This window comes from Sapajus apella, unplaced genomic scaffold (assembly GCF_009761245.1).
Source record: "Sapajus apella isolate SASKATOON/1434 unplaced genomic scaffold, GSC_monkey_1.0 scaffold6, whole genome shotgun sequence".
Taxonomy (NCBI): Eukaryota; Metazoa; Chordata; class Mammalia; order Primates; family Cebidae; genus Sapajus; species Sapajus apella.
In genome coordinates this window covers 36,199,168-36,487,525 of record NW_022436946.1, presented here as the reverse complement: position 1 = coordinate 36,487,525, position 288,358 = coordinate 36,199,168, and the positions used below count along the sequence as shown (strand labels likewise).

Sequence of the window (288,358 nt, the reverse complement as noted above, 5' to 3'; positions counted from 1 at the left end):
CATGAAAACACTTGTAATTTTGCCATCTCCTAAGTATTTTTACTCTCAAAACAAAGCACATGTGCAAGAAATTTCTTGTTAAATGTGTGACTAACTCTTAAGTATTTTTAGCCTTGATGTTTTTCCTAGAATTCAAAACATGGTTTCCAATTTTCTAATGATTGATATGATCCATTAATAAATAAACTAAGAAATTCCCTCATTTTTCTTTTGGCTTCCTTTTAGTGTTAATTATACATCATTATTTTTTTTTTCATCCAGGATTAAAACTTTGGTCATGGTCTTTTGAGTCTCAGAGCATTTGTTCAGACTGTGATGTCTCCACCGAATGTCCTTCTATTTTAATGTACCTATCAAAATTCCACCATCCTTCAAGTCTGAATCCCTTCTGTTACATGTGACCCCTTTCTTCTTGGAATCTCCAGCATAATTTCTTATCCCTTTCTTATAGCAGCATAGATCAGAAGTTATGAGAATGAACTCCAAAGGGGCAACACCACTTGGGTTTATACTCCGGCTCTACCACCTACTAACCCATGTGACACTGAGCAAGTCAATTTATCTCTGAGTCTAATTTCTCATACATAAAAAGGGAAACCTATAATATCTATTTCATGGGAAAGTTTGGATAGCTGAATTAATGAAGGTAATTCTTGTAAAGTATTTAGTACATACTAAATGTTCCATAAAAGGTTTTATTATTCTTATTAGATTAACATTGTCATCACCACCCTTGAAAATGTAATATGGCTTATAACAAGCCATTCAAAGATCCTACCCCACCTAAGAATCTTTCCTCTTTTTTTCAGCAATCAATTTTATGACAGAATTGCATGTGATGTTGGGTTACTGGATATGACTGATCGACCATAACAGAGTAAGTAACCCTAATGGTAGATGTGAAAGTCAAATTACCTTTAGGTATTCCCTGAATAATGTCAGTTACCAGGAACAGTAATACAAAATAAATTTTTTTGCAGACTTGGCTATCTAATTCCTTTGTCATCCTTGTATTACCTAGCACAGTCTTTGGTATGTAGTTGGTCTCAACATATTGAGAATGTTGTATACTCAATACAATATTAGTAAGAATAGCAAAGTATGTCAGAAGAAGAACATAGTGTCATTCCAAAAGCCATAACATGGAATACATTTGGGACACTGACCTATGTCTATATTACTTTTCTACTTGTCCCTGGTCTCTGAATACAAGAAACCATTAAACTTCCCTAATTATTCACATTCATTTTTATTTTTCTGCTCCTTCATTTGAATAGTATATACTGAGCATAGACTATGTATCAGCAGTTGTTTCCTTAGGATCTTAAAAATATAGATGAAGTCATTGAAGTCTTGTCACCCAAAGTATCTGCAGCATGAGTAACACCTGGGAGTTTGTTAAAAATGCAGACTTTCAGGCCCTAACCAAAGTCCTAAGCCAGGTCTCTCAAATCGGAGCCTATGATTTTACAAGATCACCAGGTGTTTCATGTATACATTCAAGGAAGCACTGGATTGCACATAAGAATCACTTGCATTTATAAAGATACAGACATCCACATTCAAGGTGAAGAGCCAAGTATGTTAAGATCTTAGCCAATTAAACAATTGTCTGATAATTCAAGAAGTTTTAAAAAACATATTGATGAACTTTTGTAGAAGAATCTTTTAACTTTACTACACAATAAATTTTAATAATTTGAAAACCATAATTCCATATCACAACCTGTTGTGATAAAGAAACAAAGGTACTTAGAGATTATATGTAGTTGTTTTCTTCGGGCCCACTGTTGATATATTCTGGGGAGGTTATTTCAACAAATGCTGTTTTGTTCTAAAATAAATTTCCATAAATTTTAATGGTGATAAATGCCAGATGAAAGAAAAAAAGATATTTTTGCCAGAACCAAAGATATTAAATCTCCCTCCATCTCAAATGATTAAATCAGTGTTTTGCTTCCATTAGGAGACAGTCATTTCTGTCACCTAGAAGAATGTAGCCAGAAGCAGAAAGGGTTGTTTTTGTTTTTGAGACAGGGTCTTGCTCCATTATCGAGGCTGGAGTGCAGTGGCACTAACTCGACTCACTACAACTACAACCTCTGCCTTCCAGGCTCAAGTGATTTTCCCACCTCGGCCTCCCAAGTAGCTGGGACCACAGGTGCCTGCTCTCTTACCCAGCTGATCTTTGTATTTTTTTTTTTTTTTTTTTTTTTTGGTAGAGATGGGGTTTTACCATGTTGCCCAAGCTGGTCTTGAACTCCTGGGCTCAGGTGATCTGCCTGCCTCAGCCTCTCAAAATGCTGGGATTACAGGTGTGAGCTACCACACCTGACCCAGTAGAGAGTTTCATACAAAGGGGCAGCCAAGAGCCCCAGCTCACTAGATGGGCCATGCTGGGACCAAAAGCAGGTCACCTGGAATCTACAGGTTCAAAATGAAAGCCAAGGAGTTAAGAGGGAAGTTGAACATGGCTAGGCCTGCGTTCAGTAAGAAACCAAGAAGCGCCCACCTAAAAAAAAAAAAACCTCAAGGTAGAAACAAACTTTATTCAGGGTGCCCAAAGACGGGAACAGAGGAGGCTGAAGCAGTACCAAGTGTCAAAGACACCAGAGGCAATTTGACCTTCATGTGCTAACCAAAAACTCTATCCGAAGAAGAAATCTGGGACATCGCATGTGGTACTATGGTACCAGCAATTGCTTCTGATATAGCTAAGAAATTGCTGCGGCACAAATGACAAATGTATTGTAATGTGTTCTAATCAAGCCTTGTCCTGATTGTTGTAATCAGTACAGTTGAAGGAAAAAGTTCTCTCCTATGCCCCGTCAAGGTTTAATGATACTCCATGACCTGCACTGGAACAAGCTTTCCAAGGTACTTCGGTGCCCAGAGATGACCATATTTTTGTGTATTTAAAATTTATGATAGGAAAGTTTCCTCCGTATGTTTCTTATGTGGCATTTCCTGGATTAAAAGTCATGAAATAAAATCACCAATAAATTAGGGAAAACATAAAACACCACTGGGCACTGTGAAATGGCCTGGGTCCAAGAACAGCATGCTAAAAAGCAAGCACTTTGCACTCCTTAAACCCTCCTAGCTTTTCAACACTTTTTTTTCTGTACTTCTTTAAGGTGAGGTCTTAGATATACATCATGGCAAGGACTTTCTGTCCCCTTGGGTCACTTGATTTCTTTATTTACATACTGATTTAAGAGCTGGCTGAAATAGGCTGACTACATGACAGGTAGACCGCCTTTTCAACAAACTTAGCAGAACCAACACTGCTACATTAAACCCACATTCACATCGAAGCCTGTTGCCCATGTGAACAGATGAGGTGTAAACGGCTTATAAAAATCTTTTTACAGACTTTATTTTCATGAAAGAACAAGTGTGGAATTGTGTATCGGCATTCTGTGTTAAGAAGATAAACATTGCTATTCCTAAATTTACACCTTCAGCTGAAACAGTTTAGCCAGTCTATTCATTGTGCCCCAGACATGCTTTTCTCTACCTCTTTTCCTTTTTTTATGACTTTCTCTCCATATCCAAATTGCAACTATTTGTCAAGGTCACATGCAAGTCCCTCTTCCTCAGGGAAGCCTTCCGAGACCGCTCCCTCAATTGAAATCAATCTCTTTCTCTTTCCACATAGAAACTCTCATATACCTCCTAAAAACATAAAGAGAAGCTTACCCATTATATTTACATCCATCATACTTTGTGTGGTAAATGGGATTTATAACCAGTCCCACCTAGCCCTGATAAAATGCCTGCTCTATGAGAGAAGTTACATAGCTCTACCCCTCAGAATTTAATAGAGAATATGCCCGTTCCCTCTTCCTTTACCCCATCCTGCCACCACTCATGGTCATGCTTACACTAAATAGGTATTTAATTAATATTAGAAAAATAATAAGTCAACAATGGAATTGTAAATAATGTATAAGTATACTGTATCAAAAGAAAAATTCCAAGTAAAGACTTATGAATAAATGTGGTTAGTAGAAGTGCATGTTCAGAAGCAACCTTTCATTATGAGATTATCTCTATACTAGCACTCTTGGTTCTCTCCCTGAACAATCTACAGTACAAGACATGCTCAACACCAGTGCAAAGGAGGATCATAGAGACTGGGGGTGGGGTTGGAGGTGGTTAAACATGCCTTGGGGTCCCAGACTACAGACTTATTATATTAGAATCTCCAGGGGTATAGGGGGAAATTGGGAGGATAGGTGTGAGTATTTTTATCATGGACTTAAATTATATCACCAAGATCCATACATAGGTTCTGTTTCCTCTTGGATGATTGCAAATAGGTCCTGGCTCTCTCTTTGTGGTTGTGGCTGCATCAAACCTCTCATCCTTATACAACTAATCCTAGCACAAAGAATCTACTTTCAACATTCAGAGCAACATGTCTGAGATTCACTCTGATTGGCTTTGATTTGGTTACCAAATCCTTTCTCCTAAAACCAGTCTTTAGACCCGTAATAAACCTAAGCCAATTATAAAAATTAATGAGGGCATTAATTTCACTCCAACCCATTCAGCTGGGAAATTCAGAACCATGTTAGGAAAGGAGGAGAAATGAATGGATGCTGGGGAGATAATTAGGAGATAGCCACTTGACATGATTGTTATTTTCCTACCAGAAAGGAGGGCAGTGAGGTCTGTCAATCATACTTTAAGTGGTGACTTCAGGGTCCTTATTTATAAAATGATGATATAAAAACTGGCCTCAACATCTTTACAGTCATAATTAGACAGACTAGTCTATTGACTTTGAAAAAAATGCAAAACTATCTACATGCATTATCACATTTGCTTCTCACTATCTATTAGAAAATGAAAAATGTATTTGCCTCTTTTAGTAATGAAGAAACTGAGGTCTAAAAAGGTTCAATGCTTGCCTAAGTTTACACCTGTGTCTGAGCCAGGATTAGAATCCCAGTCTTGGAACTCCTACTCCAGCGATCATCCCACCTTCTTTTTTGACTGTTCACATTAGAAAAAAAAAAAAAGAAACCTTTCAACTATATGATGGTATTTTTATATGAAGCTGGCTTCTATAATGGCCAAGGCAAAGTAGAATTTTATCTAGAGTCTACTCTCCCAAGAGCCTTGTGTAGCTTAAATTAATCATTTTGCTTATATCTGAGGTGAATAGCCAGTTTAGAAAGTAAACTGTACAATATGGTAACTGGCCTGAATCCACACTCTAGGTTTTAGTCTCCATGTCTCTGTTGACATGTTAAAGCTATGCCAGAGAATCACATGGCACCTTTTAGATGTCATCCAGAACCAGAGCATCATGATTCACAGCTGGCCAAGGGAAAGCTAGTAGAGGCAGCAAGCTAATCATTCAGTGAAATTTGGCTTCTCTTTCCCACCTGACCCTTTTGTCTTATCTCTGACCCAGCAGGACTGTCTGGACTTTGTGTTCCTGTAGTGTTGGCAATGATTTCTGCTGCCCTCTGAGGAAAGCTGTTACTGACCCTGCTCCTTATTCTTTCTTCTCTCCCTGATGCCACGCACTTTTACCTCTCCTCCAAGGCCTTGGAAACAACCTAACTCTTGGGCTCACATTCCTATTACCAACCTGGCATGGCTGCCCCCTAGATTTGGTATCTGACTAGCCTTCTTGTGCCAGCTGGAAAAAAGCTATTATTGACTGAGTTTTAATTTGAAAAATGCAAATATGCCTCATGTTAGTTTGTTTGAGACAATAGGCAACCTTTGAAGAACGCTTGAGACAAAGAACAAAATCTAATTTGCATGCAGAGGCACTTGCAAATATCTAGAAATACCTTTCTTGATGCTGTCTTCATACCTTGTAAGCCTCTAGTGGCAATACTTGCTCAGAAACAATAATGCATATACTCAAAGGCCCCACACTGTAGAAGCTCCTATGCTCATTCCAGCAGAGCTTTGTTATTTCATCTATGATCCAGGTATTAATGAAGCAGCTGGATGGGAGTTGTGCTTCTCATACAGTAATAATAAGAAAACACTAAAAAAATAAGAATAAAAAACATTCACAGCCGCTACATTTGCAGAGGGCTCAAACGGGCAGTCACTCCCCTGCCATGGCTTGTACCCTCCTCAGAAGCATCTTGATGCTACACTGCCAGCGCTGTCAGAGGACACTGGAGGCCCTACTGCATGGGTTTTAGTTGTTTCCTTCGACCAAGTCCTATGTGTTTCCCAGTGTGAGATTGGAGTTACTCTCTTTTCAGTGTCCAGTCAACTAGTGGACAGCAAAGTTATAGTCAGTGAGTCAGAGTTAGAGTCAAAGTTAGAATGAGACAAAAAGGAAGAGACAGAAGAAGAAAAGAGAGAAGAGGGGTCAAGAGAAGGGCTGTAGAGAATTAATTGATTTCTTGTGTTTTACAAAATAGTCTGTCTTACGTCTACTTCAAACCACAATCTAAAAGATGGCAGCTCATCCAACTAAAATCACAAAATGACTGTGAGGAGGAGGAAATTTGCAGGACGATGAAGAAATTGTTCTTTCCATGTTGTGCTGTCTATTACCATTTGTTCCACTATAGAATCTATTAAAAGAAATTTGCCATCTGAAGGATTTAACTATATTTTTGAAGGTCAGGTGTTTTACTGCCAGAATAGATCAATTCTAAATTTTACGAAATCTGATGACTGTCATTAACAGTTTTATTACTTCTTTGACAGATGCTAAAAGCAAGTCAAGGGTAAGAGGTACTGCTCTGTGGGGATTGATTTTCATTCCTTTATGAGACAACTAGATTGGTTCTAGGATTGAATAAGGAAGACTGTCTAGGTCCCCTGTGGCATCAAATGCCTGGTACCCAGAGAGCAGAGTAGCCCTTTCCTGGAAAATAAACCTGGGAAGTGAGGTACGCCAACGAATAGGCTCTGATCCCTTCTTTTCACATTAGCTAGTTCTCGAATCTTGTTCCTTTTAAAAATTATATGGGAGCTCATTAAAAAACATATATTCCAGGATACCTCCCAGGAGTGAGCCTGATTGAATAAGCCTTGGAAGATCTTAGCAAATTTATTTTAACAAGCTCACAGATAATACTGACACACACTGAAGTTAGAGCCACTGCTAGGGCTTCTCCTAATTTCCTCAAGCAGGTATGCCATACCATGTCCCTTCATCAAACTGGTTTTCCCTGTAAATTGTTGTTTACTTGAAATAATCACGAGAAACTGTTTGAAGATGAACAAGTTTTCAATTAAAGCTGTTTGTGAGATACGAACTCTGTTCCAGGTAAACTCAGCCTATAATCATTGCAGCAGCTGATAACTGCCAGAACACAAAGGCGGACAAAGTGCTAAATGGAACTCTGAAACCCCAACACAAATACTGAATTACATTGGCCACATCCCTCAAGCCCTTAATCCAAAACAGAAATGTCATTTATTGAGGCTGTTTTTACATTTTCCCATTGACCATAGAAATATCAGGTAAGCCTGTTGCAACATTTGCCCTAGCAGGGGAGATCTATTTCCTTCATTTTTGTCAGTCTGAGGGTATTTAAAAGTGACCAAAATTGTTGCTACTGAATAGCTTTAGAGGAGTGGCAACTTTTAAACTGCTATTGTCAAAGTTTCCTACAAAGAAATCTATTTTAATTGGTTTTTACGGTAAGATTATACTTTTTCATCTTTACCCTAACCTGTGAGTTTGTAAGTATCTTTCTGGGGTGAAGTACATGTTTTTTATAATCGGGGGAGTGAATTTTTGTTTCTATAGCTTTGTATTTTAAGTATTAAACTGCCCTGCATTGGCTGATATAAAGTGTTAGTTTCAATTTAACCAATAGTTAGCCCTGAGCTGATAAAATAAATTTGTCTGGATTCTTTGGTATATAAACTATGATGAAGTTTCTAGAATACCTCCAATGTAACAGAATGATTCATAGGTGGCATATGACCTTTTGAGTGGGAGGAAGTTTCTAGGGAATTAAAAATGTATTTTATCAACTGCTTTTAAATATATTATGAGCTACTTTAGCATTGCTAGGTTAACTTGATAAAACTAAACTTACTTCAGAGTTTGCCCCTGAGTAGAATATGGATTTATCAGCTCTGGTCAAACCAAATCATCACATAATAATCTCTGCCAAAATGTATGCCCTTATTTGTAATCAAATGGCTTAACAACTGATAAGTATCTTCCAGGTGACATGTATGTTGCTTATTTTTCTGGACAACAGTAACATGTCTGTTCACATTGTATTATTTACTATGGCTCCTTAATGGTCACTGTAAGACAGTTAAAATCAAAAATTTATTGGTAATGCCTGAAGTGGTAAAGATTATTTTATTTGATGCTGCGTTCCTCTCCAATTTCTTCAAACCTTTTTCTTTCTATGACAAAGTAATGGGAATTGGCCCTCTTTCTTTGAAGACCAATATAACTGTCTTATTTTCCTTAGTTATATTTTCCTCAGTTATATTTTCCCCACTCCCTCCTGGAAGCCTTAGTCTGTGGATGCCTCCTGTTACTCCTGGTATTGCCTTGGTGTCACTACCATTGTCCTTTATATTCCAGGATCATAAATAACTGTCTCTTGTTTTATTTTTTAAAAAAGGAAACTTGCTGTTACTTCCCAAATTATTTTTCCTGGAATAAACACTAATGTTCTGTGATGCTTTTCACATCAAATTCAGTGGTGATTATTTGAAGACAAGAGTTATTTATTGCTGCATATCAAATTATTCTAAAACAGAGCAGTTTAAAACAACAAGGTACGCTTATTACCTCATACAGCTTCTGTGGAGTAGCAATCTGAGAGCAGCTTATCTGAGTGTTCTGGCTCAGAGTCTCACGATGTCACAGTCAAGATGTCAACTGAGGCTGCATCATATAATGGCTTGATAGTAACTGGAGGACTCACTTTCTGTATGGTTCACTCTTGTGGCTGACAGGTTAGTACTGGTTATGGACAGGAGGCCTCAGTGCCTTACTACATGGACTTCCCTGTATAGCTTCTTGAGCATTCTCATCATGCAGTGACTGTCTTCACTTAGAGCAAGTGTCACAAGACAGAGTAAGGTAGAAGCCACATGTCTTTTACAACCTAGCTTGGAAGTCACATGTCATGTATCTTTATTTCTGCAATATCTTATTTGTTATACAAGTCAGCTCTTCTTAATATGAAAGAGTAGTAAGCAAAGGTGTGAATACCAAGAAGTGAGGTTCACTGGATTCACTGAACCAGTTAAATTCAGTGGTCATCTTAGAAGCTAGTTACTACAAGGCTTCCTAACTCAATTTATTTTTTTCTTCCTTTAAGAACCTGATATAACTTTCTAGTTTTGAGGATTAGAAAATGTTTGAATGGCACAAAATTATATTTTCAAACAATTAACGAGTATCTTTGGAAGAAACACATTTTATGAGATGAAAGCTTTTCTTCAGTAGGTTGACTTTCATGCTCACCCAGGTCACAAAGCAGGAGGCTAGATACCCACTTGCTGATGCTACATATAACTTATTGCTCATTCCCTGAATCTGCTGCACTGTTTCTCTTAGAAAGAAAAGTATTGGGATTTGGGTAAGATGGCTAACTAGAGGCAGCCAGGTGAAACAGCTGCCACAGAGGGACCAGGATGACCAGCACACTCCTAATAGATCTTCGGAGGAAAGGCACTGAGAGTGGACAGAGGGAAGACACAGAAGCTGGGAGGAAGGAGAAAGAAGCAGGGAACCCTGCACATTGTTACCATGGACTGGGACTCATTCCTGGCCCCCAGGGATTCCAGGGGAATGGTTAAGTTTAACTGGAAAGGAGCAACCCACTCTCACATGGGCTTCTGGAATTCCATCAGAAGGAGATCCCTTGACCACCATGGACATTTGAGTTGTCAGGGAGAACTGCTTAGGAAAGTGGTAGGGGCAGCATAACAACCAAAGCACAGCCCATAGGGTTTCGAGTAGGAGGGTCTGTAGCAAAGCATGGCCAGGGATGCCCATCTCTCCAGGCTTGACTTCCTCCCATAGGAGACTTTAGTCCTAGAGAAACTCAGACCTGAACCCTGGAGGGCAGTCTGGTCCATCTGAAAGGACTGATCTAACCTGAGCACACCTTGGTCTTCCAGCTTCTCCAGAGGCCCCAGCCTGGCCATTCCTGCTTGCAGTGCAGCCTCGGATGCTTTGATGACCCACACCAAAGCCCCTGCACTTGTGGACCATGCCTGACCAGAAGAAAGTTCTGGGAGGGCAGCCCCCATGACCACATACCATCTGGCCTGCTGTCTCCCCAAACTGCTGCTTTTCCTGGGCCCACAGCCAACCCTGACATTGATTTTCCAGTGCATATGTGCATAGGAGATCTTGCCTTCCCTGCTCTGCTAGTGTGTGTACATGTGCACTCTGCCCTGCCTCTGCTGTCCAGGGGAGTGCACTCTGCCTCCTCTTCCTTGTGATACCACTATTGTAGTCAGAGCCTTGGGAGGTACAGAGCCCATCAGCATTGCCCTTGCCAGTGACCCACCCCTATGTCAACACTGCTGCTGGAGCGAAACTAGATAGAGAGAATAGCAGACCCTCCTTGGGCAGCCACAGGGGCACACACAGACCTGAGCCTGCCAACATCTTTCTCCCATGCTAATACCACCACCAGCATGACTGTGTGCATAGTTGCCAACGGACTCCTGCCCCAAGCTGTGCTACCCTTACTGCTACTGTGAATGCCTGTGTGGAGGCAGGCACCCTGACACCTGCTAGCACCCTGCTGCAGCCAGTGAGGATGCACCCCACCATGCTGCTGCTGCTGTTGGCACAGGCAAACAAGGACAAGTCCTACTGCCACTGCCCTAGGAAACATTTTGGCTGGCACCACCTATCAGAGTGTAGTAATCAGTGGTCAAGGGGCACCTCAGCCCCACCAGCACCAGTGAGTTCTTAACCTAGAGGAGCCAGAGAACAGTCGATCCTGATGCAAGTCCCCCAGAGTTACAGCATGCAGTCTAGAAGTTGGGAGCTGAGCCTTGGCTCCCTAAAATCTTCCAGAAACAAAACCAGTTGACTGAACCCATCTTATACCACACACACACACACACACACACACACACACACACACACACTCAGCAACATCAAAGATTGAGGAACACCAGCCCACCACAATGAGAAAGAACAAGTGCAAGAACTGACAACTCAAAAAGTCAGAGTGCCTTTTTCCCTCCAAATGACCACATTACCACTTCAGCAGGATTTCTGAACCAGGTTGATATGGCTGAAATGTCAGAAATAGAATTCGGAATATGGATGGGAACAAAGATCTTTGAGATGAAGGAGTACATTGAAATCCAATCCAAGGAAGGTAAGAATCAACATAAAAGGATACAAGAGGTGCCAGACAAAATAGCCAGAACAGAAAAGAATATGATCAACTTGATAGAGGTGAAAAACACTCCATAAGAATTTCATAATGCAATCACAAGTATTAATAGCAAAATAGACCAAGTTAAGGAGAGAATCTCAGACTTTAAAGACTGGCTTTCTGAAATAAGACAGTTAGACAAGAGTAGAGAAAAAATAATGAAAAGGAATAAACAAGACCTCTGAGAAATATGGAATTATGTAAAGAGACCAAACCTGTGACTCATTGGTGTCCCTGAAAGAAATGCAGAGAATGGAAGCAACTTGGAAACCATATTTCAGTATATCATCCATGAGAACTACCCCAACCTAGCTAGAGAGGCCAACATTCAAATTCAGGAAACACAGAGAACTCCAGTAAGATACTTCATAAGATTATCCCCAAGACACATAATCATCAGATTCTCCTAGATCAAAATGAAAGAAAAAAATGTTAAAGACAGCTAGAAAGGTCAGGTCACCCACAAAGGGAAACCCATCAGACCAACAGTGGACTTCTCAGCAGAAACCCTACAAGCCAAAAGAGATTGGAGTCCAGTATTCTTTAAAAAAAAAAAAAAAAAGAAAGAAAGAAAGAAAAAAATTCCAACCAGAAGTTTTATATCTGGCCAAACTAGCCTTTATAAACAAAAGAGAAAGATCATTTTTCAGACAAACAGCTGCAGCAGGAATTTGTTACCACCAGACCTACCTTACAAGAGCTCCTTCAGGAAGCATTAAATACGTAAAGGAAGATAATTACCAGTCACTACAAAGACACAATGAAGTACATAGACCAGACACTATAAAGCAATAACCAAAACCTCTCAAAATAACCAGCTAACATCATGATGACAGAATCAAATCCACACATATAAATACTAATCTTGAATGTAACTGGACTAAAAGGCAAAGTGTGGCAAGCTGAATAATAAACCAAAAACCAATGGTATGCTCTCTTTGAAAGACCCATCTCACATGTAGTAACTCTCATAGGCTTAAAATAAAGGGAAGAATGAAAATCTATCACGAAAATTTTAAAAAAAAGTCAGGTGTTGAAATATAAATTTCAGAAAAACAGATTTCAAACCAGCAAACGTCAAAAAAAGACAAAGAAGGACATTACATAATGGTGAAGGGTTCAATTCAACAAGAAGACATATCTATCCTAAGTATATATGCACCCAACACTTAGAGACTTCCAAAGAGACATAGACTCCACACAATATTAGTGAGAGACTTCAACACTGCACTGACCATGTGAGACAGATCATCGAGGAAGAAAATTAACAAAGATATCTAGGACCCATACTCCACAATGGACCAAATGGATTTAACAGACATTTGCAGAACTCTCCACCCAAAAACAACAGGACATACATTCTTCTCATGCTACATGGCACATACTCTAAATTCACCACACAGTCAGACATAAAACAGTTTTCAGCAAATGCAAAAGAACTGAAATCAGAACAATCACTCTCTCAAACCACAGTGCAATAAAATTATAAATAAAGACTAATGAAATTGTTCAAAACCAAACAAGCACATGGAAATTGAATAACCTGCTCCTGAATGACTTTTGAGTAAATATTAAAATTAAGGGAGAAAATAAAGAAGTTCTTTGAAACTAATGTGACCAAAGATATAGCATATCATAATCTCTGTGACACAGCTAAGGCAGTGTTAAGAGGAAAATTTATAGCACTAAATGCTGACATAAAAAAGTTAGAAAGATCTCAATTTAGCAACCTAACCTCACAACTAAAATAAATAGAGAAGCAAAAGCAAACCAACCCCAAAGCTAGCAAAAGACAAGAAATAAGCAAAATCATAGCAGAAATAAACTATATTGAGACATGGAAAAGGAATCAAAAGATCAATGAATCCAGGAGTTTGCTTTTTGGGAAAATTAGTAATCTATACCACTAACTAATAAAGAAGAAAAGAGAGAAAATCCAAATTAACACAGTGAGAAATGACCAAGGAGAAATTACCACTGATCCCACAGAAATACAAATAACCATCAAAGAATATTATGAAAACAAACTAGAAAATCTAGAAGAAATTGATAAATTCTTGGGTACATACACTCTTCCCAGGACTGAAGCTGGAAGAAACTGAATGCCTGAACAGACTAATAACAAGCTCCAAAATTGAATCCGTAATAAATAGCCAGCAACCAAAAGAAGCCCAAGACTCTATGAAGCCACATCCTATTCTACCAGATATGCAAAGAAGAGTTGGTACCACTCCTACTGAAATTATTTCAAAAAATTGAGGAAGAGAGACACCTCCATAACTGATTATAAGAGGCCAGAATCATTCTGACACCAAAACCTTGCAGATACAACAACGAAAAAAGAAAACTTCAGGCCAATATCCTTGATGAACACTGATGCAGAAATCCTCAACAAAATATTTATAAACTGAACCCAGCAGCATATCAAAAAGCTAATCCACTATGATCAAGGAGGCTTTATCCCTGGGATGCAAGGTCAGTTCAACCTACACAAATCAATAAATGTGATTCATCACATAAACAGAATTAGGACACAAACCCTATTATCTCAATAGATTCAGAAAAGTCTTCCAATAAAATTTAACACTCCATCATGTTAAAAACTCTCAATAAATACTAGACATTGAAGGAACATACCTCAAAATAATAAGAGCAGTATATGACAAACCTACAGCAATCATCATACTGAATGGACAAAAGCTGGAAGCATTTCCCTTGAAAACTATCAGAAGACAAGGATACCATCTCTCACCACTGCTATCTAACATAATATTGGAAGTCCTGGATAGAATAATCAGGAAAGAGAAAGAAATAAAAGGCATCAAAATAGGAAGAGAGAAGCCAAACTATTCCTGTTTATAAATGTGATTCTATATCTAGAAAACCACATAGTCACAACCCAAAAGCTCCTTAAGATAATAAACAACTTCAGAGAAGTCTCAGGATACAAAATCAGTGTACAAAAATCACTATCATTTCTAGATACCAATGACCATCAAACTGAGAACCATATCAGGAATGCAATCTCCTTCACAACTGCCACAAAAAAAAAAAACAAAATACCAGGGAGTTGAAAGATTTCTCCATTGAGAACTACAAAACAATGCATAAAGAAATCAGAGATGACACAAACAAATGGAAAAACGTTCCATGTTCATGGATAGAAAGAATCAATGTTATTAAAATGGCCAACTGCCCCAAGCAATTTATAGATTCAATGATATTTCCATCGAACTATCAATGACAGTCTTCATGAGACTAGAAAAAACCTATTTTAAAAATTCATATGAAACCAAAAAAGAGCCCAAATAACCAAGGCAAACCTAAGCAACAAGAACAAAGCTGGAAGCATCAAGCTACCTGACTTCAAACTATACTACAGGGCTACAGTGACCAAAACAGCATGGTACTGGTACAAAAACAAACACATAGACCAATGGAACAGATTAGAGAACCCTAAATAAGGCCACACTCCTACAACTATCTGATATTTGACAAAGTTGACAAAAACAAGCAACGAGGAAATGCTTTCTTATTCAATAAATGGTGCTAGGATAACTGGCTTGCCATATGCAAAAGATTAAAACTGTACTGGCTCATTATACCATATATAAAAATCAACTCAAGATGGACTTAAGGCTTAAATGTAAAACCTAAAGCTATAAAAACCCTGGAAGATAACCTTGACAATACCATTCTGGACATAAAAATGGGCAAAGATTTCTTAACAAAGATGCCAAAAACAATTACAACAGAAGCAAAAGTTGACAAATGAGATCTAATTAAACCAAAGAGCTTCTACACAGCACAAGAAACTACCAACAGAGTAAACAGACAATCTACAGAATGGGAGAAAATGTTTGCAAACTATACATATGACAAAGATCTTATATCCAGCATCCATAAGGAATTTAAACAAATTTACAAAAGAGAAAAACCAAAAACCCCATTAAAAAGTGGGCAAAAGATAAGAAGACACGCTTTTCGAAAGAAGACATACATGCAGCCAACAAACATATGAAAGAAAGCTCAACATCAGTGATCATTAGAGAAATGCAAATTGAAACCATAATGAGATACTATCATGTCTCACATCAATCACAATGGCTATTACTAAAATGTAAAAAAATAGCACATGTTGGCAAGATTATGCAGAAAAAGGAATGTGCATACACTGTTGGTAGGAGTGTAAATTAATTCAACTATTGTGGAACATAGTATGACAATTCCTCAAAGACCTAAAAACAAAACTATCGTTTGACTCAGCAATTCCATTACTGGGTATAAACCCAAAGGAATATAAATTTTTTAATCATAAAGATGCATGCACATGTATGTTCATTGCAGCACTATTCACGATAGCAAAGACGTGGAATCAACCTAAGTGCCCAACAATGGTAGACTGGATAAAGAAAATGTGGTACATATACACCATGAAATACTATGCAGACACACACAAAAATTAGCAAGATCATGTATTTTGCAGGAACATGGATAAAGCTGGAGACCATTATCCTCAGCAAACTAATGCAGACCAGGAAACCAAATAACACATGTTCTTATTTATAAGTGTGAGCTAAATGATGAGAACACATGGACACATAATGGGAAACAACAGACACTGGGGCCTGCTAGAGGTTGGAGGGTGGAGGAAGGCAAGGATCAGAAAAATATAACTTTTGGGTACTAGGTTTAATACCTGGGTGACAAAAATGATCTGTACAACAAACCCCCATGACACAAGTTTACCTATAAAACAAACTTGCACATGTACCCCTGAACTTAATTGGTTTTTTAAGATAGAAAGAAAGGCATTGAGTCCTATTAAAATCACAAGCTTGCTGGGCACAGAGGCTTACGCCTGAAATCCCAACACTTTGAGAGACTATGGCGGGAGGATTTCTTAAACCAAAAAGATTGACATTGCAGTGAGCCATGGCTGTGTCACTGCACTCCAGCCTGGACGGCACAGCAAGACTCTGTTTCAAAAAAACAAACAAACAGCAATAACAGAAAAAAAACAGAAGTCCTAGCAATCTACCCTACTTTCCATGAATATTCAGATCTGAACCCCTCTGTTACTCTCTTGCCATTGAAAAAGATAAAGTTGTGTATACTATCACTAAAATTCCTTAACTCCTGAAATATCATAGTAACTTAAATGTGTGTCAATCAAATAGGCAAATAAGCATTACAGTGAAATTCTATGAGTATTCAGGTAATATGTGGTTTGGGTATTGGACCATGGCTCATTTTGTGTCCCTATTGACAAGCAAAGTGAAAAAAGATTAAGGGCAGTCAAAGGATATCAATGGTGAAATACTAAAAGAAATTCCCTTTTAATTTGGGTGTAGGCCACGAATATCTGCTATTGTCACTTACATTCAAATTGTACTGGTGAAACTAACCAGTTCAATAAGGCAAGACAAAGAAAGAAAAGACATAGGATTGGAAAGCAAAGAAAGAAAATTTTCATTATTTGCATGAAACAATATTACACAGCTAGAAAACCAGAGAATTTATAGACTGTTAGTGTTAATGAGCTGGATGCAAGGCTATATAAAAAATAATTAAGCAGGGTGGCCGAGAGGGGTGGATCACGAGGTCAAGAGATCGAGACCATCCTGGTCGACATGGTGAAACCCCGTCTCTACTAAAAATACAAAAAATCAGCTGGGCATGGTGGCGTGTGCCTGTAATCCCAGCCAATCAGGAGGCTGAGGCAGGAGAATTGCCTGAACCCAGGAGGCGGAGGTTGCGGTGAGCCAAGATCGTGCCATTGCACTCCAGCCTGGGTAACAAGGGTGAAACTCCGTCTCAAAAAATAATAATAATAATAATAACAATTAAGCATACCTCTATATATTAGAAACAAAAAAATAGAATACACAATTTAAAAGTAACACAATTTATAATTATAGTCACCAACAATCTATAAATGGAATGAAATCCCAATAAAATAGTGGCATTTATATTTGTGTAAATGGACAAATGCAAAGGGCCAAGAATAGCCACCAAGTCATCTTGAAGAAAAAAAACAAAGCTGGAAGATTTACACTCCCAGACAAAGAGTCTGTTATAAAGCTGTAGTAATTGAAGCAGAGTAGTATTAGCACAAGAATAAACAACTGATCTTGGAAAAGAAAAAAGAGCCACCTTATTTTTGATAAGGGCAGCTTTACAGTACAGTGGGAAAAGAATGGCTCTTTTAATAAATGGGAAATAAATCTGGACCCCTACCTTACACCTTATATAAAAATCAATTTGGGGATATTGTAGATATAAATGCAAAAAGCGAAGCTTTTAGATGATCTTGGAGGAAAGATTTCTTTAATATAATACACTAAGCAGTACCCATACATAAAACAATAAAAATTTGGACTATACTAAAATATCAAACTTCTGTATTTCAAAAGACATCATTAAGGGAATTAAAAAGCAACTCCAAAAATTTCTAAAGATAATTGCAAGAGGCATGTCTAGCAACAATAAAAAGAAACACTCTTACTCACAATATGTTTAATTTTAAGAACCACCACAAATCAATAAGAAATTAAAGCCCAACAGAAATAAAAGACAAAATATTTCACATAAAAAAGAGTATCAAATGTCCATTAACCATATTGGCCATCAAGGAAACTAAAGTTCAAATCAAAATGTGATACCACTACACACACCGTAGTGGCTAAAATAAAAAATTTAGAAAACACCAAGTTTTGGCAAGTATTTGGAGTAACCAGAGTCCCATATGTGCTAGTGGGAATATAAAACAGAAAAAACTAATTTGGAAAATTCTTCGGTGACCCGTACTAAAACTGAACGTGTGTATACCAATGACTCTCAATACCATTTCCAGGGATATGTCCAAATGAGAGACCTGCGTGGGTTTACCAACAGACATGTACTGAATTTAATGACAGCAATATTCATAAAAGCCACAAACTGAAAATTACTCATATACCCAACAACAGTATAAAAAATAAATAACGGTACATTCACATGATGAAACACTGCACATAAATGAGAATAAACATGTAACTACCCTCACCAATATAACTCAAAGTGTGCCAGAATGGACTTACACTCACTAGCAAGAACTGTTAGCATCTCTTCCTAACCTGCATTCAATGATGTCAAGTTGGCACCTTGAAATCAACCATGGTGGGTACATTTGTGCCACAGAAACCAGCAAATGCTACAAAGTAGGCCTTTTCTCCCCCCAGAGAGCTGGTTCACCCGTGTGCCACTAGTGCATTTCACAATCATAATGTGAGTGAAAGGGGCTATTCACCAACAAAGAGCATACTATGAAATTCTATTTTTATGAAGTATTGATAGAAATCAATGTTAGAAATCAGGATAGTGGGTATCCTTAGGGATAGTAGCACCTGGAAGGTAGCACAAAAGGTATTCTAGAGTGTTAGCAATGATCGAGTTTTTATTGTAACCTGGCATCTAGTTAAATAGGTATTTAAAATTCAGTGATTTTATTTATGATATGTACACTCTTATGTGTGTATTTTATACTTCAATAAAAAATATGGCATTGTTCAATTTCTGCTGACTTCAAAACTATTGACAGTCAACAAACTTTTTCTCTAAGTGATCAAATAGTGAATATTTTAGGTTTTGTGAGAGATGCAGTTACAGTCGCAACTACTCAACGCTGCTGTTGAAACAAAAGCATCCACAACCAATGTGTACACTAACAACTGTTACTGTGTTCCAATAAAACTTTATTTAGATTTTACTTGCAGGACTTAGTTAGCCAATCCTTGTGCTAGTTGATATCTAATTATATTTGGCATATCCAGTTAGAAAAGGTCCTCACAATGATCTAATTCAACTGCTTTAATTTATAGAAAAACGCAACAGATCCTCAGAGAGCACAAGTGAGCTTCCTAGGTCATAGCTACCTGGGTACAGACTTCTGACTTCTCAGACAGTAGCTTCTGCAGATTTCCAGACCTCTCATTTGCACTTTTCTAATAGTCTATATTTTATACATCAAGGTGATCAATAGACATTTTATATTTGTAAGAAAAATGTTAAAGTGGTTCTAATTTTTTTCCAGTTTGTCTGGCACCAGGTAAAATATGAATCACAAAATTGTATAAGCTAAATGTGAGTATGCCAATGTTATGAAAGAACAGGTGTTTTTTACAAGAACAAGGAAAAGAAACATTATTCCCAGAGATACTATTTTCATAGCCACCCACTATCCAAAAGTTATCCATGTCCAAAATTATGAGGAGAAAATTGAAGTCCTTTCCTTTAATACTTCTTGGCTGACACCAAAAAGAAATGGTGAGAACTATTGGATTCCAGCTGTCCTAACTGACCAGAACGTTGTAACTATTAAAGGGTCCCCACAGGTAGGTAGAGCAAATAGTCATTGCAGTAGATTTCAGGAAGATAGGAAAAAGAGAAGGCATGGAAGATTACAGACCTTGTGGTCACACTATCATTGGGGTTTTCTTGAGTAGACTTCCAGAAGAAGTTAAGATGCAATGAGCAGCACAAGATGAAAGCCCAGTAGTTTAGTGACACTTAAAAAAATGATCCAGGCAAAGACTAATGCAAAGCTCTACTTTGAATGCATAAAAGATTTTTACAGGTATATGGAGAGGAATGTCTCCATTCAGAAGCCTAATGCACAGCAGAAGAGTGCAAATGTGGAGAGACAAAGGTAGATGAAATTAAAAACAATTTCAGAAAGAGTAAAAGCAGGCACTGTTATTAAGTTATGTGGCTTAATACACTGGGAACTAGACTTCAGGAGGTGCAAAGCCATCCAGAGGACTAGAACCATCATGTTTAAACAAACTACCGTAGTAGAAGATGCTTCGTTTGATCATTCATTGCATTGAGCACTACAACATACTAGGCATGTAAAAAAAATAGTATGATCTGCATGGAAAGGAACTACATTAAAAAATGAGAACTTGGTTCAGGGATTCTAGTCACAAACGATAGAAAAATATACCTTTTCCTTGTTAAAAGTGGAGAACAAATAAGAATTTTATCTGTATGTCCCACATTTTTGCTGTTATTTAAGTGCCCAAGCTCAATGTGCAGAGGAAGCATCACAGATTTACTTCATCAAAATACCAAGGGCAAAGGAAATGTTTATTTATTTTGTCTATTACTGCTCTGATTTTCCTTAGGCATTCTCACTGTCCAGGAGGCAGGGTATAAGAAAGCAAACGTCCAACCTAGTTTATAACTAGTGTGATAAAGAGTTCCTTGAGGTCGTGATCAGTTTGGGAGACCACTGCTCAGTCCCTTAGTTCTATACTCTTCTCTTTAAGATGGAGACATGGGTATGTGAGGAAGGAGCTGGTGTCACCTTGTGGATAGAGGGAAGAGTCAGCTGATTCATGCAGCATCACCCAGGTTTTGGATGGCTCTGGCTGCAGTGTTTGGTCTGCATCACTCAGTGTGCATTCTGTACCTCTGTGGATAATGTCTACCTCCTTTCATCTGGGATCTACTCATTCTCAGTTCAATGGCCTCACTTTGTGGACTCAGCCTCTCCTTCCTGCTGAGTCTCTGCTGTATGTGCCAGTTGGCCTGGTTACTCTTACTCCAACTTCTGAAACAGAGGGTCACCTTGCTCTTGTTTCAGCAGAGCCCATGGTGGGTTTGCTGGCTTTCAACATAGTGCCCTGTTGGACACACTGACCTCACAGAAGGTAATTCATGAGAAAAAACCTGCTGCTCTTTATTCAAGGTTGAATTTTCTTTCTTCCTCCAGCTTGGGCCTATAGCAACAGGCTGGACTCCTGAGGAGAGTGATATGGTTTAACTATGTCCCCATACAAATATCATCTTGAATTGTAGCTCCCACAATTCCTACCTGTGTGTGAGGGACCCAGGGGGAGATAACTGAATCATGGAGGCAGTTTACCCCATACTGGTCTCATGGTAGTGAATAAGTCTCACAAGATCTGATGTTTTTATAAGGGGAAACCCCTTTCACTTGATTCTTTTTCACTCTTGTCTGTCACCATGTAAGACGTACCTTTCACCTTTGGCCACAATTATGAGGCCTCCTCATTCTCATGGAACTGTGAGTCCATTTAACCTTTTTTTCTTTATAAATTACCCAGTCTCAGGTTTGTCTTTATCAAAAGCATGAAAGCAGACTAATACAGAGAGAAATCTGTGTGTGATTGGTTGCCTCCTTTATTCCCTCTCTTAGGCTTCTTCTCGTCTTCCTTCCATCCACTGGGCTGGAGAAGAAAGGCGGAGAAGAAAAGGAAGGGCAGATGCATTTTATTTGGCTGGCACTGATGTCATCTGGCACTGGTTTTCTCTAGATGCAGCAGATGTTTCAGCTTCTTGTGGGCACTCCTGTCTTCCTAACTCTTCAGCCCTCTGAGTGCAGCCCTTCCACTCAGGTAGGGCCCTTGCTGGCTGCCTCCTTGGCTTCCTATCCATCAGCCCATCTTTAGTTCTTCTGGCCACAGATGTTTTGCTCCATGGAAGAAGCCCTCCTGAGCTTTATCCCTTTTTAAATAGCCCCTGGCCAATGTTTCCACTGCTAAGTCCACATCTGGTTTTAGAGAATCAGAGCCCTTGATCATCTCTCAGTGGAAGTACAGTTGGCTCCCCAGAGCAGCCCTCTCTACTTACTGGCGTCTTCAGGCAGCGGCTTAGCATTTTTCAAGCTTGAAACAGAAGTCTACTGTGTCCCCCTTACTCTCTGGAAATCTTAAGCTGAATTTAGCCACTTTATGGTTGACATTATCATTTTGATTTTGAAACTATTCAAAACCAAACTGGCTCAAACAGCCTCAATGTTTCCTTCCCTTGGAGCATCCCACTGGATACTCAGCTGAGGGAAGCCTCCTCCCTGGATATGACAACTGGGAGACAGTTTCCCCAGCTGGGGTAAGTTTGTTGGTTCTTTGATACTCCTGTTGTAGCCCTAATCCTGTTTGTATAATTACCTATTTGTGTGTCTGTCTACCCTACTAAACTCTCAGTACCCTGAGGACACAGACTTCATCAGCAGATGAAGTGATTCTCCAACATTTCCACAAAATAACATATGCATCTTCAATGGAGGTGATATCACCTCCAAGGGGGTTAGAGAAACGTTGACAATACAAGAGCTTATAACCCTCCAAAGGGTCCAAATCCATATACAGATACACAATATATCTTTGACCCTAAAATTTCATGGGAAAGGAGTACAATCAGGAAGATAATGTTGATAATGAGAAGAGATTGACAAACACTGATCTATCACATGGACAACAATAAATATGCATGTTTAAGTGCATAAATGAATGAATGACCCTAGCCCTGATCACTGTAATTTTTCCTTTTGGTGCTTCCTGGTGGTGTTTCATGGGTCCAATGTTTCATTCACTAGAGCCATCTCCTACTCTTGTACACACCCACTAGTTTACTTATTATTGCAAAAGTATCAAGCCAGGATGAAACGGCCTTTTGATTTATTAGTCTAGGTGGGGTCCATGACATCTCTTTTGTGAATCTATCCTATTCAGTGTCTTTGTTTTCAAGAGTTTAAAGGCATATAACTACACTGGCTTATAGTTATAATGTAGTTTACTATAACCTGTATCACCCTCTGAAACGTTTCAGCAGTAGGATTGATAATTCAGATATGGATGTGATTTTTTTTTCTTTTTCTTTTTCAGTATTGCCAAATTAAATAATTCTTTACAAAAGGGAAAGTGTTTGAGCAATGTCTATGTACTGAATATATGTTATATACTCCTAGGTACTTCCATGTTTGAGCAATGTCTATGTATGTGAATATATGTTACATACTCCTAAGTACTTATAAACATTTATCTATATAATCTCTAAGTAAATTTTGACCTAACATTACCAATAGAAATATACAATCATTAAAAATAAACAGCAGTCACAAAGTAGCACATTGATAATGTTATAATTCTTATAAATAATATTTAGAAAATAAAATTATTAATAATTTAATAATATTATTATATATAGATAAGTAGATAGATTATCTATTAGAAGACAAATTGAAACAAAGTTTAATATCAGCCAAGAAATTATTGAACACATTTTATACCAGAAAAAAATGAAAGAATAGTAATGATACCTAAACTATGAATGACTTTATTCAGTTTGAGATACCACAGCTATTGAATAAAAATATTAGCCCAGTTTTCTAAGTTAACAAATTAAGATTCTGAAAAAATTTAGTGATTTTCCTAAGGTCACACTATGAGGGAGTAACAAAAAAGTAGATTGAAATTTAGGGCCCTATGCTTTTCTGCCTCAGAAGCAAATTTTCTAATCTTTTATGTAAATTAGTCCAAAACTAAAATTTAAGAAAAATGCAGTTAGTATAACAATTTGAAGCAATTACATTAAAATTTATAATTGAGATTGACCTTGATTCATTCACATATGTCCACTCCATTCAGGTAGCTGCATTCATTGTCTGAAGAAAGGAATGATGCAGCAGAATATATAAACCAATTCTTGACTTAAAAATTTTTAAATAATTTAGGGAATAAAAAAGGTTTTAATGAATGAAGAATATGAGCAATTCTATTTCTGGGTATATATCCAAAATAAAATAAATTGTTTACCAAAAGGGCATATGCATTATTGTATGTTCATTGCAGCAATAGTCACAATAGCAGACATGGAATCAACCCAGACACCAATCAATGGTGGACTGGATAAAGAAAACATGTTACATATATGGCATGGAATATTATGCAACCATAAGCAAAACTGAAATCATGTTCTTTGCATGAAAATGGATGGAGCTAGAGGCCGTTATCCTAAGCAAATTAACACAGAAACAGAAAATCGAATACTACATTTTCTCATTTATAAGCGGGTGCTAAACATTGGGTATTCGTGGGCATAAAAATGGCAACAACAGACCTCTAAACTACTAGAGAGGGTAGGCAGGGAGGGGGGCATGAGCTTGAAAAACTATCAGGTACTATGCTCACTGTCCTGGTGACAGGATCATTTATACCAAAAACCTCAGTATCACACAATATATCCATGTAACAAACCTGTACATGTACCTCCTGAATAAAAAATAAAAGTTGAAATTATGAAAAAATAAAACCATATGTAACAAACAAAATAAAGACTGAAAAATGTGATTAGAAATTTTTTTTAAACCTTTCCCTGCCCCAGATTACATAGATTCTAGAGTCATACTATCCAATATGGTAGCCTTTAGCCACTAGTGGTTATTTAAATTTTAATTAATTAAAGTTAATAAAGCTCACAATTCAGTTCTTCACTAGTGACATTTCAAGTGCTCAAAAGCCACCTGTGGCTATTGGCTACCATATTGGATTACACAAATAGAGAACATTTTCATCATCACAATCCTACTGGACAACACCTCTCTAGCAACTGAAATGAAGTTGAGGAAGAGGGAAGAGGATTAGAAATTAAATGATAGAGTGAGGCATTAGTTTGTGTCCCTGAGAAAATGTTGAGTCCTCTCACCCACCCATCAGCATAAGAGTAGACATTTGAACTCAGAGTGGAGGGTCCCATATTTGACACATGTAGTCTCTAGGGAAACAGCAAAATTCCAGAATTCTTCATGCCCCAGCATAGCACAGAAGCAGGATTAGTGATGGAAAGGCTGTCTTGGCAGATGACCTTGGGATGATCTCATGGAATTCCCAGGTATACTTGCATGGCCCAGGAGACAGTCAAAAATTATTTCTTCTAGGCTCAAAAGGAAAATGGGTATATAGGCATACAACATTTTATTGCATTTATTTTTATTGTTCTTAGAGATATTACATTTTTCACAAATTGAAGGTTTGTAGCATCTTTGCCTCCAGCAAGTCTATCAGTGCTCTTTTTCTAATAACGTGCTTTCTTTGCATCTCTGTGTCATACTTTGATAATTCCTGCCATATTTCAAACCTTTTTATTATTATTTTATCTGTTATGGTGATCCATGATCAGTAATCTTTTATGTTATTATGTAATTGTTTGAGGGTTCCACAAACCAAGTCCATTTAAGACAATAAACCTAATTTTAAAATGTGTGTGTTCTGCCTGCTGCACCAATTGATTGTTCTCCTTTCTCTGCCCTTCCCTTCAGGTTGTCCTATTTCCTGAGACACAAGAATGTTGATATTAGACCAGTTAATAACCCTACAATTCTCTCTAAACATTCAAATGAAAGGAATCATTACACATCTCTCACTTCAAATCAAAAGTTTGAAATAAGTGATTAGTCTTAGTGAGGAAAGTATGTCAAAAGAAGAAATAGGTTGAAAGCTAGGCTTCTTGCTCCAAATTGTTAGCCAAGTTGTAAACACAAAGAAAAAATTTTTGAAGAAAATTAATATTTCTCCACTGAGCACACAAATGATAAGGGTGCAGCAAAACAAAGCTTATCATTAAAGGAGACCACCAAAGGAAAGAGTCCATTTCCGTGGGAAATTTACTTTGCACTAATACAGGTAAAATCTCTGTCTTCGGGACCTATGAGTTACACTTATTCTACTGCTTTTCAGTATCTTATATGGGGAAAATAAATTGAAAATTCACCACTCTGTGAGTGCTCTGCAATTAGCATCTTTTTGCATGTGTTTCCCATAAATGCTCTAGCAAAGCAGAGATCCTGCTGGCTGCTCCAAGAGTAGAGATTCACATTAGGTGTTTTTTGAAACTTGCTGAATATTGGCTCTAGATGCCTTTCCAAAGGAATTTGTGTTGTTTCAGGAAGGGTTTTGCGTGTGTGTGTGTGTGTGTGTGTGTGTGTGTGTGTGTGTGTGTTTATAAAATGCTGTAAACTATTCCCACGCATGCCAGACCTTCAACTCTAGGGAAATGTGATCTGGAAGATTGAGGAGGCACATTACTTCCTCAACTTTACTTTTTGTTCCAGATGGAACTACTTAAATGAAGTCATAGCCTTGTGTGCATGGAGCAGAGACCAAGAAAAAGAAATACAAAAAATATGTACATCATGATACACATATATATGTGTATTTGTGTACGAATATACATACATACATGCACATCTGCATTTCTCCCCAAGTAAGTACTGAACTAGTCTCCTTAATACTTAAAATTTGTTTCTTATATAATTATTATGATTTTCAAAGTACTCACACACACAGATATCAACGTCTTCCTAGCTACTCTATAAAGTACTTAAGGACATATTATTATACCCATTTTGTAAATACAATATGACAAAAAAAATTTTGCCTAGGATCACAATTGATTGCCTAGGATCACAATTGCCTGGTGACAGAGTTAGAATTAAAATCCAAAATTATAGTTTCTTATTTTACTGCTCTGAGTTCTGTACTTCAGAAGAATGTGCTGCTCAAAGAGGCAACTGTAGTTCTTTAATCTGATCACATGTTGGTTGCCAAAGGATAGCGTATAAAACAAGAAGATTTCTTCATAGATCACTTCCACCAATCCTTTGGAAGTAAAGATACTATCAATGTCCAGGCCAGTTTGGTGAACTGAACTATCTGGGAATTCAATTTTCAAACACAGGTTTGGAAAGGAGGTTGTTAACAAAGTAACCAAATCAATTCTCCAGGCTTTCTTTTGACATGAAGGCAAACCAGAAAACTGAATCTCTTATTGTATCATGAGAAATATGGAATGTGTGAAAATAAATGGTAGAATCATAAGCCAAATAAGCCTCCTTTATAAATAAATTGCTCAGCTTCAGATATTCCTTAAATCTTACTATCTTCTTTCAGGTCATAGTCTGTGAGACATGGGTCCCATGACCAAGTGGATACCCCAAATCCTTTATGAGTAATAACACTGGTTTCACTTTAAATCTGAATCACAGAAAATCATCCCCGAAGGGTAAAAATCAGCAACATATTATTGATTTAGACTTAGCCATAATTATCTTTCTTTTACAATCTTTAAGGAAATCTATTTATAGGATGTCACTGAAATAGTAAATATTCCTCTGTTTAATTCTTAAGTGATAAAACTGTTGGTTGCTTCTTTTATCAATTATCAATGTAGTGAGTTATTTCCACTACACTCTTTGGAAGGAAAAATAATAATGCAAATAGCTATAAAGTTTGAGTGCTCCAAGCATGGCAACTTCATCTGATTCAAGCTATTGGCAGAAGAGAGACAAATACCAAGTTTGGCCTGTGATGTGGACAAATGAACTTTAAAAAATACATGTGAATTTATTCCTCCCAGTGTGTAATTTCTCTTTACCCTTATCACAGGTATTCAGCATGTTTTATTTTGCTTTTTCCTTCCACTTTCTCTCTAAAGTCTGCCCTTTACCCTCAATCCATAATGAAAAGACTGGTTCATCCCAGGCTATCTTTTGCCTGAATTATCTAAACCTTCTCATTGAACTCTCTTTTTTTCCTCTTCCTTTTCTTCTTCTTCTTCTTATTCCATCTAATAAATCAAAATTGCTGCCACAAAATAATTTCAAAAACTATTTTAACCATCATCTTTCATGAGGAATAGAAGCATTTTGAAAGAAGAGCTATAGAAAAATTAATAAATACTTTAATTGAAAGAAGTAAATGTATTAACCTACTTTGCATTGCTGTAAAGGGACACCTGAGGCTGAGTAATTTATTTTAGAAAGAGGTTTATTTGACTTATGATTCTGCAGGTTGTACCAACATCTGCTTCTAGTGAGGGCCTCAATCACAGTGAAAGGTGAGGGGGAAACATGCATGTCACATGGCAAAAAGAGAAGAGATGCACCAGACTCTTTTTAACAACCAAATCTCCAGAAATAATAGAACAAGAACTTGCTCATTACCATGGGGTGGAGAAGGCACAACGCTGTTCATGAGAGATCTGTCCCCATGCCCTAAATACCTCCAACACTGAGGATACATTTCAACATGAGATTTGGAGGAACCAAATAGCCAAACTATACCAGTGCAATTAAATACGCTTTGTATATGAGGAATCTTCTCTGCCACTTCTCAGAGTTTTTGCAGTCTGAATATTTTCCAGTAAAGAATTACGCATCAGCTGAGTACGTGCATACAAACTAGCAGGTTTACAGTTTTAGTGAAAGAGAGAAGCTGAATATTCTACCCAACGTTGGTGAATGTCTACTTAAGACTATGAAGTCCTTGGCATTATGATCTTTACCACTTTCTATTACAGCTAGTGCTCAACTTACGACCACAGTCGGGACCGCAGACCGGTCGTAACACGATTTTGTCGTAAGTTAAGTAGGCTATACGCACAGTTGAAATGGTGCACACGGAGATGGTAGTGCTGCCGGAAGCTGGTCCGCACTGTCGTACACCCAGCTGGGCAACGTTTGCACTGCCAGACGTGGAGCAGTCATGGCTAGCAATTGTGGTCGTAAAGTCGAATGGTTGTAAGTTGCACAGGTGGTAAGTCGATCAACACCTGTATTTATAATGTCCTAAATTTTGCTAAAGTACCTGTGAGAGAAGATAAAGGACATTCAGAGTGAGGAGAGCTTATGGTTTGCAGATTAGTTACTTGGAAGTCTTTTTCTACTCCTGAAACTGTTGAGTGATATACACATAAAGTGGCTCAAGAATTTTACTTATTTGTGAAAAATATATTTTATTAAAATTGTTTTAAAGTGACAAAGTAACATGTAAACCATGTTACATCCAGTATAAAGAGCTGACCTCTAGTACTGTTGAGTATTTTAACATCACAAAACATTACGGGTTAAAAAACATCTTAAAAGTATTGTAGTTGGTTGAATAATGCCCACTCAAAGACAACCAGTCCTCATCTCTGCAATTTGTAAACATTACCTTATTTTGAAAAATGGTATTTGCAAATGTAATTAAATTAAGAATGTTGAGATGAGACTAGTCTGGATTAACCAAGTAAGTCCAAAATGTCATCACAAATGCCATGGCTTCACAAGGAAAAAGTCAACGTAAAGACAGAAATAGAAATTGGAGTGATGTAGCCACAAACCACAGAACACCAAGGATTCCTAGCAGCCTCTAAAAATTAGGAGAGAGGCATGGAATGGATTCTTCCCTATAATGTCCAGAAAAAAAAAAAAAAAAACTCTACTAACATCTTAATTTTGAACTTCTAACCTCCAGAACCATGGAAGAAGAAATTGGTGTTGTTTTAGTTCAACAAGTGTGTGGTAATTTGTTATGGCAGCCCTTGAAAACCAATAGAGATTTATAGCATGTGATGTGAATTATTAAGACAGTCATACTTCTTATAAATTAATATATGAACTCTTGCTACTAGAATACTATATCTATAGCATTTACTACCCAATATTACAAAAGAAATAAACAAAGATGGGAAAATTAAATGCTGAGATCAGGAAATTAGATAATTCCAGAATATAAAATACGAAGATATGGGAAGAAAAAAACAACTGTAAAAATGAATTAAGATATTTTAAACATGGTTTTTAATGAAAGTAGAAATTAGTTGTTATGCTATTTTCTGCAGTCTTTCCTGAGTCTGCCTTTTGAATCTGTTTACCTCATCCATCATCAGAGAAGGTTTAATTTAGTTTTCCTTTTTACAGATTAATAATATGTTTTTATTTAAAGTCAAATTGCTGTAGGCTCTAGATTGGAAAAAATAAATTATATTTGAACTTCATTAAAGAATGGAACTTTTAGAAGTTATTTCTTGTTCTTATTTAGAAAAAAAAAGAGCAGAGAGAAAGTGAGAGAAAGGAAAGGAAGGAAGGAAAGACGGAAAAGAGGGAGGGAGGGAGGAAGGTATGTAGGGAAGGAGGGAGGGAAAAAGAAAGAATAACCATAGTGTGTTAATATTCAAGCTTCAAGAAAATACTTTTCTAATCAGACATCTTCTGTGGGCTAGCCTGAGACAAACTGTGGAATTAGATCAAATTTTTCAGTGGTGTTTCTTTTTGCTTTTGTTTCTACCTCACCTACTGAAGTAAAATAATGTGTTTTTAAAAACTTATTTGGACCAAAACGTTGAAGAATTAATGTGTTAAGTATGCTTAGTAGAGATTTCTGGTTTAGCTCAATATCCATTCTCCTGTCAATAACAAAATTTCTAGTTTTTAACTGCAGTCAAAGTAAAAGCATGTTTTCCAGTATCCTTTATAGTTAGGTGTGGCTACATGAGGAAGAGGAAAGTGTTCTTAAACGGGGAAAAATATATTCCCTTATTTCGTTGCTATTATGAACAAGGATGTTGTAATTGAATTCTGAGTTGCCATTTTAGACCCGAAATTGAAGCTGTATACGGCAGAATAAAAAATGGAAGGAGCTTTGGTTCCTGATCCCATGAGGTACCATAATATTCAAGCCATCTGGCTCAAAATAAGTGCTCATTAGGTATTTTCTGTTTCTATTAATTTCGTAACAGCGTTATTTCTTGTTGATTACAATATACTAGATACATTACACATATCTTACTTAGTCCTCACAATAATTCAGTAAGTTAGGTATTATTAACTTCACTATGTATAAAGAAACAAAAATCCTGAAAGATATGTTTCCCAAAGTCACAGAGCTTGTAATTGACATATGGGGCTATCCTACCAATATGTCTGATTCTCCACTGATTCTTTTGTCCACTACATTATTCTGTCTTATCATAACATTATTTGTTTTATGTTTCCAATTATCCCACAGTTCTTCTAAGGTTTTGTTGCTTTTTTAAAAGGGTAGCAAGTATTCTGAGTATAAAAGGAATGTACTCATTTTTTACTCCGCAGACAAGATATTGATTTTTAAAAACAAGATAAAAATAATAGGTGGAACAAAAAGAAATCTATAGGGAAAGGAATATTTTGAATGAGATTTCTGGTATTTCCTGCTACTAACTATGCAGGAAATATCTTTTTCATTCTTTTCCCCAACCTTTACACTCATGATTTTACCACTTCTATTTCAGACTGAAGATAATTGTTAGGGGCTTCAGGAGGAAAGCAAACGTATGGATTTAAAATGAAAAAAAAAAAAATGAAAGCTTCCACATTGCATTTAGAAATGCAACAACCATCAATATGAGAAGAAGATTTGAAGAAATTTTTCAACTGCCCAATAGTTTATCTCTTTTCACTTCTAGTATATCAAACAATTTGACTACCTTTCTCAGAAATATTTTAATATTTTTAATAAAGATAATTTATTTACAGGCATTTTAAACATTCTGAATGAAAATAAAACTGTGACATTAGAAAATGGAGCATGATCTTCCGAACTAATCGGGGGTAGAAATATGTTAAAATTACAATGTAGTTATTTTATTCCAATGCAATTTTTCTTTTGCAAATTATGGGCTGCATGTAGAGTATTTAGTAGCTGGCTGAACAAAGAGGCTTGACCAATGTCAACATTAGAATTATGTCACAATCTATTCAATAATTTGGGCACAGGAACACATCAAATTTGTGAGTGATTTCAAAAAGGATAGCTACTATGTGATATGTTGTATTAACTAGCTACCCCCTAAAACAACAGGCATGTATTAGCTCATAGCTTTATAGGTCAATGTTTTAGGTTGGGTTTGTCTGGGCAGTTCTACTGACCTGGCCTGGGCTTAATATATCTTGACTGAGGCTCCCTTCCGTGTCTGCAGTGAACTGTGGGTTGGTTTGAGCTGACTGCCTGTGGGATGTGCCCCATGATGTTTTCTCCTCCAGCAGGCTAGCATGGGCTTGTTTATCCTGCACTTTCATGCTTGAAGAGCGGCTGAAAAGTAGAAAAACCAGTGCTGCAATCACTTCCCCAGTCTCTGCTATGTTAAATCTACTCTTGTTGCATTTGCTAAAATGAGTCACATGGCCAAGCCCGGAGTCAGTATGAGAGGGACTAGTAAACTTTAGGGATAGAGTATAAAATAATTGGAAACAAGCATTATGACAATTTAACACAGATGATTATAAAAGTTTCTTTAAACGGCAAGAGCGATGGACCAAAAGTACAAGGAGAAATTTCATAGGGATAAATACAGAATGTAGCACTGGCATTCAGAACATCCTTTAGTAGGTATAGGATCAAGGAGACCTGATTTAACTTCAGTCCCCTGAGAAAGCCTAAGGAACTTAGGTTGGTAACAAGCTCAATATAAATCGGCAATGTGAACTGACTTCCCAAAGAGAGAGAACTAATGTAATTTTTGGTGGCCTTATTGAAAGTAGAAAAGTCAAACCGATGAACCAATAGTCCTGGGATTTTTCAGGGGTCATAACAAAACTGTTCTGGGTACAGTAAATGACAAGGGAAAATGGAACATAAAGGGTGTCCAGAGGAGTGTATTCTTAGCAATAAGAAACTGGAAATATATTGCATACAAATCCTTTGACGGACATGAGGATGTCACTCTGCAAAAGAGAGGATTTAAGATTTGAAGATACTATGATAATAGCGCACTTCAAATACTTGAAAAGCATTGTAAAGAAATACATCAGATGTACTCCCTATGGCTTTGGAAAGAAAAGGGAACAACTAGGTAGAAACTACAAGGAGGCAAATTTAGGGATAATGGTAGGTGGAAAAAAACTCACAATTATTAGAAATATCCATAAATGGAGTGGTTATTGCCATGCAGTGAGCTTTCTTTCAAGGCCCTGTGCAACAGTGGCTCTCAAACCTGGCTGCAACTCAGAATCATCTACAGAGCTTTGAAAAATACACCATGGCACACCTCTGGATGTACTTCGTAAAGTACAAACCTTCATGATTGTACTTTAAGCTTCCTTATAGAAGATGTTGATATATGACCAGGTTTTGGAACCGTTGTTCCAATAGGTCAGCAAACTATGGCTTGCCACTGGTTTTGTATAGCCCCAGAGATAAGAATGGCTTTTACCTTAATACTTAGTGACACCTAAACATCATATGAAAGTCAAACGTTGGTGTCCATAAAGTCTTTTCAGAACACAGCTACACTTATTCTTTATGTGTTACCTACAGCACGCTACAACAGTGGAGCTGAACGATTGTCACCGAGACCATATGGCCCACAACCCTAAAATATGTATAATCTGGCCCCTTACAGGATAAAATTTGCCAACTCCTGCTCTAAGATTTTGCTGTCAAAAGTGTCTCCAGTCCTACCCAGCATCCACTGAATGAGAAACTACATATTAAATGAACTCCAGGTGATCAGTGTACGCACATTAGAATCTGAGAAGCGCTACTCTTGGTGTTGATCAATTCTAATTTCTATAATCTTTATAAATTTAAACTTCATGTTGTATTATTTGCATCAATCATTTTAGAATTAAAATGTGACTAAAGCAGGCTGATATTGGAGAAGTTCAATGGAAATAATTGGATGTTGCCAGTCTGGTACTCTCCTTTAAATGCCATATTCAAAGCACTTTTAAATGGCCCTAAAAATCCACTGGTGAAACAGAATTGTCCAGTCATTTCAGTCACATGGAGAATTAGTTTTGCGAAAATTGGAGCAGCCTTCTCAGCAGCCATACCTCAGTTTTTGATAATATTCTTCAATAAATGGAACCAGAACTTTTTGGAGAAATGGCTACTTCTAGGACTGGAACAGGCAATAAACAAAATGAAATTAGAACAAAAACAAACAATGGGGGCATGGATATGCCAAAGGGACATGGGGGGCAACTGAAAGAGCTCTGGATGCCCAAAGCTGGAACAATTTAAGCAACAAAATAAATAATGTAGGACTCAATTTTGACCCAAAGTATAAAATAAATAATCAGAAATTCATACCAAAGCAAATCAATGACTAAACAAATAAATAAATGGGAGAGAAGAGACAAATCTCCTGTGCAGAAGAATTCCAAATAAAATGTAGGTACTCTGTCCTCAAGGAGGTGGAGCAGAACTCCCTGTCCCTTACATGTGGACTGCACATAGTCACTTCCTCAGAAAAGAGTACAGTGTGGAAAGGAGTATTTATTCCAGCAATTACAGCATGGACTAACTTTACAGTAGAGCAATCTGACAAACATTGCCTGAGCCAGGTGACCAAGGGTAAAGTCAATCATGGCAAGTCATGTGGATAACATGTACCCTGGATATGATGTGGTGAAAATAGCACTTTATATCGTTAGTCTTCTTCCCCCAGACCCATAACTCCTGTCCAAGAAAAAAAAAAAAAAAAGAAAAAAAAGAAAAGAAAAATCAGAAAAATCCCAACTGAGAGAGAGTCTACAAAATACCCAATCAATATTCCTCAGAACTTTCAAGGCCCAGAAAAGCTGTCATAGTCCAGGGCAACAGGCCCCAAACTTTTTGGCACCAGGGACTAGTTTCCCTGTTTTGTGGAGGCAATTTTTCCACTGTTGCTGGGGGTTGGTTTGGGAGTGAAACTGCTTCACCTCAGATCATCAGGCATTAGTTAGAGTCTCTTAAACAGCATGCAACCCAGATCTCTCACGTGTGTAGTTCACAATGGAGTTTGCCCTCCTATGAAAATCTAATGCTGCTGATATGACAGGAGGCAGAGCTCAGAAGGTAATGCTTGCTCGCCCAAGGCTCACCTCCTGCTGTGCACCCTGTTCCTAACAGGCCACGGATTACTACCAGTCTGCAGCCTGGGGGTTGGGGACACCTGGTCTAGAGGAGCTAAAAAGACAAGACAACTAAATGCAACGTAGTATTCTGCATAGGATCCTGGAACAAAAAAAGAGTGTTAGATGAAAATAAGGGAATCTGAATAAAGTATAGATTTTAGTTAACAGTAAGTTTCACTAATTGTAACAAATGTACCATACTAATAGAAGATGCTAATAATAAAAGAAACTGAGTATAAGGTATATGGGAAATCTGTACTCTCCATAATTTTTCTGTGAATCCAAATTAGTCTAAAATTTCTTTAAATTTAATGGTTGGGGCTATTTTGAGATTTTCCCTTTAATTTATATATTCACTTTCATTTCCTTAAGTTTACTTAACATAATTTGTCTAGAATTCCTTTTGAATTAGGCTGAATATGTATCATAAATTACAAGTTAAATACTTAAGTCATGCCCACAGTCACATCCTGGTACACTGTTGATTTAGTTCTTCTGGTCACAAATACTTTTGATTGAATGACTGAAGATTTAGTATGCATTGCTTTACCAACATGGCTGTTCTAACCAAAGAGTGCATTCTTGCTGGGTTTCTGTTTCAGAAGCAAGAATGGAGACCCATGTGGTAAGTTGAAGTCATGAAGTGATTCTGACACATGGAGACGCAGAATTTTGACCTTCCTGCTTTTTGGAAATGTGAGTGACTGCTGAGAGCTGCAGGGGAGACTCAGCAGGACTAAGGAATGTTAATGAAGCCTGCCTTTTATAATCAGTTGTTGTTGTATAAAGAAACCACAGTTATTAATGGTGAAATATTGTAGAGAATTTTTTGTAATGTAAGCAGTTCTTGCTCTTACAAATATCCCTCTTAATATTCTCGGAAACAGCCACTAGTGCTAAAGGAGGCATTATGAGAAAACAAACAAACAAACCACATTTAAAGTACATTGTTAGAGCATCTTTGGTCTTGTGAGAAAACTAAGTTGCTGAGAAATGCAGGCAGAGGGGTTGCCCTTGTGGCACATTCTCCACCTCTCAACCTACAATGGCCTTAGTAGATGATGTCATCTCCCTGGGCAAACAGATCATATGCATACCACCAAAATTTTTAAGTCAGTCTGTCGCATTCTTAAAATTCCACCAATTTATCTCATTATGAAATGTAAATATATTTGGCATCTTTGTGAATCTCTTTCGTTACTCACATGAATTAATTCCACAGAGGATTTCTTCCCGGTTAATACCTAATTGAGGACTGAGAGCAGTTCTTTGGCATGTGCAGAAAACATCTGGAAAACCATATAGCAAAACTATTAACAGTGCAGTTCCAAATAAATCTATTAATCACTTTGTCAATTTCTTTTATAAAAAAAGGTCTGCTGGAGTTTTGATTGCAATTTTATTAATTCTATAGATGAGTTTAGGGAAAATTAACATCTTAATAGTGAGTCCTAAACTTATGAACATGTTATATCTTTTTATTTATTTAGGTTTTCATTAATTTCTCTAAGTAATGTTTTGTAGTTTTCAGTGTACAGGTTTATCACTCAATTTATTAAACTTACTACTGAATATCTGGTGTCTTTGATGCTATTATTAATGAAATATTTTAAAATTTATTTTTCAATGGTTCAATGCTAATATTTATAAGTTCAATTTATTTTTATGTTTGGTTTATTGACCTTGTATTCTAAGACTTTTTTAAATTCCCCTACTAATTCCAGTAGGGTGTTGTTTTTTTTGTTGTTGATGTTTTTTTGTAGGTTTCTTAGGGTTTTCTTTATAAGTGACCATGTTACCTGTTAATAGAGAAAATGTTACTCTTTTCTTTCCAATCTGTATGTCTTTTATTTTACTTATCTTATTGTTCTGGCTAGGAATGCAAGCAACATGTTATATGGAAGTGGTAGAGCCCAACATCATTTTACTTGGTCCCAGTTTATGGGGAGAAAGCATTCATGCTTTAATCATTATGTATGTTAGCTGAGATTGTTTAAGCACCCTTTATCAGAGTAAGAAAATTACCTTTTTTTTTTTGAGTCGGAGTCTTGCTCTGTCACCCAGGCTGGAGTGCAATGATGTGATCGTGGCTCACTAAAACCTCCGCCTCTTCGGCTCAAGCAATTCTCCTGCCTCAGCCTCCCAAGTAGTTGGGATTGCAGAAACCCACCACCATACCCAGCTCATTTTTGTATTTTTAGTAGACACAAGGTTTCATCTTGTTGGCCAGGCTGGTCTTGAACTTCTGACCTCATGAAACGCCTGCTTTGGCCTCCCAAAGTAGTGGGATTACAGGCATGAGCCACCGTGTCTGGCTAAAAATTAAATTTTATTCCTAACTTGTTCATAAATTTTTATCATGAATGCATATTGAATGTTGTCAGATGTTCTTTTCTGTATCTATAATCATGATTCTCCCCTTTACATTGTTAATAGATTAATTACTGAGTGATTTTGAAATGTTAAATCAACCAAATAATCTAGGGATTAACCAGTCTTTGTCATAATTTATTGTTTTTAAATGTTGCTGGATTTAATTTGTTACCATCAAAGACTTTTCCTCTGGATTTCTGAGGAATATTAATTTGTTGCTTTCTTTCTTATAATGTGCAGGTCTGATCTTGGTATAAGAGAAATGCTAGCCTCAGATAAAGAGTTAGGAAGTATTATCCTTCTATTAAAAAAATATAGAATTTCAGTTTTTTTTCCCTTTTATGTTAGATAAAATTAGGCAGTAAGATTATCTGTTCCTCTGATATTCTTTGGGAAAGTTTTTATAAAAAATGAAAATATTTAGTTGCTAAGCACTATTCAGATTTTCTATTTTTTAATACCTTTTGTAATTTTGTGTCTTTAAAGGCATTTGTTAATTTCATGTAGGCTGTCAAACTTATTAGCATGAAGTTATTCATAGTATTTTTCATTCTTTAAATATATGTAAAATTAATATGTATGACCCATCTTTCACATCTAATCTTGGTATTTTACATATCCCTTGTCTCTAGTTCTCTGAGTTGAGCTAGATATTTATCAACATTACAGATCTTTCCGACATTTATGTGGCCAAGAAACATGAAAAAAGCTCAACATCACTGATCATTAGAGATATGCAAAATCAAAATCAAAATATCATCTCATGCCAGTCAGAATGGTAATTACTAAAAGATCAAGAAACAATAGATGCTGGCAAGGCTATGGAGAAATAGGAGCACTTTTACACTGTTGGTGGGAATGTAAATTGGTTCAGTCATTGTGGAAGATAGTAGCGATTCCTCAATGATCTAGAACGAGAAATACTATTTGACCCAGCAATCCCATTACTGGATATATACCCAAAGGAATATAAATCATTCTGCTATAAAGACACATGCACACATATGTTTAGTGCAGCATTATTTACAATAGCAAAGTCATGGAACCAACCCAAATGCCCATCAATGATAGATTGCATAAAGAAAATACGGTACATATACACCATGGGATACTACACAGCCATAAAAAGGAACAAGATCATGTCCTTTGCAGAAACATGGATGAAGCTGGAAGCCATCATTCTCAGCAAACTAACACAGAAACAGAAAACCTAACACTACATGTTCTCACTCATAAGTGCGAGCTGAACAATGAGAACACGTGGACACAGGGAGGAGAACAACACACATCAGGGCTTGTTGGAGGTTGGGAGGTGAGGGGAGGGAACTTGGGTCAATAGGTGCAGCAAACCACCATGGCACATATATACCTATGTAACAAACCTGCATGTTCTGCACATGTATCACAGAACTTAAAGTAAAAACAACAGCAGCAAATATTATTGATCTTTCAAAGTAAATAGATGTTGGTTGTATTTATATTGTTCATTTTTTTACTTTCTATTTTACTAACTTCTGCTCTTATTTTTTATTTATGTTTTTTAAATTTAATTTGGATTTAATTTGTTCTTCTTCTAGTTTCTTGAATTAGAAACTTAGGTCACTGTTTTTTGGATCCATCTTCTTTTCCAACATGAGCATGACAAGTGTCTAAATCTATAAACCTCAAGGACTGCTTTAGCTTTCCCCCACATATGTTGATGTCTTATGTTTTCACTCTTATTACTTTTAAAATCTTTTAAATTTTCCATGTTATTTTCTTTTTCACCTCTGGGTTATTTAGAAGAGGGTTTCTTAACTTCTGTTGATTTATAAAGACGGCATAAATTTTATCTTTCCAATCTGTATGCCTGTTGGATATTTCCAGTTTACTTCCACTGTGATTAGAGAACATGCTCTCTGTTTTTAGACAGCTTGAGTCTGTTAAGACTTGTTTTATGTTTTAAGACATCAGCTACTTTGGTAAATTTTCCCTGAGCACTAGAAAAGAATGTGTACTCTACTGTTTGGCATTCTAGGAAGGTCAATTAGGTCAAGTTGGTTGGTAGTATTTGTCCAAATATTCTTATTGATTTTCAGTGTTGTATTTTATCATTTTTTGAGAGAAAAATGTGAAAATTTTTAGTTTTTTATTAAATAATAAAATAATTTAATATATTATTAAATAACAATGGTACATTTATTCATCCTTTTAATTTTGTCAGTTTTGCCACATGAATTTTGATGATCTGTAATTAGGTGAATACATATTTAGCGTAGCTATGATTTTGGCAGATTAACTTTTATCACTAACGATTTTTCTCATTGTTGGACATATTCCTTGTTTTGAAGTCTCCTTTGTCTGATATTAATATCATCATTCCTCATCTTTTAATCAGTGTTTGCATTGTGCACCTTTTCCCATTCTTTTATTTTGAATTTATCTATGGCTTCATATTTAAAGTAGATTTCTTATAGACTGCATATGAGTGGATTGTATTTTATATTCAGTTTGATAAATGATGCCTTTTAATTTGAGTAGTTAAACCATTTACATTTGATATAATCGTTAATATGTTTGGATAACTCCACCATCTTGCCAGATGTTTGCTATTTGCTTTACCTCTTGCTCTTCTTTTCTCTTTCCTAACTTCTTTTGACCAAGCATTTTTTGTGTTGCATTTTATCTCCAGTAACGGCTTATTAGAATAATTTTTAAATTTATTGGTTGATTTGTAATTGGGGTAGGGTTTATAATACGCATCTTCAACTTTCACAGCCTGCCTTCATATTATATTTTGGTACTGCACATATAAGAATCCTACATGCTTTCCTATTTCTTTCTAGTGTTGTCATGTTATTCTTCTAACTGTACTTTAAAACTTCAAGCCCCTTGTTACTATTTGCTTTAAACACTCAATTATCTCTTAAAATATTTTTCAATAAAGAAAATATTCTATAATATTTCATATGTTAACCATTTTTGGCAACTCTTCACTCTTCGTTCTTCTGTGTAAATCCAAGTTTTCATTTGATCTCATTTCTTCCATCTGAATAATTTATTTTCTTGTAGTACAGGTCTCCTAGTGACAAATTGTTATATTTTTTTTTTGCTTAAATATGTCTTTTTGTCACTTTGAAAGATAGTTTGGCTGGCTATAGATTTCTAGGCTAATTTTTTTTGAAGATTGTTCCACTGTCTTCTGGCTCACGGTGCTTCTTCTCAGACGTCACACTATTTTATTCAAGGTTTCTTACGAAGTCAATATCTTTCACCCCTGTCCTATGCCTTTTGTCTCTGCCTGCTTTTGAAGCTTTCTCTTTATTGCTGGGTTTCAGGAATTTGATTATTATATACTTTGGTCTGTTTCTTTGTGTTTATCCTGCTTGGGCTTCATTGAGCTGCTTTGATCTGTTGTTTATAATTTTCATTGAATTTGAACTTTTTTGGTATTTCTTCAAATATATTTTTGCTCTCTCCTTCTGGAAAGAGTGTAAAAATACAGCTTTTAAACAGTTTAATGTTGTCTCATTGATCACTGAAGCTATTTTATTGGATTTTTAAAAATCTCTATGCTTTAATTGAATATTTTTATTCCTATAACTTAAATTCACCAATAATATTTTTTTCTGTAGTATCTAATGTGCAATGTATTTCTTCCATTAATTTTTATTTTCTGATGTTCTATTTTCAGCCTTACAGGAACCATTTATTTCTACTTTTCATTTCCTATTTTTCCTCACTATTTTGAGTTTTCTCTAAATCATTGAGCTTTTTTCCAATAATAATTTTAAAGTTCTTATTTAGTAACTTTATCACACCTAACATTTGTAGTTTCTGTTTCTATTGACTAAGTTTTCTTTTTGGTTATGAGTTACCTTTTTGCTTCTTTTATGTGTCTAGTAATTATTCACTATAATTATTAATTGAATATTTATCTTTGTGAATTACATTGCTGAGTATCTAGATTCAATTATATTCCCTTAAAGAATGTTGAATTTTTCTTGGGCTGGTGTTAATACACTTTAACATCAAAGTGATCCTTTTGAGGTTTGTTTCAAAGCATTGTTAGGGAGTGTCCAGAATAGTCTTTACATGAGGGCTAGTTTAGCACTATTCCTAAGACTAGACTTTTTGGGTCTTTACTTAGTATATGCTGTTGGTGAGTTTTCTTAACTCTAGCTGGTAAGAATTTAAACATATTCTAGCTCTGTAAGAACCCTGAGAAATGTTCCATTTACAGCTCCCAGGTACTTCTTTGCTTTACTTCATAGAGCTCTAATGTTTACGCTTTAGCAAAATATTCAAAGGTGTCTTTAGGAAGATAACTGTATTAGTCTATTCTCACACTGCTATAACAAACTATCTGAGACTGAGTAATTCATAAAGAAAAGAGGTTTAATTGACTCACAGTTCTTCAGGCTGTATAGGAAGCATGCTTAAGGAGGCCTCAGGAAACTTATAATCATCACAGAAGGCTGAATGGGAAGCAAGCACGAATTCATATGGTAACAGGAGAGAGAGAGAGAGAGAGAGAGAGCAAAGGGGAAAGTGCTACACACATTTAAACAACTAGAACTTGTGAGAACTCACTCTCACGAGAACAGCAAGGGGGAAATCTGCCCCCATGATCCAATCATCTCCCACAAGATCCTCACCAATTCCCAACTGTAATTGGGAATTACAGTTCCACATGAGATTTAGGTGGGAACACAGAGTCAAACCATATCTGTTACTGTAGCTTTTTTTTCTGTGTAGTCTTTTTCATTCCAGTGCTCTTTCTTTTAAATACCAGCTGTATCAGCCTCCCTTTCCTATGATCTCTATCTCTTCAACTCAGAGACTACTGTGTTAAATTTGAGTTCCCCCAACTTAACCACAATATGCACAACATGAAAAGTGCCTCCACATAGAAAGCCAAGACCATCACAGAGCTGACTTCATTACTTTTTCTTCTCTCTTGATTATGGTAGTCCTGGTAGCCTATTGTCTGAAAACAGTAGTTTCAGTTTTGCCCTGTTTTCCAATTGCTTGCAGTTGTGAGGCAACTTTTACACTGTTATCTTGGCATGCCACAAGTAGAATTCCCCATTCATTGAAGTTTTTAAAATGTTGAATCCTGTTAATTGATAAATAAAATATAGTACATTAATATAATAAAATGCTATTCAGCAATGTAAAGAACAAAGCACTGACACTTGTTACAATATACATGAACCTTAAAAACGTTAAGCTAAGTGTAAGAAACCAAAAATATACGAACATAAATTGTATGACACCATTTATATAAAATGTCCAGAAAAGAAAAATAGAGATAGACAAAAACTAGATTAGTATTTGCTTAGGGCTGAGGGTGTGAATGAAGGATATCTATAAATATGCAGGAGGTGTCTTCTTTAGGATGATGAAAATGTTCTAAAATTGTGATGATGATTGTACAACTCTGTAAATGTTCTAAAATTCATTGAATTGCACACTTGAGATGGATGAATTTTACAGAATATAAATTAAGTCTCAATTAGGTATTTTTTTTAAAAAAGTTACATCCTGTAGTTAATCATGCTTTAGAAAATTAAGAAAGAACTTGTGCCTACATTTGAGGTAAAGCATTAGGGGATGGACAGATAACTACCTGAAAAAGCCTCTTGGAAGACAACAAAATATGACTTCAAAGCTTTGCAGTAGAAGTAGTATGGACATTTCAGCTGGCGGGATGAGAATAGCACCAGTATTGATTTGTAGAACATGTTGACATTGTTGGGGATTTTTGAAGGTGGAGAACATGGTTTGGTGGTGTTGGCGCATAAAATTAAATTCTTACTGCTGATGACTAGAGTAGGCAGGGATTGGACTTTATGAAGCTATAAAAATTTTTTCAATATGACAAAGAAGCAAGAGCTAGCTATAGCAAAAGCTATAGCTGTTAGCTGTAAGATACAGTTGCTCTGTTTAAGAAAAGACACTTAGAAACCACTATTTAGCTAATTTTAGAGACCTTCTGAAGAATCTGATTTTATTATATGAATACCAAAGCACTACTGAAATGAATCTTTTCTTTATATACATTTCTGTTATTGCTTCTAACTCTTGTTTCATATGACATGAAGGAATTACTAAACTACTCTGCATTCACAGTCATCTTGTGTTTTTTTAAAAGGAAATTGAATAATTCTATTTTTCACCACTCCAAAACTGCACTATTGGTGGTACTACAGTGTATCAGGAAATTCAGTACCATCAAAACTCACACCCACATCTTGCAATGGTACTTAAAAATTGCATGCATTTTACTTAAAGGGAGTATTATCTTGAACAGTTCTTTGGATAAGAGGAATAAATGTGCTTCTTAAAAAAACACAAACTGAGTCTATATGGACAAAAAAGTTAAACAGTTGGAATGGGTTTTATATATTCAACCATATTAATGTTTTAGAATTCAATTAAAACTGAGCTTGAAATAAGGATAATTTTTTTCGTGGTTTATAACCAAAATACACAGGAATTGAAAACAACTCATTCTGTGAATAGACTAATGATGTTAGATCATCTTTTAAGGAAAAATATGTGGCTTAATAAGTCAAGAATGTGTTTTGTTCTCTATTTCAGTTTTTCACCCAGTGTAACATATTGCCTCGCCTGCTGTTGTTTGCAACCTTTTTACAGTTGGCGTAAGAACATAACATTAAATGTATTCTGATTATTATGGACACCCCACTGTGCAGCTCCCATTACAATGGTGTCTGTTAAGCAGTGTTTTCATTTCCTAAGTTACCATGCTTTTGTAATGTGTGTTATTAAGTGCTACCTCTTTCCAATACTTTGAGGCTCTATAATTACCCAAGAAGGCAACTGTATGGTATTTGTAAATTTGCACAGAAGCGTGAACAGGAACACAGGCTGCTAGATGGCAATAACAGAATTTGTGCCTGGGGATTCTGCTGAAAATTGTAATTTCAGTTTAACATTTTTGATTTCCAGGGAATCATTTGAATATAGGCCTCTGGGCAACCACAGCCACATTCATCAGAAATAGGATTGCAACACTGACAAATGCAACATGGAGAAATACAACAAAATATTCTCAGAGCATTCTTTCCTAGAATGTTGCTCTTCATGGAGCATTTTGCTACTTAATTAACTCAGGGAACATTTATTTTTTGTTTTGATTTTTTGATTTAGTGACTTATTTTTATAACTAAAGGCAATTCCCCCTCCCTGCCTCCCACCCAGTTAAGTGTGAATAAAAAGTAAACGGGGCAGGCATTCTTGTTCTTCTTTGTTTATAAGCTACTTCCTACTTGATATGGTTTGGCTCTGTGTCCCCACCCAAATCTTACCTTGAATTGTAATAATCCCCACATGTCAAGGGTAGGAACAGGTAGGGATAATTGGATCATGGAAGAAGTTTTCTCCATATTGCTCTCATGATAGTGAGTGAGTTCTCATGATACCTGATGGTTTTATGAGAGATTTCTTCTTCACTTGGCTCTCTCATTCTCTCTCCTGCCACCCTGTAAAGAGGTGCCTTCTGCCATGATTGTAAGTTTCCTGAGGCCTCCCCAGCCATGTAGAACTGAGTCAATTAAACTTCTCTTTATAAATTACTCAGTCTCATATATATCTTTATTAGGAGTGTGAGAACAGACTAATACACCAGTCAAGTATATCTTTCTTGATATTCCAGCTTATTTTGCTTACACACCATAAAACAGTTATTCTTACTCAAATTCATTTTTGTTGAATGAAGTAAAAAATTCAAAGTTCTAAAGGCAGAAACAAGATATCTAAGGATAACAGCTAGCCAAGGAGGAAAGATATTTGAGTCATGGTGAACCAAAAATAGCATATGGAGTGTAGTATATGAAGGTCAGCACACAGGGTTCCAGATCACAGTAGCCAAACTCAGCTTCTGCAAAACTTCCTGCCAGACAAGCCAAATTTGCCCTGTGCTCTTTTAAGTACACATGCATACCATCATCATAGAAATGAAGTAGCTGAAAGTTTACAAAATTACTTGAGAAACTACAGTTAAGATCAAGAAACCTTTTGAGTACTGCAAGGCCACATTTATTTGAGTGCTATGTCGTGAAACATAAAAAAGGTAAGAGTGATCAGTATGGAATGAGACAATTTTTTGAAAGTTAGATGACATATAAACAAATTGAAAAAAAAAATTCAGGAACTGGAGAAAGGGAGAATTCGCAAGGCTATTCCAGGAAGAAGAAAATAAAAGCACAAAATAATAATATTGTTGAATCATATGATACATGTTTGCTGGTCTATTGGTTAGATGTAAACAACAATAAAAATGCATTTTATATAGCACCTTATGATTCACAAGATACTTATCTCATATTGAGTCATCTAACAACTTTGTGATATGAGGCCAGGACGTGTCTTTAATTTTCAGAAAAAAAAATAAAGCTCATGCTAATTAAAAAGCTTAGTGGCAAGTATACAGCAAAGAAATACTAGAACTTCAGCTTTCTAAATCCTAATCGAATGCCTTTTACTATTCAACATATTAATGTAATTTTTTTCAAAAGATGAGAGTATCTGAAATGACATTTTAGATGTCTTTTAGAAGAGAAGTATCTCAGTAGTGGTTGCAGACCTTGCAAGTATTTCCAGCATCCTCCACTTCCATGCTGAAACTTTACAGCTAAGGGGAGACTAGAGAGGTGAGGAGAGTGTCCAAGAGTGGGGGATGCTCAAGAAGGACCAGTGGTATTCCTTGTCTTCGGAGCTTCAGGCTAAAATCTGGCCAGTTTACCTTAAATTTTCTAACTCTCACATGTAAAGAATAATGACCTTTTCATCTAACAAAGAAAGGCCTCCTTAAAGGGATCTTCATTCCAGTTGTATATATTCTATTGATACCTTTACTAAAGAATACTTTTTTAAAATATATATATATATATATATATGTTTCTTATATTCAAACCCAAGCAATTAAGAGTAGAATGCATCTTTTGTTTTCACTCTTTGCCCACACATCAAGTTGATAATCATATTGTTATCAGTGATATGCATCAGCTCATAAGTAACCCTTCGATATGTGAACATGGGGAATTTTTAAATACTGGGCTCTTCAATATGAATTTGTGTTACAGTCTTGTTATCATCTCATGCCTTCCAAGATTTCAACGGATCTGATGGCTGTAATTGCAGAGAATAAATGAGTAATCTTTAGTCTATTTTAGAAATAGAAGGCCAGATGATTCCTTTTCCATAAAGGACTAAGGTTTCATCCAATGCCAACTCTGGTAAGGCCTTAGTCATTTCTGTGGGTGAAATCTGATCTGATGCAAGCAACGTTATTTTCATTTCTGAAAATTATCTATGTCCAGTTCATCAATCACCCAGTAGGTCCACACTACAATAAAAAGATTCGAAATGGAAGAATTGCTTCTTTCCTTCAGTTCCTCTCTTAATTTTGTCTTAAAGTGCATCTTGAATCTGAATGAGCTCCAGACAAACCTTACATACAACAGACAGGAGAATTCAAACCAATGCATTTATTATGCTCAGGAATCACAGCTGACTCCCAGCGCTGCCAAATCCAGCAGGGTTTACACAAACTGCTTGTGGTTTTCATAAGCATTGATTGCAGCCAAAATGCTGTTTTGTGAGCTGAATTTTTATCCTATTGCCAAGTGACCAATAACTTTGCATCAATATAAGGGTTTATTAAGCTTATTTTATGACTTTTGCTTACAAGTTTATTTAGTTCTGGCAAAAAAAAATGTAACATAAACATGAAAATTTCCTTCCAAGTTACCATCAATGAAGATAATGTTTTGTTTTGTTTCATTTTGTTTTGTTTTAATGAATCTGAGCAGTTGAACTACAATCACATACCAAAAAACAAATAATTCAAATCTATCTCCCTGGAAATTTGCGAATATGAAAGATATCTTATATATAAAAGAAAATTTTTTTCCTGAATCTTTATCTGTAAAGCCACTAAAGCAATTACTAACAGCAGGAGCCTGTAAAAAAGTAAAATAATGAGTTTTCCATATACCATATTGTAGAATAGATAAAAATAGAGTCCGAGGCCCAGTGGAATTTAAGATCACAAAGTTCTGCATGTAAATGGGTGGAAACAATGCAGAACTTAAGCAAAAGAATGGAATTTAACTCTAATTGAGGATGTTCCCTAAGGAGCTTGTTACTCCAAAATCTATCTAAAGGGTTTCTAAAAACCGTTTGATTGTCAGTCATCTGGCTGGGATTCTACAGCAACAACTTTTCCCTGAAATTCATTCTGATATCTATTCATTTTTTTTTAATTGGAAAGGGAAGATAAGAGAAAAAATAGAATTAGTGGTTTGAATGAGGCTCTCTCCTTTGAGATTTGAATCTGTTTCGAGGAGAAATTGTATCCCTGTGATTGGCTTCCTTCTTATTGTAGATCTCTGCTAAAAGAGTGAGAAGAGGTAAGGAAGAGAATGGGAAGCAGAATCTCCTTTTTTGGGTTCTGGTCCTAGAAGAAAGAGCTTCCCATGGGAAGGGTGGCTACAGACATTCATGCTGTCAGGCTTTGTGAAATATTGGAGGCCCATAAAGCAAAGATTTCAGTATGCAATTACCAAAGATTGACTCGGAAAACAGAAGTAAAATCATTATGCTGACAAAAACTGAAACCACAGACTTGTACAAATTGCTGAGTACTTGACAAGGCAGCCACTATGTAGTATCACAAAGGCAAAGGCAAGCTAAATAAGCATTTCTATTAGTCATCAATCAATAATTTTGTATCTCATGGAGATCTACTCAATACTGATGGGATTTTTATTTCTATTTTTTGCTAATATAACACCAACGTTGTTGCTCTGGAATTCTTAGAATTTTTGTTCCCATGTGGAAACTATCAGCACTCAAGGCTATTGTGCCAGACCCAACCGCTTTTAAAATCCCAAATAGTACACTGTAAAACACTATAAGTCTTCATATCTTCCAAATGTATTAATCATCATTCTGGAGAGTACTGGTATTCTATAATACATTATTTAATCAGATATAAAGATTCTTTTTTATAGGGTCATTTTATTAAAACTAATCATAGACTCTAAACTCCAGAAAATTTTATTAGTAAACCTAAATGATGTTAATATGGTATTTAGTAATACTTCTTAATGAAGTAGATTTAACACCTTAGGCTTATCTACTGAATGAAAATATGTAACAAAATTATTGTCATAATTTTGTCTCAATGAACACAGATGCATTTATAACTTTAAAATGTTGAACAAAGAAGAACAAAAAATGTTGAAATTTTAATATATCTTAACAAACACCGAGTTCTGGGTAAGGTGATTACTTACTTGATCATGATCTAGAAAAATAATTCTAATTCACTTATTCATTTGTTAAATATATGTTGCATACCAAGGTATCCCAAATGCTGTGCTAGCACCTAAGAATAAAAGATGAACAAAAATTAAGTCACAACATTCTGCTTCTGAAGACAGCCATGTAAGCAAAGAATCATGATAAGACTGAACTAGGAAGAAATTGAATCCCTGAATAGACCAACAGCAAGCCCTGAAATTGAGACAGTGATAAATAACCTGTCAACCAAAAAAAGCCCAAGACCAGACAGATTCACAGCTGAATTCCACCAGATGTACAAAGAAGAACTGGTACCATTTCTACTGCAATTGTTCCAAAAAAAATTCAGGAAGAGGGGCTCCTCTCTAATTTATTCTATGAAGCTGGCATAATCCTGATACTGAAATCTAACAGACATAAGAAAGAAAAAGAAAACTTTAGGCCAATATCCTTGATGAACATTGATACAAAAATCCTTAACAGAATACTGGCAAACCAACTCCAGCAGCACATCAAAAAGTTTATCCCCCATAATCAAGTAGGTGTTATCTCAGAGATGCAAGGTTGGTTCAACATATGCAAAGCAATAAATGTGATTCATCACATAAACAGAACTAAAGACAAAACCACATGATTATTTCAATAGACGCAGAAAAGGCTTTAGATAAAATTCAACATCCATTCATGTTAAAAAGTCTCAGTAAGGAATTGAGGCACTGAAGGGATATACCTCAAAATAATAAGAGCCATTTATGCAAACCCACAACCAATATCATACTGTACGGGCAAAAGCTGGAAGCATTCCCCCTTGAAAACCCGCACGAGAAAAGCGTACCCTCTCTCACCATTCCTATCCAACATAGTATTGGAAGTCCTTGTCAGGGCAATCAGGCAAGAGAAAGAAATGAATGGTATTCAAATAGGAAGACAGAAAGTCAAATGATAGGACATTATCTTACATCTAAAAAACCCCCATAGTCTCAGGTCAAAAGCTTCTTGAGCTAATAAACAACTTCAGCGAAGTCTCAGAATACAAAAATCAAGGTGTAAAAATCACTGGCATTCCTATACACTAACAACTGTCAAGCTGAGAGGCAAATCAAGAACAAACTCCCTTTCACAATAGCCACTTAAAGAATAAAATCCCTTGGAATACAGCTAACCAGGGAGGTAAAATAACTCTACAAGGTGACCTACAAACCACTGTTCAAAGAAATCAGAGATGACACAAACAAATGAAAAAACATTCCATGCTCATGGTTAGGAAGAACCAATATCATTAAAATGGCCATACTGCCCAAAGTTATTTCTATCAAACTACCAGTGGTACTCTTCACAGAACTAGCAAAAAAAAAAAAAAAAAAAAAAAACTATTCTAAAATTCATATGAAACCCAACAAGAATCCAAATAGCCAAGGCAAACCTAAGCAAAAAGAACAAAGCTGGAGACATCATACTACCCAACTTCAAACTATACAACAGGAATACACTAACCAAAACAGCATGGTACTGGTACAGAAACAGACACATAGATCAATGGAACAGAACAGAGAACCCAGAAATGAGACCAAATACCCACAGCTATCTGATCTACAACAAAGCTGATAAAAACAAGCAATGGAAAAAGGACATCTTATTCAATAAATGGTGCTGGCATAACTGGCTAGCCATACACAGAAGATTGAAACTGGACATTTCCTTACACCATATACAAAAACCGACTCAAGATAGATTAAAGACTTAAATGTAAAACCCAAAACTACAAAAACCCTGGAAGACAACCTAGGAAATACCATTCAGGACATAAGCACAAGCAAAGATTTCATGACAAAGATGCCAAAAGCAATTGCAACAAAATCAAAAATGGACAAATGGGCCGGGCGCGGTGGCTCACGCCTGTAATCCCAGCACTTTGGGAGGCCGAGGCGGGTGGATCACGAGGTCAAGAGATCAAGACCATCCTGGTCAACATGGTGAAACCCCGTCTCTACTAAAACTACAAAAAATTAGCTGGGCATGGTGGCGCATGCCTGTAATCCCAGCTACTCAGGAGGCTGAGGCAGGAGAATTGCCTGAACCCAGGAGGCGGAGGTTGCAGTGAGCCGAGATCATGCCATTGCACTCCAGTCTGGGTAACAAGAGCGAAACTCCGTCTCAAAAAAAAAAAAAAAAAAGGACAAATGGGATCTAAGCTAAAGAACTACTGCACAGCAAAAGAAGCTATCAATAGAGTAAACAGACAACCTACAGAATAGTAGAAAATTTTCACAAACTGTGCATCTAACAAAGGTCTAATGTCCAGCATCTATAAGGAGTCAAAAAAAGTCAAAAAAATAAAAGATGCTAGTGAGACTGTGAGAAAAAGAAATGCTTATACGCTATTGGTGGAAGTGTAAATTAGTTCAACCGTTGAGGAAGACAGTGTGGCAATTTTTCAAAGACCTGAAGACAGAAATACTATTCGACCCAGCAATTCCATTACTAAGTATATACCCAAAGGAATAGAAATCGTTCTATTATAATGACACATGCATACAGTACTATTCACAATAGCAAAGACATGGAATCAACATAAATGCCCATCAACAATGGACTGGGTAAAGAAAATGTGGTACATATACACCATGGACTACTACATGACTATAAAAAGAATATCATATCCTTTGTAGGGACATGGAGCTGGAGGCTATCATCCTTAGCAAACTAATGTAGGAACAGAAAACCAAATACCACATGTTCTCACATTTAAGCCAGAGCTAACTGATGAGAACACATGGACACATAGAGGGAAACAACACACTAGGGCCTAATGGATGGTGGAGGGTGGGAGGAGGAGAAGAATCAGGAAAAATAACTATTGAGTACTAGGTTTAATTCCTGGGTGATGCAATATTCTGTACAACATACCCCCTTTATACAAGTTTACCTATGTAACAAACCTACACATGTGCCCCTGAATGAAAGTTATTTTTAAAAAAAGAATCATGACATAACCTAATAAACACCATAATCCTTTTACACAGCAAACTCATCAAGTTGATTCCTGCCTTGCATTGTACCTGGGCTAATCCTTCCGCCTGTAAGCTTCTCCCAGCTTTTACCCTATTATTCAATTCCCCACAACATAAAGTCTCTGCTCACATTTCCCCTTCACAGAGGAGTGCTTTATTTCCTTCGTAGCACTTGCCACTATCTAGGGCTCCATCTTTTATTATTTATTTCCTGTCTTCTCCCATTTAGACATGCACCCAATGGGGGCAGAAACTTTGTCTTGTTCATTTTTCATACTCCGAGCACTGAGAAGACTGCTTGGCACACTTTAAGGATTTAACAAAGAGTTGAATGAATCAATAAATGTAGAAACTATAATAATGGCAAAAAAAAAAAAACTATCATTTTTGTCTCAAACCATTATCACTGAACCAGTCAGGATAGCAAGGCAGCCCTAGGAATGAAGGAAATAATAGGAAAATAAAAACACTGAGGGTATGCTGAGTAGATCATTTAGGAAGGGGGAAAGGCCCCTTTCCAAGATACTTGTTTCCTTTCTTAGTTAATTAATCCCAGGGTCCCCCATGGTCCCTCCCCAAGGAACCTAAGGGCTCAGGTTTTGCTGTCTATTTTTCTACCAGTAACTACTTCATTGGATTCTCTTGTGATGTGGAGAGTTCTTTGTCTGGCTCCCCAGCTTCTCAAATAAGTGTGTTTCTTATTTATTTTGACTACATTACAAAGAGATTAATTCAATGTATCACCAATATTCCCTTTTTTTTAAATACAGGACTTTGTGAATGACTACATTTATATCTTTACAGATGAGTCTTCTCCACCCCTCATCTTTACCCCAAAAAGCCAAGTCGCATTCATAGGAGAAGAATGTTTCTTAGTTTGATGATTATGATTAAGCAGAGGGCATGCTGCACATGGGTAGGAGCCTGCCTCCCCAAGTCATACTGCTGGGACATGACCTTCGGTAAGTTACGTTTTCTCACTGTGTCTCAATTTTATCAGGGGCAAAGTTAAAGCAACAATGCTACCCAGTTTTTAGTGACGATTAGATATGAAAATTCATGAACAACACTGAGCAGAGAGGTTAGACTCTAGAGTGGTAGATTCATTGTCACTCTTACACGTCAGTACTATCAACCTTCTTTCTCTTCATTCTAATGTAAAATTCTAAAAACTCTATATTTTTATCCATTTGTATTCTGCACTTTGAAAGGCAGCACAGCAAGAGCTGCAGCACTCATGATCTTTCCAGCACTCATGAGCTCTGCTCTCTAACCCAATAGGGTATGGGGGCAGGGGCTCAATAGACTGTACAATAATGATAAGTTATATTTCTCCCATTATCCTTACTTTATTTCCTGAAAAAAATTAGATATGTCCTAATATAATTCAGACTGATAGAATTTTATGAAGTAAATCGTCCTGTGTGAATATTTTTTTTGGTGGGGGAAACAGTCTTGAACTATCACCCAGGCCGGAATGCAGTGGTGTGATCTTGGCTCACTGCAACCTTCACGTCTTGGGTCCAAGCGATTCTCCTGTCTCAGCTTCCCCTGTAGCTAGGACTACAGGCACATACCACCACATCTGGCTAATATTTTGTATTTTTAGTAGAGATGGGGTTTCACCGTGTTGGCCAGGTTTGTCTTGAACTCCTGACCTCAGGTGATCCACCAGCCTCAGCCTTCCAAAGTGTTGGGATTACAGGCGTGAGCCACCACGTCTGACCCAGTGTGAACATTCTTATTTTCCAATAGGCACTTTTAACAAACTGAAATTGTTTGGCATGCAAATAGCAAAGTTGACTAACAAGAGCTAATGTTACATATTGTCATTAAGAACGGCCTGAGATTTAGAATCCGGCAAACATGAATGCAAAGCTCCACGACCTGTATGACTTTGGTCATCTTATTCAACTTCTCTGTGTTTACTCATCTGTAAAACTGAGTTAACAATAGCAACTACCTTATAAAGCTATTGTGAGCAGCAAATTACAAAACACATGTAAAGTGGTTAACAAGGTGCCTGGCACATGGTCAGTGTCCAAAATGTCTTGGTTCTTATCATTGTTATTATCAGGTAGCATTCTATATTCTCCCCAGTTGTAATGTGACAAAACCTGGACTTAGAAAATTTAACTAGCTGTTCCTGGCACCACATAATCAATCATAACCTTAGTCATAGAAAAGTTTAAATTGAATTCATGTGCACACACATACACACACACACTCACACAATTACAGCTTAAGAAATGGAATTTAGATATTCTAGATGCTAGTACATATAATTTTATAATCCATCATTCTTCATCAATGTCAAATTGGTTGAAATTATAGCATGCCATTTCTTAGTATGGGGAACAGTGCCATTCCTCCTTGGCAGACTAGCCTGAGTTTATTTGAACTGTACCTTGTATGACTGGCAAGGATGTGTTCTCTCTGACTTCTGCTTTCAAGACAAGGTCTAATTTCTTTTCCATGGTTGATGGGTGCTATATATCTCTGCTTTCCTAGTATCCCCCAAATCATACTTCACCGTCCCCTTCTCGGGTATTAGTAGACATGGAGTGAACTCTTTTCCTGTACTTCAAACTAAAAAATCATTCCCCAAGCCTCCATTGCAGAATGGGAGTTTTCCTCTATGTGTGCATCTGCCAATTAGGCTTTGAGCCAATTGTAATTCACTGGGGGTTTCAGTCTAGAGGGTTCTAAGTGGATTATAAATTTAATCCTAGGACAATTATCACCATATAATATATCTTTAATTTCTGTGATTTGGCAACACCAATGAAAATGTGTCATTTATTAGCCCTTTCACTTTCAGCAGGCCAGGACTAGCTCCATAATACTTGTGTGGTTGGTGAAATTTGTTTAAAAGTCTCCCTATTTACCTACATTCTAGCATGTATTTCTTTAGTCAATAACAAGACCTTCCTCCAGATCCTAAATATTTCCTTCATCTGCAACATTGAGACTCAGAGAATATATGCCTGAATCAACCTATCACCAATTTCTTTCAGAATGGTCCTCAAATTTTAATATGCTTTCTACAGATCACAATGTTTTACATGTTTTAAACTTTATATAAATAGGTTTTCATTGTACCTATTTTCTTCGAGCTTGCTTTGTCTGTTAGCACTGGATTTTTAAGATTTAAACATACTGATTCTTGTAGATGTGGTGTAGCCTCTGTATAAATATACATAACTTATTTATGTACCATGTAGCAAAGGAATAACTCAGCAAGTCTGAGTTACCATTCCAAAGAAAGGTTTGGACCATAACTAGCTCCTGGGAGGCAACCTCATAGTCCCTGTAGTTTCTTCTCTAATAAGAGAGCTCTTGTTTCCCTGGGGGCCTTCGGTGATGCCAAGTTTTCTAATAACGGTGAAGGACTTGGGCCATGGAATATCGGCTTAGATACTAAGGCTCAGGTAAGCTTCCTTAGGTGATATAAGTTGGGCATCTTTTATCTGAAATGCTTGGGACCCGAAGTGTTTCAAATTTCACGTTTTTTTCCAGATTTTAGAATATTTGCATTATATTTACTGAATGAGCACCCCTAAGCCAAGATCCAAAATGCAAAATGTCTCAATGAGCATTTCCTTTAAGTGCCATGTTATAGCTAAAAATACTTTGGATTTTGGAACATTTTAAATTTCTGATTTTCAGATGTGGTTACTCAAATATCTCCTTCATCTGCAGCATTGAGATGTGCTGTACTTCATGTGTATTTTCATGCATACTTACCTGTACTTCATGTGTGTTTTCACGTGTTACTGCTAAGAGAAATAAACAAATTTCACTGAGAGAAGCCAAATGAAAGTTTATACTTAGTGAAGCTAGGATTTTCTTTATACATAAGTATATCATCAGCAGATAATGACAACTTTATTTTGCCTTTCCTTTTCTTCTTCAAATTGACTTAAATATGACTCTGGGACCCCATCCTGAGGGACTGGTGGGAAATGCTACCCCAGTCATTATAGGTCGTTTCTCACTCATACGCATATACCCAAGGTTATATCCATGCCCAGGGTCTTACACATCACCAGTGAGCCAGGAGGGGTCACATGGATCAACTGTTACAGATGCATGTAGTTATTACTAATACAAGAGTTTTCATTTTTCAAACCACAGAACTTCAGCTCTGATGGCTTTGCTGCTTTTGAGCCATACTGGAGGCATAAAAATCTTTGCCAATCCTGGGAGCCCCAGGCCCAGTCTCCATATGCCCCACATGCAGCCATCTCCTCTGAGATTTGGCTCCCTCTCCAGTTGCTGTCCCAATTCCACATGAACAAATAGAATGGGAGTTCTCATCAATCCCTCCACTCCCTATTAGTCATTTATAAACAATCAATGTGTCTATCTACCTAAGTATAACTAGATACACAAATTAAAATGATAATATACTACCCCCCCTCCATGTGTTACAATCCCCTTTATACAGGTTGTTTTTCTGCCAAGTTTCTATGTAAATGCCAAGGGCTGGATATTTATCTCTTGGCACCCAATTTTCCTGCCACTGCTTTTCCCCATAAGCACACATACCCTAGTGATCCACTTATTTGGCTCTAGCCTCATCCACATCTAACCTTAAAACTCTTCTAACACAAATAATTTAGCACTAGCTTCTCTGATCTGCATTCTAACTCCCATTACCTCATTTAGTCGGCAAATAAACTTCTTTAAGAATTGTGGTTAATAAATAATTTTCCCCTTCAAAATTTTTTCTTCAGCCAGGAGATCATTTACCATATAGTCAGCAGATGTCAACTTGGAAGGACATAGAGAATTTTACAGGGTGCTGGCCCATTTGTGTGAGTCAAGGAAGAATCACAGAAAGGAAATCTCAAGCCAAATGTAGACATTTTGTCAGGATGAGGAAACTAAGGGGGAGGGGCATTTCTAGCTGAAGGATTCATCTGTGCAAAGAGATAGAGTTTTGAGAGAATATAGTCCACATTTTTTAAATGTAAAAGAGTGAAGTTTACTTTTCAGCAGAATCAAAGAGGAAGGGATAGGAACTTTGGTTACAGAATTCAGGTCAGACAACTAAAAGTTTTAAAACTCATGTTAATGGCCCACATACACCAAGAAATACTACACAGCCATAAAAAAGAATGAGATTGTGTCCTTTACAGCAATGTAAATGGAGCTGGAGGCCATAATCCTAAACGGACTAACACAGGAACAGATAACCAAATACCCCATGTTCTCACTTATGAGTGGGAGCTAAACATTGATACACATGGACTCAAAGAAGGGAGTAACAGACACTGAGGCCTACTTGAGGGTGAAGAGTGGGAAGAAGGAAAGGATAAAAAAATTACCTGTCCAGTACTGTGTTTATTACATGGGTGATGAAGTGATGTGTACATCAAGCCCCCATGACATGGAATTTACCTATATAAAAAACATGCACATGTACCCCTGAACCTAAAATAAGAATTTTTTAAAACTAGTTCATAAAAAATAAATAAATTTATATGAAATAATTAATATCTTCTTATAGATGATGAAAGTCATTGAAAATATTTGAGTAGGGAAGAGAGGGAAAGATACAATATTTGGCTCCTTAACTGACAATATGATGTTAATGATTAATATCAGCTTAATACATCATCTTTTCTGTAATTTTTGCATTTTAAAATAATATGTTATGTAACTAAGGAATTGCAAAGTTAAAACAACAAAGAGATTCCATGACATATTTAATAGAATGGCTAAAATCTTAAAAACTGACAAAGTCGAACTCTGGCAAAAGTGTGAAACAAAGGAAGACTCACTAATCGTTAGTGTGAGTGCAAAACAATAGGGTCACTTTGGAAGACAGGAAGTTTCTTACAGGTTAACATATTATGCAATTCAGCAATAATTCAGACTTTCCCACGAGATAAAAAACATATATACACAAAAACCTCCATGTGGGTAGTTATAGCATCCTTATTCATAATTGTGAAAAACTGCAAGTAACAAAGAAGACCTTCAATAAGTGAACCGACAAACAAACTGCAGTACATACATACATCCAAAAAAGTGAAAGAAGTCTGTTTGAAACACATATACATGATAGAATTCCAATTCTATGGTACTCTGGAAAAAGCAAAACTACAGGGTCAGTAAAAAATACCAATGGTTGTCAGGAGGATAAACCAAAGGGGATTTGTAGAGCAGCAAAACAATTCTATATAATGCTGTAATCACAGATACATCAAAGTATGCATTTATCAAAACCCACAGAATAGTACAACACAAAGAGCGAATCCTAGTGTAAACTATAAACTTTGGTTAGTGATAATTGGTTAATAATATACTGGTTCATTAATTATAACAAGTACAATGAAAGAAGTTAATAGTAGGGAAAATTGTATATGGGAGAGTAGAGATGGAAAAGAGGTATATGAGAACCCTTCTGTCCTATCTGTTCAATTTATCTGCAAATTTAAAACTGTTCTAAAAAATAAGGTGGCCAGGCATGGTGGCTCATGCCTGTAATCCCAATATTTTGGGATGCCAAGGTGGGCAGATCATGAGGTCCGGAGTTCCAAACCAGCCTGGTTAACATGGCAAAACACTGTCTCTACTAAAAATACAAAAATTAGCCAAGTAATGTGGCAGGCGCCTGTAATCGAAGCTACTCAGGAGGCTGAGGCAGGAGAATCACTTGAACCTGGGAGGTGGAAGTTGCAGTGAGCCAATATTGTGCCATTGTACTCCAGCCTGGGCATATTTTTAAAAACATATATAATAGTAATAGTATGCTAAGAGAAGTAATTAGCTGCATCCAAATCAGTGAACATTTCCTGCCAGTTGTCTATATGCACATTGCATTATTTTACATACACCACACACACATACAGTTTTTAACTGTGACCTCATGAAGATAAATGCTTCATGAGGTCAAACATCTCTGCCATTGGGAGTTCTGTTATTGATGTATTCCTAGCTCCTACTAAGTTAGGCCCTTTATAACTAATTAGTAATATAATTCCTAAGTTAATGAATAAATTAATACAAATATGCAATAGAGAAGGTGACTTCGATAGTGATTAGAAAGAATCCCCAGTGAGTCTAGAAATGACTTTGCAGTAAAGCAACAGTTTTAGTATTAATTTTAAAAAGGAGAGGAAAAAAAAAAACCCAAACTGGAAGACCCCCATTGGTAAGCTGGCTACCTGTAATCTGTAGAAATGGTTGGCATGACTGGGCCTTTTGGAAAAGATCCATAGAGGACATTATTTAGTTAGCCAAGTGAGGGCCAGAACAAAAACCAATTTGGCCTTCGTTTGTTACCATAGATCACTCAAATTTCAAATGAATTACTGTGTCCATGCTCAAGATGGGCAAATCTCTTAAATATAAACTTTCTATTGAGAAATTCCTGTGGTAAGAGTTTCTGTTCCATATTTTGTACATGGAAGAGTTCCAAAAAGGGGGTGGTGTGATGCTGGGGGTAGTTAAACTAGGAATATTTCAGGGAATTTGTATGACCGCACTGACATTGGTTTGCCTAAATATGAACACAGTTCCTGTCTTAAGATGCTCAGAACTCAGAGGGATTGAATTATAAGCAAAGGAACATTACTATAAGAATATTTTTTAAATGAGAATTTTTAAATAAACAAAGCAAAGAAACCATAAAGGAAAAACAATGACCAGTCAGCCGTATAAAATTTTAAATGTTTTTTTGACTAAAGATGACATAAAAATGTTAAGACATGGTCACAAAAATATTTTCCATTTTAAATATTGAAGTAAGAGTCACTAGTGAAATGACAACCAAACCATGTGAAGAGAGCAAATACATAATTTACAAAAAGAGATTAAAGAATCAAACATTTACCAAAAATGTATTACCCCAGTAGTAACGCAATGCTAATGGGATCAACATTTTCATTTATTAGATGGAAAATGATTTGAAGTGTTGATATTATACAACTATTAAGTGTTTTTGAGAACATAGATAAATAGTTTCTCATGGATATTCTTTATAAATAGTAAATTGTTTCAACTTTTTGAGGTCAATTAGGCATTTTTATCAATAAGAATGATGGTAAGTATTTATTATGCATAATACATTGCATATAAGTATGCCATAAATATTTTATGTTTATTAACATTTAATTTTTACAATGACTCTGTGAGGTAGATATTGTTATTTTTCTTCCCCACTTTACAGACGTGAAAACTGAGTCATGGAGAGGTCCAATAGCTTACCTAGTTAAAAAAGAAAAATTACACAACTAGGAAGCAGAGACAGTGAAATTTAAACCAATATAGTTTAGCACCAAAGTTTGTGACCTTAACTTTTCTGTAATACAACACCATAGTGTTTCATATATTGTTTTTAAATATGCCCAAGATTTTATTTTTATTTGAGGATGGTGAGGCTAGCAGATCAAGAGAAGGCGCTATCGAAAAGACAATTTGTTGCTCACAGTTCCCAAGAAGAGTAACATGTCAAACCACACAGGGCCACCTAGGCAGCACCCAGGTCAGGCAGGTGTCAGAAGAAGCAAGAGGAAAGCATGAGCCACAGACTTTGTTATGGTCTTCACAGGAAGGAATGGGCAAGTCAAGGGAAGCAAGCTGAGCGGGCTTAGGACTAGGTAGCTTGAATAATTTCAGTGGGCTCTGAGAAATAGGGGTTGTCTCTAGTTGCCTGGTACCTAGCCCTGGGATAATTTGGGCAGAGGAATATTGCCTCCTGGAGTGTAAGAGCCAGTTAGAATAGGTGGTTAAGAGTATGGACTTGGTATTGGTTGGTTTGCACATCAAAAGCACATTTTTAGGCAAAAAAAAAAAAAAAGAAAAAGAAAAAAGAAAGAAAAGGCATACTTTTGATATACAAACCAACCAATGGTTGCTTTTTTGCTATGTCTAGGAATAAGCTCACCTTGGGAAGGGCAAACTGTGGATCAGCAGCACTCCAGATGCCAGAGCATCAGTAATACAGAAAATAAGAAATATGCTAATGCATATATGATTTTTTTGACTGACAAACTTACTATCTGGGGATTTATACTATAGAAATACAGGTGTAAGCAGAGATGTGTAACACAGATGCTCAATGCAACACTTTGCAACTACTAAAAACAGGAAACAATATATGTATTTATCAATAGCAAGTGGTTGGATTGATTTTGCCCTAAACAGAATGGGTTGTGCTGCTCTTAACAAGAGGAGAGAATAATTATATGCATTGACATGGTAGGCTATTTGTGACAGTTATATTTACATGAGAAAGATGGAGAAAGGTGAAAATACTTTCTGCTTCATACACTACTGTTTTGTTTGAGTTTTTGTGAAGAGCCGATTCTACTTTTGATACTTTTGATAAGGATTATTTTCTGTTTCATATCCTAACAACAGAAGAATACATTAGTTAATTTAAGTGATAAAGGATTAACTGCAAAAAAAAGATCAACTGTTATAAATCCATATGAACAGGTATGTTCATAACGGCACTGTTTACAATAGCAAAGACCTGGAACCAACCCAAATGCCCATCGACGATAGACTGGACAAGGAAAACGTGGCATATATACACCATGAAATACTATACAGCCATAAAAAACGATGAGTTTGTGTCCTTTGTAGGGACATGGATGAATCTGGAAACCATGATTCACAGCAAACTGACACAAGAACAGAAAATCAAAACACCCAGAGTCGGGTGTTGAACAATGAGAACACATGGACACAGGGAGGGGAGCATCACATACTGGGGTCTGTTGAGGGGGTGCCAAGGGCAGGACACTTGAGGAGTGGGGAGGTCAGGGAGGGATAACATGGGGAGAAATGCCAGATATAGGTGACGGGGGGATGGAGGCAGCAAACCACATTGCCATATGTGTACCTATGCAACAATCCTACATAATCTGCACATGTACCCCAGAATCTAAAGTACAATTTAAAAAAAGAAAAGAAAAGATCAACTGTGGTATCACTTTTGAATAAAATACAATGATTCTGGTGTTTGTGGAGGCTAAGTTAGGTTCTAGTAAATCACTGTTAGAGGTACAGATGTTTCTGAAGAATTCTAACTACTGGCCAAAACATGACAATGGTTCTATAATGTTAGTGGGCATTGGAATCATGCGAAGAGCTTATTAAAACAAGATTGAGATTCCTGCTCATCACCTCGAGAATTCATTATGCAGAGGGTCTGTGGCAGGCCCCAAAATGTGCATTTCTAACAAGTTGCAGGTGGTGCAGATGCTGCCGGTCTGGGGAGCACACTTTGAGAATCACTACCCAAGAGAATGAGCTATTGAAGAGGACACTAATTTACAGAAGACTTTTTTTTTTTTCTTTTAAGAACGTGTCTTGCTCTATTGTCAAGGCTGGAGTGCAATGGCACAATCTCGGCTCATTGCAACCTCTGCCTCCCAGGCTCAAGCAATTCTCCTGCTTCAACCTTTTGAGTAGCTGGGATTACAGGCGTGCGCCAACATGCAGGACTAATTTTTGTTTTTTTAGTACAGATGGGGTTTCACCCAATTGGTCAGGCTGGTCTCGAACTCCTGACCTTGTGATCTGCCTGGCTCAGCCTCACAAAGTGTTAGGATTACTTATGGGCATGAGCCACTGCCAGCCCCAGACAAGACTTTAACAGCTTTGAGTAGAGGCTGGCTCAACTGACCTTGACAAAGGAGCAACTAACCATACCTGTGAGACTGGGTGAACAAAGCCTGCCAGCAGAGGGCAGTGTAAGAAGTAATTGGCATCCCAAGTGTGGACAGAGCTATTGTTCTAATTACACCTGACTTAATTGCATGACAAGAATCCAAAATGACTGACTATTCTTTAACATAGTTGTTCTGAGTGATCAACTACAAGGTAAATATTTTGGGGTCAATCCTCAGACCTGGAATACTTACATGGCCAAGTCATATATTGGTTATTGAGTATCCCAAAGGAGGCAGTGAAAAACCGTACAGCTGTCAGGGATATTATTTGGCAAAAACATGTTTCAACTTCTCTATGTAAGTCTCTTCAATTTCCATTCATATACTCCCTTGTCGAATTTGATGAAGGGCAATACTAAATTTTTTTTCCCATTTATTTATTTTATTGCATTTTAGGTTTTGGGGTACATGTGAAGAACATGCAAAATTGTTGCATAGGAACACACATGGCAGTGTGATTTGCTGCCTTCCTCCCCATCACCTACACCTGGCATTTCTCCCCTTGCTATCTCTCCCCAGCTTCCCACCCCCCACCCTCCCTCCCCTATTTCCCCCCAACTGACCCCAGTGTGTAGTGCTCCCCTCCCTGTGTCCATGTGTTCTCATTGTTCAACACCCGCCTATGAGTGAGAACATGCGGTGTTTGATTTTCTGCTCTTCTGTCAGTTTGCTGAGAATGATGGTTTCCAGGTTCATCCATGTCCCTACAAAGGACCCTAACTCATCGTTTTTGATGACTGCATAATATTCCGTGGTGTATATGTGCCACATTTTCCCTATCCAGTCTATCATCGATGGGCATTTGGGTTGGTTCCAGGTCTTTGCTATTGTAAACAGTGCTGCAATGAACATTCGTGTGCACGTGTCCTTATAGTAGAACGATTTGTAATCCTTTGGGTATATACCTAGTAATGGGATTGCTGGGTCAAATGGAATTTCTATTTCTATGTCCTTGAGGAATCGCCACACTGTCTTCCACGATGGTTGAACTAATTTACACTCCCACCAACAGCGTAAAAGTGTTCCTATTTCTCCACATCCTCTCCAGCATCTGTTGTCTCCAGATTTTTTAATGATAGCCATTCTAACTGGCGTGAGATGGTATCTCAATGTAGTTTTGATTTGCATTTCTCTGGTGACCAGTGATGATGAACATTTTTTCATATGTTTGTTGGCCTCACATATGTCTTCTTTTGTAAAGTGTCTGTTCATATCCTTTGCCCACTTTTGAATGGGCTTGTTAGTTTTTTCTTGTAAATCTGTTTTAGTTCTTGGTAAATTTTGGATATCAGCCCTTTGTCAGATGGGTAAACTGCAAAAATTTTTTCCCAATCTGTTGGTTGCCGATTCACTCTAATGATTGTTTCTTTTGCTGTGCAGAAGCTGTGGAGTTTGATTAGGTCCCATTTGTCTATTCTGGCTTTTGTTGTCAATGATTTTGGTGTTTTGGTCATGAAGTCCTTGCCTACACCTACGTACTGAATGGTTTTGCCTAGATTTTCTTCTAGGGTTTTTATGGTGTTAGGTCTTATGTTTAAGTCTTTAATCCATCTGGAGTTAATTTTCGTGTAAGGTGTCAGGAAGGGGTCCAGTTTCTGCTTTCTGCACATGGCTAGCCAGCTTTCCCAACACCATTTATTGAACAGGGAATCCTTTCCCCATTGCTTGTTTTCGTCTGGTTTGTCAAAGATCAGATGGTTGTAGATATGTTGTGTTGCCTCCGAGACCTCTGTTCTGTTCCATTGGTCTATATCTCTGTTTTGGTACCAGTACCATGCTGTTTTGATTACTGTAGCCTTGTAGTATAGTTTGAAGTCTGGTAGTGTGATGCCCCCCGCTTTGTTCTTTTTGCTTAGAATTGACTTGGCTATGCGGGCGGCAATACTAAATTTTACCTCCTTTGCTAGGATATTGACATGAGAGTGACGTGGAATATATCGCTTTGTCATGAAAAAAAAGTAGGAAATCCTGAAACTTTGTTCTAAACTTTAGCCAAACTGACTCATGAAGTTTGATTTTAGTTACCATTTCGTGTCTAAAATTCAGGACCAAATGGTGAAAGAAAATACCAGATAGTAGTTATGTTACATTTGTTTTATTATCTCAAATTAGGTTTCTGCCACAAAATATGTTTAGAGCTAGTATCAAAAATAGGGTCATGATATTGATCTGAATTACAGAATGGCAAGGAACTGAGCATTTGGTTTGATTTTGTCACTTAAAGGTAGCTTTCGTCATGTCAGTTGATGGCAAGGGCATCAAAAGGAGCAATAGGGACAAAGGGAATACTGTTAATATATTGTTTTATAAATAAAGTCCAAAAATTGAACCATAGTAATTCAAGGTGAAATACTGGCATTTTACATAGAATCGAATATTATCACCAATGTGAAATGCATACAAGGTAGAAAAACACATTTCCTATTGTTTTCAAACGCTAATATTTATATTCTACTGTTTTGTGTTAAATGAGAAAGTTGTTCAGCAAAAATTTGAGAAATTAATAACTTTTTAGGTAACTACATCACTTCTTTCTGAAGAATGACATGCCATATTATTATTATTATTGCAATAATCTAATTGCAATGACTACTTCTTACATCACAGATTTTCAGACTCATTGTGGGATAGCTGGTAAAGGATGTCAATATTTGGTTAAATAGGGAAAAGGAATACAGACCAATGAATATGAAGAATGGGTAAATGGCATTTATAGATGAACAATATGATTCCCCTCTATTAATACCAAGGACTGAATCACAACTGACGTCCTTGCTCTTCATAGACTGGCAAAGACCTTTGGCAGCAGAAGACTGAGTCATTTTTATCTGCTGTGTTGCCATGGGATTCTGCTGCCCTGGAGATCCTTCTGCTGGCACCTGCAGAACCAGCAATGTGCATCCCTGGAACTGGGAACTGTCTCAGGGAAGAAGCAGAGTCGACCCACCTGTGAACTTTTCAAAATCAGAAAGTGTCATTTCTGCAGTGATTGAGTTCTCTCTTTTCCATAAGTGAGCTATCTAGCTTGATCATTTTTGCTTTTAACCTCATGTCATCAAGAGCTATGTGTGTGTATGTCTGTGTGTGTGTGTTTAAGTATAACTGACTTCTGATGTATCAATATGACAAATGAATTAGTATATTGACTCACTTCTTCTCTGAGCATAGAATATCAAGATGCATATCATTAAGTTCTGCTATTCTATCTTGCTCAGAAAAACCTGAAAAAATAAAAAACTTAAAATATTCAACATAAACACCAATTAATACTGAAAGCATATATCATACTTTAAATGTCTGAAATATACATATTTTACATATTAGGGTAAGACTGAGTATATCTAATCAGGCAAAACTTCCATGAGATAGCATTCATCCATTTGTATTTTATGATTACCCAGAGCCCTAGCTGAAATTTAGGTTTTACTTTAGATAAAGAACATTTTTCTTAGAACAATATCGTAAGACAGAAGAGGGCTGTTTGAACTTATTAAAAATATATAACTTTTCAAATATGCTAGAACAACTTAGAAGAATTGATTTACATTTAAATAATTTATATATTTATATGACTATTATCTGTCTGATACAATTTTACCAGTTGTTCTCTAAGAAGACTATTCTATAATAATTCATTAACATAATTTGAAAAATTCTCAGCACTTAAAAGTCATTCAACATTTCTTTAGAATTCATATTTTACACAAATTTATGAACAGAGTAGAGTAATAGAACTCAGAGCTCAATAGTTTGTTTCTTTACAATTTTATGAGAAACGGATAATTTTATGTAAATTTAAAATTTTTGATTCAATTCATATTTATGGAATGTTTACTGTGTGCCAAACGGCATTAGTTGCTGTGAGAAAGACTGAAAGATGTCTATACAATGTACAATCTTTACTTCTTCCTGAGCAGAACTCTGTTTTCTATTGGGTGTGGGAATGGCAGTGCACCCAACTGAGAAACTGCATTTTTTAGCTTCCTTTTCAGATAAAGAGGCCACATGACAAAGATCTGGCCAGTAAGTTGCAGCAGAAGGCGTAGGGTGAGCTAATTTGGCTGGATGTCAGCCCTCCCATGTTTCTTCAGCTTGCTGCTTGGAACAAAAAATTGAGGGCTGGAGCTCCACAATAAAAGTCAGCATTTAAAAGAAAGTGAGAGAGAGAGAATGAGGGAGAGAGGGAGAAAAGGAGAAGGGAAGAGGAGGGGGAGGAAGAGAGGATAAAGAGATAAAAAGAGAGAGAGAGATTTACTATAAACAATTGGTCTCATGAGGTTATGAGGGTTGACAAGTCCCAAGATGAGCAATCAACAAGCTGGGGACCCAGGATAGCCAACTGTTGGACTTCACTTTCACTCTGAAGTCCAACGGCCTCAAGTCCCAGGAAGAACTGATGTTTCGGTTTAAGTAGAGAGAAGACTGATGTCCCTGCTTGAAGGCAACTCTTGAATGGCATTTCTCATTTAGCCTTTTGGTTCTATTCAGACCTTCAACTGATTGTAAAAGGCCTAGAAACTTTAGGGAGGACAGTTTGCTTTACTCAGCCTACCGATTTAAATGTTAATCTCATCACGGCACACCCAGATACCCTCACGGCACACCCAGAATAATACTTGACAAAATACCTAGGCCCTCCATGGCCTAGTCAAGTGGACACATAAAACTAACCATTACAGTGATAACTGACCATACCACAGCAGCCCTGAACCATGTGCTTCTACATTTCCTCTATGTGAAAGAGGAATAAATAAATCTCTATCCTTTTTAACACACTGTTGTACAGGTCTCTTACAGCCAAATGCAATTTCTAACTGATATAGTGACTACAGCCACATAGGAATGTCTGAATTTCCCACAAATATTTTAGAATTTCAAACATCATTTCACATAAGAAATGCTCAGCAAATACATTCTAATGTTGATATCTAAGATCAGGACAAAATCTTTACTAAACTAATTTACGTGACTATAATCCATAAATGCAACCATACGTTATAAATATCTTTTCTTACTGAAAAACATCCCAGTTTTCTTTCTTTTTTGTTACTTTTCATTCACCTCATCTGGATAATTCACATTCACCTTTCAGAATTATGTGTCAATCCTTCCAGGGAGTCTTCCAAAGGTGAGGTATTTCTCCCAAATTCTCCGTTAGCATGCTGCACTTGCTATCTTCTGTTATTTTGAGTACTTAGTCTTCTGGTGAGTTCTCAGTGAATTAAATTTTTGTTTTATTGAGGCCTCTTTTCTTATAAATATTTGGGACCTTGTGTGAGGAGAGCAAAGTTAATTTTACTTCTGAGTTTATTGCACATTATCTCACTTTGTTCTCACAAAACTATCCAACACCTAGTACCAATTTGTTTACTTACTTGTTTAAACCCTTTATCTCTAATACACTCCAATTTCTCTCTGCGATCTCACAGGCAACCTGCATAATGTCTCAGATGCACCCTCATATTCACACATGTCCTTGTAAATTGTTTTCTGTTTCATGTGCGTGTATTTAAAATTTTTATTAAAAGTTGCTATGTTTATTCTGTTTTAATTTGTCAATTAAGCATATTCTGTGTTTTGATTTGTTTATTCAATATTATATTTTTAAGATCTGTTCATGGTACCATGTATATATTTAATCAATTTTTTCTAACTAGAGCATAATGTTCTCTTTAATACAGCTTCCACAATTTGACTATTTATCCTCACAAGGACATTTTACTGATTGCTTCCAAATTCTTATCACCACAATAACTAAATAACAAGCATTCATTTACAAGTCCCTTTAGAACTTGTGAGAATTTGTATGTGAGAGTGTGTGTGTGTGTGTGTGTGTGTACAATGGATATATGTACATATATATAATATATGTCTTATGTATACAAATATTATATGTATATATGTATGTGTGTATGAGTGTGTATAAATATAACTCCCTCCTAAAAGCTGCATTGCTGGGCCACAGGAAACCCACATGTTTAATTTGACTAAGTAGTCCAAAAATGCTCTCCAAAATAGCTGAGCCTCTCTCCCCTCCTACCAGAAGTATATGAGAATATGGATATGCCAATGTCCTTTCCAACACTTGGCATTAATTACCTTCCAAATTTTTAGCTGTCTAACCATGTAAAATGGCATTTTGTTTTTCATTTTGAATTTCTCTGGTTACTCATGTATGTAAGATTCATTTTACAGACTTCTCAGCCTTTGGGGGTTCTTCTTTTCTATATCACAGTGCATACTTATTTTAGGATTACTGCCTTTTTGTTAATGCTGATGATTCTCAGGGGTTTCTTGAGTATTTTATATATGAAGAAATTTCCAGAGTTAGACTTAGACATCTGAAATATATTCTCCCATTTTTCCACATGTCCATTACCTAGTCCCTTAAATCCCTTACCGAACAGAAAATTTATTTTGATGTAAAACAGTCAATAGTTTACCTTATAGTTTGTACTTTTTGAAGTTTTTTTACAAAGTTATTCCCCACCTCATCTCTTAGTCAAAAAGATATTCGTTTATATTTTCTTTTACTAACTCTCAGGTTTGTCTTTCATATTTTGGTATTTAATTCATGTGGACCCTACCATTGTTTGTGGCAATAGGTAGGAATTCAGTGTTATTTTTTCTCCATATACTTAATCAATTTTCCCAAGGTCATTTTCTAACCAATTAGTTTTTCTTTATTATTTATGGTGCCCTATTTATTACATGTATGTACATATTTTATGTACATACTTTATGTACGTACATGTAATAAATGAGCTTTTCATTATATCTTATTGTGTGTTTGTGTGTTTTAACTGTTATTTTTCATCATGTCAATCTCTATATCCTGAGAGTCTGATAGAATGCCTAGAACTATTGTGTAGAATAAATGACAATGACCTATTTATACTAAAGCATTTTTAACCGGTGTCCACTGAACATTGTCAGATCAAATATGTGGGAAGATCTCTCTTCCCACTTTAAACATAGCCTGATGCTCATGGTCTCTGAACACTCACAGCTGAAATTCCACTTGCTCCTGCATTTTTGTGTCCACCAGCCAAACTGTATTCTTATAAGCATTAGGTATCTTAGTTCCCAAAGTGTTTATGCCTACTGTACTTATTGTAACTCTACAATTTAAATAGTACATAAACAAATGAAATGGGAGTGCAAAGAGGGAGTCGTTTCAATAAAAAAGATTTTTGAAGTATTGAAAAAACAAGAATTGTTAAATAATTATTGCAAAAGAAGTGTGGTGTAGGCAACTTTGAATGGTTGGAAAGGATGCAAATTATAAAGATACAGAAGAAATATCCACTCAGATGGCTTTACATTCTTGTTAACTTGAGAGTGGCGAAAACCGGAAAACACAGATGATGTCTTATGGATATGTTCCATGTAAGCCAGGTAAATTAGAATTACAAACAACGTATCTGCATCCTAAAAAAATGGCTCCTAATCAAAAGATTGGCACAAGAACATATATATATACACACACACACATTGAAATAACATGTATGTATCATTATTATAATTATGATTTTTATAATTTCTTGTTTTAATCAACTTTGTCAACTTACTAATTAATTTTGAGATTGGATAAGTGACCTATAAAACAATCATGTAAACGGAGTCACAGGTTCTAAATAAGCACACATTCAAACTTTGGGAACAGATTTAGAAAACTATTCTCCAATAATTTATTTAACTCATTTAACTTTTTTTCCTTTGATTATTAAAATTAGAGGTACTAGGGTAAAGATTATATTATCATGAGAACTGAGCACATACATACATCTTTTCTACTACTTAATTTATTTTTATTTTCTTTTTTGAGACAGGATTTTAAGTCTCCCAAATATCCTTTTTGTAAACTACCTCCAAGGAAAACCTAGGCATTTAATAATGTGAGTGATCTTTCAAGATAAAGTTCTTCACACTAGTGTTGGAAATATAGAAAAAAACAGTGTAAGGCCTAAAAAAACTTCACCTATAAGGAAACTGAAGAAAGAAAGGAAAGAAAGAAAAAAGCAAGCAAGCAAGAAAGAAAAAAGCAAGAAGGAAGGAAGGAAGGAAGGAAGGAAGGAAGGAAGGAAGGAAGGAAGGAAGGAAAAAAAAAGAAAAGAAAAGAAAAGAAAGAAAGAGAGAAAGAGGAAGAAAGGGAAGGAGGGAGGGAGGGAGACAGGGAGGGAAAGAAGAGCAATGGACTTCAGCTTGCACATGCTAAAGCCATAAATACATTACTTCCCGAAGTGTGTATTTTTGGCATTAAAGGCTCCCAGAATAAATATTAGGCCTTGAAAAGTAGGAAAGTACCCCAACTAATTTAAGACTACTGAATTAGCAGAGAGCTCCCACACTCTGAAAGAATCTTTACAAGCTGACAGACCACATTCCTGTCCTTTCAATTTTCAGAGAAGCCTACTTTAATCAGAACATATGTTCACAAACAATTAAACATTGATTATCATACGCAAATATGAACCATCAGCAATTATTGAGGATTTGAGAAAAAACAGCACCAGAAAAGAGTCCTCATATTCACTAAATAACAGTATGCCCAAGCAGCAGAGTGAGAAGAGCAAACAGAAGACAACTAACATACAGGTACAATTTATATCTCAGAGAGCTTTTAGATGATAGTGCATTTATAAGACAAGAAAAGGATTTCGTGAAAAAGAAACATCTTAGACAAACATGCTCACAGAAGTTAAAAATAAAAGCAACTCAATAAATGTGCTGAGTGGTACATTGGGAATAGCAGAAGACAGAATGAATAAGCTGGAATATCTCCCTGAGGAATATTGTTGGAATGAAGAAGGAAAGGACAAAGAAATGGAACACATGTAAGAAAAGTTGAGAGATCTTTATACTACGTATATGCATTTGTATCCATTTTCATTTGGTCATTACAGCCACTTGGTAAGGTGGATTTAATTACTACTGTTCATTTGGCAGATGGGGGAAACAGTGTCATGCAGCATCCTAGAGCAAGTCAGTAGTGCTGGACAGTCTAAGATTTGAGTCTCTTAAGCCCCACCTCAAGTTCTTTCTCTCCTTGACAGTATGTGGACTATTATTGAACTCAGATAACTAGTAAATTCCTTTTTTTTGGTTTTTGTTTTTTTTTGTGTGTGTGTTTTTTTTTTTTTTAGTACTAAGACATCCAAAAGGAGAGCATGAAGATACTATAACACAGGCAAAGTCAAGGAGGCTGAAGCCCAGAGAAAACTGCTGGATTTGGTGACTGATAAACTTGGAGAAAGGTTTCATCAGGGCTATGGTTCTCATAAGTCAGTAGCATTATTGGGAGCAAATGAGCCTACTGAATTCTGGGCCTCATCTTCAGAATTACAATTCAGGTAGTGTGTGTGGTTTCAGAATCTCCAGTTTAATGGGTACCCAGGTAATTCAGAAGCAAGTTCAGAATTGAAAGCACAGAGTGGAGGATTTGGAGAGGTCAAGGTGGCTAGAATTTCCAGGATGGAGGGCCAGAAAGGAGAGAGAGTTCTGAAGACAGAGTTTTTCTCAAGTCTAAAAACTGTCAGCACATTATTGTAAGCAAATGACTAGTCTTGGGGGGAAAAAAAAAACTCTGAAGCAGTTGGAACAATTTCTGGAGATCACACAAGACCAGAGATAGTTCATGACACACTAGCCAGAGTGAAATATTTTTGTAATACAAAGGGCAGCAATAGAGAACTCAGAAAAGTATTGCCTCGGTAGTGAAGCCAAATTAGCCCTAACTCAAAGAGCTGGCATGTATATCTAACAAAGCAAAAAAGCAAGCCTCGAAAAGATCAATATGTTTCCAAATAACTTAACTATATCTTAAAGCAGAACTCCAGGATATTTAAAGAAATATTCCTTATTCACAAAGGAATGTAACGAGAAAAACTAACTAGTGGAAACAGATCCAGAAATTACACATATGATAAAATTGGTAGATAAGGACATAAAAACAGTTATTATAATTATAGTCCATATATTCAAAAAGGTAAAAAAAAGCATGAACATATTAAAAGAGATGTACAAGTATTAAAAAGACAAATAGTACTTCTAGAGCTAAACAATATCTAGAAAATGAGATTAACAATGGATTAAACATTAGAAAAAATATTAGTGCATTTAAAGTTCTAGCAATGAAAATGATCAAAAAATAAAATATGGAAAGAAAAGAGAATGAAAAACATGAATAGACCATCAGCAAACTGCAGTCCCACTTTGAGCATATATGTGGTTTGCAGTCCCTGCATTGAAAGAAGAGGACAGAAATATAACTGAAGAATTAAGAACAAAAAAATTCTAAATTAGATGAAAATGATCCAAAAAGCTCAATGGGATTGAACAAAAGAGCTTGAAGAAATTTACACGGAGGCCTAACATAATTAAATTGCCTATAGCCTGTAATAAACAGAAAAAATTTTAACGCAGCCTGAGAAGAAAAGACATATTACATGCCAGGATATAAAGATAAGGATGGCATTAGAGCTCTCATTAGAAATAATGCAAGTTAGAAGAAAGTAAAGCATCATCTTTAAAGTACTGTCATAAAAATGAGGATAAGGCCTTTCCTATCTTTGTGTCAGAACCCAGAATAAATGCCCAAAAATGGTCTGAGTATAATAGTTTTTGGATAAATAAGTGAAAATGTAGGCCCTTTTTTATCCAATCAATAGTTGGTGTAAGGACTATTGTTGTGTTTTTACAAGTACAACAATCAAAATTCAGAATAAAGTTGTAAATGTGAATACCATGTATCACTGTACACTTTTGCAATGTTATTTTGATACATGAAAAATCTTTAAAAACTATTAAGTTATACTCTATAGGGAGAAAAGTAGAAATGATGAATTAAAGCAAGAAAAAAATAACATTTTTTAAACTCTTCTCCAAAACAAAGGGTGGTTAATATCAAGTGAAAGTCCCCATATACAGTCTGGCATTCAGCTAAATCCACTCATTCTCTACCTAGATCTGAATGCATGAATGCATTTCCTTTCATTTCCTCTCTTTTCTTCATTTTCCTCGCTGGGTCTATCCTTTCATAAAAGTCACCAGAAAGAAGATGAATATCCATAGAAGCAAATTCCCAGAGGGTTCCAAGGTCCCGAGAGCTGTTGTTAACCTCTCTCAGAGTGCAGATGGCTGGGTACAAACTCTCACATGCAACCCAAAGGCCCAGCAGTAGATTTCAAGCTCTTATGAATAAATCATGCTCCACCACTCAATATTCTGTCCCTGGGTACTGGGTAGCATTTGTCATTCACCTGAGTCCTGAACATATCATTATAGAATTAAAGAAATTTTTGATTATATATTCCTTAGGAACCACCTGCATACAACACTTGGGACTTCTTGGGTATAGGCACATGTGTGCAAAGAATTCTAAACTTGTTCTTGGTATAATGGCCTTGACAGTGACGGAGTCTCCCACCTGCCCCTCAATGAAATGATGCATTTGACTCAATAATAATTAGCATCAATTATGGGACAGCCTTTCTGAGGACTGAGTATGGTCCTCCCAGGCTGCAGGTGCAGAATTATCCCGTGACCTTTTGCTCCAGAATCAGTCATCAAGGAAAGGAGTGGGAGCCATCAGGAGGGAATGGAAGGCTGTTTATCTTCCCTAAGAATCATTGTCTGGCCTCTGCTATTCATGTCAGCAGCAGCATTTTCCTCTCGGGAAAGCTACAGGAGAGGCTGAGATGCCTCATCTGTGTGCTTGCTTGAGGAGCCTTGCAAAGAGGCACCTGGTTTTATTTTCTGGGTATCTTTATGCTCATTCTCAAAGAAAGAAAATCCACTTTATTACAAGAAACAAAAACATAATGGAAAGAACACAGGTGGCTGAAGGCTGACTGACAGGCAAGCACATAAGGAATAAGATGCCAGACAAGGCCCCTCTGTTTCCAAATGGCAGCTTCTGGCTGCCAGCGTACATGTGGAGCCTGCTGCGTTTGGAGGAACGCTAACCAAAAGTGGCCAAAACCCTGACCCTTCTTCACTCACAAGCTTCAAATAATGCAGCTGTTACAAGATGCTACATGGAAGCTTGTCTTTTCTCTCATTTGCTTTCGGTTTTTGCTTCATATCACAAGAACAGAAAAAAAAATCAAAAGGCAGCTGTGACCAGCTTGTTTTCTGAAAAACTGTTTTGAGGATTCTATCGATTGAATGCTTTTCTGGCCCTTTGCCATTCTCAGTGATAAACAGAACTCCTGCTTAAGCACTTCTCAGTTTCCACTGACTCGTCATGGTGCTTTACAAATCACTCGGTACCACAGATTACAGTGATCTGTGCCCTGTCTTCCTCCCCAGCCCCAGAAGCTCCTCCAGGAGAGAGTCTGCAGCTGACTAATGTTTGCTTTGCCCGCTGCCCTTCCTGGTGTTTTTCAGAGTGGGTGGCAGCTGGGGGAGGAAGGATCCCAGAGGCCAGGAGAACTGGGACCAGTCGATTGGAGCCTGTTAGGCTTCAGATTTCTATCATGAAAACTGGAGCCATAAGATCAACCCATTTCCTGTAGGTCTTTATTTGAAAATCATTTTCTCCAAAACTTCACCATCGGAAATTTCCACACCCCTAATATTTCATACTGCTCTCCCCTACTTTAATATTTTTCTTTTGTACTTATCACAGTCTGAAATACTACATAATTTACTGAGTTTTCTTGTATATTGTCTATTCACTCTATTACACGATGGCAGGGATTTCTGCCTATTCTGTTTCCTATTTATTCAGAGTGGCTAAACGTGCCTGGTACATAGCAGGCTCTTGATAAATATCTGTTTAGCTAATTAATTAAAGAACAAAGGTATGTAAATTCTTTGTATATTGCCATTGCTTAAAAATTGTTAGTTTAAAAGCAACGTGGCTGAATGAATAAACCAAATTAAATTCAACAAAAATTTCCTTGTATTTGTGGAAGTTCTTTGATAAATTATAGAATAACATTATGTCTGCTAGAGTTTTTGTACCTATATGCTTTAAAAGATGTATTCCTAACTTTTCTTTTCCTACTTCAGAAATCCTCAGTGTGACATCTGTATCACTAATGGCATTAGCTGAAAGGAAAACAAAGACTCAAATTAATGTGCAAATTATAAATCTTGCCTATTGATTTGTTTGCAAACAACCATAGTAAATACAGAGGTGAATGCAAGAACTGAGCACGTGTTTAAACACAATTTGATTGTCCATGAGTTCACAGCTTCCAATATCATTTAGGATGGATTATTTCAAACTATCAGCTTTGACCTGTTCTAATTGCATTTGCTGTTTTCAGAGTAATACTACGTTACCAACCCTGAAATATGTTGTTGAAACAATTTTGGCAAAGTTCTTTATGATTTCTAATACCTGTGGTAGGCAGAAAATGCTCCCCCTAAGCCTCCTGCAAAGACATCCGTCTTCTAATTCTTGAAACCTGTGAATGTCACCTTACACGGAAAAAGGGGGTTTGTGGATATGATTAAGTTAAGGATTTTGAGATGGGAGGATTATCCTGGATTATCCTAGATTTTCCAGGTAGGCCCAGTCTAATCTCATGAAAAGTGAAGACCTTTCCTGGTTTTGATCAGAGGGAAATGCAACAATATGCGGTAATATGCTTTGGCTGTGTCCCCACTTAAATCTCACTTGAATTGTAATAATCCCCACACGTCAAGAGTGGGCCCAGGTGGAGCTAATTGAATCATAAGGGTGGTTTCCTCTAGACTGTTCTCACGATAGAGAATAAGTCTCACGAAATCTGATGGTTTTATAAAAGGGAGTTTTCCTGCACATGCTCTCTTGACAGTCACCATGTAAAATGTGGCTTTGCTCCTCATTTGCCTTCTGCCATGATTGTGAGGACTTTTCAGCCATGCTGAACTGTAAGTCAATTAAACCTCTTTCCTTTATAAATTACCCAGTCTTGGGCATGTCTTCATTAGCAGAGTGAGAACAGACTAATAAAAGTGGTCAGAGAGATTTGAAGATGGAGGGAGGGAAATGGGGCCTCAAGAAGCTGGAAAAGACAGGTAAATGAGCTCTCCCACAAGGCTCCAGAAGGAAGCACAACCCTGTTGGCACCTTAATATGAGCTCAAAGACCAGTATTACATTTCTGACCTACAGAAATGTAAGATAACAAATCTGTGTTGTTTCATGCCACTCTGTTTGCGGTTGTTACAGCAGCAATAGAAAAACTAATATTCTGCCTTTTCTGATCTCACTTCTCACCATGTCCCTCTCTGCATTTTATTCTAATAGCTATATTGTCCACCAAAAACATGAAACATTGAATGAAGGCAGAGACTTCCATACCTTTACTCTTAGTGTTCCCTCCACTGACACCATGCTCTCACCTTTAAAATGATCACAGTCCAGATTGAATCATCTCTGGGTCCCAAGCCTAAAATAATCATTCCTCTTTCATTTCTTTTTGAGTTCTTATATACTCAAGTAGCAATTTTTTTTACTTTGTCTTGCAGTATGTTGACTTTGGTCTCCTCCGCCATAGTTCCCAAAGGGCAGAGCCCAGTGCTTTTCATCTTTGTATCCTTTAGAGCAACTACTTTAGAATCAGGCATGTAATGCCCATTGGATATATTTTTGCTAATTAAATGATTGCAGAATGGCAGGTTATCTGTTTATTTTCCTAATCTGTGGAAAGAGTTGTAGGAAATAGTATCACTCAGTTGTGCTCTGAGTTTGGTAGAGAAACAGCCTTGGACACACATTGAAGGATAGATAGTAAACATCTATTCCCAGGTGTCAGGAAGTAAATGGAGTATGAGATCTCCTAAGTGGGTGGAAATGGTTATAGAAAACAGTCTGAATGATTCTGAACTGCTACCAAAAAAGAAAAAACCTACATAATGTAATCAAAGACAAAAAAAAAAAAAAAAACTGAGTAAGTAATAACACAGGTGGTTGTATGACACAACTGAAAGAGAAACGGGCTATTGCCTAAAAATAAAAATTAAAGGACAAAGTGTCAAGAGATTTACTTAAAATGAGAATGATTTAAAAGGTACACTATAAAGAAAAACATATCCAAGAAGAAAGGATGAGAACACAGCTAAGTCATAAAAATGACAAACATCTTAATTCCTCTCTTCTCAGAAAGCTCACTGGCAAATAGAACATTTAACTTTTTTTTCTTTATTCAACAAATATTATTTGTGTACCCAATATCTGTAATATATTTTGATAATTGCTGGGGATATGGAATTAAATGAATATATTCCTTGCTCTAAAGTTGCTCAGAAAATAGTAAGGGTAGAGGGTGGTATATATGGAGTAGGTTTGAAGATGAAAAGGGAAACCATGGTTATAATTTGGTGGAATAAGTCCTAGGGTATTTCTCAGTTACTCTTTCCTATGTATATTAGTTAGGATTGTTTTGGCTACAGAAAAATCTATGGCAAATAGATTGTGGAAAGTGGAAACGTATTGACTTCTATAACTAACAGGCTCATGGGTGGAGCTAAATTTATTCACAGCTAGCTTTGGGGCTCAAGTAATATCAAAAGAGCCAGGTCTTTTCATCTCTGGAATCTTCTGTCTTTCAATGGTTGGCCTCACTTTTAGGCTCCATATGCAGGCAAGATGAATTCATTTTTCTCTGTTTTATTTCAAGTGTAACTGAAAGTTCATTCTTCATCAACTTCCAATAAAATGTTATTACTTTTTATTATCTCTGATTGGGCCATTTGCTCATCTTTAACAAATTGACATGATGAGGGGAATGTGATGTTCTAACTGACCAAAATAGCCATGTTTGGACTCTGATTCAGGGGAGCAACCAACTCTGCTTGGAGCACCACGACTGGGAGAGAGAGAAAAAATTGTACCCAGATGAAATTTGGGGTGCAGTTACTGGCAGAAGAAAAAAATGCTGAGAGACATAATAAAAGATTAATGTCCACTAAGCAAGAGAAGCAGAAACAAAGAATAGCTGAGGGAAGTAGGAAAAACAATGTCAAGAAAAATTTCATTGATAAAATAATTGCTGAGCTGAATTCTGGAGGACAAGGAAGAGTAAGCTAGATGAATGTAATCCTGTCCTTACCCCAGAGGTGAAAGTTATGTGAAAACCACCAGGTGAGATCTGCAAGATTAAAGTAATTTAGTTCTGTTCGATATGGGTTTTCCTTTAACTATGGATCAAAGACTTTTAGCATCTATATCATAGAAGATAATTATTTTAAAATATAACTCCATCAGGCCTCACTTCATACCACCCTGAATTTTGGATCCTTGGCACTGGGGCCTAGGATCTGTACTTTAACAAAACCAAATTAGCCTAGATGATTTTTATATATATTAAACTTTAAGGACCACAGTTCTATATCTAAATTATTTATCCAGTTTCTTAGGAGAACATGGGTACAGTATTCATCCATAAATATCTGCCAGGCAGCCTTCCAGGCACTGGGAATATGTCAGTGAAATACAGTTACCGTTAACAGGACATTCTACATAATTTCTGAGGTCCAGCGCAAAATAAAAAATGTGAGGACCTCTTGTTCACATATTAAGAATCGTAAGACAGAGACAGAAGAGCATTAAACCAAGTGTAACTGCGCAGGTCCCATGGCCATGAAACTTGCCCTGCCTACCAGTATAACATCTGTAATCTAGTTGAGCTAAAGATTACCCCTCAGAAACAAGAAGACTGTGAGCTCTTAAAATAAAAAAAAACTTAGAGGTTATCAAACACACACCCCTTCCTTACTGTCTTTTTGGCTCTGTTACTCTTATCAAAGTAGATATTATCAAAATGAACTCTGACTCATTTGTTCAAGTTACTGATGTTTTGAAAAGCAAAAGTATCTTTGAATTTGGTAAAGATCAATAGGATAGGTCTTTCCACTTTATTGTACCAGTGTTTTTCAAAACCTGATCATTGTAACAGCAGCATTAGCATCACCTGTGAACCTGTTAGAACTGCCCCAGTCCTACTGAATCAGAAGCTCTGGGGGTGGAGCCCAGCAATCTGTGTTTTAACATGGCCCACCGATGATTCCAATGCATAATAAGTCTTTAGAACCACATACAACATCTGGGGCTAATTGAAGTGAGGCATTTTTGGTGTACATTTCCATTTAAAACAAATTGTACTTATAATTGACTTATTAATTATTTGTTAGCAGAATCAAGAAGATGTGTCCATTTAAGTAATTAAAAAGAAATATACCTAAAACAAAGTGATTTGGAAAGGTGAAAAACAAAATCAACAAACTTTGAAAAGAGAGAACAAAAGACGCAAGGATTAAAATCTTAATAGTAGAATGTAGGCCAAAAAAAGAATTAACAAGGCAAATAATGGCACTTTATAATGCTAAAGAGTATAATTTAAGGTGGAGATATGACATTCCACCAAGCAATATATCACGAATATTCATGAAATATAAATTACAGGAAAAAAATAGAAAAATGGATTTTTAAAAACTACTATAAGAGGTCTTTAGTTCACCTGCTTTTAAGTCTGTAGTAATTGCCTTAATAAAATATAAGAATATTTATAGAAAAACTAAACTGTATAATTAAACAGTTTATCTGATTGATGAAATTCAAATACCATCCTGAAAATAGAGAATGTTTTTACAAAAGTCCATGAAACAATTACAAAATGAATAAAAGTCAGCACATATGAAAACATCAATAATTTATAAAAGGATAAATAGTATAGACAATATTCTTCAATTACAATGCAAACAAAAAGACACAAATAACAAAAACTGAAAACCAAAAGATCCTTTCAACTGGACATTAAAAAAAACTTTTCTCAGAAAAAATATAAACCAAAATCTCAGCATTTTTAGGAAACATGATGAGTAAAACACTACGTAATGGAACTATGATAAACACTAAACACTCAAAGGGAAACTTATGGACTTAATTATTACCTCAAGAAAAGAGAAAGACAAAAACAAAGTCAAGCCAATAGAACAGAATAGAAAGCCAAGAAATAAGGCTGCACATCTACCACCATCTGACCTTCAACAAAGCTGCAAAAACAAGCAATGGTGAAAAGACTCCGTATTCAATAAATGATGCTGAGATAACTGGTTAGTCATATGCAGTTGATTTAAGTTGGACCTTTTCCTTACACCATATACAAAAATCTACTCAAGATGGATTGCAGACTTAAATGTAAAACCCAAAACTATAAAAACCCTGGAAGACAACCTAGGTAAAATTATCCTGGACATAGGCATGGGAAAAGATTTCATGAAAAAGACCCCAAAAGCAATTGCAACAAAAGCAAAAGTTGACAAGTGGGATTTAATTAAACTTAAGAGCCTCTGCATCTGCACAGCAAAAGAAACTATCAACATAGTAAACAGACAACCTACAGGATGGGAAAAAAAACCTCAAACTATGCATCTGACAAAGGTCTAATATCTAGCATCTGTAAAGAACTTAGACAACTTTACAAGAGAAAAAAAAAACCCCATTAAAAAGTGGGCAAAGGACAGGAACAGACACTTCTCAAAAAAATATATACATGTGGCCAGCAAGCATATGAAGAAAGCTCAGTATCACTCATTGTTATGGAAAAGCAAATCAAAACCACAATGAGATCATCTCATACCAGCTCCAATCCCTACTATTAAAAAGTCAAAAGTAACAGATGCTGGCAGTTGCAGAGAAAAGGGAAAACTTACACACTGTTTGTGAGAGTGGAAATTACTTTAACCATTGTTGAAATCAGTATGGCAATTCCTCAGAGTTAAAAGCAGAACTATCATACGACCCAGTAATCCCATTATTGGGTATACACCCAGAGGAATATAAAGAATTCTACCATAAAGACACATGCACTCAAATGTTCATTGCAGCACTAGTCACAATAGCAAAGACATGGAATCAACCTAAATGCCCATCAATAATAGACTGGATAAAGAAAATGTGGTACATATACACCATGGAATATTATGCAGTCATTAAAAAGAAAAGGATTGTGTCTTCTGCAGGAACATGGATAGAGCTGGAGGCTATCCTTAGCAAACTAACATAAGAAAAAAAAAAAAAACGCTGCATATTCTCACCTATAAGTGGGAGCTAAGTGATGAGAATTTATAAACACAAAGGAAACAACGAACACTGGGATCTACTTGAGGGTGGGCTTAATACTTGGGTGATGAAATAATATGTACAACAAATCCCTGTGACACATTGTTTACCTATGCAGCAAACCTTCACATGTACCCTTACACCTAAAATAAAAATTTTTTAAATAAAATAAATAATTTTAAAGCCAAGAAACATCCAATCTATAAGGTTGAAAAAAATGGAAGGAAAGCAGGGGAAGGTCAAAGTTATGAAAGATATGTGAAGTAACAAACAAACAAAAAAAGAAAACAGAAAATATAAAAACTGTGTAACTGACAGATAAATCTCAAGCAGGCTTGAGTCCTTTGTAGGGATGTGGATGAATCTGGAAACCATCATTCTCAGCAAACTGACACAAGAACAGAAAATCAAACACCCGCATGTTCTCACTCATAGGCGGGTGTTGAACAATGAGAATACATGGACACAGGGAGGGGAGCATCACACACTGGGGTTTGTGATGGGGGAAATAGGGGAGGGACAGCAGGGGGTGGGGAATCGAGGAGGGATAAGAAGGGGAGAAATGCCAGATATAGGTGAAGGGGAGGAAGGCAGCAAACCACATTGCCATTTATGTACCTATGCAACAATCTTGCATGTTCTTCACATGTACCCCAAAACCTAAAATGCAATAAAATAAATAAATGGAAAAAAAAGAAACTCTGTTCTCAAAAAAAAAATATATATATATATTTAAAAAAAAGAAAAATTAACCAAAAATGGAGGAAAACAACAGAAACTACCAGATAATGTGAAATAAGAGAAAAATAACTGTAGAAATGGTGAATATTAGGAGAGAAATTTAAGATTCCTTCGGCCAACTCTACCTAAAAAATTTTAAAAACCTAGATAAAATTTACTAAAATATACTTCAGAAAATATAGAAAATCTATAGAAAAATTCCATTTGTTAGCTTCATAAATGAAAACTTCTAAGTAAAATATCAGCAAAGGGAATTCAGTAGTACATTTAGAATAATAATTAACTCCAATAAATGGAGATTATTCCAAGAATCTAAGGATGGTTGAATATCTTATATCTATGTATTTTCACCACATTAAAGGATCAAAGATAAATAGCTTATTATTATCTCAATAAATGCTAAATATACATTTGAACAAAAAAAAGCAATGAACAAAAACTCTTATCTATTTTATAGGAAGTAGGAAATAGCATGCTTAATGAAACCAAATGTTAGAACAGGCCCACTAAATTAGTATAGTCACTCTATAATGTGCTACTAGCTTTGTTTAAACAAGTTGGCTTCCCAAAATTCCCTTCCCTTTAGGTTTCCAGTTAAGACAGAAAGATTCTTACGTAAGATTTGGAGGGCAGAAATGGAGCAGTAGCCATTCTGTAGCTCATACATGTTGTACGGGTATGCTTGCTCACTGCAATTGCAGGAGACAGTAGCCAGTACTGCAACTGCTCCACCGTCCCCGGGATTGCCTTTCAGCTTCCCTGACTCCTGGGGCAGGTATCTGTTTAGCTCTGAGGCGAAGGTTGCCAGCGTCTCCTGAGAATTGGCATGTGCTTTTATCCATCCTCATGAGTCCCAGATCGTGCTTGTTGGTTCTAGCTTGTTCTCACTCTCTTCTTTACATTCATCTTCTCTCCCTAACTGCCTGCTTTGTGGGCTTCAAACTCTAGCATCAGACATAAAGATATTCTTAAAGCCTATTTAACCAGCTCATTTGTGTATAATCTAGTACAGGTTAGAAATAAGACAAAAATTCCCTTATTATTTAGTATTGTACTAGAGACACTAATCAATACTGAGAAGACAAAGAATTTAGAATTATACAATTTTTAAAATAATTCGGTTTTCAATATACCAAGAATCTAATGTAACATCTACTTGTAGATATATGACTGTATGGTTAGAAAACCAAAAATGACACTATCCCTCATTTACAAAAGTGACACAAAAAGAAAAATGCTTTGAAATAAACCTAGCAAGAGTGAATAACACCTATATGAATCAATATGTTAAAGCTTTCAAAGACCCCAAACTAGATTTAAGCAAATAGAAATACACACTGTGTTCTTGAACTGGACACCCTTGCATTGTAAAGATATGGATTCTCCAAAAGTTAATTTCTAAATTTAATGGCATGCTAATAAAAATACCAATTTTTTTTTTGTGGGGAGAGTGTGACTAGACAAGATAATTTTTAAAAGTTTGCATAAAAAGTTAGATGAGTGGCCAGTAAAGCTCTGAAAGTAAAAAACAATAAGCAAATACTAAATCAACTAAATATTTAAACAGATTAGAAAGGTTTACTATTTTAAACAGGTGCACACTGACACATGGACTAAGAGAGACTAATGTGAGAGGGATGAGGGCTGGGGACCACACAGGGCAGCAAGGCAGTGGAAGTGCAGGTTGAACTGATACCAACTCCACGATGCTACTCATTTCTCCAGCTCTGATCCACTTTTTTACCAGAGGTCTAATCAGGCCTCTATCTGCCTCCTTCCTGAGTAGGCTGAAGATCTTCTAAACAGCCTTCCTACAACAGCTCCCCATTCAAGGTGGCCAAATGACAGTTCTAGACCTGTGTTGTCTCCTAGGGCATTGACAAAGTGACAAGTTTATTGGTGCTAAGGCCACCAGAGTCAGTATGGCTGGTTCAGGTCCCACCATTGGAAGAGTGGATGCTGGCTGGTTGGCTATGCCAGAACCCATCTCCCAAGCAGAAGCTCTTTTGCTGTGCAATTCTGGGCTTTGCTCTGACTGAAGCTCTCCTGTTTGATGGCCACCTTCCTCTTCGACTTTGCCATGTGAATCTTCATGGGGGTCTGTTACACATTCTTGCTGCTTCAACTCCAGGCCATGTCCAGTGCTGGGATGTTTTAAGCTTTACTATTAAATACCATGCTCCTCTAAGTTATTTAAAAAAAAAAGATTGCAACAAAAATAGAAGGCCCTGAAATAGACTGAAACACAAATAGTAACTCATTTTATACTAAATGTAGCAATTCAGTAAGTGATACTGGGATGGTTATGTCCTTCCCACTGCACACCAGGTTCAATACCTAACACACCATAATTTGAATGTGAAAAAACATTAAAGCAAAAGAAAACACTACCTCTTTATACCCTACACAGGTAAAGACCATTCAGATTGACTGGAAATAACACATAAACTATAAAAGGAAAAATTTATGAATTTTATTTATAAATTTTGTATTATGCAAGGTAAATATACTTTATGTACAAAAAAAATCAAACAACCAAACAAAAAATCTGTTTGCTGTTCTTTCATAGACTGTGTTTATCTCCCAATTTTACAAAAAAAAAAAAAAAATTCCTGGAAAAAGAAAAGACCAGTAGAAGCTGATCAGAGCAGACTAGTTCACAGAAAAGGAAATATAATGACTTTTAAACATATGAAAAGATGCTCAACTTCAACAGCAATTAGAGAAATAAAGGCAAAATCTACAATGTGGTACCCTTTTTTCACCTGTCAAAAGGGAAAGCATTTGAAATTTTGATTAACACTTTGGGAGACGCTATCGGCAAGTAAACATCCTCATTCACTATTGGTCAGATACCCTATGGAGGACAAGTAGGCAATAATTATCCATATTACAAATGTGTGTAGTCTTAGACAAAGCAATATCATTTTCCAGAGCTATACTTGTACATGTGTAAATGACATGCATAGAAGATGATTTGTTATAGTATTGTCTGTAATAATCTGAGTTCAGCTACAACCCAAATGGCCATCCATAGCACATTGGTTATACAGATTAGGGTGTTTCCAATCAATTAAATACAAAGCAGCTGTAAAATAAAAATCAAGGCAACTTTCTGTCATGTCATGGGTATTAAATGAAAAATGAAAGCTATGGAACAGTGGATATAATTTGCTATCTTTTATAATAAGAAGGTAAATAAAGTCATATGATTATTTTAAAATGACAAGCACTATACATTTCTTTTTTAAATCTCTTATTTAAATAGTTCACATTTGAATGCATTTTGAAAAATTCTATATTTTTAAATTATCCTAAATATTATTAAAATACTAATTACTATGACCCATTAACTAAGTGTGTGTTTATTTACAACCCACACTGGCAATTCCTTGTTGTCAAGTCACCTTCTCCTACCCTTCCCCACTTGCATCAGAGAGCATCTATCAAAAGGCTTTGTATATTTGAAAGATAGTATCAATAGTAGTGATACCAATTGTAATGATTGCTAAAAGTTATAAAGTACCTGCTATTTTTAACGTTTAAATTTTAAGTGTGTAAACTTGATTTAATCTTTAAAACAATCCTCTTATGAGTTAAGTGACAGAAGAATGGGAAGGTCAGGACAATATAGAAGCGGAGGAACTTCCACCCCAGAGCCTGGGCCCTTCATACCCTTCCCCCTTTCTCTCCACCTCCTGGAAACACTCAATCAACACTTGTTGAATGCCTAAATAAATAAATAAGTCTTTGCATTTCCAGGGAACAAGATTTAGATGGTGTCTCTTACCAGGCCTCACAGTTCTGAAGAGCCATAAAAATACAAACAATTATTAAGATGCTACCTTTCCTTCAGTTAGAGAGCTTTTGTTTGAAAATAAACTGACTTAAGAACAAAGGGGATATGGATTCCCATTATCTGAAAAGTACCAGGGTTTACGGGAGTCCTGGCTAGATCCAAGGTCACAAATGATATAATCCCGAATTGATCTCTCTCATGCTGTCCTCCTCACAGCTCTACCACCACTTGCTGTCACTAGTTCTCATTCTCTTTCTTTCCATGTCTCAATTCTACTTTTGTCTAGGTTGACAGTCTCACTTAACTGTACCTAAGGATTACAAGCCATGTTCTAAAATCCAACTTTTCTTTCCTCTCTTCACTGTTTGGAAGTGATTTCAACTTTCTTGTGACTTCATTTTACATTTTATCTTTCTATCTTGGTGACACGTGTTTGCAGAGGGAGAATAATATGTCAGTGAATTTCTACAGAGCAGTGCCAGAGAAGGACGATAAAACAAGAGCAAAACCTTAAGTTCCATATAAGAAACAGAATATTTAAGAGTAATGCAATTTTTTTGTTTGTTTTGTTTTGAGATGAAGTCTTGCTCTGTCACCCAGGCACTGGTGCGATCTCAGCTGACTACAACCTCCACACCTAGGTTCAAGCAATTCTCCTGCCTCAGCCTCCCGAGTAACTGGAATTATAGGTACCTGCCACCATGCCCAGCTAATTTTTGTATTTTTAGTAGAGCGGGTGTTTCACCATGTTGGCTAGGCTTGGGTCTCGAACTTCTGACCTCAGGTGGTCCACCCACCTCACCCTCCCAAAGTGCTAGGATTACAGGCATAAGCCACCACACTTAGCGGCAAATGTTTACTAAAATCGGAGGAATAGGTCATTTTAAAAGCAAAGGACGATTTTCTTGAGCAAACTTGCCAGAATCATAACTTTTAAATGTCACACCAAGAGTTTCACCTTTTCACCTTATCTGTTGAGGGTACTTAAAATAAAATTGCAGCAAGCTAGCTCTCACCAAAAGGTAATTGGAGAGAAATTTGGATGCTATGAGCTTGGGTTGCCAGGTCAAAAGTTCCTCTCTTTGTGTTGTTACTTGTTTTGCTTGCTATACCAAATTAATTTAAAACTTAAAATCAATTTAAAATCAATTGAGAAAACATTTAGGTATGAAGACCGACTGTGAAAATGGAATACTTCTTCCACTGGGGCTGACATTTATGGTAAATTTTCTCTTCTAAGATGAAACCTTCATTTTCCCAAACATACTTATCAGAAATTCCTTTGGATGAAATGTCTGTTTTCTCCTTATTGTAGATGGCTGAATACTACCTTATAGTGTCTCTGCCCCATTCATAGAACAGGGAATGGAACCTGAGATACCAATACTAATTCAAGTACAAGAAATCAAAACTGTGCTTCAAAGAACACTGAATGTGACCAACTCATTGTAGTTTGTCTAGAATTTTCCTGGTTTTAGCTTTGAAAGTACTGAGTTCCAGGAACCCTCTTAATTCCTGGCAAATCATTCTCTATCTTTTAACTGTGCTTGGTGTGAAGTTTGAAACAAAACACAGAAATGGGTCACATAAACCCTGTGTTAATATTTAATGATGGTTTAGCTACTCTGGAGGAGTGGCTATTTATTCACTTATAAGGCCAAATTTTACACTGGGCCTTGGGAGTTCTAAAAAGACAATGTCCAAGAGGCCACTAAAATGAGTAAATGTTAAATATTCTCCTACAATAACTTGTAATGTTGCCAATTAAAGGAGGAAGAAATTTACATAAAATACACAAAGAAGAAAGTTAAGCTTCAGTAAATGGCATGGTTTGTTGACTAATATAAAAAGATACCATGACAAATTTCTCTAATGTTCTTTTAGAGCTCTCTGATTTTAATGCTAAGGAGCAAGCATAATGAAAAATCTGACAGCCTTCTTTTCAGAGAACGCTCTGCAAGCGAAGCAGCTCAATGACGCTGACTGTTCTCTGTCAACTTGATTTCAAATTGTATTGTCTAAATCTTGCCATTAGAAAAAAGAATAGATATATTCTTAATGAGTCACACTTCATTTCTTCTGCTATGTTTGGCAGAGAGAAATCTACTTTGACTAGAAAGTAAAATAAGAGTGGATGGAATAAAAGAAAGCTTTGTATACTATAGGAACATGGAAGAGACCAACCCTGGCACCAATTGTCCATGTGCTTCCTGACATTTCCCAGTCTCCCTTGCAGTTAGGTGTGTAGTTAGCTGAAGCTCAGTGGTAAGAATCTGAATGGGAGTCTGATCTGAAGCAGCTAAGAACAGATGCAAATTCTCCACTGATGCCTTGGCTGGAAGTGAAGAACTCTGAAATGGAGTCTTTGGAAAACTCAAGCAGCTGAATTCCTGAGACATCACCAGAGAACCACCAAACCACTAACACCTGACCTGCATCAGATTATGATGTCTGCAAGTAGAAAACCTTGTTCACCCAGTGGTGTTATATTAAACTACTGAGATGCTGGGGTTTGTGTATCTGACCTATGAAATTGCCTGCTGGAAATGATAAAAACTAAGATTTTCCATTTAAGCCCCTCTAAAGCTTCTACTTTGAAGATATATTAGAAAATGTATATAATATATTTATGTATTATATACACACAGATATACTTTGACTCTATATTACAAAGTAACAGGTGAGCATTGCATAGCATAATCAACTCTAGAACAGCACTATAATGAACCACAAGTCAACCAAATGAAGAAATGGTCTTACAGTGTTCAAAGGACAAGAGCATGAGACTGACAAAGATTCCTTTGCTTGGCCAAATTGCTGAACCTTTCCTAAGCTCATCTATGTACTTCTTTGTAAAATCCAGCATTAGCAAAGAACCCTGCTGAGTCAATAATGAAAGAGTCCTTCCCCGACCTCAATATCTGATCATCTACAGTGTTTGATCGGCTTCCTTATCTTCTATCATCGTCTAGGTGATATCTAATCACTTTGACTTGTCTTCAGTGAGAATCCTGTTAGGTTGATTTAACCGTAATTGTTCTTACCCTTGATGTTTCCTCTTGGTAATTTTCCATCACTGACCCCTACCCTGCTCCTTAGCTATAAATTCCTACTTTTCCAAGCTATAATCAGATTCTAGTCCTAGCTCTCTCTCCCATTGCAAAATCACATTTCAGTGGTCTCAATATCTACCATGAAGGTCCTGAATGAAGTCAACCTTACTATGATTTTTAAAAAGGGTGTCATCAGTTCTTTTTGTTCTTAGTAAAATTCTTAATGGGTAAACTGTGTGTTCAGAATATTGTGACTGTATCACCCAGTTTGTGGTACAAGAACATTAAAAATATTTTCTTTGCATGAGACAGCTAGTCTGAATAACCACTTGTTTTGTCCTTTTTCCCCTCAGCCTCTCTTACTCTAGTCTTCATTTTTCTATTCAACATTATAGTCTGTCATGTTGCATTCAAATGGATACGTTATTTACTCAAATTAATATAGTACAACAGATAAAGAAGCAGCAGAGCCTTAATAAAGTGTTTTCCCTTGACTATGACCCTGCTCTGGGCTGTTCACACAATAAGTCACTGCAGCTGTGGTGTTAAGTACAGATTCACACAATGTGGAGTCAAGCCTGTGCTCCACTACTGACTAGCTCTGTGACCTTAGGAAAGTTACTGAACTACTTTAAATCTGAGGTTTTAATCTGAAAAATAAAAACAATGAGATCTACCTCTAAGCTATTTTAAGAGATATAAACAAGGTAATGCTTGAGGAAGTGTGTCCAGCAATACCTGGCACACCATGATTGCTAAGTAAATACGTGTTGAATGTTCATGAATTCATACAAAGAGAAACCATAAAACAATCATAGTATGCACATTATTTATAAGAACTATGCACAGTGGTGTGCTGGTAAGCATGAACAATTTCCTCTCTGGGGTTGGGGACAATTGATGGGGAACAATTTCAAGCAACAAGGGAAAGACATTAAATGTGGAGTTGTACACCATTATATGGTTTTTCCACCTAATAGACGCAAGAGACATTAATAACCTCAAGAACACAGATAATGGTAAGACGGAGAAAAATAAGAGAGTTAGAAGTTTTGAATTTTATTACATTTTAAAAATGTAATTTATTAAATTTTAAGTTTATAATATTTAACTTGTAATAATGTCTGTGTAAAACAACTGGCACTTGAAAACTTAACTATCAGCTCCTCTGAGCTGGTACAAGCCAGCTCCAGTCCCCATTGTGTGTGTCTACTAACATTTGCTTAAATTAACTGTTTGTGAACTGCACATATGTAGTTTATTCCATTATGGGACTCAGTCTTGGCATCGGGGGAGGTCATATGCTCCAGTTGGGGCAATGAGCTGAATTCCAGCTCTAAGACATGTTAGCTCTGGGACCTTAGACAAGTGACAATCTTTCCAGAGCTCATTTTCTTTATTGTTAGAATTGAAGATTGGGGCTAAAAATAACACTTAACCCACAACAATTTTATACATTGAAATAATTTATGTAAAAAACCTAACACGATGCCTAACACGACATGAATTCAGTAATGTTAGTACCATCCTCCATTTCTCTCAATCTTTTTTTGACTTCACAATCTCTAGAAGAAAAACAAACAAACCAAGGAACCAAGTAACAATACCCCTTTGGGCCTGATTTTTCAAAAAGTCCTTGAACCAAGTAACCCCACCTAGATTGTGTCTTTGTGTGTTTTTGTGTCTTTGTTCTCCAGTCAAAAGCAAGTAACTAGAATTATCTAGAATTGGTGCCACACAGAAGTAATTACCATTTACACGAAGCAGTGCTTACATCAATGTGCAGATAAGAAAAAAACCCTCCCTGACTCTTTTGAAAGAACTGGGTCCTAAATCTGGGTCAAGTGAGACATTATGTCTGGGTTGTAGATGTGTACAAAAAAACAAAACCAAAAAAAAACCTTGAAAATACTAATGGCAAAAGTGAATTCAGGATCCAAACTGAGAACGTCTTTTATACATTCATTACTGACTTTTACTAATTTCAAACATAAGAGATTTATATTTAACATATAAAATATTCTAAATAAAAAATAATTTGAATTTACGCTGTGTGAAAAAAATCACTATTGAGTGTTATATCCTTTTATTTTTCATATTTTAATAAAAGGCTAATTTTAGCCCTCAAATAAAACATGAAATCATGAGGGTCATGCATTGACGGCTACTGTACCAGCTGCTCAAATATTATTAAGAATGTCTATTTAAAGAAAACCTCCAATGCATTCATTTTAGCCTTGGCCACAGGAAGGTGTTCAAAGAATGAAAATATGCTTTCCAGATGACGATATTACCTTTGTGTTTTGTTTTCACTCTAGTTGGTGGACCCAACTAAATATCATCAACATGTCCCATCACCAAACTCCCTGGGAGCAAGTTGCAAGTTACTTAATCCTATTTCTCCTTAAAGATATGCTACCAGATACTGCCAATTCCCAAACTCAATTTCTAAAAATAGCATTAGCTATAATTAAATAACAAAATATGGAAATAATAAATAAAATTTATAATTTTATGTGATATTTATCAATGATTCCCATTTCTTCTTCTCCTAGTTGACTTGGTTATTTTAACAGTCCACTGGTCAGCACCAAACTTTGAGTCTGGGAAATTGGAAAAGTTAAAACCCCAGAAAGTCACTATTTCAATTTATTAATAACTCTTTTCTAAAAATTTGATTAAAAATGTAGTTCAAAATATTTTCTAAAACTGGGTATTGGACAGTTTAATAGTTTCCTTCTAGCCAGGGTTATGAAAAGGTTACTCAAGGTGGGTTTAGTTTTAACCAAATTGCCCCCCTTCTATGCCTGTGCTCCTGCATCTGCATATCTGCGCCTGTACTTGTGTAGGTGTTAGAGCATGTGGGTGTGTCTGGGCTCCTGACTCTGAGAGTGGAGGATGTGTTTTGGATTCAAGGATGAAGAGGAAACCCAATAGACCATGACTCATTTTGAATCTCACATAGTGATATCAACTCAAAAGAGACATTTGTGGAGTTCCTATTATAGTCTAGTCCGTCTTCTGGGTTCTGAATCCTGAGTCACAAAGATAAATAAAACATAAGATCTGCTTTCATGAGGTTTATAAACTATTGAAAACAAATATTGCACATACATATATTTTTAGTACAACCTGCTCTTCTACTAACATTAACACAAAGAAATGGACATCATTTTGTTGTGGTGACATGTACTAAGGCAATTTGAGGGCTCTTTTATTTTTAAAGGACACTTGTCCACTAAATAAGTGAACAATTCCCTCTAAATTAATTCATTAAAGAAAAGAAATAATTTTTTTTTTGCTAGTGTTAACAGAGCAGAAGGGGGCATAGAAAGAATCAGAGGGTGAATTTCCTAGTGTATTAGAAGTGCAAATTAGAACTAATGTTCTTCAACACACACACACACACATACACACACAAGGGACCACAAAGGATGTGGAAGGGAGAGAGGAAGAACAAGCCTGCAGGGCCTCTCAGAGGAGTTTCCAGGTGACATTTGTCATAAAAGTTAAGTAAGAGCTCCACAAGCAAAGAAGGGGAAAAGAGGGTGAAGAACTCCCCAGACAGAGGGACAAAGCTCCAAGAAAAAGTGAAAAAGTGCAGAGTCCTTAGGAGACAGAGAGTGTCCTGCAACACTGGAAACAAGGTATGCTTGGGGAAACTGGAAGGAGAAGGCTGAAGAATGATTGCATACACTTGGTTGCTTCCCTGAACACAGGGCCAGGGGTTAGAATTGATTCCTGATATCTATGAGAGGTTTGAGGAATGACACAGTCAGGTCTGTGCTCCCGTGCTGCACGGACAGCAGTGTGGAGAATGCGTGGACAGGCAAGAGGTTCCAGTTAGGAAAATGGGATAGGAAGTCCTGTGAAACCCGAAGTGAGGTGGTAACCATGGGATTATCAAAAAGAAGTCATTTGAGAAAATATGTGTCAAAATTGACAGAGGTTGAAGATCTTTTGGATGTGGGTGTATGAACAAAACCCAAGATAGGGACCAAGCCGAGATGCTGCAGGAGCCTCTGGCTCAAATGGTTGCTGCTGGCCTTAGTGCAGATGGCGAGTTAGGAGAAGCAGCTGTATGGGGAGAAGACTGGGTTTTGTTTTAACGATAAAGCAGTTTAAACACAACAGCAACCATGAGATAGAAAAATAGATGTGAGGTCATGCTATGCAACTCAGCAGCCACTAGCACCCTGAGCATTGAAATATGTCTACTCTGCTCTGAGATGTGTGTAAGAATAAAATACACACCAGATTGCAAAGGCTTGATATAGATAAAAGAATGTACAATACCTCTTTCATCATTTTCATAGTGATTACATGTGGAAATTATAACATTTAGGATGTAATGAGCTAAATCATATACGTTAATTAGATTAAGTTCACCTTTTTTTAAATTGTTTAATGAGGCTACTAGATATATTTGCACGTATAGCTCATATTTCCATTGGACAGTGCTGATGTAAGAAACTTTTCTTGAATAAATCAATGAGTTTTAAAAAGTCCTTCTCCATAAATGTAAGTTTTTTATTACTGAGTTGTGATAAACCTATGAAGTGGACTATTTTCTTCTGTTTGGTCTCTGTAAGTAACCTTGTACCTCACACATATTCAATGATATGTTTATGTTTATTACAGGCAGGGCTCTCATTACTAAAATGAATGATAAGAACAAAATTTTCAGGAGAAAGTTGAAAGCAAAATGAGACCAGAAACATCTGGGAAGCAGGCATGAAAGAAAGCACAGAAGATTCAGAGGCAGAGTTTTGGACCTCAACTCCCTACTCTCGGCATAACCTCTATGACCTTGGCAAGCAATGTCCCCTCTGGCCTCATTGTCTTCAGCTGTAAAATGAGAACTAGACTAGCCCCAGTCCAAATTTTGACTTGATGTTAGGATTTCAAGAAGCTCAAAGGATTTTGTCAGGTTTTATAAGTATTGATGGCACTTGGCTAAAAGAAAAAAAAATCAAATTCCAAAGGCAGAGGGAGGTGCATTTACAAAGACATGAACTCCAGAAGAAGCAAAACTTTTAGAATAGTGAGTTGACTAGGCATCTTAAGGTAGATTTTTAGGGGGACAGTTTTGAAAAGTTTGAGGATTGAAACCCCAGAGGATTTTCAATCATACACTAAAGAAATAGAGCTTACCCTCTAGGTTATCAACTCTTCCCACACCCAACCCCCAACCCCAGAAAGCATTTGGCAATCTCTGGAGATATTTTTGCCTGTCACAACTAGATGAGAGGGGTTTGCTTGTGGCACGTAGGGGTAGAGACCAAAGATGTTGCTAAACATCCTATATTGCACAGCCCCCTAAAGCAAAAATTTTCTGGCCCAGAGTGCCAGTGGTGCCAGAGAAACCTGGCTCTAGGTAATGAGGAGTGATTCCAGATTGATGATCCGTGAGCAGATTGTATTTCTTTACATTCTCAACTATGTGTATTTTAATCAAGAGAGCTGAAAAATTTACACTGTGTTCTCCATTCTCGCATAGTCCATGGCCACAAATAATCCAATTTTTGGGGTTATTTTATTTTACTTTATGTTCTGGGATACATGTACAGAATATGCAGGTTTGTTACATAGGTATACACGTGCCATGGTGGTTTGCTTCACCTATCAACCGATCATCTAGGCTTTAAGCCCCACATGCATTAGGTATTTCTCCTAATGCTATCGCTCCCCTTGCCCCTCAACCACCCTCTACAGGCCCCGGTGTGTGATGTTCCCTTCCCTGTGTTCATATGTTCTCACTGTTCAACTTCCATTTATGAGTGAGAACATGCAGTGTTTGGTTTTCTGTTCCTGTGTTAGTTTGCTGAGAATGATGGCTTCCAGCTTCATCCATATCCCTGCAATGGACATGAACTCATTCTTTTTTACAGCTGCACAGTATTCCATGGTGTATATGTGCCATGTTTTCTTTATCCAGTCTATCACTGATGGACATTTGGGTTGGTTGCAAGTCTTTATTATTGTAAACAGTGCTGCAATAAACATGTGTACATGTGTCTTTATAAGAGAATGATTTATAATACTTTGGGTATATACCCAGTGATAGGATTGCTGGGTCAAATGGTATTTCTGGCTCTAGATCCTTGAGGAATCACTGCACTGTCTTCCACAATGGTTGAATTAATTTATACTCCAACCAACAGTGTAAAAGTGTTCCCATTTCTCCACAGCCTCACCAGCATCTGTTGTTTCCTAACTTTTTAATAATCGCCATTCTAACTGGAGTGAGATGGTATCTAATTGCGGTTTTGATTTGCATTTCTCTAATGACCAGTGATGATGAGCTTTTTTGGCATGGATTCTTCAGGTTGATGCTTTGTGGAATTTTATTAAGCCTTAGAAAGAGAACAGCAATTAGTGGAATGAACCAACCTGTTCCAATAAATAGAACGCCGATTTAGAAGTGACCTGAAAGTGAACTCATGAAAGTCAGGAATATGTTTTCACTAATTTGGAATTTTATTTTCAATTTTTCTCTGACATGAGAGATGTTGAAATAGCAAGAGACAGAAACTGTCCTTATTGAATTTCCATCTGGAAGCAAAAAAATGGTAGAAATATTAGAGTAATGCCATCTCAGTTTTGCAAATTCAAAAACAGAGCCCTGGAATGAACAATTGTTTGTAAAATCACTGGAACCTAGTAGGTATTTAATAAATGTAACTTATCATCTTCACTTTACTCATTCCGAGAAAAAGTGTGTCTGGGTAACATGATTCTGATTTCTTGAAGCAAACACACATTTTACAGGATTTTTGTTTTTCAAAACTAGGCCCAAAATATCATTTTTAACTTATAAAATTCTCTTACAAAATTTCCTACTTATTTCAAGCTAAAAGTAATATCAGGACAATGACTCAAAAACCTATCAAGAAATCGGCAAAAAGCATGTGCACTACAATCAAAAACTCTGCCTACAAAAACAGTCCAGCAAATAAAGAAGCCATCTGAGCATTAACTGACAAATTGAATGGAACAACAACAACAAAAAATGCTGTCTTGATGACTTTGTTCTATCTAATGGTATTAAACCTCACCTATATGTTGGTAACTATGAGATTTTTATGTCCAGCCTAGACCCCACCTCTGAATTCTGAACTTACATAGTCTCCTGCCTTTGTTGGCATGGCTAGTTCAATAGCCACATGATATCTCAAACCTACTATGTGCAAACCAAACTGCTAATTTCCATCCCAAACATGCTTCTCTAGTGGCCACCCCACTTCAATTGATGGAGGTTCCATCTTTCTAGCCCTTTAAGCCATAATCCTTTACTATGTTAACTTCAAAAATACATCCAGGAACCAATCTTACTGCCTCATTCTTATCTTTACTACTCTATGGTGATCTCCCTGCTCTGCATCACTGCAATCACTATCTAAATCAGGGCTGCCCATTCTTTTGACTTCCCTCGGCCACATTGGAAGAAAAAGATTTGTCTTCGGCCACACATAAAATACATTAACACTAATGATAGCTGATAAGTTAAAAAAAAAAAAATCAAAAAAAAATCTCATAATGTTTTAAGAAAGTTTATGAATTTGTATTGGGCCACATTCAAAGCTGTCCTGAGCTTCCACCCTTGCTCCTGAGTCTATTCCCATCACAGGTGCCAGGGTAATACTTCTAAAACATAAGTTAGAGTAAGTTATTCCCATCATTGTCATTACATTTCACTCAGCATCAAAGCCAAAGTCCTTGAAACAACCTTCAATGGCCAACATCAAGAACCTTAAATTTGTTTGTAAAGGGCCATAGGATAAGTATTTTAGGCTTTGTGGACCAGGTCTGTGTCTTAACTATTTAAATTAAAGCAGCTAATGAGAAAAATATAAATAAGTGGTTGAGGCTATGTTCCAGTAAAGCTTTATTTACAAAACCAGGCAGCAGGCCAGATGTGGTCAGTTGGCCATAGTTTGCTGACTCCTGCTTAATATTCTCCTTTTCTGCTTTATTTTTCTTTATTACACTTAAAATCACCTGGCATACTGCTTATTTACTTGTTTATGTCTTTTCTAATTAGAATGAAAGCTACAGGAAAGAAGACACATCATCTCTACGCATTATTTTCAGTACATAAAACAATGCCTGGCACATAGTAGGCATTCAATAAATATTTGTTAAATGAATGAAGATGAAGATGCAACCATGCAGAAGATCATTGGTCTGCTGGCTGGCATACCACTGTAAAGGCAATTGGGGCAGTAACATGTACAGTCCACTGAAAATACCACCATGAAACTATGTCATTACATAAGGGAAATATTTCCAGCACTGGCATCTAGATTTCTTGATCATAACGGTACATGAGGGAAACTGTAAATTACAGTAACAGAGAAGAATTTCTTATGTTCCTACAAGGAACATGTTTGAAAACCACTCTCAATATCTATCATCTCATGTCATCCTGATAACAGTCTTATATAGATAAAAAGTCCTTTATTCACATTTATTAATTAAAGAGAAGACAAAGAGGTTAAAAAGCTTTTTGAGAGTCAAAGAATTAGTCACTCCTTCGTAGAACCAAGCCTAGAGTTTACACCTAGGGTTGTTTCCACTGTGCAACTACTTTGTCATGAGGTATTTTTCTCTTATGGTACACTTGATTCTCAGTAGTTAAGATTTTATGTTATACAATAAAAGAGGAATATATTTGGGGGGAAAATGAGAAGAGCTTTGATCCCTGAGCTACTTTGCAAAGTTGTGAGAGAGAGCAAGGCAGTTAAATTTACTCATCCCTGAAAATAATAACTCTCTCTCTAGGCTTTAATCAGAGAATTATTGGGTGCTAAATGACAATTTGCTAGTAAGAATGAAGAATTAAGGCAATATTTACTGGGAAGGTAGTAAAAACTTTAAAAAATAACCAAACCTTTAAACTTCTATGACCTCTGTTTCTCTAGAGACTTTTCCACTGAGTTTTGGCAAGGGCACTCATGGTCTTGAAAACTATTCTGAGAGTTCTTCCAGCTTCTTTCTTAATCCTGGGTTTGGGGAGCCAGTATCTGTTTTCTTAATGGCAAAAAGGCAGGCAGTAAGATGTCTGAATTCCTGTGTCTGAGGTCAGTCACATCCTAAGGAAGAAAAATGAAATGTGAAACAATACTTTTTCAGCATGACATTCTGATTTATGGCATTTGGCATGCATTGGCATTGTTTCTTTTGGAGATAAAAATCAATGTAAATTTAATGTAAATATGCCTTATGTTTTTCAAACTAACAGCTGAAGCATGTAACCTCTCAACACCTTATATATAAAAGGAAATTTCAACTTACATATAAACATATAACTTAGACATAAAAGGAAACTTACATAAAATTACAACTTACATATAAAAGGAAATTTCAGCATTTTCTGGCTTCCACATTGGGATCCTCCCTTCTATCAGTCATCTACAACTATGCAATCAGAAAAAATCTGTATAATCAAAAATTCACCATTCAAAAACTTATAATGGTATCCTAGAGAATAAACTCCTGATTCCAAATGGCTCATTGAGCAATGGATTGAGAGAGAACTGGCGCTGCCTCTGGGCTCAGCAGGAATAGAGAGGTGGCATGGTTGTGGCAAGGGGAGGTAGAGACACAGTGCCTTAGGTTTACCTTTCCAGAAGCTCTCTGTCTTCCTATCTTAACCTTCTCTCTCAACTTCCCCTTTCAGCTCAGGCTCCCTCCTGCTGCCAGGCCGTTCTGTGGTCATGCTTCCCCTGGTCTAAAAGGCTTGCGCATTCTGATCTTTTCCTAAAATGCAGTCCCTCCAGTGCTCTAGGACCCTGCCCAAGTTCCATCTTCTCCATAATTACTCTAACCTCTCTCACCTTCAGCCTCTAACGAACATTTTGGTCTTTGCCATTTAACTTAATGCTTTGTGTTACTTCCTAATGCTTAAGTATTTCATATATGATCATCTCCCCTCTTTTAACCTCAGTCCAAGCCTGAGGATTTCAATTTATTAAATCCTTCAATAGTGGATTCCACATAGTGAAGGTGCATAAAACAAATGGCTTTTATCTTTCTTGTATATGTTAATTTCCTTTGTATTCTTTGGGTTTGTAATTGCTATGAAATGAAATTCAAATTTTTTAGCATTACATAGAAAGTCCTTTCTAGTCTGGAGTTAGCCTACCCCTCCAGGCTCATTTTGCACTGTTCTCAAGGTTGCCACCTCCCTTCACTACATTACCATTCCACAATAAACACACACACACACACACACACACACACACACACACACACACAGATTAGAGCAGTGCTGAACTATTTGGTATTTCTCAAGTTTGCCTTGATTTGCTTTATATACATGTTTTCTTGACGACATCTAACTTTTGTCTCAGTCTGCATTGCCATCTCCTTCCTAAGCTACATGGACCATTCCTCTTTGCATCCTTGAAGACTCAGCTTACTTACAACTTCTCTGTAAAGTCTGTTTGATCCCCACCCTTAATCCCATCCAACATGAGGTACTATCATTGTATCATTGTATACATTGTACCAATGTATACCATTGTATACATTCTTCTATAGCAATGTCTATCATACTCTAATAGTAAAATTTGCTTGTCTATAAGTCTTTTTCTCCTAAAAAAGCTTCTTTTTAAGAATGAGCTTCTTAATGTCTGTGTCTTCTTCATTGTCAGAAACGTTTAATAAATAGGGATCACTATATAAAATTCCAAAGGGAATTTTTAAAATTAAAAATGTAGAGGCAAGAGTTTCCCCTCAGGGAATCCAGGAGCTTGAGGCTGCAGTGAGTTATATTTACATCACTGTATTCCAGCCTGGGTGAGAGTAAGATCCTGTTGAAAAAAAAAAAAATTGGCTGGACACTTAGGTTAGGATTTCCCCAAGACTGAGATGAGATTCAGATTTCTTTAAAGAGGGTGTGATCTGAGGGCTTAACCAAAGTTACAACAGACCCTAGAGCTTCTCAGAAGCTGCTCATGATTGCATAAAACCAAACCTGAAAATGTGGCTGGAGCTGATATATTCCCACACTGAATTAAAAAGTAGGCAACCAGAACCAGTCTTCCATTAATGAAGCCAAATATCATACGCACTGGCAGAGAAGAAAAGTTTACAGGGTCCAGTTCCATTTTCATAAAGCAGAATAGGAAAGCATATATTTGAAGTTGAAAGACAATAAATTTAAAACTGACATAAGCTTCAAAGCAAAATTAAGATATATATGCGTATATATATGTATATATATCTTAATGAATCCTATTCATTTTTACATACATGTATATCTCATATATATGCAATATATATTATATATATCTCTTATATGTAAATATATATATGAATGGGATTGCTGTGGGCAAAGTTAATCCATCATATTTCATCCTTGAAAGAAAATTACAAAAGCTTTTGGATATTTTTATAAATTAACAAATATTTTAATACAGAACAATGCGAAAGTAATACTGCTTGAGTTAAATTGGTTACCGGTTTTTAAATCTCAGGAGTTGAACATAATTTTTTCATTATAGTATCAAAAATTTTACAGAAAGATAGGTTTATATAACCTGAAATGATGAGTTTGAAGTAACTGGAATTTTATCAGCATTCTCCAAGACTATCTTAGCCAGAATCTGCAATAGAAACTGCTTTTCATAAAAGAAAGTTATATTTTTCTTCTGCTTTTGAGAAGATGGAAGGCTAAAAACAGCAATGGGAAATAAAAGCGTATCAATTTGTTTATTTTCTGACAGTTAAGCAATGATAGTTTTCTTTAATAGAATATTAATTATTAAATACTTATAATATTATATTATATTATTAATAAACAATATTAAATAACAATTATTTAATATCATGAATAAAATAATTTTGATCATAAAAAGAGATAAATCAAACTTATCTATTAGATACTGTCTACAGGATAGAGTACTAGAGGACCATAAGGTCACAGCTTAGGTTTCTTCCCTTGAAATATACATAGAATGAACTGTGTTTATTCAATATCTGTTGTGTTTTTCCTAAATTGTTCCATTACCCAAGGATTTGGATTTTGTAAGTGCAGTTCTACATACTGTTTGTGTCATTTTCAGGATGTGTAATCTAGAAATATAAAATCAATTATGAAGACAAACATTGGATTACTGAGTTCAGAAAACTTAAAGAATGCTAAAAAATTTGTGGAATTGACAAATTGAGAAAACTTTCTTAATGCAACTCATATTGCAAACTTTAAGTTTCTTAAATGTAAACAAAAATATCGTCAGACTAATACTTGTTTCCAATTGACATGCAAGCGTTTGAGATCTGACAGGCTATAGATATTAGAGCACTGGCATGAGATATTAACTGTTGGTTGTATTTTTTCCATAGAGGCTTTTATAGCAAGGGCTATAACTGATTGTGACGGGCTTCACTTGGTTAGGTTTCTCTTCAGTTTAAAATCAACACCATGCATCTTCACTGTGTTCCTTCTTCTTTATCTCCCCAACATCATAAAATTTCTTTCTTTCATTTGCCTTGAATGACCTCCAGGCACAGGCCACGGGTATTCCTAAGAAATAGGACAGAAACTATTACAGATGCTTATGTGTTTTCCTGGCAAAATGGCATCCATGATGCTTTGCTGCTTCTCAGAGAGCTAACTAACTGCAGCACATATGGCATAGGACTCATCTTGAAAGGACAGGTTGTCCTTGTTGAAAGAAAGTTGTTCTTTCCCTTTGGAGAACATCTGGGAGTAATATTCCCATGTATCAACTCTGCTAGCTCCTGTCTCACCCACACCAAGACACCTGGCTGCCAGATACACACAATGGCTTGTCAAATTCCATCAATTCATCAGCAGCACAGAGGGTCTTTAGACTGGGGTGGCCTAAGGGTGTAATGCTTACCAGAGAAAATATCACATTTTATCTTTTCTCACTGAACAATAATTATCAGAGAAAGTTGATCAACCAACCCTTGTTATTTTTCTTTGTGGTAAAGACTCATCTGAACCCCTTATCTGCTTTATTGAGCATCTATTGCAGAAGTGAACTCAGATCAAATTTTTGAGGTATTTACCAGACTTTCATGAGCACCCAGATGTGTTTTTCTCAAGGTAAATATAGCCAGCCTTTATTCATCTCTGAGCATGAGTATTCTTGCTATTTTTGATAATATTAGTTATATAACATAAGAAGGATTGTTTATATCCTTAGATAGGGTGCTGGAGTTTTTTAATGAGGCTCAGGTACTTCAGCTGTTTCCCAAGAATTAACTATAATTTAAATTCAAACCAGACTGAACTCATCAACACATTTCTTTGATGAATTATTACTTAGGTGAACTGACAAAGCGCTGTGATTTTTCTATCAGTCGTCAAATCTGCCCCTTCACAGTCGGCAATAAATCTTTATTCTCTTCAGCAAGAAGGCTCTAAATATGCTTGTAATCTGCTGTTTGTTGTGATTTTTGAGGTGGATAATGTTAATCTATTTTTTTAATCTGATTCAAACAGCATTTAGCTCTTTATTGGGTTCAAAACTAGAAAAGACACTTTTCTGCAAATTTACTCCTATGATAAATGCTCCCCAAGGACTTAATAATGTTGGATTGCTTTATCTTAACAGCTACTCAAGGTGCAAACACACTATGAAGAAAATTAAAGAAGATAAGAAAATAGAATATCTTTGCCAGTGATGCGAAATAAGATCACCTCTCAATGAACATGACTCTACAGGATACTTGTCAAATAATCAGGCAGATGAGTCAAATATTTGCTCTCTAGTGATAAGATGTTGCTGTTTTCTGACAAAGTAGAAACTTAGGGATTATATCTTTTTATCTCTTTGTACCTTATTGATCCATCATTAAATATTTCTTAATAAATAGCTTTGTAGTTTGCTGCATTTTAGGGCTAGTGGAAAGTACAAAGATTTCAAGATTTCAAATTTGTCATCTAAACTGGATAAATCTAGAGAAGGGTTTCTCAGCCTTGGCACTATTGACATTTTGGGTCACATAATTCTTTGTTGTGTGAGACCATCCTGTTCATTGGAGTATGTTTAGCAGTATTCCTGCTCTCCACCCACTAAATGCAGGTGGTACCTACTCTTCCATGATTATGACAAATAAAAATGTTTCCAGAAATTGCCAAATGTCCCTTAGGACATTTTCTTTCCCCTGGGAAGAAAAATCACTCTAGAACATCTGATCTAGAGTAAGATCTCCAGAATATGACACATGGAGAAAAAAAATTGAAATATGAAATATTCGCAGGTAGGAATTCCTCCAGAAGCAGACATTGAGACAGGGATGGGAGTGCAAATAGTTTATTTGGGAGATGATTTCAAGAAGTGTCAATAGGGGAGTGGAGGTGATACAGTGATGGAAAGAAAGCCAGTAAAAGATATGTTGTCAAACTGGGTACCTCAAGGGTAATTAGGGCTCAGTATTGCTTAGAACCCAGTGCTAAACACGTCTCAAAATTATTCAAACTATGGAGAAGGGAACAAGAGTGATTTTATCCTAGGACTGCCTCTAAAAGTCATTAACTCTTCCACCTTTGTAGCCTTCTCTTCAATGAGCTGCAGAGATTCTTGCAGCTACAGAAAGCCTCAGGCACAGAATTTCAGAGCTTACAGTTGGAAATTGTAGGGGATGCTTGTCTGGAAATGGTGAAAGCCTAAGGGAAAGTCAATTGCATCTACCTTGATTGCTCTGAACTCTCTAACTTCTTCTCCCCACCCTAATCTGTCTCTGATCCCATGCATTTTCTGTGGAGGCAATATCCCCTCAAGGGAGCAAAACTTAACCTTTTTTTACACTGTTCCTTTCAACTAAGAAAGTCTTTACTTTTTCTTTCCTCTTCCACTCCTCTCTCAAAATTTTATGATCTATCAAGGTCTACATCAAGTGCCACTTACTTCCTCAAGCTTCCCTATGCTCTTATTCTAAGAGGTCACCTGCTGGTCCCATCTTCGAACTTCTAACCAACCTCCCGTGCTTACCCTCATTCTAGTTGGAATTAAAATTACTGTTGGGCCCTTCACATTCGCTAGTTAAGTTTCTGGAGAAAAAAGGTTGAGTTTTATACAGGCTATACTTCCCAGGTGGTCTAACATAGTGCGTTGAACATATTAAGTGCTCAAAGTTATCAATTAGAAGAAAAAATATTTTTATCTTTCAACTCTCTTTTTCTTTGGAAGAAAATTTACTTTTTGTCACAGTTCAATTTCTGGGTCAATGTGGGGCTTCGTGGGAGTGCTTCGTGAACTCTAGCTTCCTCAGAAGTGGTGATGACCACAAACTATCAGTCTGGGAAACTCTACAATTCCTCTATAGAAATTGCTCTAGAAAGGTTTCTCATGCCTTTTTAATCAGTGCTAATTATTCATTATGGCATTGTGGGTATGCAAAGTCACATACAGATGGCCCTGTCTGAAGAATTACAAAGGACTGCCTAGGCCCTTTTGGTTATCCAGGTGTTTTCTATTTTTTTCCACTGCCAGGGTGGCTTGTGTTAAATCTGGAAAGACAGATGCCTTACCAAATGCAGATCAACTTCTGAATGTATTGATGACGACAGTATGGTAATGATATCTTAACTTCCTTTGCTTAGTGATATTTTCCTGAATAGCTTCAGTAAAGGAGCTAGCATACCAGGGAAGGTTTTCTGTAGCAGATTAACACCAAGTATATTTTACGTTCTGAATCAGTGTTGGTGTTGTTGGTCAATGATTCAGGAGGAAGAAACAGTTCTCCCTTCTGCTATCTAAAAAAATCTGAAGTTTAGAGGAATGGGAGTAACCTGTTTTTTTGTTTTTGTTTTTTCAGCCTGGTCAAAATTGCACAACTTGTAAGTGTCAGAGTTGGAATGTGAATCTATGCCCATCTGATCTGAGAAATGGGCAACGTTGGTCATGCTGCCCAGACTTAACCCTCTCCTACCAACATCCTCACCATTCTACCACTTCTTTTTTCCAACAGGCACCCCTTGTTTGTCACGGTTTTTTTGCCAGAAGGGGAAACACAAAGGACATGGATGGGCCCTAAGATTCTAAGGACAGTTATCCGCCCTGAAAAATCCTCTAAATTACTGCATTGACTACTCCTAACCACATGAAAAGAAATAAATGTAATATTCTTCATTGATATTATTGTTCCATTAATCCAAGTTATCAAATTATAGAATGATTTTTCCAGGAAAGTGAGTCCAGCCTTATCTTCAGGTACTGGACCAGTGTTCATGAGTTCTCAGTGGTCTGAATGGATTAAGAAAAGAGCATCAAGATGGAGACCTTCTGTCCCCATGTTTTGTCATTCATGTTTAATTGGTTTCATTTTATTTTCAAAAGACTGATTACATCTAAAATTATTTCCAAAATTCTTTGCATCCTCAATATAATTTAGTTAACTTGTAATTTATTTTTTACGTCCATAAAACCAATTCCAAAAATACCTTTATTGAAATATATATAATTAACATGACACAAACTTGTTAATCCACTCCACCCATTGTGCATGTTTGTGTCTTTATTGTAGTGTTTCAGTAAAGGAAATATTTTTTAACTTTGTGAGAGATAGCATATGTAAATCCCCAAAAACTGCCTTTGTTCTTCACTACTGAAACGTGATTCCCTCCCCAGTTTCCTGTGATAGGAAAACAAAATGGGATTAAACATGTAGTGTTTTATTTTTGTTAACGGTATCAGGTCATCAGCTCTTCCCTGTTTCACACATTCATACTTGGAAATGGATGTAATGAATTATCTATTCCTAATGCCTTATTCAAGAAGCTTCTAGAAATAGAGACTGAAGACTCTTAGAGAAATGGAAGCAGCAAGAGGAAGTTAAGGTTTATATACATGAGCCATAAGAAATGTATCCTTCTTTATTTCAAATTGGCAACAAAACAACGAATATAAGAATTTATGTATATGTAGACCACATACTGTTTTATTTGTTTAATTTACACAGAACATAGAGTATCATAGGCATCTCTGCTTAATAGTTTAGACCTCTAATTATTTAGAAAGGAAACCAGAATGTAAAAGTCCAAAGGATTAGTTTTCTCCCAGCTCTCACCAATGATTCATTGTCCGGAACAAATGCAAAATCTGTGTAGACCTTAGCCTAAGATCTATTTATACTACACTATACTACACACACACACACCCCTACATATATTATCTATAATATACATTATGCATGTTACATGAAATATATATGATTTATACCTTATATTAATAACTCAGTTAAAATATTTCTTTAACCACACTACTCCATTTACTGAGCATTCTAGAGAATAGAATTTGGCTTCTAATAATGTTCTTCAAATTTAAATTATATTTTACTATAAAATTTATGGTATCTCTCACTTGACCAGCAGAAAACTTGAATAAGTGGGTACTTCTGTTTTTAGCCAACAGACCATAGGAAACTCAAATATGAAAGAGAGAGACTGGGAAAATGGCTGGTTTGTGTGCTTGTTTGTCTGAATCTTGGGTTCTTTGCCTTACATCTGTCCACAGATGATTTGAAAAGATTATAACAAAAAAGGTGAAAGACTAAATAAAATTATAGTCTGAGAAATATATCTGAGAATAGATATTTAAGGCCACATTGGGATAAATATCAAAAATATGGGAACTCTAAAATCTATGTAGTTTGATGTTCAAAGTTTTATTCCTTGTAGCATTCTTATTGTATTTTGTTTTTGTTTTTTTAGTAGTGGAAGCAACAGGAGATGAAATGTTACATCATCTTTTTTATAATGAGGAAAACACTGATGTGTACTTCCCAATCCCCAATCTTGAAAGAATTTTGCTTTCTGAGTTTTAAATTCATAAAATCCATAACAGTGTGATCTGTCAGTTGTGACAGAAATAATACATATATATGTATTTCAGATATATATTATGCCATTGAAGCTGGCAGTTTTATCTAGCACTGTCCTGGAAAGAAAAAGAAAAATTTGTTCTTGAATGAAAAAGAAATGCATGTTTTCTGGCTGGAATAATGTACTGGGTCCTAGGTTCTGTAAGAAATTTTTCTTTAAATTATTCATCCCTCTTGGCTCTGCTTCTTATGTTTCTTCAGCAAATCTAAATACGGCAGGAAAAGCAGACCCCAGATGGAGGACACTGGCATTCCAGATTACGAGTTAGACTCTGAAGAACTTGATAAGAGTGAGTCAGCCTCCCTAAGTCTGATCAACTCGGGAATGCTGACGACCCTGTGATAATTTTAGTAGAAAGACATATTGCCTGCCCCTGGAGACATTCAACCCCATCCTCACCATCCACAAGTATTCTTATCACTAGAGAAAAAGAAACAACTCAATTCAAGCAAGATTGTCTTTTCTAGTGCAATTGCAATCTGTAAGAAATTTCTCCGGTAAGATTTTGCATCGTGTCTTCTGGTCTAAGTAGTAGATGACACCTGGAAACACAGGCAGAAGGCAGGTGTTTTTCCATGGTATCCTTTGATAAGAACTGACAGTTACCATTAGAGCCTAGAGAAAGGTTTCTTTTTTTTTTTTTTTTTTTTTTTTGAGACGGAGTTTCGCTCCTGTTACCCAGGCTGGAGTGCAATGGCGCGATCTCGGCTCACCGCAACCTCCGCCTCCTGGGTTCAGGCAATTCTCCTGCCTCAGCCTCCTGAGTAGCTGGGACTACAGGCACGTGCCACCATGCCCAGCTAATTTTTTGTAGTTTTTAATAGAGACGGGGTTTCACCATGTTGACCAGGATGGTCTCGATCTCTTGACCTCGTGATCCACCCGCCTCGGCCTCCCAAAGTGCTGGGATTACAGGCGTGAGCCACCGCGCCCGGCCTGGAAAGGTATTTTTAAATAAGGCCAAGATAATGAGTTCCAAGTCGTGCCATGTTTTCAGTGATCAGGACTAATGCATAAATGAAGCTTTGAGTGCCTAGGAAATTGCCTTCCAAAAATCCTCCAAATGGTCACTACCTCAGGAAGAGCACCTAAAGGCAACCCAGGATTGCACTTTCTCTGAGGAGTCCAGAGTCTATAAGAAGAATTAAGTCTAGAGGAAGGTCTCAAAAGCCTTATCCTGAGTTTGTTGGTTGAGGGAGCGTCATACACTTTGGGATTTGAGGGAAGAGGAAACTTACTCAATTTCAGATCCTTGTTTGGAAATAAAGAAACCTAACCAAGACCCCGGCCTCAAAGGAGAACTGCTCAGCCTCAATGGAGAGTAACTAAACAAATAAACTGATAGAAAAATAAAAATTTTTGTATTTATTCTTTTGTATTTATTCTTTTGCAGCAAATAAGCAAATGGCTGACTCAGCCTCTGAAGATCGCCACTATGATGGGTGTTACATGGGCGACTTCTAAAGCAGAAGTTGCCATGAGCATCTCTTTCACTGCGCCTAAGGAGACACAGCCAGGAAATATGTTAATGGATATTAATTTAGATGAACAAAATGTATTTAGGTGAACAAATATTATAATTTTATATTGTAATTACTCTTTGATATGATTGTGTTTTATTCACTGATTTTATCAATTAATATAACTAGTTATTATGAACAAGCCACATTTTATTACAATGGCAGTGGACATTATAAATTAATATAAAATTCTTCCAAGTCTCTTACAGCCTTTACTTGATGATGCCCTGTGTTCAGTAGAAATGTGGTTGCTTCTGAGGGATTTAACAACGTAACAGATTTCTTAGAAAGGTGAAAGTTATTTAAAATTATTTTGTTATATAATTCAGGCATGTTTATTAACTATGATAAAATGCTAATAAGAATAAAATGTCAAATCACCCATAATCACAACACCCAGAGATAATATTTTGACATGTAACTTTATCTTCCAGATTAAGTTTGTAATATAGCTTGTAAAATATATCAAGAAAAGAAAGAGAGCTTGTTGGTTTCCAGGAGTAATTAAGAGCAGCACAACCCCCAAAGCTGGCTGTCTGATACTGACTAGCTCAGTGAGCTGGCATACATTGTTCTGCTTCTCTATGCCCTCACTGTCTCATCTCTAAAACAGATGCATATTGTCTGGTAGAAACGATGTCTATCTCCAGATCCCATTTCACCAGACCAAGCATTAGGTGACTGGTAAAAGAAATAAAATGCTAGTGTCTCTCTAGTGCCTATTTTCTTCTTATTTATCCTACCTGTATTACTTTTTACTTCCATCGTTCCTCCTTCTCTCCTGGATTTTTAAAATATAAAACAATTAACTAAACTTACTTTCTTGACAATAATCAATATTAAAACTTTGTATTGCCCAAACCCTTTTTGAATTTAATGTAAGTTTTAGCTTTGTTTTCAGGAAAAAAGAAATTAATAGTATATGGGATAATACAAGCAGGTATCTGGATAATATTTCAGGCCATTCATAGACCTGACTCAGTTCCCTAAAAAAGCTAGAACCCCTGTCCCAGTTTCACTCCCTTCCTTTGCTCTCTAGTTTGATTTTCTTATCTGACATTACTCTCAATAACACATTAGAGCCTTTCCTCTGAGGGGGCCAAAGGAGAGCTTTCCTCTTGGTCCTCCGAAGTTTCTTTAAAAATCAACTTGCAAACAGTAGATTAATTGGAGAAAAGGCTTACACATTTATTTAATGTGCATACACAAGAACCTTCAGAATAGAGACCCAAAGATACAGAAGAAATTGATCATTTTATGCCTAGGTTAAACAAAGTACGGATGATTGTGTAGAAATATGATTGGACAAGAAGGGTATGATCTAATGCTAATAGATCGAGTGAAGAATCCCAGCAAGGCCTGTCTGTCTGGATTTTTCTTGACCCCTCTACATATGTATTCCTACCTTCTGGGTATGAGGCAGGACCCTCTCTGGAATGGGGGTCTTATGACCTACAGTCAAACAAGGTATATCAGATAATTTACGGCCAGTTTTTACACAGAAAGATGTGGAGATAAAGTAAAAGTAATGTTTTTAGGTTTTTTGGCTGGCTTTGGGGAAAAGGGGTTCTGGTTTCTATGGCCTGCCTTGTAGAAAAGAGATTCTAGTTTCTATGATAGTCCTCCGGGGAGAATGGGACTATGAAACAGGAGGGCAGGAGAAGGTCAGAGAAAACCTTTTTCTTCTGAGGACTTCATTTGGGGGTATTGTTTTCTGAGTCCCAGCACCCCTCAATCCATTGGTAGGCCAGGCTTTCCATTTGCTTCTGCAGTTTACAGCCAGCAGTTATGAGGCTAGTGGGCAGAGACGGGGATGGAGTGTTGGATACGGGAGTGAAAGGGGAATGAATATACATCACCCAGTCACTTCTCACAACCTGCTGGACCTGCAGATGACCAGTTTAGTCACCTGTGTACAATCAGTGATAAACATGACAAAAAATATTTGTGACTCCCAAACGTGGGGAAATAAAGAGAAAAATAAATAGTATAAAACAATGAGAGAACAGTCTCAAAACTAGCATGTTCTGTATAATATGGGAAAGTCTTTATGGGCTCTGGCTACCAGATGCTCGCTGTTCAAAGATTTCATTACTGTGCAATTCATAGGTATCTAAAATACCAGGAAATATACTAATAGCATTTGCAGTCCATCCCAAACCAGGAAGATCTCAAGACTGCTTCATGTGAGCTCGGCCTTTTGCTTTGTTCATAAAGTAACCTGATCACTTGCTTAAGAGAGAAAATAGACTGTTTTTTAACCTTGCCTTGAAATTGTGAAATTCCTGTCATAAAAATAAGAAATAATATATGAAGCCTTGGGGTCAGATCACCCACTGGTTTTCAGGAGTTCTCAATAGAGTTATTAGGCTTTGAAGCAACAAAGTGAAGGGAGATTATGGTTTCATACTAGTATTTGAATTTCCTGAGATTCGTTTGCTTGAGAAAGACCCCTATCATCATTGAAATGTTTAAAGAATTGAAAGAGCTATTTTCTTGTTCGCAAATCCACTTTTTGACATAGAAAACTCTAGGATGGAATGTAACAGCCACTGAACTTAAAACTGCATTTTATATGTTTGTTTTTATCTGATAAAAAATACCAATCCAAAGATTCAATTTGTATCATTCTTCTTGTCATACTCTAGTAACATCCTTAAATATTGAAAAATCTTTACTTTAGCAGGGGGGAAAAAGATAACAGATCCTCCTCCACATGATATCCCATGATATTTTCCTCAGTTGTTAGTCACATTGTACTTTTGGCCATGACCCAGAAACCACAACCCTCAATTACATTTGCTTTCAGACATGTGGAAGAAACACATGCTAAAGTAATTAACAAAATTATGACATTTACATTTTTCCCCTGACTGTCAGTCCCTGTGATTCTTCAGCATATGATTCTACGTGAACAAAAACAATTATGCAACAAGCCGACCACGTTTATCCTTATCTAACGCTTTGAAAATGTCAAAAAGTAAAACAGAAGAAAACAGCTTTTTTCATAGACTGAGCATACTCTACTCCCTGTTTGGCAACCAGAACCACATGTGACAATGTCAGGAAGGTAAAGCATCCCATCTTATCCCAAAGTCATTGACTCTGAAGACAGCCAACTGAGTCTGATGACTAGTAGCTCTGAGTGGTCTCATTTGCCCTGATTTACTCTTCCTCCTTCTCTGTTGATAGATTCTAGTGCTCATTAAATGGAATGTGTAGTACAACTGGAAACTAATGACCATTAAGTAGAAAATGAAAGTAGAACATCAAATTTTCATAGTATCAGGAGATTTGTTGTAGCAATGGTAAGCATATCTTCTAACTCTATCAGCCCATATGTAATAGAATGTCTTAGAAAGCAATAAGAATGTTGTACATTTGCTTATGCCCATATTACCCAATTTATTTATAGGACTTTGATAATTGTTCACCATTGAGTTCATATCTTCATAATCCCACAAGCATTCATTAATCATCTACTGTGGGCCGAGAACATAAGCACTGCATGTATAAAGATGAATAAGACATGGCCCTTGCTCTCAGGAAGCTCACAAAATAGCAAGAATGAGACATATATGTTAATAAGATTGCATAACCAGACAGAGTTATAACCAAGCTAGCTAAAACACTTTATGAAGCACAGATAAAGAGACTTTCATCTGTGAGTCACAACAGAGGCTGACCCTGACCACAGCCAAGAAATATGTCTTTAGTAATCATACTATCTATGTTTTTGTTTGCCCTTCTATACCTCCTCCCTACCTATCTCCACCCTGTTCTTGCCTCATGAAGCTGACCTCTGAGGACTGGACCAACAGGCTCTTTTGCCCTCTTGGCTAGAGATAAGAGGGTTAGAGGAAGAGATTAGGCTATTTGTTCCCCTCTACCTTCCTGCCTAGTTTCCATGGACTGGTGGAATCTTTCTACCAAAGCCTATAGCTCCTGTCATAGCCCTTTCCACACAACTTCCCTCTCCAGGTTCCCAGCCCAGCTCTCCCCTGCCCCTTTTCAGCCTAGGAGAAATAATGATCCCCTATTGACTTGCTACACTCTGCCCACACCTAAATAAAAAAAGACTGTTTATTAAATTCTCTTCAGTTACCTAGTTTGAAAACATTGTCTGCTTCTGGCCAGGACTCTACTGCAGTAACCCTCTAGGAATTTAAAGGATTCAATAATTTCCGTGTTGCTTGAAAAGAATCCAGCTTGGGAGCATAGAACTGGGATTTCATCAGTCACCGATCAAACCCATCACAAATGTCCTCAAAAGATACTCCTCGTAATAATTACAGTTCTTACCCAGGAAAGTCACATGACTCTAGAACAGGCCTTACCTCATCAACCCTGCCATAGGCAAATCAAAATAACAGCATTTAGGACATGCTACACCAAAATATGGCACCCTAGCATGTGAGGAAACAACGCATAGAAAGAATTCTTCTTGTACCTTTTCCCCTGAAGCGAGCCATAAAACCTCCCCTGAAAATAGGTCATGAAACTCTCATTCCAGAGAAGTCCTCCATATTCCTAGGAAAAAGAATGTCACAGAGATATCAAGAAGCACTGGGGCAGAGAGCCTTTCTTAAGTTTCCCCAGTTTATTATCATTAGATCATCCTCTTTTGTTCTCTAATCATACCTCTGCATGACTGTCCATAAAAATATAGTTTTCCCTTTTCTTTTGGGTCTTTGTTTCTGAAGGCTACCATGTCACATAAAACTTGTATTAAATAAAAATATGTGCTTTTCTCTTGTTAATCTGTCTTTTGTCATAGAGGTCTCAGCCATAAAACTTGTGATGGGTGAGGGAAAGCTATTACTTTTTTTTTTTTACACTGACAACCATTCTGCCGTAAAGCCAGGGGGTAGACAGAATTTTAAGAGACCTCCAAACTTCCCAGCCCCTGACACACACACACATTTTTCTCAGGAGTTTAATCAAATGCCCATCTAGTTGCTGCTGTGAAAGAATTTTGGAGATGTGACTAGGGTCCCTAAGAAGCTGTCCTTAAATTAGAGCTATTACTTGGTGAGCCTGATCTAAGCACATGAACATTTCAAAGCCAGAGAGTTTTCTCCAGCTGGTTGAAGAAGTGGAAGTCAGAGGTATATGCTCTGACTGACCTGGAAGACAGCAGGCATCCATACTGTGAGCTGCCTATGAAGGCCATGTACTAAGGAACTGGGGGTAAGCTCTGGAAGCTGAGAGAGGTCCTTGGTCAGAACCTCTCTGCAAGAAAACAGGACCTCAGTCCCACAACTACATGGAAATGGATATGTCCAACAATCACTGAGCTGAAACTCAAACGAGAACCATAGCCTGGGCTGACACCTTCATTTAGCCTGCTGAGACCCTGAGCAGAGAATTTGGTTATGTCATGCCAAGATTCTGCCAAACAGAAACTATGAAATAATAAATTTGTGGTATTTTATAGCTACTAAGCTTGCAATAATTTGTCCGTCAGCAATACGGAACTAATACAGGCAACATGGTAGCTTTGCTTTGTCTTTGGGAAATGAATTAACTTAAACATGGCTTTTTTTTTTTTTTCCAGAAAAATAAAACGTATTCCTCTCAATGCAAACACTTGGACATATTAACATATTATCTATTTATTTGCCTTATTATATAGTGGTTAGTGTACTGCCTGATATTGAAAGAATCTAATAAACAGTTACGGAATGAAATATATAGGAATCATTTGACTTTTTTTCATTACTCAGATTACTAAATTCTAAAAGCATCCATTATTTACAGACTCTGTGAAAGATTGGATTACTTGCTACCCATATCCATTGTCTTCCACTAGGACAGGGTTATACTTTCCTGTACCTTTGAAGTAAGGTTCGGCATGTGATTCACAGCAGCTAATAGTAAGCCGAAGCAATATGATCACCGCCACACAGAAGCCTTGAGTCCTTTTGTGCTCTGCCTTACTTTCTCCCTGGTCTCATCACTAGCATGTTTTCAGATAGGGGGTGCTCTACTTGAGATTTGGGGCCACCACGGTGCAGAGCAGAGCCTCAGTCAATCCACAACTGCCATGCAATGTGACCAAGAAATAAACCCTTGCTGTTCCAAGGCATTGAGACACTGGGGGTATTTTGGCACTATGGCATAAGCTAGCCCATATTAACTGATACAGATTCCAATAATACTGATACCTTAAAGAGTTATTAAGAAGTATATGATCTCACTTCTATGGAGAATCTAAAAAAGTCCAATACATAGAAGCAGTGGGTAGAACAGTGGTTACCAGAGGCAAGGAGGTGAGAAAACAGGAGAAATGCTGAGCAAAGGGTACAAAGTTGCAGTTACATAGGATGAATATGACCAGAGGTAAAGAAAGAGGAGAATAATAATACTGTTTTATACTGAATATCTGCTAAAGATTAGATCTCAGATGTTCTTACCACACATACAAACTGTGAGAAAATGGTTATGCCAATTTGCTTTTCTGTAGTAATTATTATAATTATTATTATTTTTACATGGATTCTTGCTCTGTCGCCAGGCTAGAATGCAGTGGTGTGATCTCGGCTCACAGCAATCTCTGCCTCCTGGGTTCAAGCGATTCTCCCGCCTCAGCCTCCTGAGTAGCTTGGACTACAGGTGTGCGCTGTCATGTCCGGCTAATTTTTGTATTTTTAGTAGAGATGAGGTTTCACCATATTGGCCAGGATGGTCTCGATCTCTTGACCTTGTGATTCGCTTGCCTCAGCCTCCCAAAATGCTGGGATTACAGGTGAGAGCCACTGCGCCTGGCCTTCTGTAGTAATTATTTTACTATGTATATGTATGTCAAAACATTATGTCTTTAATTATATTCTTTAAATATATTCCATTTTTATGAGAACAAAGTGGATATCCATTTTCCTTTAGTACTAACTGCCTCTTGGGCCAGTATAATTTCTGTTTCCTTCCTGTGGTGCCATCTCTAAACATAAACTTTTAACGTACAGGCTTCTTTAACTGCTCTCATTTCATAGATAGAGCCAGGTCTAGGACTCTGAAAAAGGCTCCGTCTAAAACAAAAACATGCATAGGTTTTGTGAGAATGTTTTCCCACTTACAGGGAATTCTCATTTGCTTTCAGAACCATGGTCATATTTCAGGGTTTAAATGGAAGGGTGCTTTCTATGTGGTTGAGTCATTAATTATAACAATCGTAACTTGTATATTTTTTAAACTATGTGCAAAATAAAAAAGTTTTGGTTCTAAAATGGCTTTATCTCAGAAACTCATCACAAAGTAACTGTCCCTTCCCAGAAGGCATTAAAGGCCTGTGAGCACCACAGTCTAGTATGACTTCAGGCACTTAGACTCTTACCTCCACACCTCACTTTGTTTGCTTACTGAACTGCTAATATTGACTAGCTACTGGGTATCTACCATACTCTCCCTTTTGATGTGGAGGTCTATGTATACTTGATTAACCATTCCTATGCCAGATACTGTAGGAATTCAAAGAAAATGTAGTCTTCGCCCTTCATAAATTTGTAAAGTTTTGTAAGCTTCAATTTTTCAGCTTGGAAACTTGCGGAGTATAAGGAAAGACAGAAAAAGCTTTGCCTGAGATAAACAGCCATTAAGAATTCAACCTTCCTCATTGCTCTCTGTTCCAGTGTCTATGGTCTAAAATAGTCCACGATGCTGAGGAACACAGAAGCAATATCAGGCAGCTCTCCATGAATAGTTTTGAAACATTGTCTTCCCTATAATCCTCAAACATCTATTTCTCCATATGTCACAACTTTCCTTTTTCCTCCTAGAAAATAAAAAGAAAAATTCTTACATCACTGTTCCATTTAATTTTGCCATAATGCTTTCCTTCTCAGAACCCCCTAAAGACATCCAATGTCCTTCCAAATCAGATAAAAATTGGCTAGCAGCTGTTACAAGATTCTTTGTCAAATGACTACAGTGCTCTCTTGATAAAGCAGATGAGATTTCTGGTTCAATTTATGATCCCAGAAGAACCACTCAGCCTCCAATGAGGGACGAAGAGTAGGATTCTAGCACTTGTAGGGTTCAAGGGGAAGGTTCCCCTTGGCCCTTTAAAGATTCACTGAAAAATCAAGTCACAAAAGGTATATTAATTGGAGAAAAGGCATACAAATGTATTTAACATGTATACACAGGAGCCTTTGAATGAAGACTCCGAAATACAAGAAAAATTGTCAATTTTTATACTTAGGTTCAACAAAGTATAAACAGCAGTGTAGAAATATAATTGGACACAAAAGTTATGATCAAATGTTAATTAGATCTTTTCTTCTTATGGGAAAATGCATCAAGGCCTATTTGGTTAGATTCTTCTTGATCTCTCTGAGTGTACATTCTTTCCCTCTTAGAGGTGGGGCAGGACTCTCTCTGGAATGATCTTATGACCTGAACAAGATCAATAAGATAATTTCTTTATGGCCAGTTTTTGCACAGAAAGGTGGAGGAAGGTTGAGTAATATTTTTAGGTTTTATGGCTAGCTCGAGGGGAAAAAGCAATTCTGGTTTCTGTGACCTGCCTGGGGGATGCTAGTTTCTATGGCTAGCCTTGGAGGAGAATGGGACTGAGAGATGGGGCAGGCGAAGGTCAGATAAAAACTTTTGCTTCTAAGGCCTTAATTTGGGGGTACTGCTTTGTGGGCCCTAACACCCTGTAGTACTAGATCAGGAGGATGCTCTTATTTTATGAAATATGGACCAATTGGCATCTTAACACCAAAGACCTCATAATCTTCCTTTCTCATTCAGTCTTTTTTAACACAACTCAATCCAGACATCCTTTCTTTACATTCCCCTCAAAACTCCCACCTGAGTTCATTTATTTAATTTGTTTCTCTCACCTGGGATACCCTTAATCTTTCTCCTTCATTTTTTCAAAGCCTTTTTCCCAACCTCAAGTCTCAGTTCAAATTTCTTCAAGCCTCCCAGGCCTTGCATGTAACCCCCAGAGACTTTCTCTGCTCTGAATGCTCTGTGGTTCAATTCACAGCTTCAGTCATAAAGCACAGAGTTATCTGTGTTTACAATGTGCCAAGTGCCAGGGCTTTAAAGAACTGCAGGACCATCCTTTGCAAGGCTTCCCATGCTACCTGGGAGAATGAGATGAATATTTAAGAAGATAAATATCAATATATTCCCTCAGCATATGCCATCTTATCTCTATCCACAAAGCACCATGATATGACAGAGTGTACTGTGTCACTCATTTGACATTTAGTATTTGTAAAAATACACACATGATGTCTTCCTACAAACACTGAGGTGTTAGTTGAGGTGGTGATATAAAAAAAGCCTCTCTTCAATAATATACAAGCTTTGTGAGGTCACATCACTCTGTGACCCTTCTAGTTTCAAGACCAACACAACACACATGGCCCTGTGTCATAATGAAGAATGCAGGCTATGGAGGCGGAATCCTCTGTCTGAATACAACTGAGCCACTTACTCTGTGTGTGTTCTCCAGCAAATTTCTCTGTGCCTGAGTTTTCTTGTCTGTAAAATGGGGCCATAAATTTACTTACCTCATAGAGGATTTAATGAGATAATGTAAGTAAATCACTTTGCATATTGTTTGGCACATGGCTAGTCAATAAACGTTAGATATTTTTGTGTTAACTCAATAAACCTAATGAAAGTGACTGGCAGTCCAATGATGTAGTTTCACTGCCTCTAAGGAGTTAGGGGCACAGCTGTAAATAATACTTTCTGCATGATGGATCCTCTCTGAGTTAAATAAAATAAAATAGAAACTTCATGCCTAAAATCTTGTCTTAAATATAATATTCTTAAATGCTTCATTCCCTATTGCCCAAGGGACCTATGGCAGGATTCTGGCATAAGCTGTCTCCACCCTGAGCAGTGGGCTAGAAACTTTCAACTGGGCATTTACCTTTAGTCTTGGCTCTGCTGGCATGAGCAAGGCAGGATTAGGGACAGAACAAGCATACATTCTGGTTCACCCAAGCCCCTTACAGGTTAGGCTTGTTGTCCCAGTGTTTTTATTAACAGCACTTCCGCTTGTCCCTTAGACATGTATTGGTTTGCACAATAAATTACTCAGCCACCCTAGTTATACAGTCTGCTATTCTGTCCCCCATCAAAGAGCAGAGTGTAAGAGGGAAATATGGGCTGAGTTTAAACCCAACTTTGAGACTGCTCGTTAGCCATAAGTCTTGGGGCAATTGCTGATTTTGGCTGATTTGTAAATATCTTGGTCCATTCAGACTGCTCTAAAAAAACACCATAAGTTTTTGGCTTATAAAAACGGAAATTTATTTCTGTTAGTTTTGAAGACTAGGAAGCCCAAAATCAGAATGGCAACAGATTCAGGGACGGTGAGGGTCCACTTTCTGGTTCACAGATGGCATCTTCCAGCCATGTCCTCACATGGTGAAAGAGGGAAGGCTTTTTGGAGCCTCTTTTCATCAGAGCACTAATCCCATCATGGGACCTCTGCCTTAATGACCTAATCACCTCCCAAATGTCCCACTGCATAATACCATAATATTGGCGATTAGGTTTCAACATAAGAATTTTGGGAAGACACAAAAATTCAGACCATAGCAGTAAACTTTGCTCATTAGTAAAATGAAAATAATGGTAACTACCTAGCTCTCATGGTTATGAAAATTACAGAATACACAAGTAGATGTCCAAATATGTGAATTCTTTTGCCTTTCCTTTATACACTCCATGCATGAACAGAAAACAGTTCCAATGATTCCTGCTTTTGAGGTTACACTGCATCTGCAAGGCACCTGCTTTTGAGGTTACTCTGTGTCTGCAGAACAGCAGCACAGGGGGTGTAGTGCATGCGTGTTTCCCCAGGCAGTGAAGAGGGACAAGGCCCTTCTGGGGCTGTGTCCCAGAGTCTCAGCAGAAAGAGAGAGACCCTATGGCTCCTGATAACAGGTTTTAGCTGTAATCATTCAATTACACCCTTTTATGTTCTATTTTACTGCATGTGAAAGAGGCATGGATATCTGGATATCTAATAGCTAACATTTACTGGGAGGTGAGCTACTAAAAATAGTCCCACAATCTGTGGGCGGGTTTCCAGGAAATGCTTGACTTGTTAGAGCAGAACTGCAGAGTCTGTTAATCAAGCCCTTCATCTGAATCACTTGCCCATGCTGCTAGCCCAGGGCTGAAGGCTTAGCTCTTGTTCATACCAACTGAGATAGAATAGCAGAATCTTAAAGGAATATGGAGTTGCAGACTAATACTGAAATATGTATGAGGATTGTACGGTAGTGACTTTCAGCCAATTTGAAATACCACACCACAAAAACTACCAGGACAAAATGTAATTCATTATTTTAATTCCCTTGGAATGAGATTGTCTCTAGAACTTCAAGTCTAATGATGATAGTGTGTTTTCATTTGTGGATCCTCTCACACCTCAAGCTGGAGAGGCAGAGGGCCTATGCCCTTTTTAAAGATAAAAAGTAAATATGATGAAAAGACTTTTAACTTAACAGATGGATGCTACTGGTGATATTTCAGAATATTTAACAGAAGATATTCCAGTTTTCTTGCAACCCTTACAAAGGGCAGAGACAAAGCTGATCAGAATGAATTTTCGTTGTCAGAATTTTTGAGTCTGGCATTTTCTGTGAGTTTAAATGCTATATTAATAAAGGCTGAATATAGTTTAATGCCACTACCTTTTCTGACTTGAAGTCAATTATTAAAAGGTCAAAAATTATTAATGTGTTTTAAGGAAGAATACTGTGGAAATGAAATACAATGCACACATAGTAAGCACTTTTTTAAAAAAATAATACTTATAATTAAAAATAAATAATAAAAATACTAAATTGAATCTAATTTCTTTTGAGCTTTAATAAAATAAATTAAAATACAATACTATTTGAAATCAAGGTAGGGTGTAATTATTCATCTACTAGAAACAAAAACAATGTTTTTTAAAAAATTAATTGAACTATTAATTCAGGATACACTTTAAGACATCTTGCAAATAATTTTTCAGGCTTCATCTTTGACAAAGAAAATGGTGGATTTAGGTAAAGGGATATTTACAGCAGTAAATCCAGAACAAATATTTTGTCAGGAGGAAATAAACACCTTTACCTGTAGTAGACAACACTATTTTGAAGTGGGAATTGATTCTACTTTGTACTTGTTTTGTTTCAAATTATTTGTTTCTGCTAAAAGATGGGGGGTAGTTCCTGACAAAAATCTTTCAATCAGCTGTTAATGAGTCACTTGTGGTCAAGTTCACAGACAAAAGCCTTTTTATTGACTGAGTTGGGTCAGGTTTCCAGACTTTTCCTACCCTTTTTCATCCCATGAAGACAAAACAAGGCAGAAGAGGAGTGTTGTTGGGCCACCCGTCATCTCAAGTTTTTGAAATAGAGGCAGCAATCAAGAAAGTTGCTTCAAGGATGGGATCTTTTCCCGGGTTTGCCGTGAACAGTGCGACATTCTGGTTCAACCTTTGTATGTTCGGGACACAGCATTCTCTTTCTGCAAATGATGTCATATTTGGGGGCATGGTTGTGAGTGAACAGGGTTAAGCCCAGGACTGTTCTGTCTTTCTTCTAGTTCTGCCCTCAGTAGCCATGTGACATTAGCCATGTCTTTCAACCTTGATATCTGTCAAATGATTGGCGATCGGGCCTCTTCTCAGATCCCTTCTACTAATTACTAATTCTATCTATATTTCCTGTTGTTTATAATCGATATATAATGTGTGTGTGTGTCTGTGTGTCTGTATGTGTGTGTGTGTGTGTGTGTGTGTGTGTGTGTGTGCAGTTTAGGTTAGATAATTATTCATATATTGGTAAAAATTAAGAACTATATTATTTATAATAGTGCAGTTTCAAAATTCAAAACAAACTTTTTACTTGATTCTTGATCTTGTGACAGTTTAAAAAATTACATTTTACTACCATTTTTGAGGCTCCAGTCTTAATTTTAATCACAAAGAAAGTGGTAATTCGTTAGGCCAAATAACAGAAAATAATAAAAATAGTTAAAAAAAAAAAAAAGTGAGGAGAAACAAAAGGCGGCCCATGGTCAAGAAAGTAATTTTTTTCTTAAGCAACATCATGATATGTGGTAAATTAGGAAGTGGGTGGATGCACACTGTGTGTTTGTGTGTATGTAGAAGAGGAGGTGGTATGCTGCTAAAGGAGAGTCTGAGAGATGATTAAAGGTCAGATGTCAACCATTTGGCTGTGGTTTTTATATGCCTTTTACATTTATTGCTCTCTCATAAAAGTAAAATGTGACTAGTTAAATAAATGTTGCTAAAACAGGATATTGAGGTTGTAATAATGGGAAAGCATTGCAAAGAACCCTTAGAGAAATTCAAGTCATTTAACGTATTAATTTCCTAAAATTGATTTTTTTACTTTCACATTTTTAATTTTAAAAATCACTTATAAAAAATTAGAACTTCTACATTTAGAGCCTATATATATAGTGGCTTTTAAAAAAAGTTTGAAATAGAAAACTGTCCTCAGATCCTTTGGTATGCAAAAGTATTGCATTGGAAGGGAAATACATGGCTGAGCATGCTGTGATTTTAATTTTATGTTTTAAGTTATTGTAATAAAATACCAGACACTGATATTCACACAGTTTAAAAAATCAGCCTAAGACCTTTGCTCACTCTGTCATACCTCCTCTCCTGGGGAAAGACAAAGTGGGAGGCGGGGCCTTGCTTCAGGAGCTCAGAAAACTGGCTTCTTGTTCCAGGTCTACCACTTACTGAGCTGCTGCACATCTGATTCTTTCTCAGTCTTCCTGGTTTCTAATTACCATGTCTGCAAAACAGGAATAAACAAACTTCACTAAAAACAGAAGACCTGATCAAATGTCACTTCTAACCCTAAGATCCAGTGAATGTGTCAACTCATGGCTAAAAATGCACAAAAAGGGGGAAAAAGGAGAAAAGAAAAGCAAACCACTCCTGGCATTCTCTGAAAGAGTCTGCAGAGATTCCAGTCTCTCACTCTCACTTTTCACCACACTCTGCTTCCTGCTCTCCCCCATTCGCCCACTATTACTGCCTAGCTTACTGGTCCAGGGGCTTATCAGCTAACACCAGTGGTCTACTGGCTGCATCCTCCTGCCCCTCAACTCCCTCTCCACACAGCACTCACTCTTCCTGAAAACAGTTCAGATTTGCTCTGGCACTCAAAGCCCTCCATAGTCCAGCTTCACCTTTCCTTTTTAGCTCGACAGCTCTTCATTCCTTGACCTACAGAAACTCTTGGCTTCAAACAAATGATATTATTCATTTGGCCCAGAATTGGAGTAATCATATCTTATTGCAGCAATCTTTCCCAAACCATTCTCTCTGTCCCTCACATGCAATGAATTGTAGAGATTATCTCTCTAATTAGTTGGAGAGAACCTCTTAGTTGGAGAAAACCTCTCCAACTAAGGTAATCTCAGCTATGCTTTAATTTCAGGTTCAAATCGTGCCACTGCTACAAGGTTCTCTTTCTGTCTTACCACTGAACTTCATTAATTAATCATGTCTTTATTATTCATCTGGCTTTTTGCATTTACTCTTTTTGTTACTAGTTTTACTGCCTATAGGCTCAACTGGGCTATAAAGTCCTTGAAGGATGAACCCTAGGCTTGTCTTTCTCTGTCTTCTGCACAAGTCTGGTATAGGACTTCCTTAGTAATATAAAAACAATGATCAAAATGTGTCTATGTTATGCTTATCTTTAAAATCAAATTGTCCATTAATGTGAGTATTCCTTATTTTTTGACTAGAACTGTTGTTACATTAAATATACTCACTTGGTGAAGTGTGAAATGTACAGAAATCTAAACATGCTTGCATTATTTTTTCTTAAATGTCAACAGCCTTTCAAGTTCTTGCATTTAGAAAGATCAATGACAAATGATAAGCAAAATTATTAAAATGTTTTCTCAATTTTTAAAAAATATATTAAACAGAATTCTAATATTTAGCCATAGCATTTATTACAATTATTTTCAGTACCAAATATTGAATACCTTCCCCTTCTCTTATTCTCCCTTGGAACCAGTGTTCTTAAATTAAAATAATAATAATGATGATGGTGATTATATCATAGCCAAAATATTCTTTCTGGTGATTCAGAATTAAAATGTACTACTTGGCGATCTTTTGTATCACTAACATCTGGAAAAGCATAAGACAAAACCTAAGTGGTTTTAAGAATGACATTATTCAGATATGATGATTGGAAATGGTCACAAATTGAAAACTGTAAAGGCTAGTTTCTATATTACCTTAATTTTCCCCATAATAAAGTGAAAGGCCTATTTCAAAGAAGTCTAAAAGTCTTGTATATTATAGGAATGAGTTACATACCTAGATCATGCTTTGCTACAATTTACCTTGTTTTTACATTATGCTTTATGATCTTCAAGGGGAAAAAATAGAAAACTATAATGAGAAATTAGAGAGATTGAAAATGTTTTCAACCTTTTGAAATTTTCCTGGCCTGTCCTCCAGTGAATTTCTGGTTGTGCACCCAAGGCCTTTAAAACTATCTCACGGGGAACATTGTCTTTATCTGAAGCTTCTTGCTAAAGGTCCCACAGAGAGGGCTCCTCAGCCTCCCTTCATGCCCCTGGCTGAAATTATCCCTCTTTCTTTAAACGCAGTAGTTGGGTTTTGCCTCTCAAAATCCCATCCATAGAGATGGGCAAAGACGATGCCTGTGGAATTCTCCCTCCTGTATTAGTTTGAAAAGCTCATTTGCCAGATTTTCTGAATGCTTTTTAATTATCATTGCTTTTGCATTGCAATTTCTTAATGAACTTCTGCTTCATTTGTCTTTTGACACCATCAAGTTATTCTCCTTCGAGGCCTAAAGCTGTGCTTGGCAATTTCCCAGCAGGTGAATCTTGAGCCCAGGCTGGCAGACAGTACCTGTGGAAAAGTCTTTCTAGCCAAGCGCCAGGAGATACTTAGAAAAATCCCACATCTCAGCCCTGAAGGTATATGCACCAGCATGGAGTGCTGGAAATGTTAGGGGCTTTCATGAAGAGGGACTGACTTCTACGTAGAGATAATTCCTAAATACAGCCACCTAACATCATGCTAATTCCTGTCTTCTGATGTCACTGTCTGGAAATATACTCAAGCCATCTTTTGTGTTTCCTGAATCTCTTAAGGTGGAGACAGGAAGTTCTTCAGACCAATTATATAAGTTTTAGATTAAAAGCTTGATTTTCTAGGGAGTCGTTACAAATACAAAACCAGCATTTCATATTCAAGAGGCATTTGTTCTAGATAAGTTTTTGGAAACCATTTAATTTAGACCAAAATCACTTTTAAACTTTGCCACGAAGAGCCCCATTGGTGTTTGTTTAGTGTTTTCCATGTGCAAATGTGGCTCTTCTGTTAGTTGTCTTCATCCTGTAATCTGTCTGGATGAGTCACTCTTAATAAGTGGCTTTCCAATGAGCTGGTCCACAGTTTTCAAAGTGGTTTCACTGGCCCTAAAAATGACCCCATAGAAAAAGAAGGCTGTGTATGAGCTACCTCCCCCAACTGAGGAATTCACAGAGCCTGTTGGCTTATTAAAGTCTTGAGAATTTCAGCAGTGCATAAATGCGATTGGCTTTGTGTAACAGTGCTTCCCAAACTTACTTGGCCATGAAACTGAAAGTGTGGATTCTGATTTTCATCCAGAAAAAAATGATAGTTTTCAGACCACGCTTTGGTAAATGCTGGGTGAAGCATCTTGCCTTGCAAAGAAGGAGGAAAGACATGCATTTTTTTCAATACAAAATATAACAAAGAAACACTATTCCATATTTATCCTACAATCATTTGCCATTGTCTAACCACAGGTTTCTCACTCATGTTTCAGATGATGTAGTCTCAGGTACTCTAAGTACACACCATTTATTTTAGTCTACTTTTGAGGAATGTGTGTTTAAAATGTGACTTTAAAAATGTGTCTGGGGATTCCATATGCTGTCTGGAACTGAGAAGGGAGGCAAACATCTTGGGCATCCACACACAGGCACCTGCTCTGTTTCAACTTTTTTGGTACATTGATGGTGAGGCAATGGGACAGATAGCCTGGATAAGCTTCTCAAACATCAACGGGATTTCTAATGAGATGATTGAAGCCACACTCTATTAAATATTTCGGGTCTAAAAAATGATTAGAAAATAGAATCTTCTGCACAAAAACTGTGAAGGTGAAATTTCTAATTAAAAAAAAAAAAAAGACAACCAAAAGGAAGAACTGTAGGCTTGGTGGTACTTTCTTCATTAATGTATTCTGGCATAAAAATAACTTCTAGTTACATAAGGCATAGGACAAAAAGCACACAATGCTAATGAGCCAAGTGCCTTAAAAACACTAAATGGGAGGTGAAAACTCTCCTCTGAAGGAATTGAAGAAAACAGAGGAGAAGCCGGATCTTGTTATATCACCAGTGTCAAACTATGGCCAGAAAATGATGAGTCGTTCCTCTGCAAAGTAGCAATGACCCTAGAATCCTCTGGTCTACTTGAATTCTCAAAACTTCTCTCTTCTCTAGCCAGTAATTTTTTCAACACTAAGGTTTTTTTCAGAGGATTAACCGTGGAGCAGTCAAAGGAAAACCACAGGATACAGATTTTTTAAGTCATAATTTACATGCTACCTTAGTCCAAAACTGTATTGTCCCTTTAGCTGCGCATTAACCTACTATGAACCTGGACTGAAGCATGGGTTCCTGAAATCAGGTCATATTTATTTACTTCAGAAGGAGAAATAATGGTGAAGTTTGGCCCGTGAGTTTCATTTCTTTCTTCCCTCCTTGCACATACTGATATTTTTCTAGATGGACATCCCTGACAACCAGACTGCTATCTCAGGCTATCCCAACCCAACCATTACAGGACAGCGTCTGATACTCCACAGAGTGCAGCAACAGAAAGAAGTGCAGGGCAGAAGGGAGTAGAACCGAAATATGGAGAAAGGGCCTCTGGGGAGTCTTGGGCAAGAAAGCCTAGAAACTGATGATTTGATTTGGGTCAGGCCCATAGTATATAAAAATGAGGAAACGCATTTTAAATAATACAAACAAATCTCCTAACTTAAAAAAGAGAAAGGCCATAAATGAGATAGTCTTTTCTTTGAGCCATATTTCATATGAACTAAAGAAATAGGATGAAGCTTCATGGAAAGGGATCACCAACATAAGTGGGTGGAGTATTGTACCCTTTAGTGCTCATCATGAGTGCCTGGGGAAGCAGGAAAATGGCTGGCTTTGAACTGCAGAAAGTCAGATTCTTCCATAAACATGAGAGACAGGTTTGGGATTTCAAGTCCGAAAGGTAACAATGTGGGTTAAAATACAAAGCAAATGTCTACATGAATACAGGGTAGTAAAATGTAATAACTGGAATAGTCAATATTTATTTGGTGCTTTACAGTTTTAAAATATCCTCCCCGTTCATTGCCTCATTTGATTCTCAGTACCCCACCATGTGGGAGGTTCTATACCAAATTCACTCAAAATTGTCTAGTGGAATCTTCACTTTAAATATCCTAAACCATTTCTATTAGATTCACTTGAATCGTAGCCCCAAGTCAAGCATTTGTAAGACCCAATCTCTAGGAGCTAGTTTGATTCTCATACCTGAAACTCCCATAGGAATCCCTGGTCAGACTCTATGTCCCAATTTTGCATTCGTAAAGTATTTTCTTATTTCACAGTTGAGAGTACTGGAGCCCAGAGACATCAGGTTTTTTTGCCCAAAATAACATGTCCTGAAATACAGACAGAGGTCTTTTTATTCTGGAACTACCTTTTGTCCCTTGCGCCATGCTTTCTCTTATGGCACGCCTGCACATCCTATTTGGTTACAGTGGAAGTTCCTGGTATAAGGCCTTCCTCTCCAAAAGCAACCACAAAATATGTGCTGAATTAGTTAAAATGAAATAAAGCCTCCAGCAGTTTCTCAGGGCCCTTGAGTCATCTGTAAGAAGTCAGAAATGAGGCACTCTTGCATGGCCTGAGTCTCTGGGCCTGAATTGGGGTTCTGCGGCCTCTTAAAACATCACCTCGTGAGAAAAGTAACAATTTCCATTAATTTTGACCCAAATGCTTCCCTGCTTGTGGTATCACGATGCAGACATGGTCAGGCTAACAATTAGAGGAATAACCTAAGTCTGCCCTTCCCACACACATCCCAGTAAGGTCCCTGCAATGTCTCCTCAGGACATTTCTGGGAGTCTGGGGAGCTGTCTTAGGTGTGACCCTTCGATGGCTGTGAGCTCCAGGGGATTCCTTTGTCACCAGTGTGCCACTCTGCCACCACTGCTAATAGAGCCTTCAATGCCACCTGAAATAGACCCTGACACACCCAATACTGCCAGCCACGGTGCACTAGGGCATGCTGTCCTCCCCACAGAGGCAAGGAGATCATTCTGCTTCACACTGTGTCACACTGAGTCACTGCAGATCCCTGTTACTTACTATGTGGGATCCCTGAAATGAAAGATCTCTCAAGGTCTTGAAATATAGAAATATTAAGATTGGTCAAATCAACTGTCCTACACCAAATAGTTCCTCCCCTCCATCTTCTAGTAGCTTCAAGATGTGAATCCATGTGAATACATATAATTATCTTCCATTTTAGGATAATGTATAACAATTTTAAGATTAGCAAATAAATTCAATTTCAGATTAGCAAGCAGAGTTTTAAATTAACAAGCATAGGCCAGGTGTGGTGGTTCATGCCTGTAATCCCAGCACTTTGGGAGACTGAGGCAGGCAGATCATGAGGTCAAGAGTTTGAGACCAGCCTGGCCAACATGGTGAAACCCTGTCTCTACTAAAAATCAAAATTAGCTAGATGTGGTGATACCTGCCTGTAATCCCAGCTACTGGGGAGGCAGAGGCAGGAGAATCACTTGAACCCAGGAGGCAGAGGTTGCAGTGACCAAGATCATGCCACTGCACTCCAGCCTGGGTGACGTGGCAAGACTCCATTTCAAAAAAAAAAAAAAAAAAAAAAAAAAAAAAAAAATTAACAAGCATTCCTTTCTATATGCCAAATTTAAGTCCACCTTATTTTTACCACTGTAGGACAGAGGAAAAAAGAAAACTATACATGTGTATGTATGTGTGTGTGTATTTATGTTATGCATGTGTGTGTACATATATACATACATACATACTATATATATATATATATATACACACACACAGAGACAGATGCATACATAATACACGTACATATGTGTGTGTCCTGCTAGTTACAGTTTATATTAAAATATAGTTGATCAGTATTTTTCTTGAGCTTTCCTTTGAAGTAAATGGCTTTGTTGTACAAAGCTTACCTTTTGATTTATTTGCAAGGTACACTTTGTATATGCAAGACCACACAAAAGAAAAGAAACTCTCATAAAGATGAAACAATTTTCTTGCTATAGGAATAAAGTTTTGCTTGAATTATTTTTAGGAAGTGGTAATAAATACAATAATTATTACATTATATGAAAACAAATATAGCAAATTATATTGCAGGGAATGAATAAAATTGGAAACTGGCAAATTGTCTGGAGTTGTGGTAAGTTAATAAGATGCATATTGGTGGTCATCTTAAGATGTTGCCTGCTGTTAGAATAAATGAGTTATATATCCCACAGGAGCCTCCAGTACTTCTCCACCCTTTACCCTGGGAGGATCTGCTGAAGTGACGTGCCAGGAGAAACACACACTGGATGTGCTCCAAAGTTCCCTCTGTACACTATTCACTTTACTACTTGGGGGGTCATGGAGCTCTTCAAGCCAGGATAAATATGCCAGGTATAAATAAATATGATTTAAGATACACATGGCATTGATTCTACTCCAAACTCACAAATTTTATAATTTTTTTCCTCTCCATAAAGGAAAGGCTAACCAGTTTCAGACATAGGTTTTAAGGAAGAAGTGAGATTTTCTTTTCTAAAGGTCTCCAACACTATTGTGGTTATGATATAAATTTTAAACTGAAAATTGAAAGAATTCATAATCCATAAAATGCCCATGGCATTTCCGGGAACACTTTTAAATTGCTACAGTATAAGTTGAATATGTATTTATACATTTCTCAGGGGACTATTCTTCCTTGTTAACTAGACTGAGAAAAGGCAATAAAGTATTCAGCTGCCTAGTGAAGGCTTTCTGATAAAGAATTCAGCTATAACAGCTACTCGACCAGTGAATGTCTTATTCAGGGACAACTTTAGAAACTCTCGGCCCACTAATCATTGATAAAAATTTATATACCGAAGAATTAAATGAATGAAAATGGAAACATCTCAAATTTGTCTAGATAATCAAAGACAAGGGTTTCATTGTCTTTTTCCGTGGAGAGCTTATACTAACCAGCTCCCTTTGTTCTGCATTTACTTTGCATTCTCTCAAGTCACAAGATTTCTCTTTGGGAAATTTTATTCGTTTAGACCAAATGAGTCCTGATAGTGCTGCTCGAAGATTCCATACCATCTGAAAGAGCCCATGCAGCTTCGAAAGGCAGCTCTTAGAAGAGGGCTAGGCATCTTACTAAAGAACTGTGAAGAAGGGCCCACAGTACCTTCCAAAAACTTGCCTAATAAACTGTAGTAAATCAGGACTCAATGAACAATTATGCTGATCTCAGGTGATACCAAGAGCACAAATACTAAAAATCAGCAGATAACCTCAAAATATTGCTTGAACGATTGGTTTTGAATTTCTCTCTTTCCAAGATTTTCTAAGAGCTGCTAAACGTTCTAATAAAAGTAAAATAATAGAATAATCTAAGTGATTAAGTTGAGCTTCTCTTCATGTCTGAATTACTAAAAGGGAAAAGGGGACAATGTAAATGCAAAGGAGAATAAAGGAAGTAGATCATTTGTATCTGGGAAATCAAACTATGAATAATTTGAAAAAAATGAAAGTAAAACTGCACATGGGACTGGGAATGACTTTTTTCTTATACAAACCTTAACATTCAATGATGTAAAAACACTGTATCCTTTAGCTCATTATTTTAAAATTTAAAGACTATGTTAGTTATGTTGATTGTTGCTAACTGAATGGAGGTCAACTTTGAATCTCATGGTACTTTGCCAAAAAAAAAATGATAAATATATATTCCAGTATATTCAGAAAACTATTTTGTCCCTGCCTTACCACAACTCCTGTGGCTTTACGTATCTCCATAAATGTGAGTTAACACCTCCCTAATCACTTTTTTTTTTTTTTTTTTTTTTAAGAGGGGGTTTCGCTCCTGTTACCCAGGCTGGAGTGCAATGGCGCAATCTCGGCTCACCGCAACCTCCACCTCCTGGGTTCAGGCAATTCTCCTGCCTCAGCCTCCTGAGCAGCTGGGATTACAGGCACGCGCCACCATGCCCAGCTAATTTTTTGTAGCTTTAGTAGAGACGGGGTTTCACCGTGTTGACCAGGATGGTCTCGATCTCTTGACCTCGTGATCCACCCGCCTCGGCCTCCCAAAGTGCTGGGATTACAGGCTTGAGCCACCGCGCCCGGCTCCTAATCACTTTTACTCATAGTCGTGGCTCTGGGCTTCTAAAGTCACCAGTTCTGAAGTCATCCCTTATTTGATACTTTGTACACACATTGTTACTTTGTAATTTTTTATACTTCTTTCTTTAAAAACTTCTTTCTCTCAGGGCACAGTGGCTCATACCTGTAATCCCAACACTTTGGGAGGCCAAGGCAGGTGGAACATTTGAGGTCAGGTGTTTGAGACCAGCCTGGCCAACATGGTGAAACCCTGTCTCTGCTAAAAGTGAAAATATTAGCTGGGCGTGATGGTGCGTGCCTGTAATCCCAGCTACTTGAGAGGTTGAGGCAGGAGAATCGCTTGAATTCAGTAGGCAGAAGTTTCAGTGAGCCTCTGAGATCACACCACTGCACTCCAGCTTGGGCAACAGAGTGATACCCTATCTAAAAAAAAAAAAAAAAAGTTTCATTTTCCTTGTATATATGTCATGCCTTCCTAAATATCATGTAAGCTTTACACTATCAGAAGTAGAGTTTTGTTATTCCCAAGCACATAGACCTAAGTGTCCCCCAAGTGTTGGGGCTCCATATGTGTGGAACAGAGAAACCCAAGGTCATTTCTCAAGGAGATCTCATTTCAGAGCCCCTGACACAACATCAGCCTACGAAGACACTCTCGGGTAAGCCCAAGTAAGGGAGTGAAGTAGGCTCTGAATGTTGACCTTGAACTTTCTGTTTTATTTTCTACTTCTAATGAATCATTTCTTAGGCTATGGTACCCAGGGAAGTCAAATGAGAAAATGGACTCAGGCCTCCCTGCATCATCGCCTTGGCCACTTTCCAAATGCTCTGGTGTCTGACAGTGCGTGGATTAGACAGGTAAGGAAACTGAGGGTATATTTTATGCTTTTCTCTTCTCTCACCCCATTCATCAATTTTCATATTAACAAGGTCATATGCTTCTCACTAAAGGAAGAGTTCAGGAGAAGAACTGGGAATGCTCAAGTAGATCCAGTGCTTCAGTCATCAATGAATTGTCTTCCTATGTATTGGGTAGAGTCCCAGACATTAGAATTGCAGTAAGGAACATAGCAAACAAGGTTTCTACTCCCATGAATCTTCATTCTAGCAGGGAGTGGCTGTCATGGCAGAAAACAAACAATAAGCGAGCACAAAAAAATGAATGTGACATAATGTTTAATAACCATATATGTTTCAAATAACAACAGAATGATGTTGTAAAAATAAGGGCTGTTGATGTGTGTGCTAATTTGGGCAAAGGGGCCTGGTAAGACCTTGGTGGGAAATAAACATTTTAGATGGATGTCAGACTGATGTGAAGGAGCCAGCCCCAGAGGTTCATGGAGCAGAGAATATGCTGCTGAAGAAAGGGAAAATGTCTGACTGAGTTTTGGACATAAAGAACAGAGAGAAAGCCCAAGTAGCTGTAACGTGGTAACCAATGGGTGGACTGTACAGGATGAAGTCAAAGAAGACAAGCCCAGGGATGCAGGGCCTCATAATACCTTCGGGAATAATTTGGGGTTTTATTCTAAGTACAGTAGAAATCCAGTGGAGGATGTAGCACAGATGTGGCATACATAGATTTAACTTTCAAAGATCACTCTGGCTGCTATGTGGAAATGGTCTTGGTTGAAACAGGGACCAGTATGGAAGCTGGAAAATGCTATCCAAAAAGTCAACCTGGCTTGAACTAAAGTGAACATTGAGGTAAAGAAGAGTTGGCAACTTCAGAATACATTTTGCAGCTGGTGCTGGAGAATGGAAGACACAGTAAATGGCAAAAAATAATCAAGGATAGGTTTTGAGGTTTGCACTGAGAAACTGGTATAGAAATGGGGAAGAAATGGACTTGGGAGAGCTAGAGGCAGAAAGCCAGAGCTCTGTGTGGCTGTGCCAAGTGTCAGGTGATTGTTACACTTCTGAGCAAAAATTTCAAGTCCAGATAGTCAGTTCAGAAACTGATCAAATGATTTCAATGACCAGCATTTTGATCTTTGGGACAATAGTCATGTAGGGGATAGAATGAACCATGTTACCTTCCTTGAGGAGCCAACAGAACATTGGCGAGACAGACATGATCATAGCTAAATGTTATAGGTAACATTTTTGGTAATTGCTCTAATAGGACCCAAGAACAGCACTTTGGGAACATTAAAAGGAAGTTACTTACTTTGATTCATGTTGTCTTTGATATCCCACTGCTAAGTTATTCTGCTCTGCTCATGCTTAAAACATCGCTACCTTCAACTTTGGTTCTTTTGGGCCAGAGCACGTAACCTTTCTAGGCTCATCATTTTGAAAGGCCACTAGAAGAAATTGGTATTATTCTTCCATGACTTCAAGGTCATCAACATTTAATGGAGTCAAAGACTGTCTGTGACAGGGTGGTTGGATCGGGCTTCTTCCATGGACCTCCAGATTTTATGTTTTAGAGGCTTTCACATACTTTTATAGGTCAAATACTAAAGCACAGCCTTAAATAAATTGTAGCAGCTTTTAACATAACTTTAATACTTTTCTGTTTAAATTGTGTCTAGGATCATATAATCTTTGGTGCTTAAATTCTTAACGTACCCTACAGTTCCTGAGGTAACATTTTTGTACATAATTTCTTTATTTAATTAATGCCTGACAAATAATCAAAAAAGTGAGAGGTAGTGAAACAAATTACAAAAAATAAAGTTTATCTTAATGCAAACAATTTTCAATTCCTCATGCTTTTCTTAACATAAGGTTTAACTGTGCCTTAACATATGGGATGGTAGTCATTACAGACTATGAAATTAAGAGTCTAGGAACTCACTGGTAAAAATTTACATCATGAATGGAGCAGGCTTTAGAAAGAGTTGCAATAGGAGACTGAGCAAATACACAACATACCCAAACGCACTCATACAATGTAAACACCTGCCAAACTGTGGATGGTATTTACTTATAAATAATAAGTCTAGAATAATATGCCTGATTGATAGATTAAAAAAATATAGATTCCAATAAAAAATAGTATTTCAAGGAGTTGGGTTTTTTTTTCCAATGGAAAACTGAATTTTGCAAAGGCTCAGTGTCATTTCCAACCCCCTGCCAGCCCCAGGGTCTTGTGTTCTGCCTGGCCTCAGAAGTCCTCCTTTGTCAGAGCATCCTCGGATGTCAGGCCTAGAAAGAACCTCAGAGATCATCTAAGTTGGCCACCATGTCCGCCCATATGCATGTACTTACTCTGCTCACACTCTTCATTCTCTTAGGAGCTGCTGCTGTGGTTCATTGGGTGAGCTTGCCTCCAGGATGTGCTTCCTCAGGGGACTGCCCTCAGTGAGGCCAAGGGAAATCTAATCCACAGGAAGCCATCCTCTGCCCCAGTCCCATCCAGTGAAAGAATGTGACCCTGCCACTGGGGAGATAGGGGATGATATGAAGTTCTGAAGGGCAAATATGGCCAACTGTTTTCTCAGCTTCTACCAAAACAGGCCTCCCCTCTTCATTTATTTCTCAGAATCTGGAAGTCAGCCCAAGGAACAGAGGCATCTGCTCTCATTTAAAAACAAGAAAGAGTATTAGATTCAGCTTTTTTTTTTTTTTTTTAAGAGCTTTAAATTTGGAGGAAAGCCTTTGTTTAATCCCATCAAGCCTGTGTCACAGGCTGAAAAATGCCAGGAAATTCCAAGCTAAAGACAGATACTTCATCTATAACTCATGCCACAGGACTTATTTTTATTCTTTCATATGCTTACAAAGGCTGAAGCATCAGAAAATCTCTGATTTTTTTTTTTTTGGTCTTGTCAGTTCATGTCATAACCTTGGCATTACTCTCTCTTTTTTAATTTAATAAGAATATGAGATTATACTGATTCTGTTCTCCTATTTCTTGTTAGTGCTGAACAAGCACTTCTGGCACTCACAACTCAAATTCCTGCCATGTTGGTCTGTGCCTTAGTATGTTTGGCTATGCAGTAAACTGCCTTGACCTATCATCCATCTTTAAGGCCCGAGAAAGAAATTATTTTAGCATTCTTGCTCTTAGCTCATATATATAAATCTGTGATCAATGACACATCTGCAGCTATGAAGTTAGCACAAAACTATAAAGAACAAAAGGAGCAGAGGGGATGGAGTGGGATAGGGTAGGGGTGGGTGGAGGGGGGAGAAAAAAGCAACAAAACTCATAAGCAGAAGAGTATTAAATCTTCTGCTTTATGCCCAACCATGGGTTCGGGAGTTTATAAATGGGATGAAGAATGTATGTAACTCCAAAAATATGTAACTCTTTCTCTTTAAATGTGGAAAGTCTTCATTTTTCAATCTGAGTGCCCTGAATTTCTGTATTGCTGTTAGAGTTGCGTGGTACATAATAAAAATGTGGAGCCTGCCCCAGACATAGCACAGTTCACCTTTTCAGGGATTTGAAAGCTCGATCACTCCAACTGTCTGGGAATAAAAGGGAAAAAATGAAGCATTAACACAAGGCATAGCCTTTCCTGATTATTATGATCGTCAGTCATTATAACAGAAGAACAAAGCAAACTAGAGAATAATATCAGGAAGATGGCTTTAGTGAAATAAAGAATGCTCTGCTATAACAAATTAAATGGTAAGATCAGTTTCCTATCAATTAGTAAGTATTTATGAAGGACCAACCAACTACCTGTTCATTTACTCTAAATAGATACTGTAAATTTGCTTTCAATGAGCTTTCAACCTAGTTTCAGTATGACAGTATAGAATATAGAATATAAGGTATAGGATAGTGCATATGTAGCCCCGGGACTTGCAATCCGTATGTAGGAACTTATCACAAACGCCACAACCACTCATGCTGCAGTACATCGTGATTTACATGGTACAAGCTTGGTTTTAAATCTCACTTTTAACTCACTCTTTGAATATGAGCAGAGCATGAGTGCCCTGCTCCATGTCAGTTTCTGTGCACACAGGTGATACAGCAGTGGAAGCGAAATAGATTCAATCCTTTCCCTCACTGAGATTTACAGGATAGCATATGATACATATATTAACAATCACACAAGTTTACAACCCAAAATTGTTATACAAATATGAGGTGATGAAGACAGTGCTGTCTAACAAGGACCCAATTTAGACTGGAGGTCAGGCAAGGCATCTTTAAGACGGAAGCCAGGGAGAATATATCAGGCCTGCTGGATAATCACAGGTAACAGGAGTGATCAGAGACAAAGAACATGACTTACAGGCAAAAAACAAAAAAAAAAAAAAAAAGAAAGAAAGAAAGAAAAGAAAAGAAAAAGAAAAAAGAATAAAAAAAAACATGTGCAATTCTTTGGATTGAAATGATCTTGACCATTCACCAACCTGTCTGAGGCCCAATCTTCTCATTAGTGGAGGTGAATATATTAATACCTCCCATAGACTTAGATTAGAAAGTAAATAACAACTAACATCTTTACTAACACAGCAGAATATCCTGAGAAAAATTATTTAAATTATGCCAAGGTCATCCAATGCCTAGTGAGGAGCACAACAGACATAACAGGGGAAATATATAAAATATTTAATAAAGAAAAAAAAGTCCTAACGAGTAAAGAAAAGATGTGATGTCGCAGTGGGAGATAATTAATGGTGAGACCCATAGGAATCAACGCTTTTTTTCTAGGTTCAATAAAGTGTTTAATTTATGAGGTAGTGCATTCAAAAGTTCGTATAACTAAATACACACACTGGCTTGTTTGTTTTGGATCCTTCAGTGTTTGAAAGTGAATTATTCATTCAAGCATTAATAAATTAAAATTTTTCAATTTGGCAGTTGAGAAAATTTACTTAAGGAAATAAAAGAGATATCTACCACGTTTGGACTGGCTTATGCATTTTTTTAAAGCTGGCTCAAATCTCAAATCTTCAAGAGTAAGAGAAAGTTCAAGTTATTTATTAATGTGAGTCTTTTACTCTACTGATTTATTGTACATGTGAAAACAAATCCTCAGATTGGTTGGAACTAAACTACGAAAACTGCCAGAATTTACCTGCGTTTTATGTAAACCAATTATAACACTGACTATGATAGGAGAGAGAATCTGCTGCAAGAATGAAAACTAATACAATTTTCCTTTATCATGGAATAACTTTTAATGACATCCTATCCCTTTCAAAATGTCACTTCTGTATCTCTTTTCCCTGGCTTAAATACACTTTTTAAAAAATTCTCTACTGAAATATGTTTTTGTGACTTCAAGCTTCTGAAAACAATTACAGTTTTGGCATATTTTATCTAGAGACAATAGAAAGATATCATTCTATCAATCACTTCACACACATACAAAAAAATCCCCCTGATAAGTGATATGTAGTTTAAAAAAATCCCGATAGGTGATATGGAGTCAAAGGTCCATTAGAGTTCAAAAGGCTAAAAGACTATTTTAAAAAAAAAAGCTATTAATTTGACTTCCCCACCAAAAAATATATAATGGCTCGTGACTACATTTTCACCTGATTTTGTCTGCATAATCACTTCTTCTAAAGAAAGTCTTCTAAATCTATTTTTTCTACATTTTTCATGTGCTTAATAGAAAGTAAAAGAACCCAGCATGATTTCTCTATTTGCTTATAAATTGCAGTTTGTACACATGCCCTGCAATTTTTACAACTGTATCACAGAAAATATTTCCTGGAATCAGTCACTACCTATTCTTTTCAGCACTGTCAGGCTTTCTTTTAATGAACATGAACAAACATGTTTGTCTTCTATTATATTTTCTAAGATTGAGAGAGAAAAAACACAAAACTGAAATTCAAAAACTGCTGCATCTTTTAAAATCTGAGTATCATTAGAGTTGTGTTCACCCTTGTACTATCTATAGCTTAACAGAAAACCACATTTTTTTCTCTTAAATTGGGGAGTTTATATAAAATGTTTTCCAAGCCCTGACACTTAATGGACACATGAAACAACAGTTCCCTTTGCTTCATCCTTTTCAAATATCTTAGATATCTATACATATAATGTGTTATATATATCTAAGTTATATATATATGTAATGTGTATATATATATTATATATATATATGTATATATATATATATATATATATGACATTTCCTTGAGTTTAACCTGTGGATTTGGACCAGTCCTTTATTTTGGTTCTCACTCATTCAAAATGTCAAAGTCTTGTTTTCTCAATTTGCCTTTTGCTCACCTCCTGTCATCCCAAATTCCCTTCCACCATTCTCTTGTTTCAGTAGCTGCTACCAAAAGTTGTAAGCTGGGTAAGATTTCAAATCCTGTCAATATCTTCATCTGTCAACAAAGGCCTGCTCTCCAGTACAAACTGCCTATTCTGTTAGATTCTGGTGGGTATAAAGACATGTATGACATGTGGACTCTATACTCAGGATCTAAAGTCTGCTTGGACACAAAGCAATTGATAAAGAATTTAGTCCTAAAGTTGCACTACCTGATGTGAAGAAAATTGAGGGAAAAATGGGATAATTAAGTGCAAAGTAGACAGGAACCATATAGTTCATTTAGAAATAAGAAAATTGAGCAGGTGAAAAAGTAAGACAGTATCTCCTTTCAAAGGAGTTCATGATATTGAAGGAGAAACAGATATTAACAAATGTACACATACACACAAAGCAGTAAATAAAGGAGGGAGGAAGATATGGTGTTGAGTGCCAGCTGAAAATGGAAGTGGCCTATCTCAAGGATCCAAATAGAAACTCTGGTATTATATTCGAAGTCACTGCTTTTCAATTCTCTTTCTTAGGGTGTGGTAGTTTAAAAATCTTATTTTTCTTCTTTTCTTGCATTTCCATCATTTTACTGGTCAATTGTCTCCCTTCTAGCCTTCACAACATTCAATACTATCTTCTATTCAGAGAAGTAACATTGGGTCCTGCATGGTTTTTAAAAGTGAGATTCATAGACCATATGCCTGCAAATCACCTTAGTCATCTATTGAAAATATGGCTTTCTGCTACTATACTTCAACACATGAATCATTCATTAGATGTTTCTAGTGACCATCAAGCTTTACTAAGAAGAATATAGGACTGGAAATCACAAAGCCTTCATTTACCTCATATCTAAAATTAATAGTTGGATTAAATAATCATACATAGTTCATGATTTTAAGTTAAACATTTCTATTATTCTATGTATTTCTTTTGGATACTTAGTACTATTTATCTTGATTTTTTTCCAGTGCCTAATTTTATTAAGCTTTTATTCCCCTTAAGATTCATCTTAACTTATCAATATTAAAAAAGCAGAATGTTTTACTTTGTGCACATGGGCAACCATATATATGAAACTGATTTAAGGAAAAATAGAAGTACTGGACTCTGAAGGAAACATTCCTCTTAAGAAATTAATTTGGTTTAAACCCAGAATCATGAATTTTTAAATGTGGAACAGGAGGGGTTTATTCTTATGTTTTATTTATTATTAACCCAACTCTCTAGGACTTGTACTTTATTTGCCCTTTATCTAAAATATGAATGCTAAACACATAATTAATAAATAAGAGATGTCCTTAAAATAAGTATTTTAAAATGCCTAATCAGAATTAACATTAATCTTGTTCAGCGCCTGAACATTCCACCAGACAGGATACTCAATTTAAACAATTAAAGGTTTTCAGAATGAGTGTTTATTAATTGAGCCATAGCATTACAGTGGAGTCCCTTTTCACTTCCTCTTGTCAAAACTATTGAGGATGCAATGCAGAGATATTTGGCAGGTGGCCACACTGTAAAGCAGCAGGATGTATTTGGCAGATTTATATTATATGTTGCCAGACTTTTTGCCATTTGGCTTGCTAGATTTCTTTTTCCTTTCCCTTTTTTGTCCCTTACATAAAACGTTTTTTTTTTCTCAGCATAATTATAACTAATAACTATAATGAGCATCAAGTTAACTATCAATAATTAAATTGAAACATGACTTCACAAAATATTTTGCAAAACCTATGGAATTATCTCAGATGAATTTTCTCAAGATTACATAGTGTCATCTCTAATGAAAAGGTAACTGATTGGTATTGATCAGCAAATATTGTCAGTATCTAAATTCTCTGCACAAACCCATCTATCTCCAATGAGTGTAAATTATACTTAAAAATGCAAATTACATACAGTCAGCCTTCCATATCCATCGGCTCCACATTTGAAGATTATTTAACCAACCATGAGTAAAATATATTTTTAGAAAATGAAAATAATAATGCAATAAAAAATACAAATTTTAAAACACACTATAACAACTACTTGCATAGCATTTGCCTGTGTTAAGAATGATAAGTAATCTAGATATGATTTAAAATATACAGGAGGATATGTGCAAGTTATATGCAAATGTTACACATTTTATATAAAGGACTTGAGTATTTGCAACTTTTGTTATCCACAGGGGTCCTGGAACCAATGTCTTGCAGATACCAAGGGATAATTAACATAACTACAAAGCAACTGGAAACTTTCTTTCCTTCTTTAAAGAAATTTAAGTTTAAATGAGTTTGAGCTTTCCATCATTAAAATATATCTTGACTAAATATCGTTGTATCTTGAAATGCCAAACTGATTTATTAAGCCCTCTGTATCATACGTAAAAACAAACCAACAAACAAAAAACGTTCCCTGAAACTTGGACAAGTCCTCCTGCCTTGGGTCTTATACTTTAAAGAACTCTTTATATAACAAGCAACAGAAATAATTCATGTTAGAAAACATGAGAGCCTATATCACTCAGCATGCAGAGCTCAGTTCTAGAACCTGAGCTACCCCTGCACCTAAACTAGTGCTTTCTTTACTAATACCATCCAGGCCCCAGGGAAACACTTCACCACCTCTCTTGCCCAGTGTTCTCAAAACAGAAGGCAGCAGTGCTCAAATGTGTATGGGTTGTGACAGTGCCTTCTAGTTTAGTCTATTTGTGCTTCTATAACAAAATACCACAAACTGTGAAATTTATAAGGAATAGAAATTTGTTTTCTTAGAGTTCTGGAGGGCAGAAGTCCAAGATCAAGGCACCAGCATTTGGTGTCTTGTGAGGGTCTCCTTGCTAGATCTTCCAGAAGGGAGGAAAGCTGTGTCTTCACATGGTGGAAGGCAACATGAGAAGCCTCCCTTCCCATTCAGAATGGAGGAGCCCTCAAAGCCTAATTACCTCTTAAAGGCCCCACCTCTTAACATCATCATATTGGTCATTAAGTTTCAACACATAAATTTTGGAGAAAACACATTCAAACGGTAGCACCAACATTGGAGATATAAATACACTGCTTCAAAGTGCAGAGAAGATTTGGGGGGCAAATGCATTAAGAGGTAAGATAAATGAATTACTTGCCAAAGAGGATAGTATGAATTAAATAGACTTTTGCATAATGAAGTATGGTTTCCCAATAGTGTGGAAAGCATTATTTTAAAAAATTCTTTTCTTCCTTTTATTTCCCAATTTGTATTTCTAAAGATACTTTTACTATTACATTTGTAGATATGTTAGTTAAATAACATGTGTAAGTTATGACAGCAATTCTTTACAATGGCAACTAAATGGCGACAGAATGCTAAAATAATTTCTTTTAACAAAATGTTTGTTTGAATTAATTTTTAAAACAAATGAAAGGAACCTCCAGGCTGGAATGCAGTGGCATAATCATAATTCACTCCAGCCTCAAACGTCTGGACTCTCGTGATCCTCTCATTTCAGTCTCCTGAGTAGCTAGGACTTCAGGTGCACACAACCATGCCTGGCTAATTTATTTTTATTTTTATTTTTGTAGATGGTTTCATTACATTGCAGACTGGTATAGAACTCCTGGCTCCAGTGATCCTCCTATCTCAGCCTCCGAAAGTTTTGGGATTACAGGCATGAAAAATATTAAAATAGTTTTCTTAAAACTTTTGGTGTATGTAAATTAAAATTTGCATTTGCCCTGTAATATTTAATAAATAAACTTAACATTTTAAAATATATATACTTCGAAAACATGTATGGCCATTAATTTTACTATTTTACATTTACTTTAATTTACATTTTGTGGATGCTTTTAATCCTTCAGCTCGTTACTGTCAATACACAAAATTCACGTAAAAATTTTGATTATAGCAAGATAACTAGAGCTGAAGTGTTCTGTAACAAGTAATTTATGCATTTATATTACTACTCACCGAACATTCCTGGCTCATCAAGAGAGTATCCACATACGCGCAGTAATAAACTCTGTAGTCTTCGACATCTTCTCAGATTTCAACATACAAAAATAATAGCTTTGCACAAATTTTTTTGAATACGTATATTTGACAAAATAAGACTATTGAACAAAATTTAATTACCAGTTTAATAGCTTGGTTTATATCTTTAAAATACACATAAGGCATATGTCTAATATGCAATTTTATTCTTGTCTTCTCCTCTCAAATGTTGGGATATGTTTGAAAATGTAAATGTTTATCACAGATGGATATCGAGTCAATTAAGGCTGTTTCATGTAAGTGGAATGATGATGTATATCATTACAGTGCATACCATGGTAGCTAAAAAAGTATTAAATCATGGAGAAAAATTGCAATGCATAATAATGGTTGGTCCAATGTATTCACTTAGTACATGTTTTATGTCAGCAATTTATAAAAAAAAATAGACTAGAATTTATTCCCAATTATCACAAATACTATGGAAGATGATAAAATCAGCAGAGTTGGGTTTTAAGAACAATCTTCACAGAACTTATGTCTAAAAGTCCATTCTCAATTGACCTTGGCTTGACGTCTAGAAATCTTCACATACTATGGATTAGCCATTTAGTGAATAAAACATTTGTTGGTGTATTCAAACTTTGTAAGAGACACTTATTCTTCCATGTTACTATCTATCTTAATTACGCACAGTGGTCTTGTACTCAACAGTCTTTTTCAGGACAATTATAATACCCAAAGTACTAGGTTAATAGAAATGGAGAATTTAAGGACAGATTGGAAGAAGGGGCAAAAGAAAACATCATTAAACTTTAAGTTTGTCATTACAGAATGGCATTCTTAAGAAGATAGCCCATCATTTTCTAAAACAATGACTGCGTGTGCAAGACTTAACAATCCAACAGTGGATCTCAAAAGATATAAATTGATACAGGCACAGCAACCTGACTTTGCTTGCTGTAAATGACAGCATTTTTTTTCAGAAATCAATAATAAATTTCAGTAAAAGCAGATTTTGAAAGCTATGCCTTAACATTAAATTATGAAAATACTTCTAGGCTACCTAAAAGTAAGGGCCATGATTACTCAACTATAAGAAGGAACACACACACACACACACACACACACACACACACACACACACACAAAGAAGGTGAATAGTTTGTTACATAAAATTACTATGATTATTATTCAATCCAAAATGTATTCTTTTCCTCAAATATTTTAAAATCCTAGATCAAAGTAAATTGTAACATTCCTCCAATTTCTTCTGGCCTCCCGTTTCAAAATACCCTATGCAAATATCTGACACAGGTAGGAGACTGATTTTTTTTTCTTTATTTGCTAGCTCTGTGAGTTCCCTAATTCCCGGTGTGAATCTGTGATAGCGGCTTGCTGAAAAACACTCTATCACTTTGGCTAATAATCTGATTTTACTGATTTACTCTTGGAAAGAACAGGCAATAATGTAGAGTAAAAAAGATTTTATTTTACACATTTGGTGAAAATATATAACTTTAAATGAGATTGAAGGAGACCTGAAAGAATAATGCCATGTGCCCTTCTTGGAAATGTTGATGTGTTGCTCCCTTAAATGAGGCTGTACTTTGTAGTTACCGGAGAAATAAAGGTACTAGAAGCTCATTATTATTATTATTGTATCATTATTGTTATTTTTAAAATACTCTTCAAATAACAGCAAATAATTTGTTTTCTATAAGCAAAATAAGTTTTTTCAATACTTATTTATTTATTTAGTGACTTATTTATTTATTAGCGACAGAGTCTCACTCTTCACCCAGGCTGGAGTGCAGTGGTGGCATCGTGGCTCTTTGTAAGCTTGAAGTCCTGGGCTCAATAATTCTCCCGCCTCAACTGCTTGTGTAGCTAGGACTACCAGTGTACATCACCATGCCTGGTAATTTAAAAAGAAATTTTGTAGAAATAGGGGGGTTCCATGCTGTATTACCCAGGCTGATCTTGAACTCCTGGCCTCCAGTGATCCTCTCACCTTGGCATCCCAAAGTGCTAGGATTACAGGTGTGAGCCACCATTTCTAGTCACACATATTTAAATAAATGTTTAGGCCATAATTGATTCTTAAATTTACATTGAGAGTCTGAATTATTGTAGTGTACCACAACTGATATTACTATTTAAGTTTACTTTTATGATGTATGCAAATGTGAAGAAAACTCTTTGGAAAAGGTAAACAGGAAGAAAAATCTTTTTATTTCACATTATCAGCATTTTTATCTTCATATATTCTAAATGACATTGAAAATAAAGCTGAGAGATTTTTCCCTAATATTTAATATTTGTTTAGGGCTTGCCTTCTGTTTTCTTTCTATAATAAACAGCATTGCAAATCAGTATGAAGATGGAATTCCTATAATATCTTTTATCGAGCAAGATGGCAAACAGAACTTTGCATGTTAGCACTGAGAAAATATGCTTCTTTGGAACTATCTGAATTATGCTACGTTAGGATAATTTTTATATTTACATTCACTTCTTTGTTTATATGCAAAGCCATTATCTAGCCATTTTCTGCTTATGTTGCATTGTATATGGTCTGCAATCAGGAAATACTACTCTTTAACTATCAATTTGCAAACTTCATATACTTCTGTTTTTATTTCTTTTCATTTAAGATTCTCTTGGTTATATTTCTGCATTTAGCTGAATATACTTAGTATAATATAAACATTGCATAGCCTGCAAACCACTTACAACTCATAGGACATATTTATATTAGTTCAACAGCATAGTCTCTCCCATACTTATTAATTGGTATACTTTTCATAAAGAAATCATACATTATCCTCAAAACATAAGGAATACATCAGAAAACAATGCCTTAAATCTCCAATTTTGCACTGATACTTAAAAGATTTTATGCAATAATTTTACATACATATACATGATTTGGTTTACCTTCAGTGGAAATGTGGGTGGAAGGACTTCCGTTAATTCAAGCTGCATCCAAACATCAGGGGAAATGTTCATGCATTAAGTCACAAGAGAACTACTATTGAAAAATTTCAAAGTTCCATTGGCCTCCTTTTTTTTTCTTTGAACAATCCTTGAAATTACTCACCACTCAAACCAGGGTCCATTTCTACTAGCTCAGAACTTCCCAGAAAATGTGATTGGATCAACCCTGCCCATGAGACTGAGTGGTCACTGGAAGGATATTGCCTTGACCTTATGAAGTTTCTATGCAGTTCTATGTATCCTATACGTGCTTTGTATAAAATTAAAGACTGTTTTCCCATAAAGTAAGAGTCTCCAGTGACTATAATAACTAAAAATGTTATCTAAAGAACAACAGAATTTATTTGTTGCCTTGCTGTTTAATGTGCAGTCCTCAGATCATCAACAGTATTGTCACACAGCGGCTGTTAGAAATGTACAACCTCTGGTTACTCCAAGATCTGGTGAATCAAAATCTGCATTTTAACAAGATTCCAACATGATTTATATACAGCTTTAAATTTGAAAAATCACAGACTTATAGAGCAGGTCTTCTCAAACTATCTATGATTTTACATGTATTTACTGCCTATACTTCTATAAAATACAATAGAAATAAATTATAAGAATAATTTACTGAGAGAAATGAAAGAAATGAAGGCACAAAGCTATATACATCATTTTTTCTGTTATTGGAGTCACAGACAAAATAACATTCTATCAAACTTATAAGGTGTTCTTACTTTTCACAGATGTGCAATGTAAAAATTCTTGCTCGTTTTATTGATAATTGTTGTTTCATTATGAAACATATAAGAATTTATAGAAGATCCATTTTTTCTCAATTCCAACTTTTGTTTTTGCTTTTCAATTTTATCTGTCACTGAAAAACAATGCCTGCAAGTATTAAGGTCATTCAAAAAAAAAATCAAATATATTAAAGAGACAAGAAAGACCAGCTGATCAATTCCCATCTTTAGGCAGTTGGAACCAAACTGTTTCTTATCTTGTAGAAGCACAAAGAATATGTTTCATAATTTAAACATTCATTAAAAAAAAATTCATCTTCTCATATCGTCTTATCTTTTCACCTCAACATTCAATAGTAGTCATTTATAACCAGCTTTCATGATGTCTCATAAATAAAGAGGATAATTTCTGATTTGATGCATTAGATTTTATGTAAGTCACAATTTTTACTACATTGCTAGGGGCACTGCTTAGTTCAACTGTGTTTTAACTTGCATAGGAAGACTTACTTGAAGAAGAGAAAAGTGCGTTATTTGACTTCTAGCCCAGCTCCTCAATCTGGATAACTACTCTGGAACATTTTCCTTTTGCATCATCAGAATATGCGCCTGTGCAAATCTTAAAGCCCAAGCCAAGTTTGTTGATACTGTAATCCTTCATAGTTTTCTTAGTTGTATACAGTTCAGAGGTAGCATTTTCTTTCATCAGCAATATAGGTCAAAAAAATAATTATTCCTTCACATCACCATTATGTTCATACTGCATATTTACCAAAAGAATTGCTGTGTTAACAATATATGTGCGTTGTGAAATGAAATGAAAATACCCTGTTAGTTTTATTTATTCTGTGCATAACTCTTCTGCAGAATTAATGATTCCTGCAAACATCAAACTGTGGTGTTATTGGAAACTGATGCTTAATCTTACTTATTTGCCACAGATTTTTTCCAATATTTCTAAGAAAGCATCCTTCACTCACCCTTTCACTAGTGTTTCAGCAGTTATGTATGATTTCTTATATTTAGCAATAAAAGTAATTCTTATTCCTATCCATAGCAAAGTGCTACTCTACGACAATACTGAAATCACCAATATTTATATATGAAATCTTAAACATCTGCTTCTGTTAACTTTTGCATTTAGTAATGCTCTTTGACAATATTCTTTGGTTTTGAATTTATAATTTATGATTTGTATGTAAATAACCTTTATCTTTTTTTTTTTTTTTTTTTTTTTTTTTTTTGAGAGAGAGTCTTTCTTTGTTGCCAGGTGCCAGGCTGGGATGCAGTGGTGTGATCTCGGCTCACTGCAACCTCCACCTTCTGGGTTCAAGCAATTCTCCTGCCCCAGCCTCCTGAGTAGCTAGGACTACAGGCACATGCCACCATGCCCAGCTAATTTTAGAATTTTAATAGAGACAGGGTTTCACAATGTTGGCAAGCATGGTCTTGATCTCTTGACCTTGTGATCCACCCGCCTCAGCCTCCCAAAAGTACTGGGATTACAGGCCTGAGCCACTGCGCCCGGCTGACGTTTATCTTTTAATGGTTTCTTTACTTTGTTAGCTGGTATATCTTAACTAATCATTCACTGTGATTTTAACATACCATCATCAACTTTGGCTACAAAGTTGAACTCAGTGTATAAGAGATCATAATTCTAAGTAAAAGTAGTACAACCTCTTTTAGTCTTTATTTCTTTGAAATGGCTACCAGCATCATCATCATCATTTCATTTTCTCTATACTGATATGTAGAGAATTGCTTCTTTTTTGCCCAAAAGTAACACAGTGAAGCTTATTTTACCATATATAAATTGGAAATTCAAAAAATATATAATTTGCATCAATTACTTAACGAATAATGCTAAATTATAAATGTAATTTGATTAAAATAGAATGATTGAAAAGTTACAAGTTATAAGAATAAACAAATGCTTACGTTTTGTCATATTTCTATACATTTTTGGGTTGCAGCTGTCTGACTTGAAGCTATTGCATATTGTAATGTATTCTTACTGTTGAGGATTATTATGCAGCTCATGCCACATCTGACTCACTATAGAAGTTCAACAGTAGGAAAACTGGTCTCTAGTCTTGCTCAATGAGATGAGTCATGAGCTTGAATGTCTTGACAATGTGAATTTGCAATAAAGGTTTCTGCTAAATGTCTACTCTCGGCTTCAGTTCTTCTCTCCTTGATGAGCATCAAACACACACTTTGACTAGCATTGATGTAGTCTCGTTTTTAGTTTTTTTGGGTTTATCACCAGGTATAAATTGAGCACCATGCCATGCTCAGGGACGAGGTGATTAAAGCCAATCTCTATATTGGAGATGCTAAAAGTCTACTTAACGAGACAGGCAAGGAAATGGATGGTATTTTTATGTCATAATTGCACAGGATTTTAGTGAGAGTATCCATAGTTGTCACTTAACTCCATGTAGGAGATCAGAAAAAATTTTACTAGAAAAGATAATGCCTGAAATGCATATATTTAAAAAAAAAATAAGTGGCAATGGCAAAGGGAAATTCTACTATGGAGAGAAAATTTCTTGAGGATTGAGAGAAATGAGGAAAACACAAACTAATTCTGAAGTTTAAAGTGCAAGGCAGAGCATGACAAAAGACAGGATGGAAGGGGAAGAAAGTTCATCTATGGAAGCCAGGAATTGGACCCATAGCTCCTAACAGGGAAAGCAAACTCTTTCCTTTTTTTGCAATTTGCTTCACTTACGAACATAAAGATGTCAATCACAAAACCACCCACATCATTGATATACAGTCTACTATAGAATATTCACCTGCTGAACAGCAGCCTTTTGTTTGTTTGTTTGTTTTTGTTTTGAGATGGAGTCTCACTCTTATTGCCCAAGTTGGAGTGCAATGGCACAATCCCGGCTCATCGCAACCTCCGCCTCCTGGGTTCAAGTGATTCTCCTGCCTCAGCCTCCCGAGTAGCTGGGATTACAGGCTCCTGCTACCACGCCCGGCTAATTTTTTGTATTTTTAGTAGAGACAGGGTTTCTCCATGTTGGTCAGACTGGTCTCGAACTCCAGACCCCTGGTGATCCACCCGCCTCTGCCTCCCAAAGTGCTGGGATTACAGGCGTGAGCCACCACGCCCGGCCAAACAGCCCTTTTTTATGGTTCTTAAAATTTTCTGTTCTTTCTGTCATTCCAGATTTTCTTTTGTAGCTGTGTACAGTCATCCTTCAATTTTTCAAGGATCCACAATCAAGCTGGGTGCTATGCCAGAATGTTGCTCTGTCTCTCAAACCAGATCTTTCTTTCTGATACATTGCTATATTCATCAGATTAAGAAGATGAACAGAACAGGTTACACTCACTTTAGACAATTTTATTATGTGTAGGCAAACAGGATTTTAAAATACATGGTGGGAAATGTAAGTTGAAAGTAACTAGGAAAAAAAGTTGGCTCTTTTTGTGTTTGTCGTTTTTATATGCTCTTCTTCACTCTATTCTTCACTGTCATAAACAATTAATATTACTTTGTTGTTAGGCTGAATTCCAATTCTAACTTCCTTTTGTGAGCTTGCTGACCCTGAATAGCTACCTGTTTTCTGTGTTCTGACTCTCCTTTTAAAATTCATTTTGTCCATGAATTCATCCACTCACTGTGAAAATAATTTGATCACTCTTAAATGCTATTGATTTGTTTTTACTTTATGTCCTTTTTCATTTCATCAGGGTAGATAGCTGGATACCCTTTCCAATTAAGTAATGTATTTATCTCTGAAGCAATACTACTGAAAGGCACAGCATACTTTTACCACAATATATTCCTGAAAGCCATGTTACAAAGCAGTTTATTCTAAAATGGAGTATACATTTTCATTAAAATAACTTAATATCAGAAAATACTGGGTTTGGGTTTTTTTAATATTTATTCAGGTGTTTTTACTAGTCCTAGCTCCTCAAAATAAGAGAAATAAAAAATAAATTTATCTTCTATTTTATGGCCTACCTTGGGCAAATAAAATTTTAGGAGCAACTTTTAGACTTGTTTAACCTTCATTGATGAAAATTGGTGTGACTATCCACCACCAAAAAGAAATTTAGTGCATAAAAATACAATTTTATTGATTTACGTAGTAGATGGACTGTAATTTATGTTTTCTAAACATTTAAGACTAATGCATTTGTTTTCTAATTTAGAATTTGGACAGATTCTGGACCTGTTTTGGACCTGTTTATTTCTAAACACTTAAGGCTAATTCATTTGTTTTCCAATTTAGAATTTAGACAGCTGTGGGGCCTGTTTTGGGTGTCCTTGCCAATTGAGATCATTGTGCAGGAAGGAAAACTACAGCTTTATTTTTCCTCTCACAAATATTCTCATCAAAAGAAAAGACCTTCAAAATTATCCCATTGACCTTAGAATGTTTTCAAAGTTCTAAAATAAATAGTTAGTATTTATAATTGTCAAACCAGTTGATGTTTCTTAAAATGAAAAGTAAGCTTTTAAAGTAAGAAAGAACCCAATAATTTTCTCCATTTTCTTCTACTATCTCAGTTTATAGAAAACTGAAGATAAAGTTCTTCATCTGAATACAGATATCTGCTTAATAGCCAACAGAAAACAGTAAATGCTGGTATTTTCTTCATCCTCCAGTGTTATAAGGCCATTTTGAGACGTAGCTAACAATTGTCCTGGCCTTAACGCTTCATTTAAAAAAATAAAAGCTATATAAACAAGTATTCAATAATCCCACTATGTTTTTAAATAGAAATCTCCAAATTGCACCAAAAGAATTGTGAAGCTTGGACTAAGTAGTACTAACGTGTGAGTAGTTACTTAGGTCTGGGAATGCCAAATAGCAAATAAAAGGCATTAGAACTCATGGTGTGAATGTTAATTGGTCAGTAATGAATGAGAGACATGGCCAAGTTAAAAGTTGTAGGCAATGACTGTAAGCAGCAATCTGGCAAAGTGCTGAAAATCATAAGCTCCATATTTACTATCTGTGGCCTCTGCTGCTGCTTCTATGGAACAGTTTCATTTAGAATTGCCAGTACAAGACTAAAGTAAATCATAAAGGCAACAATTACTTGTTTTGTTTCCAAATTGTTTCAATTCTTATGCAACAGCTACAGTTATTTAATTTGTTATTTAATTATGAAAACAATTCATATTTCTTGAAAAGTATATCAATGATGTATATCAACATATATAATGAAAAATTTATATTCTCTGAATTTTTGCATTTGGCATATGTTACAGTTATTTTGTAGTTTGGATTTCTCCCCTGAACCCTAGGCTTCTGAAGGTGGAGATCATGATATGTTGTTCTGACTGTGCTATCAGCATCCCCACCAGTGTCTACATAAATAAGATGCTCAAAATGCATATGGAGTTGTCTTCTTGTAAATCCATTCCACTCCACAGATACAAGACTTTCTATTCCATAATTGCCTACTCCCTCCTTTTTTTATTTTTCAGTGTTATTTCCTCCTCCACCCAGAAGGCATTGATGAAAGTTAAAAATAACAAAAACCTGCATGCTTTGTGTTTGCAAATATCCTCATGAATGGAGTTCACATCTTTGATCTATTTCTTTTCTTTGTTCACATCTGTTGTCCATTTTAAAAGAAAGTTTCTTTCAGGTCTTGAACTGCAAGTTTGATTCACTACCATGCTTTTGTCTAAAAGTCCCCAGCATGGGGCAGTGGGTACAGGGGTTTTTCATGGGAGGAGAAGGTAAATGAAGAGTAAACTTCAGGTGACCTTCTAAAGAATGGATTTAATATTTTGATCACATTTTCCTTTGGAGCAGGAGGATATTTTTGGAATAGGGATATCACAGATACTCACAATTGTGTTTTGAAGGGCTACACTGGAGTTCATTCCTACTTAAGAATAGGTAGTGGTTAAAATGGAGATTAAATGCCTATATTAAAAATAAAAAATCCTTATGTGGCCTGCGTGGTAGCACACGCTTATAATCCTAGTACTTTGGGAGGCCAAGGTCGGTGGATCGCTTGAGCTCAGAAGTTCAAGGCCAGCCTGAGCAACATGGTAGAATTCCTTCTCTACAGAATAGTATGAAAAATTAGCTGGGAGTGGTGGTGCAGACTTATAGTGCCAGCTGCTTGGGGGACTGAAGTGGGAGGATCACTTTGACCATAGGAGATTGAGGCTGCAGTAAGCCAATATTGCGCCACTGCACTCCAGCCTGGGTGGCAAAGTGAAACCTTGTCAAAAAAGAAAAAAATAATCCTATGTTAAGAAATCACTCATGATCAGATTGCAAAATGATTGCCAAAATTAACTATTCAAACTTAAATGTGACATCAATACCATACCAAATTGTGTGTATGGCATGTATTTGTGTTTGTATGTGTCTGTAAATCTTGAGTTATGAAAAAAGATGAATTAGTCAATAAGACATTTAGATAAACAGTCTATTGGTAGTGTTACAAAGAAAATAGCCACATAACCAGCTAAAACATTTGCTTCCCAAGTAATTGTTAAACCGTTACATAAACATGTCTTTAAAATAGAGTCTGATTGTGTGGTTTTGAAAGCTTCGACTTGGTCCTCTCCGGCCCCAAGGTTATGGTTTATTCAGAAAAGTATCCGTTGGTTGGATTTCAACCAGGGCCCTAAAGTTTTAATACAATATATGTTTATATAATTCTCCTTGATAATGTATATTACTATTTCCAAAACAAGAGAAAATGAGCCCAGTAACCTTCACTGATTACTGAGTTCATCATGCAACTCAGCATCATTGCTCATTCATCAATGAGTAGTAACTCATTTTGAACAGCATGTCAATCTCTTTCTTCAGTAACAAGAAACTGTCCTAGAACTTGAAGTTTTTCTGAAAAATGGGATAGAGGAATGAAGAAGCAGAGATTTGTGAGCAAATTGAAAGGGCAAATTCACAAGAGATTTCTTTGGAAGGTTTGTGTTTAGGGTTTACATCTGAAGAAATTGATAGGAAGAAGGACCACTGTTTGCTGTGGTCACACCTCACTGCCCATCGTCTTTGAAAGATATCCTAATGACATAAACAACATGATGTCTCTAATACCAAGTGAGATGTGAAGAAATCAAGTTGCAGTTCAGTATACGAAGATAGAGAAATGAGGGCTCCTTAGTTGCTTTACCACTATGTCCTTTGACTCTTTCTTTTTGAGCAAGGACAAATTGACTTCTACCTATTGCCCTTCTTGTTGATTCTAGTAGTTACCATGTCAAAGCGAAGAATTCTGGGTGAATTGGTAGACTTTTCTGGATTTCAATTTCAAAAAAGGTTTGTGGAAAATCTGAATTTCAGATTCAGACTTATCCATATGATTGGGTAAAATGTGGTGCTAGTGTGAACTTCTAGGTTCATTGTGATTTGAACATACTGCCTTTATATGAATAAAAATTCCTCTTACCTTGGCCAGCTGTCTCACAAATGTGTGCTGTCATTCATGGAATCTTTATGCACATGTGTTGAGGAAAACTCATCTTTACTATCAGAAAGTCAACTCAAAACACACATCTTATTTTAAAGTATATATAACAGATTATATCATTTTAGGAAGTTAATAACAAAAAAAGTAAAGGATCAGTTTAGACATCACTTTTTTTTACTAGCTTTCTAGCACTCTAAAAATTGCATAAAACGATTTAGTTGCATACATGAAGTTGTAAACCTTAATATATCCAATTTAGTAGTAACACCATGCAATACACATGTTTAGGTTTAAATGCATGTATGAAAACTTCAAAGTACTTGGCTCTTGACTGATGAAGATTCCACATCTTATTGATTTTGGTTCCTAGAAAACTAGAAGATTTGTTATTTTCTATGAGCTAGTGGCATTTGAGAAACATCTGTGTAAAAGACTTGCAAAATTTATATACACATGTGCATGAGGGCAACATTATTGATCTCATATGAAGTGACTTCTCCAGGTTGGATTTTTTTTTCCTGTGGATAAGTCATAACTCTTTCATTTGTTGCTTACAACATAATAGAGAGCTAAACTCTGGTATGTTTGTTTTTAAAACCTGATGGAAAATTATGAAGACTAGATAATTCAAAGTATTCTAGAGATACAATAAAAGTACAGCAAGATCCTTTTATTTTTCTTCTTGAACTCTTTTTAGAAAAGAAATTGTGTTGAGGGATTAGTATTATTGCATATTTTCTTTTCTTTTTTTGCAAAGGGGAAAAAGAAATTTATCTAAAGCAGAAAACAGGACTATATAGTGCTATATGCTGGCTGCTGAAGGCCCATAGTGAGGTCCAAGTAAAGTTCAAGAATGAAAACATGACTCAATGCAAGGAAAACCTAGTTTCTTTCATCGCTGTAGTGCTCCATGTATTAATCTGAGTGCTGCAGTTCTCTGCATTTTTTGGTTTCAGTTTTTATAAAAAATAAAAACCCTCAATATAATGACAGGAATAATTTTTGAAGCCACTAATGTACTTTTTAGAGCAAGCATAAATTACTGCCATTGGCATTGTTTCCATCATTGTGTGTGTTTCCACACTCTCTAAATCTGAAGACTTTCAATTTTTTTCTTATTTCACATACCAAGTAGGAGTTTTATCACTAAACAACTTATTACTTATTTCTAGAAGGTGAGATTTTTTAAACAGATTCTGACTAATAAGGTAATAATTGTCTTTCTTACAGTCAGGTCATTGGAGTTAACAATGTCTTTTGGCATTTTTAAGTTTTTAAGTCTTACTAAAACTTGTAGTAATTTGGTAGACATGCCTATTTTTGTTTTCACGGGAAAACTGATGAGTATGTACTGGATGTCCTGTTGCAAAATCATCTGGGTGCCAGTAGCAGTGATGACAAGAAAAGCCAATATTCATTGAGAGCTTATTACATGCCAGATACTCTTCTGTGCTTTATGTAAATTTGTCTACATTTTGAGTCGGGTACTTTCATTATAACCTTTTTATAGATGAGAATACTGAGGCATAAATGACTTATTTAAAGTCACTGAAACTTAAGCAAGTGGCAGAGCCAAAATTCTAACCTAGGAAGTCTGGCTTCAGTGTCATAAAACTAATTGAATCCCTATGGACGTGGAAGGACCCACTGATCTTATAATGAGCTCATCACTCAGGGGCTTCTGGCCTTGTCAAATAATGGAAAGGTCTATTGAAGCCCTCCTAGTCCAATGGTTGGTGGATAATGCTTTTGGAGAGGATGCTACATATACTGAACCAATGACCTCTATGGTGTTGTCTCTTCCACAAGCCAAACATGGAGCTGTAGGAGACAAGAAATGTAGGTGGCACTTTTTACACCTGGAAAAGTGGCTTCTGACAATTCCAAAATAATAGGCTTGATAGATTAGAGATGAGTTGTCTCATATAATAATAATCACGTGGGGCTACTTAAATTCATTTAAATTAATACTAAAGAAAATTAGAAATTATTTTCTTTAGACACACTAGACACATTTCGAGTGCTCAGTAACCACATGCTAGTGGCTTCTGTATAAGATAACAAAAATACACTTTCATTGTCATGCAAACTTCAAACCTTCATTTACAGCTTGATGGTAAAGGAAATATACAGTTTGGCAGTAATGCCTGGAATAAGTGTCCAGAGGTGGCTGTGCTAGGGGCAGCTTCCCACACAGACCACTGCTGCAGCTGGGCCTGAGCTGCTCCACACAGTGTAACCTCTACAGGTCACTGTCTATTTTCTGAGCCTGGTTTTGGAAGCTACCTAATTTCCTTCTACACAAATTTCTTTCCTGTTTAAGTTTGTCACAGTTGTTTTCTGTTAGTTGCAACAAGAACCTTTCCTAACAGAATGACCTTTACTTAACATTACCTGAAACTGAACAACCTATACTATAGGAAATTCCTACTGCTGAACTACTGCGAATAGTACCATAATTGTCCTTGGTTCTGATCTCACAGGATAATTATCTAAAAGGAGGCAGGTTTAAGGATAGAGCTATGCAGGCCTGAGATTGGTGTGAATGGTAAATTTTTTTTCTCTCCCTAGCAATTTGGTTGCTCAAGGACACTCTGTTTAGTAAAGGTAAGTTGATCTTGCCCCATGGAAAAAAGCTTGAGGTAATAGGCAGGGGTGCCATGTGAGAGTCCCACGGCTTTCAAGGGAAACCATATCTAATAGAAGAAGATTCTAAGCCTGTGGTACATCTCAATGAAAGTTACAGCTTCTGCTATAGAGAATGTCATAAAGAGTTTGTTCTTTGCTTACAATGGAAACAAAAGGAAGCTCATTTCCAAAGTCTGCCTCTGAGTCACAGCCAGCTGTGCCTGGCAGAGCAGCCACCTCAGAAGGACCATCAGAGTTCCAGCCAGTATCACAGCAGGTTGACAGGGGGGCCAGGGTGAAGATCCTGTGACATCCATAGGGAAGCATGTGTGAAACAGCACTCTGGGCAGGATGGAAAGTACCTGAGAAATGATCAAAAAAGAGGCTTTCTCACAAGGGCCCATAGGGACTCAAAGCCATCATAATTTGAGTTTTAATGGAAACAAAATCTTACAAATATTCACAGGCTGAAAATGGGAATAGCACTTGAATTTTTTAAAGAGGAACTTTTTGCTCTCAGATACATTCAACAATGGAGTGAACTGACTTGTGCAGTAATGAGTTACTTATCACTGAAAGGGCTTGACTAGAGGTTGGATAAGCTACTGGTAGCCAGGTGGTGGAAACGGTTTCTTTGCGGGTGGGATTTCAAAAGCTTCCTCTCACCTAAAGTCTTTGTCAATCTGTGACTCTAAATATAATAGAATCTACAATCTAATGTGATTTCAAATTGCAAAGGTAGCAAATTTTTCTTCAAAACACAAGGAAAACCAAGAATACCCATTAAAATACTTGGAATTTTGTGGCTGGACTCTTCAGTTTAACTCCCTTAATGCTTGGCTCTTTTCATTTTCGTTTTTCTTTGCACGTAAAATAAACTGTGCTTCAGTAAGGTGGAAACTATTAAAATGCTTTAGAAGAAAGGTAAATGAATCTTAATACTATTAGAATTTTATTCAGAATATGATGAATAATTCTTGTGGAATACTAATCTGATTTGCTACAATGATTAAAACATTTCTCTCTAGAAAAACCATCATATACATTTCTATGATTTCTATAGTATCCAGAATATTTATGTTTCCAAGAACACTTTAGTCAGAGCTGAGCAACTTGGGGAAATAGAATTAGGGCTGAATTTTTCAGGACATTCACATGTGCAACCCACTCTGTGGCTATGCTTGGAATCTGTTCCTGGCTCAGGATCAGATACATACATAAACTCATACCACATTTGCATCCTATCTGTTTCCAAGAGTCATTCTTCACAAACGCTGGAAGCTTGCATTATGTTTCGCTCATTTGTTAATGACCTATATAATGTGCAATTTTTCATACATTTGGAGACTTTAGGTCTACGTGTTCTGCTTTTCCCATTCAATTTTTCTTTTGTCTCCTCTTCTATCATATACTATAATGAAATATCAAAATAAATACTGTTACATTTTACACAAATTTCTTTAGCAAACATTTATTTCTAAAACTCATTGTTTTGATAGATAGATGACAGAGAGAGAGATGGGTAGAATTTACCCAACAATGTTTTACTACCACAAGATATTGTTTTCATTGTTGTATTTTTCCTATTTTTATTTGTATAGGTTCCTATTTCCTGTGAGTTTTGTTCTTTGTCTCCATAACTAGACTATAAGCTATTTGAAAGGAACGAGAGGTCTCTCTTGTACAAGTAAGATATGTCTATTTTCTGCAACCATTCATGCTTTTATTTAATCATTTATTTATTCAGCAAGCATCTATTAAAATAACAGTCTGTGCAGAGTGCTGCACAGTTGGCTCTTGTCCTTTATAAAGTTCCCAGAAATGAACATAGCATCCCTGACATACCTGACCATGATGAAGTAGAGCAGAACTGTTGGTTTACCTGGCTCCAAACCCAGAGGAACGCTTAGATTGAATTTTACTTGATATTATAGCATCATCCTATACTGAAGGATATTATGAGAAATACTTTTATAAAGGCTGTTCCCAGATTGACAGTAAGTATATTTACATGAAACCTTTCTGAGAATCCTAGGAGAAACTTCTTTGGTTGCACATTAGAAATAGTTGTGCTTCTTGTAGGTATCTGGTTTGCTTTTATAGCATAGACACACTGTGAACATTATAAGGGATTCAATTCCTAGCTATCTGCTAGCATTTAGGAACCCCTTCTATTCATTCCTCATTCAACAACACTTACCAGACCACCCAGGCAGGTATACCAAACTTCATGCCAGGGATATTTTCATTTATCTAATTATTATGTACACTTCTTTGTGAATTATTTGTATCCTGTTAAAAGCAAGATTTGAAGAAAGAATAGATTATTAACTTGATATCTAATAAGTTAGATGGTAAATGATGATGATGATGGCGATAGATAGAAAAAGATGGATAAGCAAAAAGCTAATTCTTTAAAATTCCTTGAGTTTGATTCTATACTTCTATCACTGCTGACCAAAATTTCACCTGTTTATTGGTTTTGGCCATTATTGCTCTCTACTTAAGGGTGTTCTTTAGAACTAAGCCACTTTAAACCCAAAATGAATGAAGTCCCTTTGAGTTTTTCCTCTAGCATGACTCTCATACACTCTCTTTTCTCTCCAGTCCTATTGCCACATCCCTTTTTGAAGCTCATGAGCTAAGGCAGTGAGTGATTCTTCCGAATATGTCTACAGCAATTTCACATTGGAGTTTTGCCCCCTTTACAGTGATTCCTACCGTGACTGTCTCTGTGCTACACCCAGTTTCTTTGAGGGAAGCTGATTTTTCTCCCCCATCCTACTGGACATATGCTCTGAATAGTAGTAGCCAATCTCATGCTTGACCTCATCCCCAGGGCCACATTATCTTGACTAGAAGTACTATAACCCTTAACAATATATTTACCTAAAAATAATCAAAAACTGTCTAACAATTGCTGAAGCAAAAAAGAGTTTTTGTCATATAACAAGACTGCTGGAAGTAGGTAGTTGCTCACATTAGCTATAGTGGCACAAAAAATTAGGGCCTATGTCTTTGTAATTACTTTGAAATGTCCCGCATTATGTATTAACTCATGGTGCTACTTGACTTCTCCATCTCAAAATATGATATCTGTTCTAATGGAAAGAAGAAAAGCAGAAAGAGGAAAGAGGGCCTGCTACCAAGCCCAATCTCCTTTATCAAGAGAGGAAATGGCATCTTAGAAACTTCTGCAATATACTTTCTTTATAATCTCATTGAAAGTAAGTGCATTTCAAGGATAGCTCCAGTTGCAAAAAAAAAACAAACAAATAAATAAATAACCAGACAGTAATGCTTAGCTAAAGTTAATCATGATCAATTGCATGAAGCTGTGATTTCACAACATCTCTAATGAACTCAGGGTTTTTTTATCAATTAAGAAGTTGGAAATGGTATTGAAAAGTCAGGTGAGCCCCAAGCCTATCAAAACATCCCAACCCTTGACCTTGTGATTTGTTTATGGATTGGAATATGACCTAAAGCTTGCCAACAAAGCCTTTAGGGAAAATTGTTTAAATTGGCTAGACAGCCACCTATAATAACATACTTTGCCTAGTAAAGATTGTTGCTTCAGAAAAGGAAGCTAACATAGAAAGTAGAAACAAGAAATGGCACGGCTTCTTACAGAGTCATTAAGGCCAGTTTTACTTTTGCTCTTGGGTACAGGAGCCAATCAATTCTCTACAATGCTCAAAATAGATCATTTTGGGTTACAACCAGACTCCAGACTAACCTATTTCTTAGCAGATTTCCATGTTTCTAACTTCAGTCATTGCAGCACAGAGCCCTTACAGTTGTTTTTCTCAAGAACAAACCTAATGATATCCCCAATTTAAAATCTGTGATATATTTTCCATCACCTGCAAGATGGAGTTCAAACAGTTTATTATATGAAGAGTTTTTCATAACCTAGCTCAGACACACACACAAATCTATGCTTTGGCCATACAAAACTTTTCAATACTCCTAACACATGTCATACACTCTCATGCCATGATTTTCTTTCTCTCTCTCTGATGCCCTACCCCATGTGATTCAGCCAAATAACTCCAGTTAGTTTCTCAGGACCCAACCCTACATAGCCTTGCCACTATCGCTTCCACTGACCTATACATATACCATTACACTCACACCCATACAGATACACCACTCACACCCATACAGATACACCACTCACACCCATACAGATACACACCTGAGTAAAAGTCTTGCTCATTGTGTTCTGTTCTCAGCTCCAACATAGTCCCTCTTACACACCTTTATCACAGCACAGCTCACGTAGTAGTGTAACTACTCCTAGTTAGTTGTAAATATCTCAAGGGCAAAGACTGATAAAATTCAATGACAGTTTGTTTGATTGAAATAAGTGGAATATTTGCACAAGCGGAGGAAGAAAGGAGCTATTAAAATCAGCTGAATTTTTCTTGTATTTGGCTTATATTTGGTTAAATTCTTCAGTGCTTTTTCCTTTGGACTACTATTGTCAGCTTCTGCTACTGTTCTGTAATAATGTTATTGGTATCTTGTAATTTAAAGATACAGCTGTATGACTACATGTCATGAAACTGGCATTGTGTTACAAGCCTAGCTTTATAACTATAAAATACTTGATAATTTGAGTCTATATTTGGAAGTTATCCTCCCATATTTTGTACCGCTTTAAAAGTTATCACTGGTGCCTCTCTACAAAATGTATCAATAATATGTTAAATGGCATAAAATGTAGAGTTGCATAGGACATCCACTAAAACCTGCACACAAAGTTGACCTTGATCCATTGGCCACCAGTCCTTGAGCCTCGTTCTTTATTTCACTGTGAGTCCATCTAACTGGACCTTCATCCAGGCCACAGTGTGTAACATTGCTGTCAAGCATTCATTAATTTTGGAATGAGGTTGAAAATACATAAATAATATTTCCATTTTATAGTAAAAAAAAAAAAAAGACTTAGTTTCAGAAAAGATATGTGACTTATCAATGCTTTTAGAACGGATAAGGGGGAAAGTAGGTAGCTTTTCTAAGTCCAGTGATCATTCCATTACATAACAGCCCAGTCACCCCATCAAACATTCTACTAAAATAAAACACTGTACCTGTAGCATTTTTATCTACCACTTTACACATTTTGTTTACATAGGAAATTATGTTTTTCTGGTGTGATTTGGTTTTGGTGAATCCATGCAATTTCTAAACATCACTTCTTTTTCTACAAACTTACCATCTGTTAATAATTTATTTTAATCCTAAATGCCCTTCCTGGCTATCTAAGATATCTCTAGACAAGTACTTGTCAGCTTCTTACAATCCCAGAGACTATAAAGCTTCTTCAGATTTTTCACTTTTGCAAAGTGTTTTGTTCAGGAGCTATACAGTACAAGAAGACTCAATGTTATCAGAAAAATATCAGTTAACAAGTTGAAAATCAACCATACATTTTTTTTTTAATCTGAGGGATATTCCCTCCTAGACCATTGGCATAGGGAATTTCCACACTCCTATATAAGAAGAGCTTATAGGCAAAAATCTGTTTGGAAGAGGACACATAGTTGTTTTGAATGTGTAAGCACAGGGAGCCTACTGTTTGCTTTGACTTAAATGTTATGTGTATTTGGTATGTTTGGAGGACATACGGAGATTGGAGTAGAGGACTAAAGCACTGCCCCTGGCCCATCATGGCGTTGTCCTTGGATCCTGGACAGTTACATCACATGCCTGGATTTCGACCTCATCCAGGTAACGTGCTTGCTCTGCAATTATAATAGTAAAACTAAGGGCTGAACAGAAGCCTGCTAATTGTCTAAGCCACTCAGGTCTGGCTGCCAATTGGCAAGTTTCTCCTGGAACAGTAGTGCACTGCTCAGTGACAGAAGTCACTGTAGATCAATCTGAGATACTTCCATCCCCCAAGGGGAGCACAGCAGAGGACTCAAAAACTTTGCCAACCAGAAGTCTGAAGACTTAATTTCTCTTGGGAGGAGCAGCTGCTGTACAAACTGATAAAATCACACCCCAAGAAACCCAGACTACAAAATACCTCTTTGTAGAATTCACAGTGTAATAGAGGTAAAAGGATTAGGTTTGTGCTTCAGTCTCCTCCTTTTGATTGCAAATGAACAGGGAAAGAAAGAAATTTTGTAAGGTAGACTGAGAAAGTTAATTAGTTTTAAAGTGAGAAGTTGATTGGAGAATACATAACCTCAGCCTTGATACATGTTATACCTCTTGTCTGTGTTTACCTACATGTCACATAATTGATTACACATTTTATGATAATTTATTATACATTTATACACACACACACACACACACACACACACACACACACCCCTTGATTTAGTGGGGAAAACTACACAAATGTAGAAAACGTGTTACTTAGCCAGGGCAATGGGGTCAAAAAAAGATTACTGTTCAGTCTAAACCAATTGCCTTCCAAGCTAATAAACTTAAAGGCATCTCATTCATTTGACAGTGTCAGGGTCAACTCAGGGGCCAACTGTGGGCAAATTTTTCTCTGTGTGCCCATTCATAATAAATTCAAGGTAACATTTGAATCAAGGACTTTTTTTTTTTTTTTTGGCAAGGAATATAAACACAAAAGATGCTTCTGTGACAGGGACAGTGAAGAATTAGGAAATAGAAAGACTCAATTTCATTGTTTTGTCTGGGACTGATGAAGGTAGGCTGAAGCAGGGAGATCATGGCTTCATCTTATATGTGTAGGCCTTAAGTATTTTTAATGTCTCGTGGTAAACCAATTTTCTTCTGTTTTGTGGGCAGTATGCCAAACACCAATGCAGGAGTCCCCTAGGTTGAAAATTCCATAACCTTCATGTAATTCCATAACTTCCATGTCCAGGTGATCCAAAATATGACTTTCATAACTCAGTTAAATAATCATGTTTCCATACTTTTCCCAACCTTAGAAATGATGATGTTATTTGATTCAATTGATTGATCCTAAAAGAAATAGTACAACAGTCAATGTCTGTTTCCAATACAATTTATAATTATTTCAAATTTCTCTTACTTTTTCTTCAAGTTCTGAAACTATTAATATAGTGAAAGGCTACTAAAATCAAGTATTCATAAAGATATGTAAAAATATTCTGTTTTCTGGGTAACTGCCCAAGAAGAAGGTTATTTGCCTGTATTGACACTAAACTATACCCTCAGTGTTAAGTCATGACCATTCTCAGAGACAGGGGGCTTTCCTTAATATGGAAACTAAAGAATTTGACTTTCAATTCTCCTGACAGCCTTTTTTGTCTGCTCTGTAGGTTTGTTCGCTGATCTAAACAGTTGGAAAACCATTTTGCAAAAAAAGAAAAAAAGCGAAATGCTTGTTCATGGGAAATCTTTACTCCACCCAGGAAAAGATAAATGGCACTTAAGAACTACTCTTTAAGAGTGAGATGTTTATTGAAATAAGGGAGGCTAATTGTCAAAAATGATGAGAAACAAATGTGAAAAGTCCTATGTTTGGATCTCTGGCCACATGAAGCATTTAAACAAGCATATGCTGTGTTTCAAAAGAAGAGACATAGTTTGAAAGTTGCCATTTTTTGGAAAAGAAATGCTCAGAGAGAGAGAGAAAAAAAATCACGGCTGCTAACAGCAGTTTCAGAACATAGAATAAGAAAGAGAGAACACGGCTGCCAACGTTCTCTTCTCTGAAATGTTGGAACTCCATTTGGATATCAGTTTACCTTTTTAACACTATTTCTATCACAAACCAGTTCTGCCGGGGACATGTGTTAAAGGGGCTGATGTGTGACTGCTACTAGAGATAGATATGAAATGTATAGTTCTGCTTGGTCCAGCTCTCAGTCTTTCCACCGTTTTGCCATGAATTCCCAGGCCTTTCTAGAACAGAATTGCTCAAACTTGGCACATATTTTGGGGGAGAAAATACATTATTGGGAGAGGGCTGTTTTGTATGTTGTTGGATGTTTAACCACATTCTGGCCTCTACACATGCGATAGCAGCCCACGCCCACTTGTAACAACTAAAAGTGTCTCCAGACATGGCCAGATCTCCTCAGAGAGGGGCAAGGAAAGGAGAGAGAATTTATTGAGGAGAGCTTTTACATTTATTACTCTAGATGATAAAACATAAACTTAGGGTTCTCAGATAAGCTGTGTGTTATATCTTTACAAATGTATTCAGCAAAGGTGCAAGCTTCACGACACCAATACAGAGTAACCTTGATCTTAGACGGTTCCCATTAGAAAAGGTCAGTAAATTGGTTATACTTCTGTTCTTCTCAGGCAATAGGTTTATTTCTGGTGCCCCTATAGATTGTCTACAGCCAAAAGTAGGCTATGGAATCAGACTAAGCTGGATTTTGGTGCTGGCTCCCTCAGTTACCACAAGTGTAATCATAGGCTTACTATTACTTGACCTCTCTAAACCTCAGTTTTCCTCATCACAAAATGGAGTCAATGTTGACCTAAGAGGATTATTGTAATGATTAAATAAAATAGCACATCTTCATATTCACACTTAGTAATCCCCTAATAAATCACCATTTGTTATGATGTGGTGCAATCATATTCAGGTTCAATGAAGTAGGGATGTCATTTCTTTTGTTTAACCTTGAAACCAATTGTGACTGACAGAGCTCATCAACTAGAGCATGTTTAAATAACCATACAGTAGGACCTACAAATAATTAGAGCTGTTTCCAGCTTTTATTTTTGACTTGTCTTTAGTTATCCTCACGTTGGATGCACATTAGTCACTTGTTTCTGTCCATCAGCCCACAGTTTTGTTTTCAGTGGGAGCGACCAGTGAAATAATCAACATGAACTTAACTGCAGCTCAACAAGCTACAGAGTTGTTTCAATAAATGGGCAAGATGCTGAGCTGTATGCACTTAGAAGTCAGCAAATGTTGACCAAGAATATCTTATTTGGGACCCACCCAGTCCCCATAACCCAGTGATAGCATTCCTCTGAAATTAGGAAGAGATTCAAGTTGCTCAAAGCTTTATTTTAAACAGAAATACACCAGCAATATGCCAGCTGCTGGAGAGAGATGGGAAAGAGTCTCACAGCAGTCAAAAGCAGACAATGATCCAAGTGACAAGAAGACATAGGCCCATTTGGGATATCTCCTGCTCATTTCTGCTGAACATTTTCCAGAGTATGCTGCCCGGAATTGTGAAGGGAGACCAATGACTATTATGAGAAACAAAATATTATTCTTCACAAATGCCTTCCAAAGGAATGCGGATGTTTACAACACTTGGAGAAGGGCCAGGCTGGCGTATCTTTCAGCACAACGTGGAGTTGTGTTCAAGCCCAGTTCACAGCCTATGTTTTGTACACAGGCAAAGCACGCCAAATGTCTCCCTAAAGGTGGTGTTATCTGAATAGCTCTTTTAAGGATTCTACAAGGTGAACATGATTGCCCATTAACAATCACCTCCATTTGAGAAACTCATCTGACCCAATGCGTTGAACAACTTCAGGAAGCCTCATTCAAGAGCCTGACGCAAAGACCTGGAGTGTTCAAATGAGTCAAACCAAGTAAGCCCAAAGGGTGACCACTGTGCCCCTGGTCCTTCCCAGCCTCATCACAAGCTCAGTGGTAGCTTCTCACTAGTACTGGTAGTACCTCCTGGGAGCAAGAAACAGAAATACAACTCACGGCAGTTTAGGTCTAATGAAAGGAAGGCCCCCTTAATCAGGAGAAAGAAAATGTTCAGTCCTTGAGTTATTTTTCTGAGAATGATAATTTTAAGCTTTATCCATGTTCTTGCAAAGGATATGAACTCACATCTGGGGCCTGTCTGGGGGATGAGGGGCTAGGGGAGGGACAGCAGTGGGTAGGAGGATAGGGGAGAGATAGCATTAGGAGAAATATCTAATGTGGATGATGGGGTGATGGATGCAGCAAACCACCATGGCACATGTATACCTGTGTAACAAAACTGCAGGTTCTGCACATGTACCCCAGAACTTAAAGTATTATTAAAAAAAAAAATAGAAAGAAAGAAAATGCTCAAACTCCAGCACCACAGTGTATTGTTCTGGGGGTGAGCATTTCCTAGAAGGGAACTGTTGTTCTGGGCATATAAATCAACAGATGTCCTCTTCTACTTACTGTCATTTCCCACAGATGATCTTGACATATAAAAATATCGATGCTTTAACTCAGGTTCACTACCTGCTTTTGTGAATAAAGTTATTTTTTGATACAGCCAGGTCTATTCATTTACTTCTAATTTATGGTTGCTTGTGTGCTACAATGGCAGAGTTAAATAGCTGCTATGGAGACTGTGTGGGCTACACAGCCTATATCTAACTATCTGACTCTTCACGGAAAAACTTTGCTTATCCCTGCTTTAAATCATTCTCTCAGGGAATATCTAGATTTAAAATTTGGCTTAAATAAATCCAAAATGGTTACAGGTTTGACAAAACTTTCCAGTCCCTATTTTTTTAAGGGATCGATTATATATTTATTTATAATATATTTGATTATATATTTAAATATATATATTACTGTATTTACCCAGAGATATTTAGTTTACTTAGCTGTTTATCATCCACTTTTTAAAGAGTAAAATGTATGAGATTTACAATAGATTTACACTTCAAAAACTGATCATTTAAGAACAAATAATTAGGCTTTTATCCATCTAAATGTTCAAGAATTATATGTTGTATGGCTGTGACTCTACTTCAATTCCTTTTTTTTATTAACCAACTAATTTCAAATCATAAACAGATAATGATGGTCTTTTATATATTTAAATATCTTACAAAGTCTGGACAGGATTTGACAAAAGCAAATACTTATAATCTTGCTGATGTAATTATTACTGACTGAAATAATCCTATTTTCCCAAGGCTTGACTTAAATTGCTCTGGAACTTTGTACAACTAAAGATTGCTAAAATGCCGGGTACTAACAGCTTATGGGGAATTTCCTTCTAATGTTCCATTTCATCTCTGTAATTGCTAAAATTGCCGGGGAAACTAACTAGATTATTCATTCATGAGAAAACTTTTATGGGTTTCCTAATGATCTAGACACTCCATGCCTCACTCCTTCTGATTCTGCTGTGAATTCTGTAAATTAACGATAAAACAACGGAAGGTAAAATAACTAACTAAATAAATAAATAATAAGAGTTCTAAAAGGACCATTTACTCTTTTTGCCTCAAAGCATTTTATTGATGCTACAATTCAGGTTATTAATAATTTTTTTAAATGGTAAAATTTAATTTTTAAAGAAAGTTTTATTCTATTTCAAAAAGAAGCAGTCAACCAAACAAACAAAAACATGTAATGAGGACTTGCTGTTATTTCAGCAAAGCATTGTTTTGGTTAGTGGTAGATATAAAAACATCTAAGACAATGTCATCTCCAAAGAGACTCCCAGTTTGGGAGGAAGATAAAAATCATAATGACCACAAGTCATAATGCAATTCAGACTTTGAAAATAAGAGTTTTGATGGAGGAAAAGGAAAGTGCCATGGGAGCATAGTGTAGAAGGCAATTAATTCTAAAAAAAGGAGGAGACCCGGGTGCTCAGAAAATATTTCATAGGGAACATGTATTGGAATTCAGTCTCAATGCTCATGGTGTGTGAAGGGTGGGAATTAGGACTCTGGTTCCTTCAAGGAGAGAGAGAGAATATGATGACCCAATGCAAAGAGATTTCATTGAAATGACTTGCTTAAGGGTCTGGTTTGCCTTTCCTACCACACCTTAAGTTCCTAAGGAGGGGTCACATTTTCCCTGCACTATAAAAATCTCTCACAGAGGTGTCCCTTGAATTAAGCAACAACCCTAGTATGTGATGAAATCCGTTTCTTATTCTCCTTGTCTTCAGTTGCAATTCAAGTTTTCCAAAATTCAAGCTCTTAAGAAGTTATGAATAGTTTTAATGCTACCTTAAATCTTACTAGTTTACTAGGACAATATGTTTTTCTCAGATCCTCAGGTTCCTAATCTATAAGTTGGGAAGGGGAGAGTAGGGAGGGATTTGGCAGGGGAAAAGTAATAATACTCGCATCACAGAGATTAAGATACAATGAGACAACATGTGTCAAGTGCTCAGCTCCATGATGAACCCATAGGAGATACATTCATTTCTTTCAAAATAACAACAATTGCATTTCTCATATACTCAATGCTAGCATTCGATTTTCTAAAACGGTGCCAAGAACCTGATTTCCCTGTGCACTCCCAAAAGCATTTGTGGGTTGCTGCATATCATGGTCACCTCTTGAAGAATTACACTGTGGGAATTACACTGCACATCCGTAGGTTAAAGTCTCAAAGAAGTCCTGCAGGGAAACAAGTCTGCCTAGCTTTCTTGATCCCAAAGTTTTTTAATTTATTTGAACCCAGAATTTTTTCCCATAACGCTAGTATCCATCAAGACACATTTTACAAATTCAAATCTAAAAATTATACAGGGCCAGGTGTGGTGGCTCACACCTATAATCCCAGCATTTCAGGATCCTGAGGAAGGAAGATTGCTGGAGCCAAGGACTTCAAGACCAACCTGGGCAACACAGTGAGACATCACCTCTACAAAATAAATAAATAAATAATTAGCTGGGCACGGTGGTGAATGCCTGTAGTCCCAGCTACTTGGGAGGCTGAGGCAAGAGTTCAAGATAACCATAACTACATCACTGCACTCCAGCTTAGGTGACAGGGGAAAACTGTGTCTCAAAAAAAAAAAAAAAAAAAGAAAAGAAAAGAAAAAAGGGAATATGGTAGGCTTATTACTTTCACTCTGCCCTACAAATGTCCTTGCCCTTATTCACATGCATAAGTGAAAAACTCAGGAAGGTGGTTTTTTGTTTTGGTTTGGTTTTGCACCCCTGAAATAACTGTTTTACAATATCATGTGTTAAATGTGGGTTATATACTCCTCTTTCCATGAATATTGAGCATCCTTTTGTAATCAAAGTAAAATAATTAAAATCCCTGTTATTTTAAGGTTCCATTTATAGTTTTTGTTCTTTTAAGTTTTTTTTACTTCTGTGCCATTTGGGTTTACTTATTTATTTTTAATGCAGAGATGAAAGAAGTTTCAGGAAAATCTCTTGAGTGACTCTCACCACCCACGGTTGCCTGGGCCTTTAGTGTTCTCACCTGGGCTCTGCACCTTCCTACCCCCTGCCACCAGCACCAAAAAGGATAAAACATTGTTATCATTTGTCATTCAACACTAGCTAATCAGTCGGTGTTGGATTCAATCCTCTTTCATCACAGTTTTACTTTTTACTTATTTTACTTTCACTTTATCCATGAATCCTAGCCTAAGGATATTTTCATCTTGGAAAAAATATCATATGTAATAATGATACCTCTTCTCTCATGCTGTGAAACTTGTAAAATAGAAATGTATCTCTCATAATCTCTGAACTCTGGTAAAAAAAAAAGACTGAAAAGACTTTTAAGTGATAAAATAAAACAATAGTAGCAAAACATTAAACATACAAATACGCTTTCTGAAATTGTAACGGAAAATATATTTAGCCTCCTTATCAGATTCTAAGTTCCTCAGTGGCTGAAATAACCTCTGATTTATCTTGTTATCCCAGAGCTCTAGTACAGTGTCTTATATACAGTGTATTCTCAAACATTATTTATCTAACTAAATTTAGCTCTTTAAAGAGTTAAGTCTTCCAGTGGAAGTTATTGCAGGAACACCTGGATCTTTGAAGAATAATGAACTGTAATTGCATATCAACTCACTGTGTCTTCATATGACTAAGATCTAAGCTAGTGAAAAAATAAGGTGGCCCAAGTGTCCTGAAACTCACACCATTCTCAATCCTTTAAATCAGAACATGTAAGAAAAAATAAAATTCATTTTACATTTGTATTAGAAATTTTTTGAATTTGTTAAATAAGCATCTATATTATCCAGAATTTAAAACAGAGTTATCTTGCCATTCTCAACTTTCAGGAGAAGGGGATGCTGGAAGGAGAAAAAGAAAGTAGAGGAGGAGCAAATAGAAAGAGAGACAGAAAAGAAGAAGCGAGAAGGAAGGAAGGAACGAAGGAACAAAGGAACGAAGGAAGGGAGGGAGGGATGGTATTTAGTTTTGCTTATTTGTATATTTCAAGCAACTTTTATAGTTTGAAGGAAGAAGGGAGGGAGGGAGAGAGGGAGGGAGGGAGGGAGGGAGGCAGGAAGGGAAACTAGGTTTGCTTATTTGTATATTTCAAGCAAATTTTACAGTTTTTCCAAGAGTGAATCTAAATTAATTTGAATTTCTCTATATCAGTTTTCCTTAAACTTCAATAGTGTACAATCATTTCAAAAGAGACAAGTTTGATAATTAACTTATTTTTATGTCAGTCCATTATCAATAAAATTCAATGGTGAGTGCCAAAATATAATAATGTAAAAAAACTAAATAAAAAAAATTCTTATATTTACTTTTGCATTTACTGCTGTTGCACTTTTCTAAAATGTCTTGTTATATATATAAAGGCAAGATCCCCAGCTGACATTTCCTCATAACCTGCATATTATGATATGCATAGTATCATGCCTACTACTTCGGTTGGGGCTCTTTTCAGCTCAGCAGGTCTGCACTTCTGTGTGACAAGGGAAGGCCCCAAAGTTCCACTACTTCTCTATAACCAATTATGATAAAAGCACCTCCATGATATCATTTGGACTTCACATATCACAAATAGTTTACTTATTTATGTAATAGGTTCACTCCAAATTTTCTTCATTACTCCGAACAGTAAGTTCCCAAATCCATTTTTATGGTGTCAGACCATAATTTTCTTTTAAATAAGGAATGAAAGTCTTAGTCAATTAAAAAGTTTTTCTAATGCACATTATAGTTGCAAAGAAAAAGTTCTATCATTGTATTGGCAAAAGAAACTGATCTCAATGTCTACCTTAGGACAAATATTTTGACATTAGTTTGGGCCAAGGATATTAGGAGTTAAATACTAACTTCTTTGGTGATCTCTTAGCATTGATGTAACAGTAACACAAATAGAGACCCCAAATCTATATAGCAATCTTAGGTGATCTAGCATAAGAAGCATGTACATTTTTTAAGTAAAATGAGAAAAAAATAAGTAAATAAGTTCTATGAGAACTTGCAAGCTCTGAAGAATACATCAGAATATTTCAGTTTGAAAAGCAATGCCCTTTTAGATCTACAGTCTTCCACATCCAATTTATTATTTAAATAATGATCCTTAAACGCTTTTGAATTCAATTATCAATTTTTGAAAGTTTTATAAAACAGTTTTTAAATCAAAGATTTTTTTTTCCATCTAAAACATGATTTAATCTGCAATTTTATTTTATTAACGTGCTCCATTTCCCAGGAGTTTTTTTCTATTGGGTTTCAGTTGCTGAAACTTGTAATTCAGCATCTGAGTAGTAAAATCATCCAACCAAGACCTGTTAACAAGGAAATTTGTGAAAAACGGCTTGTAATAATTTCTGTAATTACATTATACTTCTCCTAAACTAATTTTATCATTTTGTTACTAATAGGAATTTTTCTTTCTTTTTCCTTTTTTTAGTAGCTAAGAATTTTACTTTGAAAGTGATGTTTTCTGCTATATATTGTTGACCAAAGAGTGTAGAATCATTCTTTCAAGGAAACTGTCACTTTATCCGACCATGTCATCGTTTAAAATGTGTATGTCTACAAAAGGATAGAAAATGGAGCAAAATGTCAATGTGTAATGAAAATAAAAAACAATGTGACTCTGGACTTTGGTTTTTCTTTTCAGAAAAAAGGCAAGTTTGCTTTCCAGATAAGCATCAGATTGTATTAACTGACCATGTGGATCTATTCCAAAGAACCAGTTTCAGAGTCACTGAGTTTTCTGACTTTGAACAAGATCATATCATTCTTTTGGACACAATTTGCTGAAATTAAAATTTAATATATTCTAAATTCATAGCCATTATCTATAAATACCTAGAGTTATCTTGTATCTAGAAAAATTTCTGTTTTACTCTGATATGAACAATCTTTACTTCCAGGATGTTGATTGATATAAAAAGATGTATGTATAAACAATTATGAAATTATCCTTGAAGCATGGAAGATTTGCACCTCCTAAAGAGTTCCTTGGTTTGGTGTTGCTTGATTTGTTTTCTTTCCGTTCAGAGAATTAACATGACTCAGCAGGCTGTAATGTTAATTGCAATCAAGACCAAAAAGTTAATCCCAATAAGGAAACTTCAAGAAAATCATTAAAGTACCAGGCTAACTATTAACTATGATAATAACAATAATGATATTTTGTGTGTCTACAGTTACTTTTTACATGAGCATTTCAGAAGATTTTGATTTTAGCCCAATAAATCTACTTTTTCAATTATATATACTTCTGTAAAATTGGTTCAAATATCAGCATGAATCATACACACAGAATCCCTCAATTTTAGCACTTCAACCATTTATGCACTTCATTTATTTAAAGAATATCAATGTAATTTTTGATGTTCTAGAAACAGCTTGCATCCTGGAAACTGATTACAGGTGTCATCAAAATTAAACAGCTATTATTATAAACGATACTAGAGAAAATATAGACATATGCATCTCTTTTATAGGTCAAAATAGAAATTTGAATGACGTAGAAAAGAACATTTTTGGAAATTTGTCTCATCTCAATGAAACTTGGACTTTTTCTTTGTTCTTCCAGGTTGAGTACTTTAATAGCAAAACTCTTAGTCTTAAAAAAAATACATACATACACATGTTTGTGTCCAGTGGTGGTCTGAGACATTGTAAGCTACTCCAAATGGGAGAGTATCCTAGGAGTGATCTTTCCTCCTCTCTGCTGACTGGGTCCCTCCAGGAAGGTGCTGAGCAGTGCACTTATCCACTAAAAGATAAATAGCTCTGTGGTGAAAGGCATAGGGTAGTCAACAGTTCCCTAATGAAACTTGCACTAGGCTGGGTGCAGTGGCTCACACCTGTAATCCCAGCACTTTGGGAGGTTGAGGCAGGTGGATCACCTGAGATCAGGAGTTCGAGACCAGCCTGGCCAACATGGTGAAACCCTGTCTCTACTAAAAATACAAAAATTAGACAGGCATAGTGGCAGGCACCTGTAATCCCAGCTACTAGGGAGGCTGAGGCAGGAGAATTGTTTGACCCCGGGGAAGGAGATGTTGCAGTGAGTCAAGATTGTGCCACTGCATTCCAGCCCAGATGATAGAGCAAGACTCCATCTAAGGAAGGAAGGAAGGAAGGAAGGAAGGAAGGAAGGAAGAAAGGAAGGAAGGAAGGAAGGAAGGAAGGAAGGAAGGAAGGAAGGAAGGAAGGAAGGAAGGAAGGAAGGAAAGGCCCCTGTGGCTAGAAGGTAGTAAGGGACAAAAGATAATCTTAAAAATATAGGGGCCAGATCCTGTGGGGTCAAGTAGGCTATGGTAAAGAGTTTCAATTTTATATTCATTTCAATAGGAAGATATTAGAATGCTACGAAGATCACCACAAATATGCTTGTTTGAAAACTAATAATAATGGCAGTAATAATAGCAACAATTCAAAAATAACAAAAAGTGCTTTAGATTTTCTCTCCTTAGCCCTCACTCTCCTCCAAATGAGATAAGAAAGACATTACAGTGCCATGGAAGAATAATAATATCAAAAGTGGTGAAATCTGTGCAGAGCCCTGAAGCAAGGGCAGAGGCTGGCCTGGTGACCAGCAAGAGGCTAGTTGTGACAATTACCAAGAGAGGGAGCCCAGAGTTGGAGCAGACTCCTGGAATACAACGATGGAGGAGACTGATTTATTTTTGGATATTTTATAATTGAGTAGTCTACTGGAACATCCAGATGGATTTTTCAGCAGACCTTGATAGGACAGTCTGAAATTATTATAAAGAACTTAAGATAGAACTGTAGATTTGGGAACCCTAAACATACACAGTGCTCAGCATGCACTTTTTGTATGCTGTGAATTAAACATAGGTTAAAAACGTTAAATGTTCTATTTTTTGAAAGAGTAAAATTTCTATGAGGCAGTATTTTAGAAAATATTTACAATCTGGGTTATAGTAACCAACAGAGTATATAGTGTCTAGATCAACTTAGGAGCCTGTCTTTTTTTTTTTTTTTTTTTTTTTTTTTTTGAGATAGTCTTGCTCCGTTGCCCAGGCTGGAGTGCAGTGGTGCAATCTCAGCTCACTGCAACCTCTGCCTCCCGGGTTCAAGTTGTGCCTCGGCCTCCTGAGCAGTTAGAACTACAGACACATACCACCATGCCTGGCTAATATCCGTATTTTTAGTAGAGTCATGGTTTCACCATGTTGGCCAGGCTGATCTCTACCTACTGTCCTCAAGTGATGCAGCCGACTCAGCCTCTCAACGTGCTGAGATTACACATGTAAGCCACTGCTTCAGGCCAGGAGACTTTCTTCTTACCAGTTTTATATAATCAACAACAACAAACTCCCTTACCCAGTAATATTACTGGAAGGACTAAGTATTAAGGTTTGGGGACATTCCCAGCACAATGCCAGACCCTTTATGACTTTTTTGAACCATGAGAACAATCCCACTGAAAATAAAACACAAACAAACAAACAAACAAAAAACAGACTCTATACATTGAGAAAATTCACTTGCTACTTTATAGCCAGGTCTCTTAACCTGAGGCCCATTGGATTGCTCTGTCTCTAGAGAGGCTTCAGGTAATCTATGACTCCTTATTTGTAATCAGAATAGTGGGGATGGGGGAAAGGCGTACATGAAAATTTTCCCAGAGTCGATCTCTCTTATCAGAGACTCCAAAAACTTCTTGACTAAAGAGAGTTTAGAAACATTGCTTTATACTGATAATATTGTTGACAACAATGATGACATAACATGAAAAGTCCCCCCCTCCCCACCTACCATACCCTAACAAACTCACCAAAAAAAACAACAAACAAAATAAAAACAATATTTGGTAATTTGGTATCAGTACCAAAAATTCCCTGATGATTTTAAGTGTAAAGAGAGGTGTATAGCCCACAAGTTATCCATTACAAGTCCACCATCCCTTGTACACACTAGCCTGGTTGATGTGTTCTAGTTTCTCCATTTCTCATACTTGTTCATCCCTTCCTGCTTATTTCTGGGAAAAAACATAAATTAAAATGTTGATTCATAGCTATCTTGGGCAAGGTGAAGATATAGTCTTGAATCCAGGTCAGTAGAATTTGTAGAGCAGCCTATAGTTTAAAAGTATTTACTGTGAGTTAGGGTATAATTCATTTCCATTTTACAGATCAGGAAACAGAGTTCTTAGTAGTTAGAAAACCAGTCTAATTTTATCCAGTTGGTGCAGAGCCAGGACTCAAGCCTAAAAGTTCCGATTCAAAATTCTTGTTCCACCAACTGAGACAGCTTTTTCCAAAGGAATGATATCTGGCCCTCCTCTTCCACAATATTCCATTTTTTAAAATTCCAAAATCAAATACATGTCAATTAATGTAGCTCTGTATAGGGAGATTTTGAATACTATGAAAACAAACTAATGAAACAACTGTTTCACTTTCTCATCCTAGACATGACCAGAAGAAGCTCTATTGATCAAAAGCACTGCAATAATGCTATACCACATCTAGCTGTCCCTTTGGAAGTAGCCTCCTCAGAGTGGAGAGTTGTGATGGAGAATAATGTTTCTATACCCTCTTCCCCAGTAACCTCGAAACACATGTTTTGAGTGAATTAGCCACCAAAAGAAAAAAATGTGTTTTCTCTTGTCTATATGCCTTAGTTTATTAAGGTTTTCAATCAACACTGTTCCTTATCCAAAACACTTCTCTTACTTCCAGTCCTTTCCTTCTAATACTGTGACTGGTCTCCCTAGGACTATTTTTCTACGACAATCAAGCCTGCTATTTTTTTTGCCAGATAATCCTTCTAAAAACGAACCAAATGGCATCAGTCTCCTGCTGAAAAACACTGATCACTACCTACTACAGATACCCTTAATGAGGCATCCTGTAATCTGGATTCAAAATTCTCAATTTTGTCTCTCTCTTCTCTATACCAATGGTGAAAATTATGTGAGAGATTTACCATTGTTTTCCCCCAAGTTCATATGTTCATCCAACAAACAGTTGTTGAATACCCGCCACATATCATATACTTTGCAGGGTTATCACAGGCATGTGACACTGACCTCATAGAGCTCATATTGTAGAAAAGGCAGACAATTAGAAAGAGAATAAATAAACTATAAGGATTACTAAGGAAACTGAGTGACTGTTGAGATATAGAAAATGTGGATGGGGTTTGTGGCAGACAAGAAGGGAATTATTTAAATAGGATGAATTTGATGACATTGGGGAGAATGTGACATTTTAAAGAAGGGGAAGTTGGGCCAGGATCATGTCTGTAATCCCAGCACTTTGGGAGGCTGAGGCAGGAGGATCACATGAGGCTAGAAGTTTAGGACAGCCTGGCCAAGATGGTAAAGTCATTTCTCTACTAAAAAAAAAACACAAAAATTAGCTGGGTGTGGTGGCATGTGCCTACAGTCCCAGCTACTAGGGAGGCTGAGGCAGGAGGATCACTTGAACCCAGGAGGCAGAGGTTGCAGTGAGCTGAGATAGTACCACTGCACTCCACCCTGGGTGACAGAGCAAGACTTTGTCACAAAATATAACAAATAAATAAATCTAAAAGAAATTTACAATTTTAGGGACCAGTATGTGTGAAGAGCCTAAGGTGGGATAGAGTTTGGGAATGCTGAAAGAGGGCCTTCTGGATGGAGAACAGGGAATTGAACAGTGGCTTCTAATGAGAATGAGTCCAGAGCCTTCAGGTCCTTAAAGTCTTTGGAGACAGTTTGTTTTTTATCCAATGTAATAGAAAATCAGTAAAGAATTTTAATCGGGGAAGCACCACAATGTAATTAATAATTTTGAAAGACCAAGAAGGCATTGATAACCAAGACAATCCTCTGTCTTTCCAGAGAATTCAAATTGTAATAGTACTGATTTTGAAAAGCACAGATATTAGGGTATCAAAAAAAAAGGCATCGTACATTGTACAGATACTGTTTGTTTCAGATTTTATGCTAACAAAAATAAGTCTGGAAAACTTTAGAGGGTCCATTTCAGGACTGGAACTATCTCAAGCCTCTCTTTTCTGGATCTAAGGTCTAGAGTACAATACATGGAGACAAGGAAGGGCTGTCAGTCATACCTTCAACTCTTTTGGCCTATTGGTTGTAAAAGTCTAGAGGGGTAGAATAGAGTGTAAATCTTAGAATACATTATGAAGCAAACCTAGTTTGACTTTCAGAGCATGAAAATGTATGGCGTACCACGTGAAATACATACATAAAACTACCTAACATCTAAGGAAATAATTCTAGGCCAAAAATGTTTTTTTTTAATATTTATAGCAGATAATAGCCCCAGGGCAGCATAGTGTATAAGCTCATGTTTGTTTCAAGTTGTTCTTATCTTCCTGATTCTATGCTGCTTTTATTTTCAAGAAAGAAAACAAGCCCCCTTACCTCACCTCCTGCTTCCTTCCTGTCACATTTCTGTAAAGTACCTCTAACTTGGTGATTATAATAGACAAATTAATTTACCATTTATTTCATGCCTGGGACTGTTGTAAGCACTTTAAATATGTTATCTTACTTTCAAGTGAGGACACTGAGGCTGAATGAGGTTAAATAATTGCAGAAGGTCCTAAAACTAGCAAAGGATTAAGACAGGATTCAAAACCACATCTAAATCAAAAACGTGTGTTCCTACCTACCTACTATGCTAGGGGGAGATGTGGGATAGTTTTGTAGAAATGTTCATGGGGAAGAAATCATTCTAACCTTAGGATTTCAGCTCCATACAAGAAGAAATGCTCAGCAAATGGTTCATAGCAGCAGCACGTGCATGTTAAATATGAATCGCAGATGACATTTCTAGTCTGTGGATATGAAAATTCAGTGATTGTAATAAAGATGGCTTTATGAACTTTAACTGTACTTGAAAGCAGTTGGACATCCTTAATACTAGGAAGGTTTTGCGAAAATCTGTACTGTGGATCCTTATGGAAGTCTAAGAGTTAAAAAAAAAGAACAAAGTGTCTAGTCAAAGAGTAAACACATGTGTTCTAAAAGTTGTGAGATAAATTTAAATAAAAATAGAAGAAAAAAGAGGTATAAGTTTCTAGGTGGTATCTTAGAAATGTATAGAAAAAAAGATCTTAACACATAAACCAGAGTTCTCCAAAGAGGGTAGGATATTTAGCACTGCTGGAATATGGTATGATTTTATAAGATAGCTGAATGAATATGTTCTCTATTATGATAGCTCTATCTTTACTATAATGTGTATTTAGAAAAATGCTACATATATGTGTATACATACATATACATACATACATATATGTCCCATTAGATCTATGAATTCAGGACTGTAACCCTTAACATAAGGTTCAATAAAAATATAATTTTATTTATGAAAAAATTATTTAAAATCATGTAAATAGCAGTAGAGCAATATGATGATATGCCAAAAATTGTGAAGATGGTATTTAAATAATTGATACTAGTAAAACTTTGAAACTTGGTTCACCGTAACTCATTCCTAAATTAGTGAAAATGTTAGTTTAAAAAAAGGAAGATGCTATTAGATTTATTAAAATAAAATTTGACTTGTGCAAATTTTCAAGTAGATTTTGTAAGTAAGCAGACCCCTGAAATATTCCGAAGATCAAGGCCACAGCATTCTCATCAAATCTGAGACAGATCTCAGAGAGCCAGAATCAAGTCCCTGGTATGCTGTTTGCAGCCTAAAACTAGAGATCCTTTTTTTTTAAATAAAAAGTCTGATGAAATATTTTGTTCTTTCACAAAAAATGAAGAGTAGACCCTAGGAGAAAAGTATGGCAATTAGATCTTAAACAAGTGTGTGTTAGAAGCAAGCTGAAACCTAACCAGAAGGCAGCATTGCCGTGTTAGGAGTCAGGGCAGTGTTTTCAGATGGCTAAGGCCCTTTGACATTGCCATCTACTTTCTTTCATGCAGGCCTGAATTGTCCTACCACTGAAGACACAGCATGAGGTAGCTGACCCATCCCTGAGACTGCTGTGCGGGCTGATGTCGACATCGCTGGCCTTGCTGCATGGATTCCATGCTGTTTCTACTGTTTACCCTCTAGTTCCTGTGGCTCTGAATCAATAACTTCTTTTTTGTACTGAAGCTTCTCTAACATGGACAAGGTTAAAAAGAGAAAGTGTACCTTTTCAGAGTTTAAAAGTGCTATTGTTCACCCTATTGAACATTGATCTGAGATTGTGGCTATATGTGATAGAATGTAGAGAAACTGGAAAAAAAATCTGACAAAATGTTACAAGAGCTGCAAAAACCAGGAATGCAGAGCACTAGCTTATCCTCTGTTGACTCCAGCATGACCAGCTCAGAAGTTGTCTCGTGTCAATGCAGCAGAGCCCCCAACAACCCCGAAGGAAGGCAGACACGATGTGACGATTAAGTCCTGCTTGGGCTGCTGTTTTCATGATACTAACAGAAGATTTCACCCTGACTTAATTTCTTTAACCTTTTTTAAATCAAATTCCAGGTAGCTATAGCAATTCCAAGCTGCAGCCAATTGAATCTGAAGATAATACAAATAATCTTCTACAAGCTGTTGCAGTCCTGAGAGCAATGGTTTCCTACCAAGCACAGCAGACTGTTTAAAACAGCCTAGTAAGCCTTTGATTAGCAGTCTGGAATCTCTTGTAGGTGCTCTACAGCTCTTGATACAAAATATCACCTACCCAGTGCATTGTGTTTGGAATCTAGCAAGAGACTACTTAAGGCAGAAGTCATACTCTAAGGAAACACATTCAAAATTTGAGTCCACGTTTTTATGATATAGTGAAGATGTTTCTCTAATCTTTAATTAGTTATATTCCTCTTGATTCAATCATCATTTTTTGACATACCGACTGGATCAGGGTCAGTCAGGAAACTTGAGGCAGCAGCTGCCATACCTGTTTCTTAGGAGTCACAATAAGAGGAGATACATTCTGCTGCTCACAGAAATAAATATCAAGAAACGACATCAGAGGTTCATCTTCCTTAGAAAACTACATGAAATTGGAAGGCACTGTTTTTAAAGTGGCAGGGTGGTGGGGGGGATCTATGGAGACACAATGTCATTAAAAACCTAGTGGGATTAGAAAAAAAGGTACATTATGTAATCAAAATATAAATAAATTCAAAATACCTCCTCTTATTGAAATGGTTCAGACCATGTCTTGTTTCTTTTATAATAATATCTTGCAAAATATAAGGCTTTGCATTTTGAAAATTTTTAATCTGAAGCCAGGCTACTTAGAATTCTGGCTTTGTCACTTAGTAGTAGTTAAACTCAGGCAATTGAATTCAGGATACCTGAGTTTCTTCTGTAAACCAGGGGGAAAAACTATAGGACCCTCATAGAATTGACGGAAAGGTTAAATAAGTTAATGTATGTAGAAGACTAGAACAGTATCTGGCCTACCATGAAAAGCTGTAGTAAACCTGTAATCCCAGCACTTTGGAAGGCTGAGGTGGGCAGATCACTTGATGACAGAAATTTGAGATCACCCTGGCGCACATGGCAAAACCCTGTCTCTACTAAAAATACAAAAAGTTAGCTGGGTGTGGTGGTAAACTCCTGTAATCCCAGCTATTCGAGAGGCTAAGGCATGAGAATTGTTTGAACCCAGGAGGTAGAGGTTGCAGTGAGCCAAGATTTTGCCACTGCATTCTAACCTGGGTGGGCAACAGAGTAAGATTTCATCTCAAAATGAAAGAAAAAGAAAGAGAGAAAGAAGGGGGGGGGATAAGGGAGGGAGAAAGGAGAAAAAGAGGAAGAAAGGGAGAGAGAGAAAAAGAGAAAAAGAAAGAAAATGAAGAAAGGAAAAGAAGGAAGAAAGGAAAAGAAGAAAGAAAGGAAGAAAGAGAAAGATAGATGCTGTAATAGTAACAGATTGACAGTAATAGATGCTGTTGTTATTACTATTAGGTTGGTACAAAAGTAATTGTGGTTTTGCCAATTCTTTTAAATGGCACCAACCTAATATTGACTTGTTTATCATAGTCATCATGGTTATTGTCATTGTGTCGTGGTCACCATCATCATCATCATCATCACAAGTCATCTTTTTGAATTTCCACAGAAAACCATAAAGAGCCATAGCCAATGTGTCCCATTATATATATATTTATGTAATCAAGGTCTTTATGGTACAAAGACCTAAGGCTTTCCAAGTTAGAGCAGGGTCAAGACTAGATTCTGGGCACTTCACAGCAATCAGAACTTGCTACAGAACAAACTTCAACACCATTCAGTGCTGCTTTTCGAATATCCTTGTACCGTTTTCTGTAGTCATTGGTTGTAAACTTTACATCCACTCCATTTTCTCCTCCCCTTCTCCTGAAGTCTTTAGGGGATTTCTATTGTTGCAAGAAGTTGCAACCTATAATTTCCCCTGACTCCTAGATGTTACTCAGTATTCGTTTTACTTACCACTTTTGTATTGCAAAGAAGTTTATACGCATTATCTCCACATTCACTGTCTAATTCTGCCAAATATTTTCCTATTCTAGGTGAACTGATTGGCGGATTTTCTTGCCATAACTAGCCCCTTCCTGCTTTCTGTGAAGGCTCATTTGCACTCTCTCCTCCCCCATTCTCTCCCTCCCTCTCTTCCTTTCTTTTCTGTCAATCCCTTTCTCTCTCACTACTATGGCCCCCTCTCCTTTTACTCTATTTTTCTAAAGGATTGCCAAATTATCTGTCATTCTTTCTACTTCAAACCAGAAAAGACCTTCCCTTTGTTGTCAAATCTTTACTTTTCCTGTGTCTTTCCACTAATTCACATACATTTTCCAGATATCGCTGGTATCAACAGCTCCCCCGACTCATCCTTAGATCCTACAATCTAGCACTTTTGTTTGTCAAACTTATAAAATGTTTTGCCTAAAAGCTACCAGAAAGCTACTTTCTATTGTCGTCACTGTCCTTTTCTCAGCTACTCATTCTCTAGTGGTGACACTGGAAGGAACCTCACCTCTTGCTGTTTCTTAAGGAAACTCAGCTAACAAGTGGCATACAGAAATTCAAGCTCAGATACTCTGCCCCTGAGTCTATGCTTGGAACTATAAGCCTGTACTGTATTCGCATCAATGCTTGGCCCTGAAATTCAACATTCCTCATGATCAGACCCAAAGTATCTTTCCAAGTTTTCCTTCTACCAGGCCTACATCCCAGGAGTTGATTTACTCATTCTTCTGAAATAAGCTTTCTTTATCCTTTAGGATGCTTTCAACTGGCAGTAACTAAAAATAAATAAATAAATATAAAAATAAAATGACAACAACAAAACTCAAGTGACTTAAACACTAAGAGGATTATCACCTTTTTAAAAATTTATTTATTTAACTTTAGGTGCATAAAATAGCTGGCATTTCTCCCATGTTATCCCTCCCCTTCCTCTCTTCCCTCCCCACCCCCCACTGTATCTCCCCTACCCCCCACCCTGCAACTGCCCCCAGTATGTGATGATCCTCTCCCTGAGTCCACATGTTCTCATTGTTCAACACCCACCTATGAGTGAGAACATGTGGTGTTTGGCTTTCTGTTCTTGTGTCAGTTTGCTGAGAATGATGGTTTCCAGATTCATCCAAGTCCCTACAAAGGACACAAACTCATCATTTTTTTAGGGCTGCATAGTATTCCCTGGTGTATATGTACAACATTTTCCCTGTCCAGTCTATCATTGATGGGCATTTGGGTTCATTCCAGGTCTTTACTATTGTACACAGGGCTGCAATGAACATACATGTACATGTGTCTTTATACTAGAATGATTTATAGTTCTTTGGGTATGTGCCCAGTAATGGGATTGCTGGGTCAAATGGAATTCTATTTCTAGATCCTTGAGAAATAGCCACATTATCTTTTTATTATAACAAGCCCAGGGGTAAGAGAGTTCTGGATATAGTTAAGTATTTAACATCACTGCTTAACATCAAACATAGATCTCAGATTCCTTCCGTCTTTTTGCTCTGCTATGTTCAACATAATTTCACATGAGCTCCTTTCTTGGTTGTAAGATGGTGCCACAGTTCCAGGAAGTACTCACAGACATGACAACATCCAGGAAGGAAAACAAGAAAAAAACTGTAGCTCCTCTGTGCATCACGCTTTAAAATGAAGAGTTTTTTCCCATACTCCTACCCGACCTTCCCCAGCAGACTTCCCTTGATGTCTCATTAGTCAGTGCTATATCACCATCATCAGGCAATTTACAAACAAAAAGAAGCATGGATTTGGACAAATTCATCAGCTTCCAAAGTTTTTGAGATATGACCTCAGTGAAAAATTGTATACCCTAACTCAGTATACACATAAATACATTTTAGATGCATACATAAACTACAAATGAAAGTTTCTGAAAATAGAATTTGGAATCCTTCTGTGCAGTATATTCAGATATTTTCCATTCTATTCTCTATACTACTTAATTAATTTAAAAAATTCTGATTCCAACCATTAAATTGATTTTAGAATTCATTAATAGACTTCTATCTACACTTAAAAAAAAAAAAAAAAAAAAAAAAAAAAACACTGGTTTAGAAATACCATTTGACCCAGCAATTCCATTACTCGGTATATACCCAAAGGATTATAAATCATTCTACTATAAAGATACGCGCACATGTATGTTTATTGCAGCACTATTTACAATAGCAAAGACTTGGATCCAACCCAAATTCCCATCAATGATACACTGGATAAAGAAAATGTGGCACATATACACCATGGAATACTATGCAGCCATAAAAAAGAGTAAGTCCATGTCCTTTGCTGCAACATGGATGAAGCTGAAAACCATCATTCTCAGCAAACTAACACAGGAACAGAAAACCAAGCACTGCATGTTCTCACTCATATGTGGGAGTTGAACAATGAGAACACATACACTGTGTTCTCAGGGAGGGGAACATCACACACTGGGGCCCATCGGGGTTGGTGGCAAGGGGAGGGAGAGGATTAGGACAAATATCTAATGCATGTGGGGCTTAAAACGTAGATGAAAGTTTGACAGGTGCAGCAAACCACCATGGCACATGTATACCTGTGAGACAAACCTGGAAATTCTGAACATACATCCCAGGACTTAAAGTAAAATTAAAAAAACTTTTAAAAACTGTTTTATACTAATTGGAATTTACCCAAGTCATTTTGGACTCAAGAATACCATCAGGGTCAGTGTAGTAGAAGGGGAATTGGCAGTTTTGAAGACAATCAATACTTCCCCAGTTTTGTGTGTCTTAAATTATATATATATATCCTTTACCAACATCTATGACACCTTTCACGTAATACTCATTTGCTAAAATTGAGATGTTTCAAACCTGAGTTGTTTTGATTTATTGCTTAAAAAGTTGGAGTTCTTATTATTTCAAAAAATAAAACTGATATTCTTCGGTAGCTTTTAAGTCACAGAAAATAAATCAGGCAGTTTTGAAAATTCAAGATCTAGTTTCTTTTGATGTTATTAGTAGGGTAAAAGGTCATGGGAGTTCAATTAATTTACTTTAAAATGCTCCTTTTAAATAATGCCCAAAGAATAAATCATCAAAGATTAATCAGAAAGACTGAGTCTCTCCCCCTTACTTAGAATGTCTAAGGATCTGGGAGCAGCTGGCCCCATCTCTGTTCTCTCTTTTTCCGATTCATCTTGTGGGTGACCCCAGGGAGAGGTCACTATGTGGCCCTAAATCACATGAGCCTGCACATGGAGCCTGCCATTTTCTCTCTGCAATTACCCCACTCTTGAGAACCTTGCTGTGCTAAGGGAAAGGTTTTAAAGAGCCTGGGCTTTGTACCCCTAGGCCTGCTTTATACCCTGCTGAGCCTGGCTCTTCCCAGAACTATGGTCATTTGTATTTTTACAGTAATACACTGGTGTATCCAATATGCCTTAGCATCTGTTAGGTACAAAGCACTGTGCAAGGCTGCAGGGAACCCCATGTGAATAAGCCGTAGTCCCTATTCTTAAGCAGTGTGGAGTCTAACAGGAGATAAGCCTGCAAAAAGCTGCATAAGATATCATTTAATCATGGAGATTTCAAAGAAGCGATGCTGAGTAGCATTTGTAGAGTACCTACTGGTGCCAGGTACTGGGCTAGGCTATTTATGCAAACCACATCATCAAAAAGCCATAATCATTTTACAGTATTATTATCTCCATTCTGCAGATGTGGAAACTAAGGCTAGTTATTCTTCCAGTGAGACATTTTTAGTAAGCAGCAGAGCCGAAATGCAAAATGAGATCCCATAGACTCCAAAGTTGTTTTTTTTGTTTTGTTTTTTTTGTTGTTGTTGTTGTTTTGTTTGGGCTGCGTGCTTTTGTTTTTGTGTGTGTGTGTGTGTGTTTCATTTTTTCTGCATCTTTAAGCATAAAAGAATTTTATCTGCCTGAAAGGAAGACATGTTTGAACTAGGCCTTTGAAATATAAGGGATATATTTTCCTTGGTGATGGTCACGGGGCCTCAGCAGGGTCCTGCCCAGCAGGGCAGAGGCAGCTCTTCCATGATGCGTGCAGGCAGGAAGGACAGGCTGGGTTCAGAGGGTACTTGACCAGATAGTTTGGTTACCTTGTGAAGTTTGCTTGGGAGAGTGAGAACGAAAGCAAATCTGCAAGAAGAGGTGGGGTTTTGAAAATGCTAAATTCCAATTTCCTCATCTTTCATAATTCATTAGAAGTTTCCAGGGGAAGGAAGCCCCTCTGCAGCTTACCTAGTAGATTGAGTCAGATGGGCAGATATTGTGTGAACAGAGGTGACCTTCTCAGAATAGGAACCAGGTGTTCTATTCTTTAGTTACTCTCATTATGAAACTCAGCTCTTTACAACCTGCCGTTTATCCAAAGAATATATGAAAGACAAAAAAGAAAAAGAGAGAGAGAGAGGGTATTCTGCTCTCTATTGGCAAGTTCCTTAAAGGATGGGTCAGGGTAAGTTGCTGGACAGTGGGCAGAGGAGACAGGTACTAGCTGAGTGAAGCTCGGGGCAAGCTTGACTCTTCCACTGTCCCATCCTCCAGATGAATGACCTAAATAGAATGACCCTTAGTTGGGTCAGATATGACCCCTTCTCCTATTAGGTAGGAATGGGATGCTGGGGGGACAGAAAATATTTAAGAGCAGACAGACAAAAGGAGTAATAGACAAAGTCCCAAAGGATTTGCAATGAGACCCCACGGTAAATAATCTCAATAATCCCACGGCTATATCACCACATCTCCAAGCCACACTTATTGCACAACAATCTGGTATTTCACCTTACATGATGAAGACAGCAGCCTAAATGTCTAACTTGCAGGTTAGGAGAGGACAAGGTGAGTGACACCAGTATGGCAATTAAGCAGCACTGTCCACCACAGTTGCAAGTTGTTAATATACAGATTAATTTCAAATGGGAAGAGACCAAATTATGTGGCAGAACAGTTCTGCAAGATTAGTTTGCTTGGCTTTACAGTCAGATAAAAGTTAGCTCTTGAAGACAGTAGTCACAGCCTGAGCAAGGGGAAGACAAAAGTGTAGGGGTGGGAGAGGAGAAGGGACAGAAAGAGGGGAAGCAAGATGTAGGGAGGAAGTTATTCTTTAAAGGTACACCTGTTTCTGTATCGGTGAAAACTTTGAGTTAGTAATAATGGCAGCTTCATACGTGGTAGTGGTAGTAGCAGTAGTAAGAGTAACAGTGACATTCAACAGGAAGTTGTCAGTGATGACTATTGTTAACAATGGATGACATCTTTCATTGGCTTTTATATGCCCGTCACAATGCAGTGTGAGGGTGGACTGGCCGCATTTAAATTAGCAAAGGTTAGTTGAAAAATACCAGAGTTTCTTGCTAGTGTTATCCAATAATTAGTGGAAATGTGTTAGATATATTGACTTGAGATGAGTGTGCATGAAGTCTGTGACTCTGACATCGTGAGTTGGACAACTTTCCAGGTATACCATACTGAGAATTGGGTTTATTCCTGCAGTGGTGTCCTTTTGAGAAACAATTGAATCAGGAAGAGCATCAGGACAGCCAGTACATAGACCCTTCTGCTGCGTCACCATGTGGCCAAGACTGCTACATACTTAGCTGCAGAGAAGTAAAAATCAATTTCGTGTTGGGATAACTGGCTAGCCATGTACAGAAAACAGAAACTGGACCCCTTCCTGACACCTTACACTAAAATTAACTCTAGATGGATTAAAGACTTAAACATAAGACCTAACACCATAAAAATCCTAGAAGAAAATCTAGGCACAACCATTCAGGACTTAGGCATAGGCAAAGACTTCATGACAAAAACACCAAAAGCACTGGCAACAAAAGTCAAAATAGACAAATGGGATCTAATTAAACTCCAGAGCTTCTGTACAGCAAAAGAAACAGTCATTAGAGTGAATTGGCAACCAACAGAAGGGAAAATTTTTTTTGCAATCTACCCATCTGACAAAGGGCTAATATCCAGAATCTACAAAGAACTAAAACAGATTTAAAAGAAAAAAAACAAACAAATCCATTCAAAAGTGGGCAAAAGACACGAACAGACACTTTTCAAAGGAAGACATTTATGAGGCCAACAAACATATGAAAAAATGCTCATTATCACTGGTCATTAGAGAAATGCAAATCAAAACCACATTGAGATACCATCTCATGCCAGTTAGAATGGTGATCATTAAAAAATGTGGAGACAACAGATGCTGGAGAGGATGTGGAGAAATAGGAACACTTTTACATGGTTGGTGGGAGTGTAAATTATTTCAACCATTGTGAAAGACAGTGTGGCAATTCCTCAAGGACCTAGAAATAGAAATTCCATTTGACCCAGCAATCCCGTTACTGGGTATATATCCAAAGGATTATAAATCGTTCTACTACAAAGACACATGCACACGAATGTTCATTGCAGCACTGTTTACAATAGCAAAGACCTGGAACCAACCCAAATGCCCATCGATGATAGACTGGACAGGGAAAATGTTGTACATATACACCATGGAATAAAATGCAGCCATCAAAAACAATGAGTTCGTGTCCTTTGTAGGGACATGGATGAACCTGGAAACCATCATTCTCAGCAAACTGACACAAGAATAGAAAATCGAACACCGCATGTTCTCACTTATAGGCGGGTGTTGAACAATGAGAACACATGAACACAGGGAGGGGAGCACCACACACTAGAGTCTGTTGGAGGGGACTAGGGGAGGGACAGTGGAGGGTAGGGAGGTTGGGGAGGGATAACATGGGAAGAAATGCCAGATATAGGTGACAGGAGGATGGAGTCAGCAAACCACATTGCCATGTATGTACCTATGCAACAATCGTGCATGATCTGCACATGTACCCCAGAACATAAAGTACAATAAAATATATATAATCAATTTCAACCTACAGTGAGGAAAATCATCATGTGGTAAAGGTCAGATGGAGTCTTCTATGGATCTTAAGACTAACGTACATTAACGTTAACTAATTTATAGTACATATTCACTGACACATTTGTTCATAAAATATGAGATATTTTTATTTAAGTCACCACTTTATTTATATATGTATTTATTAATACTAAGATGTTTTATAAACCAAAAATATCCAATGTGAGAGGTTAAGTGCATAAGTAAGGTCAATAAATAGTTATCCCCTTTCCACCTTCTCATTTTTTATCTTCATACTGAACATCTATACTAAACTTTGGGGAACAATACATCAGACAGTAATCTCTTTCTCCCTCTCTACCTGACCTCATAACTGCATACAAACATAAATGCATTCTCAGATACAACAAGAAAGCTGATTTCTTGGAAAATCCAGATTTCAACATTAATAATTTGATGTGTTTCTGAAGTACAGCCATAGAAATTTGTGGGATTGTTTTTGTTGTTGCTTTGTTTGGTTTTATTTCTGTAAAAGGAACTTTAATGGACATTAATTAAATATCTGATGAAACTCACTACTCTTTAACTGTGAATCTAATAATGCTTTGATTGAGGCATCCAGTGAAACCCTGTCTCTCTGCTGCCATTAATGTAATTTACCGCATCTTCACTACCTGTCCTAGGCTATACTTGAGTGAAAACACCCTGAAGCTATCGTGGGGTGATTTTTTGATATTGGTAAAAATAAAATGAGTTGAAGCTTTTTCTTTGTAAGCTAAGCTCCCTTTACACCTAGCTGTGATGCCTTGCTTCTGAACTGTGGTTTCCAGGTAATGACTCTTACTAGAAGGACAGTAAAAGTGAAAATGAAGGGCGCGACTTGAAGTGTTCAGAATGTTGAGTTTGGAAGAAATGCTGTTATGAAAGAATTGATGATCCTACCTTACTTCGTTGGAGAGGAAACTGTAGCTCTAACTGTTTCAGAGATTTTGCCCTAGGGCCTCGTTAGTAGTAAATCCAGGGTTAAGAATCTAATTCTTTCGCTTTACAAATCAGAGTCCTGTCACTTATATCTCCATGATGCAGAAAAACAAACTAAAATTTGTCATTGTAAAATAATGAAAATCTCTCCTGAAAAAGTTATTTTGTACTAGACTTGCAATAGTGCAGATATGCTTTAATGTATCAGGTTTGGCTCAGGCACCATGCTTCCAGGGAGTTTTCTGGTGATCCCATGCTCTGTACCCTGCACCTACCTCTGCTATGGGGCCCTTCCTCTCCTTCCTCTCTGTATTTGTTAATATACTCATACACAGTATTATAATCATATGTTTGTACTCCTATTTTCTCCACTAGGTGTTAAATTTATTGAGAATATAAGAGAATAAAATGAAGTTTGTTAAATGAGTAATGAATAAAGTAAATGCCATAATTCAACTTTTTTTTTTTTTTTTTTGAAGCAGGGTCTCACTCTGTCACTCAGGCACGAGTACAAGTATCTTCATCATAGCCTTGAAATTCTGGGCTCAAGTGATTCTCCCACCACAGCCTCCCAAGTAGCTAGGACTACAGGCATACACCATCACCCCTAGCTATTTTTATTTTATTTTATTTTTTCATAGATATGAGGCCTTGCCATGTTGTCCAGACTAATCTTGAACTCCTAGGTTTAAGCAAACCTCCTGCTTCAGCCTCCCAAAGTGCTGGGGTTACAGACATGAGCCATCATTCCCAGTCCAATTTTTTTTTTATTTCAAAGCAATAAGGATAATAATGCCAGCAATAAGATTGTTGTGATGTTTAAATACGTTTAAACACTTGCTAAGTGCTTCACGTAAGGCATGTCAAGTCATGATTAGTGGCTCAATAGCATCTATCTATTGAATGCTTATTCACTCTTTTTTGAAATTATCAAAAATTGTTATAAGCCTTCCATATTGCACTTTTAGTATCCAATAATTAAGAAAGAATAATCAAAGTGCTTGACTTTGAAACTTTGCAAACTTCCAGGGGTCCCTACCTCATAAGTAAGAATCTCATAAACTGTAGATTGTACCAGGAACCAGAATGAAGTTTATAGCTCATCATCAGAGCCATTATGGTGGAGCAAAACACCCACAGTACAAGCAAAGCACAATGGTCTGAGAGCAACAGAGGAAGGGACAATAAAGGAAAGACAGCAGATCTTCATTTCTTCCTACTTTCCAAACTGCCCAGATTCATAGGTTATTGCCAGTATGCAGCTACTTCACTGTCAATTCCCTGCTCCACAAATATACTTGCTGTTCCTATGTAGCAAAAGAAAGGACACACACACAGACACACAGACACACACACACTCAACAGTAGCTCGAGGAGGGTGTGTTAAAATAAAATAGACAACCTGATTGTGTTTCCTATGAGCCTGAAAATTCCAACTAGATTTCTTGTACTCTTTTTTTTTCTAAACCTATTCATTAGAACTATCCTCATTTCACATGTTGGAAATGCAACCTTAACTGTTTAAACAAACAATATGGAAACAGGTGTAAAGAATGTATTAACTCGCTGAAAAGTCCAAGAACAGGATAGGTTCAGACACAACTGGGTCCAAGAACTAAAAAATAAGTCACTAAAACTCAGTTTCTCTTTCACTGGGATTTCTTCCAAAGTAAGTAATACTTTCAACCAGGTTCTCCCACATGATATAAAGATTAGCTGATAATAACCATAGCAGAAAGTAAGGTTCTTTCTCCAAGTGACTCCCAAAAAAATCCCATAATCCGCAGCCAGTTTTATATGCTTTCGGCCTGAACCAATCACTGTGACAGGTTACTTTAGGGATACCAAGCATTCTGCTTTTCTCAGAACTGTCCTGGTTTTAACATTGTTAAGTCCTTTATCCCAGAAAACTTCTCAATTTCAGGGACTCTAGGACGTTAGTCACCCCAGTTTATGTGTGCACTATCAGTCATGGGGATTTTTCCACACCAGAACGCTCAGTGGGCATAGGAACAGGGAATAAATGCTAATTGGAGGGGGGGGAATGTCCCCTACATTGACCTGCAAACTATTGAAATGTGCTAACATGATGGCCACATGTGCTCATTGAGCACTGAAATGCAGTAGTCTACAATTTAGTCTGAATGTAAGTCTGAATTAAGATGTGCATTAAATATAAAATACCCTAATGGATTTTAAAAACTTACTAGGAAAAAAATGTAATATATCATATTAATAAATTTATATTTGCATGTTGAAATGATAATGCTTTGAATATAGCTAAATAAAACATTATTAAAAATTAATTTCACATTTATTTTTCCTTTTTTAATGTGGCTATTAGTAAATTTTTAATTACACATGGCTCACATCATATTCCTGTTGGATGGCACGATGATAAAATTTTTTTTTTAAAGTTAATAATGTATTTATGTCATGTATAGGCGAGGTACATTAAAACAGTATTTTGAGTATCCAGACACCTTAAACAACAAATGATAAGTGAATTAAGTAGACAATATCCCAGGCCTACAAACAATGAGAGACAATAATGTCAAACTCAGTACCAAATTCACACACTCAATCATTTCTGTCATCATTTGTGCCAGGACCAGCAGTAAGTCCTGGGGCTTCAGGCCCAAATGAAAAAAGAGGTTTGCCCTTTAGAAACCCACAGACCAGAACGGGAAAGAGCCATGTTTTAAAAAAATTTATGTAAAATTATGTTGTGAGTAATATGATAAGTTCCGGCATACACAATCTGTTTTGATTTAATTACGGTAATTACATCATCCACATAATATTTTGTTTATTCAATCCATACTCTACATATTCTCTTCCTATTTCATGTCAACTTCCTTGAGACTAGGAGTATTGCATTAATACATTCATACAACCAATTGCATTTGTTTCAGTCCTTCCTTTTTATTTAACGATCAAATGTTTCTTCATCTCATATTTACTCTCCCTAGAGTCAGGTTAGCCCAGTGAAACTTAATGGGCTTAGGGTCAAATATTGCCAAAGTCCCTTACTAGCTCACTTACCTAGTGAGAGTCTGTAACCCCTCTGCGCCTCATTTTCCACCAACAATATTGAGAAACAAGATACTCAGTAGATCTTTGACACATACACACTCATATTCACACACACACAAATTCAGATCATTGCTTGCAATTTAGCTTATTATTGTTAATCATCTGGAAATATCAAATGCTTACAAACATTCCAACTCACTGGCATTGTACTCTCTCAATATACCTATTTTTAAGCACTGGAAGGGGGTTCTACATGCTAGCAATTGGGTTCCCTCTAAACATCCTTGAAAATGTTTATTTGAAAAGATTACCTTGTTTTCCTTCAGGATTAAGACATGGTCACTGCAGACAGAGATGATTTGAAAAGATGGCAAGCAGTTTTTGATAGCTCTTCAGAGACCCTTGTTAAATGAACATACCTACAGAAAAACAAAATGCATTCCAGCCCACACACGTTAGAGACATTTTTCAAACACCTAGATGAGAGAAGATAGCTATTACAAATAACATATTTGTTGGAGAGAGTGAAGAAATCACAAACTCGCTTGGATAAACACTATTAAATGCATACTTAGCCAGCCAATTGCGACAGTTTCCCTCTGGCACTCACTGACAAGCTTGGCTCCAGCTGTAAATTAGGTTGCAAAACTTCCTTGTCAGAGAACTCACCCTGTGAGGAGGACTCAACCCTGGCTCTGAATCTGCAAGGACAGAAAAATCAATGTGACAGAAAAGCGGTTGCTTGTGTCAGGCTTCACCAAAGAGAGAAAGGGCTTTAAATTAATCATGATTTAAGGATGCTGGCAAAACAGTGCAAAGGCACATTCCTGGTGTCTCTGAGGAAGGGAAAAAAGGAGCCTGGAGCGCTTTGCGGATGCTCCCCGCTGATTCTGCCCTTCAGTTATAAACAGGATTCAATGTTTACTGTGAGAATGAGAAAGCATTGTGGATCTCATGTAAACAGATAAAATGCAACAAAATTGACAAAAGTTTGGCGAAGTGGTTATGCACAGTACTGATCGGTGGGTAGAGTGGGGATAAATGAAAGTTTCATCTTCTCTCCTAGGACCTGTGAATGAATTCAATCACCTGGGAGGATTTCAGGTCATATAGTAAATTTTGATGTCCCACAATAGCAAAAGGCTGGCTTGAACCTCTTATCTGGAAAGAGGTCAAAAGTTGCCTTCTGGAGATGCCTATTTAAAAAATGTCTTACCTATGTTGGACATTTGGGGCATGTGGATGAGGGAAATCAATTTTTTGCCTGGCTTATGCTTCGGAGCAGTGGCTTTAAAATGTTCAAAAAGACCTACTAAGATTACTGTTAAACTGCCACTATGATATGGCCCCAGTGAGGCAGTGAGCCCCGAAAGTAGAGGCAAGCTGTACCTCAGATGTCAATCACTGTTGGCCAAGGAAGATCACTTTAGGAAATTTCTGCCTCCACTACCAAATAAGCCATCAAATCTCTGCACTAGAGAAAATGATATCCCAGAAAGTTGATTTAAGACAGACTTTGTTCCTGTGTCAGGTACCAAACCTTTTCAGTTCGGGCACAAGAACTCAAGTCAATGAGCCATATTCAGTTGTTTTCACAAGTCATCCCTGACTACAGGACAAGGGTTGTCTGGGCCTTCGACTGAACTTGACTTTGACACTTGTTTGTCATGATGATATAGCCGTTATTCCTCCGTTCTTTCTTCTGTGAGGGGAGAGACATCCAATGAAGACCAAACACCATAAGGCCCTATTGTTAAAAGCTTCCTTTGGCTTTACTTTGTAGTATCATCTCTATCATCATAAAGCAATCATGAAACATGAGATGTTCCACCAAGCACTACACGAATAAATTACATAGACGTTGTTCCTACCCACTAGGGCTTGTGATAGAAGCAACAGAGCACTTAAACTATGCAAATATGGTAAGTTCCTATAAACAACAGAGTACAGAGGCTAAATCAGCAGGAAATAGAAAATACAAGCACAGAAAACTGAGTGGTAGTGATAAACAATACCAGTAAATATTATTAGCATATGCTTCTGAAAAATGGAGAATTCTGAAACCCAAGATAAGAAAAAGAAAAAGTTTACATAGCTATGCTGCACTAGAGATATGACCAGCTAACACATAGCCTCATTGTAATACAACCTTTTCAGCAACATTGGGTAACAAACAGCTTCCGAAAACAAAGCCGTTCCAATTTTTTATATAAAAAAAAAAAAGAATGTGTAGCCGTCAGTGCAGTTTTCTTTGAAAATGAACAGGTTTCAGAGGTACCAAGGGAAATTACCAGAAAAGCTATAGACAATCCCTCTCAGGAGATCTTTATAAATAGTATAACTTTTCACCTGTTTTGTGTGGCTATCTCAGAAAGTAGATAATAGGCAAAGAAATCCTTTCAAAATCCCCCTTCCTTGTCTCATTCTGGGTTATTCTCCAGTTATTCCACCTATTTGCCTTTCCCTCATCTTGCAGTCAGCATCCTTGAGAAAGGTCGGTTAAAAAGGAAAAAACAAATAGATGTCAGTGCTCCTGTGAGAAAACTAGAATAGTTAATAAATATGCAACCCTTTCTAAATTCCAAGAGCTAGTTAGTGCTCTACCAGAGTTTTCAAATAGAAGAAAAATCTGTTGCAATCTTCTTGTCTAGACCAAATCCATAGCCAATGAGGACCTTTCCATATGCCAAGTCCTAAGCTGAACATTTTGCATGAATGATCTTATTCAATCTTCCCACAACCCCATGAAATAGACATTTTATTATTCCCACTTTACAGATGAGAAAATGCAGCCTTAGAAAGATTATTGTGCACAAACTAACAGAACTAGGATCTGTTGGAGCTAAGATTAATGTAATTAGTTTTCTATGGCAGTTATAAAAACATGACAAACCAGTGACTTAAAATGACACACATTTTTGCTTGAGCTCTTTTGCCTCAAGACCACCCTGGGCAACATAGGAAGACCTCATCTCTACAAAAATAAAAAAAGAATTAGTCTCACATGGTGGCACACCTATAGTACCAGCTACTCGGGAAGCTGAGGCAAGAGGGCTGCTTAGGCCAGGAGGTCAAGGCTGCAATTAGCTATGACTGCACCACTGCACTCTAGCCTAAGCAAGAAAGTGAGACCCCCATCTCAAAATAAATATATAACACAGCTTTTTTTTTCTCACAATTCTGGAGGTCAGATGGCCAAAATCAGGTACAGTGGGCTAAAATCAAAGAACCAGCAGAGCTCTTTCTGGTGGCTCTGGAGGAAAATCTGTTTCCTTACCTGTGCCAAGAGGGATGCAGTCCTCATTCCTCGGCTCATGGCCTGGGATCACATCCTCTTTCCTCTGCCTGTTCTTTAGTCACATCCCCTTTTCTTCTTTATCAAATATTCCTCTGCCTCCCTCTTATAAGGATATTTGTGATTACATTTAGGACTTACCTAGACAATCTGAGATAATCTCCCCATCTCAAGATTCTTAATTACATCCACAAAATCCCTTTTACCACATAAGGCAGCGTTCATAGGTTCCCAGAATTAGGAACTGGGCATCTTTGGGAGCTGTTATTTGGCCTGCTACAATTAGCATTCCAACTGTCTCCCATTCTCTTAAGCAGTATACGATCTTCTTTCTAAATAAATAATTCCTAACAAGCTGAAAGACCGATCTTCAGCAAGTGGATGGGTATCTCATATAAATTAAAGAGGTTAAAGTAAGTCATCTGAATGGATGGTAGCACAACAGTGGCAAGAGCCCTGGACTGACAGTCAGAAAATGGAGTATGTTTTCACTAACTAGACATGCAAGCTTGAACTGAGCACCACATCTCTTGGTATCAGGAATAATAAAGTTGTCAATTCTGATCAACAGAAGTAAAGAAGGATTCCACGAATCTCTTAAGTTTTATGGGAAATGTTGGACCCAATTATCAGTGTCTGCCCTACTTAATCTCTAGTTTTTTTTTTTAGATACGAGGTCTCCCTGTGTTGCCCAGGCTGGTCTTGAACTCTTGGCCTCCCAAAGTGCTGGGATTACAGGTATGAGCCACCATGTCCAGCCTCTAGTCCTTTTTAACTCTGATTTTATATGATCCAAGCTAAGGTTGCCGTCAGCTGCATGCCTGACTGGGTATGGAAAATCCACTTCCAAGATGGCTTCTTCACATGGCTGTTGGTAAGAGGCCTCACTTTCTTGTAACTTGGGGCAATCCATAGGCCGCTTGAGTGTCCTTACAGCATGGTGACTGGCTTCCTCCAGAGCAAATAATTCAGTAGAGAAAGCAAGGCAGAAGCCACAAAATATTTTATGACTTAACCTTGGAAATGACGTACCATATCCTCACTTCTGTACTCCATTGGTCATACAGATTTATTCTCATACAGTGTGAGAGGGAATTGCATCAGGGCACGGATACCAGGAGATGGAATTACGGCCATGTTAGAGGCTGATCACCATAATAGCCCATGTGGACTAGTGCTTTCCAATGGCACTTCCATGTTGGTGTCTATCTGGAGACCTCATCAGTGTTAGGGAGAAAAGTATTCTTTTCCTCATTTGGAGGTGGGTTCATGGCCAAGGTCCCTATATCAAAAGACAGATTTAAAATATATGAATTTGTCTGGTGTTAAGTTTTATGTAACACAGGAAATTTCAGAAATGAAGACCCAAAGACACAGGGAAATCTGTGTGTTTTTATGGTCAGTCATGTAGAAGTATCATTGGAAGACAAGTAGGTATGACCTAATGGTAATAAATGGGGGAATTTAGCAAGACCAGTTTGTTCAGATTCTTTGATGTGTTTCTGTATCTTCATTCATTTCTTTCCAGGAGAGTCTTACAACCTACTTTAGATGAAGGTCAGAAAATTCTTTCACGGGATGTTTCAGGGGAGAATGTTCAGAGAATGTCACAGAGACTTTTCTACTTCTGTTTTCTCAAATGTCAAGGTGCCATATTTGGGGATAGTATATCCTAAACCCTATCATAACTTATAATTCATTATATTTTGTGATGATTAAGAGTGCTTTGTGGCTTTCAAGAAGACTAGCATCATAAAACCTGCATTTGTAAAAAGACAGCTCTGGCAGCAGAGTAGAGAGTGGAGTAATGTGGATCCCTACTGCCTCTCAGGTGCCCCAGACACTCATGCAAACATCTAGCCCGGCCTTCTAGCCCCACATGTGTCCCCACCTCCTTTTATCCATGTTTTCCATCTCTAGCTACTGTGACATTCTTATTATTCCCAGGACAGGCCTGGTTCTCTTCAGACCATGCTTTGAATATTCTTCTCTGCTCAAAATGCCACATTTTCTACAAAGTCTCTTCCAAGTCCTGAGATAGAGCAAGTAGCTATTTCTAGTGTTTCCATAGCACTATGTTTATCTCTCTATCATAGCATTCATCATGCTTTGCCTTCAATAATTTGGTTATTTTCACTCCCCAAACATTCTCTGTATCCCTTGATGGCAGGGACCAAGGCCTTGCCCTATGGCCAGAATATCAGAGCACATAACAGAAGTCTTTTTTTTTTAATTAATAGATAGACTTCTTTCAATAATTTATCTTTCTAATACACTTAGTGAACACCAACTAGGTAACAGGAACTCTGCTCGATCCCAAGATACACACTAGTGATCAGTATGGTCAGGTTCCTGCTTCTAGGATGAACAGAGAGTATCCTTATATGGTACTTTATCAATGACAATATCCTCACTCCCTCTCTTCCTCACTGCATTTTCTATTTTCCTACCACATTTCTCTCTTTCCAACTGTCCTTTTTTCTTTTATACTTCCCTAAGCATGAAATTGCACACGTGGGCATTACTTAGTGTCTTTAATAAAGAGCTAAATGTCATGGCCAAAAAGTTACCCCAGGTCCAGGTTTAGATTACCGTCTTTATGTTGCCTGCAAAGCTATGGGTACATGAAAATCTGTTCCCATTTCCCAGATACCACTTAGAAAAAATTGAAGGATAAAGTACTCCCCTGGCTGCACGACTTGAAATTTTTGTCTTTTCTTATCTTCACTGTCCCAAGTAAGTGTTAATTAAAGTAGAATTGTTAGTGAAAATGATATAACTACCTAGAATATATATGCTCCATCACAGCAGGAAATTTTGTCTCTTTTTTCCTTGATATACTCACAATTCCTAGAATATTGCTAGCACATAGCAATGCTCACTGAACACTTTTAAATATGTTCTCAATGCTATAATTTTTTTTTCCATTCATGCTAGATTTAAAGATGACCTGAACCCTTTTCCATTGAAAATGGCTATGTGGCTCAGTCAGGTCACTAAGCCTAAGTCTTAATTGTCTTTTCCATAAAACAGGGACATCATTAGTACCTTCCTCGCATGGGAATGTTTTGATTATCAGAGAAAATGCATGCAAGGCATGTAGCATAACGTCTTCCTAGACTACAAACTGAAGAAATGGTTTGAGGCTGAATCCAGGGTCTATCTAATAATCTTTCATTTTCTGAAAACATCATTTTAAAAAAAAATGCTGATCTCTGATCATCCATTATATACCAAGTAGACTGGCTTTCTTTAAAGTTAGGCTTTTGATAGCTTTTTGAAACACATGATATATTGAATAAAATTTATTAAGCATTTATAATGTACCAGTTATTGTGCTGAGTACTAGAAATACAAAGAAAAACTAAGGTATACTCCTTTACCTAAATAACTCTACTATCTGATAAGGAAAACAGACAAGTGGAAAATTACAGAACAAAATCTGAGGTGTGCTAAGATTGAGACAGACAAAAGGGGCATTTAGGGGGAGAACCCAACCCATCCTGGGAAAGGAGGAGATTAGGGGAGATTTTTCCAGAGGATGTTAGTTACAAAGAAGTGAGGGTTAGAGGAGTTGCTCTGAGTGGAAGGAGCAGGCTGAACAAAAGAACAGGGAGCAGAAATAACATGGCTAAGTAACAGCATACGGATGACACGTTTTGACTGGGGCATATAAGAAAAACAAAATTATGTCAAGAACGAAAGCTGTGCAATGGTGAATGGAAGTCAGATCTGCATGAGAGGGCTTTGTACGTCATGCTGTCGATTTTGGACTGTGTCTTTATGGGTTATGGAAAACCCATAAAGTAGTTTTAAGTGAGAGGGTACCATCACCCGCTTTGTACTATAGAAAGATCACTGTGGTGAAATGTGAAGATTTCACCTTACATTTTCTGGAAGGAGGCTAGCAGGGTTTCACAGCCTTTAGTAGGCATAATAATTACCTACAATTCTTTTTCACTGGGTCTGTCTGGGTTCAAATAGGGAATTTGGATGGAGAAAATCTGTGATTTATACTTTGAGAAACAGGAAGAATTAAAAACAGAAACAAAAACTATTGCAGTAATCCAGGAGTTGAGTTATAAGGGTGTCCACCAAGGTGATGGTAGTGAGATCGAAGAAAGTAGCTGAACTTGAAAAATATTAACAGGAACCTGGGTATTAACTAGACGTGAAGAAAGGGAAAGAGGGGAGACAGAGGCCCAGGTTTCAGGGCTAGGAAGCTGGCTAGGCTTTCCATGAGATGAGAAATCATTGAAAATAGCAAGAGTAGAAAGAAAACTGATGATTTCTTTCTTTATATATTGAAGAGGAGGTACTTTGAAATATCCCTTTGGAACTTTACTGTGTTAGAGTTTGAGAGATCAGTAAACATCACCCCTGAGTCTGGGACTAATTGAGAGGAATCTAGTATAGGAATCCAGCAGTTGGAAAAGCTGTCAACTTTGTCACCCTAAAAGCTGATTTGAAGGTGTGGCTTGGGTACTCTCTGGAACTACAGTCCAGAAACGGGTTGATCTACCTAGTCACAAAGGACAGAGCAGGGTGTGTGCTTCCTGCAGGCACCTGGATTCCAAAAAGAAGATGCTGTTCCGGGATGGTTCAGTTCCTTTCTCTAAACACACCAAGCAGAAAGACCATCTCTTCACCTGAGAAAAGCAGTGTGTAAAGGAGATGAGAAAGGCCGGAAGTGTTGCTCTAATGGAAGATCCTTTCACAGTGGAGACACCTCAGAAGTAAGGAAAAAGAATATTCAGTAGGGACTTAGAGGGACATGCATAGGGTGCACAAGAGGGCATTCAATGTGAATAGAACTACTAGGAGCAGTGTAAGGGCTGCCTCCGTTTTTTTGGGTTTTTTGTTTTTTTAAGGTGTATAATGCGAAGCAACAGGAATGGGTATGTATTCATTTCCTATTGCTGCCATAACAAATTACCTCAAACTCAGTGGTTTAACAATACAAATATATCATCTTACAATTCTGAAGGCTCTAAGTCCAACACACCTACCGGGCCAAAATCAAGGTATCAGCAGGACACATTCCTTTTTGGAGGCTCTAGAGCAGGATCTTGCCTTTCCCAGCTACATTCTATTGCTACATAGATCCCTACATTCTGTGGCTCTCGGCTCTCTTCCTTTGCCACCAGCAATGGACAGCTGAGTTCTGTTCACATGGCACTACTCTGACCTCCTCTTTTGCCTTCCTTTTCTACTTTTAAGCACGCTTGTGATTACACTGAGCTCATCCAAATAATCCAGGATAATGCTCCTATTGTAAAGTCAACTGATCAGCAACTTTAATTCCCCTTCCCATGTAACCTAACATATTCTGTTTCCAGAGATTAGGACAGGGACATGTCTGGGGGCCGGGAGAGGGCTGGGGTTGGGAGGCATTGTTCTGCCTACCACAAAGCACGTTTCCAAAACATGGGAAACACCAGCTTGTATTGGTTTTCTAGGGACAATATTTGGATGTACTTCTCAGAGAAGAAAATAACTGGGCTATGAGAAGAAATGTCACTAAAAGTACTACTGTCTGGTTCATAAGTTACCTCAGGAGCAGGAAACTCAACAGAAATCACCTAAAGTTACAGACACACTGATGTAGCTTTGAAAACTCTGAAAGGGGAAAACCCATAATTTCTTTTCTGATAAAATGACATGCCCCAGGGGTGAACTAGATTTGCTTTGACAAGAAAGTAAACAAGGAGCAAGAGAAAGGAAATGAAAAATATATATAACCTAACTCTTGCCTTTCAGCCGTTGATTCTGCCTGTTGTCAGCTGCAGCAGAGTGTGGAATGGATTTGATACTGCCACCCATACCATTAGGTGTGTGCCTGATTCAGCTCGAGGTCTCCGTCCTCATAAAAGTTCTCCTGTAAAAAGAAAGAAATAATTCTGCCTTTAGTTTGTTTCTGTATAGTGTTAATAAAAAGTCTATTCCTGCTTCATTGAGGTCTCTCCTTTTAGCTTAGGAAAACTTTTTGCTTCAAAATGTTTGCTTATACTCTCATTCTTGACTTAAATAGTGTAAATATCATGAATTTCCTACAGGTAATTACAGATAAGACACAACTTCCAGGCTTCCAATCTCCACTACATAAGAAAGTCCACAAATTTTATCCCCCAGAAAGCAAATAAAAAGCTGAACAAAAGAACAAAAATAACCACAAAAAAACTGTACACAAGTATTTCTCTTGAAGGCAGATACAAAAAGTCTTTAACAAAATATGAGCAAACTGAACCTAGAAACATATAATTGATTTTCAATATTAAACTCAACTTGCATTCCTAGGATGAATCCCATTTAGTCAAAATAGACGATTCAACTAATGTGATATACAATATCAGTAGAATAAATGACAAAATCACATTATTATCTCATAGATGCAGAAAACAACATTTGGGAAAAAAGCCACCTTAAAACTGTTACCTTCTTGTGTTATAAAATGAATATTTGTATCTCTCTGTATTTCATATATTGAACCCTAATTTCTAACATGAAGGATTTGGATGTGAAATCTTTAGGGGGTGATTAGATTGTAAAGGGGGAGCCCTCATAAATGGAATTATGGTAGTTCCCTATTATCCATGGTTTAGCTTTCCATGATTTCAGTTACCTGCAGTACAATACAATCAGACATTTTTTAAGAGAGTAATCATATTCACATTATTTTTATTATAGCATATTGTTATTTTATTATTGGTTATTGATGTTAATCTCTTCTTGTGCCTAATTTATACATGGAACTTTATTTTTGGTATATATGTTTAGGAAAATATATAGTATATATAGGTACTATCTATGGCTTTAGGCATCCACTAGGGGTATTGGATGATATTCTCTGTAGATAAGGAGGGACTACTGCAGTGCCCTTCTGAAAGAGGCCTCAGAGACTCCCTTGGCCCTCCCACCATGTAAGGTTACAGTGAAAAGGCCACCATATCTGAATCAGAAAGCAGGCCCTCACCAGATATAAAATCTCTGGCACTTTGATCTTTGATTTCATAGCTTCCAGAACTGTCACAAATATATTTCTGTTGTTGACAAGCAGGCCAATTAATAGTGTTTTGTTATACCAACCCAAATGAATTAAGGCATCTCATATAATATGCAAAAACTAATTCAAAACTAATCACAAACCTAAATGGAACAGGTAAACTAGAAAGCTTCCAATAGAAAATGTAGAAGGAAATCTTCATACCTTCGCATTATTCAAAGAATTCTTAGTTACCAAAATCATGATCCATAGAAGAAAAAAACTAACAAATTGGATTTAGTCAAAATTTAAAGCATTTATACCTTATCAAAATTAAAGACACTTGCGCTTCATTTAAAAAAAATTTATAAAGCCAAAAAGTAGAAAATATTTGCAAATCATAATATTTGATAAAGGACTTATACCAGTATATATAAAGAGCACAACTTAATAAAAAAACAAACAAAAAAAAAACTTCACAATTAAAATATGCAAAATATTTTAAATCACATCCCCAGGAAGGTGTACAAATGGTTAACATTAAGCATATGAAAAGATATTCATTTGTCATCAGGAAAATGCAAATTAGAACCTGCATGACATGCCACTGTATGTCTACTAGAATTGCTATAGTCAAAAAGACAGACAATAGGAAACGTTGATGAGATATGAAGAATGATAATCCTCATACATTGTCAGTGGGAATGTAAAGTGGCACAGCCTCTTTAGAAAATGGTTGGCAATTTCTTGCCAGATGTAGCTGATGGGGGGATGGAGGCAGCAAACCACATTGCCAAGTGTGTACCTATGCAACAATCGTGCATGATCTGCACATGTACCCCAGAACCTAAAGTACAAAAAAAAAAAAAAAGAAAAGAAAATAGTTGGCAATTTCTTAAAAATTTAAATTCAACTGAGCACCGTGGCTCTCACCTGTAATCCCAGCACTTTGGGAGGCAGAGGCAGAAAGATCAGTTTAGCCCAGGAGTTCAAAACCAGCCTAGGCAACATAGTAAGACCTCATCTCTATTTAAAAAATAAATAAAGCTGGCATGGTGGCTCACACCTATAATCCCAGTACTTTGGAAGTCAAAGGGCCAAGGTGGTTGGATTGCTTGTTGGAGGGTTGGTTTGACACCAGCCTGGCTAATATGGAAACTCCGTCTCTACTATAAATACAAAAATTTGCCAGGTGTTGTGGCACATGTCTGTAATCCCAGCTACTCAGGAGGCTGGGACACAAGAATCACTTGAGCCTTGAACCTAGGAGGAAGAGGTTGCAATGAGCCAAGATTGTGCCACTGCTCTCCAGCCTGGGTGACAGAGTAAGACCATCTCAAAGAAAACAAAAAATGTCTTCCACTCTGTTGGTTTCCTGTTCACTCTGACGACAGTTTCTTTTGCTGTGCAGAAGCTCTTTAGTTTAATTAGATCCCATCTGTCAATTTTTGCTTTTGTTGCAATTGCTTTTAATGATTTCATCATGAAATCTTTGCCTGTGCCTGTGCCCTGAGTGGTACTGCCTAGATTTTTTTCTAGTGTATTTTTCTTCTTTTGTCCCTTTTTTGAGACAGGGTCACACTCTGTCAGCAGACTGGAGTGCAGTGGCGAGATTTCTGCTCACCGCAACCTCCACCTCTCAGGCTCAAGTGATTCTCCTGCTTCAGCCTCCTGAGTAGCTGGGATTAACAGGCATGCACCACGATGCTCAGCTAATTTTTGTATTTTTAGTAGAAACAGGGCTTCACCATGTTGGCCAGGCTAGTCTCAAACTCCTGACCTCAGGCGATCTGCCTGCCTTGGCCTCCCAAATCCTGGAATTATAGATGTGAGCCACTGCGCCTGGCCTTCTTTTAGGCTTTTTATAGTTTTGGATTTTATATTTAAGTTTTTAAACCATCTTGAGTTAATTTTGCATGAGGTATAATGGAGGGGTCCAGTTTCAATTTTCTGCATATGGCTAGTCAGTTCTTCTGCACCATTTATTAAATAGGAAATCCTTTCCCCTTTGCTTGCTTTTGTTAGGTTTGTTGAAAATCAGATGATTGTAGATGTGCAGTCTTACTTCTGAGTTCTCTATTCTGTTCTATTGGTCTATGTGTCTGTTTTTGTACCCATACCATGCTGTTTTGGTTATTGTAGCCTTGTAGCATAGCTTGAAGTCTGGTAGTATAATGCCTTCAGCTTTGTTCTTTTTGCTTAGGATTGCCTTGGCTATATGAGTTCTTTTTTGTTACCATATGAATTTTAAAATAGTTTATTCTAAATCCGTGAAGAATGTCAATGGTAGTTTAATGGGAATTGCATTGAATCTATGAATAATTTTGGACAGTATGGCTATTTTCATGATATTGATTCTTCTTATCCATGAGCGTGGAATGTTCATCTGACAAAGGTCTAATATCTATGTATAGGGAACTTAAACAAATTTACAAAAAAGCAAAAAAAAACAAACAACCCCATTAAAAAGCGGGTAAAGAACATAAACAGACATTTCTCAAAAGAAGACGTTCACATAACCAATACACATGAAAAAAAGCTCAACATCACTAATCATTAGAGAAATGCAAACCAAAACCACAATGAGATACCATCTCATGCCGATCAGAAAGGTGATTATTAAAAAGTCAAAAAATAACAGATGGTGGCGAGGTTGTGGGGAAATAGGAATGCTTTTACAATGTTGTGGAGAAATTGGAATAGTTTTACAATAATTTATATTCCATAGGTAGGAATATAAATTAGTTCAACCATTGCAGAAGATGATGTGGCAATTTCTCAAAGATTTATAACCAGAAATACTATTTAATCCGCATCCTATTACTGGGTATATACCCAAAGGAGTATAAATCATTCTATTACAAAGGTACATGCCCTTGTATGTTCATTGCAGCACTATTCATGATAGCAAAGATATGCCTATCAACTATAAACATGAGTTGTATTGCCTAGATTTTTTTCTAGGGTTTTTTTTTTTTTTCTTTTTCCTTCCTTTTTTTGAGACAGAGTCTCACTCTGTCAGCAGACTGGAGTGCAGTGGCAAGATCTCGGCTCACTGCAATGTCTGCCTCAGGTTCAAGGAATTCTCCTGCCTCAGCTCCCGAGTAGCTGGGATTACAGGCATGCACAACCACACCTAGGTAATTTTTTAATAATCAGAAGGGTGATTATTAAAAAGTCAGGAAACAACAGATGCTGGCGAGGTTGTGGGGAAAGAAGAATACTTTTTGCACAGAAGCAAATCCTATCAACTATAGACTAGATAAAGAAAATGTGGTACAGGCAGGGTGCTCTGGCTCATGCCAGAAATCCCAGCACTTTGGGAGACCGAGATGGGTGGATCACCTGAGGTCAGGAGTTCAAGACCAGCCTGGCAAACATGATGAAACCGCATCTCTACTAAAAATACAAAAATTAGCCAGGCAAGGTTGTGCGTGCCTATAATCCCAACTACTTGGGAGGGTGAGGCAGGAGAATCACTTGAGCCTGAGACATGGAGAGTAGTGAGCTGAGATCATGCCACTGCACTCCAGCCTGGGTGACAGGGTGAGACTCCATCTCAAAAAAAAAAAGTAAAAAAAGAAAAATGTGATACATATATGCATGAAATACTATGCAGCCATAAGAAGGGGTGAGATCATGCCCTTTGCAGGGACATGGACAGAGCTGGAAGCTATCATCCTCAGCAAAGTAATGCAGGAACAGAAAACCAAATACCACATGTTCTCATTTATAAGTGAGAGTTGAACAATGAGAACACATGGACACAAAGAGGGGAACAACACACATTGGGGCCTGTTGGGGATAAGGCAGGGGAGGGAAAAGTATCAGGAAAAAATAGCTAATGCATGTTGGACTAATACCTAGGTGATGTGTTGACAGGTGCAGTAAACCACCAAGGCACACATATACCTATGTAATGAACGTGCACATCCTGCACATGTACCCTGGAACTTAAAATACAAATTAAAAATAATTATAAAATAAATAAAGTTTTAAAATTTTAAATGCAAATTTACTATACAACATAGCAATTTGATCCCTAGGAATATGTGCAAGAAAAATACAAACCTGTCACAAAGACATGTAGGTACATATTCACAGCAGCATTATTCATAATAGCCAAAAACTAGAAACAATTCTATGTCCATCAATTGGGAAATGGATTTAAGTGGCATCTCAATACAATGGAAGATTATTCAGCAATAAAAAGAATAGCACTACCAGACATGCTACAATGTAAATTAACCTCAAAGAAGTCAGGTGCAAAAAGCATAATTACTCTGTAATTCATTTATATAAAACATTCAGAAAAAGCAAATTTATAAAAAGAAAACAAATCAATATTAGCCTAGCGTTGGATGTGGAAAAAGCGATTAACTAGAAATGAGTAAAAGAAAACCTTTAGGAGTAATGGAGATGTCCTAAAACTGGACTGTGATGATGACGGCTCTGCTGTATAAATTTGTTACAAATTATTGAATTAGATACTTATAATAGGTAGACTTTATGATATATAAATTATACCTCCATAAGCTGTTAATAACAAAAAAATAAACTACATTACATTAGAAGGCATCTGGTCATAAACTATTCAATAAACAAGAAATCTACAGTCTACTGATTGTAAAGACATCCTCAGAATTTAAAAACTCTGACTTAATTTTTAGTTTCCTTTTATGCAGTCCCAAGGTAATGGAGAGTTAACTTAGTTAGTTCCTCTATTATGAACCCGTCTTAAATGTGGAAGCAAAGAAAAAGAATGAGTCAGCTTTCACATGACCCAAACTTGTTAGTTCTTCTCTAAAAGTGAGTCATGAAGGCAACGTTTTCCTTGCTTATGAACATGTTTGAGAAGAAACTATGTGCTTGGTTCAGCATCATTGACCACAATAATTATAGTGCATGAGAATTTATGTTGTGTTTATAAGGCTGCTAGATTGGTGGTGGGGGTTAAGGGGACTCAATGCCTGAGGTCTAAGTCTTTAATCCATAAAAAAAAGATGCACTTTTTTAATGGTCTAAACTGACAATTACGGGTTGTAAAATATTTGTGCTTGTTCAGATGTTCCATAACCAAGAATTCGAAGATGTACATTTTCCAAGTAAATATTGTACTGAGGAAAAGTGTTAAATTGTCAAATTTGAGAGCTGTTTCTATTTTAATGAGTCACATCTCTAGTAAAGACAGGCCCTTCTTTTAATCGAGACCAAGCCTGCTCAGAAGTTAAGAAAGAAGGAATGGTTCCGGTTCTTGGAGAGGGGAAAATGTTTTCACTTATGATTGGAACTCCATCACTGAATTATTATTGATGGTCACAGAGCAACTGTTAGACTACATATTGGTCACCAATTTGACTTCAAACCAATAGTAAAAGCACAAAAGATCCCATAGGTTCATAAAGAGCAACACAGCAATCACATCTCTTAAGCAGTGACTGCTTAAGCTGTTAATTTTGCCATTTTTTTTCAAACTCAGTAGGACACCAAAGCCAGTATTTCAACCCAAATTAGGGCACAGGATCAGGTACATGAAAGCGTTTACTCTGCTGGTCCTCATCAATACAATATCAAGGTTAAGAAGAACAGCTTTTAAGTCTGATTCTACAATTGTTTTGAGACAACAGCTTTCCAATTTTTATTTTATAAATTATTACAGTGAAGCAGGTAGTCCTTACGTATAACTTCCCATATGCCAAAACTTTTATTTTATTTCTGTTCCTCAAAGTGAGCAAAAAGCATAAAGAATAGAGGAGCATTTAATCATACATGTAGGTCATCTAGTAACTGTGATAACATTAGAAAAGAGAATTTTGCTCTTAATTACTGGTGAGAAGAGCCATAAGAGGATTGGGGTCCCTTATTTCTGGTCCTTTTCCTCCAATCCAGAACCACAACTGAGCAACTAAAGAAGCTTAGCTCAGATTTTATATGGCAAAAGTCCACACCCATGCTAAGTTGGTCTGAATTTAAGTTTAGCTTCTATTCTCATCCTATTTTCAATCAAGTGAAGTCAGTGTCTACTGCCTCCTGGAGGCTCAGAGCTACACAGAACGCAGAACCAGTCACCGCCCAGGCAGGAAGTGGATCAGAGGCCCTTGGTTGAGCCAAGTTTTGTTTCACGGAGCTGAAATCGTGGCACCATCACCTACATGTCCATCAGGGTTAGGTACATTGTGCCTACACCAACTTCTGGGAATTGCTCTTCTATTAATCTAGAGTTCATCAGCTTGGATAGTTTCTTCCCAACACTTTAGAACCCGGCTAACGGCAGACATTTTGCATGCTTTCCTGATGTGTTTGGACCTCTAACCTTTTCCAATCTTTCAGAACCCTCCCTATGCTATTTATTTCTGAGACTTTTTATGCCTGGCATTTTTCCCAGTGACCCCATACACTGTGGCTGTGCTGTGGTAAAAGAGGAACCACTGTTACTGTAACAAGGAGTTTAGTTCTATTGCACCATGGCTCTCCCTAGAGCCAGCAGTAATTTGGCACTATGAAGCTTTAATTTAAATTCATATCCCATGATTTCAATTTAGCGAACATTTGTTGAAGCTCTCCTCTGTGCTAGATACTCTGTGAAAATGACTACCTGCACCTAGCCCCAATACTCACAACCACTCCCATCCCCAAGAGTTTTTGCTTTTAAATTATATGTGAGGAAGAGTTTGTAACAAGGGAAACAGCTGACCCTGAATGTTTTACCCTCTGAAGCATGAGCCCAAGGTTTTCTCTTACTTATGAATCATGTTTAAGATGACAATACTCTTTGAAGTTACTTTTCTTGAATTATTAGTAAGAGGCATATCCTAGCCTCCTCAGAGGGATGTAAATTAATGCTGCTTCTGGAACACATCAAAGGCAGTATAAATACACAAGTCATATGACAGTCTCTCTGTAAGGTGTTTACTTCCCAAGTATCTAGACCAGCACTGTCCAATAGAAATAGAATGTGAGCTACATATGTAGTGTTTAATGTTTCAGTAGCACCATTTAACATAGCAAAATAAAACAGGTAAAATAAATTTCAGTAGCACATTTAATTTAACCAATTATATTCAAAATTTTATCATTTCAACTAAGTCTTTAAATTCCTCTGTGTATTCTACACTTACAGAACATCTCAGTTCAGTCAAGTCACATTTCAAGTGTTCAACAGTCACTTGGGCCTAGTGGCTACTACATTGGTCAGCACAGTCTGTGCTTGGTTAGTGAAAGCCACCCAGAACTAAGCTAGAGACTTAGAATAATTCTTTTGAATTATTAAATTTTTGTAATAGACTAAACCTGGTCCAACAGCCATGATATTAGATATTGTTTAGAAGCAAGCAAACTGTTGACCTGAAATAATGTTTTGAATCATGAAAGCATACAGAATTGTGTAATTGATGAACTTGGGTCAATGACTTGCTTAGATTTTGTCCAAATGTGAAAGGTTTTCCATTACAAAAAAATGTAGCTGTGAGAATTTAAGATGTCACAGCTAATTGAGTATTTTGATACTGGGCTATTTCACTTTATGAATAGAGCTCTCTCAAATCCACCAAAATGACTTATGATGAGAATGTCTATACCAGCAGCAGAAAACAAGCTAACAATGCTATTGAAGCTTGGCTCCATGATTTACATATCTTGTGACATGTCTGTGGTAACACTTTGCCCTTGGCAAAGGTCAGAGATGCAGACATGGAGCCTCAAGGATTGGTCTCCAATCTCCTTATAATTAGCTTTGCAGACATGAAGTTCCTGACCCTGAAAAGAGAACGCCTTCCTCCACTGAGAGAGTTTCTAGTCTCTTCCTGTGTGAGAATGTTTTGCTTCAATGTAAACAAACTAAAGAGTTGCAAAATGAGGTGCAAATATATTCTGTTCCAAGTAAACAATCAACCCAGTTAGAATATGATTTTCCTGGAATGTATTGTGAATTCCAAAGGCAGGCACACACTTGTCAAAAGAACAGAACGTCCTGTGGTGGACATGGACTGAAGTTGTATACATTCATGCATAAATTCCACAAATCCAACCATCCATTTACATTTTTCATAATATTTACATATATATATTAAAATTTTTTCTGAATTTTAGGGCATAGCAACTGTTTATTTTAAGGAGCTTTGTTCTGTGGATCATTAGAACAAATCTCATTTGGTAGCATGATTGAATATTACATTGACTTCTAATATCTCTGACACCTGTCTTACTTTTTGTTTTTATAAAAAGAGACATCCAACACAATGACTTAAAAAAAGAAAAGGTTCCCAAACTACTTGAGTATATTAGCACAATTTTAAGTGAGTATGGTTTATTAAGCTACTAAACATCCAGCCAGGTAGGCATATGTCCCCTGATACTTATATTCCTAACTGGAAGGGCTTCTGTTAGTGTTCCGTTTGAGTGTTTCTCAGGGCTGGGCATAGGGTGGGTAAGAGAGGTATTCATTTCAGGTGCAAAATTTGAGGAGGCATCAAAAAACTCAATAATCAAGAAAAATATTTCTAATACAATACTTTTTAAAATCAAAATTAATGCAAAAATTATGATGAACAAAATTTTAAATAAAGGCAGCGTGTGACCCTGCACAACTCTGCCTCATTTCCTTCACCCGAGGCCTACCACTGTTTCAATCCCCTGCTTTGGAGAGAAGAGTTAGTGGTCTGTGGGTGGTTTGGAGACAAGGAACCAAGTGGTGTGCTCTTCCTTCAGAGTTGACCAACCTGCTCTGCTCCTCCATGCTGTAAGCATTACCTGTTTAGGCCCCGCTATGGGAGGGTTTGCAGCTGGCCAGAGCTGCCAGGGTCTCTGAAGTACAGTCATATGTCTTTTAACAACAAGGACACTTTCTGAGGTATGCATCATTAGGTGATTTTGTTGTTGTGCAAATGTAAGCAAACATCAGTATACTTACAGGAACCTAGATGATATAGCCTACTACATATCTAGACTACATGGGATAGCCTATTGCTTCCAGGCTACAAACCTGGATAGCATGTTAACTGTACTGAGTTCTCTAGGCAATTGTAACATAATGGGGAAGATTTGTGTATGTAGGCACATCTAAACATAGAAAAGATACAGTAAAAATATGGCATAAAAAAATTTTTTTAAATGTATGCTTATATAGGACACTTACCATGAATGGAGCTTACAGGACTGGAAGTTGCTCTGGGTCAATGTTAGTGTGAAACTGACCCAGTTGTCCCATAGAGCTGGTGTTTATGGTCTCCTTAACTAAACATATAAATAGATCCTCCCAGTTTTAAAACTTGAAAAACTTATATTTATCTGAGTTCCTGTCACAGGAAACCAACCATCAGACCTCCCAGATAGTAGCAAGGAGCTTAAACTCATCAAATTACTTCATTTGGATGATGTTAGATCTCTCATCCCCATCATGATTGCCTAACTGACCACCTGCTTCCTATTGACCAACTCCTCTTTCCTATCCCCCTAATTCCTGTTTCCCCACACATCATTACATTTCTTCCCTGCTTTATAAATCCCTAATTTTACTGATCCAGAGAGATGGATTTGAGACTGATCTTCCATCTCCTTGGCAGTTAGTAGCACTTGATTAAAGTCTTCTTTCTTAGCAATATCCATTGGGTCAGTGATTGGCTTTCTGTGCAGTGTGCAGCAGGACCCAGATCGAAGCCCTGGTGTTTTGGTAACAAAAGAGTGGTGAGTTAATGTGAAGGCCTAAAACATTACTGCACACTGCTGTAGACTTTATAAACATTGTACTCCTAGGATAAACTCAATTTATTTTAAAATAGTTCTTTTTCTTCAATAATAAATTAACCCTAGCTTACTATAACTTTTTTATTTTATAAACTTTTTAATTTTTTTAAATTTTTTCTTTTTTTAAAGCACTTAGTTTAAAACACAAACACATTGTAGAGTGGTACAAAATATTTTATTTCCTTACATCTTTATTGCATAAACTTTTTTCCATTTAAAAAAATTAACTATTTTGTTAAAAGCTAAGACACAAGCACACACATTAGCCTCTGCCTACACAGGGTCGGGATCATCAATATCATTGTCTTCCACGTCCATATCTTGTCCCACCAGAGGTCTTCAGGAGCAATAACATACATGGCGCTGTTACCTCCTATGATGACAATGCCTTCTTCTGGAATACCTACTGTAGTCTCTGCCTGAGGCTGTTTTATAGCTAACATTTAAGAAAAAAAAAAAAACTAGAAGGAGTATACTCTAAAATACCAATAACAAACATTGTAAAGTAAATACATAAACCAATGACATAGTCACATATTATCATTACCAAGTATTATGGATTGCACACAATTATATGTGTTATATGTACCTTTATAAGATTGGCAAAGCAGTTGCCAATATCAGCACAAACATGTGAGCCATGTATTGCACTGTGACTTTAGGATGGCTACAATGTCAAAAGCAATGGAAATTTTTCAGCTCCATTATAATCTCATGAGACCAATGTTATATACACTCTGTCATTGACTAAAACATTATTATGTGGCACATGACTGTGTTAGCAAGCCCACCTTGCTGAGAGACCAAGCATCAGGTTCCCCAACAACAGTCTTGGTGAAAATGATATTTTCCTCTCCAACTGCCAAACTTTTGTGGATGTGTGTTTTTCTCAATAGATTCTAAATTCAGATAAGGGAAAGGGGGTCCCTGGTGCTGCATCCTCTAACATCCACTTATGTAATACTGGAACTCCTGCACATTCTTGTAGTCATCATAACAAATAGTCATATATTATACAGATGTTGTGCATCAGTAACCCTTTCCTATGTGTTTTAGAATGATAGTGGTAGGGCCATTCAAATACCTGTATCTTAAGTTCACCCGAAATAAACTAAAAATATTCTTTATTCTGTATGGGTTTGCTTCTGTTTCATTCTGTAGACAGTACTTGAAAGAAGAACTAGTCAGATTTTAGTTAGATCCTAAATGATCTTAGGCCCACTTTTCAGGACCTTCAAAGAGAGCCCATCACTGCCACCAATTATCACTAGTTGTTAACTTTCCATACATAACACAATATGAATTGCACCAAACTCTGTCTTCAATTGGCTTGTAGTCTGAAATAGGCCAAACCAAATAATACAGACTGCGTGGAAAATGGAAAATGTATTGATTAAGTAGTTAAGGGCACAGAAATATCTTCTTAACAGAGAGAATGAATTCCATGACTGCACGTCCTGATTTGAGTCTTAATTACACAAGGTAGAAATAAGATGGGGACCCATAATAGTGGTGTTCCCAGAGAAGAGGGGCATGGTACAACAACAGTATTATGCAGTAAGAAAAATTAAGTGTACATAAAATAATCAGCCATGTTTCTGAGAATTTTGATGCCTGAAGAGAAGAGGAGAGGGACAGAGCTGAAGTGTACTTGACAGAGAGGAGAGAGAATGACCTGAGGCCAGGAAGGTGGGAGGTAGGATGATACTGTCAGACAACATATACCAGGCTCTAGAAATTATTGTCAAAAGGGGACATAGCTTCCCTTGTCGATAGCCAGCCACCTGCTTTCACATGCATGCTTCAACCTCCATACAACCTTCATCACTTGCTTGCTAATGCCAGGAATTCTTTTATCTGCAAATGAAGGTATTTATAAAAAGTCAGATGAAGAATCATTGAATCCAAATATATATTGAGATCACAAATGGAACTCAATCACACTAAAATGTAGGCAGTTAATCAATCATTAGACTCCTCCTCTAATGAGGCAAGGACTGAAATATGAAGATGAAGACATGCATGCACTGGTTATACCTCAGTACCTCGCACAGCATCAGGAATAGCAGGTGCTAGACAAATATTTGTTGCCTGAAGAAGTCAATGAAGGAATGGAAATGGGGTAAGATAAAGAGAGAGAGAGGGTTGATCAGGAGGTGCTATGAAAAAGCAGGGAAGCAAGAGATAAAAGTGTGTGCATGCACACAGGTGAGGAGGGAATGGCTGGCCCATCCTGACAGACATTTCTCCAGGTGCTTTGTGTTTTTTCATGAATTTTTACAACAGTCATGTATGTAAACCATTAAATAATATGTTCAACTTGTCATAGCAGAAAATCCAACAGACAGCAGCTTAAACAAATAGGGGATTATTTTCCTATACAACTGCCTGACTTTTGTGGATGTATGTGTCTCTCAGTAGATTCTGAATTAAGGCAAGGGAAAGGGATACTTGGTGCTGAATCCTCTAAAATCCATACACACAATAGTAGGACTTCTGCACCTCCTTGTAGTCATCATAACAGATAGTCTTATGTTACACAGAAGTGTGTATCAATCACTCTTTCCTATGTGTTCAAGGTAACAAGGTCTATGGAGGTAGGTGAAGACTGGTGTTAGTTTAGTGTATCAACAAGTCTAGCAACTTTATGAGTCTGTTTTATAATATAGCAGCTTCAATTTCCTACCTGAGGTCCATATTCAGAGAGAAAAATAAAGAATAAGACAGAACCAGTGTATCTTTCTATTTTCTCAGGAAAGTAAGTCTCCAAGAATCCTCATCAGATTTCTACTTAGCACTCATTGGTTAGAGATGTGTCACCTTGTCCACTTTTCAGCAAAAATGTTCAGGAATACAAATCCTTTTTCTGGTCAGCTTGACATTCTGAATGAAATCTAGGTTTGGTTAGTAATGAAAAAAAGGTGAATAGATTTTGAGTAGGCAATAGTTTGCTAATGCAATGATAGAAAATTATCACAAATGCAGCAGCTCAAAATAACGTAATAGAAGAGAGTCTTTCCAAATGCAACACACACTTATTATATCCCAGTTTCTGTGAATGTGGAGTTTGGGGATGACTTCGCTGGGTCCTCTGCTCAGGATCTGACAAGGCTACAATCAAATGTCAGATGATCTGTGTTCCTTTACAGAGCTTGGAGTCCTCTTTCAAGTTCACATTGTCATTTACTGAATTCATTTCCATGCTGCTATATCACCAATGCTCTCAGGTCCTATAAGCTGCCCACACTGTCCTACCGTAAGGTCCTCCCTCTTCACACTGTGCACATCACAGCAGCTTGCGTTGAGATCAGCAACAGAGCCTCTATCTCTTTCCTTCTGTCTCTTTCTCTCTCCTCTCTCCCTCTCATCTGCTGATATGGTTTGTCTGTGTCTCTACTCAAATCTCATCTTCAATTGTGGCTCCCATAATTCCCATGTGTTGTGGGATGGAGCTGGTAGGAGATAATTGAATTACGGGGGCAGTTTCCCCCATACTGTTCTTGTGGTAGTGAGCAAATCTCACGAGCTCTGATGCTTTCATATAAGGAGTTTCCCTTTTGCTTCGCTCTCATTTTCTCTGTTTGCCTGCTGGGATGTAAAACGGCTTTGCTCCTCCTTGACTTCCACCATGATTGTGAGGCCTCCTCAGCCATGTGGTACTGTGAGTCAGTTAAACCTTTTTCTTTATAAATTACCCAGTCTCCAATATGTCTTTATCATCAGCATGAGAATGAATTAATACACCTGCCAAGATGAAGTCTCATATAACAAAATGTGATAATGGGAGTGACAGCCCATCACCTTTACAACATAACATCATCTAGTCAAGGGGGTGACATCCCATAGCTTTTGCCATATTCCTTTGTTTAGAAACACATTGACATGTAAGGAGAGGGGAATCAGACAAGGGCATGGATCACTAGTATTCCACAGGGGTTGTCCTAAGGTGTGTCTGCCACAGCAATAACGATGTAACAGAGAAACCAAAAGGGGTTTCATTGAAACTTAGAATTCTACTTAGGTCACCAGCCAATACTGTCTGAGAACTCCAGATGTCCGACTAGGTGAGCATTTTCTAAAATATCTTTTATAAGCATCACTTTTACAAGATAGTATCTGGTGTGTTTAGGAGAAACAGTTGTGGAATGCTAGAATAACTAAAGTTAAACAGGTTTCCTTAATTAAAAACTTTCTATCACTTTTATTGTAAATCTCATAGGAATGAAAGCCTTCCCAAATTAACCTGATGCTGCAACGCTTTTGTTCAGAAAACAATAATAGTAATAGCCAACAACCATCAAGCACGTTCTATGCCACAGGCATTATTCTACACAGGATCATGAGTCAATAATACTGAAGGGGCTGCCAGAGGCTGTGCGTGAGTGTGCTTGTGTGCATGGCACATGTGCTGCTATATGTAGCTCCAGGAAAATATATGCCAATATATTGGTAGTGCAGCTTCTCCTTCTCCTCCCTCCAACCTCCACAACTTCCAATCTCCCACCAATATCTGCAGCAAAGGGGCCTAGAAGAGGTAGTGACAAAAGGGTGAGAAGGATGAACTTGAAGCAGAGAAAAAAGACACCATTCCACACATCTTCAGACACAGGGAACATCATTTTAACAACCACTAAACAGCTCGGATCCAGATCTCTGATTCCAGGTCTATCACCTTGCTAGTTCTGTTGTGGCAATGCGTATTAAAGAAAAAGAGTGGCTGATTTGCTAATCACACATCCTGTAACAAGATCCATTCCTATCTAAAACTTTTATCTGAAGTAAAGGGATAGATCAGAAGCTGCAGCTTTTATAGTATTCTCCCTGAACTTACCAAGATTGCTTTATGTTTTTATTTTGTTACAATCTCCCTTAATTCCTGACTTCCTTTGGCTGGTTATCCATTCCCTGAGATTTGTTTTCTCAAAAGAAGTATTGAGGATGTTGTTAGCTGGCAGCCAGGAAGTGGGTGTCACCTCCACACAAGGTCAGCGGAGGGCTACAGTCAGCATCATGGGAAGGGGACTCTTAGCAAGGAAACATGGCTGTGCATTTCTCCAAGGCCACGTGACAAGCAAGAATCCTCTAGAGCTAGACAAGAGGAAATATTCCAGGAATGGCTTTGTGGTTGGCTGATCATTTGCACCAAGTCCTAAGAGAATTTTTAAGGAACCTGCCCAAGCTCAGCTTATCTATGTAAAAACTTTACTTGAATTCTTTGTTTCTTCATTTTCTACATTAAGATGTCAAAATGAAACATAATTGGGCAGTTAGCAGCATTGCAAAAGCAATGTACTAAGATGTAACCCATTCATAAATAAACCCTATTACTTAATAGTTTACATACAGAAAATTATTTTTAGCTTTTGAAAATAACCAAGGAAATTCTCAGAAAATTTTAGGAGAAAACCTCAAGAGAAAACCTCTCACAGACATGCAGGAGTCTGATAACAGTTTACAATATTCATCTGACCTAATTTTTTTTTACTTGTTGCAACATGGGCTTGCTCTAGATCATACTGTCTTTAATTGCTGCATTTGCTTTGCACTGGACTGTTTGCCTTTCTTCAGTTAACTGAAGGAATTTTCCTGCATGAAATGATACAAACAAAGGTCAGATATCTGGGACCAGAGTGTCAGCAGAAGCCCATGTTCTGGACTGTAAAGGGTAAATTACCACTGATCACAAAGAGAAAGAGAGAGAGTAATTGGGTCTTGGTTTTCTGTTTTCCTGCAGGAAGAGAATTGTGTTTTTCACATGTCCATTTCCACTTAAGGAAATTGTAAAACACATAGCAGATTACAGTTTTCAAACATTCTGAATTACCTTCATTATCTGCATTTTAAAAGCGAAAGTCTTTTTCTGAACGTGTTAATTCCTGAGCTTCTATCATAATCTTCTTTCTCACTATGCAAGGATTTCTTCCCAGCACATGTTTGTGTATTTTGAGGACTAACTAGTATTTCAAACTTCAGTATTCTGGCTTTTCTTTACCAACACTAATGAGAATTATTCTTGGATAACGTTGTGCATTAATTATGGCTCCAGAGAGCAAGAATCTATTCAAGTTCAAGTTAGGTTAATTCTAATTAGCACAAAGGTTAGAGATTGAATTTGAAAAGCTACTGTAGTAAGCCATGAACCAACCAGGAAAACCACAGGTTTTCTCTATGTGTAGTGATATACTGTTTGCTTATTTGTTAACACAAGCCGTAGCTCAGCAAGGGGCTGGATCATCAAACAGCAATGAGACCTGGAAAGGATGTGGATAGTCGGACAGGGGCAGGGAGAAGAAAGTGCATTAATAGGAATTAACAGAAAATATATTGTATAATCAATCCCTCAACTCAGAAGGTAGCAACCTTTTCCTGTCAAAAGTCAGATAGTAAACATTTTAGGCTGTGTGGACCACATTCAATCTCTGCAGCCAATTGTTCTTTGTTTATTTTTCTTAGAATGCTTTAAAAGATAAAAGCTATTTTTAATTCTTAGACCGAACACAAACATGCCAGACTGGGCCAATGAACTGTAGTTTGTGAACCCTGCTTAGTCCATTCACACACAGCCATTAAAATTGAACTTTTAAAAAAATACATTCAGAAATAAAGACTCCTGGTTGTTTAAAAATAATTCAGTCAGGTCACGGTTCTAATATGAGAAAACTTCTAGGTTATTAAAATATAATCCAGGTTGGGCGAGGCGCTGTGACTCACGCTTGTAATCCCACCACTTTGGGAGGCCAAGGTGGGCAGATCACTTGAGATCAAGAGTTCAAGGCCCGCCTGGCCAACATGGTGAAAGCCCATCTCTACTAAAAATACAAAAATTGGCTGAATGTGGTGCTGCGGGCCTGTAATCTCAGCTACTTGGGATGCTGAGACAGGAGAATTGCTTGAACTCAGGAGGCAGAGGGTGCAGTGAACTGAGATCATACCACTGCACTCCAGCCTGGGTGACAGAGCCAGACTCCATCTCAATAATAATAATAATAATAATAATAATCCAAGGTTTAAGTCAAAGAGACAGATGTATTTGTCAGTTTTTGTTTTCTTCCACACCTCCCAAAAGGATGTGTGATTTTGATAAAAATATTTTTTTATTTTTTAGGACTGTGAGAAACTGTCTGGGCTTAGAGAAACTCTGTCAATCTTGGATTGAGTGCCTATTCTCCTTCATACAGTTATAAGAAATAATATTACAATGTCCAAACCTTTCAGTTACAAATCATAATATACAAAAGTATATAATACAACTTGTTATTTAACCACTCTTATTTATTACTGAAAAGTGATAGTGTACAGTTAAGATAATTGTCCACACAAATGAAGCAGAATATTCTTATCATTTATATTTATCAAAATATAATGCTGTAGTATCGGCCTGGTTTTATGAATGAGTTACCTTCATGTCTATATTTCATTTTATATTAGACCAAGGGCAATTTCTAGCCCAACTCTTTAACCATTGCCCTAACCCCACCCCTTAAACACCATCCCTGTGCCATTTTTTACTCCCATTTTACAGCTTATGTCCTTTCCCTTAATTCTCATAAAGTTTTCACATATAGTTTTACTTTTGAATGTCACACTAAATAGCATGGATTGAATTGTGTGCCCCCAAAAATTCGTATGTGAAAGCCCTAACCTCCAGTGCCTGCGAGTCTGATTATATTTGAAATTTGGAGATGAAGTCTTGAAAGAGGTAACTAAATTAAAATGAAGTCACTAGGGTGGGCCATAATACCATATGACAGGACCTTGTAATAAGAGATTAGGACACAGACCACACTTCAGAAGGATGACCATGTGAGGACACAGTTAGAAGGTGGCTATCTTCAAGCCAAGGAGAGAGGCCTCCGGAAAAAAACAAACTGCCAACGCATTGATCTTGGACTTCTAGCCTCCAGAATTGTGAGAATATAAATTTCTGTTGTTTAAGTCATCCAATGTGTGGTATTTTATATGACAACCCTAGGAAATTAATACCCTGGATAAATTACAAACTTTCAATATGGAGAAACAGCCCAGACATGTGCATAACAGTCAGAGGTTCCAAAAAGAAGAGCTTTTAAAATCAAGATTCTAGTCAAGTTATTTACTTCCTGATGGTAAATTGCAACCATTAAAAAATAGAGACGTGTTATAAGGATTAATGAGATCACATTGGCTAAGTGCTCCTTTAGAGATAATTCCATAATTTACCACCTGGGCACATGATTTTTAAAAACCTAGTTTTCTTTCATGTGCAATGTATAGTCAGCAACACCAGCAGCCTTCATTAATCTTCTTTCTTTCTTTTTTTTTTTTTAATTAACTAATGTTGTTATAGGAAGGGGTGTTATGAATCAAGCCTAAAAATAAGGAATCTTAAATAAATGGAGAAAAGGCAGATAACTAAGAAGGCAAAGGAGAAATTGATTTCTATCATTTTTACTTAATACATTTACCTTATATCCAAATTCCACCAAATTCATTTGTCAGTCTACATAAGAAAAGAGAATGGAAAAAAAATTTCAGAAGAAGATCAAATCAGAATAAGATCTACTGGATGGACATTTCTTTGAACCTCAATTTCTCCATCTGCAAAATGCAATGACAAGCTTCCTTTTAACAATTACATCTAAGTAGTTCAGACCTACATGTCTATTGAGAGCAGGCAAACAGACAAAATATTTAAAATAATAATAATTTCTTCATAAAAGCATCAAAGAGATAATAAGATACTGAGGAACTATTGGTTGAAAATCTGGAAGACAAGATCCCAGAGAGTAGGGCCAGGACTCAAAGCTACTTCTGCTCTGAAGTCATCTGCTGATTTATTAAAAATAAAAACTGTGGCAAAACTGAGCTGGGGTTTTGGCAGAGTTAGAAACTAGAAAATGAAAATTTTAATCTCAAGGTCTACCAAAGCTGGGGACTCTGATAAACTATCCTCCATGTACTAGTCAGCTTAGAATGCCATAACCAAATATCACAGAAGGTTTAAATAACAGAAATTTATTTCTAACAGTTCTGTGGGGGTGGAAGTCCAAGACCAAAGTCCTGACAGGATTTAGTTCCTGCCGAGGGCCCTCTTTCTTGCTTGTATATGGCTGTCTTCTTCTTGCTGTGTTTTCGCACTGCAAAGAGAGCAAGCTCTTTGGTATCTTATAGGGACACTAATCCTATCAGATTGGTGCCCCACCCTTATGACCTTAATTACTTCTTTACTCCAAATACAGTCATACTGAGGGTTAGGGCTTCAACTTATGAATTGTTGGAGAAGTAGAGTGGAGACATAATTCAGTCCATAGCACCCAGTTAACCTGAAACCTCATAGCCTCTGAGCAAGGAAGCTTGGAAGTTACTCAGCTCTCCCACAGATCTGCAGTGTTCCGGGTGGTCCAGAGAACAGGCCTTGAACTAAAATCAAGAGATTCTCAGAGGCTCTTGGGAGCACTACATGTCTGGATCAATGGTGGCTCAACAAGTGTTCCTTCACAACAGACTTTATTTTTAAATACACCCTTTCATATGTGTGTCATATTTCACTTACAGAGGGCTTCTTGGTGTAGTTATAATGCCTGCCTCTCAGGTTTATTATTGGAATTTAATGTTCACATCAACGATTCAGCATAGTTTCTGATGTTTGCTCGATAAGTCTTTGTGTCCTTTTCCTTATCTCCACTTCCTCTCTCAGTTTTGGACGGTTTCTTCTTCCCACCGACCTCGTCTCCCTGTAGTACTCAACCTCCTCTCTTAGCTTAGCTGTTCTGAGTCATGTCACATGGGAAATAGTGTAAGGAAGGGCAAAGGGAAGTCATGAAAACATCACGACCACCTGAGGACATGAGTTCCAAAACTTTTCTTAAAGTGGTCAATTTGGAAAGCTTGTTATAATATTCGCAAAGCCATCTATTTTTAATACTTCCATTAATAGACGTTGAGCAGATTATATGCAACCAAAACTTGCCAGGTGCTGGACAGAGTTGAGAAGAAGTTGGAGAATGATTCCTGCCCCCTTGTAACTAAAGAGAATAAATGAAAACATATTCCAGCTTAGAGAAATAAGGGGACTCAGAGAAGACTATGTGAGGGAAGTAGGACCTTAAATGGGAATTAAGAGCGAAAGACACTAGAAGTGCCAAGGAAAGAACAAGGAGGATGCTGCCCAGGAGAACAAGGGCTGTAATGCAGAGGATGGAAGTAGAGGAAATGCTGGCTGGAAGATAACAGTAAACACGTGAATTGAGTGCCTACTATGTGCTGTGTACTTTACTACACATTTTACAGATGGTCTCCTGCTTTGTAGGCCTCGAAAAGCCTTATCAAGGAAACATTAGCGTCATTTCACAGATAATATATTGAGACTTAAAACGGCCATACAAGAGCCTGTAAGTAGTAGTAAAGCTAGAATTTAATGCCAGGCCTGTAGGACATTAAAGGCTGTGTTCTTAACCACTACCCGAGACCACATTTCATTAGGATCTTATCATGGAAAGCCTGTCAAGGAAGGCAAATATGGGCTATAGGCAACAGCCAAATGGGAGCCACACATTAGGGATTCTTGAGGAAGAAAATGAAATGCTAATAGCATTTCTTGTATCTTGACAATGGAGGAAAATAGAATTTGTTTGTGACCAAGTATGTTGGACCAAATAGAAGATTGTGGGGTCTATCCAGGATCTAATATGCTTTGGTTTTCAACCAAGGGGTTGGCCATAAAAACAGAAGGCAATGGTTGAATCTAAAAATGAGTTTAAAGAAAGAAAATAAGGAAATGTTGACATTGGCTAGACAGATGAAGGAGACAAGAAAGTCAAAGGAAATCTCAGAGATAGACCAAAAAAATGTAATACTGATAAGCAGACAATAGGGCAAGCAAACTCTATGAAGAGAAAGAGAGCTTGGGTTTAATGTGTTCAGTTTGAGGTGATTATAGGATTTCTGAGGGTAGGTTTATCATAAGCATTGAGAAAACCTTGGATAAGAGACAATTGGTTAGATGCCGAGGAAGGAGTTAAGCATGAGAAGCCTCCGGTGTAGGTAGGATAACTGTTGGTACTTTGTAAAGCCTCAGAAGGTGCTTATAGGAAAGAGACAGCAAAAGTTCAAAATGACAAATAATAAGAAAATTCAGCCCAGCTGTCACTTTACCTAAATGGCTCTACTTTTCATGTTTTGCCCTCAATTCACTAACTGCTAGGCATGGATATCATAATGCTACATCCACTTCCTAATTTCTGCCCATGTTTGTTTGTATAGCTGTGTTTATACATTTAATCCTGCTCTACTTCATACCATCTCAAATCATAAGGACAATAATGACTAGAGTCTGTCCACTTTAGTCTATACAGCACTGATTGAGGTGATATACCTTTATACCATGTTATTTCAAGGTAAAGATGAGATTAAACTCAATTACATTGAAGATTAAATTCCATTAAGTCAGCTTTTCCAATGAAACTGACCTCACAACTCCTTTGCATGGCCTTTGTTTCATTACTTTGGATAAAAGCTGAGATGCTATTTTTTTTTTTTTTAAAAAAGCAAAAACCCAAAATCCAAAGATTCAACAATGTGGAATTTTATTTTTCACTCACATTCTAGTTCAAAAGGAGCAGTTAGTCTGTTGAGATAGCTCTGACATCCTCAACTTACGGCTTCCATCTTAGGCACTAAGGTGGCAGTGCCAGCACCTGGGATCTGGAAAGCTGTTGTAGCTTCCGTTTTTTGGGAATGGATACGGAATATACACACACCACTTCTGCTCACACTTCGCTGATCAGGACTTAGTTATATAACTCAGGGCTAGCTCAAGGAAGGCTGGGAAATCCAGCTTCTAGCTGGATGGCCTATGGCCAGCTGAAATAGAAGGGGAGCTGGAAGATCAAGGTTAATTTCTGAAAAGAAGTTTAGAATCATTAGCAAATTCTACCACATCTGGATTCAGATTCTCTCCTCACCCTGCTGCTCCTTATTCAGCACAACTTTTTTCTTTGGGTAGCAAACTAATTTTTAAAGCAGCAAATCCACTTTATACTGTTGTTTTCAAATGTAACATGTTATTATTTAAAAGAGCTTAAAGCAGAACAACTAAGGTTGAAATTAGGAAGTAAGCCGCCAGAATATATATCTGACCCTCCTCGCTTCCTTCCCCCATCTCACTTTGTGGGAACCTCTTGATTTTGAGAAATAAAATTTGGAAACTGCTTTCACAGTGTTTATTATCAAAAAAGACTATGCTATGCTATCAAATGTGACTAGTGAAAATCGTTCTCTCCTATATAAATAATGAAAAGACCTTTTCAAATCCTGGTTTACATTCACCCTGTCAGCAAAGTGCACACCCATAGATATGAGTTCAGAGCCATTTCCCAGCATGAGAGGGCTTCTGGCTCTGCAGAACACGCTGCCACGCATGAATTAATCATCACATTGATGCAGAGTGAAGAAGGAAGCTATTTCTGCAATTTTCCCCACAAATCTAATCTTGACAAATGAAATAATGTTACATCTCATTAGCTAATAAACTGTCTGGATTGGAGTTACATGTAAGGACAGAAATGAGCTCAAATTATGCCCGATACTCTTGGAAACAACTTTTCTTCTTCATTCAAGAATGGAAGGGGATGTTGTAACTTTGATTGGATTTAATTTAAAAAAAAAAAAGTACAGAGAGGAAAAAACTAAAACAAATTCCAATAGAAAAGTCAATAGAGCTCAAACAAGCAAGCGAACAAAAACTAAGAAATATTCATTTCAGCTGCTAATTCTATAGCCTCAATTACTGAAATCTAAGAAAACACGGTAAATACCTTGATGCCTTGGGGCTGTCTCTGGTTATTTAAAGTCATCTCAGCCAAAACAAGGCCATGAAGTTTGGGGTTTTCTGATTTCACCAAGTAATTTTTGTGTTGTTACCACTTGGAGCTTATATTTTATTCTAGATATGTTGCATAATGGAATTAATCATTTTGATTATAGGCAATTTTAAAAATATTTAATTTCTTCTTTTTAAGGAATTATGCCATAGTTTCTCATTTATTCCCGTATTCCCTGACAAAAAGTTTCTGGTGAGGAAATCCCTTCTTAAAATGCCCATGTGTGGAATACAAATCATTTTGCTTCAGATTGTTAACGTAAGAGTAAGTTGTGTTCACCCAGTTGTTAATAAAATTCCTAGGCTGAGTTCAAAATGGGTTATGCCAATGCTTATCAAGGGAGTTCTTAGCAGGATGACCTCATTACCTGAATCAACAAAATACATGAGCTTTATTACAATGTAGCTTCATAATGGTCCAAGAGCGTTTGTTTATAGATTATTAACAGTGTCTTTACACGATTACCTGTTTTCAAATAGAAAACTCGAAATATTGATACACTTTAAATATATTTGTGAGGCTACGCATGGTGGCTCACTCATGTAATCCCAGCACTTTGGGAGGCCAAGGTGGGCAGATCACTTGAGGTCAGGGTGTTTGAGACCAGCCTGGCCAACATAGTGAAACCTTATCTCTAGTAAAAATATAAAAATTAGCCAGGCATGATGGCACACAACTGTAATCCCCGCTACTAGGAAGGCTGAAGTAGGAGAATCACCTGAACCTGGAAGCAGGGGTTGCTGAGATCATGCCACTGCACTCCAGCCTGGGTGTCTGTCTCAAAGTACATATGAGAATAAAGTTTTTTTGTACTTTATGAGAGCTTTTACTTCTAATATTTAAGGACCAAATTAAAATGAAACATATTAGAATATCTACCACTTGACATTTTGTTTCAATTTCAATTGTTTTAATTTGCACAGAACGGAACTTCGTGCCAAAACTTATCCAAGAAAATATTAGGGTTTCAGATAGTGCTTTACATGATTTCTATCAAACAGTATTTAGATGAACAAAATACTGTTTTGCAAGTCCTAGTCCCTGGAGAGCCATGAATAAACCACTTGTACTCAGGAGAGAGAATCCATGGAAACAATTCTGCCTACAAGAATGCAATGTGTTATTTTTCTAACAATTCATGTTCTAGGTGTTTGATCAAACCAGTAATTAAGCTATCTGAGCACTAAAGAGATAAAATCAGATTAAAATCATATTATGGCACCTGGTCAACCACTTCTCCAAATAAAAACAAGAAGGGTGTCAATAATCCCTTTTTAAAGATGCCAGATGCTTCAGCTCTTAAGATAAATATAAATAACATTTAACAAGTCCTAGCTCATAGAGGCAATGCCTTCTGTAGTGTATCCTACAGCACTCACAATAAATTTCCTTTAGCCGGTATCTTTCTTGCTTGCTTTATTTTTTCAAGTGTGCACATGTGTATGTGCATGCACACACATAATAAGTGTTTTGAAGTTTATCCCTGTATGAAATCATAGCCTATTATTATAGTAAAATACCCTAAACTTCAAGAGGACAGGAATAATGTCTTTCTTATGCACCTCCAATCCCTAGTGCTTGGCACAAAGCAGAAGCTAAGTATTTTTTGATAAATTAGTGAATTAATAAACTGTTGCCATGATTTTTACTTTCACACTCTCTTTCATTCTCCATAAAAACTGCTTTTGTCAAGGTCACCAATAACTTCCATTGCTAAATACAGCTGTCAGTTCTCAGTCTTCATCATAATTGACTCATCCACTGATTTGACAAGGTCGATCACTGCCTCTTCTTTGATGGTCTGCTTCTCACTTCATTGTTCACTCTTTTCAAGCTCTTTCACTGGTTCCTTTTCTCCCTGAGCTTTGAATGTCAGGGATCTTCAGGATTTGAGTAGTGGCGTTCTTTTCTTTTTTCTTCAATGACTTCACTCAGTCTCATGGCTTTAAATGACATCACTAACTTCCAAATGTTTACTATAGCCTAGACATCACTCCTGAACTCCAGGACTGTCCATTACTTATTGACATCCCTACTTGGATATCCAATAGTCATCTCAAACTTAACACTTCCAAATTTGAATTCTTACTTTCCCCAAAAAACAAACCCCCTTCTGGTCCAAATATGCTCTATGTGCACTTCTCTCCATATCACTTGGTGGTTTTCTCTCCTCTAGATGCTCAGGTATTTGCTATTCCTACCACTAGGACAGCTGGAGGTGCCACCCAGATGCAGGACAAATGGCTTCTCCCTTCCTTGAATTTTTATTCTTCCATCACGTTTTCCATTGGCATATCTGATCTGGAAACCAGCTGGCAAAAGAATCAGGAAACAGCAGTTTGCAAGCTTCCAGCCCCTTGGTAAAGAGGAGAGTTTAGAATGGAAGTGTGGAGCCAAACACCTGCAGACATTATCCACTGTGGCCTTCTGATTGGCCTCCCCATTTCCACCTTTACCCCAGTCTATCTCTACACTGCACTCAAAGACGTTTTTAAATGCAAATCAGATTATGTCACTCCTCTGCTAAAATAAAATAAAATAAAATAAAATAAAGCTCACTTGCTCTTCATTTTACATTTTACTGAGTAAAAGACAATGTACTTACAGTTGGCTGTAAACGATGTGTGATCTGCCCCCTGTGATCTTTCTGACTTTCTCCATTGTTAGCTCTACACTAGCAGCTACAGGAGACTTCATGCTGTTTCTAGAATACAGGCACAATCTCTTTTGCCCTTGACGCTGGTTGTTTGGAAACACTCTCTCTAGGTGGCAATTTGCATAACTCTTCACCTCTAAGTCTTTGCTCAATTGTTACTTTGCTAGTTAGGCCTATTTTAAATTATAACCCTCTGCACCCCCAACATTTTTAATACTCATTTCTATTACTTTGTTGTTGCTTTGAGAAATTAGCTTGTGTTTTTTTTATTAGCCATTACATAATACACACACACACACACACACACACACACACAGATATAGCAATATACCAACAAAAAGACTAGAAGCAAATACTAAACAGGTTACACTCTAAAACAATGTTTAAACATCAGACTTTCATAAACAGGCAATTCCAGAAAACTACAATTTTAGCACTATTATCTTATATATTTTAGTTTTACAAATCATTTTCATGTATACTATAGGTCATTTAACTTCTTTATTGCCTGTTGACCCTTAACTATGATTACTTTTTCCATAATACTATTTTTATGAGGCTACTGTGTAATTATTCTTTAGTTTTGTGAGTATTATTGTATGAATTTAATATTTCTCTTTCATCACTGTTTAAATAATGTCTTTATTTTTAATTATTTTGGAAGTATATATTACTATTAATTATATTCACTACATTATATAATAGATATCCAGAACATATTTGTCATATTTAGCTGAAACTTTAAACCCTTTTACCAACATCCACCCCAGGCCCAAATCCCGCCCCCCCCCACCGATTCTGGCAACCACCATTCTACTCTGCCTCTATGAGTTTGACTTTCTTAGAGTCCACATAAGAAGTGAGATCAAGCAGTATTGGTCTTTCCGTACCTGGCTTAGCTTAATATACTGTACTCCAGGTTTCCTTGTTGTTGCAAATGACTTTTTATCCTAAGTCTTAGTGGCATTTCTATATGTTTGTGTGTGTATGTGTATGTATTAAGTTTTCTTTATTAATTCACCTTTTAATGGACATTTAGGTTGATTCCATATCTCAGCTATCGTGAATATTGCTGTAAAAAACTTGGCAGTGCAGGTATCTCTTCAATATACTGATTTTATTTTTTTGATACATACCCAGAAGCAGATTATGTAACAGTACTATTTTTAATTTTTGAGAAACCTTCACACTGCTTCCATAATGGCTGTACAAATTTACATTCCCACCAACAGTGTACAAGTGTTCCCTTTTCTCCAGTGTACAAGTGTTGAATCCTCTCCAACACTAGTTATCATTCATATTTTTGGTAGTAGCCATTCTAACAGTTGTGAGGTGATAGATCATTGTGATTTTAATTTGCATTTCTCTAATGATTAATGATATTGAGCATCAAAAAATATATCTGTTGACCATTTGTGTGTATCTTTTGAGAAATTCCTGTTCAGATCATGTATCCATTTTTTAAATTGGAGATTATTTATTTTCTTGCTGTTGAGTTGTTTGAGATTTTTATATAATTTATTAGAAGTATGTTTTAAAAATATTTCCTCCCATTCCATAGGTTGGCTCTTCATTCTGTTGATTATTTCTCTTACTATGTAGAAACTTTTCAATTTGAAGCAATCCCATTTGTCTATTTTCGTTTTTGTTATCTGTGCTTTGGGAGTCATATTCAAAATTTATTACCCAGCCCAATATCAAAGAGCTTTTTTTCCTGTGTTTTTTTTCTAGTAGTTTTACAATTGTGTGTCTTATGTTTAAGTCTTTAATTCATTTTGAGTGATTTCTGTATGAGCGGTAAGACAAGAGTTTAATTTCTTTCTCCTGAATGTGAATATCTGGTTTTCCTAACATCATTTATTGAAGAGATTGTCCTTTCCCCATTGTGTATTCTTGGCACTTTTGTCTCAGATCATTTAACTATAAATGTTTGGATTTATTTCTCTCCACAGCAAGGTTTTCTATTATGTTCCATTGGAATATATGTCTGTTTTTATGCCAGTACTATGCTGTTTTGATTATTATATTTAATCTACTTTGCGGATCTTTGCAGTTCATGGACCTGAATGTTCATTTTCCTCTCCAGGTCTGGGAAGTTCTCTTCTATTATTTCTTTAAATAAACTTTCTTCCCCTTTCTCTACACCTTTTGGAAATTCCATAATATGCATGTTGGTTCGCTTGATCTTGCTCTATAATTCCTATAGGCTCTCTTCACTATTTTAAATTATTTTTTCTTCTCTGGGTAATTTCAAACGACCTGTGCTTGAGCTCTCATTTTTTCCTTCTCTGTAATTAAATCTGCTGTGGAAGCTCTTGATAGAATGGTTTAATTAAGTCATTGTATCCTTAGCTCTGGAGTATCTATTTGGTTCATTTTTGTGGTTCTTTCTCTTTGTGGAACTTCTCAGTTTGTTCATGTATTATTTTCCAAATCTTATTTAGTTGTCTGCACTCTCTTATAGCTTACTGAACTTCTTTAGGATGATTATTTTACGTTCTTTTTCAGGTGGTTTGCAAATCTCGATTTCTCTGCAGTCAGTTCCTGATGGTTTGTTTTATTTCTTTGGTAGTTTTACAATCAGTTTCCCTGATTGTTCACGATCTTTGTGGCCATATGTTCATGTCTATGCATTTGAAGAAGTAGCCATTTATTCCAGTCCTTATGGATTGGTTTCATTAGGGAAAGCCCTTAACCAATCAGTTGGCTGAGATTTGTGTGCCCTCTGACAGGGTCTGTGAGAGATCTTGCTGCTCAAGTCCTCAGGCAGGCTGGCCTGGTGCCTAGGTCAGCAGCTGGGCAGGCTTGGTGCCTGGGCCAACAAAGCCAGCCTGGAACCTGGTTTTGAAACATTGGGCCTGGATCCTGGGTACATGGGGGTTGGCCTGATGCCAGGATCCACTAAGGTAGACCTGTTGACTGGGTCTGTTGGATCAGGCCAGGAGCCTGAATCTATGGGGTGGGTTTAGAGCTCATATTTATGAGGGCCAACCTTGTGCCAGGGTAAGCCTTGAGCTTGATTCCACAAGGACTTGCCTGGCACTGAGAAGGGCCTGGTACATGGATTCTCAGGAACCAGCCTGGAGCCTGAATCCATGTGGGCAGGCTCGGGTCTTGGGACCATGAGTGCCAGCCTCAATCCTGGATCTACTGTGACAATCCTGGAAACTAGGTCTGCGGGGGCCAGTCTGGTACCAGGGTATACTATGGAAGGCCTGGACCCTGGATCCACTAAAGCAGGTTTGGACTCTGGGCCGACTGCTGCTGACCAGCCTGGAGCCTGAAACTTGTCTGTTTTGTTTTTGTTTTGTTACATTTTGTTTTGTTTAACATAGCTCATATCATCTTCTAACCCACAGAATAATTTTAATGCTTAGTTTCTCATGTGTCTGCTTTTTGTTTTGTTTCTTTGAGATTAAATCTCACTCTGCGACTCAGGCTAGACCACAGCGGTGAGATCTCAGCTCACTGCAACCTCTGCCTCCCAGGTTCAAGTGATTTTCCTGCCTCAGCCTCCCAAAGAGCAGGGATTACAGGTGGGCACCACATGCCCAGCTAATTTTTGTATTTTTAGCAGAGACAGGGTTTCACCATGCTGGTCAGGTTGGTCTCAAACTCCTGATTTCAAGCGATCCACTGCCGCATCCTCCCAAAGTTCTAGGATTACAGGCTTGAGCCACTGCATCCAGACTATTTCATGGTTGTTTTTCAATTATCTCTTCCAGCATAAAAAGTTAAACTCCACAAAGCAAAAATTCTTGTTTGTTCAGTGACATTTCACGAGCCTATGCCAGTGTTTTAGCAGTTAAAAATCAATTTCCCACATGCTTAACCTAATGCTCCTCAGGAAAGGTCTATTCATAACCAAGCAATTGGTTTGCATGAATGATCAACATAACAAGTCAGGTAACTCTTTCATTGCTTTTCTAACAGATAGCTTCACAGGAGGAAAAATAGAGAAATGGTATCATCATGCAATGGTAGAAAGGCTATGAAATGACAAAATCAAGCATTTTACTAAAGATCTCTCTCATCCGCAAATAACAGAAATTCAATCAAATTGGCTTAAGCCAAAAGTTAATTTATTGCATGCATTAACGGAAAAATTCAGGAATAGTTCTGGAAATGGTGTAACTGCATTCAGACACTCTAGTGGTAACTACAGAAATCAGTCTCTCTTCTCTTGAACTCCCAACCTCAGGTGATCTGCCCACCTTGACCTCCAAAGTGCTTGGATTACAGGCGTGAGTCACCATGCCCGGCTAGTCTCTCTTCTCTACATGACTTTTTCTTCTGTGATGGCTTTAATCTCTGACCATGTCAGAGATTAAAATTGTTGTTACTCTAGTGGTAACTCCCCATCTGTTGCCAAATCTGGCCTCCAGTAAGAATAGGTTACCTTCTGCCCACAAGGACCATGATGGAAAAAAAAAAAAAAAATGCCTCTATCCCAGTGGTTCCAACAAAGTGCCTTGACTGACTTTCACTGACCTGGATGAGTCCATGGCCTCCCTGAACTATTCATTCAGTGTTCACAAACCCTGGTTTGGGTCATGCCCTGTTCATCAGTCAGGCCAGGGACTGGAGTGAATCTCACTCAGACCAAGATAAATGGCTTCAGTCAAAGGCTTTTACCAAAAGAAGGGGCTATGGGCTGCCATTACAACTATATTATGAAGTGGCTGGAGTTCTGAGGAAAAGTTAACAATATATTCAGAGTTAAGAGATAGGAAATGAGGCTGGAAAATTAGGGTAAAGTTTGATTGCAAAAAGGCTTTTTTTTATTTTTTAATGAGAAAAGAGCTGGATAAGGTCTCAGGAGGCCTGAGTTCTATTTCCAAATCTTACAAGAACTATCTGTGTTACCTTGCCAAGTAACTTAATATCTCTATAAATGTTTCCTCAACTCTGAAATAATAAATTACATTAAAAGAATTTTCATGTTTCCCACCAGCTGCCAGCTGACATTTTCAAGTGGGGCAAGCTAGGTGCTGCAGCCGGCTCATGTCTACTTACTGCACACTCATTTATCATCACATGAGGGAAGGAAGAGGGAAACACCTGCTCCCTTCCCCCTTGTTGCTGGCCAGGGACACTGTTTAGCACCCATTCCTAGTGTTGTAAAGGATCCTGGGAGATGTTGAAATTAATTCTAAACAAAGAACTGGGTTCTTGCCTGTGCTTCCAAAATCTGGTTATGCTTCAGCATTACCTGGAAAGCTCATAAAAATATAGATTCCTTAGCCCACTTGTAAGGTATTGAATGGGATTCATGAATTTATATTTTCACAATTTTTGTTGTCTTTTCCTTTTTCCACTTTCTAGTCTTAGATGTGGCAGTTTTCTTTTGATCAATATTATTTAATAGTAACCAAAAATTTTATGTATCTACATGCTGAGAGATCTTGGTTTGGAAATATGCATCCAGAAAACATAGTGCATGTTGTTTGACACTAAAATATAGGAGGCAAAAGAAACATCACAATCACCAATATATTTGAATGTTTTATGCAGAGGAGAAGTATTCATTTGATGAGAATTATGATTAATATATACAGCACATATCATCTTTATTCTGTCAGTTTCAGAGAACTAGTCATAACTCTGCAATTTTCACCTAACATCCAAGTCACAATAAGAATGAAAGCATTCTTCCCATATTTTCAGTCATTGATTTTCTTCAAAACATCTGTAGAATCTTAAATAATATGATAATGGTAAATAATTCTGTATCAATTATGTCTAATACATATGTAGTACATCTGTTCTTTTTTGTGATGCATTTTTTACATATTACTATATTCGATCAAGTTCTTAAGTTTATAAATCAATAATCAACTTTAGTCTTAATTTTTCTCAAAATATTTCTCTTAGATTAGCCAATATTTCGATTTTTAAAAGCTCATTCATTTAGATCTAATCAAATTAGCCACACAGAAAGCCTGGGTTCTGAGGAAATGAAATCTCAAACACAGACATGTTTACCTGAAATTGTTTAGTCATTCTGACTTCCTTCCTGTCTGAGTGAGCATGTGCATTGGTATTTGTCAAGAAATAGTTAACTTCTTCATGATGCATGTTCTTGAGTACTGTAGGAGTTCTGAGAAAGCTGAGGTAAGAAGTAAACATAACATTTCCTTCATACAAATGTAATAAAACAAACAATAGGCACACATACAAAAAATACACAGGATCAACATGAGAACTGCCCTAAAAAGATTTTAAGTAAATTTTTATTTGCTTAAAATGATTACTTCAGGTTAGACGGGAAGTTTCCAAACATCAAATTAATTTTAACTTTGCTATGAGAAAAACCTAGGGCTGGGCATGGTGCCTCACAGCTGTAATCTCAGCACTTCGTGAGGCCAAGGTGGGACGATAGAGACCAGTCCAGGCAATATAGTAAGACCCCATCTCTACCAAAAAAAAAAAAAAATTACCCAGACATAGTGATACATATCTGTAGTCCCAGATACTTGTAGGGCTGATGTGAGAGGATCAATTGAGCCTAGGAGCCATGATTGCATCACTGTACTCCAGTCTGGGTGACAGAGCAAGACCCTGTCAAAAAAAAAAAAAAAAAAAGAGAAAGAGAGAGAGAGAGAGAGAAAAAGGAAAAGAAAAACCTTGAAGAAATATATTCCTTCTTTGCACTCCAGCATAATGCAGCTGTGTCATTCTTTAACAAGACATCTCCTTGCTAGGGCTATTGTAAAACAGAACTAACATTTCAAGTCACAAGGTTGTTCATTCATTAATTTTAATCAAATATTTATTTAGCTTCTATTATGTGCTAGAAGGCTTGGTACTGGGAGATTGTTAATACCTTCTGTATAAACCAAGATCAATACTGTAACAGTTTTTAAAGTAGTTTTGGAGACTACGTAGTTGTCACAGCCCTCCGAATCAGAGGAGGGCTCAGAAGTACCTCAAGGCCCCTCCTAGTCAAATACATTCCATAGCAGAACCCACATGGATGTGCAGCACTTTCCCACACTCATATAGCACATCCTCTGTGCCCAACACTGCCCTTATTCCAGCTCTGGAGACAGAGAGGAAAATCAGATTTAGGCTCTTCCTCCAGGATTTCCCATACTAGTGAGGGAGATGGACATGTAAAAACTTGTAGGTGTGTGACAGAAGCTACAATAGTTGCCAGTGCAGAGTGCCAGAGCATCAGAGAAGACAAGCTCCAACTCTCATGGCAGTGGAGGAGCTGAGAAGGATATGAAGAGGGGCATAGAGAGAATACTCTGCACATGGCAGAGGGAAGTATTGGTGCAAATGCACAAACGAGCATGGCCCGTTTGGGCCAAGCAGCTCTGAATGTTTTGAAGAAAAGTAAATATGAGTTGGGGGAATGAAGAGAGAGGAATATAAAAGGAGAAGAATGTGGTAAGAATTGACGCTGGGCCAGATAAGGAGAGGGTTTATTTGCTTTGAAAAGGCTTTTGCGTATTACCTAAAAGCTAAGGGTAGAGTCAGGCTCAATTTTAGATATTTCCCTCCACTAATGTGGGATACATTAAAGTGAGGAAATCTGAAGTTACGAAAGAGGGTTAGAAGGCTTTTTCTATCCAGAGAAACTTCATGAAAGGGGACTACCAATAGGAATAAAGGGGAGATGGGTTTGAGGTAACCAATTTGAGGAGGAAAATTCAAGGGAAGGAGAAATCACAGATTCCTGGAAGTTTTCCTGTTGGACAAAACTACATGGATGGTGGCAACATCACTAAACACAACAGGAAGAAGTAAAGGCATGAGGGATGCAGAGAAAGGGAAGATACTGAGTTCAGTTTTTTTCAGGCTAGGTTGCAGGTGCTTATGAAAGCTCTGGAGAGGTGTTTGTCCAGTGGGAACATGAGTGTGGACTGAGAAAACAGCTGGGAGCTGGAGATGCCAATTTGGGAATCTTCCACATACAGGAGTCCTTTGAAGATATCAGAGAAAATAAGATCCACTTCTCACTGTCAGTGAGAAAGCAGGTAACCTAAGAACAGAACTCTGAGAGAAACCATCAAATAAGGGAGGATTGAGGAAAACCACCCACACAGGGAAATAAACTGGGAGAGTTTGAGGGAGAAGTAAGGCTTGACCAACATTAACTAAAAACAGCAACGAGGGATTCATTAGTGACTTCAGTAAGAAATTCCAAGGATCATATAAGCAGCACCCAGATTAGGGTCTAGAATAATGATTTAAGAGTGATTTAGGATACAGTGACTCACACCTGTAATCCCTGCATTTTGGTAGGCCAAGGCAGAAGAATCGCTTGAGCTCAGAAGTTCAAGACCAGCCTGGGAAACACAGAAAAACCCCATCGCTACAAAAAAAATATAAAATATTAGCTGGGCATGGTGGAGCATCTGTTGTCCCAGTTATGTGGGAGGCTGAGGTGGGAGAGTCACTTGAGCCCAGAAATTCAAATCTGCAGTGGGCTAAGGTCACACCCCTGTACTCCAGCTTGAGTGACAGAGTGAGATCTTGCCTCAAAACATATAACTGAAGATTTAGGGATGAACTAGGGATGTTAGGTATGAAGAGCAGAGAATATGGGCAATGAAGCTAGACCATGAGCTGGAGGGGAGACAATAAATAGAATCCACCAAAAGAGGAGACTCAGCCAACCTGTTTTTTTTTTGCATTGTTTTGAGATAGAAGATGTTTGTCTAGTGAGAAGAAAGGGGCATGGAAATAAAGACTGAAAAAACACAAATGGGAGGCAGTAATAGATTAAGTGAGTTCTCTGTGAAGACAGGAGAGAGTGGGTCAAGATGATAGAGGAAAAGAAATTAGCCTTAGAGAGAAAGACACCCCTCCTGAGAGAGGAAGGAAAGGTCTTGGGTGAGGGCAAATGCAACTGCATTTTTTGGGTGAGGGAGAAAAGTTGAGCGCCTTCTTCTTGCGTCTCCTACAGGAAGATGTAGAGAATGTTTCACAGAGAACATTGAAATGTCTGAGTCATCTTAGGAGGGGGAGCTTCTTGAAGGCCCTACTGTTGCAATTTCTTCCCTGGGTGTTATGAGGAAGGTGAAGCCTTGTGACCAGAAGCGAGTAATTAGAATTCACAACACTATGGGGCAGAAGTTGCTGTGAGATCCTTCTAACGTGTTGGGAGTAACACTTTTGTTGTGGGCTTGACTGCAAGGGCCTGAGGTTCCATTTACTGAGAAACATTTGGGGACTGAGGTGGAGTGTAGCAAATCGGTGAGGTGGGGGGTAGGAGGGCAAGGCAGAGGAGACAGGTGGAAGTTGCTTCATAGTAAAATTGGGCCCTAGAGGATGTCAGAGTTCCAGGTAGTTTCCAAAGAAGACGATTGCTGCGTTAACTAATTGTGGGAGGTAAAAGGCTATTGTAGGAACATGTTTATCACCCTGCTTACAGTCCAGCATTGAGAATATCGCAGGTGGGGAACCCTACCATGCCAAAGGGGCAGGGCTACTCTGCAGAGCCCTGAAGGTGATGACGCCACCACAATGGGCCAAGCAGGCAGAATACAGAACCAAAGAGGCTTCTTCCCAGGCCTTAAGATCTACTGGAATTTGTTCCATTTGGGTTCCTTCTTCCCTCTTTTCCCAGACATTTATTAGGATCAAGTCCTCAATTCTGTTACAATCTTACTTTATAGTTTCAAATCCTAATTTCACATTGGAATGACTTCAGAGATTTTTTTTTTAATTACTGAATCCTGGTCCCCATTCCCAGATATTTTGATTCCATTTATCTGGGGTGGGCTTAGACATCAGTATCAAAATAAAATAATGAAATGAAGTAAAGTAAATCTCTCATTAGTGATTCTAGTGCACATCCATGACTAAGAACCGCTACTCTTCAGAGTTGCCCTGAGTAATTCTATTCCCTTCCATAACTATGATGACTATATCCACTGTTAGCTTTAGCTTCGCTGGTGTAACAGGGAAAAGGAAATTGCAGATAATCACAAGTCTACAGAGAGAAAATATACAAAACATGGCACACAATGGTTTCAAAACTAATTTATTTAGTAAAAGTTATTTTCAGTATGTGGGGACATATTTACCATTCTAGAGACATCATTCAAGAGTATAAAAATTAATGTTTCAGAAAGGCAGCATTGCATATATTATTTAAAAGAAAATTGTTCAAAAGGTTTCAAAGCTGTCTTTATCATATTGCTGTCTCATAGCTGAGCTCTCCTTGTTTTCACATATTAGAACAAAGACAGGTTCAGGGCTCTACAGGGGTTTCATCACTTTTGATATTACTATTCTTTGCTAGCATTCTGATGTCTTTCTCATCTCATTTGGGGGAGAGTGAGGTCTGGGGAGAGAAAATCCAAACCACTTTCTGTTATTTTTGAATTGTTGCTATTATTACTACCATTATTATTAGTTTTCAAAGAAGCACATTTGTCGTAATCTTCTTAGCATTTAATATCTTCCTACTGAAATGAATATAAAACCAAACCTCTTTACCATAACCTACTTGATTCCATAGGATCTGGCCCCCACGTTTGTTTTGTTTTGTTTTGTTTTGTTTTGTTTTTTGTTGAGACAGAGTTTCACTCTTGTTACCCAGGCTGGAGTGCAATGGCGCGATCTCGGCTCACCGCAACCTCCGCCTCCTGGGTTCAGGCAATTCTCCTGCCTCAGCCTCCTGAGTAGCTGGGATTACAGGCATGCGCCACCATGCTCAGCTAATTTTTTGTATTTTTAGTAGAGACGGGGTTTCACCATGTTGACCAGGATGGTCTCGATCTCTTGACCTCGTGATCCACCTGCCTCGGCCTCCCAAAGTGCTGGGGTTACAGGCGTGAGCCACCGCGCCCGGCCCCACGTTTTTAAGATTATCTTTTGTCCCTTACCACCCTCCAGCCACAGAGGCCTTCTTGCTATTTCTTTATCTTTTTTTTTTTTTTTTGAGTTGGAGTCTTGCTCTGTTGCCCAGACTGGAGTGCAGTGGCATGATTTTGTCTCACTGCAACTTCTGCCACCAGGATTTAAGTGATTCTCCTATGTCAGCCTCCTCAGTAGATGGGATTACAGGCACCTGCCAGCACACCAAGCTAATTTTTGATTTTTTGTAGAGAAGGGGTTTCACCATCTTGGCCAGGGTAGTCTTGAACTCCTCGTGATCCACGCACCTCGACCTCCCAAAGTGCTGGGATTATAGACATAAGCCACCACAACTGGCTTTTTTTTTTTTTTTTTAAGCAGAGTCTTGCTCGGTTGCCCAGGCTGGAGTGTGGTGGCATGATCTCGGCTCACTACAACCTTCACCTCCCAGATTCAAGAGGTTCTCTTGTCTCAGCCTCCTGAGTAGCTGGAATTATAGGCGTGAGCCATGATGCCTGGCTATTTTTTATATTTTTAGTTGAGACAGGCTTTTGCCATGTTGGCGAGGCTGGTCTTGAACTTCTGACCTCAGGTGATCCACCCACCTTGGCCTCCCAAAGGGCTGTGAGTACAGGTCTGAGCCACTGCGCCCAGCCATACTTGCTATTTCTTAAACACGCCAAACTTGTTCCTGACTCAGAACCTTTTTACTTGTTGTTTCTACTGTACAGAGTACTCTAACCCAGTCTTCCTAAGGTTAGTTCCTTCTTGCAGTTCCAGTAACTCCATATAACAAAACCCTGTTTGTGCCCCTTTAATTTATACAAATTAAAAGAAAAAGAAAAAAGAAATAGGAAGCAATATCACACACTAATACTAATTATGTGCAGGAATTGATGGAAATTTTGCATTAATGTGCCATGTTCATTGCAATTTTGTATGATGCATGAAACCAGGCACTGCTAAGGAGAAGCAGCATACTGATACATGTTACATATTGCATATTCTTATTATATATTGTGGTATATTGTATTAGTTGGTATCATAGTACAGTATCAACAAACCAGTCATTTTATCTTTTTGCCTCTGTTTCCAGGTTTTATAGGTATATTTAATAGGCTTATGTAATAAATTAATTTAGCAAATATTTTCTCAGCATCAAAAAAATGATGTAGCCTCAGAAAGTCCTTCCCTGTCTATCAACCTACATATGGCCCATCTCCCATCACTAGCACGTCATCCTGCTATACTTTCTTTTTAATATATATCCCTCACTGAAATTACTGTTTATTAATTTTTCTGATTTTTATTTGTCTTCCCTCACTAAAATGTAAATACTCTGTGAAGAAATTCCTGCCTTTATGTTCACAGCTCTATTCGAGGAACTAGAATCGTGTTGGTGCAGGGTAATGCCCATTTTAAAAAAACTAATAAATGCCAATGTTCACTGGCCATGAGAAGACATAGTCAAAACACTTGTCAGAGGGCGGGGGAAGCAAACATCAAGAAAAGTATCAGTATTGAGGATACAGTGGCTGGAACCCCCACATGGATGATTTGAAGAAGGTTAGCAGAAGACAGTGAACCAATTGGCAGGAAGTCATAGGGACGAAGAAAGACCTAATTTTCAGTAATTGTTTTGAAATGCACCTGATCTGACTCTGAGAGCCTAGGTAGGCCATTGCCTCAGGAAGCACGCGCCTGTGTCATGCACTTCATCACTTCATTGCACCATGCCTGATGTGGCATTTTGACTCTTTAATGTCCATGAATATGCCTTTACTTGAGAAGCACTGTGGTGTGGTGCAAAATGCATTTACTATGAGATCAACGGACTCAAATACTGGGTCCTGAACTAGCCCTGTGATCGTGGGAAAGGCCTGCACATGCCTAAATCCATGGACTCTTCTGTTTCCTGCCCTTCAAACCAACTATGACACAAAGCCATCATTCCTCTGAGCTAGGATTTCAGAATGCTACTGATTTCGTTTACTAATTTGACCTTAGCTGCTCTCAGCCTTAGCCTACCCTCCATTCTTGCCACAATGCCCTTTATTATTTGTCTGTCATCTTTTCTTCTCTAGGCCAGATCTTCTTTAAGGGTTTATTCATATTTACATCACATCCTCAGTCCTTCATCCCTACCTACTCCTAACCCCATCTACCACTATTACCCATATAGGAAGAAATAAGAAATGTTTGTCAAAAACTGTCAAAACTTTCTGGAAAAAAAAACCTGACTATATGTATTTAGAACTTTAAAAAGAAACATATTCTTTGACCTAATTATTCATTTAGAACCTTAGCTTTAATAAATAATTCCACGTGCAAATAAGGATACACATGCAAAAATGTTCAGTACTGTGTTCCATTAATTACAAAACAAAACAAAAACAATGAAAAACCTATAATAGAACAAAATAAATAATCAGGAGAAGAGTAAGTAATTCATGACATGCCCAATGATAGAAGTGTCATATATATGACTATATGATATATGGTAGAAGGATATTAAACATACTTCAAAAAATGATGTTTAATGGACAGAAAAGTAAAATATACTATTAAACGAAGAAGCCACATATCAAAAAAAAACCTATATGCATTGTGATCCTAGTGAGGCAATATCATAACCCCTATCACTACTGACACACACACACACACACACACACACACACATATCCCGCATACGCACAGAATAAAAATGAGCTAAATTTGTTTAGAGCATACTCAATTCAGATAATTTACATCTGTTTACTGGGGGCTGCTCTGTGAGTCGGAGAGTATTAGCTTTGTTTTACAGTTCAAGAATGTTGAGATTTAGAGAAGCAACTTTGCTAAAATTACTGAAATATATTATATTTAGAATATTCCCTGTCGTTTTCTATGGGTCTCTCCTTATGTAAAGCCTCTACGGTCCTAACCCATTGACTCAGGCCTAGCCATGCAGCTAGTTTAGAGCGACATGTCCACCACAAGCCCTCTTTTCTCCCTCTTCTGCGAAGCCAAGAAAAAGAAGCTGCTTCTTCATTTTGGGTTCTGGAATAAAGAAAACATGAACAAGAGCCATAGCCAACCTAATAAGACATGTAATATGAGGGAGAAATAAACATTTCGTGTCAGCTACTAGGATCTAGCAGCTGTACATCCTAACCTAACCTATCCTGATTAAGAGTCACTACCAACAGGTAAGGGCAAAATTCAAACCTGGATCTGTTTGGCTTCAATATTCATGATCTGTCCACTGTATCATACTACCTTCTTTTATGTTTTCAATTGTCTTGATAAAATGTACTTTTATGTTGAGAAAGAATATACAACAAAACAATAGCTTTTGTGAATCAGGAATATTTTCTAAATGTAAACTGAAATAAATAGTACTTGCCTCCCTGATTTGACCCTATAGCTTCTATTATGAGTAATTTTTATGTTTTGAATCTAATACCCTAGACATTGCCACTCACGCTTTCAGACTGATGCCAAGCTAAATTTTCATTTGTTAGATACGCTTTACTAGCTGGTAGTCACAAAACCCACATTCAGGCAAATCCTCTGCCCTTTCCTTTGGAAAGGTTAATTGAACTGATGGGTGCATGTCACCTTTTATTTGCCAGCCATTCCAATGATGGGAAAATAAGCTTTTTGAAGGCTTCTGTTTTTATGTTTTTATCTTGACAAGGTGCTATTAGACCACTCCACGAGTGGGAACCTTTTTAGTACAGACATTCTTGATAGCTCAGAGAATTTCATAAAGCCTTTATAAAGAAAGTCTTCCTCTACTTTGGGATCCCTTCCTACTGAGCATAGCCATTTGATGCCATGGAGACCCAATCTCTTGGCAGCCAGTGCTGGACTTTCTATGGGAATTTACAAAATTCCTGGCAGGCTCACCTCTATTATTTTGAAAGCCTGGAAACTGAAAGTTTGTTACTAACTGCTTACAGGTTATAGCAATAAAATTGATAGTCTACCTAGCCAAACTCATTAAACCTTGGCTTTGGGGTCCAGTGGCACACATATATATACAAATATATACATGCCACCTTCTTTTTAATGTAACCCAAAGCACCCAGACTCACCAGTCTTGAGAACATCTGAAGTAATAATTATTTTTATACCCAGTGTCTCTGACTCATCCTCTCATTTTTTTCATGTAGAATTTTAGCCTTCTTTAAAATCCCTGCCCCAAAGATGCATTTGGGGGATAGCCCCAAAAAGGGTTTCACACGGGTTCTAGAACAAGTCTTCAGCAACTAAGTGTAGTATAACATTCTCAGGCTTATACTGAACAGCCAACATGTTCATGTGCATTCATGTGCATGCCCTGTGTTTATCATTACCTCACCTGCCTCTAGAGGACACTGCCTTGCTAAAGGTGCTGTCTCCTGATTTATTGACATCATATATTTGAATCCAGGACCATTGCTGACTGTAAAAAGAAAAAAAAAAGGAAATATGAAGTAATATGGCCCTCAAGATACTCAAACAGAGCTGTGTTCATATTCTCTCTGGCTAAGTTACAGATCTGATCTGATACACCACCGTCAACTCTCCGTATTTATTTCCCCCTATTTCTCCTAGCAATTATGCACTAACTCTCTTCACCTCAACTAAAACACAAAAGACATAAGGTAGATTAAATTAATGTGTCCTCATCACCTCTTCCATTTTTCAAATTGTATTCACTGAGAACTCAGCACAAATTTCCCTTATAATCTCCTATTCCCTTATAATATGTTATGAAGTTTTAAAATATACACACACACACACACATATATAGATATGTTTATAGTGCTTAATTGGGGTATAATATATGTAGAGTAAAATTAAAAGCCTTAGTTATACAGTTTGATAAAATTTTAGATACGCTACATTCTAATCTAGCCTGATGAAGATACAGAATATTTTCACAACTCCAGAAAGTGTTGTCAGCCTTCAGAGTCAATAACACCTTCTTACGCCCTCCCATATTCCTTCCATCTTCAAAGGTAACCACTATTCCAAATTCTATCACCATGGATGAGTGTGACCTGCTATTGAATTTTATGTAAATATAATCCATAATCTACTTTTTGGGTCAGGATTCTTTTGCTCAGCTTAATTTTTGAATGTATTAGCTGTTTATTCTTTTGTATTGCTGAGTAATATTCACATACACACCCACATATGTATATGAATATGCTATAGTTGGTTTATCTATTCTGTTCATAGACATTGAATTGTTTCCATTTAGGGCCTATTATGAATAAAGCTGCCATGATTATTCTCTTAGAAGTCTTTTGATAGAAGTATATCTAAAGTGGGATGAAACAGTCATAAGGTATCTTTTTATTAGAAACTGCCAAGCAGTTTTCAAAGTGGTCTACCATTTTACATTCCCTTGGCAATAAAAATGAGAGTTACAGTTGCACCACATACAGATGGGTGTGTAGTAATATTTTATTATCTTTCTTAGGGGTTCCTGAAAGTCCATCAGCCAATCTAGTCTAGTCCTATGGCAAACACAACATATAAGTTCCTGTGTTCAGGTTAAACAATGATGATTCTCACATACTTATAGTCTTCTAGGAACTAGAAGTCCAAGAACTAGAGTTTCCTTTTCAGGGATCAGAATAGAAGTATTACAATATAAACCTGGAATCTTTCATCCAAATGGAATTTCTCTATGTAGGCTGCTATTATGCATGCTTGAAGGAAAAGTTATTAATTTTATCATGATGTTTTTATTTCCTGATTGCTCATTTTCAGAATTGCTCATCCTTGAAGAGCACTTTGTGATTTTATATGTCTGTTGGCTCTCTCTTTGCAGCCTTTGTAAGTCAGGGAGATAAAAGTATTATCACCCTGCCTGGAACTCCACGGTTGGCAATGGGGGCTGAGCAGAGATAGACCCAGTAATGATGTTTCATAGAGAAGGTGCTTAGACATGAAGCTCAGTTTTGCTTGAACAGGAACTATGTTTCAGATCAGGACTAGAATTAGAGCTAAAAAGATTTCACACCTGGAAATGTAATCACGAGAGCAGAGCTCCCACTGCCCCTAAGCAACCCTCAATTATGCATGGGTGTTGACTAATGAATACGTGGCTGCCATGAGCTATTTACTTCTAGCCTAGAAGTAAATATCAGGTATTTCATAACCAATTCCACTGGGGCTGAAATCAGCAGTTACAAGGTAGTGGGAGTTAAAGAGATAATTTCCTGAGAATTTGTTTCATAATTAATTAAACAGATACCACCCCTTCTCCACTGGAAATCTTCATGTACCAGGAAAGTACATCCTAGGTTTTCTTTTACTCTGCTATTTTTATATTGACTGCATTCAAGCAATATAATTAGTACATGATTTGTCCAATATTTGACCTAGATTAATCCAGTGTAACGGATTAATATTTAAATACAGTATGTGGAAGAAGATAATTAGGTACATATGATGTAATTGTTAGATAACCTTAATTAATGAACTAAAAATAACCAGTATCATCTTTAAGTCTTATTTTCCCTAAATAGATGTGTGCATCTATATACACATGTTTATATACAGATGCGCCTCAATTCACAATGGGGTTATTCCCTGATAAACCCATTGTAAGTTGCAAATATCATAAGTTGAAAATGCATTTCATAAACCTACTATACAACACATCATAGCTTAGCCTACGCTATTTTAAATGTGCTCAGAACCCTTACATTAGCCTACAGTTGGGCACGATCATCTAACACAAAGTCTATGTTGTAATAAAGTGTTAAATATCTTATTTAATTTATTGAATACTGTACTGAAAGTGAAGAGCAGAACGCTTGTATGGGTACTTGAAATAATTTTTTCTTCTGAATATGTATTGCATTCACACCATCATCAAGTAAAAAAATTGTAAGTTGAACTATTATAAGTTTGGAACCATCCGTATACATGTGTTTATATATGTGTGTGTGTGTGTGTGTAAACACAATTGCAAGCCTCACAGTTAATTAAATCAGGAGTCTTAAAGCTGCCAAATGCCACACAAGCCAGGCTGAACCATGTTTGCCCTGCCCAAGTCTAAATAAACTCAGGACATTTATTCTCCTCTTTGCAATGTCCGACTATTTATTTATCATGCTTTGATGATGTCTGACTCCTTAAAAATAACCCCTGGTAAAAACTGGGAAATGGCTGATGTCTCGCAATCAACAGGCATTTGTCCAGGGATATGATTAGTGGTCTAAGATGCTACTACTACTGCCACTACCATTGTTTTTTTCTTCCTTTAGCCACTTTCTTTTCCCAATTCCCTGGCTATCTCAAACTAACCATGGGAATTTGTTAAATTTACTTGAGGGTATTTCCTATTCATAGGATTTCCTTAGAGAACATTCAAAGGATATATGGGTTGATGCAGAAGGATGACCTTCTGGAGCATCCATTTTCTCCTCTGAAAATCAAAATTCATATGAACTCCTCTTGGGTTAGTTGTGAAAACAAATAGACTAGTGGATGAGAAAGTCCTTCATTAATTTTTAAGGCATGGGAAAAATATTCTTTGTTATTCTTTGAAATCAGGAAATGTAAAATGAACCCAAAATGAGCACCTAGATGAGGGTATTGCTAAAAGTGTACATATGTGTACTTAAAATGAACTCAAAATGAGCACCTAGATCAATACCCTGATCATTTTGAGTTCGTTTTGTGTATATGTATAAAAAATATGTGTGGCATTTTTCTTAAAGTGTATATTTTAGGCCAGAGGAGGAAATATGTCATATTCAAAAGAGAAGCATGTCATAATGACATGAATATTATGCAGCCATCAAAAACGATGAGTTAGGGTCCTTTGTAGGGACATGGATGAACCTGGAAACCATCATTCTCAGCAAACTGACAGAAGAGCAGAAGATCAAACACCGCATGTTCTCACTCATAGGCGGGTGTTGAACAATGAGAACACGTGGACACAGGGAGGGGAGCACTACACACAGGGGTCAGTTGGGGGGAAATAGGGGAGGGACAGTGGGGGGTGGGAAGCTGGGGAGAGATAGCAAGGGGAGAAATGCCAGATGTAGGTGATGGGGAGGAAGGCAGCAAATCACACTGCCACGTGTGTTCCTATGCAGCAATTTTGCATGTTCTTCACATGTACCCCAAAACCTAAAATGCAATAAAATAAATAAATGGGGAAAAAAAAATTTCTAAATGGTAGAAACCTGTTTTATAAATATGAAGCTTGATATTGTCACACCCTCATTTTATCCATGTACAGTGTATACATGTATCCATATATCATGTGTACTTCATAAATACGTGAGACTTTTATATATTGATTAGAAATGAAAATTTAAAAAATATTTGTTCAAATAGATTGTCATTTAAATAAAGATATTATTTTGAAAAAAAAGAATAAAAGTATAGAAAATGAAGCAATTGCAAAAACTGAGAGAAGAATGGATAGAGGCAGTAACATACAAATGAAGTATAATTATGCTCATTAAATTTAGCAATAAATCTATTAAAGTATATGAAAACCAGCTTCGCTAAGATACACATTGTAAATAAAATTTAGACATCATAGAAATCAAAGAGCTCTGTCAATTATTTTTTCAGGTATCCTGATGTTTGCAAATCCTATCCCTATTTGCTCTTCTGCTCTTATGTAATGAGATCAGCTTAAACCTTTGCCCAAAGCTGACCATGTGCTAGTTGTTTATCATCTACATCCAGGCCATTATGTTTGAGGCTCATCTCTCCTCCAACTACATTTGCCCAAGTTTAATTCACCTCACAAATGCTGTAGGAGCATCTTGGTTTCTTTATCTTCCAAAAGCTTGGCAGAACTCAGCCCTGATCTTCAGAACCTGTTACTAATAATCAGGGCTTGACCAAATGAAGTGAATTTGGAAGAAACTCTGATAAAGTTCTCTGATTCCTGTCCGTGGTAGGAGATACATAGTTGTAACTCCACTCTCATTTGACAAAACCCGATTTGCAGAAATGAATACATCCTAAACAGACCCTTTTAAAAATGTCTCTTGGGTTTACAAATAGATTAAACATAGGATTTCTTTCAATAACTGTTTTACTGCTTGTAAACAAAATTTGATTTACCAACTTTTCAGGAACACATCTACTACAAGTAAAGATACCACAATATTCCTGCATAAAAGTAACACTGAAAGAGTACTGTTAAAGGCTTAAAGTCCCGCCTCAACAGCATAACAAAAAATATTAAATATTAGTCTTAGGCACAAAGAAAAATATGGCCCCGTTGTTTTTCAATCCTCTTAAGGCTCTATCCAAACATGTATTCCCCATTACCCAATGTCCTTTGCATTCTACTTGCTTGGGCTTGACACCTAAATGTGTCCAGACTTATTATTTTTTTTAATATCAACCTCCTTTTCTTTCCATAAATGAAAGGAAAGAAAGTAGTGTTCAAAGAAATCATATGTTTAAACATTTATTTTGAGAATCAGATGAAACCATATGAAGTAGAAGAAGTAGCCCTCAATTATCCACGTTAGTAAAGAGCAAGACTAGTTTCCTTAATTCAAAAACTTCAACACAATGTGTTGTTTTAGACAACACATTCAATTTTTAAATTAATTCATTCATGATAACATAGCTTTTAATATTTTATCAACATCTTTGCCTATTCTCCTTCCTAAATCTGTACCTGATCTTTGTTTCCCAAGATCCTAGCATGTATTCTATAGACTTGAAAGAGTTAGATCATACCTCTTCCACTAATCCATTTAATTACCCAACTCACCCCTGAGCAATATGCTAACCAGAAAGACAACATATTTTATTGGTGAGTATCTATGGTGGGTAAAACTGGATCAACCTGATTCTGCTCTGTCAAGGTCCAGGTTTCTGAATTTCTGTCCTCTGTGAAGTTCCACCAGATAAAATAGTATATAGGAGACACTGAAGGATCGGATCAGTTTTGGTTCCTTCCTCTGTATCTTCTCTCCCCAGTTGTGTTTAAATATGTATATGGCTCTCCCAATAAACATCTTTTTAAAAACCCTCTCCTATGCTTACCTCCAAATTTCTTAGAAGTTCAGCCCATCCCCCCACACTGATCACCCACTGCTTCTTAAAACTCTCCTAACTTGCTCTCCATTCCACCACATCTTCCTGGGGTGTGTGTGTGTGTGTGTGTGTGTGTGTGTGTGTGTGTGTGTGTTTTGGTATTTTGATGAGTTCAGCTCTTGTCTGTTTTATTTGCACAGCCATTCCACATAGCTTTATCTTATCAATTTCAATGTTCTCTCTCAGTGTAGTTTTATACACCTGTAGTTCAAGAACCACGTAGTTACTAATGGCTTCCAAGTTCAAATCCTTGGTCCAGATCTCCCACTAGAGATTCTGATTTGTATGTTAAACTACAGTCTTACTAACTACACCAGAATAAACAGTAAGACTTCAAATTCAATGTGTCCAAAGCTGAAATCATTAATTTCTCTGGTTTGTTCCTATTCCTGTATTAGTTTATGATGCTGCCATTCAAACAAATATTTCAAGTAGAAACCAGGATCCCATTATTAATGTTACCACCTCCCTCATTCCTTGTATATAACCAATGAAATCACCGAGTCTTGATGATTTTATTTCTAAGTACTTAAAAAATCTATTTTTCTTATTACCCCGGCTACTGCTGTCATGACTAAGGCTTTTGACTTTAGACGCTGTGGCAACCTTCTCAAACGTCTCACTTACAACCACTGTATCTTCTACTAGCCACTAGAGTTATAGCTATAATGTCTATGTCTGTAATAGTCCCTAACTACTCAGAATAAAGCTCCTAGACAAGGAACACAATGTCTTGCCCATTTCTATGCCATCATTTTTTGGCACTCAATCTCACTCCTTTAATTTTTTACTTCTCAATCTCACCCTTTATATTTCAGAAACCTCTAAATGCCTGCAGTTTTCCATACAACATTCAATTTCTTGCCTTCATTCTTTGTCCACAGCCTGTCTCTCTTCCCATCTTCTCCTCACCTCTGCCAACAACCCCACCTGCCTAACTCCTACTCATTCTTTGAGAATGAGCTAAATATAATCTCCTAAAGCTTTTTTTGACATACAACACCCACCCCCCAGGCTAAGTTGAATATCTCTCCTCTATGACCTCACAGTGCCTTGCATATCTCTCCTGAATACTCATCATCAGCCTTCAGCGTAGGGCCCCACATACTGTTGGCTCTCATAAATACGTGTTGAATGGATGAGCGTAGGAAAGCAGGTTGGCTTCCTGATGACTGGGCTTTTAGCAATATAACAGTCTAAGATATTATGCCATTTCTCTCCATTGAGCAGGGGATTGAGACTAATGATTTTTATCATGATTTCCTGCTGAGTTGCGTTTAACAGCTCAACCTCATGATTTTGTTTGAAGCATTATAGATTGCAGAATTTCAGACACATCGAGATCTACCTGTGTGCATCAAATTATGTCTGAAAATCAATATTAAAGTAGTTTGAATTGTGGAAAATTGTGACGTTTTCTCCAATAGAAGACACAGTGAAAGATTGCTTTATCATTTTCATGTTCTTCCATTTCAAATTTGTTGCTGGAGTTGCCAGCAAGCAGGACAAAGTTTTTACTTTTGTGTCTAGTATCTATGTCATCTCTGGTAGGGTGGTGGCAAGTGATGTGAATGGATAGAAAATCCCCAAAGAGAAAAAGAGAAAAATCCCCATAGTGCATTTTTACACTATTTTAGCATTTTAAACTCTAGAAAAATAGAACACTGCTTCCTGTAACTCACAAGTCAAAGCTTGGAATTTGTCTCACAGGAAACATCTGGGATGCTGCGGGTCAAGGGTGATGAAGGTTACAATGGGTATGTTTCACAGGGAAGGAGTAAGTATGCGGAAACTGGAAGTTTCAGAGTATAGGATGTGAATACTTTTTAAGACAATGGCAAAGAAGCACAGACAACGGAAGAACCATGGGAAAAGATCTGAAAAAGAAACCACGAGGCTTAGAGAGATAAAAACAAAATACGTCAAATAATTACTACTCACTGAATAAAAATGACAGAAAGGGAAAAATCCAGAGGCTGAAATTTTAATTTAAAAAAATTACAGAAGAAATGCAGTAGCATCTGTGGATGACCAAATCTAACATCATTTGCTTGTGAGATGGTGAAGAACAAGGAAATATTGCCAAGGGGAAGAATAGTCCTTTTTATCAGAACGTTTTCTAGCTTTATAGACAAGAGAGTTTATTGATGGTTTTACCTGCACAATGATTTTTTTTTAAAGCTTATGTTAAACATCACTAATTTTCATTTGAACTTTAAAAATTGGCTAGGCTTGGTGGCTCACACCTGTAATCCCAAAACTTTGGGAGGCCAAGGAGGGTGGCTCATGAGGTCAGGAGTTTAAGACCAGCCTGGCCAAGATGGTAAAACTTCATCTCTACTAAAAACTACAAAAATTAGCGAGACATGGTGGCAAGTACCTGTAATCCCAGCTACTTGGGAGGCTGAGGCAGGAGAATTGCTTGAACCCACGTGGCAGAGATTGCAGTGAGCCAAGAGCTCACCAGTGCACTCCAGCCTGGGCGACAGAGTGAGATTCGGTCTCAAAACTAACTAACTAAATAAATAAATAAATATAAAAACTTCACAACAAATTGCCTTAAATATTTTATTCTAGACAAGACACAACTCAGTAGACTGTTTCACCTATACCGATTTATTTTCTAATTTTCATTATTAGCATTTGAAGATTTACATTTTAGTCTTATCCACTAGGTATCTTTCATTCAAAGTACCTTCGTGAAACCCAACCTCCAAACTCTCCAGGCTCATGTGGCCCTTCAAATGCCTGAAGGATTCAGATTTGCCCTTTTTCTCCCATGCCTTTGCTCCAAAAGCATTCTACTCCTGGCCTAGCCATCAAGATCATCATCTTAAGTAACAGTTTCCAAAGTCTCAAGCTCCCATAACAGCATAAAGTTTATATGAGTAGACAATTATAGGTACAGATGTCATTTTTGTCCCTCTTCGTAAAATGAAATTTTACATATATATATATACACACACACATATATATGTGTGTGTGTGTATGTGTGTGTATATGTATACATATATACATATACACACACATATATATTTATATTATCTTTAAGTTATGTTTGATCTGAGCTTGAAAAGTCAGTTATATAGTTATATAAATATTATATAGTATAAGATTACATAATATTTTGTAATAGCAAAATACATATGTACCACTCTTAAAATAGGTATTGTAATATTTAAACAACATTTTTAAAGTTTAGTATCACAAAGTTATTTTATATACTGGAAGCCAAAGCCCCACATAAAACAATGCATAAATGCTTTAGGTCAAACAGGAAGAAAAGGGGGTTGGGAAATGATACTTGGAAGTCAAATATATTACTACTGCGTTTTGAAATGTTAAATTCATGTACTTATTAAGCAAAATTTGAGGGTTTTTTCCTAAACTATAAATGTGCCTGTAAATGTGACAAATATAGCAACTTACAGATGCCTAACACTAACTCTGACTGACATGAGACATTACTCCGGACTGTTCTCCATGAGTTATACTGAAACGGGAGTGAAAGATTGAAGAAAAGCCATCAGCATTTTATATCTTAATTTTTTCAGGGATTTCTGTGTTATTTGGGGTTGTTCATAGGCAGTAATTGCATTACTTTTCATGTATGGCTTCCCACTATTGTAATGAGAAAGCCTTCTGGTAACATTTCTCCATCCCAGTTGCAATTAAAATGAAGGGGCAAGAAGGGCAAGATGCTCTGCTATATGGGAAAGTGAACCCTGCAGAAATCTCCTAAGCATTTGTGAAGAAAATTACAACCTACCCTTTACATTTTCTTTCTTCAACACCTCATTAGTAGAGACAGAATGTAGTGTCTTATGGTGTGATATGGAATATGTATTAGCTATTTATTGCTGAATGGCGTATTACTATAAAAACTTAGTATCCCACACAGTTTCTGGAAAATCATAGATCTGGGAGCAGCTTAACTGGGTGATTCTGGTTCAGAAGAAGTATCATATGTTGCAATCAAGCTAGGGTGACTAACCATGCCAGTTTGCCTATGATAAAAGACCTTCCCAGAAATGAATTTCAGTGCTAAAAGTGGGAATGTCTCTGGACAAACAACATAGTTGATCCCCCTAAATCAAGTATCAGTTGGGCTACAGTCTCTGAAGACTTGTCTGGGGTTAGAGGACCCACTTCCAAGATCTCTCAGGTAACTGCTGGCAGGAGGCCTTGGTTCTTTGCTGTGTGTACCTTTCTAAGGGCAAGCTCACAACGTGGCTTCCCTCAGAGAGTGATCCAAGAGCAAGGAGAGACATGCCACACTGCCTTCCATGGTAAATCTCCAAGTCATAAACCAACACTCTGACTTAGTCTATTCGCTTAAAAAAAGACAATAAGACAATAAGACAAACCCACATTCAAAGGTCAGATTATGAGGGCATGAATAGTAGGAACAAAGGATGATTATGGACATCATGGAAACTGGCTACCATGGTATGGCATGGCATAGCATGGTGTGGTATAGTTTGGTATGATGTGGTATGGTTACTGATGTAATGTGCTGAAAATACCACTGTAGGTGTCCAAGTGAAACACATTCGCTTATTCATTCAACAAGCCTTTGTTATTGATATCATGTTAAAAACTCCTATTTCAGCTTGTATCTGGAGAATAATGACATCAGAGTGGTCCTTAAAGCAATGGCCACTCTGGCAAATCACTTCCTCAGGAGTTTACATAGGAGAAATATAGCCTCAAAGAATTTCAAGTCTAACCTTAAAAGAAAAAAATATATACAAAAAGCAAAAAGTAGGTGTCTTCATTCATCTGGGTTCCATAATAAAAACCCCATAGACTAGATAATATATAAACAATAGAAATGTACTGTTTACAGTTCTGGAGGCTGGGAAATTCAAGATTAAGGCACCAGTAGATTTGGTGTCTGGCTTGCTCTCTGCCTCATAGATGGCACCTTCTCACTGCATCCTCACATGGTGGAAGGGACAAACAAGTCCTCAGTCCTCTTTTATAAGGGCAATAATCCCATTCACGTGGGCTCTACCTTCATGACATACTCACTTCCCAATATCACTGCATTGGAGGGTAGGTTTCAATAAATGAATTTTGAGGATACAAACATTCAGAACACAGCAGTAAGACAAAAAAATTGTCATAGCTTGGAACTTCCTTGGACATTATATAGCTCAAGCACTTCCTATAATGCAATGGAATGCACAGGCTCTTGAGTCGGATTGCCTGGGTTCTAATTCCAGCTTTGCGATCTTCCAACGGTGTGACCCTAGTCAAGTTACAGCTATAAAGTGATAGTAGTAATGACACCTACCTCCTGAGGTTGTTGTGAATGCCAAAGAAGTTAATTGTTTAAAGTATTTAGAATAGTCCCTGGCACACAATGCACAACTATTAGCCTTTATTACCAACTATCATTATTCATGAAACCACTGTCCCTACTTCTTCCTTTTTTTAAAAAAAAAAAAAAAAGACAGAGTCTTACTCTGTGGCTGAGGCTTGCAGTGGCATGATCTTGGCTCACTGCAACCTCCACTTCCCAGGTTCAAGTGATTTTCCTGCCTCAACCTCCCAGGTAGGTGGGATTACAGATGTGCAACACCATGCCTGGCTAATTTTTGTATTTTTAGTAAGACGGGGTTTCAGCATGTTGGCCAGGCTGGTCTCGAGCTTCCGACCTCAGGTGATCTGCCCACTGAAGCCTCCCAAAGTGCTGAGATTACAGGCATGAGCCACCATGCCCGGCCCCTACTTGTACACTACTGTACATTCTTAGTTCTCTATCTCTGTTGAGTTTCATTTCTTCTCTAATTCATTTTTGGCTGCTTTTCCCTTTTCTACTCCTGTGTAACTTAGGATCCTGACCTCAAATTACTTCTCTTTCCACAATCTTGCTGGGAAATGTCATCCTCACACATAGCTTCAACCATTGCCTTTCTTCCAAGAACCCCCAAATTCCATTTGCCTGTTTAGACTCCTCTCTTATAAGCTCCAAAAAGGAGCTAGAATCAGCTAGAATCATAAGCAATAGTAATAAAAATAGAATTGTAATAGCAATAGTAATAGAATCTCAAGCAATAGTAACACAATAGATCCAAAACTGAGGTCATCACCTTGCATGCTGTGTTTCCTTCTCACTGTTCCCCTTTCTTGGCAAATGGTGCTGCTATCTCCCTAGTATGAGAGCCAGATTTCTACCCACAGAGTAATCCAGACCTGTTCCTCTTAATCACACTCAACCTGTAGTCACCCTTATTTTATCTCTTAAAATCTTCTCAGCCACTCTCTGTCCCACTGCCTCCATGTCTTATTGCCCCAGCAATGTCCCAGAAGAGTTGACATAGCATGAGGAAAAGACTTGGGCTTCGAATTCCAGGGCCATCATTCTTTGGTTATATGGCCTCACTAAGCCTCAGAAGCCTCTCTGAAAAACAGACAACTTTCAGCACCACCCAGGGGCCTTAGGAACACCCTACTCAGGGCTCACAGTACCCTCTTATCAGAGTGTTGACATTATCTGACTATGGCACTGTGCTGTGAGCTTCTTGAGGGTAGAGATTTGCCTCAATGGCTCTTTATGCCCATTAAGTGTGGTGTCTGCCAGAGAGATTTCAAATATATTTATGGAATGACTGTGACAGGTGGCCTCAAGCTTTTCTGGCACCCACTGTTGGAATCACCACTTACTGCCCCCTTATTGACTGCATCCCTGAGCTCAAGTACATGGGTGTCCACGAAAATGTCCTCATTTGACTACCAGGAATGACTTAACTGGTCATCTGCTGACTATTTTAAGTGAAACTGAATTTACCAAACACAACCATATATGCATTAAATGGAAAATATTTTCCGCTTTTTTCAATTGACTAATCAAATCCCTGATAAGAATCACTTTAAGTTGATAAGAATGATATCTTTTGCCAAAAAAAAAAAGAAAAAAAAATTCAAATGTAGAGGATTGGGGGTAAATAGCATTCATTATATTTTATTTTTCTTTTAAAAAATAATACTATGCAACGTTTTTCACTTCAAGCCTGACAGCTGTGATAATGATTTGAATCAAGTTTGAAAGAGAAATAATTATTTTAGCTTATATAAGTCCTTAAAGTATAATTGGGTTTCATGCTGGGAAAAAATTGTAAGCTGTTATCAGACCTCTCAGGTCTCAACTACAAACATAACTGATGAGGTCTTTGCAGTGCTGCAAAGCAGTTCCATTTAGGTCTCCAATATCATGGAATAAATAGAAATATTCTGGCTATTAGTAAATATCACACTTACAATATATTGTTTCCGTAATCCACAGCCCTGCCAGGGAATCCCAATCCCTTGACACAGCTCAGTATTCCGAAATATTCTATGAGTTTGGCTGCTGAATCAGTTTATACCAAAGAAAATGCTACTGTTAAATTTATGTTGTTTTTATGTTTGTAATCTCAGAATAATTGACATTTGACATCTTATAGAAAATAGTAAAGATATTTTATACAAAGAACAAGTTTCCATTTGTCCTAGATTTGATGACAGCAGAGAGTTCTGACACAATTTCATCTTCTATCTACTTTGAATTCCCTCCCATAATCACCAAGACATGGCAAATGACATTATCAGTCACATGGTAAATATTTTTAGAATGGACAACCTATTAGTGCTCACATTAATCTGGGTAATCAGAGCCAGTGTGAAGTACAGTTAGGCCAGAATTAGAAAAAAACTTAGAAATAAATTTTTAAAACTCCTTACCTAAGAGAGCAAATACATGTGATATTTGACTATGAAGCTTGAGAAACTTTACTAAGATCTTTTAAAAGAAGTTTCTTTTTTGCTTAGGCAAGATATTTATTGTTGTTTCTCTTTATTTTGATAGTCCTTTATTTCTAAGCTTGAAGCTTTATTCTTTGTTGTTTCAAAAATTGATAAGATAGTGGGATACCTGATCAAATTAAATGTGGCAAGCAACAAAAATAGTAATACAACTGATTCATGAGATAACATTTAGATTCCATAACTATATTAACTCAAGAAAATAAATAAGAAGCACTTTTCTTTATAAATTTGTTAAAAGTCTCTTAAGCACAAATTTTACTTTAAAAATTCAGATTCTCTAACCATATTAACTGAAGAAAATATATGAGAAGTTCTCTTTATGACTTTGTCATAAAAAAAACTCTTCAACACAAGTTTTATCTTTCCTCCTCCCTCTGTCTCCCAACGTGTAATGCGAAGCCCTATGCACAGGGAGAATCTACTAATTAGTTATTGAGGATGCATTGTCATCATTATTAGCCAAACAGTTTTTAAAATCTTAATAAATACTGCTTTTTGTCTTACCTCTGAATCATCTAAACTCATTTGAAATTTTTTAGAAAATGAAAATAAGCACAAAGAAAAAATATAAAACATGCATAATCTAATTTCTCTAGGAAATTACTGTTGATGTTTAAAGATGGCTTTTATTTCTCTTTAACTCTGAAATGTTAAAAATAAAATATATTATACTTATGTTTTCATAACCACCTAAAATAGTTTATGTTGATACCTTGCTTAGTGAAATCATTATAGAGAAGAAAGTTGCAACCAAAAAAAGAGCTATTGCTACTCCACCGTGCTGCAAATGGAGCACTTACACAAGTACATAATACAAATGAAGAATGAATACATGAATAAATGAAAGTTGGATAGTTGCTTTAATGAAGCAGTTTTGGCAACAATGATGATAATAGTAGTTATTTACTGGCATTTTTTTTTAAACCTCATTACTAAGCACTACAGTAACCCAAGAAAAGGTAGGTTTTGTCTCCTATTTCCATCATTTTAATGGCCTCTGAGAAATTAAAGAATCTGCCAAGCTTTGGAACCAGGATTCAAACCCTGATCTAACTGAATCCAAAAGCCTATAGCTGTTTCCACCATAACACTGCCTTTCAAATATTGCTGATATATTGAAATGGAGCTTTGTTTCAAGGACATCCCCCCACCTGCGGTAAAGGGAATCACATAAAGACAAGATGCTTTCAGAGTTCCGGGCTGCATGTCCAGTCACTATGTGCCCTGGTGTTACAGTACAGCTGCTACCATCCATTTGTGTGGTGGCTGTTTCATACTGGTACCGTCAGGGCCATTGCAATCACAGACACATTCACTCCAAGGAAAATAAGAATGGATTTTCTTTTCCTTTTCAAGAAAGCTTTTTACACTAATCCACTTAATCCCATGGTTGATTCGCCATTGAAATTTGAAGCAGAGCGTTTTTTATAGGTAATTTCCTAACTTAGAAAAAAACATTAAATCGGCCAATAAGATCTCATCTCTTCTTTAACTTTCCAAAAACAAAAAAGTGTATGTGAGGTGAAAGGGGAGGGGTGAAAGCAGAAGCAGCTAGATCTTTTCAGCAAAATGACTATTATTTTACCTCTGGGGAAAAGCTACATGTTCTACAAAAACAAAGAAAAACATGAACATTTGATTACTTATAGCTAATTTATTTTTAAGTAGAATTTTAGACATATGTCATTATACATTTATTGAAACCTATAAAATGTACAACACCAAACTAGGAGCCCTACTCCACGGACTTGGATAATAATGATGTGACAACGTAGGTTCATAGATTGTAACAGATACAGCACTGCTCTGAGCAGGACACTGATAACCAGGAGGCTGTGCATGTGTGGGGGGAAGGGTGTGTGGGAACACTGGATCTTCTGCTCAATTTTGCATGAATCTTAAACTACTCAGATGAAAAAAAGAAAAGCAGAATTGGCATGACACAAATAAATATACTTTCTAAATTTGATAAAGAAGTAAAAGATGTTTTTCTTATTCCAGTGGAATAAACAAAAAATATACATGCAGTAATGTTCTACTTAATGACAGGAATATTTTCTGAGAAATGCATCATTAGATTTTAATCTAATGATCATAAAGTTTAGATCATAAAATTTTAATATGGTAAGTGCTTACGTATTGAAATATGCCTAGACATAGAAGAGTACAGTAAAATATGACATAAAAGATAAAAAAATGCTGCACCTATATAGGACACTTACCATGAATCAAGCTTGCAGGACTGGAAATGGCTCTGGGAGAATCAATGAGTGAGTGGCGAGTGAGTGTGAGGGCCTCTTGGACATTACTGTACATGGGTGCGGTCTTTATAAACACTGTACACTTAGGCTACAGTAAATTTATTTTTGAAATATTTTTTCTCTTTTCAATAGTAAATTAACGTCATCCATCTTACTGTAATATTACTTGACAAATATTTTAATGTTTTAACTTTTTGACTTTTTTGTGATAACACTTAGCTTAAAACACAAACACATTGTACAGTGGTACAAAAATATTTTCTTTCTTTAAATACTTATCCCATAAGCTCTTTTCTATTTTTAGATTTATTTACTGATTTATTTATTTTAACTTTTTAAACTTTCTTTGTTAAAAGCTAAGGCACAAACACACACATTAGCCTAGGCCTCTATAGGGTGAAGATCATCAATATCACTGTCTTCCACCTCTACATCTTGTCCCTTTGGGAAGGACTTCAGGGGTAATAACATGCATAGGGCTGTCATCTTCCATGATAACAATGCTTTCTTCTGGAATACCTCCTGAAGGACCTGCCTCAGGCTGTTTCATGTTTAACTTTTTTTTAATAAATAAAAGGGGTACACTCTAAAATACTGATAAAACATGTTGCAGAATAAACACATAAACCAGGAACATAGTTGTTTATTATCATTATCAAGTATTATGCACTGCATATATGTGTTATAATTTTGTACAACTAGCATATGCAGTAGGTTTGCTTATAGCAGCATCACCACAAACATTTGAGTAATGTGTTCTGCTAAGATGTTACAATGGCCATGATGTCAGTAGGTGACTGGAATCATTCATCTCCATTATAATCTTATGGGACTACCATCCTATATGCAATCCATTACTGACCAAAATGTCATTATGCAGTGCACGACTGCATATACAAAAATCTATGGCCTTGAAATTTACATTATTTATATGAGAAGTGAGCTCATTGCCATAGATTTCTGCCTTAGGTTCTCTCCAGTTCGGAATGACATCACAACTTCCCATTACTGGGCTCAGCTCAATGCAGCATCAGCATCTCCTGGGAACTTGGTATAAATGCAAATTCTCAAGCACTATCTGGACCCACAGGAAACTCTGAGACTAGGGCCTGGAAATCTGTTTGTTAGTAAGCCCTCTGGGTAACTCTAGTGCTTGCCAAAATCTGAGGACCATTGTTTAAAAGTACAACACGACTGCATTCTCTTGCCAAATCATTCTTACCCTTAGAGCTGAGGGGGACTGTAGAAAGCCAGCTCTCTCATTTCACAAGCATGGAACCAAATTTCAGGAATCCCAGAGCTCAATCATCTGTAGAAATGGAAAAACAATACCTGCTTCACAAGACTGCTGTGACATTTACCAGTGAGTTTATATAAAATTCTGAGAGCCTGGCATATAAACATCCAACAAGTATCAGCTATCACCATTATCATTGTTACTGAGGTAGTTATTGCTATCATTATAACAGCCTAGCTTTTTGAAATGGTTCAGGAATAGAATTCATAAACTATTTCGGGACAACTGAACTTGGATTTTGTGAACTGCTCTTAAAGTCTTTCTTGTGGGAAAGTATTGTATTTGTCGCATTGATATTAACTACACACAGGTTCTCACTGACTAGCACAATAGGGCCACTAATAATGACATCTTCTTGGCAGTTGTGGAGCATGAGACTGATGTTGATGCACCAGCCTCCCTGGATGAGATGCTGAGAGCATATAAATAATGGCAGACCTCGTAAACAGGCCCTGAATTATTGGGGACGGGAGAAGTGGATGACAAACAAGCTAAGAAAAATGTTGTAAAGACGCTGAAGAAATAAACTGTGTAGAAAAACAAATTTAAGTGTGTGGGTTAGCTGTGTACACACAAACAGAATGCTTTCTACAGCTGAAGGAATAATGAAGAAACGAAGAGTGCCGATCAGGGATAAAAGAATGCATGGCAGAGATTAAAGATGGTTTCTTAACTTCAGAACATTTAAAAAGTGGGGACATTTAATGATTTGTTTTTGTTAATGCCAAAACAGCCTCATCAAAATGGCTGTGACAAAACGGTACGGACCCAACCAAGACGGAGTAAGGAAAAGCTTAACCTACAGCAACCACAATGTCCAGTGCAGTTACCTGGACTCAAGGTGTGGATCAGATTGACATAAGCCATTTCTGTGCCTTTCCAGTAGGCCTGTGCTCTTGTAGTTCTTATCAAAATTAATGTAGTTTATAGAATAATAATAATGGCTAATAGTTATGTGTATTTTGCTCCCAACCAGGCACTGTCCTCAGAGCTTTAAAGATAATAACTGACTTAATATTGATAACAGCGTGATAAGGGGTGGTTATTATTATCAGAGGAAACTGCAGCACAGAGAACAAAATAACTCTCAAGATAACAGAGCTGATAAAGGTTAGAGCTGAGATTCAAGTGCAGGTAGTTTGGCCTCAGAGCCCATGTTCTTGTTCACTGAGCTTGCTGACCGAACGTTGTTCCGTCACATGTGTGCTATTTCTATTCTGCACCTTGTGAACCCCAAAGTGAAGTGAAATAGCCCATTTCTTTGATTTTTTTTAAAGAAAAAAAATTAACACACAAGGTGTTTTGCATGTAGTAAACTCTATTAAAGGTTTGAGACAATGGATAAAGCAAGTCTACCTTATGGCAATTAAAACAACTCAAAATTATGTGCCTAAAATACTTTCCTTTTTTTTTCTGTCTTTATCTTCCAGATTGAACTTGGGGCCTAAAAAACATACTTGCTAAAGTATGTTTTGTAAAAAGAAATTTGAGCTCCCCAGTCAAGGACAACTTCGTTAGCATGTGACCTATGCAGTTACACAGGGTCCTAGCTCAGAGGGGCCCCATGGTTGGTTCAGTGCTCTGCTGTCCTTGTCTTGGAATTCTTAATAATCTTTGAATAAGGAGTCCTGTGTTTTCACTTTGCATTAAGCCCTGAAAATTATGTGGTCTTTGCCACATAACTATGTGCCACATAAATAATAACGTGTCACATAATTATGTGACACATAAATAATTTTGTGGTCTGTACCACAAAATTACATGGCCCCAGTGTCTGCCATGTATCTTTTGTCCGCTATCCAGCATAATCCCTTCTAAATTGACAAGGTGAGATAAAACTCTCAGAATATGTGAAGCCAAACAGCATCTCAACTTGATCACAGACTAACTAAAATTTAACTTTGAACAGCATCAGGTACTTGGTACTGTATCCTCCAAGTATGGCCTGCATATTGCAGCCCCATCTACAAATTGTTTGTTATACATTTTCAGGGAGAGAAATACAGAAACTTAGAGTGAGTGTTTAGAAACTTTTTAACAAGCGATATCATCAAAATATCAAAACACATGATCATCTTTCTAGTCATTTATTTTTATTGAATTGTATAAAAATATGAGGCCATAACAGATGGAGACAGGGTGGGCATATGTGAGGTCCTTGCCACAGATCTTTTGAAAAGCACTGTCCAATTCCCAACTAAAAGTAAGAAACAGGTGAAGTACAAGATGCTTGAAGACAGAGACTCTAAATGAAATATCAGAATGATGCTACACTTAGGAATGTGGGGTTCTGGGACATGAGACATCCTGTAGAGATCTGCAAAATAAACAAAACATCTAAAACATTTTAGAAACTCTCTCTTGCCTAACAGCTGCCACAGAAAACATACTTTCTTGGAAAATCTCCTTGATGGTCTTAAATTAAAATTATACTCTTTGGATTCAATCATAGAGCAATAGAAGTTTTGTATTTCTTGCCATTTTCTGTGCAGAATTACACATCAGCAAGTGGTATGTCATTCCAGACATGGCTTTTCCACACTTCCTGGGAGCCTAACTACACTCAAGGATTGTTTACCACCATAGCGGGCCTGTCGTGGTTAAAGATTGCACACTTTATCTTCTCTGGAACTTAATTGTGTAGATTACATTTGCTTCCACTCTCAGTGGAATATGACTCTTAGCTTACATTTAATGTAAGTTATGTATATGGGGATCTAGATGTTTGCCTACATTTAAACTGGGACACCAACTGTTTACCTTATCTTCCTCTTCTGGGCTTTAAAAGTCATTTTTTAAATCTATGTAGAAGGTCTTTTTTTTTTTCCTACCCAGCAGATACGAAGAAGCAGTGTAATAACTAGGTCTCATCAAATTGTTGCTATTGAATTACAACAGCAAAATTGGCAAAATACTACCTGCTTACACTAAGGATCGCTATATGAAACAACCCCACAAAACCTATTCTTGCGTCTACTAAGAGATGGTCGTCAGGTTTATTCATATCATTACACCCTCGGGAGAAATTCCTGTCTGTCCTTATTACAAGCAATAGCTAGGTTTTTTCTTACCCTGTAAGTCTCTTTTTATGTCATAGATGCTGTAAGTTGTGGGAGTGATCAAGTGACTTTCTCTTTCTTTTTGGCTGGTTAAGACACCAATTAGTACAAACCTGTAGTCCCTTTGTACAAACACCATAGGCTTTTATGGAAGGTTTTTATTTTCATTGTGTTCTTCACACCATGTCATATCCTTCTGCAGCTTGTCTTCTCTTTCTTTGCCTACTTATAATTTATATTATATCTCATTGTAAAATATCTCAACTGGTATTGAAAGAGACTGTCAGGTAAAGAGAGGAAGGAGAAAGCAGAAACGTGACACAGATTAGGGGAAAAGGGAGAAGAGGAAAGAAGAAAGGAAAGGAGGGAGGGAGAAAATAAGAAAGAGAAAGAGTGAGGCAAGGAAGGGAACGGCCCTTGTGGTAAGAAGCTAAAATGAGTCTCCCAGAATTCAAATAGTGAGGTGTCCATAGAAAAGAAAGTATAAATTATTATAGGCTGGATTTAATATGAAAATCATTTTAAAGCTAAAATCTGCTCTTCAACTGCACTGTCCACTACCTATTGCTATTAAACTGTATCCAAGTCTAAATGTGACAAGAGATGGAGTGAAGTTTTCCCTGTTAGCTCAAAAGCTTGGCTGTAGCCTCAAATCGAAGGATTAAATTTGACTAGTATCCCTCTCCCTTTTCAAAAAAAATGTTCTCGGTACAGCCCTACAGGACTTACTAAGAGGTGGCCAAACTGGGTCTTTGACTACCAAATCCATCATCCAACACCAACCTGGAGGAGCTGAAAATGCAATGGAAGAGAGTTTTCTTGACAGGCCCTAGGAAGAATAGAGGGCACATTAGTGTTTTCTCTCACTTTTTCCATGTGGTGCTTCTCCTACACACACTGATATGGTTTGGATCTGTGCCCCACAAGTCTCATGTCATAACCCCTAGTGTTGGAGGCCTGGTGGGAGGCGACTGGATCATGGGGCAGTGTCTCATGGTTTAGCGTGATTCCTCTTGGTGCTGTGGTTGCAATGGTAAGTTGTCCTGAGATTTGGGCGTGTGGCACCTTCTTCTGCGTCTCTTTCTCCTGTTCTGGCCATGAGAAATGCCAGCTTCCCCATAGCCTTCTGCCATGATTCTAAGTTTCTTGAGGGCCCCTAGAAGCTGAGCAGATGCCAGCATCATGCTTCCTATACAGCTTGTGGAACTGTGAGCCAATTAAGCACCTCTTCTTTATAAATTACCCAGTCTCAGGTATTTCTTTATAGAAGTGCAAGAACAAACGAATACACACACACACACACACACACACACACACACACACACACACACACCCCAAGCCAAGACAAAAGGGCCCAGAGGGAAGCTCTCATAGAGATCAACATTGCTTTCTGTAAGAGGAGACTGGTACCTCAGCCTCCAGCTGGATATTGGCTGAGATTTGAATATTGGGTAGCTTTCCCTTTTAAAGAAGTCTTGGAGCCTGGGTGTGGTGGCTCACGCCTGTAATCCCAGTACTTGGGAGGCCAACATGGGAAGATCACTTGAGGCCAGGAGTTTGAGATGAGCCTGGACAACACAACAAGACTATCATCTCTTTAAAACAAAACAAAACAAAAACAAAAGTCTTGGGAGAACCTAACATATTGGCATGTGTCTCCATGAGTTGCGACTATACATGAAGATAGACGCTGACAGCTGCCCTGACTGAGAGAAGTCTGGGGGTGGGACACTGGCTGCAGGGAGCTACAGCAGGAGGTGAGGAGAGAGGGCAGCAGTGGAGGTGACTCGCACTTCCACAGCTTTCCTTCAGACCAAGCAGAAACTGCAGAAGGTAGCTACGTGTTGGCCATCTTGAAAAGATCCCATTGGAGAGGATTTCCCACCAGGTGGAGGAAACCTCAAAGGTAGGTCTCTGGTGAGCAAGAGGAAGCTTCACCTGTGTGAGGGAGTTGCACTGTGGAAGCCTCCAGAGATACCTCTCCAGAGAACCCACACAGGCACCTGGCAAAAGACAGGCGGTGAGCATCGGCCACAGAGAGGGTGCGGGCAGCCTGACTAGTCAGTGCACAGCAGTCAGGAAGAGGGCCTGTGCTCCTTTTCCTCTGATGCCTGATGGGCAGAAGCCAAGCCTGGTTCAGGCCTTACCTAGCGAACATGGTTGTGCCTTTGAATTCAGTGATGGTTTGATTTTTAAATTTTAATTAAACATTTTCATAGCTGAAAAAAAAAAAGACTGTTCTAATACTAAAAGGAACCACAAAAGCAATGGGACTTTTGGGTCCTGGGAAGGGATATCTAACAGGTGGTGGGGAAAATAATGGTTTTTCCTGATTTGTACCCTCTCCAGTCCAGCCCATTCAATAAATCTTTTATATAACTTTAAGATTCCAAGTGCGAAGCAAAACACCTTTCCACCTCCAAAAAAAAAAAAAAAAAAAAAAAGCCTGAGATACTAGTTACATAAAGTACTGGCTGAGCACAGTGGCTCATGTTTATAATCCCAATGTTTTGGGAGGCTGAGGGAGAAGGACCACTTGTGCCTTGGAGTTCAAAACCAGCCTGGATAACATAGAAAGACCCTATCTCTACAAAAGTGTAGAACAAATTAGCCAGGCATGGTGGTACACGCCTGCCATCCCGACTAGTCAGGAGGCTGAGAAAGGAGGATGCTTGAGCCCAGGAGTTTGAGGCTGCAGTAAGCAGCTGTGATTGCACTCCTGCACTTCAGCCTGGGCAACAGAGCAAAACCTTGTCTCTAAAAAAATAAAAATAAGGTACCCTTATTTGTTTCAGAACACTTACAAGATGTTTTAATTAAAAATTAAATTGTTAATATCATCTCACACCTTAATTTTTCCCTTTCTCAGATAACAACTGATACCCTCTTTCTTCCCCTTTTCCAGATGCTCTTATTTTTTAACTTTCTTTTTTCTAATTTGTTTAATCAGAGTAAAAGAAAAAAAGCGGGGTAGTGGTTGGGGCAAATAACAGAGGCAGGAATATGTAAGCTTCAGAAAAAATTAGTTTAATTTCTAAATTCTTAGAGTATGTCTGTTATGATAACCCACCTATGGAAACATTTTCATGCAATGATGAACTCGTTTGATTACTATATCTTGTGCCTTGCTTGAAGGAAGGCATTCCTGAGAACAGAAGATCTATATAGTGACTTAGACTACATCACTTTCAAGAATACAGCTTCATTAAATCAGCTCTTGCCAAGCTTCTTTCTCAGTAGAGCCTCATTTTTTTGCTGCAACCAACGGCGCCAAACATTTTGCCAATTTTATGCAAACTTCCCCACTAAGAAATCCTAAATCATTCAAAAATTGCTTTCATAACTATCCTCTAAATTGGACCTTTGAATTTCTCTCCACAAAATCAAGTTTTCATAATGAATATAGCTTATTTTCTTTCCCAATGACTCCTCCAAAAATCTCTGCACACAGGCTATTTTAGTTCAGTTGAAACAGGTGGCTGGAGCCAGAAAAACCATGCCTAAGTCTCCAGTCCATTGAAACACATTTCCTCCCTGGCAGCAGCTGCCCTTCTGAGCATATTAAAACTGTGAATCCTTCCCACATACAATACAATTAATCAAAGTGGCTGCTTTTACATAAAAGGATGTAAAACCTAGACAATGAGCCTAATTGGTTCAGATCTTTGAACCTACAAATTGTTCCAGGAATAGTTTCATACACACTTTCTGACACATTTCTAGTGACACTTGCTGTGTCACAAATTGCCACAAAACTTAGTGCCTTTAAACAACAGTTCTATCTTGTGCAGTATTGTGTGGAACGAAAATGGAGGGCAGGCTTGGCTGGGCAGCTCTCACTTGGAGTCTCTCAGGAGGGTGTAGTGAGAGTGGGGTGTGGCTGGGGCTCAGCTTGAAGGCTCTCCTGCGCTGGTCACCCAAGACGGCTTCCTCACGGACTGGAGGTTGAAGCTGGCTGTTGCAGGGCATTCTGCTGGAGCTGACCACAGCACCTATATGTGGCCTCTCCAGGGTGGAGTTCTCACTAGAGGCTTACATGGTGTCTGCTTCCCCCAGAGCAAACATCCCATGAAGAGCTGGAGGAAGCTGCATGGCCTTTTTTGAGCTAGCCTCAAAAGTCACTATTGTTGCTGCCACTGCACTGTTGATTGCAAGCTAGTTACTAAAGTTGGGCCAGATTGCACAGCACAGGACATAGACCCCACCTCTGCATGGGAGGAATGTCAAAAAATGTGAAGTCATATTTTATTTTAAAACCGCCACATTGTAATTCATTTATTATAATTATAATAAAATTATTCTTCCTCTTCCTTGTACAGTAAATCTCTACACACACACACACACACACACACACACACACAAAACCTTCTGAAATAACATTACTCTTTAAAAAGCTTGACTGAAATGTAAAGTTTTTGAAAGTGCAAGATAGAGTTGTTTGCTTTAAAGCAAACATTTTTAGATCTCAGGGAAAAAAAGTCCAAGGATATTTTGGCTATTTTCACCCGGATAGTACGAATGGAATTTAAAAATGCTTTATTGGCTTTAACATTGTTTCACAGAGACTGGGAAGTCTCTATGCATGATTCAACTAATGAATTTGATTCTAAGCCAAGGTTTGATTAGCATTTTGACAACACCCTTCAAACAAATTTTTCAAAGAGAGCTCCATTCTATAAACTACAAAATAATGAATCTTTTGGCTCCTGACCATACAAAGGTTATTTCAGGGCATCTCTTCCCTTTTGCAATGTGCAAAGTACTTAACTGTCATTGTGATGGTGGAGGATTGAGAGGAGATGGTAGCTAATCAGAGCTTTTTTACCCTGGCAGACTAGGCTTGAGTATACTAAGGATTTTCAGTAAGGTGAATACATGGTTTTTTCAGTGAAACTTCTAAGTGTGGGGACATTGCTAAAATTTACTTCCACCCAGAAGAAACTCCATACTGCCTTTCCTGCCCCACTTACCCTTTGTGTGGTTCAAATATGAAAATACTGTAAACTTATTTGTTTATTTATCTTTCTCCTACTAAATTATAAACTTACATGGTAGCAGAAATGGAGCTTTAGTTATCTTTTCATCTCTGATGGCAGGAACATAGAAGATGCTTAAAAAACATGGGAATATTTGACTCTTTATTTTTCCTTGTAAAGGCAGTGTTTCTGAAGTCATGAGAAGGTTATGCATATACATTCCTTATTTAAAAGAATGCTGACTACTACAGGCTTCCAGGCTTTCCAAGGACTACTATTGATTAACCTATTGTGTTGGTGCAAAAGTAATAGAGGTTTTTGCCAATATGGCAAAAACACAATAGATAAGTGGTTTTCAATCCTGAGGTACACTGAAGACCCTAAAAAAGTCCAAGTCCCAACCCCAAAAAACCCAATTTTAATTGATCCATAGTGTGGCCCAATCTTTTTTTTCTTTTCTTTTTCTTTTTTTTTTAACACCTTACAAAAATGTAGTACACTTGTCAAAACAAAGAAGTTAACATTGGTACAAAACTACAGGTGGTTATTTGAATTTCACCAGTTTTTCTAGGAATGACCTTTTTCTGTTCCAGGGTCTAATCTGGGATCCCACAATGCATTTAGTTTCTTCTTGATCTCTCCAATTCATTCATTCTTTTCTTGTCTTTTGTGATGTTATACTGTTGAAGAGCACCTGTCATTTGTTTTGTAGAATGTTCCTTGATTTGGGTTTCTTTAGTATTCTCTTACAATTATATTAAAGTTTCTCATTTTTTTGCTAGAATACTGCAGAAACGATGTGCCCTTCTTGGTACATTATATCAGTGGATACCTTATGTCAATATGTCTTATTATTGGTGAGACTAATTTTGATGACTTGGTTAAAGTGGTGTCTGCTAGGTTTCTCCACTACAACAATACTAGTTTCACCTTTGTAATTAATAAATATCTCACAGAAAATACTTTGAGACTATGCAAATATTTTTTTTCTCCTCAAACATTAAAACTGACTTGAGCCTGTATCAGATCTTGCATGCAAAAACTCTGATGTTCTAATGGTGATTTTCTATTCCCTTCATTCCTTCTATATTTATCACTTGGAACTTTCTAAGAGGGAATACTTTCTCATCTCTCTCATTTGTTTATTTATTTATGTCAGTATGGACACATGGATTGAATTTTTTTAGCTCCCAGGTGATTCTAATTTAGTCTCAAGATTGAAAACCACTGTTAAGTGGCCTTTGAACCTAATTCATGTTGTGGTTTCTCTACTCTTGACTGATAATACACTTGTTTTTTTTTCAATATATGTTATTTATATTACCTGTTTTCATAGTTAACTGATTGAGTCTCTTATGTGCCATAGATAAGCTTGGCCACACCCTAAAATATCATAAGTCAGAACACTGGTACCTCTAAATTTCTGGGTCTAACCCCAATTCCGTAACTGTTTACCTAGGCTACCTCACATTTACTAAAGTAAGCTTTGGTTTCAGCATGAACTCAAATCCTGTAACACCTGCACTTCACACATACCACACCACCTCCTTGTGATATTCACTAGCCTCCTAACCAATCAGTTGTGCTGGTTAGTAATTTCCATGTTACATTCCCTAGCATCACAAGATACTATGAAATTTGGAGCCTATTGTAAGGAGAGATTTTTGTATCATTACCCTTGTTATCTGTTCTTCACTGCATTGCATTTAGTAGATGTTCTATTCCCTTGCTACTCAAATTACGCTACTCAAAGACCAATGTATTAGCATCACCTGGATGCTTGTTGGCAATGCAGAATCTCAGGACCCACCCTAAACCTACGGAATCAAAATAGAAATTGGTGCTTCACTCCAGTGATTCAGAAACTTTTATATATATATATATACATATATATATATATATGTATATATATATGCACATACATATATATGTGTATATATGCGCATACATATATATGTGTATATATATATATGTATATATGTTATTCATATATATATGGATAACCAGGGGATCTTACTGAAATGCAGATTTTGATATTAGGTATGGAATTGGGGATAGATATTTAGATGATGCTGCTGGTCCCTGACCCATACTTAGAATGCAAAAATCTGGTCACATCACTCTCAAAGTATCATCTGGAATAGCATCTTCAGCATCATCTGAGAAATTTTTTAAATGGAAATTATTGGGCTAATTCCTAGAACTACTGGATCAAAAATTCTTGGAGTAGCATTCAGTAATCTATGTTTTAACAAGCCAACAAGACTATCAGATGATTATGCTTGCTAAATTTGAGAACATTGGTCTAATCCATTGGTCTCATACTTGACTATACACTAGAATCGCCTAAGAAGCATTTTTTAAAAACAAAACAAACAAACAAAAACCACTGATCCCTGGTTCTTATACTGAGACAGTCTTTAAAGTGAACACAAGCCATGTTTACTTTAAGTGTTGACCATTTACCAAGATAGATCATATTCTAAGCCATAAAATTAGTCTCGATAAATTCAAAAAAATTTGCATCATACAAAATGTTCTCTGCCCACAGTATAATTGAATGAGAAATCACTAACAGAAAAAATAAAATAAAATAAAAGTTCCCTAACGTTTAGAAACCAAATCCACATATTATATATAAGCCATGAGACAAAATAGAAATTAGTTTAAAGTAAAGGAAAATAAAGACACATATATAAAAACTTGTAATATGCACGAAAAGCAGTATTAAAGGGGAAATGTATGATACTAAACACCTATATTAGAAAAGAAGAAACGTCTCAAACCAACGTTCCTGGGCTCCATCTTAAAATAACTAGAAAAAGAAGAAGAAAATAAATCTAAAAATAGTCAAAGGAAACAAAACAATAAAGATTAGAGCAGAAACCAACAAAATATAAAAGAAGAAAAAAATAGAGAAAAATCAATAAAACCAAAAGCTAATTCATTGAGATCAGAAATCTCTGACCAGATTAACCAGACATTGCTAAACCTCGGACCAGACTGATCAGGGACAAAAGACAGAAGACACACATTACCAAAAAACATATCACTATGATTCCTGTAGACATTATGAGGATAATGAGAAAATATTGTAACCAACTTTACATTAATACATTCAACAAATTCAATGAAATGAACAAATACCTGGAAAAACACAAACTACCAAAGTTCATTCAAGTAATAAAAACCCTGATAGCCTTACATTTATGAAAAAAATGTTAATTTGTAGTAAAAAAAAATCCTCTTTTCTCACTTAAAAAAATTCCAGGCTTATGATTTCACAGGTAAATTCTACCAGACATTCAAGAAAGATAAAATGGAACCATCTTTGCAAAATTATGATGGAGACAGTGAAAGAGATTGAACTTAATCGACTCCATCTTACTTCTAACCTCCATGCTGTCCTTGTTCATTCCTGGGCGTAGGCTGAGCTAACTTTGGGGGAAACTTAGTTTATAGTTTATAGTTTAAAACAAAGATGGTAACAGCTCTTTCCCAAAGCAGACCTCCTTCTTACCTGGGGACTAGATTGCCTTTGTAGGACTAACATTAGCCCCAAGATTAGAAATTATGGCTTAGGAGTCAGGCAGCTGCAGGCTACAAGATTCTGACCCTTCCTACACTGCTCTTAAGATCAGTGCTTGAGGTATTTTGCAGACCCCACATTTGATGGAGAAGCTGGCATCACCCAGATGGATAAAATGGCTCATCTGATCTTGTGGCCTCCACCCAGGAACTCACTCAGCACAAGACAGCTGGGACTCCCTATGATTTCATTCCTGACCCATCAGCGCTTCTGGCTCACTGGCTTCCCCCTACCGACCGAGTTGTCCTTAAAAACTCTGATCCCCTAATGCTCCAGGAGACTGATTTGAGTTTTAATAATAAAACTCCAGTCTCCAGCACAGCCAGCTCTGTGTGGATTACTCTTTCTCTACTGCAATTCCCCTGTCTTGATAAATTGACTCTGTCTAGGCAGCAGGCAAGGTGAACCCATTGGGTGGTCACAATAGCATCAATTCTACATAAATTCTTCCAGAAAAACTGAAGAGGAAGTACTACTTTAACAACTTATTCTGTTTATATAGAATATAAAAAACATAAATATATCAATATAGAATAATATAAGCTTGGCACCATCCTGATACTAAAACCAGATGAGGAAATTACAGGAAAACTACAGACCAGCATCAGTCATCAACATAAATATTAAAAGTTTTAAAATTTTAGTAAATTGATTCATCCAAAATTATGTAAAAAGAATGATGCAACACAGCCAACTAAGCTTTACCTTAGGATTATGAGGTTGGTTTAATGGGAAAATTCAGTCAATGTAATTCATTACATTATTAGAAAAATCATATTATAATCTCCATAGGTATAGAAGGAGTTTGACAAAATTCAACATCTATTTCTGATAAAAAAAAAAAAAAAAAAAAAAAAAACCCCAAAAATCTATAATTAAAAGGGGACTTTCTCAACCTAACTGAAAAGGGACATTGAAGGGGGAAAAAAATGTGAATTAATACTTAAATGGTTAAAAAAAAAAGAAAGAAAGAAATAGCTTTCCCTCCAAGATCAGGAATAAAGCTGTCATTATTTCTATTCAAAATTGTACTAAAGATAATTTCCAGTATAATAAGGCAAGAAAAGGGCAAATGGGTATCAATATTGGAATGAAGGAAGTTAAAGCTGTCTTTATTAGAAAACAACATAATTTCTATGTAGAAACTCCTAAAAAACCTATCAAAAAACTGGTAGAATAAATAAATTATTTTAGCGAGGTACAGACTAAAATATCAGAATACAAAAAAATAAATTATAATTTGCATATACTAACAATGAATAATCAGAAATTGAAATTCAGGAAAGCAGTATTTACAATAACATCACAAATATGAAATATTTCAGAATAAATAAAAAAAGATAGGTGAGATTTGAACATTGAAAATGACAAAACATTGCTGAAAAAAATTAAAGAAATCCTAAATAAATGGAGACTCATACCACATACCAAACTTATATATTGAAAGACTTAATATTATTAATATTTGATCAATTTGTTCAACACAATGCTAATCAAAATTCTAGAAGCCTTTTTCTTTGACAAGTAGACTCTAAAATGTATATGAAAATTTAAAGAACCCTGAAAGGCCAAATTTTTTTTTAAGAAAAATAAAGATGGAGGACTTATGCTACCAGGTTTCAAGGTTTATTGTAAAGCTATGGCAATCAAGATAGTGTGGCATTGGTATAAAATTAGGCAATAGATCAATGCAACAGAAAAGAGTTTAGAAATTAACCCACATGTATATAATCAACTGATGTTCAACCAAGTGACCAATATAATTAAGTAAAAGAAATAACAACCTTTTTGGCAAATGGTTCTGGAAAATATAGACATCAATACAGAAAAAAAAAATATACCTTGACCCTTTCTTAACAATTAATTCAAATGGATCATAGAACTAAATAAAGGAGCAGAATTATTCAACTTCTCGTACTGAAAAGAAAAGTGCAAAAAAGTCGTAGTGTCCTTGAGTTTGGCAAAAGCACAAATCATAAAAGAAAAATTCAATAAACTGGACTTTAACAAAGTTAAAAACTTTTAACAGAGTCAGGGAAACTATTTGCAAGACATACAGCTGACAATAAACTTCTATCTAGAATTACATTGAAAAATCCTTCCTATTCAAAAATAAAAGGACAAATGATCCAATCTTTAAAAAATTGAACAGACACTTTACCAAAGAATATATTATTAGCAAAGAAGCACATGAAAATATGCTCAACGTCATTTGTCATTAACCTAATACAAATTGCTACTATAATGAGACACCAGTATGTGTCTATTAGAAATGGCTAAAATTTAAGGGATTAACTATACCAAGTGTTGGCAAGGACGTGGAGGAACTGAAACGCTAATTAATGCTGATAAAAATATAAAAGGGCTAGCCACTTTGGCAAAATGTTTGTCAGATTCTTATAACTTAAACATTCACTTACTTAGTTCTATTCTTATGCAAAACATAAGGAAAGCTTGTCTGTCTACACAAAGATTGTACATGAATGTTCATAGCAGCTTTATTTGTAATAGTCACAACTCAACGGTCCATCAATAAGTGAATTGATAAACAAATTACGTTTTTTCCATACAATGGAATACTACTTAGCAATATTTTTAAAAATGAGCTTTTGATACATGTAATTCTTTCTGATGAAAGAAGGCAAACCAAATAGAATATATACTACATGATTCTATTTATATACAATTCTAGAAAGTGCAGGTGCATCTATAGTGACAGAAAGCAGATGAGTTGTTGCCTGGAAATGGCAAGGAGGGGCAGGAGGAAGAGATTATCAAGAAGCATGCCAAAAACATACGGATAGATTTATTATCTTGATTGTGGTGATGGTTTCATAAGTGTATACATATGTCAAAATTTATTGTATGTTAATTATATCTCAATAAAGCTACTTTTAAAAGTTACAAAAAATCAAAACCATACACCCATATATATCATGAATATAGATTTTAAAACAATAATAAATCTAATGCCTGGACCTCTTATGCAGAAATTTGGACTTCATTGGTAAGTGGTACGACCTAGATGTCAATATTTTTAAAGAACTCCCTAGATGATTCTGATATGCAGCAAAATTTAAGACTCACTATTCTGTTCCATGACCCTAATCTGCATCTGCAGTCCTGAAAAACCCTCACCTAAATTAATGACCATAGTTGCCAGGGAATCATGTTGGAAAATGCGAGCAGACAACGTAAATCCATCCTCACTTCAAGACAACAACCTGAAGCACTTATATTGATAGCTAACTAGTAGTATCATCTTTGTACAATGAAGGATAACTTTATTTTTAAAAAGTGTTCTTCTGAAAGTTCAGTGCAAGTTCTAACAACCGAAAAATATGTAACCATAGCTGCAAAATATAATAAATAATTCAGAAAATGAAGCTTTCTAGCTGGGCACAGTGGCTCACACCTATAATTCCAGCTATTTAGGAGGCTGTTGAGGGAGAATCTATTGAGCCCAGGAGTTTAAGGCTGCAGTAAGCTGTGATCACACCACTGCACTCCAGCCTGGACAACAGAGAAAAAAACCTGCTCCAACTCCCCGCCGCCCCATCCTCCACAAGAAAAGTAAGTTTTCTGACAAGCCCTGCTGAACAGGGAAGGTGAAAGGTACACGAGAAGTTAGAAAATGTAAAAGGGACAAACTTCAGCCCAAGTTCTGCACAATGGATCAGGAAGTAAAGGAAGTTAACACCTCAAATCATCACTCTTAAAGCATTCTGTGTCAATAAAAGATTATGTTTACTTTCTTGTATTTGGCCTTCTATATTTTTTCTATTGAATAGTTTTTAGAGAGGTTTTATTTTTAATATGCTTATTTTGTTGTTCTTTCTTCAAAAAGATATCTGGAATTCTTTCCCTTCTTATCAGCCATGCAAATAATTGTGCAGTTTTATGTTTTCGTTTATTGGTCTATTAATTTTAAGGATTTAGAGCTTCTTTTTGAACTTGTTTTACCATAAGAGTGTTTACATTCCTTTTCACCAACTTCTGCTTATTGAAAGATGTGAGGAAATTAGTTCACTGTGTTCAATCCCCAGCTGTTTTCTTCCAGCAACTCTGATAAGTCCCAGGAGAATTCCTTTAGGAACAAGAAAAGAGACAGAAATTGTTGCTTTCAGTCATCTGTCTCTCCCTAACATCAACTAGCACTTGTCCCACTGAAACATTTCGTAGATAATGTTAAGTCTATACAACTCTTCTAAGCACTTGGCAACCTTGCCATTTTATAAAGGCAAGAGCTCAAGAGGAAAAGAAGAGCACTTCCAGATCATGTTTGAGCTTCAAACCAATGTGCAAAAATTAAAGGTGCTAAAATCCCAAAATTTTGTATAAGGAAAAATTTCAACTTCCTTTGTTAGAAATGGCAAAAATGGGTTAGGCACAGTGGCTCATACCTGTAAAGCCAGCACTTTGGGAAACCGAGGTGAGAGAATCCCTTGAACCCATGAGTTTGAGACCAGCCTGGGCAACATGGTAAGACTCCCACCTCTACAAAAAAGTTTTTAAAATTATCAGGGCATGGTGGTATACACTTGTGGTCCCAGCTATTCAGGAGGCTGAGGTGGGAGGATCACTTCAGCCCAGGAGGTCAAGGCTATAGTGAGCCATCATCAGGCCACCGTACCCCAGCCTGGGTGACAGAGCAAGACGCTGTTTCAAAAAAAGAAAAGAGAAATGAAATGACAAAAACGCAGGCTTGTTTTATACTTCTTTATAGCTGTGATGCTGTTAAACTGCAGAAGGTACGGAACTCATCTCCAGAGGGATTAAAGGATCTCAGACATACATTATTTCACACAGAAATACTCCAGGTATCATTACAAACTGAGACACAGATCAAAAATGGCTCCTAAATATTTGTATTATTAGATCAGAAATGAATTAAGTAAGATCAAAATATTATTTTTTGCTTTGTTTTAAGATTATTTCCACCCTTAAATTTTTTTAATTTTTTTATTTTATTTTTTTAAGTTTTGGGGTACAGATGCAGGATGTGCATGTTTGTTTCATAGGTAAATGTGTGCCATGGTGGTTTGCTGCATCTATCAACTCATCACCAAAGAATTAAGCCCAGTAAGCATTAGCTCTTTTCCCTAATGCTCTTGCCCGCCCTGCCCTTCCCTCACGGGCCCCAGTAAGTGGTTGTTCCCTCCCTGTGTCCATGTGTTCTCATTGCTTAGCTCCCAATTATAAGTGAGAACATGCAGTGTTTGGTTTTCTGTTTCTGCATTAGTTTGCTGACTATAATGGCTTCCAGCTCCACCCATGTGCCTGAAAAGGACATGATCTCATTCCTTTTTATGGCTGCATAGTATATCATGGTGTATATGTACCACATTTTCTTTATCCAGTTTGTCACTGATGGACATTTGGGTTGATTCCATGTCTTTGCTATTGTAAATAGTGCTGCAATGAACATACACATGCATATATCTTTATAATGGAATGATTTATGTTCCTTTGGGTATATACCCAGTAATGGGGTTGCTGGGTCAAATGGTATTTCTGGTTCTAGATCTTTGAGGAATCACCACTCATTGAACTAATATACATTTTTAATTTAAAGAATTGTATAAGCAATGACTTAGTAGTGGTTCATAAAAAAGTGGTAGTCATAGCCCCAATTTTTAAAAATAAGACAGTTTTGAGTAATAAACAGGTAGTGATCACAGTATCAACTTAAAAAATGCACCCTGGCTCTACACAGCCATATAGAATATCAGCATAGTTTAATAGATGTCAGAGTTACAAGAAGAGCATGAGAAAAAAGATTACAGAAGGAACGATGTGTGAGAGTACAGACACACATCAGTGAGGGCAACTCAAGTACAGAGAATCGCAGTCGATTTGCACAGCAGGCACAGCCAGGGCCAAAGTCCTAGATAGATAGAATAGCCTTGTAATTTATTACCCAAATAGGACACTTTTAAGAATAAAAAGGGCACAATTAATAATTGCTTAGGACTCTCCTGGGTGAACTAGAATATATAATTATTTTACAAAGAGCAGAGGGTAATGAGATAAAAAGGAAGAGGGCAATGGAAACACTAAAATCTCTTGAGAAGGTGTTTAAATTTGATGTGACAGGCTACTGAAAACTGCTAAAAAGGAGATTACGAAAGATAAATATTTGTTGTGTGAATGCAGCTGATCAGATGAAGATAGACTAAAGGCAGAGAAATTGACAAGGAAGTTGTTTAAGGCAGTAAGTTCAAGATTCTGTATCTGTAGAATGAAAAGACGGCAAGAGCGAACTTAGGGAACATTTGAGGGAAAGAAATACAAGATAGATAGTAAACCCGTCTTTGGGCAGTCAAGCAAAACAATAGAGTGCTAGGACCAACAATGTAGGGAATGAGGAAAACATTCAAAAAAAGAATCTGGGGAATTGTCAACACAGGTAAAAATGCTCAAGAAGTGTGTGTGTGAAAAATGTGGGTGTCTATACAGAATATGACATGGGGAATTAGAAGAATCCAAGAAAGTGGAAAGGAAGGGGAAATAAGACAGTTCTGAGGACGGTTAAAAGGGCCTAGCAACTGACAAGTCAAGAGCATCTAAAATGACGAAGTGGTTGGTGGAGTTAAAGCAATGTCCAGGCTGAAAAAGAAGGAAAAGAAGACAATATATTTGGCTTGGGTGACATCACCAAGACATTTCATTAAACACAAAAACTAAGTTAACAGGAACTCAGAGAGGAAAATGATAAAAAGTAATTAAAGCCAGAGATCAATTTTTTTGTATGTGTGGCTGTAAAAAATGAGAGAGATTGCAGCTCTTTGAGAAAAAGCTGTAATCATCTGCACATGATATAAGAAATTGATTAAAAATATAATTGGAAAATAGGGATGTTATGGAATTTTGGAGAAACATGCTTGATGGCTGTTCTTCCACTGTAATTTTTAATTGTTGGTTTCAATATACAAAACTCATTTCATCTCTTTTTGATACCATCACTTTTGATAACTTTGGGCTTCTCCTTTGTTTTCTGATGTATAACTTATTCTCAATTTTGACCCCACACCTATTAGTTGAATTTCAGTTCAATCAAACCCCATCCATGCTAACAAAAATATTTTAAACCAGTACTCCTTTATGAATAAATTTATTTTCCACTTTGACATAATTTGAGGAAAAATTGAGTATCAAAGAGGTCTTATAATTACATAATTAGATTGCAGAGATAGTAAAAATAGAAATCGCTTTTGGGCAAGTTTTTCCAATAACCTATGAAATTTAGAACTAAGAAACTTAGTTACCTGTGAATGTGGGGAAAATTTCAGTCTTTCGAAAGGCTCATTTTCTAATTACTTCTAAATGTTTTGAAAATCAGGCCTGACACCTGAAATTTCTCCATTCACGGTGTTGTCTGACATACATAATACGGCAGAGTTTACTACCTTTTTGTTCTCAAATACAAACCGGATTATATTTTCATGAATTGCTGTCTAAGTGAACTGACCATAAAATAAAGTTATTCTAGTTTTACATCCTACTAACTCCTGTTGACTCAATTATTATCTTTTCTTCATAAATCATTCTTATTCAAGGCTACTATTTGCCTTGAACTTTTACAAAATTAGAAAAAGTCCTTCTTCAACACTTGGCTTCAATTGGCTTCAATTGCTCAATGGTTAAAACAATCTCATAACAAATATGAACATCTAAATCTGTAATTTGAATGGTACCCTTAGAGTTGTGCAGTGTACAGCCTGCACAACCATGCACAGCACCCCTTGGAAGTTGTATCTGGTGCCTTTCTCCCTCAGCTCTAGTGAACATTCACCTAGAGAAGGAAAAGCAAGGACCTGAGGCCCAGAAGGGTGAAGCAATTCTTCCATGAAGTCTTGTTGACACATGGTGGTAAAACCAAAGGGAGAGATCCAACTTCCTGGCATTTACAACCAGAATAACCTGAATCCATCTCGGTAATCCTCCCAGGACTGCCAACCTCCCACTCAGCAGTGATGCTCCAGCATGCCCTGGAAGAGTGACATCATTATTACCCTCTGTATTAGGTCTGTAATCTTAGGTAGGAAAGCAGCCTTGTTCTACTAAGGAACTTCATTTTCTAATATAGTATTTATATTACTTGGCTGTACTTATACATAAAGAGAAGGTGAAGATACCCACCTGTCTACCTCACAGACTTTGAGATTCTTGAAAGAAATAATCAATCTGAACATTTTGTTAACTACAATGTGGTCTGATCTGATATTATCACCTTGAAACACAAAGATATTTAATAAAAGGGGAAAGAAGTAAAACTTACAATTAGTGAGAGAAGAGGTCTGGATTGAGCTTATTCCTGGACTTAGAAAGAACATAGTGCCAGAGCTAACATTCCCTCTGTCCCTGCTATTGCAACAGATACACATCATCTCCTAAAATAACCAGACTGCCAACTAACCAGGCGACGCACATCCAATTCAAACCCATACCAGCTTCATGCAGCTACTCTATAATAAGAATATTTTAATATTTAATGCAGTACCTTTCATCTAAGGATTTCAAAATCTTTTTAGTCAATAATTAAGTCTTATAGCACCAAGTGAGCCTCCTAAATTTTTGAGAATTGTAGAACGCAATATCTGGATGTGAAATATAATTCACTGACGACCATTTCTCTTCTCTGATACATGTGATCATCTCATTTTAACACTTTTTTTCTTTATGAGGTCAATGACACATGAACTGAGTTGGGAGCTAAAAGCCTTGAGACAGTGGACATACTCTTAGGGACCCGGGATCAAGGGCTGGCTTTACAGTCACCTGGACTCATGGCCAAGGCAAGTCACCTTACCTTTCTGGGCCTCAGACTGTGCACATGTAAAGACTCTTGAGGGCAATGGTGTTAATGGTTAAATCATCTGTAGGTAAGTATATATGAACAAACTCAGACTGAAAGAAACATTAAATAACAAACACCTGCACTGCCATTCAAATGTGTGTTCTCTTTGTGCACTTTCCATCTTCTACTCTGTATCTGATCTTTGCAATGAAATCTTTCAATCTGCTGATCTAGTTGAAATAAACATTAATGAGACAGAAATTGATTGGCTCAGATCAATAAGACATAATCAGATCATTGTTTTGAATAGCAAATCCTTCACACAGAATTTTCAGAACATCTATAAACCTGATTTGATTACTATTAACACACCTGAACCTTGTTGGTGATTAAATTAAAGTGGTATCCATTTTCCCCACAGGCTTCTTCTGAGTTTATTAGATACTCCTAACATTTAGAAATGCTACACATTCAGGCAAACTGTCATAGGATATTTTAAGCCTCCTGCATGCTGAATCTCCACCAATGTCCCCCATGTTTGGCTCCCTTTTGAAGTTAGCAGACAAGAATGCTTGATTAGATGTATTTAAGCTTCTCCCCCATCCTCATTTAAAGTTGCTTCAAAAGCTTCATGTTGGATTTATACTAAAGAGGTGGAAGAATAAAGGGGAAAAAAATATTGAGAAATAAACTGCTTCATATATATTCTTTTTTTTTCCAGAGACATAGTGCTGCTGCTATTAAACATTTCTTTAACAGAATTTCTTTCTATCCTAATCCCCTGAGTAGTAGAAGCCTGAAGGAGTTCTTCAGACAGTCAGTCCCTTTCAACTATGTAGGATGCCTCTTCTTTAGAAATCTTAAGAGATAATCAATGCAATTCTAAGGGCTCTCCTCCCACAAAATAAGAATTACAAGTAAAGGAATCCATGAAACTTTTAAAGCAGCACTTTGAGATTTATTTTGTTTTAACTTTTGGTTCTGACTATGCCAGAGGACTTGTTTCATGATTTGGGGCTGACACGTAGCCCTTGAGGGCTCCTTAGCTTTCTGATATGAAAGCTGATAAGGTAGGACTGAATGACTTCTAAGATCACTTTCACCAAGAACCAGTTCAGAGGCACTAGGAGAGGATGGATAAGAGTGCAGCCTCCTGACAAAGGGCTAATGTCCAGAATCTATAAAGAACTAAAACGGATTTACAAGAAAAAAACAAACCCATTCAAAAGTGGACAAAGGCTATGAACAGACACTTTTCAAAAGAAGACATATTTGAGGCCAAGAAACATATGAAAAACTGCTCATCATCACTATCATTAGAGAAAAGCAAATCAAAACTACATTGAGATACCATTTCACACCAGTTAGAATGGTGATCATTCAAAAATCTGGAGACAACAGATGCTGGAGAGGATGCGGAGAAATAGGAACAATTTTACACTGTGGGTGGGAGTGTAAATTAGTTCAACCATTGTGGAAGACAGTGTGGTGATTCCTCAAGGACCTAGAAATAGAAAACCCATTTGACACAGCAATCCGCTTACTGGGTATATATCCAAATGATTATAAATTGTTCCATTACAAAGACACACATGCACACATATGTTCATTGTAGCACTGTTTACAATAGCAAAGACCCGGAACCAACCCAAATGCCCATCGATGATAGACTGGACAGGGAAAATGTGGCACATATACACCATGGAATACTATGCAGCCATAAAAAACGATGAGTTCATGTCCTTTGTAGGAACATGGATGAACCTGGAAACCATCATTCTCAGCAAACTGACACAAGAATGGAAAATCAAACACCACAGGTTCTAACTGATATGCGAGTGTTGAATAACAAGAACACGTGGACACAAGGAGGGGAGCATAATACACTGAGGTCTTTGTGTTGGGGGGGAACTAGGGGAGGTTCAGCAGGGGAGGTGGAGTTGGGGAGGGTTAACATAGGGAGAAATGCCATATATAGGTGATGGGGAGGAAGGCAGCAAACCACATTGCCATGTATGTACCTATGCAACAATCTTGCATGTTCTTCACATGTACCCCAAAATCTAAAATGCAATAAATTATATATTAAAAAAAAAAGAGTGCAGCCTCTGGGGGCAAGCTGCTTGGTTTTGACTCTTAGCTCTCCCACTCTCCTGCTGTAATTTCTGCAAGTTGTTCTTTATTCTCTTCTCAGATATGGCCTTCATGTCTATCAGACTCTGTTCAGGATTCATGTGTAGTGAATCTTTTCCCAGTGGCCCTTCTGTTCTCTACTCACCAGATTCTCTCTGGTAACTTCACCATACTTCCTCCCCATATAGTCCAACTCCGCATGGCTACACTACATGCAATGCAAAGGAAGGGCCTGAGATACTGAAGCACCATTCATTTATCAAATTGCCTACTTAGAGTTGGAGAGTAACTATTTATACATTCAGAATACTATCACCACCATAGAGCATGGTGGAAAGTTCAAGCTGGGAACTGGTAAGAGAGAAGAAATTGGATGCTTTTTCACTCAACATGAAGATAATCATTTACATTTACCCATTTCTTCATTAAAATAATAACGGTTATTTCTTTCCTGAGTCTTTTTCTTCTTGGACATTGAGGTAGGCAATGCCATGCTTTGAGTGTAGGTAGGATTTGTGACTCACATCTTACCAAAAGAATACAGCAAAAGTGATGAAATGTACTGATTATATCTCATAAAATTATACTGTTCTTCTTGCTAAGAGACACTATCTTTTTTCCTGGCATTAGAAAGCACACAACCACATTTGGAAGATGGTCAACATGGAAGTAGCTGAGGGCTGGCCAACAGTCAGCAAAGAACTGAGACCCTCAGGCTGACAGTGCACAAGAAACAAAATGTTGCCAACAACCCCTTGGCTTAGAATCAGATCCTTCCACAGTCAAGCCTCAGATGAGACCTCCAGCCCTGGCCAACACTGATTGCAGCCTTGTGAGACACTCAGGGCTCCTCAAGGCCAAATTCTGACACACAGAAACTGAGATAATAAATGTGTGTTGTTTTAAGTCACTACATTTTTGTTAATAATGTTACACAGCAATAGATAAATAATAAAATCCTCAAATTAAATTATACCTTTAAGTCAAATTTGTTTCTTCCTATTTCTTGGTACCATACTTTTGCTTACTCTATTATCATTTTCAGCAATACCCTCTCTCTTTTTATCAAAATTATTTCTGTTTTTAAAGGCTGAACACAATTGGTTGTCACTTCTCTGGACTCGCAGTGCTCATCCCATTAGGAGCTAGAACCTTTTTTATTTTCCTATATTACCACTATGCAGAGATAATGATATTTTCTTTTTGGAATCTAAATTAATAATCCAGTATTTTACGTACAACAGATGATCAAAAATGGTTATCTATAATCATTAAAGGAAAACCATAATGCAGTTCCAATTTGTACTGAGAAAAAAGTACAGCGGTGGGTAATTTTTAATTAAAACATTTAATTACTATTAGAAATGTGTTAATAGCCACCAAATACATATTTTAAGTATACCCCCATCTTGAAATTGTGTTTAAATGCTCCATTAATAAAGGGTGTAAATACTCAATGGTAGAAAGTCTTAACAAGTAGATGAATAAAAAATAACTTTAGAGCACTTTAGGAAGCCAAGGCAGGCAGATCACTTGAGGTCAGGAGTTTGAGACCAGCCTGGGCAACATGGTGAAACCCTGTCTCTACCAAAAAAAATCCAAAAATTAGCCGGGCACGGTGGCACATGCCTGGAGTTCCAGCTACTTGGGAGGCTGAGGTGGGAGAATCTCTTGAACCCTGGAGGTAGAGGTTGCAGTGAGCCTAGATTGTGCCTCTGCACTCCAGTCTGGGTGATGGAGTCACAACCTGGTTCAAAAAATCACTTCTTGGTTTGCTTATTATTTTTTCCTTTTGGAAATAAGTATTTGTTTCCAAAATGTGACTCATTAAATAGTGTTCAAAAAAGTTAAAATGTATATTAAAATCTCTGAATTTGGAATTTATCTTTAGGAGAAAAAGATAATTGCTTGCTTTAAAGATGGAGTATATTTTAAATAGCCCATTCATAAATACAAAAGACTCTTGAATATCCAAGTCTGTAAAAACTAACCCTCATTAAATTACTCATAGCAGTGAAAAAGAATAGTCGGACGCTAACATGCTGAAATTTAAAATAACCCCAGGCACCGATATTGTTTGCAAGGTCACAGTGAGCTCAGACAGGGTCAGATCTGCCCCCTAGCCTTTGACCAGAGCTCTGAAACTACATGTGCATGTGCTGGCACATGGGTCTGTAGGAGGTAGAGTGACTCACCCAGCCATGCTGTTATTCATACAAAAGCATTACAGCACTGCTCTGAGACTCAGACCATGTTGCCTTGGGCAAATCAGAAGAGTAGAAGCTTTGTCTGTATTTGTGAACTAAGAAAATATACATTCATTCTAAAGAGCAGTTGACACCAGATAAGGCCAAAAAGAGAGGAACCTGGAGTCCAGTATGAAAAAGATTGTAGATAACCATTGATTTTTGCTTTCTTTAAGAAAAAACAAAATGAATTTGCCTTAGAAAAGCAAATGTTGGCAGTTTCCTGATGAGAAAAGAAGGGATAGTTGCCATTGTAGTCTTTTACCCTACAGTTTCCCAGCATTGTTTCTGACTTTGCATTTTATCAAACATCTGTAGTATAAGATACAATGAAGGGAATGGAAATGAATGTGTGTGTGTATGTGCATGTATGTGTGTGTACATGTGCATATATACACATAACTGGGGTAGGGGTGAGAGGGAGAATATAAAGAGGAAAGTGGAATAACTACCATGCACCACCAGTTTAAAACATCCTTTCATCCGTTCTTTTGGGGCTAAAGCCCACGTGCACCCCTACCACCCCTACCCTCACCATTCATATATAAACATATACAATGTCATATTTTATCTTGAAACAGTGAAGCTCTAACAGTTAAGGAAAAATGAGCTTTAAAAAAGGGTATATAGTACTGTAGTAAATATTACAAGTACCCTTCACCCCATAATTATTAACTTAGTTCTAAAGTCACAGATCATTAGGTAGCAAATGCCATCAGTACTAGGAGGAGAGATCTGAGTGGTAAGGTAGAGTAACCTGTGGTTATTAAGAAAATTAATGGAGACTGGAATATAGCATTTTTTCTTCTGAGGTGAAGTAATCTTACAAGCCTCTAGGCCAGGTGCAGTGGCTCACACCTGTAATCCCAGCACTTTGGGAGGCTAAGGTGGGTAGATCACTTAGATCACTTGAGGTCAGGAGTTCGAGACCAGCCTGGCCAAAATGGTGAAACCCACCTCTACTAAAAATACAAAAATTAGTTGGGTGTGGTGGCCCACAACTGTAGTCCCAGCTGCTCGGGAGGCTAAGGCAGGAGAATCTCTTGAACCTGGGAGACAGAGATTGCAGTGAGCCAAGATCTCTCCACTGTACTCCAGCCTGGGCAACACAGCCAGACTGCATCTCAAAAAAAAAAAAAGAAAGAAAAGAAAAAAGACTCTAGAAATTTTATGTCACCAACCCAAGTAAAATCAAAACACATAATCACATAAATATTTTCGTTTTCCCCCAACTAAGTGTATCCCTTTCTTTGCTTGTCATGTGTGTAAAAATCAGAGTTTGAGGATAACTGAGTCTGGTAGAATGTTGTCTCTGAAATAAAATTGGGGGAGACAGATGGGCAAGACTGAATACAACTCAGATCACAAAGAAAAATTTTAAGAAGATAATTAATTAAATAATGTTCCATAATTATTTGCTTTCCTTAGTTCTCAGTGACCAGGAGAAGTCACGTTTGCAATCACTCATTTCCATGTGTGGCTGACCAGAGCAAACCTGGACTGTTCAACTCTCACAATATCTTGCCACATTTTTTTTCTTTTCTGAGGAAGTTGGGAGATCTTGACTGTGGCAATACTTTCTAATCATTTTGCTGTTAGATGCATGTCAACTTTCAGTAATTTATCTGGCATGAAATGGAACAAAGCTCTAATTCATTCTGAATTCTAACATGAAGGGCTGAGGAAAAAAAGAAGTGATAAGTTAGAGGTTTTTATAATGTACCAAAGAAGCCTTCCCTAGAACACTTGCCTTAGGGTCCAAAGTATGCCTGTGCTTCACTCTCATAAATGTAAAGAGCCCTGGATAAAATCCCAGAGAATTCAGCTTCAGCTCAGGAATACATTAACAATAGCGACCCCTTGCCTTGAGAATAAATGATTTGCAAACCAGCGATCACTTTCTTCATCGTAGCTAAGAATCTAAGCCAAAAACAATGATATACTTTTCTTTCTTGCTCGCTTGCTTTTTTTTTTTTTTTTTTTGTACTTTATGTCCTGGGTCCATGTGCAGATCCTGCAGGATTGTTGCATAGGTACACACATGCCATGGTAGTTTGCTGCCTCCATCCCCCTGTCACCTACATCAGGCATTTTTCCCAATGTTACCTGTCTCCAACCTCCCCACCTCCTGCGACTTCACATTTTGCCATAATCAAAACCACACACTAAAGGGTTGACAGACACTAAAGGTTGTAGTATATCTGGCCTGAGCAAAGACTGGCTCTTGAAACACAAAGGACAGAAAGATACTTCCTTTTCAATTTTATTGACTGGGTGACTGGCCTGTTTAATACCATATCAGTTCTGGAAGAGCCCACAAGTCTTACCTTTATTACTAAGAGATACAAAATAATCTAGTAGAATAATTGGAGTCAAGTTGCTTTTACATCAACTAATGTACTAAATGATTTTAAAATGACATGTAAAGTGTCAAATTTACAGAATTTGAAGAGCACAGTCTAGGATTACAAAAGTTCTGATGTTAAGCAAACTTGGGGAGACGCGCTCTCTTGCTTCTGGATATAAGCCTAGAAACAAAAGTGGACAATCTTAGTTTTCTTCTGCAGTTTTCAATTTTCCACTTTCTAGCTATATCGTCTCCTAAAAGTCACTGATTTTTAATTTATCAAAGTAATTCATACATTTGTTTGCAAAAACCAAATACTTCTAAAATATTATACTTATAAAAACCAACATCTACTGCCCCATCCCTCCACACCAAGTCCTGCTTCTTAGAGGTAAATGGTTTCAAACATGTTTAAGCCATTTTGTCTGGTATTTTTCTCTATGTTTTTAACTAATATGCCTACACAGTTGGCCCTCCATATCTCTGGATTCCATATCTATAGATTCAACCAACTATGTACCTAAAATATTTTTTTAAATGCATCTATACTGAATTTGTGCAGCCCTTTTTCTTGGCAATATTCCCTAAACAATACAGAATAACAACTTTTTACATACTATTACATTGCATTAGGTATTATACTTAATTTAGAGATGATTTAAAGTATAAAGGGGAATATGCATTGGCTATAGCAAATACCGCATTATTTTATATCAGGGATTTGAGCATCTGCAGATTTTGGTATCTGTGGGAGTTTTAGAACCAATTCCCAACAGACAGATGACTATACATAATCTACTGACTTCCAACCATGGCAGAATATTTTTAATTTCTTACATTAAACCCCTCATACATTAGCATTCACTTCTAATCCCCACTGTCTTCCCAGTATATTTATACAACTGTTTTTAGTTAAATTTCTATTTAGAGGTACAGTCATACATCACTTAATGACAGGAATGCATTCTGATAAATATGTCATTAGACTGTTTCATCATTGTGCAGACATCATAGAGTTCACTTACACCAGCTGAGATGGCATAGCCTGCTGCACACCTCGGCTATATGCTACAGCCTATTGTCCTAGGCTACAAACATGCACAGCATGTTACTGTACTAAATACTGTAGGCAATTATTACATAATGGGAAGTATTTGTAACTCTAGACATAGAAAAGGTACAATAGAGATATGGTATTATAATCTTAT

The 288,358-nt window shown here is 37.0% G+C and overlaps 2 long non-coding RNA genes across 7 annotated transcripts; both read right to left on the bottom strand.

Annotated features, from left to right (window-relative positions):
• Window positions 1-68,123: 68,123 nt before the first annotated feature.
• Window positions 68,124-192,869, bottom strand: LOC116549426. 6 transcript variants are annotated; one of them, XR_004267864.1, is made up of 4 exons: window positions 192,522-192,775; window positions 121,951-122,094; window positions 97,806-98,007; window positions 68,124-69,684 (listed from the first exon to the last, which is right to left on the bottom strand). It is a non-coding gene; the product is annotated as an uncharacterized LOC116549426 (long non-coding RNA). The 6 variants fall into 6 exon arrangements; XR_004267865.1 differs by lacking the exon at window positions 68,124-69,684 and adding an exon at window positions 72,266-75,316; XR_004267866.1 differs by lacking the exons at window positions 68,124-69,684; window positions 97,806-98,007 and adding exons at window positions 107,221-107,317; window positions 192,782-192,869 and having other exon boundaries at window positions 192,522-192,629.
• A 22,969-nt stretch (window positions 192,870-215,838) lies between these two features.
• Window positions 215,839-234,869, bottom strand: LOC116549048. The gene is made up of 3 exons (XR_004267687.1): window positions 234,858-234,869; window positions 231,179-231,183; window positions 215,839-215,972 (listed from the first exon to the last, which is right to left on the bottom strand). It is a non-coding gene; the product is annotated as an uncharacterized LOC116549048 (long non-coding RNA).
• Window positions 234,870-288,358: the final 53,489 nt, after the last annotated feature.